Source organism: Chrysemys picta, chromosome 13 (assembly GCF_011386835.1).
Source record: "Chrysemys picta bellii isolate R12L10 chromosome 13, ASM1138683v2, whole genome shotgun sequence".
Classification (NCBI taxonomy): Eukaryota; Metazoa; Chordata; order Testudines; family Emydidae; genus Chrysemys; species Chrysemys picta.
In genome coordinates, this window is record NC_088803.1 from 48,263,895 (window position 1) to 48,539,674 (window position 275,780).

General features: G+C 43.2%; 1 protein-coding gene and 3 long non-coding RNA genes across 5 annotated transcripts; 3 read left to right on the plus strand and 1 right to left on the minus strand.

The window, feature by feature from the left end:
- The first annotated feature begins 21,790 nt into the window (after window positions 1-21,790).
- LOC122174508 (uncharacterized) lies at window positions 21,791-36,466 on the plus strand. The gene is made up of 3 exons (XR_006176454.2): window positions 21,791-21,892; window positions 29,121-29,236; window positions 36,337-36,466. It is a non-coding gene; the product is annotated as an uncharacterized LOC122174508 (long non-coding RNA).
- A 31,336-nt stretch (window positions 36,467-67,802) lies between these two features.
- NTSR1 (neurotensin receptor 1) lies at window positions 67,803-168,509 on the plus strand. The gene is made up of 4 exons (XM_008178596.4): window positions 67,803-68,839; window positions 143,811-144,012; window positions 160,534-160,624; window positions 167,471-168,509. The coding sequence occupies exons 1-4, from the start codon at window positions 68,162-68,164 to the stop codon at window positions 167,718-167,720; spliced, it is 1,221 nt and encodes a 406-aa protein (XP_008176818.2). The 5' UTR covers window positions 67,803-68,161; the 3' UTR covers window positions 167,721-168,509.
- Window positions 89,230-94,185, minus strand: LOC135975372 (uncharacterized). Of its 2 annotated transcripts, none has more exons than XR_010592377.1 (4): window positions 93,925-94,185; window positions 93,600-93,727; window positions 92,651-92,811; window positions 89,230-89,473 (listed from the first exon to the last, which is right to left on the minus strand). It is a non-coding gene; the product is annotated as an uncharacterized LOC135975372 (long non-coding RNA). The 2 variants fall into 2 exon arrangements; XR_010592376.1 differs by having other exon boundaries at window positions 89,231-89,473; window positions 93,600-93,724.
- A 1,873-nt stretch (window positions 168,510-170,382) lies between the features above and the next one.
- Window positions 170,383-175,084, plus strand: LOC135975373 (uncharacterized). Its single transcript, XR_010592378.1, has 2 exons — window positions 170,383-173,667; window positions 173,873-175,084. It is a non-coding gene; the product is annotated as an uncharacterized LOC135975373 (long non-coding RNA).
- Window positions 175,085-275,780: the final 100,696 nt, after the last annotated feature.

Sequence of the window (275,780 nt, forward strand, 5' to 3'; positions counted from 1 at the left end):
AGTTCCACTGGGGGCATTCTGCCTGTGGAATAAACAGGCAGGTAGAATGACTCTGGTAGCATTGGAGGAAGGCGCCCTGTGAAGATCATAGCATTTACTACCTTTCCTTTTTGGAGGTGTGGTCTGCATTCCTTCTGCACTGTCTGCAGTTTGCTAGCAGGTGCTGTAGAGGTTAAGAGGCTATGGCCTGAGTGCACCTATTTGCGTTTTCCCTATTGTCTTCAATGCATACAAGACCCAGAATTGGAGCTGCTCCTGTCGGATCTGGGAGGGGGAGGGATGGGGACGGGAAGGTTCTTGTGCTCTCTGACCCTTGCTATCCACACACACTGTACCAGCCATCACCTGCCTGATAGTATTTTGTTGGCTATCTCTGGAATGGATGATACAGGCAGAGTGAAATACATGCCCCAAAAATGTTTTGAGTTTTATTTCTCGATTCACAACATTTGTGTAGTGCTGCCACAGCACCACTAGATGGCAGTACATACAATGCCTTTGTACAATTCTATCGTGTCAAGGACCAGGAAAGGTGTGCAGTATGGGTAACCACTGAATGTTATTTGATATTATTTACTGTTTGTATTACGGTAGGGCCTAGGGGCCAATGGAGAACGGGCCCCATTGTGTTAGGCACCATACAAACATAAATTAATAGGCTTTATTCCAGATTTACACTGGTGAACTTGGGAGTTCCTCAGTTTCAAAATAAATAAACCAATCAAGGTTCATGCTAAACCTTTAGCAAATAAAAGTGGAAACCAAAGACATTCCCATGGGGAAAAAGAGATTTCTGTCCATGATTGAGCATATGATCAGAAAAGGGAACTCAGAGAAATTCACTTTATTTTTTTAAAGCCACTTTTGATGAAATTGTATTCTAAAAAAAGAAGGGTGGATAGATAGAAAAGAACAAGCCCAGGAGCAAACCCACCCCAGTATTGTAAAACTAAAACTAACCCCCGGTACTGAATCGAAAGGATTTTTAAAGGGCAGGCTCGCCATAACCTATTTTGCCGGAAAATATACAGCTGTTTGTCTCTGCAGCTTGCGACTGTAAGTTGGCCTGTAACTGCAAAATGGCTTTATAATGAAGCTTAATACCATCAGAACAAAGTGTAATAAGAGCTCACTCTTTACTACTGCTTTCCCACAATAACAACTCCTGGGAAAGGAAAGAGGAAGAAAAGAGAATATTAAAACAAACTAACAGAAGGTCCGTGCACAAAGCTGGGAGAGACAGGATGAAAGCTCAATACTGTTTAAACTGCAGGCTTTACATGTCTGGGGAAGGGGCTCAGATACCCCCCGCAATGATCACAGTATAAATAGCTAGCTACATTTGGGAAGTTGGGATTGCCATTGCAAAAACACACCCTGAGGTTTTCAAAATTGACTAGCCATTTTGGCGGCCTCCATTTTTGGAAAACCAACTTGAGCTGCCTTCAGGGTATTTGCTCAGCACTTTCCAAACATCACGCCTCCTTACGGGGTCTTGATTTGGACCTACAAAAGCTGAGGGGCTCCAGGAGACCCCAACCACAGTGGCACTCATAGAAGGCCCCTGTATGAGAAGGGGCAGGCTGTGCAGTGAGACCTCACACCCCTGTGTGTTGCAAAGCACAGCTCCGCCATGAGCTATGCAGCAGGTTCAAGGAGCTGTGTGGCCAGCGGATCTTATGACCTCAGCTCTGCTAGCCAAAACCTCTGGAGAAAGGTAAAAGAGCAAGCAATGGTTACCCTCTGTACACAGCCCATGAACTCAGACTGTTTGCAGGAAGCAGGATTTGCCCTGCATTGGAGAGTTTGACTGGGGAATTCACAGCCTCCTTTCACACTGTTGTTGGGCCCATCCGTCCGCTGAAAATTAGCATCACGGTTCACAATTTATATACCCTGATGCGGTATGTGTCGCATGTGTTACCATCTGCATTCTAGCATGCACAACTCTGGGAACACAAATCTACACAGTGATGCCCGGCAGCCAACGTCCAGCAATGTAGTGGAGAGGGGATATCCTAATACGCAGCCCTGAACTCCTCTTCTGCTCCTTCAGACACGATCTAGGAACAAAAGAAATCCAGCCCAAATGCTTGGTTAAAAAAAAATCCCGCTGCTATGCCCATCTGTATAGTCATTTAATTAAAACCAGCCACATTATGACTGGGATGAGCTATTCCTAATCAATAGCCCAGCCCAGATCTGATGCTGTGTGCATGGATTTCTGAGGTGCTATTTGACACGGCAGAGTCAGGTAATGCAGTTCTCTAGGGGCAGCTTCCGAGTGATTAACTGACCGTCAAGCTGATTTACTGGGCTTGTTTTGCTCAGACATGTAACAGTTACAGCTCTATCAAACCTCCATTCACATGTAATGTGCTCTTGGTAGCATAGTTGAAATGATAAGCCCCCGTGCCCCTGTTTTCTTGCACTCGGAATGGTTCAGGAAAAAATTGATTTTCTGATGATACTTTCCCTGTTTGGTCTCTCTCCAAAGGTCACTCATTTTATTTTTTACATTCTTAGCCAAATCCCTTTGGCCCTTTTTGAGTTAGATGAGGTTGAAAATCAAATGCATGATTTTCCTTCCAGAAATTCATCTTCTCTTTGTGGTCTAATCATTGAACATTTCTTCTTGGCACAATCAGAGGAGACGTAACAGGTCCATGAGAAGGAATGCAGCACAATCAATGTAACCCCTTGCACCTGTCTAGCTGCTTTGCAGCAATGGAGGGCATCAAATCGAAGTCTTGGTTTTACTCCAGCATCAGGATCAGCTGCAGACAAACCATAATCCTGATCCACCTTTTTTGCATTTGCCCCTGAAAGATTATCTCCATTTGCTTAGACACTACACTACAGCTGAAATTATTAACCCCCTCCCCCCGCTTCCTCTGCACTGTATAACCTGATAGTAGATGGGAAATGGAGGGACATTATTTCAAACTCTAATCTGCTCTGCCCACAAGAAGAGACTGCATCTGTATTACCATGAACATTCCCTGCAGCTTAACAGACTTATCCCTTATAACAGGACTGCAATATAACCGACACCATACTCCAGCTGGGGATACACGGGCTTTGGTTTTCCAAAGTACCCTTTACTGAAGACCGTTAAAGCTCAATATTTATATACACAGAGTCTGACCAGCCATCAACCTGTGAATGGTGAGTTTCGGAATGAAGCCTCAGACACATAACGTATATGTGTCACTTCTCTCTCCCCACCCCATAACTCCATTTACATGGGCCAGGCTGGAATCTGCTCCCTCTAGACTAAAGTATGAACATTACACAGGGATTGTATTAACAACTCATCAACATAATGGGAGATTTGGCTGAAATGGAATGAAAACTTGGATTACAGCAATGACTGGGAGCACTCGGCAAACCTTTTAATTACCGCCGTTGTGCTGGAGCGCCTGAACTGTTTGCTATTTTGGGGGCAACAGTTAAATGTATTAGTGTATTGGGTATGTGTGTGTTCTCAAATGGACTTAACAAGCAAGCTGCTCTATGGTGCTTGTTTCCCTGTTGCTTTTCACCCAAGCAACCTGACAAGTAGCAATACTGCTCAAGCCTCCTTCATGCGGGTTGTATTAATATTACATCCCTACTCAGCATTTTTTTATGTCTCTATTAAGTGCAAATGAAATGCTATGGCTGGGACACCCATTTTCCTCCCACAAAGCCGAGGCCCCCTCATGTTTTTGCAATGTTCCTCTGAATCCGCCGCTTGCTCCTGGAAGGCTGGCTTTGTTGTCGAAGGTGAATAAACCCTGCTTCCATCCCTATGCCTGCACGCTCAGGATTTCAGACACCGTTTACTTGTAGCTATTGGGTCCCACCTCCCTTCCTGAAGTTATCATCTCTGATAGCGTCGTCTGAGAACTGAGAAGGGTTGTGAGTGGAATTGGTTGAAAGGTTGACATTTCAGTGAAAAATGCAGGCGGATCTTGAATTTCAATGGGAAAAAAAATAACAGGAAAACAATTGGGACACAATTTTCTTCAAACTGTTTTGGATTTTTTTTTAAACCAGCTCTAGTTACAAATTATGCCTGTTGTTAGCACAAGCTACTGGGTACAGCTGAAATCCCTCTTTACATGCTGTTCGCCAGGGCTTCAGCCACGAACTAGAAGATGAATGTACTTTCTGGCCACACAACATTTGGCAATTGCTATGTCAACCTATCCAAAGCAAAAACTGTGTTTTTTCTGCTTTAAGTAGGTTGGCTGTGAAATTTCGACGACGGAAGGCAGCGTGGCTTAATGGACAGCATGTTGGCCTGCTACCCAGAAGATGTGGGGTCTATCCCTGGTTCTGCTGCTGGGTGACCTTTGGCTAGTCATGCTGCCTCTCTATGCCTCAAAAACAACAAGGAGTCTGGTGGCACCTTAAAGACTAACAGATTTATTTGGGCATAAGCTTTGGTGGTTAAAAATCTCATTTCTTCAGATGCAACTGAAGAAGTGAGGTTTTTACCCACGAAAGCTTATGCCCAAATAAATCTGTTAGCCTTTAAGGTGCCACCAGACTCCTTGTTGTTTTTGTAGATACAGACTAACACGGCTACCCCCTGATACTTGTCTCTATGCCTCAGTTTGCCCTCTGTTAAATGGGTACTTATCTGCTTGTAAAGCACTTTGAGATCTGCCAATGAAAAGCACTATATATAGGTGCTATCAATAAGCAGATGTACCATGTGTGAAAAATAGCTTGTCAGATGGATACAGAATAAAGTGGCCAGGACAGAGTTAGGGGCCACTGAGGTGTGTATAAATAAAGAGCTACTTGCTTTTAAAAATGAGTAACAAACCCTATGGAACCATTTGATGTTTTCTCTTCTATCATGTTCCAAGTCTGGCGTCTCAGACTGGTTACATGTGCTGCACTCCATCAGGCTCTGAATCAGATTCACCAGATCCAGGGGAATAATCAGAGAAATTGCAGTCTAGGATTTCTCGGGCACTATCAGTGGTGAAGAATGTGCCCGAGTGAAGTGTGATCTAGTGTCAGGCAGATAGAGGACTCCCCATTCCTTTGGAATTATTTATGAGTGAAGCTAGATAATATGGTGATAAGGGGCATGTAAATTCCTAGCTAGACAGAGTCAGGATGTGCTAGTCTCAAGCAAATTTCCCCGCTGGTGTTTCTTGCCTTCATCCTGGTCAAGCCCCTTTAATATTTAGGGGGAAATTGTCAAGAGGGTGTCAGGCCAGTTTCTAGATGTATGCACACACAATCAATTGCCTGTATTTGCAAAATTCCTGATTTGAGCACACACGGGCACCTTGTATCCACCACAAGTGGGATTTTGCAGCTCCCATAAAATTGCCTGTGCAAAATTAGTTTTCAAAATATAGACCTTAAAATCCTTTTCTGGCCACAGAGGTGCAGCTTCTCTGAGCACATATCTGTAGCATGCTTTCTAGCTTGCTTTTCCTTGCTAGCCCAACCTCTTCCCCTCCAACACTAATTCCATTCAGAATGACATCATGGGAGAGGCAGGAGAATAGGAAGGAAAAGTTTCCGCTCATTAGATGGTCCTAGTGTTATAGCCTGCCTGCCTGGTGTCTCCAAACATGCTGGTCTCCCAAGCTTTCTCTCCTGGGTGAATCAAATTCAGCCAGGGAAGAAGGAGATGATGGCAGAAGACACAAGTTTGGAAGGATGGGTGACGTCAGGAGGCTGATGAGTTAATCAGCTGTTTCCAATTCTGTTCTCCACAAATACCCCTGTCGGCTTTGTCAACAAATGAATGCCTTGGAACTGCACTTCTTCTGCGCTATAGATAACAATGGCAGAGTGGCTTGTGATGTTATTTAAACACAAGCCAATTAGAACAAACAATGCTCCTGCGCCCCGGATTCACTCGGTGGAAAATATTTTAATGCAGCACTTAAAATATTGGGGAGGGATAGCTCAGTGGTTTGAACATTGACCTGCTAAATCCAGGGTTGTGAGTTCAATCCTTGAGGGGGCCGCTTAGGGATCTGGGGCAAAATCAGTACTTGGTCCTGCCTAGTGAAGGCAGGGGGCTGGACTCAATGACCTTTCAAGGTCCCTTCTAGTTCTAGGAGATAGAACATCTCCATTTAAAAAAACAAACAAACTGGTGTATGCTTTTATAATGGCTAGTTACTGACTGTGCAATCAGACTTGTTTAGATTGCAGGTTGGAACCAGAGCTGTTTGTCGCTATCTGGCAGAAGCGATGTGCCCACTCTGCATAGCACAGCCCTACCTTGGCCCTCCGAAAGGGGATTCCCTGCTGGGTATTTGCAGCTGGGTCAGAGCAACCTCATTATGCCATCTGAGGGGTGGGCTGGAGCTTGTGTATCTGGCCTGTAGTGGCAAGCTGCAATGTTCTACTTCAGACCTGGAATGAGACCTGACTCTCATTAACATTCAGGAGTGTTTGAACGTGGAACTAATTTCTCAACCCCCTGGGTGTGACAGTGTGGGCCGGCCCTTCCAGGGAGTGGGAGGTCAGCTCCACCTGTGCCTAGTTATCTGCCTCTCAGGTGATAGGGCTCAGATGACTCAGCAGGTAACTGACACAACACCTCTCTGTGGGAGTTATAAGGAGCAGCCTGCACTCGGTATGAGAGAGGTGCTGGTGGGAGTAACAGGAGAGAGCAGCTGGAAGGGGCCTGTAGGGAGCAGGAACAGAAGCCGTGGCTGCAAAAGGGGTGGGAGACACACTAGGCAGTGAGAGGGCCATCAGGGACTGCTGAGCTGGGACAGAGGGCTAGAAGATCTACCGTGACTTGAGTTGACCTGCTCTGTTTTGCACAATCAAGAGCCTGAAAACCTGCTGCTCCAGGGAGCTTGATGTGACATGCTGGCTATTGAGTTCACAGGCTGGCTCATTCTCCTTTTGGACCAGCTCCAATGGGGCAATGGGTGCAAGTGAGAGGGGCGTTAATCTCCGTGTTGCTAAAAAGACGGGGGCCATTTGGTCCACCTGCTGCGGATGAATAACTGTATCTGAAATGTCTCGGGGAGGAATAACAGCCTTGCTCTGTTAGGCTGTAGGCATACTGGGCCAGATCTTGCTCCCATCCAGGTCAATTACAGAGCTCTCCTTGCTATCTGTAGTGGAAGATCAAGCGCGTATTTTAGAGATTGTCCAGATGACACACAAGACAGCTGGTTCTCATCTTGCATTGTTCCTTGTGGTCCAACGCCAGCGGCTTTAGTGGAATTACTCCCAACTTCCGTTATGTAAATGAGGTCAGGCTCACTCTCATAGTCACTGAAACCGTCTTACAACTCTGTCCGTAAAAATAAACTCCCAGCTTTTAAAGCATAGACGAATTTCTCTCCTTAAATGTATCCAGATTGCATGGCCAACAAGGAGGCTTATTTCTGGAAGCAGTGGCCTGGAAAAATCATGCCCAGGACATGTGATCATTTGACTACTAGACCTGTTTTCAGTGCGTCCCTATCACAAGCTCCTCCCGTTTGTGCTTGCAAATATAAACCGTGTTCTCTGAAAAATTGCCAATGTGCAGGCCAAAGACAATGCACAAACCTTAGGGCAGCAGAGCTCTGGCTGTAGCCTGTCCACGTTAGAGCATAAGACTTGCAAATTGCTAATAAATGAAAGGAAACAGGAGCGTGAGGCAGTAATGGGTTGTACCAGGAGAGAGAGAAGCAAGTCTTTACGTCGCCATGAGCAGTGAAAGAGCTAGAGCAAATGGGACAATACAAAAAAGGATTTGCAAATGTTTTTTATGAATAAACAGGGCTGTATTAAGGCAACCTGGCACCCTAGGCACCCAATATGGGGGGGCCAATGCCCACTACTCAACTGAGCATGGACAGATGGGGGTGGGCTTCTCCCTCCTCCGCAGTGGTGGAGGTGACAACTGGGTCCCAAAGCAACAGCAGCATCCCTGACCTACATGGCGGGGGGGCTGATTTGCTCTGCTGGTGCGTGTGGCCCAGGCACCTTCCTCCCTAGCTCTTGTGGCTGGTGCTTCTCCCTCTGCTGGAGGCTGTCTGCAGACTCAGGCAGATGACATCACTGTACTGCTTACACGCTGGTCATGTGTTTAAACATTTCTTCACATCCTGGGGGGTTAGACTATAGTATCTGAAAATGAAAACTGAGATTCTGACTTCATCATGGGGCCCAATGCATGGGTCTATGCATTAACCTAGTCCTGCAAAGGGGATATGTTTCCCTGTTATCCAAGGAGACCATATTCCAGGAGTATTCAGGCCTAAGGTCCAGCGTTTACCCCTGGCTTTACCCCTTCTGACATTGACCATGGTTTCTCCGAGTTCTCATATGGAATATAATTTAAGGAAATCTTCACTGTTTCTCCTCTACAAACCAATGTCTAGAGAGAAGCACAGTGGTGTTTCTGAGGGAGAGGCAATTAGAATTCCATGGACAAAGAGCCATTTGGAGCTGGCCTCTGTTCTCAAGAATGAAACAGGCATTTTTCTGAGAACACATGAATCTTAAGAAAATGAGAACCAGAGAAATATTTGATGCTAAATTTGATATTTAGCAACCAGCTAGGTGCAGTCAGAACATCAGCAGATACAGAAAAGAGTCAGGAAGCAAGAAATATCAGAGACAAAATCTTTTCTATTAGATAAGGGGAAAAGCAGGAACAGAGGAGACCCTTTGTCAGGAGATAGAGCACATATAGTGGGAATTGTCTAAGAGATGCACATGACCATGATATATCTGAAGAAGTGAGGTTTTTTACCCATGAAAGCTTATGCCCAAATAAATCTGTTAGTCTTTAAGGTGCCACCAGACTCCTTGTTGTTTTTGTGGATACAGACTAACACGGCTACCCCTTGATACATGACCATCGATACCACATCTGCACTCAGAATCTGGCAGACTGGGGATATGGCTGTGAACAGGGTTTTCCTAGCTGGGCTTCTTACAAATAGGAAAAGTGGTTAACACATACCCATTCCTATATGTGAATACTTAGAGGTCTTTCCTATGTTCTAGTCTGGCTGTCCCATCTAAGCAGGCTTCCTAGAGATTTTTGTATTGACATAAACCTCTATATATAGTGGGGAAGTGGCAACTTATCATTCCACATGTCCTTGTGTTGTGTTCACTGGGATGTGACAGGTTGTGCCAAAGCCCCCTGGTGCCCAGTCCCCTTAGCTGCAACCGCACCCTCTCCTCTCCTCCTGTAACATGAGAGCGTCAGATGGAGGATGTCAACTTTGTTTCAACCACAAGAGCTACTCACTGTATTATAACCTCATTTCAGTTTCCAACTTTGGATTTCCCAATGCTGAACAACTGATCAGACGGGCAAGCTGAGGCCACAGAGGACTGTGCACTTAGCTTGGAAGGAGAAGGCTGGAGCACCAATCGGTTTTGACGGCCAAGCTGTTCTGTAGCCGAAGCATAGGACTGGGATGGGGAGCCCAAGCTTGATGCTTGTGCTTCTCAGGTCCTATTCTTCTCTCACCTATAAAGGTGGAAATAACTCCACAGAATTCAACTGAGTTATTGGATGTCAAAACTGAGGTGAGAGAAGAATTCAGCTGTCAGAAAACAAACCTGTAAATGTCATCAAGATCAACCACTCTTGATTTCTGGTGTGGAACACAGCTGTCACTTTCCTGAGATTATACCAACTATTTCTTTGGGGCATAGAAACAATCATGTGGGGCCAGAACACGTGCCTATGGAGTTCAACAGAAAACCTCCCATTGAACTGAGCAGGCTTTGGCTTCAGTCACAAACTTCGGACTGGGTTTAGAATGAGATTTTTAGGAATAACTCTTCTTTTTGGCTTGCTTGAAAACCAAGTGGAGCTAGAGAATTACAGCAGGTTAAAGCAGGTAATTTGGGTGGGTTATTTGGACCAGACAAATTTCACAAACCGATGGTTGTACAGCGATTGTTGTGCTGTTGATGTGAATTGTATTATACTTAAAGGGAATTGTACAACAGGATCCAAAAAAGCAGAACACCCTAACTTTTCCTTTGGCCAGAGGCATTGTACTTGGAACAGAATAAATGCCATTATAACGATCTTATCTTCCCTGCAGCTTCAGTGTTGTTTTGCAAATGCCAATGCCGGAGGCTGAAAGCAGTGGACATTTAGGGTTTGTTGTTCAGAGTGTGTATGTTAAAAGGCTACATGGAACTGAAATGCGAGCCAAAAAGACGCCAGTCTTCACCAGCCTGAGCATTCCCGGAGCCAGAGGTGACTTAAACCATTTTGCCACCCTCCTCTCAACTGTGCTGGGGGTGAGCTTGCCATAGCTGAAGACCGGGCCCAACGCCCTGGTTTGTACCGTGCACCATTTACACTTCAGACGATTTATTCAAGCAGAAAAGTTAAGGGAACAAAATCATATGTTAGCGCAACAAAGTTACTGATCTCCCAGGTTTTCTTTACTGGTAGAGAATGTCACCCTGACAGCAGAGACAGGATTATCCCTTGAAGTTACTGGTGCAGTGTACTAGATCTGCTTAAGACAAGAACACTTCCATACTGAACCAGCTGACTTACCTGACTCGATGTGGTAGCCAATGCACTTGGCATAGGATGAATGATGGCAGAGGAGGCATGCCCCTGAGGTGGGAACACTCGACGCAGTTTGCTGGAAATGTGTAGATGGCCATGCTTGACTCACGGTTCAGGCATGAGTTGCATGTATCATTATCAAGTGACATTGCAACACAATAACCATGTACAGTGTGGCTAGTAGATGGGGCTGAGAAATCTTCTAAAAGTTTGCGCACTGGGGTTGAGATTAGCAGAAGATGCTAATCATGAGGCCAACAGTTTCTTAGGGCTGGTCTACACTGGGGGGTGAGGGGGTCGATCCAAGATACGCAACTTCAGCTACGCGAAAAGTGTAGCTGAAGTCGAAGTATCTTGGATCGAATTACCTGGGGTCCACACGGCGCGGGATCAGTGGCCACAGCTCCCCTGTCGACTGCGCTACTGCCGCTCACTCTGGTGGAGTTCCGGAGTCGACGGTGAGCGCATTCGGGGATCGATATATCGTGTCTTAACAAGACGCGATATATCGATCCCGGATAAATCGATTGCTACCCGCCAATACGGCGGGTAGTGAAGACGTACCCTTAGCGGAGAACATTTTAGATGCTCTGTTATAAAATCCATATTGGATAGCAAGAGCAGTCAGTGCAATAAAAATGCACTGCATAGGAAGTACAGCAACTGCAGCTCTCATAAACTGTCAGACATGGTAATCCGTCCTGCTTATAACTAACATGATACACCAAATTTTCTGACTGCTTTAGCAAGTTAGACAATCTTATGTGATAGGTCTCAAGGATATTTAGGCTCCTAAGTTCCATAGAAACCAATAGGAGTTAAGTGCCTAATCACCTTTGAGTATCTTGGCCCGTGTATATAACAGAAAGAGTATGACAGTCGAAATAAATGAAGCTTTCAGAAACCCAATCTAAATTCTATCAGCTCACTCCATTTATTTGATTCTATCTTGTGGAAATGTGAAGAATTGCAAGAATAGCTTCCCAAACTCTTATCAAACATTTTTCAGTTTTTAAACACATGTGTTTTTAGGTTGATCAGAATCAGTTAGATGTCTTCTGACTCTTTTTTTTTTTAAATGGACCTGCAGTTAATGCTGAATAGCTGCTCAGCTGGAACAGTGACAGACATTAATGGTTAGTTCGGTGCATGGACAAAGAACCCACTTCTATGAAAAACGCACACATCAGTAGAAGAACCAGATTCTCACTCCTGGGGTGGAAAATCTGCTTTTTAATGCATGATTAGTGTTTATTTAGCAACATATTGAAACATTCTATTTCTCTTCACTGCATGATAACACCCATTTCCTATCAAGCAAACCTTATAAGTTATTCCTGCATTTTGTACACCTTGTTTCACTTACATAACTACTTCTTTAGGATGGAATGGATTCTTCTTTTTGCTCCCTAAAATATTTAAATGTCCCTTACCCAGAGTCACATAAATAAGAGCTGTGATGTTGTTCAGTTGAAGGAAGCTACCAGACAACATGGCAGGTTTAAGTATCTGGCCCTTCTGGTGAGGAAGCACTTGCTGGCCCACTGGTTAGGGTTGACATCTAGATTCATGATTGCTTCTGGAGTGCCATTTGGGTACCTGTTTTCATCTTGGATGAAGGTCTTATGCTGTTTAGTCATACCTTTGTCATCACTATATTGGAGATCTCTATGGCTTGTCTTGGCAGCTGCCTCTAAAATGGGCATGAGAATGGGCCAGTGGGTTTCATGCACAACATGAATCCACTGAGCGACAATCCCCTGTGGGGGAAATCAGCCACTCAACCCTAGGACCCATTTTAATGGACTCAGCCTGGCTATGTAGATCAGTGGTTCTCAAACTGGGGCCGCCGCTTGTGTAGGGAAAGCCCCTGGCGGGCCAGGCTGGTTTGTTTACCTGACAGGTCCACAGGTTCGGCTGATCACGGCTCCCACTGGCCGCATTTCGCTGCTCCAGGCCAATGGGAGCTGCTGGAAGCGGCGGCCAGCAAATCCCTTGTCCCGCACTGCTTCCCGCAGCCCCCATTGGACTGGAGCAGTGAACCACAGCCAGTGGGGGCCGCGATCGGCCGAATCTGTGGACCCGGCAGGTAAACAAACCAGCCCAGCCCGCCCGGGGCTTTCCCTACGCAAGCGTCGGCCCCAGTTTGAGAACCACTGCTATAGTAGCTGGGAGTCCAGAGGTCAATAAACATGACCTCCTTGGACCACCACAGGGGGCACCTTCCACAGCTGGGAAGTCACCTCCTGGCAATGTCCCACTGGTGGTCCCCAAAAGTGCACAACAAGGGACTGTCAATAAACGAGCCTCAGCTGATCCCAGCCAGCCTGTCGGTGCATAGGGAGAGGAGCCGTCCCTGAGGAGCATCCCAAAGCCATATGGGTGCTGTCCTTTGGGATGCACATGCTGTATATCTTCAAGAAAGTGAAGGGGCTCCACTCCTATTTTATTAATCTAATTAGACAAACAAATGTTGTCAGTGTTCCGCATGTCTAATTCATTAAGGTCATCATTAAACAGAATGCTGCTCGCTTTAAGAATGTCTCTTCTCTGCTAGCGCCTCGTTTGCCTTCGGTTGGAAATATGTCAATTAACTGGAAGGTTTATAGATAAATATGCAAAAATCTGTGCCATTATAAAACATTTGGGAGTTTTATTTGCCGAGTTTTAGTGACTTGGGAAAAGAGAGCTGAGATTAATTACCTTGCACTTAGCGTTTATCAACCAAGCGTTTGTTTTCTTAATCTTACTGATTAAGAGAGAGATTCTCTCTCTGTTACCCATCATTAGTAGCTCTTTGCTATAGAAGCAGTGTAAAGATATGTCTTCACTGCAGAGTTAGCCTGAGCTCTTACTTGGGTGTTGCCCCTAACACCTCTCCTGTCCACACACACAACCCTTTCAGAGTTAAGTGGTGCTTTCAACTGCACTATTTGGCGTGGCCGGGTCTGCGAGACAGAGCCCAAGTTCAGCTTTCGCTCGGGCTGGTAACCTGCCCACTTTGCAGTGAGGAGACAGGCTAAACTACTTGAGTGCTGATAGTCCTCCAGTGCCTTCCCACAATTCCCTCATGTACCCAGAAGGGCAGACAAGTTTTCCCACACTTCATTGGGAAAGAATCATCGAGCAGCACAGCTTACTGCAGAACAAAGGCCTATGGGCTATGCCTGTAGAATTCTAGCAGCATACAGGGGGACTAGGGCTTTGCAGTGAGAGTGATCACACCCTGGGCGAGGCTAACCTGGGTGCTCATGTCTGAGTGCCAATCACCCAGGCTAACTCTTCAGTGAAGATGTACGCTAAATATCTTGCACAGAGTGAGCTGAATAAACGGATTCACTGAGCTCCAAATCCTGTTCTATGTCAACAGGAGTGTTGCAGGAGTAAGGCAAGCAGGATTTGACCATGGTTTTCAGCCTAAACTCAACTTCCCTCTTTGCGGGAGCAAAGCTTTGCGGGCCTGGTTTTGCTCCTGCAATTATTTGTGAGCATGACTTAGGTCATTAGATGTTTCAGTACCTGATTTGTGGGTGCAATCAAGTACTTAGACATGAACTGTGCATGCAATTAACTACCCCGCATGAATTGCAGGCACAGAAAGGAAGGACAGTTTTAAAAAATATCTGGCCTATAAGATGTAATACTGAGTGGTTTGATATTGTCAGGCTGTCCAGAGTGGCTCAAGGCCTTGATACCAACCTCAGGACAGACGGTTAAGAAGCAGGGCACACACCCCAAGTTGGTTGTGAGCTCTAGACATAGATTTCACCAACAAAATATCAAATATGAATTGCTCGGGCACTACAACAATCTTAACATGGAGTCACAGACAGTCCCCTGGGGTACTCTGATCTATCTTGTCATCCAGAGAAGCTTGCCTTTGTGTTGGGTGATCTCTTACACCAAAAATCACATTATTCAGGTTACTCCCAGTTCCAAAGGATCAGTCACTTACCCCAGGTCAACTGCACTTTAGATCTTACACCAAAGACAAGGCTTTTAATAAACTAACTGAAGATTTATTAACTAAGGAAAAAGAAATGAGAGTTATTTACAAGGCTAAAGCAGATAAACATACATAAATGAGTTACAGTCTTCGGTTCCAAAAGATGGTAGAAATAATAAGCAAGCTCTATATATGAGGGCTAAGCCAGTGCAAGCACTTGGGATCTTTTGCTTATGCTTAGTAATTCTGGACCCTCAGAGTCCAAGCAGCATAAAGATACAGTTTTGTCCAGTCAGGGATTTTTATTCCCTTTCCCCAGAGTTTAAGCTGATGGGACAAGTCCACATACAGGTCTCCTCTTCATGGCTGTAGGGGAAGCAATTAACAAATTCATTGTTCTTTGATGTTTCACAATGGCTCCGATCAGTTTCTATGGGCCTTTTTGGTGGGCAGCACCTAACAGATAAATGCTTCTTTCCTCTTTGATGAGTTACACAGTTACAGAAGCTTACAATGCAAACACTCAATATAACCTTACAGCATGGGGTACAGATGTTATAAGTGAGATTAATACATGCAGCAACTTGCAAGTATTTCATAAAGTCTAAACACTACATGCATTTCTATAAATCTAACACCTATTTTAATAATGCTAACACACAGGTGAGACAGATTGGTTTCCAGCTATGCATTTGTCAGTGTTCCGTTGGCATGAGCATGGCCTTGGCATGAGAGCTGGCACTTCGTTTGCCAGCGTCACAGATAAGTTCAAAGAAAGGAATGGTCTTATGATAAGAAGCACAGGTCTGAGAGTCAGGAGATGATGGGTTTGTTCCTGGTTCTGTCATCCCATGTCACTTTGGGCAAGTCACTGAACCTCTGTATGACCTACTCTTCCCATTGTCATGGATGAGGTAATATGTATCTACCACACAAAAGGTGTTGTGAGGCTTCATTCATTAATGTCTGTAAAGGGCATTGGGATCTTCAGATGGAAGGCATCATAAAAATGAAAAAATCCTAGTTGTTTAATGTTTGTGCCTGGAAAACACAATAGGGGAACGTATAGGGCCTTGTATTAACTTCAGAAGAGTTTTGCTTCAGCAAGGACTGTAGGATTTCGTCATTGATGGTGGAGATAAGGAATAATTGTGTGAAGGTGGGAACCCTTGGGGGTAACATAAATCTCATACAAAAGAGAATAGGGATATAGAGAAATATGGTAATGATGTCTATTCTAGTCTACATTTTACAACTAAAACTCTGACATAATGTTTTTCATTGTGCAACATTTGGAATAGTCATTCAGAGCTCTACTGATCAATCTGAATTGGGTAACATTGTTGTGACCTTCTCACCAGACACCATATCAAAAACACGGGAATTGGGTTTTATCCCTGTTTGGTTGTTTTTTTGTTTGGGTTTTTTATTAACATTTTATTTAATCCCAAGAAGAAATAAAGTAAAATGTACTTATTCCACAAAGGCTGTGTTTCTTCCTCCTGAAGAGGAAGAAAGTTGAGTTCAGTGAGATCTCTTTCCCATTGGTTTCAATGGGAACAGCGGTCAGTGGGCACGTTTAAGATAAGTTAAATAACTGCAATCTGAATATGGGTTTACTTAGAGATGGGCCCAAGGAACAACATGAGACTCTGGATTGGGAAACTTGGATCTGCAATTTTGGTTGGGCTCAGTCATGATCAGATTCACATTCCAAACACCATAGAGTCCAGATTCAGGACTGTTTGGCTCTGGGAGGATCTATAAAAGTTAAATATGAGTACAGTGTTTGTTGATCAGTCCACAACAACAGTACAGGAACTACAAAACGCCGTATGTTTCCTTATCATTTATCTCATTGGTGGAGAATAACGGGTACATGGCATTATATCCTCTCTGTAGCCTTCCCTGAATCAGGTGGCACACGCAGTGCCCAAGAAGAAGGTTCCAGATTAATCCATAATATAAATCTATGGAAGCACCTGGATTTATATTACACTCACACACCAGATGCACATTATTGATACATCTATAAAAATCAAGACAGACACAAATCGTTAAGGAAGTGTTACATGGAGCTTAAAGTCTTATAGCTTGGAGGAAAGGTCAAAATGTAAAGAGAAGGAAGGGTGGATATATCAGAGCATTGGCATTGTAACCAGTGTCTTCACACTCTGCAGTGTATTTAAGCATTTTGAGATCTGTGGCAGAAAAAACACTATAAAAGCTAGGTATATGTGGAAATCCATGGAGAAAAGAGCTATATGAGACCCAAGTATGTATTTATTATTATTTACTGTTATTACAGCTATTAAAGAGAGAATATAACAGTTCACATCACTTGTAAGGAGCTTTGAGAGCTGCACTTACACCGAGGATTAATTTGGCCCAACAGATTTATTCCACACCAGCTACATTCTCAGTTCAATAGGGGTATTCTTTGACTCTTTGCATCTCAATGTAGAACAGATCTTGTATATGCATTAGGCCAAATGGAAGACAATTTGCCACTGCTGGTTCTGTGCTGATTGCTTGTCCATGTAGATCAGACAGGCTGTGAAGGATATCACCTGGGGCCATTGAATTACAGAATTCAGAGTTTCTCCATATTACTAGGTTTGGGTAATGGTGAAGGCAGCATCTGGAGCCCAAAGCCATGGTGTTCAAGCCCGTGGTATTGCACCCAGGCATTTGGAGTTCCATTCAGCAGGGAAAGAGGTACTGCATTTTACAGCTGGTTCACCAGGACGGTGTCTGTGCATCACCATGGTGCGTCATTGCATTGTGATGCCGGGTGACTAAAACCACCATCGTGTCATGGTGTAGTGGGAAGGAAGCCTCTGCGCTCAAAAAGCCCCTTCCCAGAAAACCTGTAAGAAAGGAGAACCCCAGTACTTCCTCACAGTCAGACCAGAAAAGACTCTCACCCTCTGGGATCCCATCCCAGAAACCAGCATGAAGGAGAGGGACGCTCCCTTCAATGCATGTGAATGAGAGAAAAGCTTGTGCTATCAGATCCCATCTGAGTGGATGATATATACCTGTTTATGCTCTGAGAACTCATCCCCTAGGCAGAGAACAGATGCTTCCTTGTGAATGATCCAGAAAAGGGCCTGCGTGACAGCAGCTTGTTTTTAGTGGAGAGGTGGGATTGCACTGGGGACAAGAAGAGGGCCACTGGGAACAGCATGCAGTCTGGGCAGGCACTGCCAGGACATAGGGAAGAAGAGGTCAGGGTTTGACCTCCAAGCTCACTGAAGGCCTGATACTGCACTGTTAAAGTCAACAAAAGTTTGTCATTGACTTCAAGGAGCACAGGATCAAGCCCGGAGCTATGTGGCCCACAAGAGTAGACACAGAACCCAAACCTCTCCATGTTCCCTCTGCTCGGAGCGCTGCAGGATGCCACCTACTCTCATCAAACACACCTGACTATAGCATTTCTCCTTCTCTGCAGTTTAATCACCCCTTCCTTTGCATGGCCTTGCTAACATTTTTCAATCTCATGGCCAGTTTGTCTGTGGAAAAGGTCATTAACTCCACTGCAGTTCCACCGGAAATAAATTTGGCCCTAGCTTTTTCTATCTCTGTTGTGTGATGGGTTTGAAATTGTACTGGTTTCCCATCTGTGACCATGATTGTTTGTCTATTCTCTTCTGAATCAGTGTCTGTTTCAGCTGCAGGAAGTATTAATGACATCAACTGTTCCTGCTTCATCATGTATCCTGTTTATTACAACTGACCTTTGATGTTCTAGGGTTGGGGAAAGCTTTTACTAGACAGGGCCTTAATTAGCCTCTTCTCTTCCACCTTCGCCTCTTCACAGTGATTCTAGTTACAAGTAACAGAGGAATAGCTCTTCAGTTTGCATAAGGTTTACCAAATTTTATGCACCATTATGCCATCTCTAACTGCTAAATCCCTGGTCTATTTTACCCAATGAACTTTTTTCACTACCCCAGATATCCAGTGCCGGTAGCTGTCAGCTGGCCGAATTTTAGTACAGAGCTGCCAGCAAGCTCTTCCAGCCCTCAACAGCTGCTGTTATGTATGAATATTAAAGAGGGAAACATCAGATTCTAGCAGGTTTAGAACATCAAATTATTCCTGCTCCAGGTGCCAACATGCAAATTCTGGCTGATTCTCCCCTCAGCCTTCTACTGCTTGCGGGATGAGGAAGGTTATTGCAAAAACCTTGCTCAAATTGTTTAAGTTCCATATGGTTTTTTTTTCAGTAGAATGATCTTTCAGGGGAGACCCAAAGCCGAAGTCTGGACTGTTCATAGTCATTCATTAATGAACCCATGGCGTGTCTTTCAAGACTAGCAGGGGGTTCCAAAAAGTGGGTTAATCAACATCCAAATTCTAGCGGGGGGAATTATATGTCACCTGTCCAAATCCCCTCTTGGTTTAATTGAATAAAAAGTTTACTTCCTGTCCTAAAAGGGCTATGTCCACCTTTATAATGGCTGCCACATCCAACCCCAGAGGTGACTTTGTTTTGGTAATGCGTGAAGTGAACAGATCCCTAAAGCTGTTTAGTTTGTAATTCTCTAAGACACAAAGGTGCTATATGAGTGGAGTGTCCAGTGTTAGGTTAACACCAATATCTGATAAGCCCCCCACCCCCCGGAAACAAATGTGAGAAGTTCAAAACATGCACCAAAAGCTCTGAAATTCACCATTTTTTTTCCAGCGTTGCAAATGGTGTCTGCGTGGAATCATGAGTCTCAAGGATCACCCACTCGCTTTGAAGTCTGACGGCCAGGACTGCAGGGCTTCAGAAAGGGGGAAGGGGGTGGGGTACTTTCTCTGATATAATACAGGGGAAACTAATTTTGGGGTCCAATTTTCAGACTGTTTGTGTCCCATTGCACACACAGCACCCCATTTGCACACTCACTCCCCAAACTTCCTGCTAATTAGGTCAACCTGCACATCGTCCAGGTTGTGACAGATGTGAGGATGCTCAATGGTGAAGATAGGTTTGTTCCCCCAAAGTGTGTTTTACGTATAGGATTTCTGAAACACACCCTCCAAGAGCAGACCTTGCATCTGACACACCTCTTGGCAGTGGGGACCCCCCGATCCCAACAACCCCCTGCTACGAAAGCCTGCCTGTCGCTTCTTCTCTCCTGCCCGTAAACTTCCTCTTCCTCTCTGAGTGGGTCTCTTAAGTTTATATGTCCTCCGACCAACACCTCATTTCTTTGTTCTGCTGCTGGTGTTTTTCAATTCTCCCCTTCACCAACCCCCTGCAGACAAGCTGGGGGAAGTAGCTTTGCCCAGCTCCAAACAGCCACTTTAGCATAGCAATGGTTTGGTCAGAGTACAGTCTTTAAGATTAATGACCCTCCCTGGCCTGGCAAAAGTGTGCTTTGAGCTCTATCAGCAAGTGGTGGATTCCACATCCACATGGCTGCATTCCCTTTGGGGGGAGGGATAGCTCAGTGGTTTGAGCATTGGCCTGCTAAACCCAGGGTTGTGAGCTCAATCCTTGAGGGGGCCACTTAGGGATCTGGGGCAAAATCTGTACTTGTTCCTGCTAGTGAAGGCACTGGACTCAATGACTTTTCAAGGTCCCTTCCACTTCTAGGAGATAGGATATCTCCTTTAATTTATTTAGCAATTTTATAACAACAACTTCATAGCATTAACCAGAATTTATAAGCCGTACAGACAGATTCCTCAAATCGTCCCACCACCACAGGGACATTAGCTTAGATAGTCTGGCTGGTCGACTGGGTGAACCAGTCTCAGGCAGAAGGAAGCCTGCACACCTAGAGCCCGTAACAAAGGCTATTGAGCAATATGGAACTTAGGTTCAGGCTCAAAAAGGGATGGTAGGCCTTTAAGAAAGGGGGAAGACAGACTGGGGGACACACTCTCTGGTAGCAAAACTGAGACCAAGCTGGTCTAGTCAAACCTGCATGGTAAGAAGTGGTTAGCATAGATGGGATGTTGTACTCAGAGCCCAGTCTATGTGAGTGGGAGAATTGCAACGTTTCACCCAAGACAGGTAAGGGCACAAGGCCTCACCTCTGAGGGGGTGCACTCAGAGAGTACGTCTACTCGGTGTTTTGGAGCGCACCTCCCAGCCCGGGTCGACATACGTGGGCTAACAGGGCTCACGCTAGTGCTCTAAAAATAGCCGTATCAACAGTGTTTAGCGGTGGCAGCTCAGGCTGGAGCTCAGACTTTGAAGCCCCTTCTCCCCGCACCTTCGGCTTCAGAGCCTGAGCCACAACTTCAAAAACACCGTCTCTATGTAGCTGTTTTTAGAGTGCTAGCGCCAGCCAGGCTAGCCCAGGATTGTCAGCCCGGGCTGGGAGGTGCGCTGCGTAGACATACCCAGAGAGACCAGAAAGGGGACAGAGGTGCAAACTGCTCCACAACCATGAGACAGGCCATGTCTACACTTATGGCTGTGTGTAGAGTACAGGCACTACACGTGTACCGCCGTCCTACTGCAGTGAAAGGCTACACCAGGGAGGAGGTGGTGGGAAAAGGCTCGGGCAGCGGGGAGGCAGCAGAACACTACACTGCTATTTGTAGCAGTGTAGACACACTGCTTGGACATGTTGAGAGCCCATGTAAAGTTTACCCCCTGAGAGGGTCAGGCACAGAGGGCACTCTCCTCAGCCGTGTCTCACCAGCTACACTGCTGTTTATACCCATGGTAGCTAAGAGTGCAATGTCTGTATTCCATACCCCTCTGAAAGCAGAGATGTAACCACGAGCAGGTGGTGATCAATGCACCCATAGCAATTATAATCACTGGGAGGCTCCAGAGCTGAGAGCAAGCATGTCTAGAGTTGAGCTAGAGGACTAGCTTCCCCAGCTGACAACTGTAGCAGATTCTATGTGGATCTGGCAGCGACTGGGGTACACAATACACACTGACCGGTGAGTTATGCACACTGTGTGCTTCTTGGATGCACCCGTTAACAGTTCCTCTGTTCAGTAATCAGCCACTTCAAAGATTAATCAGCTATTTTATTTTCAAGGATGAGCCATAATTTGTTCAAAAATAAACACTGCAAAGCAGGATAGATAACATCAGGGGACTTAATGTACAAATTAAAAATTATCGCCAGATTTGTTTTCTCTTTCTTTGAAGCAGAGCCACTTCCCACAGCACTTCTGTGATAAATGGGGGGCAGGGGTTGCTCCCTTTTATGGACACCCAACCGGCCAGTTAACTGTAAAATCCCTCTTGGTAGCTGTTCTCTGCTTGCTTTACCTGTAAAGGGTTAAAAGTCCCCCGGCAAAGAAAAGGAAGTGGGCACCTGACCGAAAGAGCCAATGGGAAGGTAGAACTTTTTAAAATGGGGACAGAAACTTTCCCTTTGTCTGGTGTTCTCTCCGGGCTGCAGGGACACGGAGCAGCAATGCTGTAAGCAGCTCTAAGCCAGGTATGATTATAGATGATCAAGTCATACCTCGAACCTACTTATCTGAAGCCTCAGATATGTAAGGAAATTAGGGAATATCTTTAAAGATGCGGTTAGGGTTATTTCTTTTATTTCTTATTGGCTTGTGGGCTCCTCTGTGCTAACCCCAGATGCTTTTGTTTGCTTGTAACCTTTAATCTGAACCCCCAAGACAGCTATTTTGGGTGCTTGATTTTTGGAATTGCTCTTCTAAAATCTAGCAAAAGTCTAAATTCCAGATGTATTTTCTTTCTTTTTGTTTTTAATAAAATTTACCTTTTTTAAGAACAGGATTGGGTTTTTGGTGTCCTCAGAGGTTTGTGCACATGTTGTTTAATTAACAGGTGGCAACAGCTAATGTCCTTTGTTTTCTTTCTCAGCTCTTCCCTGGAGAGCGGTGAAAGGACTTGAGGGTACCCCACAGGGAGGAATTCCCAAGTGCTCCTTCCTGGTTTCAAGGGTTTTTTTTGCATTTGGGTGGTGGCAGCGTTTACCAAGCCAAGGTCAGAGAAAAGCTGTAACCTTGGGAGTGTAATACATGCCTGGAGTGGCAAGTATTAAATATTTAAATCCTTGCGGGCCCCCACCTTCTGCACTCGAAGTGCTAGAGTGGGGATTCGACCTTGGCAACTTCCAATTACACTTTCAAACAATCCCATTTGTAGAGTTATTTTTTGCATTCATTGACTGTGATGCATTATCAGAAGCCAAGGAAAAGGTACCAGGGTTTGGAACATTATGATTTGAATCTCACTTCAATTGTTCAATGAATCACAGTTTCCCAGGCTGCTATTTTTGTTTCCACGTTTACGTGTTCTTTCTTTTCCCTGGCTTCTCTTTTAACTCTAGCCTTCCCTAGCACTGAATTTGGTTTTAATTTAAATTGCAGGAAGAAAATAACAGCCCAGTTAGTGGATTTGAGATACATTGTGTTGCAAATGAGTCCTAGCATCAGTGTGCAGCTATCTTTGGTTTGTCATCTATTCTTCTTATGGCTCCATAGCCCAAAGTCAATGGGAGCTCAGGGCATCTGAAAATCAGACCTCTTATTTAGCTTAAAAAGGAGTTGGGGACTAAACCCCCAGGTACATCAGAGCAATGTTCAGTGCACCCAAAGTGGGAAGGTAGAGGTGTCTTCACAATACCTACCACTGATCCTAGGGTCTGAATGAACCCCTGGAACAAGTTACAGCAGCATCCCAAGGAGTTGCTCTATCAGTCAAGGTCTCTGAAGCACGTCATGCTCTGTCCCTACCTCCTGACAAGTCCCCAGTCCCCGCATGCTAGGAAGGAACTATCTATGCCACAGGAGGCGAGTCTTGGTTAGCCATAATTATGCCTCTGGCAGAAGAATCCTCCGTGCTGCCTTAAAGCAGATTTAAGTCCCCTTTGTGCCTCTGTCGATGAGCACAAGGACCTTGGGAGGGGCTGAGGGCCCTGTTCTTTTGGTGACGCTAGTGTAAACAGAAACCGTTCCAGACTGGGACTTTGCATCTTGTAATAAAATCTTCTCCGTTCACCTTTAAGGTTCTTTATAATCACATGCAGGTTCACAACAAATCCCTGAGAGATTTACTAGCCTTCGCAGAATTCTTAGAAAAATCCCATCGGTAGATTAAAAATGGATATGAGCTGCTTATATCCTGTATGTGGATATTTCAGAGCTCCTGGATCCCCACATAAAGGTCAGGCACTTAATAGTCTGAGGCAGATGGGAGACCTCACCAAATCCTTTGCCACTCGCTTTGCTCAAGCATCGGTCTATCACCATGAGTAACATCGGAAACAATGGTTCCATCAGTTGGCCTTTACCTTTCTTCAACCCCCTTAAAGAAAAATCTCTCCATGAGGCTGGAGATTTTTAGTCTCTAAACATCCTGTTATTCACTCTACATGGGAAGCAATCACCATGACAACATGTTTTTTGCACTGTGTGCTAGCGGTTAAGCACATGACATTGCCATATTTGTTTCTTATTGAATGAAAATTTTTTATCTATTGGCTACAAGCTAGCTGGGCAAACTGCTCTGGCTTTGACCTGAATTGCTGAATATAGTTGAGTGTAAGGTTGGCAGAACCACTCCAATGCTGGTGAAATAGAAATTACACACTTCACTGGGGGTTGCAAGTTGAATGTGGAACTCATTGCTGGCAGTTACTTAAACTTCATGCTCGTTAAAATAGATTAATTCCCTTCTGTTGTTGTGGTTCAATGGCCTCCTGTCTTTGTTTCCTGGTTTTCTTTTGCCTTGCCCAAGCCTAGACAGACACATTCACATACACAAAATATAGTTTTTGAAATTATGAGCTCCCACGCAAAGTCTCGCACCAAGATTTGAGAATAAGTCAGCGTTCCTCAAAGGGAAAGCAGGGACTTCGGGGAATTTCCACATACTGTGGAAAACAGTTGGAAATCCAGATCTGAATGTGGTGACCTGATCCCATGTCCGTATATTAGCTAATCAAAGTTTCCACAGCAAGTGAAATGTTCCTAAAGTCCTTACATTCCTTTTGAACAACTCTTGTTTTATTCTGAAATCATGACTCAAGACTTACCAGACACATATCGCAATATAAAGAGAGGGAAAACTCTAGTCCTGTATCACAGTGGAATGTTCCAAAACAAAATAAAATCACTTCCTCACCAATCACCTTTTTCCCAGCACTTTGAGAGTTGCACAAAAAGATATCACTTGATTAGCAGCATTGGAGAAAGCACCAGTCAAAAAAAAATCCAGGCTGAGATAATTGGGTCTTCATAACTGAGCCCATAATATGGTCAAAAATGTTCCTTATTTCCTAACAAAAAAGCCAGAAAATTGACCTCCAAAGCTGTTACAAGGAAACCTCGGTGTGATTTTTTCCCCCCCTGCATCAGCGAATGAATGTATGTTGAATGAAAGATTCACAGACTGAGAGGGGAAAGTCTTTCTGGAGCCCTTCAAGGTGATGGCATCATCCCACAGAGGTTTCATGGTGCAAAGTGTCTGCATTTTTCTTTCACTCTCCAAAAAAAAAAAAAAAAAAAAAAAAAAGTCAGAACGCGGTTGATTCCAGATCCAGAATTAGAACATCCCATAGCACTGTGCATCAAAGGCAAATACAAGCACAAAAAAGGGAAAGGAAGAAATTGCTTGTAATGAAAGATCAAGTTATGAATTAAAGATAATGGAAATGTAATTACTGCAGAAGCCAGCTGAGAGCATCCAAATGCTAAAATGGATTAACCATGAAACACTCATTAAAGTAAGTGTTATCACATTTGCTTCTCTAATATCCTGTTTATAGAGATAAATCTAAACACAAATTGTGGTTTTTAAAGGGGGAGAAAAATAATTCTCCCCCCCCAAGTGTTTTGATTTGAGATTCTTTTTATGTGGTGTACATAATTAAAACTCCAGAACAGCTGTTTGCAAGGAGTGAAAATACATCACTTCCAATCTGCAGCAGCTCAAATGTTATAACTGAAAGCAGGCAGTTAATAAGGCACTGGAGAGAGATCACTCATGCTAACCTTTCTTCTTTGCAGTGGAATAGCAATATTAGCATAAGTGTGGCTTTCTTTGACTTCCACTACTTTACAGAACTAGCTGCTGCCTAAAGCATTACTCCTCTCTAATTCCCAATGCACAAAAATTAAATAATCCACCAGCTACCACCTCACTGAGTAAACAGACGTTGTGCAGGGCATTTTCATTGGGGTTAAGAGAACCCCATTTTAGCATTTCCAGTCAAAATAAAAAGTTCAAGGGGATTTAGAATGCTGTGTTCCGTTGTTACTATAATGAGACTAAACGCCTGCTTAAAGTTAAGCACATGCTTAATTACATTAGTGGCTCAGATCCATTTTTGGTCAATCTCTAAATTTTAATGCCTACAAAAATCAGAGTGAGAGCTGGACAGTTTTGCTTACCTTTCAATACACTGGCATGAGATATGTGTAATTAATTTAATTCCCCTCGGGACAATAGTAATCACCTGATGAGATTAATTATGAAAACTCATCTCCTTTTAAGCACTGACCGAAAAGAATAACATCTGGAAGACTGAAGAACAAGTAGGCTGGCCATGTCGTGAAGAATGGATGCAGGAAGGCAACATGATGGGGATGGACATCTGTGGATGGTGAATCCAGCAGCAAAGAGAGAGACGGGCTAGTCATCTTTGCAGATCCTATGCATTCACCTTTGGCCCTAGACACTTAGAAAGTGTTTAAAAAGGAGATGGAAATTTTACCATGGCACATGGTTTTTGTATTTATCTCAGTAGAGTGGTTAATAATGAGTGTTACTGAATGAATAGAGGATCAAGAGTCCATCTTCTGCTCCTCACCTGGCGTCAGAATCTTTTGTTTATGGGGAATCCCTTCCCTCAGTGACCAGCGATGCTGTCATTGCATTGTGTTGTCACTATGGACCAGATTTTCAGATATTCTTAGTGCCATCAGTGGAGATTGGCTTTTTCAAAGGCACTCAGCTCCTAAATCAACTGGACGGATTTTCAAATGGGCTTAGCACCTAGCAGCTCCTGTTGATAAATTCAGTGAGAAGATGAGCCCTTTTGAAAATGTGACCCCTTCCCTGCCTTCCCCTGGCATATAAACCACAGGAATCCTCAAGAAACAAATGTCCAGGTGTTCAAAAGATCTCAGAGCTCAGCAGCACCCATGGATCTTCTGAAAAAAATGGTAACGTCATTTAGGTACCTAGATGGGTGTTAAGCTCTTTTGAAAATCTGGTCCAAAGATCTTACTGTCATGCAAATGTCTGGCAGGAAAGAGCAAAAGGGAGAGACAGAAACAAAAGTGCATTGCGCTGATGGGAAAATTGTTTCCAAGTAGAGGACTCCCTCCTCAACTGCGTTGGACTTGCCTTTCTCCACCACTCCGAACTCTTATGGGCTTGCCTATATGGCATCTTACAGTGCGCCAAGCCAGGGTGTGAATCGAGAGTGCACCAGCCTGCCTTGCAGTAACATCCCATGTGGACACAGCTATACGTTGCTGTGGGATTCCCCTGTGATAGAATGGCTTCAAGGCATCCTTGTGCCACTGGATTGGCCCAAAGGTGTCTTCCCCTAGGCTAAGCATCTCGCTCAGAATCATTTCCAAGTCTGCCATTGACAGGTTACACTTCAAGAGTTAATAGCATAGGGTAGGATTTTCAAAAGGGCCTAGAAGCACAAGTCCTATTGAAATCAATGGGACTTGTGTTCTCAAGCCACTTAGACACTAGGAATGGGATTTTCAAAAGCACCCATTGGGACAAGGACTGATCCTGATCTCTGTACTCAGGCAAAACTTCCACTGTATTCGATGGGCATTTTGTCTGTGCAAATGTTAGTACAGTGCTATTTAGTCATTATGCAGTAAGCACCTAAGAAAATCTCCACATGTAGAGCCAGATTTTCAGAAGCTTACGTGTGCATTAGCATGCCTATTTTGCATGCCCACCTACTGCAGTCATGTGCACGGGTCAGGTAATTGTGCCAACAAATGACCAATCATATTGGGCATTTGCACATTGAATTACCCCGACTGTGTGTGCGCACATGGTAATTGCGTATGAGCGTTTCTGCATCCGAACGGATCCCGTATCTACGGATAAGACACAGGAGCTTCCGAAAGTCTCATGCAAGTTACATGCACCACTGCAACAGTAGCCACTCACAGAACTTTCATTTATGTCACTTAGCTTTTTGCGAAGATTTTTCTGTGAATTTGCATAAAATCCTGTAAATCGCATCCCATTCTGTTTGCTCATTTTGATAATTACCACCACAAAATTAAAAGGGATAAAGGAAAAGAACACCAGTTGGTGTGAAGGGTAGATAATTAGGTATGATTACATTTTCTCGCTGCTTTTTTGTATTTGATCTGTGATTATAAAAATAAACAAACAAATACCCCAAAACCACCTTTCTATAGTAAATTCTCTGGAGACTGAATGATGAGGCATATGACAAACAGCCTCATCATTCAGTGCCTTAAAACCACTTGATATTTTTCAGTGTCAATATCAAGATTGGTTACTTTGCATTATAAATCCCCGAGGATATTTTAGATGTGGTTATCTTTGTTCAGCACATTTCATAGGGCGATATGTTCCACCAGAGATAAGATACATACACACACAAATAGTCCTCCCCCCCAAAAAAAAATTTCCTGAATAAACAAGGCAGGATTTCTTTTTGTGCAACTCTAGCTCTTGTTTAGGAAGCCTATTTGGAATACCAGAACTGATATTTGAACAGCTCTTGAGACAAATCATCAACACGAATCACACGTCAGAAGGAAAAACAATTCTTTTTCTTGCCACCTGGAAAAGTGACTCTTTGCTTTACTTTAAGCCTGGATCATCAGATCTCAACTTACGCAAAAGCTGCCTGTATTTATGGGGATTTTAGGTCAAGGTTTGCAAAGCGACTTATGGGAATTCCACATCCCATTCGTATTAAACTGAACAGGCTTTGAAAATCCCACTCTTTTTGCATGACCCAAGAAATGTTTAGCCTATTCAACCAGAGACAGGCAGGCATCCTTGTATCTTTTCTGTGCAGAATTGCTGCCTTAAGGAGCCAGGAAGACCTGGTCTGGCATGTTTACAGATTGCATACGGGACATGCCAGGCCAAATGACACCAGACAAGACTGCCATGGTGGGACACCTTTTATTAGCCCTAATACGGTGACTTTATTTATTTATACCTCCTGCTCTCCATTGTACTGTGAGAGTGGTGCTGGTTACTTGTAAGATTTAACACAGCAGCTAACTCATTGACTCTTAAAATGCAAGGATGACCGCATGAAAGCATTAAAACACTACTGCATCCACTGCTGGTGATACAGTATTTGTCTCTGATCAGTACCAATTATGACGAGGTAATTACATTTAAACAGACCAATAATTGTATCTCTGTATATATTTCTGGTTAAACTCATTAGTGCTGGGCAGAATCAAATAACACAGTGGGATACCATAAATAACATTCCTGGGGCAGTTCTGGCATTTGTACCTTTAATGCCAATCTCAGGTGTGTCCTGTTACACATGTATAACAAGGAACAATTTCCTTCTGCTAGAGTGGTCCAGGAGTCCTGTCCTTCATGGTGACTCAGGTTACACTTGGTCAGGTTTACACTATCTCTAATATAAGCCATCTCTCCAACCAATAGTGGATGACTAATTGACTGGCCTTTTTCTGTATTTTAAGGGAGCTGTGAAAGGATGAAACTGACGGGCTGAAGAGATGATTAGATGGTGTCGCTCCACTGAAGTTATCAGAGCTATGGCAAATCACACCAGCTGAGGAGTTGGCTTTTTCACTCTGTGGGTACCTAGCATCCCCTTTGTGACTGGAAGTTTGGAACTCGCTAGTCAGCAGCTTGGCTCTGATTTCATCCTACACTTACCTCAGCCCTGCAAGCCTGTGCTAGTCTACACTGCAGCCTCTGCCCACTCTCTCCTAAGTAGCCCCTTCAGGCTGTATTTTGCAGCCCTTATGTACCCTGGGAAGGGGAAGGGGATTCTCTTCCTCTGCAGCATGGGGCATGGGTCACTTGCTGGTTTGAACTAGAATAAACAGTGGGTTCTCTGTAACTTGAAGTCTTTAAATCAAGACTTGGGGACTTCAGTAACTCAGCTAGAGGTTAGGGGCCTATTACAGGACTGGGTGGGAGAGGTTCTGTGGCCTGTGATGTACAGGAGGTCAGACTAGATCAGTGGTTCTCAAAGCTGGCCCGCCGCTTGTTCAGGGAAAGCCCCTGGTGGGCCAGGTTCGCCGCTCCAGACCAATGGGGGCTGCGGGAAGCAGCACGGGCCGAGGGATGTGCTGGCCGCCCTTCCTGCAGCCCCCATTGACCCGGAGCGGTGAACTGCGGCCAGTGGGAGCCGCGATCGGCCGAACTTGCAGATGCGGCAGATAAACAAACCGGCCCGGCCCGCCAGGGGCTTTCCCTGGACAAGTGGTGGACCGGCTTTGAGAACCACTGGACTAGATTATCATGATCTACAAGTAACCCGTACTCATATAAGCAGTCCTGCTGATAGCAATGGGTCTTATCCTGGTCTCATATACACTGGTTTTACACTAATGTAATGTCATTGACAACAATGGAGTGACGATTTACACCAGTATGACATCAGAATCAGGCCTGCTAGAGTGTTTCCAGATTACAAGCAGGCCTTCTGGGACTCTAGTTCCCAGAAGCCCCAGTCAGTGATCAGGGCCCCATATTGCTAGGTGCCGTACATGTGTGTATGTGTATATATATATATATATAACAAAAAGATGGTCCCTACCTCAAAGAGCTTACAGTCTAATCTTCAAAAGCCACCTGAACAGAATTACTCAGGGACACTGATAGCACTAACATGGGGCCCAAGCCTGGAAGGAGGTGTGCACTGCACTCTCTTCAGTGGAAGTAGAGGCTTCATAGAGCAGGACTCTTGGTCTGGAGTCATTGGAGTAAGTAAATGTATGTAAAATGGAAAGAAATGGCAATATGGCCCTTCACGTGGGTTGCTGGTGCTAACCCTAATCAATGCCATTGAAAGAGTCATAACAATGGAGCGGCTACTCTTAATTAGAAGACCCTCTCAAAACTAATTAATTATTACTTGACTCAGTATGAAGCAGTAAAATGTAGCAAGCCGTCATTGTGAAATAGCAATGGAAAAAATACCTAACAGCACCCGATGAAGAATGCCCCTGCAACCAATTACCAGAGACTTTGTGAAGTGCATCTTGATTTACTCCTTGAGTTTTTAAGAAGATTTTATTAATAACTTTCTGCACTTGTTTGCACTTTCAGTCTGCCTGTTTTTTCCAAGCTAGTCAGACACGACAGGTGCTGCTATCCTTTGTGTCCTCAGACTGTCATTTCAAATGTTCTTTGATCATTGGATGGTCCCAGACGTCCCTACCCAGGATTACAAGCTGAGTAAAATGTGGGACATTAATGAACATCCAGTTCTGAGGCTTAAGAATTTATTGAACATATCAGGTCATGCTCCAATATCAAACCACCTCACCTGGTGTTTACAGATTTTCTGCCATGTATTAATTGATATGTTAGGGCCGCCCAGAGGATTCAGGGGGCCTGGGACAAAGCAATTTCGGGGGCCCCTTCCATAAAAAAAGTTGCAATACTATAGAATACTATATTCTCGTGGGGGTCCCTGCGGGGCCTGGGGCAAATTGCCCTACTTGCCCCCTCCCTCCCCCCCTGGGGCGGCAAGTATATTGTATATAAGTATAAGTATATTGTATATTTATTTGAAACTATGGTGGTCGCAAACATTGTTACACAGAATGGTGTGGAAGAAGAAAATTTCAAACCCCTTATCTCATGGATCTTACTGCTAGCAGAAAAACTGTGACATGAGCATATGTGTTTCAAAGCAGATGTCAGCTGGGGAGACTGGATGGCTCAGGGAGCATGAACGCAATATTAAGCCTTTCACCTCCAGGTCACTGGCTCAAATCTACCTCCGGTGACTAGCAATCAAAAGGGGCTACCGTCTCATGTTTGCTGAGTGCTGAATCCATTTCATATTCTCAGGCCAGTTCATAAATGACAATTGTTCGCTGTATTGGCAGCCTCAGCAAAGAGGACAAGCACTAAGGCCTACTCAACACTTGAAAAGATTTGCCGGTATAGCTATAGTAGTGTAGATGCAGCTTATACCAGTTCTCCAAACAAAATAAGCTCTCCCAACAAGAGCACGTCTTTGCCAATATAACAACATCTACTTCTAGGGCTTTTACCAGTCTAAAAAGGTTAAAAATCACATTACTGTGCCAGCAAATGTCTGAAGTACATGCATGGAGTCTCTCTCTTCACAGGGTTTGGGGGAAGCTAGTTCTGCTCATGCCTGTTCTATGGATAACAAGAGGGATCTCTGTTTCTCCATCTGTCACTCCAGCATCTTTCATAAGCACAATAATCTTTATTCATATTTATTTAGATTTGAAATCATTTAAAAAGATGCCTTCTTGAGACTCTGGGCACGCTAACATTGTTAATACCATAAAATCCCAGCAGCATGAAAGCAGGAATTCAGCTAGCCAGTCATCTCCTACAGAAACTCCTTTCTACCACTTCATTGCTCTGGGAAGCATGGCCTCAGGCCTCTCGCAAAACCCTGTTGAACAGGTGTCTTTTCCAACATCGCCAGGAGGTCACCAAATCTGGGTTAAGGGGGTGGGGGAAAGCAAGATCCAGGAACATCCTGCCAGTGCCCTCTCTCTTTTCTAATGAGAATGCCCCATCTTAGGCATGCTGCTGACCATAGCTGTGGCAATATGGCCCGGGGACAGAGATGATCCTGCAGATCGGCAGTCCTAGGTTATTTAGGGCTTGATAGGCCATAACGAACACCTTTAACTCCACCAATGGGTAGCCAGTGCAGGTCCCAGAGCACTGGTGTCATATGCGCTCAACAAGCTGCCCTATTCAGTAAGCAAGCTGTTGCATTCTGCACCAGTTACAGGACCTCGATGATTTTAAGGTATAGACCCATGAAGAATGCTCAAGTTTTCAGCCTGTTAACTGTGTGGTTTCCTTGCCTCTGTGATATCATTATTGTGCTTAAGATTCAGCCCTTTGATTTCCCTGAATTTTTCTTTCCACCCACAGTAGCTGAGCCAAGGTGAATGCAAAGAGTGTTTTAAAATGAAATGATGATTTCTTATCATAGCTGAGAGATGCTGAATTCCCCCGTCTAAAGTTCATGGATAATTTGTTCTGTGATAACAGTAAAGTGGAGCATAGGGCTCTGCATGCTTGTCATTTGGTTGTCATTTTAATTCAAAATGAGAGGTAAATCTGAAGACACCAAAAGAGGATCTTGCAGCGAGGCGCTACAGAGGGAAGGGACCACATTAAAGAGTGGACAGAGAGGGCGATCCCTGCAGACGTAGAGAGAGAATTTGCACAGGATTGGCAGAAAGGGGATCTTGGCAAGGTTGATTGCACAGAGAGTAAAGTGATAAAGAATTTCATGGGATCTCCCAGAGCCTACAGCGACCTGGGCCAGAAACTGAATAGTTTACAACTACCGCAAAAATGAGACCCCCGGAGTTAGGCTGAGCATCTGCATCCTCCCGTTGAATGCACAGCAGGTACTCCGAACCTTTGATGTCTTCAAGTGCAGCTACCCTGAGTAAAAGACCTAAAAATGTCTTCTAACATCCTGTATAGTTAATGTGGATCAAAGCCGTAGCCTATTTCACTGGGAAGGTCTGAATCATCAGTGAATTGCAAGAGAAGAGTATATTGGTGAATGTATTTATTAGCTTGTGGCCATTTATTAAGCTCATAGATGCCATACGCAGTTTCTAAGGTTTTCGTGACTCTTTAACTGAGTCTTCAATTCTGTTAAAACTGGAGATTTTCTCTTTTCATTTGACTGATCTCCTGGGCAGACAGTAAAGCCAAATGCATTTTAATAACTCCTGATAAACCTCTAGCATTTGTGCTTCTCATACCAGAAGCCCGAGGAATGAGTCTATTTCTTTTGTATCTTTTAAATGAGTCAATAAATTAATTACTCTTGGAATTCAGGGCTGCATAGCATTGGTTAGAGCAAGCTGTAGGGTGGAAGGTGCATGCTGCTATCCCCACCAACCCAGCTTATCCAAAGCACTTTAGTTTTACATTGAAACCCTGCCTCCATGCACTCTTCAATTCTGAACACAGCAGTGTTTCTCAAACTGGGATCACCGCTTGTGTAGGGAAAGCCCCTGGCGGGCCGGGCCGGTTTGTTTACCTGCCCCGTCAGCAGGTCCGGCCGATCACGGCTCCCACTGGCCGCGGTTCACTGCTGCAGGCCAATGGGAGTTGCTGGAAGTGGCGGTCAGTATGTCCCTTAGCCCGCGCCGCTTCCAGCAGCTCCCATTGGCCCGGAGCAGCGAACAGCGGCCAGTGGGAGCTGCGATCGGGCGGACCTGCGGACGGGGCAGGTAAACAAACCGGCCCGGCCCGCCAGGGGCTTTCCCTACACAAGCGGCGACCCCAGTTTGAGAAACACTGGCCTATCAGCTCCGTGAGATCATGTAGTTTTGTGATATATATGAATAGAGAACAGCATGACAGCAAACTGCTTCCACTTGTGTGGCTTAACCCAGGGTTTGAGGTATGAAATACTAATGCATTAACCCACTAGTGCCCCCAACTCCAGTAATAAGTATATAATTCCATATTCTGTTGGAATTGTGAGAGATTGGTCTCAGGCTGAGAGAGCAGAATGCATTTACACAAGGCCGTAAGCACCACTTAAGCTGCTAATGTAGGACACCATCTTTGCAGAAGGCTTTGCATGGGAGTGAATTTCACACACACAGAACAGAGCATGCTCCTTAATGGGTACTGGATAGACATTAGTAACTAAATCACCATTCTGCAGACAGTAGACCTTGGTAAGCCAGAAAATATACAGGCTGAGCCAAACCAAGAGGGTCTTATTTGTCTCCATGAACCAAGACACAGTTGCCTATATAACTCGCATTGGCAGAATTTGGGGTGGGAAGGGGGAAGGTAAATAATTTTGATGGATAATATCTGTTTATTTCTATTTATTTATATCAGTTTAAATTTTCACAGTTGTGGGACATTATGGGAGGGTCAGACAATAATTATGTAATGTCAGTAGATGTTGAGATTCAAATAGCTAGAGCTTTATAGCCCGTAAACCACATGGTGTTGACAATGTGTCAAAATATACAAAATAAATAGCCTTAATGTTCACTGACACTGACTGATAAAAATCTAGTCCTTCGATGCTCATATAAGCCAAACACAGAGGAATGTTCAAGGTCTCTGTGACTGTCTGGAAATGGTGCCAGAATTTTCTCACTGACTTGGCTCATCTTCATTCATCAGCACAGAGCTTTGCAGGAGCCCATCTTGTGACTTCATTAGCTTGGCTATCTTCAACAGAAAGCCCCATTGTACTAGTGATCATCCACAGACAGCCTTCTGCTCGGTTTTCTGCTAATTAACTGATAACATTTCTTTGCCAAACACCTGGCGTCTTTAGAAAAAAGGAAATAAACCCCGAAGTCTTGAACTCTACCGCTAGGGATGGAAGGATAAATGCAGAAATTTTGAGACTCTGGACAGAATGCAACTTGGTAGGGCATTCTGACATAGGGGGACCATCAGGTATCCGACTCCTGAGCTCATGATGACCTCTCTGCTCAGAAATCATTTGTCCAGGTCCTCAGGTCATTACTCAAGGAAACTCCCATTGTTCCATGATCTTTATGAAGTTCATAAACTCTCTTTCCTAAAGTCTTTAGGTGGGGGTGATGCCTGCCTAAGGACTTTCATCATTGCCTCAAATATTCTCACTGTTTTACCAGCCATTAATACGACAGAAGATGTCCTAAATCTAGGAGCTGATATGAACTGCGACTGGGCATCTGCAGGCTCTAGCATCTTGGCAGGATTTGGGATCCTACACTTAGTCCCTGATCCAGCAAAGCACTCAAGCACTTGCTTATATTTAAGCATGTGCATAGTCCAATAGCCTTCAGTGAAATGAATGATGTGCTTACAGTTAAACATATACTCTCCTGGGCTAGGGGCTTAGAATGTCCACACGCTACTGAGCAATCTGGCAATCCGTTATTGCATGAAAAAGTAAAGTAAAACACGGAAAAGAATGGAGAAATGTCACCATCTCTAACTTAATTATTTCATCCGGTTAATGCAAACTGGGTACATCACCACAACTCAATTAGAGGGCAGATTTTCTGAATATTTGATCAAATCCTGGCTGATGTCAAACAAGAGAGTTAATGAAGCTTAAAAATGTACTATGATGTGCTAGAGGCTACATAAAACGTGTTTTAAAAATCTGCTGGAAGACAGATTAACATGTAGTGCAGAAAGGAGAGAAGGAATTCTGAACAACAAACTGAGCCATCTGGCATGTTTCTCTGGTGGCATGATAGCAACATGTATCAGAAGACAAAGAAGAATCACCATATGGACCTAGCTGCAGAGGTAATTCACACATGTTGTCAAGCTAACTCATGCTCAAGTCTTGGACCCAATTCTGGAATTGAAGCAATGGCTACCAGACTCAATGAAAGATTATGGGTTGACTTTGATTTTGCTCACCTCAGATTTACACTGGTGTAACTTCACTGACTTCATTTGGGTTAATCCTGATTTACACTGGAGAATATGAGATCACAGTCAGGTCTATTATATTCTGCTTCCTGGAATGACAGAAAGTTACATATACATGTGCAGAGTGACATGTGATACCCAAGTAGAAGCAATGGGATTGAGAAAATGTATACGCACCGGAGAAATCTTATAAAGATGAAACAGTTTCCCCAGGGTTCCATTGTTTTTATACCACAACCCACAGCCATGACAATATTATCAATATTATTCATCTTGTGTTCTTTGCAGATTACCTGCTTTTTCTGGAACACTGCATGGTCAACAACGGCGCCCACCAATTCCTTATGGGCCACAAGAACTTCATAATATTGTGTGTAAAAGTGATCTTGCTACTAACACCCAATAAAACAATTCTTCTCCAATAAAACAATGTATTCGGTGTCTAAAATGGTATTTTCTGAATCTGTGCCAAAGATTGAAGGTAATGAATCCGGAAGAATAAACCATAAATTAAGCACTTTCTTTTCCTCCATGAAAATGTTGATTATGAACTTAACTATACATAAACCATAGACCGTCCTTTACATAAAGAATTTATATGAAATCCTCGGACTTTGCTTTTGGGTGGCCAAAGAAGAGATGATTTGCCACAAACTAGACTCTTTCCCCACCCCCTTCTTTTCATTTTTGTCCAGCCTTTTGTACACCGTTGGATTTTATCGTGTTTATAAATATAGTTTTCAGTATAATGTTCTTCCTCAGTGGCATCAACACAGAACCTAAAACATCCATTGCCTGATTAGTTCTTGACCCCAAATGAGTTTTGTCTGTTTTCTGTGCTTCTAAATACACATTTGCCATATGCTGCCTCATATGTCACTTTCCTTTCTAATGCCACTTGGGACTAAGTGTTATGAGGCTTTTATAATAATCTCATGGCTGTTATAGTCAAATCTGGGAAACAAAGTTTCATCAAACTGGGAAAAACTTTTGTGAAACCCAAAATTTAACAACATCAAAAATGTCAGCATTGTCATGAACCCCAAAGCACCATCATGTCCTCCTGCCCCTGGAACTTGTGGGTCAAGTTCCAGTCCGGGCATCAATGCATTCCCATTGAAGTCAGTAGGATTTGATCTGATTTATACCAAAGCTGAATTTGGCCCTCGCTTCTAATAAAAATCATAATATATGTCTGTCACAGCTATGTAGCTCTACAACAGTGCAGCTTACCCTGCATGGGATCTGCTCAGGTTAGAGGTCACAGTCTGGGAGACACAGTGCAGAAAAGAAAGGCCAGGCACCCTTTTATTCTTCCTGAGTTCATTTTTGCACAGAGCCTTCCATGCTGTCTCTCCTGTGTTCAAGCCTTCAGCCCCTGCTGGGTGGTGGAAGATGGCCCCTCAAGGAAAACAACTTCCTATGCCTCCCACCTCTTCTCTAATATACACCAGATCAGTAGAGGAAGTTGTAACGTGTCTTCTTGCTTTCCAAATCACTTTAAAAAATCCTCATGGAAGCTGATAAGCCAGAGTCAACATAGGATTGTGTAGATTCCTTTCTTTTTTTATTGCTGAGTTGTTGATGATTTTTTTTTTTTTTAAGGAACAAAGCACAGTGCCAATAACATGTCTGAAATCACAGTTTGGTATTATTAGAAACTTGTGTTTTCAGACATTAAGCCTCATTTGCATACTGAGTCTGGGATAGAAACATATTCATCAGTTATTCATTAATATTTTTTTCTATATTGCTTTAATGTCTCGAGGGCCCATTCACATTGTGCATATAACAAGAAGACAGTCCCTGCCCCCAAGAGCTTACAATCTAGATATAACACAAGATGTAACAGCTGGATACAACAGACAGGGAAGCACAACATAATTCTGAGATGATTCTGATCAGTTCTCATCTCTCATTCTTCCCTGATTCTCTAGGGGAAACATTCTCCATTAATCAGGGATTCAGTGCTATTTTGATTCACCTATTCTTTCAATCACCACGGTAATTTACCTTGTGTTCCATTAAGGAAATATACAATATGCTTCCCCATGAAGTGTGATATCCATTTAAGTGGAACTGTTTCTTCTTGTATTATCATCCGTACAGCAAGGGAGGAAAAAACCACAATCTTTCGCAATCACCGCTTTTCAGCTTATCAGTGTCTTTTGTCCTTTGGCAGTGTATAGTCTCCCATTCAGTTTATATGTAGCAGCTGTCATAACACAGAGAACAGGTTTTATGTTATTGTTTTTTTTTTAAAAAAAGATCACTCCTTTGCGTGACTGGAGCTAGTGATGGGCAAACCTCAAGCAACCCACATTGTGGGGCCAAATCCTGAGGAGGTGCTGAGGTCAATGGGAGTTTAGCTGCTCAGCATCTTTCTGACCTGTGTGATCCTGCCAGGTGCCTAGAATCACATGGGGAATGCTGAGCACAGATCCCATTGAGTTCAATTGTCTTTGACCCAGAAGGCAAGCAGCAGAATCAGACTCTGTGAAATTATCTGAATCACCTGGGTCTGCAAAATTGGAATGTAAATCTCAGGAGAACAGGTTTTCTCATGAATTTTCCTGCATTTTCTGCTTCCAGACATACTGGAAATGCTACAATACTGACCTCTCTCACTGCATCTCTTTACTTTTGTTTCTGCTCCCGGGGGAAGTATGTGAAAATTCAAACCGATGAGGAAAAAATTCACCCAGTTCAGTGCTTTTTAGCACCTCCATAAGATCTCGCTCTGTGCGGGTTTGGTTTGTGTTCGGAGTGAAGCTTTGTGTTGGCTCTTATTGTAAGCAAACCCCATGGCCCATCCATAATATATATATCACTAGTTTTCATTGTTGTTCAGAAATTTTCCTCATTAGGGGCACAATTTCCAGAGAGGATTCCAAAGGGTGCAGCTGCAAAACCCTATACACACATAGACAGATATTTGCTTATTATGTCCCCAGAGGCTTTTCATGAAATTTCAGTCTTCTCGTACCTTGGGAGCCAATTGAGTGCCTTCAGTATGAAATTCCTTTAAAATCCTAAAATAACTGGATATGCCCAGATGGCTGGAAAAGAAGTCACTTTGTGTCTGTAATGGAGAGTAACTGTGCAGGTCTGGCTGTTTTCTACAGTATTATTGCTTTATATTTAACCCTGTGGACAAGTCTTGCAATTTAATGTGAGTGTCACAATAATTGGTTTCAGAGTAGCAGCCGTGTTAGTCTGTATCCACAAAAAGAACAGGAATACTTGTGGCACCTTAGAGACTAACAAATTTATTTGAGCATAAGCTTTCGTGGGCTACATGAATGTAGCTTATGCTCAAATAAATTTGTTAGTCTCTAAGGTGCCACAAGTACTCCTGTTCTTTTTACAATAATTGGTGTTTTTCTTAAAGCTCCATCTCCTGGAGTCATGTGATTTTTTTGTGAGAATCTCAGCTTTCAGTTTAAGAAAAGGAAATTTATAGGTATCATGGTTACAATGTGAAACCCTTGATTCTGAAAAACCAGAAGACAAATAAGAATATCCCAACACTTATTTCTTTTTTAAAATCTCATGATTTATTAAAGCAACCTCATGTTTTTGGCAGGCCTAACTTGTGGTTTTGGAACCTTTGGGGGTTGGCGAAAGTGTAATATCAATGAGATGCTTTGGCAAGAAGACTTCTAGGAGATTATTTCAATTATTGAAACATACTGTTCAATAGTGCAGTGGACTGGGAGTTAGGACTCTCAGATTCTGTTCTTGCTCGGTTATTGTTTCAGAGTGTGACTTTGGGCAAGTCGCTTAACCTCTCTGTGCTTTAGTTGAGCAGTAAAACCTGTGTACCAATCACCTTATAAAGGTGGTGTGGGGTTTCATTAAAATTGGTGGAACACTTTGAGATCCAGTGCAGTGTAAGTGTGAGTTTTATTGTTGTTATGACACCTCTGAAGGCATGTCATAACTGTCCAGATGGACATTCTACCCTATATTATTGCCCTATTAAATGTTTGGTCAGTTGCCTTCAACCCAAACACTCAAATAACTGTAACAATAATGAATAATCTGAGTGGTTAGGCCTCAAACTGTCTTGAAATAGCCTCACAGTCTTAGCCATAACTTTTTCTTTCCTTAGGCTTTTCTTCCTTAATGCAGCACTAGCATTTAGTGGAGAGATGCAATAGCCCCATTGACACAGCAGTGTTGACCCCAGGGCTTTGCTTAACGTATCCAGGCCATGATGCGAAGCTTCAGTAACAGCTGAATTCACCGCACTCCATTTCTTCCTACTTACTGTTCAGAGAGCATCTCTAAAACACAACACATATGCTTCATTCATCAGAAAGCTGGAAACATGCTGTCTATTGTTGTAAGTTACTGTTTGCCAAAGCAGTGTTTAAGTCAAACCCCGGTTAATACTCCATAACAAGAAAGAATGTGTAGTCCAAGAGACGCACATGGCCTTACTTGTCTATAAAATATTCAGCCAGTAATCCTAAGGCAGTCAGCAACAGCAGTGATCTGTGAAGATGAGACTTCACAGCAATATCGGAACCCATTACAAAAATCGGTGATAAATTGCAGTGGGCAGGTTACATGCTTTGCAGCTAGTAGGTGATGCAATCAAGTGAAGTCTATATACGCAAATTATGGCCATTGAGAGATGAAAGGAGATGTTGATACACTCTATTCCTGCAATCTATATTCCCAGTTACAAGCCAACCAAGCCTTTTATTCAAAATGAAAACAATAATGTGAGCTTTTGTGACTGCTAACCTGTACTTTATCAATGAATGATGAAAGAAATGAAAAACTACAAGCCTAAGAAAACAGAGGAGGCAGAAAGACACAGCTCGACAAGACTATGTCTAGTGAAAGAGACGGAGGCTGGTCTTGTAGTTACAGCACTGAACCAGGAACTCAAGTTAATCTCAATTTAATTCCTTGTTCTGCTACCCACTTCTTGTGCGACCTTGGTCAAGTCACTGAATCGCTCTGTGTCTCAGTTTCCAAGATGTGAAATAATTAATAAATTGGTCCAAAAATAAATTTCATCAATTCTTTCTTCAAAAACATATTATGAAAAAAATTTGATTTTCAAAATGTGTGTTTTTTCAACAAAAAAAGCCCCTGAAAATCTTTCAGTTGTCAGTTTTCACTTGATAATTTTTTTTGTTTTTTCCTTTTCCCTCTCTTCAGTGGCAAGATAGAAAAAGGAAAAATGGTGGAAAAAAAGGAAAAAAATAAACTGAAAAATGTTGATACATAAGAGCATTGCAGCAATTCAGACACAGGGAGGACCATGGTGCATCATGAGAGATGTAATCCTGCCAAGAAGCAGGGCTCATAGAGAAGAATGAGGAACCTAGAACTACAACTCTCATGAGACACTGTAGTGGCTCAGCAGATATTAATGTCAACCTGGAACAAAAGATTTTGATTTTGATTTTTCCTGACTGAAAATTCTGCTGAAACTGACCTTTTCCCTTGGCAAATTTAGATTTCAATGATATCCCATTTCCAAAGGAAAAATGTTTCATTTAAAAGTTATCAACTATCCCTAGTCATTTTTCATGTGTTCAGTTTCCAGTAGTTCTTAGCGTGTAGGGATTTAGAATGGGATTTTCAAAAGCAACATTGACTTTAAATGGGATTTGTGCTCCTAAGTCAGAGCGGTGGTTTTTAATATCCTGCCCTTGTTGCCCTGGCATGGCAGAACATTTAAAGCACCCTAAAATTCTAAAAGTTTTAGTATGTGTTTGCACCTGCAAAGTGCAGATGCATTTTTGCGAGTGCACAATTTTGCACATGTACAAGCCAAGTCTCAGAAGGAGGGGAGATCCAGCTTAAAATATACTACTATATGGTCATGGATTTTGTTTTCTGACTTCAACCTCATTCAGTGCTGACCTTTGGTCACACAGAGTTCAAAATGTGGCACTCCCAAAATATAAACCAAAGTGGGTAAATATTCACCTGTAACTCTCATTGTCCCCCGCCCCCTTTTCAGCTCCTGTACATTCACACTTTTGGCTCATGTCTAATTCCCCTTCTTCCTCTTTCTTTGTTAGAAAATCCAGTTACAGCTTGTATCATGACTTATGGCCTGATCTAGGTTCCAGTTGAGGTCCATTTCTGGTATTAATCATAGATTTGGTTTACACTAAATGTTACATAACTGTTACAAAGGCCAGATTCTTTTGGGAAAAGAAAAATTCCTTCACCATAGAACAAGATCTTTATCCTAACACAGAGCTACGTGAGCTCAGTGGTAGTTCAGGGCTGTTAGAAGAGCAAGTGGATGGTTGCTCTTGTTATGTTCACGGCCTACAAATAGAAGTTAGATAAAAACATAAACTACTGGTTCAAGAAGGTTGCAGTGTAACACGACTTTATTTCTCAAAATCCAGGACTTTAACGCATCAGAACCCCAAAACAGAGAGAGACCAAGCAGGCTGCTCCTTAAGGTAGAGGGGCACAACTCATCGCACCTTGCTGCAGGCTGGCATTTAGCAGACTGAGTCTGATCACATGCTTCCCTACAGAACCCATTAGCCTGCAAGCAGAACCAGGAAACCCCATGCAAATTAAAGCAACAGAGCTTACAATTCCTACTCCGTTTTCAATACACCACAGCCATCTTGGCTAACACACAAGGAACTGAACCAGGGCTCACCAGAGCTAAAATCATGAGCTGCTATAGCTTGAGCTGGGTCTTTAACACTCCTGGCCCGAGTGGATTGGCGCAGAAGTGGAACAGTAATACACACTCATGAGTGGGTTATACAAGGGCCAGCACCATGTTGGACAGTAGAAATAACAGTGTGCAGGGGTGTTTTTTTTTACTATTAGTGATTTTTCTCCCGCTGGCTTTCTTAAAAGAGAATATACCAACTGTCTCTCGGCTTATTATTTTCTTTTATCCATCTAGTTTCAGGCTCTCTCCAATAGTCAGGAGAAAAAAAAATATCAGGGAGCTTCAAACAAATCACACTGGGCCTTGCAGGGACCAGAGCCAAAGGTCAACTTTAATAATGTGCATTCTCCTGAGAGGACAGTAGCATTCAGGAGAGAAATCACCACTGTGTCTTTGTACACACAGAAGGCTGGGTATCGTTAGATAAGGGCAAAACAGCTCCTGAAGGTGCATGGGAAGGATGAAGCATAGAAACTTCTTTTTAAGTTGCACCGTAAGATTTTAAAGATATAATAATTTTTTGACAGTTCATCCGGCTCACCATAAAAACAGCTCCTTTTTGCATGTACAAGCGGCTAGTTAAGGGCTAGACTGAGCCTTCAAGCACAGCCCTGAGCAAAGGGCGAGCCTTCAACTATACCACCCCATGAGAACTTCTGGGTAGCATTGTACCTCAGAGTCATGCCTCTGAGTCTCAGGGCCCTTGCCCACGTCTTCCTTGCTCTGGGGACAGGGGAAAACACTTCGCTGCTGACCTAGGTCACTAGCAAATTAGCACACCTGGGTTGACCAGCGAGTTAGATGGGTGGAGCTAAGGCTGTGATTCGCTTCCCTATACACATGCTCCAGGGTGGGAGTAAATAAACACATAATCCCACTTCCTCCTGTGTGCCTAGTCTCAAGATCTGGGCAGCCCATACAGGGCTGTGAGGGAGGTGTACACTCCATGACTCCCTTGTATAGGCATATGGTCCAGCCCACAGGCCTGGTCTACACATAAAGTTTCACTGGTTTAATACCTCCCTCTTTACTGGTCCGAGTAGATGGCTGGGTGCCTTGCAGGGAGTTGGCTTGCTCCAATTTTATGATGCTGGAACTATTGGGTGAGGTTCTATGGTATGGCCTGTTATGTGGGTCAGATTAGATGACTGTGATAGTCTTCTCTGGCCTTGAGAAGCTATGAAACTAGGCCCATCTCCCTGCAGGTATTAGGTTCCTAACTCCCATTGATTTTGATGGGTTCTTAAATATCATCAAGGCTCTGGGCTTTACTCCCTACCTCAGAGTGAGAGAGAACAGGGGGAGGCATTGTGATTCTTGCACAATCCACTCCCTGGTCTGCTCATGAGTCATGGCAGCTACACGCTGCCCCTTACTCAGGGCAGACTGTAGAATCGCAGTCTAGACCGAAGGTTTTAGATCCTTTTTAGATCCATTTGGCACAAATGGAGAGGGGAAAAAGAGGGTTATCTTTTGACTGGACTCAAATTCCAACATGCCTGCCTCTGTATATTGTGCATGCCTTGTCTTCTATTTGCTCAGACAAGTCTCTGCTAAAATACCAGAAGTCTCCACTATACGTTTTTTAAATAACAAAATAATATGCACGCAGCAAGTGTGGTGTTTGGTTTGGAGTCAGATGTAATTAGGAAGATTGTAACTGAAGAATAGGACCAGACACAGTTAATTATATTTTTTACTGCATTGATAAAGCTGAGCCTGACTCTAATCACAAAGGCCTTGAACAGTAATAACAGGTTACGTACATTTCTGTTACACGCTGAGCTGTTAGTTCATTCCCTTGCGGTGTGCCTCACAACTGCAGCTGTCTGCATTTGAATTCCTAAAACTTACCTCAGTTCCCTTTCTTGGTAAGGCGACTAAATCCAAGCAGATATTACGGCCTGTTTCATGGCAAAGTCTGTTTAAAAACATTACGGCCATTTGATCTTTATCTGAGTGCCACTCACTTCTGTGCTATGCATCCGAAGAAGTGAGGTTTTTACCCACGAAAGCTTATGCCCAAATAAATCTGTTAGTCTTTAAGGTGCCACCAGACTCCTTGTTGTTTTTGTAGCTACAGACTAACATGGCTACCCCCTGATGCTCACTTCTGTGTAACTTCTAAAAGGTGTAGAAGGCAGGTCATGGTAAGTGAGGCGTACTTTAGGATTGCTTGCTAAATACGCAAAACTTCAAACCCAAAACAATACTGGGTTCGTGTTAGCTGTTGTTTTCTATGCTGATGAATGCACAGAATGAAACATGGGAATGGGACATGGGTAATTAGCTTTATGGACACCGTTGTCTGGAGCTCTCAAGTCTGACTGCATTTGGGGATTTTAGTTTGGCCATTTCTCCACTAATTTTGATGTACAGGGTGTCACTGGAAAGCCAGAAAAAAATACACGCTTGTATTTGTTTATTAACCCAACAGGTTAGCTGGTTACTTTGAGAGGGGGAGAGAGGGAATGCCCCCACAGCAATAATACTGTTATCTATGGGAAAAATATCACAAACCCAATATCTGGTGACCTCTAAAACATAGCTGTCAATGATCAGGCAGATAGTGTGAGTCCTGGTTCTAGTCCTAGCTCTGCCACTGACCCGGTGCATAACCTAGGACAAGTCACTTAACCTTTTTGTGTCTGTTTCCTTATCTACAAAATGGAGCCAGTGATATTTACTGTCCCTTGTAAAGCGCTTTGAAATCTACAACTGAAAAGTGCTAGATACGGGGCTAGAGGAGTTCTGCTCTGCCTTCCGCAGCCCCAGAGCTGGAGGAATTCGCTCTCCCCACCTCAGCCCAGGGGGAGAGGAGCTCTCTCGCCCTCCCTGCTGCAGCCCCAGGGTGGGAGGAGTTCTGAGTCCCCCGCCTGGGCCCTGTGTCTGGAGGAGCTCTCTGCCTCCCCCCCCACACACACACACACTTTTTCTTCTATGGTATTTTGTCCTAACACAAACTCAGTGAGGTCATACATATATCCCCATAACGTGAGGTTACGGATGCACGTGAGCCTGCTTGGTTTGCACATGTTCTCCTCCATAAAGTTAAGGAGCCCGTATTCGAGGTGGATCAAAGGTACAGTTCATTAAAATGGTGAGTGTACTGCTGTGTATTTCTTTGCATCTGATGTATGTGCTTGTGTCGATATGGTTTAATGTGTATAATATGTGTGTGTTTAATATGCCCTCCCCCCCCCAAAGCAGTAACATTTATATTCCTGTGCAAGCCCCTGATTTTAGCTATTAAATAATGATGATTGACAAGTGGCTGTTTGGGTATGTGTGCGGGTCAGGGAGACTTTGAGTTTGCAGGATTTCATTTTTCCAGATGGCTTCATAAGGAAGCATAAAGCCTGGCTTTAGCTTTCTGTGTCTGTATCTCGCTGATGGGAGATCTCTCTCCTGCATTCATTAGCCTCATCTTCATAGGGCTTATCCTCTTTGCCTATTCGTTTCCAGGAGCAAAGCTTCCACTCCGGGGAGATCAGCTTTGTCTGTCTCTCCCTGGAAGTGGAACATCTGCTCAGCATTCATCCATTCAGGGTCTACGAGTGCTGATGCAAATGCTCCTTTTGCAATTGCAGGCCCCGCTCAGATATGAAGCACTTTAGCTTCTAGGTGTCTTCTTCCACCTGTGTCATTTCTCAGCAAAGACCTTATTTTAGAGGGAATCCCATAAGAGGCTGAGGGTGGGGGTGGAATTTTCCTCCAAGCTGTGGCCAGGGTACAATATAGTACACAACCCACACGCTATAGTACTCCAGGAGCACCCTTCCTGACTCTTCCATGGGAGACTCAGGCGGGTGGATCAATGCAGTCATAGATCTACCTACAAATCACCCTCCAGGTTGTCAAGGAGTGAGGGTCACAAAGGGAGATGGGGGAGTTCTCCTGGGCAGCCTGCCTGTGGGCTGTCATCCTCCACCCACTTGAACTGAGGCAATTCTGTAACACTTGACCTTCCATGAATGTGGGGGTGTCAGAGAAACAGCGTATCACCTTTGCAAAGCCAAGTGCTCCATGTTAGCGAGGTCTTTTCTTTATACCCTCATCCTTGTATCCTTCTTGTACCATTCCATTGTTTTGTGAAACACGTTGCAAGAAAAACATAAGACTCCTATTCCCTCTGCCCTTAGCACTGCTAAGAATAATACCTACCATTCCTACAGCACTTTGCAAATGGCATATAAATATAAATCTCTTCTCCCACCAATGAAATGCAGCCATGGGTGGAATTAACATCACAGAGTGGTACAACACAATAGACTAGTATAGAAAGTGGACAAAAATAATGCTTTATCCAATCGAAACTACAGGAGTCATTCAGGTAGGGGGAACATACACTTAACCAAATTAGACTTCAACCAAGACAGCATGGCCAAGATATGCACTTGTGAAAAGTATCATGGGATATTTACTGCCCACAGAACCATCACCGGATAGTGTCTCACCTGAAAGTTCTGGGAAGTAGGCCCCAGATCCTCAAAGGTATTTAGGAAATCAATGTCAGTTAGAAGCCTAAAGACCTTTGAGGATCTGGGGCTGGGTATTTAGAAATTATAGGAAGCTTTTCTATTTGAAATCTGTCATTTCTTCAGCTTGTCAGCTTTTCCTCTCATCTGTGCCCCACCAGATGAATTGCTGTCTAGTGGCTGAGCTGAAAGAAAAAAGTTCACCAGCTCCTATGCAATACTGAGGATAATATCTGCTGTACTGCCGTATACAACAGTGCTAATATGAGGGAGGGAGACTTTACCACGGTCACCTCTCATGGCTGGGGGGAAATGGAACAAAGCAATCTCAGACCCTCCTATGATCATTCTTTATCACCAGCTACCAGATCAGAGGAATAAAGTAGTGCAGCTCCACATCCTAAAGGGAATTATCAAATTAGAGTGTTACAGCTGAGACTGGTGGGAGGATGTGCAGGAGCTTGTCAAGGGAAAGTGATTCAACGGATAATTGTTTCACAGGAGAACTATCGGAACTAATAATCCATCTAATAGCTGAGAAGAGTTAAGTAAAGAGTGAAGGAATTTCCTTCTTGCTTTTTCCGGCCTGGGTCAATAACACCAGATGCCATGTAGCAGTTCATCCAAATTAAGAATTTATAGAAAATTCTTCCCTCCCCGTCTATTCGAATTTTACTTCTTGTTAATTGAGTGCAACCCTTGAATACGTGAGCAATGCAGGACTCCATCTCCTCCAGTCAGGAGCATTACTTAGCCTGAAATCCCCTCTGAATACCTGAGAAGCACCAGCATAAAGCAGGGTTCTGGCTAACGCACAGACTGATTGCTTGGGCTCCCTGAATGGAATGACCTTCCGTTTTGTTTTCCTTTTCTTAATAATCTTTGAGGTTGAACAAAGCCAAAATGAAGCCGTGGGGATGTTCACTGCCGTGTACGTAGCAGAGCTCTGTGTTATTGCTTTTCTAAATTGAGATGAGCAACATGTAGGCGTTGGATGAGAGAAAGGAACAACTGCAGTAACATAAACGGAAGTGTTTGTGCCTTGGTTTTTGTCTAAAAATTAAGGAATTAGTGGAAATTAGTGAGATTTGGGCACCTAACTCCCTTAGGTGCTTTTTAAAATGTCACCATTGAGAATTGGGGCCAAATTAAATCTGATTTTCCTTGGTATGTGTCAAACTCATTCCTGGCAGAACTCCATTTAAATCATAAATGTGGCCCCAAATGTTTCTTTTTATTGCACTCGGCGAACAATATGGGATCCCTCATGTAGCTTATTCGCTACCTGCAAATTCCTTTGTATTCCAGTAAAAGGCTGGTGGAGGAAGCAGATATTGCAAAAGGACTTCTATTTAGTTCCTGTCAGGGTTCTCCTTTTGCAAAAATCTTCTCAAATCTCATGTATATGGCAAATTATCCATTGCTTCTTACATTTCTGTAAGATTCTAGGATCATAGTCAACAACAGCCCCATATGAGATTTTTATAGGTTCCCTTAAGGGACTCGTAAGAAAGCAAAGAGCTCCATTAAGTTACAGCTACAAAGAGGGGGAAAGTATATACTTTCAAAATGAATGAAAATATAAGTCCCCATGGAGTCATTTTTATGAGCTTTTATGAGTTTAATCTACTATTATGCCAGTTATACTCAACTTTCTAAGGAACCAAAACGAATACAAAATGCACAGCTCATAAAGGCCAAGTCATTGAATCATGATTTGGTAGAATATTAAGCTGATAAATAAGAGCAGGTAATTTCAGTTTTGTGTCTTGTTCTTAGTGCTTGTCTTGTCTGCCTGTACATTTGGTTTGTTGGAACATACATTTCAAAAGTTTATGATTATCTATTTATCCATCCAGCTCATGCTCGTCGCCAGGGTATCTGAGTGCCAGACTGATGCATGAAACCTGTTACATTTAGCTTTAAAGGTAAAGGGCCTGATTTGAGAAAAATTGCACCTGAAAATTACAATGCTTCAATACACAATTAACTGTAGGCACAATTCATAGTTCTTTACCATGTAACTACCCAATTGCACTTACCACCCAGGTAGTCATATGGGCAGTGAACTGTGTTCGTAATTCATTGCAGGCACAATTATTTGCAGCTGCAAAATTGCACCCCAAAATTGGAGGAGGGGGTAATGCTTGTGGACAAAGTATTAAATGCAGTGACGTCAAGGGCCAAATCAGTCTTTCAGCGTGTACGTTGCCCCTGTTGATTTCAGTGATTGGGAGCTGCCCATTCAGAATTCGCACTAAGCATTTAGATTTCTATTGATTTTCCTTGTGATTGGCTCTTTTGTTCTGGTATCATTTTATCCAGGAAAGGTCAACACAGAGGCAGCATCCATTCTCCATTCCTTCCTTTGATCCAGCTGACTTAGTCACAACAAGCTCATGTGACTTACCCAGAGGTCACACAGAGAGTTTCCTCCAATCACCACTATCCGTGCCCTTCACTCTAGCCACCATAATAAGGCCTCCCAGAGCAGGGGTTCTCAAACTGGGGGTTGGGACCCCTCAGGGGGTCGCGAGGTTATTACATGGAGGGTTGCGAGCGGTCAGCCTCCACCCCAAACCCCACTTTGCCTCCAGCATTTAAAATGGTGTTAAATGTACAAAAAAGTGTTTTTAATATATAAGGGGGGGGGTCGCACTCAGAGGCTTGCTGTGTGAAAGGGAAAGTTTGAGAACCACTGTCCTAGAGTTTCACTGCTTCTTCCTGGAGATACCTATTTGTTTCTTGCTGTCAGTCTTTTCTGGGACTTCAGTTTACAGCATCTGTATTTGGAGATCGGAATGATATTATAGTCATTCCCATAGCAACAGATGCTGATGTCACAGGGCACTGTATTGTGCCTTCCTCACTGGGATGCAAAGGAAAAAGCTCTCATTTGTATTAAAACCATCTTCAATAATAATGAGTTACTGAGTGAGATTTACTATTCAGTATAAGGCAACGGTAATCTGACTGAGGCTTAAATAAAATAACTACGCTTTATCTCCTCTGATTGTGATACTCTATCAAAATGCCTCAAGTGCCTACTGCCTATCACTCCACCAAGACTCTGTGCACTTTAGCCACGAATGAGACACCATCCAATAAAGATTTGTTAGGCACAAGATGAAGCACTCATAAAATTAGATATAAGTAACTCTTCCTCAGTGGTGACAATTTAAGATCACAAAAGTCAAATACAGGGCAATGTGAACACTGGAGAAGCAATTCTGACTACGGGTGTAATTTTAAAAATTAGACCACTTTGATGAGAAAGAGGTGGTGTGTGTGTACGTGCCTGTGTACCTGTGCATGTGTTTACATGCACTTAGAGTAATAATCCTGTACAAGCTAATCTGGGAGCACATTCTGCCTCTTAGCCTCACATTGAGTTTTCTTCATCTGGATTCCTTTTGTGTTTGTTCCTTGATGGCTCGGTGACACTCTGTCATACAGACGTTTAAGTCTGTCTGAGTAACAGCAGGAAAAACGATGACCATAGCTCTCACGAGATACTTCTGAACTACCCATCTTACCCAACACGCTGTGCCTAGCAGACTGAGATCTGCAAACGTTTCTAGACAGTTGCCTGAAAAATCAAAGCAGATGCCCTGAGAATCAAAGATTTCAAAGAAATCTTTTAGTTAATTGCACACCATTTTGTCCCAGTGCCAGTTGACCTCAGAGTCATCTTCGTGCATGCACAACGTGATTCAGGTGGCACGTGCCCAGGATTCATCACCGAATTTGGTCTGTTGGTTGGATCATTCGCTTCCCCGGCCCAGGGTGGGGCCTGGTGGGGAGCACGACATGATCCATGCCCCCCCGCCGCAGTGATACCTTTGTGCCATTTATCTTCACTAATGCTTTTATGTTTATCAGGCAGTGAAACATGTCTTGCTTGCTTTGTTGATATTATTATTTTGAAAGGGGGGCTCTATCTAGTTTTTCTAGCCTACTTTTCATCCCCTATCGTTAGTCTACTTTAGTTGACATTCAGCAATTATTTATATGAATGCATCCATCTAACCAAATCAGTTTCTAGACATTTTCTTCCAACGTTCAAGCTTGGGTGGTAGACAGCATTTTCTATTTTGAGCACTTCAGTAAAGTCATTTACTGCACTAAAGGAAAAGGATTTTGCTTTCCACACCAGTACATGAGCTTTGTAAGCATATACCTCTATTTGCAAATGGCCTCACATGAGCTAATTGGTTTGCATGTGCTCAGATATATGCATGCAGTTGTGTGTGCCCATCTTTAAAAATCTATCCTATTATTTACAGCACTTGGGGTACCCCTTCCCTTTCTCTTTCCCCGGAGATGTCTTGGTGCATGTTCCCATCATAGTAATTATTTTCAGCACAGTATGGCTGGCTTGTTAAATATTTGAACATTGATTGTGGTATTTGACAGTTTAGGAGATGAATACTCTTTAGAAGTGCCCAGCATGGAGGTCACTTAGCAATAGCACAAGAATCAAGAGGTAACAAAGAGACTGAAAATCATATAGAAAGATATAACCTGGGCACCATTTGATTTAACAGGCCAGGTGAAGGAAAGAAATCATGCTTCAGGCAACCATAAACCCAGAAATTAATTCATTTGCTCAGTGCACCATATTGTTTTGCTATATAGACAGCCAAATGAAGGGAGGTTTGGATAACCCTCTGAGAGCTTTCAAGTGCCCAATAAGAAACCATATAGATTTGGCATGAGAGGAGGCTTCAGTTTTTATAAATACATTTTGGACCCTAAAATTGCACATCCAAATTTTCATTCTGTTCTACCACTCTCCCTTCTGGTCACTTCTGTTACTAAACCAGTGAGTGATGAACCTGCGAAAGGTTGGAGTCTGGGTGTAGTTCAGATGAACATCTAGACATTTGGATGCTTCTCTGAAGCTATTTGAAATATTGGAGCATGCAAAACTAGGCTGGAAATGTCACATTTAGAAATCTTCCTTTTGAAGTTTCCATTATTATTTGTATTGTAGTAGCACCCAGAATCCCCAGGCATGAACCAGGACCCCATTATGCAGGATGGTGTACAAACACAGAAGAAAAAGACAGTTCCTGCATCAAAGAGCTTCCAGGACTTCTACTTTGGATTGTGGCTGGAAATACTGTACCATCATGACAACCTTTTATACAGCAGTTCTGGTTCTAACCAGAATCTTGAAATGAAAAAAAAAAAAAAACTGTGTCCAAATATTTCCAACACCTCAAAACAGCATCCAATTCAAGCACTGAAATAAAGAAGAGTGAAGGTCTCTCCTCTGTTCTAAACATGAAAAATTGGAGCGATATGACATAGTGATTCAAGTAAGGGACCTGCCATCAGGACAGCTGAGTTCTCAATTCTGCCACAGGTTTGTGTGAATTTAGGTAAGTCACTTGTGACCTGTGCCTGCTTCCACTGGAGTCAATGACAAAGCTGAATTTGGTGGAAGATGGATTGGGTATTTAACTGCTTTCAGCATTAGTTTCCCCATTTATAAACTGGAATACTAATACTTACATGCCTCAGGGGTGTTGTGAGGCTAAATGCAGTATTGCCAACCCCAAGCATTCAAAAATCATGAGTCATTCCCTCCCCGAAAAAATCATGACATCGGTTTAAATCTTGAGAATTGGAAAAATGTGTAGGGTTCTTGTCCTCGCTTGATTATTGGAGACTTTAGGGCTCATGTTTTCCAGCTCTTCTCTGAAACCATGAGGCCTAGAAACTCTTTTTAAAAAACGGAAGCTGAGATTCTCAAATAATAACATGATTCCGCCAGTTGTGAGCTTTAAGAAAATAACCCTTATCACAAGCTTGTGATGAAATCACCAGAGTCAGCAGCACAGTTCATGTATTGTGTTGAAATCCCCCCCTTGCAGAGGACCAGCACAAGGGTCTGTACACCACATAAGTCCCACTCAACGCCTATTTGGAGGGATGTAAGTGGTGCATGGGTCTTACACTGGCTCTCTGAACAGGGGTGAATGCCATCCATGTTGGCCGAAAAGTGCTTTAGGTTCCTCAGGTGGCAGGTGCTATAGAAGTGCAGAATAGCGCTATTGCGCTTTGGTCCTCCGTATCCTTATTTTGAGTCCTGAGGTAACTCTGTCAGCTGAAGTCCCTCATTTGCATTTTAACGGTCACTTGTGTCACAGTGACTCCACTGGCTCATCTACTCTGTGTAATGTCAGAATAGTTTGTTAAACCGCTTGGAATGCACCTCTCCTTCCTCATCCCCACTCCCTGAAAGAAGCCTCTGTTATGCGTTAAATGTAACACATTGGCACCTGTGCGAGACATTACAATGCCAAGGAAATCTTAATAAACTATTTCAGCTTTCTGATGGAGACAGGATCAGACAAGGATGTTTTTATAGACTTTATATCTCGACTTGGAGACCAATAGTTATTTTAAATGTTTTCTTAGCCAGTAAAAGCATTGTGATTTCAACAAGCAAGGTAGATTTATGTTCCGCCCCTCCCCCCCAACCCTATTCAAAATAAAGTGAGAAAACCAAGGATAGAAAAACGTTAGAGAAAGAAAATGATTTGGGGGCCTAAAATATAATTTGCAGGGCACTGGAAAAGCTAAAACTTTGCATTTCCCAGAAGCCACCATTTTCTTTGTATTCTGCGCCAATATATGTTGGTTTCATTTGGCAGAGACATAGCATTCCTTCTTGTCACAGTAAGATCCTTGTCTGCCTTGGGAATCAATAAGAAATTAAAATGATAAGTTCTACCAACAGCATCATAAAAGAAGCCATTGCTTTTGTGTTTAAATCTGTCAGGATGTTTACAGTTTTGTATAAAACTAGAGGCAAAAAAGAAACCCTCCTCTGAAAACAAATGGGAGAATGTATTCAAAGAAAAGACGCTATTTTCTACAGCATGAGAACAGATATAAGATGTAATTTTCTTTGCAATTGAACAGATGGAATTATTTGTCCTTCAAAGCCAGAATAGCACTGTTTGTTGGTTGGTTGGTTTGTTGTTGATTTTTCTCTTGAAAATGTTTAAAATGGAGGAACTGTTGTCTGAGATTCCCATCCTTAGTAAACAATATCTTTCTACCAAATTAACCAAAGATTTGTTTAAAGGCCTGATTTTCAGAGTTATTCAGCACCCGCAGCTCCCAAAACAGCTCAGCAGTCTGCACTCGATTTTCAAAAGCATTCAGCACATTGGAGGCATGTTGGGTGCACAGCTCTTTTGAGAACCTGGACACAATTCTGGGTGCTCAGTATTTGGAAATCTAGCCTTGAGCTCATTTGCAAATCAGGTCCCACTTGTCTAAAATTCTGGCCCAGAGCATTTAGATGTCACAGTATGAAAGGAGATTTGACCAGATCTTTCTCTGATTCAGGCAGACATGAGTGTTATCATTTACCTTTCTGAAAAAAACAAAACAAAACAAAGAAACTAAAATGGAATACATATAAACCAGACTGCACGTTACTGACCTATTTCTCTGAAATATTGGACCAGAGCCAGAGCTGCACCAGAACTCTGCTTAGCACAGCTGAGGAGGTGTATGAGGGAAAGAGCCATCTATTTGCTCCCCCAATCTCTGGCCCTTCCACTCCACCCCAGCATACTTTAGAGCAGTGTCAGGGCTGCTCTAAATTATAATCACCCGGGACCTTTCTGCAGCTGGGAATCACGGGAGTATAGGAGCACTCCTGCAATGTTCCCTTCCCCTTGGTATGCCCCCAACAGCCCCACTATGTTGTGACCTGAAGGATGGAGGAGTCCATCTTGGATTCCCTTAACCCTGGGAATTCCCATCTACTTAAGATGATTTAGGGCTATTTTACACCACTGGAGCAACACAAAGCAGCTTGTCTGGGGCCAAGATTTGACCCAGTAGTTTCACGGAGTTGATTTTGCACTCAGATTATATTTGAATCTTCTGCTTGGAAGGTTTGTAACACTGGATTGGAATCTGCTCACGCTATTTCTCTGGTGATAAATTTTCTCCAACCATGGAATCTGTAGAACTGGCTTCATTAGACAGAGGTAGCTGCACTTAGTGGTATCAAGTGGTAGGATTATCGTACTGATTGGGCTAACTAGATTGTCCCCCTATGCTAGAGAGAGCTGCACAGGGGACAGGAAACTCGGATAGAACTCACTAGTGGAGTTTCTTCTGAATGGTTCCACCTGCCATGGTAACTCAGCGTCTGTTGCTGCTATGGACTGAATGCTGAATACTCAAGTATGTGGGTTCTTAAAGGAAGTGGGGCAACCCATGTATGGCCATACTTCGTTATCCCCATGAGTTTCTAGGGGGTGATAGATACCATGGAGAGCAGCTTTGCTTATCCCACTTCCTTTTAGGCTCACAATTATGTAGACAGGAGGCTCTTGCGTAGGAGTTATCTGGCCAAATTTGCCTCTCCCAGAACAGAGGGGAGCAATGTGGCCTTTGCTCTGGGTCCTTTCAAGATGTGCAGCACTGTATCAATCTAAGGAATTAATAAAAGGAACAATAACAATACAATGCATGCCTTTTTCCTTGGTGATTGTAGTTCGCTCACCACCAGCCTGCTTTGGTGTGTCCTCTGTGTATTCTTGTGCTCTGACTAATACAATCATTAACGTAAGTCATCTCAAGAACAGAACAATAAAAAGCCTCTAGGAACCAACCGAGACTGTCCCTTTGTAATGTATCTTAATCCTGCTTCTCATCAGAGTACCTCCTTCCTCCAGAGACCGATCCGAGTGGTGCTAGAACACACTGACATTTTCTGCGTCAGTCACCTGCCCAGGAGACTCACTGTGAACGTGGATTCCCCCGTGTTCTCCCAAAGGGCTTGTCCACACAGTGCAGCAATGTGCACTAGAGGGGTGTGATCTAACGCGCACCAAAGTGTTGTGCACTAACTGGCCTGTGTAGCCCCTCCTGGGCTGCATTAAAAGTTTCCAAGGGTGTGTTAATGCAGTGCTATTTCAAACAATAGTGCACATTGCCAGGTAGTGTAGACAAGCCCTGGATTTCTTAATTGTATAGATTAGATCCAGTCTGAAAGAGATTGGCTTCCTGAGCGCACCACAGCACTTTACTGTGGAAGGTTCCTCCCAACCCTCCAGTGTTAAACTCCTTCACATTTATATCCTCTGTTTGCTGTTGTTTTCTAGTTTTTCTGTCTCTAATGGCGATAGCTATACAGTGGAATGATTGTTGCTTCTGAACCCCACCTTCCATCAAAGTCTAGCTCTTTTCCTCTTTGAATTCTGTTTAGTTTCCTTCTTAGCTTTTCTTCCTACAACAGAGTGTTGGCTTTTGTCCGTGTCCATGAGGGCAGGGGACCTGACTCGATGACCTCTCGAGGTCCCTTCCAGTCCTAGAGTCTATGAATCTATGTGTGAAACAGAAACAATGACAAAAAGTTTACTTCTCTCTGTCCCCTTCCCGCAATGAAAACCTGGATTATCTTTAAATGTTCTTTTGCAAGACTATATATGACAGGCATTCTACTCGTTATTGTAGATCACAGCCTCTGCTAAACTGTTGATTGTATTTGCTGCTTCAAGACACCATTTGGAACCAGATGTAACAAACTTTCAATGTTTTCCATAGAAAAGTTACTTCATAATTACCCCAGTGTCTCCAACATATTGAGCACATGCTTTCTCCAGGCCAATAGCGACATCCGCTTTACCTCTCTGTAAAGTCAATGGGATTTGTGCTCCTAAGTCACTAAGGTGCTTTTGAAAATCCCACTCGGTGTCCATATTGGAAGGATGAAGGGATCTGTAGACTGGGTTGAGATTTAGAGTGGGATTTTCAAAGCTGCCTAGTGACCAAAACCCATAAAGCATCTTTGGAAATCCCATCCATTTATCTTTTGGCCAATAGAACCACTTCTTTTTCTCCCTCCTGGATTTTCTGGATTTCAGAGGCTCACTGGTTGGCACCATTCTGTAATATATCCACATTAGAACTTGGATCGCACTGGTTGGAGGAAGACAAGATTTAATTTTTTTTAAATCACGCTGTGGGAATTTTACAGAATAATAAAAACTGAGAAATCACCAAATTAACTTAGAACAAAAGGGTGGGAAAAAACAATGCATTGTCGTAATGGGTGAAGTGACCCTGATGCATCCCTGACAGGGATGTGCTGTGAACTGTGGGACCAGACTGTGAACCCCTTAATCACAGTAGTGAGCATTTACTAATCCAAGAGTCTCACTGAAATGAATGTGTTACTCCTGGGAGTAAGTGCTCTTGAATAGGGCTAAAATGTGGCACAATGTAGCCCATTAAATTCCCCGTTTCTAATAATTAACCTGCCTAAGGATATCTAAATAAACACATACTCTGCTTAAACATTACAGGCCAGATTATCAAAAAGAGCTCAGCTCCCTCCCATTAGGCACCCAATGGGAGACAAGAGCTGCTGGGAGCAGATCCCTTTGGAAAATCTGGCTCTACAAGTGTGAGGGTTTTCTGTGGTGACTGCTGTGGAGTGGAAGTGGAACTCAGGCAAATTCAAGGTGACTGTGAGGTGACAAATTGGGAGGATGTAGACTCTTACGTGAAAGAATACCGGGAATGAGCTGAGCCGTATGCTATTTCATAGATTCATAGATTCATAGATTATAGGACTGGAAGGGACCTCAAGAGGTCATCGAGTCCAGTCCCCTGCCCGCATGGCAGGACCAAATACTGTCTAGACCATCCCTGATAGACATTTATCTAACCTACTCTTAAATATCTCCAGAGACGGAGATTCCACAACTTCCCTAGGCAATTTGTTCCAGTGTTTAACCACCCTGACAATTAGGAACTTTTTCCTAATGTCCAACCTAGACCTCCCTTGCTGCAGTTTAAACCCATTGTTTCTGGTTCTATGCTTAGAGGCTAAGGTGAACAAGTTCTCTCCCTCCTCCTTATGACACCCTTTTAGATACCTGAAAACTGCTATCATGTCCCCTCTCAGTCTTATAAATAAGTCTAGTTTACGGCAGTTCAGACTGTGCTGTGAAAGACCAAATTCTCCATTCTGCGAACTTCTCTTTAGCATTAGCAGTACAAAGTGAATTGAAGCCAACTGGCAATTCCCTTGAATCCCCTCTGAATCGGGGGATATCCACCCACTGTTAAATTGGCAGAGGCAGCAAGTCTAGCCACCTCCGACACCAGCTGCCCCACCCCCTGGGCCTAACCAGAAGGGGGCATGTTGGGGGCAGGTGAAGGTCTGGTGGACCTGAGCTGCGCTATACCTGATCTCCAGGTCCCTGCTACTCTAACTGGAGCTGAGTGGCTCAGGATCAGGGGACCATGGCTGTCTCCTTGGCACAGCCACTGTATGCTATGTGTGAACACAGCTTGGATGTAGTGGGGAACTGGGGGCCTGAACAGGCTACTGCATGATTAGTGTCTAAGATTATGAAACTGAACATCATGTGGTACCATTAGGATGAGGCACATGGAAAAAAGCTTTATTAGCCTATGATCTTTTCAGCACAAGAAAATTCACACAAGAAAACCGTGTTAACTCTGGTGGTATATAAACTTCCTCAAAACGGGACAATATTTCATAACGATTTCACATAGAGACAGAGGTATCTGCTGGGTCCTTGAGTCCATGCCCCTCCCATCTCAGGCAGCCCTGTCATATAATCTCATTCATGAATTTATCAAGCTGCATCTTAAAACTAGAGTCATAGAGTTTAAGGCCAGAAGGGACCCCCAGATCATCTACTCTGACTTCCTGTATAGCACAGGCCACCAACAGCACCCAGCAATTCGGTGACAATGAAGAAAACTGTCATCTATCTACCACTATTAATAGCATTTCTTCTCCGAGCTATATCCGGGAAGTTAAAGTCTCCCACTATGACACAATTCCCCAAAGTATTTATCTCCCTCATCATATTAGAGAGTTCCCTACGCATATCCAAGTCAGACCCTGGGGGCGGGAGGTCTATAGCAGACCTCGCACCACCCTAATATAAATTCTTTTACAATCCTTCCCCAAAGTGAAGAACAACTAGCTAGGTTGTTTGCCCCTATTACTGCCATCGGAAGTCTGTGCTATTTGTGGTGCTTCATACACATTAGAAAGTTATATGGGGCCAGATTTCAAGAGTATTCAGCACCCACCCACTCCCACACTTACGGAAAGCTTCTCAAAAGAACTCAGCACGTTGGGGGCTGAAATCTAACCACTTATTTTGGTGCCTAGATGGGAGCTGAGCACTCTTGAAAATCAGGCCACAGTTGTGGGTGCTGAGCCCTGGTGAAAATTCTGGTTATCCGACAGAAAGATAAGAATGAGGAACCTGGTGCCTTCTAAATACGAATGTTTCCAGCAGATGGACCATGATGTGTTTTGTGGAACAAGCCACTAAGTGGTGCTATTGACAGTCTTCAACAAAAATGCAGGCAGGGACCTCACAGGTAATCGCCCAAGACTGAGAATCAGAAAAGAAAAGGAAACAACTTGAAAAAGAAGGAAACACTTACGGGTTTTTCCCCTGAATGGCAACATGTAATAACACAATCATTAGCAGTCATGCAAATCTACTAGCTTAATCTCTAGCAACGCCCACACCCTATGGGATTGTAATCATGGGTGTAATTTGAATGCAACGAAACTCTCCCTGTCCTGTTGGAATTCTTCACTCCTCTTCTTTATGCTTGTATCTGTGGTGAAACTGATTATTCCAATTTTGCCAGACATAAGGGGGGGGTGCGTGTGTGTGCGCGCACACAATCATTTATATCGTGCACTCAAGCTGCTTTGACTGCCACAGGGAATCTGACTGTGGCTGTTACTTGAACAATTTATGGGACCTGGAAGTCACAGTTTCCTATGAAAACAAAGGCAGGTGAAACTGACAGTGTGTCCAACTTTCCAATTTGGGTGCCTACCCATAAGTTTCTAAATCCACATTTCGGTAGCCACATGGAGATCTTGGGCCAAATACTGCAGCCTCTAGGTGACCAATACTTCCATTCATTTTCAGAGGAGATTTGCCTGATTGAGGATTGGATAAGGACCAGCTGCAATTGTCTTTAGGCACCTAGTCCCCCTTTTAGGTGTTGCAGTGACTAGTTTAGGTGCACACATGCATTTTACATTCTCAGCTGCGAAAGAAACCCAGGGCCTCTGTGTCAGCTCGTGGTGTGACCTTCAATGTGCATAATCACTACGTATTTAGGGTTAAATCATGTCCTGTGTACTGTGAGGGCATGGGAGGGAGGGATGGCTGATCGGGGTTCAGGAGGAGGCTTTTAAAAATCCTTTAATATGTGAGGGAAGAAGAAACCTCACCAGTCCTGAGGGAATGAAAGCTTTGACTGAGAGATCACTAGTCCGGTCCTCTGAGTCAGTGCAGCATCACTGCACATTCCTGCTCTCTGTTAGCTCCCAATGTGGCTCAGGGTTTAAACTGGTGGCACATTAGATTTTTTTTTCCAGTGAAAATTATTCAGCTGTTACCATCAGACCCACCCACCCATGTTCAAAAATCCCAGCAGGTCAAAAGTCATAGGCTTTTTAAGATGAAAATAATGGAATTCATATTCCTCATCCCAGATCATGGCAGGGTCCTCTCTTTGTTTCTGTCCTGCCATCTTGCAGCTGGCAGGGTTTGGTCACCTCCAGCCCAGAATTCCTGTGGTGCATGAGTGGAGCCAAAAAAAGGTGTCCTGCTGCTCTTTGAGTCCTTCGCAGTCTCAAGTGGAAAATAAAGCTGCTTCAGAGAGAGCCTTGAAGCCCATAGCGACGGAAAAGGAAGACGCGTGCGTTCTAGTGTAACTCTGCTGCCACTGTCATTGTGTACATTTCATTCCTCTCTGCTTTGACTGGTTGCCTATTTTATGAAAATCTGCATCGGCATCAATCTAGAATCAAGTTCGTATCTTCTGTCGTTTGACCAAACGCCTGGAAAAATTAAATCAGCCAACCAAATAACTAGTTTGACAGAATGGGCCAAATTCACCCTGGCTGCAATGCCCCTGGTTTCAATGGTGTTACACCACAGATGAATCTGGCCCAGCAAGTGCAATATTTACAAGCTTCCACCATGCATCTTACTTATCCTTCATTGAACAGCAGCGTGAATATGTGGTTGCACATGCTTGCACATGCAAATGTTTACCACATGCAATGATCTAAGTTAATCATGAGCACAGAGCAGAGGAGCATTTCTCGTGTGTGTGTGTGTGTGTGTGTGTGTGTGTGTGTGTGTGTGTGTGTGTGTGTGTGTGTGTGTGTGTGTGTGTGTGGGGAGGTAAGCAGGTAGGGTATGTTTTCCTTTGAAGCATTCAGCATTGGTCACCCTGAGAGACAAGATACTGGACTAAATGCACCTTTGTTTTTCTGTTCTGAGCTGGGAAATCCTCTTTGCTTCTTTATTCAGCAAAGTTTTGAAACTAAAAGGGTTCCAATGACACTGTTTGTCTGGTATGAAAGTCAAGTCCCATAAATATTGCCCTTGTCAGTCGTTTTGCTTTAAAATACTCTCCCTGAATCATTTCAGTCTAATCTAGTAAATAATTTGATACATCACAACTGAATATCTTTATTCCCCATCCAGATTGCAATATCTTATTTTATTTTTCAATAAAAATATACTGGAGGGAGGGGCACTTTCAAGCACATACGTAACGAAACATCCAATAACACCATTAGCATTGGTCATTTCGATGTGCTGGTGTCCCCCACTCCACACATCTTGTATTCCAGGTAACATATCCTGGGTGAATTCACAATTCAAGCTTAGCTCACAAGCGCCTGCAATCAAGGAAGGGACATTTGGAGAAGGGAGAGACTTCCCGTTGCAAATTTATTTAAAAGCTGTAAATCAGTCCAGCCTTATGAGTCAGAAATCTGCCAGGTATGTGTTTACGGCTTATAGGCTGCTACTTTAATGGAAAATGATACTAGCCTTGTTCTCTTTGGGCCAACTCCCTGCACATCTTTGCCTCTACAGCTTTTAGACTCCTTAGCAGGCACGCCTGGGGAAATCAGACTGCAGGAGGGTTAATCAGAATAAAAGTTCCTGATGGGTTCTGATATATTTTTTTTATTGCATCACATTAGATCAACATAAAAGGGAATTGGGAGGATTCTTTTGGCAATCTGTGAGCTCTTCTCTTAGGCTCAGTGGGACCTCCGCTTAAAGCCCAGGTAGATTGGTTAGACAAGGTCTTTGGGGTGACATTTTCTTGAATGATTTAAGTAAATGCCTTGCTGTAACATTTGAGGTTGGTCATCTCTTGGTTTCATGCTTCTTTTTCTTTTAAGCCCCAGACACACAGACACAAAATATATTAAAAAGAGGCGAGCTTAGCGGAAAGGTCGCCTAGTTCAGAAACAAACAGTGGGGATTTAGGGTGGAGGTTTAGGTGTGCAAGGAGAGAACATTTCATTTCAAATCCTCTCCGCTTCCTTTGCGTGGAGACTGCATGGTTAAAAGGACATGGGGAAGGGAGGGCAGGAAAGAGCCCGTTGCCCCTTCATTTCAGAATCCCTTTACCTGAAAGAAACCTGAGCAATGCCCTGCCCAGTGCGTTTCTGTACCAACTTCTTCGTCCAGCTTCCTAGCAACAAAAGAACCCTGGTGCTTTTTAAGGTATTTTCAATAGACCCTATGCAGAGTGTTGCAGAGAAGGGGTTAACTTTCTCTCCCTCTGGCCAGAGAAAGGACCACAGCTGTTTGCACTGAGTGAAGGGATTTGCTGGGTCTCAGGTCTGCACCAGCTGCAGGGAATTAATTAATTCACTCAAGACTCTATAAAAGGGATGTGATGAGAGACAGTGGAAGCTGGTGGTAAGGGTTGGGATTTCTGGGATGAACACTCCCATTCTCAATATAGTGAGGGCTTCCTGGCCTTATTAACTCTCATTTTTAAATGAAGGGAGTCCACCTTAGACCTTTCTTTTCATTTGGCTGAAGCAGACCAGGTCTTATATCTTGCCTTTGGCTCAGAGAAGCTTTGTGGGGGTTTCTTGTCTGGCAGTGCAATCTTTACAAGTAGGCCTGTTTAACTATGTACTCTATAAAAGTGTCTCAACTCCACCTTGATGTGCAGTATCCATTCCTGCCATAGTTTGTATAGACAAATTCCTCCAGAATCGAGAGTGTGCCTTTCAAGTCTTTGTATAAACGCTGGTTACAAAACCAGTTATAAAGTTCTGTTATAAAATATCAGCAAAGAAGAACATAAATAGTAACACACACACCCCGCCCAGTCAGTCTGTCATGGGCTGATACTTTGAGCATCCATTCATCCTGGATCTCTCCTCTCTTGCTTTGGACACCCTAAGCTGACAGCTGGGTCATTTGGAGCATTTAAAAAAAATGGCAGGTATTATTTTTTGTATCTCAGCCCAGCCTAAATCATAGTCCCATTGTTGTACAAATACATTGTATTTACCAGTCCCTACCCTAAAGCGCTCAGATGGCAGGGGAATATAATACCTTACAATTAACAAGGTTAGTTCCAGATTCCTTTCATATCAAAGATTCTTTCTGATCTGTTGCCACCTACAAAGAAATCAAAAGGAAACGGTGCACTTCCATGATTCAAGACACGGAGGTTATTTCAAATTGCCTGAACTACTAGACAACCTCAGGACCACTTCTCCCCCCCACCCACCCCAAAAAATTGATGAGAGTTACTGTATTTCACCCCAGCACTTTGGATAGCCCCAACCTTGTGAAATAGATGCAAGGGTCTGGTTGTAAAGCGGGAGCTTCTGTTTATGCTAACAAAAATGCCTCCGCCATTTATGGCTGGAGCAGACTGGCTAAGTATTTAATAGTATATATTAAATCAATTCACTTAGAAACATCCTATGGAGGCATTTGCTGACATTAAAAGAGAATGCTCTGAGTGCACCAGCTGTTAATTAAGGGACACCGATTTCTCTGATGCACCTTTATGAACTGAAAGCTCTAGAAATTAAAATGAACTGTAATGGCCTGTAAGACTATTGACTTTAAATCAACAGCAGTGGTGCATGTGAACCACCTAGGTTGATATTTCAGTAAGTGATTGGTTTCCGTAACCATCTCCTTCATAATTGTCATTGCAAGGCTGGGTGGTATTCAGAGTTGAGCTAAAGCACAGGAACTGGTGCACTGAGCTCCCAGTGACAGCTGTAAAGATGTGAGGCTGTGATAGCTGGTATTCTTTTGGCTGTAATCCAAAATATTTGTGATCAGCAGTGCACAGAAACTTAAAACACACTCCAAAACCGAGAATTTTATACACCCACGCAGAGGCTCTCAGACATTTCAAACCATATCTAGCCCAATAGATGTGTGAGTTGCAGTTGGGGGGACCAATTCACTCTTGCGTGGTTAACATGAAATTACAGGATTGCAAAGGAACAAAAATCCTCCACTGTGAGACAATCACAAAACAATCTGGTTACTGCCTATCTGAACGAATGTGGATTAATTTGAAGATTTTGTTCTTTTGACATGGAATCCTTTCCACTGACTTTAGCAGGCTTTGAATCAGGCCCTATAATATTACACTGGTTGAAATGTTCACTTTTTAGATCAGCTGAGCTGTCTGTCTATTCTATGTCTTTAAGTGCCCCAGACCGATTAGAATGACTATTTGATGTGGAGGAAGGTTGGAACTGACCTCACTAATTATAATTTGTTTCTTGGCTAAGGAATGGTGTCCCTAGCCTCTGTTTGTCAGAGGGTGGCGACGGACGGCAGGAGAGAGATCACTTGATCATTACCTGTTAGGTTCACTCCCTCTGGGGCACCTGGCATTGGCCACTGTCAGCAGACAGGATACTGGGCTGGATGGACCTTTGGTCTGACCCAGTACGGCCATTCTTATGTTCTTGTTCTGCCTTCCTTAGTTCCTCTTAAACGTTCCCAATGTAGTTTAAGAAGTCACCCAGGAGACTTCTCCTTGGAAGCCAGAAGGAAATGATTGGGTGGGGGTGGTTTTGTGGAGGATGGATGCACCAGCCCTTGACAGACTAACCCCAGGGAATAAAAGATATTTTTCTCTTCCTGCAGATTTCATAAGAAAAGACTCCAAAATGTTAAAATTAAAGGGATATTGTCCACCCTTTAGGCCAATACACTTCACTAGAGTTGAGTGTCACAAAACAGTTCCCACCAGTTTGTGTGAATGTTTATGCAAATTTAGCTGGCTCCCCCTTTTATTTTATTCTGTCAATTGACCTTAGTGGGAGGAAAGCTGGTGGAAACACTGAATTTACAGTGAATGGTGGAGAATATCTGTGGAATGCTCCTTGGGAATTTATGGAGGGAATTTATCTATGCTGATCCAGTCAGGTAACTGAAATGCTACCATGTGGCCTATGGGACCAGCCGATAATAAATGCAAATCAAATAATTAATATGGGCAACGAGGAGCACCCTCCTGATGCACTGCAGCGTTCTTCAATAATAACTTCTTGAAATACGTCAAGAAAATTGTAAGCGGAGACAAACTTTGTTGAAAAAAATGACTCGCTGCTCTTACAAAGATCAGTTTTATCATGGATCATATCCAACTTGCAAGGCCTCTGCCTATCCAGCTAGACCATTGGTTCTCAAACTTTTTGTATTGGTGACTCCTTTCATACGGCAAGCCTCTGAGTGCAACCCCCCCCCCCCATAAATTAAAAATGGGGGTGGGGTAATTTAATTTTAATTTAACAGGGGCTCAGGACTGACATCCCCCCTCTCCCCTGTGCATGGCTGGGCTTGGAGCGGTCAGCCCCTGACCCTCATGTAACCACCTCAGGGGGTCATGACTCCCCAGTTTGAGAATCCCTAAGCTAGACTTTCCTATTGCTGAAAATGGCTACACTAGCCCAAACTGTTACTGACAAACATGTCTGCTGCATGAGGAAGCTCATGAGAGGAGACTTTCCCTCTAGCACCGTATTCAGTCTAGTTTCTCCACAAGCTTGTAGCTGAAATGGAGCTGCTGGAGTGAGGCGGGGACTGTAAATCCTGAAACTTGGAGGATATAGAAGAGAGAGAAACATGGGGGGAGTGTGTGTGTGTGTGTGTGTGTGTGTGTGTGTGTGTGTTAGTTATGCTATAGCACTGGTGCTGATACAAAGTAACCATACACAACAGAGGCAACCATTTTCAGATCTTATTTTCGGCTCCCTCTCCTCATGGAGTAGTTTTGCCAAACACATGGACAGCCTCAGACAGATTGGTTATTTACGTTCTTTCTGCATCATGTATGCACATACCCCAGATAAGTGAGCCGGGCTATAGTGTTTATTCCAATAAGACACAAGCCACTGATTCTGTATCTATCTTCCCCTTTTTTTTCCTTTCACACTAGATACGGAGCAGCAGATGTTTGAGCCTTGTGTGGCAGGGAAAGTGGCCACAAGATCTTTTACCTGGCCCTGGCTGTTCTGTTGTTAATTTTTCCATTGTAACAATGATTTTGGTTGCTGAATGTCCATCACATTGTGTGCTGTGGCCCTAGAGTCCAGACTTCTCTGTTTCCAAAGGTGATCTCCAGCATTGTCAGTTTCTATTCCTTCTCCCCCACAATTCCTGTTCCTGGTTAATTAGCCAGGTAGGCTTTGCAATAGGTCCCAAGCCACGATGCCTTGGGGAAAAGGCTGGCCGCAGGAACTGAACCCACATGTTTTATCCATGCTGGATTATTCACATGTGGGCGAGTTTATTTGGAAAAATGTAAAAGCTGGATTGACGGGTCCTGCTGATATTTAATTAATGAATTACATTGTAAACTGCAGGGCTTGGAGCGGCAACGCTTGATCTCTTTACTCAGTAGAATTAACAGGCTTCTGGGCAAAAATGTGCTAGATCCAGCAAGATCCCGGTGTCTTTATGTGGCTCTTGCACTTGGAGGTGTTGGAGTTTGGATTTTTCTGGCCAAGTCGGAACACCAGCCAGTGCCCAGTTTTGGAATCTGGGAGCCAAATAATAATGATAATAATAATTTTAAAAAAGGTAAGATCCTGCAGACCCCACCACACTCGTGTTTTTGTGGTGCTGCACCAGTTTGCAACAGGAGCTGGGTTTTTTGGTTGCACTAGGACCCGAGATTTCCCCCTCTGTTTAGACAGTAGAATTTAGGGGGCGGGGGGAAAGGGTGGTTAAGATTAAAAATAGGCTCCAGGTACCAACTCCCTGGGCCAGGATGCAGGGAGTCCAGTTTTTTACAGTGAAGTAGCTGTGGCTACACATTTCCTATTTAGATTGTACAAAGTGGGGCTTGGGGCCAAAGATTCTCGTTAGAGCCAGAGCTGGGTCTAGATTTTGATGGGCACTGGTGCACCCCACTGGGGAATATTTTGGTGCACTAGGCGGGAGGCGTGTTCACTGTTTAGGAACTAGCATTTGGTAGCTCAGGGTCCAAACGTGGCTGGATCCAGGAGCAATCCACGTGCTGGGTCCGGGTTTTTGCGGCACGTGTGCTGGGGGTGGGGTGGGGTACATCGGGGTCTGGGTTAATATCGGTCCAGCAAGAGCTCCCAGCACGTCGGTGCCATCTGAGCCCGGGTGGGGCAAAAATGAGCAGGATCCGCCGGGCTCCAGCTCGATCCGGCTTTTACCTTTTTCCAGTTCGTTCACATCACACACCACTAGCTCCCCAGCTTCGACGGGCTGTGTGTGAGAGCGAGCAGCGCGATCCTCGCCCTGCTTCCACCCCATTAGCGCGGCTCGCATCTGGGGAGCGGGAGCAGCCTTGGGAACCAGACGCAGGCTGGGTTGGGGGGTGGGGTGGGGGGGGGGGGAGCCAAGCGCAGCCCCTTGTGCCGCTGGATTTTGTGAATCGAGCTGGGCGGGCTCTCGCTCCCCCTCCGGGCGCCGCCTTCTCCGGCGCATTTAAACGAGCCAAGTTTCCACTCCGCTTCTTAGTGGCAGCGTTCCACCCTCGCAGCCTGGCGGAGCGCTGGGTACCACGCGGGGCAGCCTCCTTCGCCAAGCATCCCTCGGCCGCCCGGCTCCTGACCATGCACCTGAACGCAACTTCTTCGTGGCAGCAGCACCCGAGCCCGTTTCACCTGCAGCCCCCGGGCGATGCGGCCGGGAACGTCTCCAACAGCTCGGATCTGTACTCCGAAGGGCCGGACGAGGAAGATCTGGATGTGAACACCGACATCTACTCCAAAGTCATGGTCACGGTCATCTACCTGGCTCTCTTCCTGGTGGGCACCATCGGCAACTCCATCACCGCCTACACCCTGGTGCGCAAGAAGTCCCTGCAGAACCTGCAGAGCACGGTGCACTACCACCTGGCCAGCCTGGCTTTCTCTGACCTGCTCATCTTCCTCCTGTGCATGCCCATCGAGCTGTACAACTTCATCTGGGTGCACCACCCCTGGGCCTTCGGGGACGCCGTCTGCAAAGGGTACTACTTCCTGAGGGATGCCTGCACCTACGCCACCGCCCTCAACATCGCCAGCCTCAGCGTGGAGAGGTACATGGCCATCTGCCATCCCTTCAAAGCCAAGAGCATCATGTCCAGGAGCAGGACCAAGAAGTTCATCAGCTGCATCTGGGTGGCCTCTTTCCTGCTGGCCATCCCCATGATCTTCACCATGGGCGAGATCTATGGCAGGGACCAGCAGCCGGACTCTCTGATCTGTACCACCATTGTGGAAGCCTCCACGCTTAAGACTGTCATTCAGGTGAGTTTTCCTGCGTTCCTTTGTGTTCATGCTGGGACCTGACTGCATGTCGCTACACTGGAGATCAGTGGTCAGTAAGGTGCTTTGATTGATTGATTGGCTTTTTTTTTTAACCTAGCACCTGCTGGCTTTCCTAGAGAACAACAGCTGACAGCAGCTCTGTAGAGCATGGTCACTCATTGATCTCCTTTGGACCTGGCTGTGTTGCAAGCCAGTGCTCTAGCTCAGTGGTTTTCAGTCTCTCCAGACCACTGTACCCCTTTCAGGAGTCTGATTTGTCTTGCCTCCCCCCAAGTTTCACCTCACATAAAAACTACTTGCTGACAAAATCAGACATAAAAATACAAACGTGTCAGAGCACACTAGCACTGAACAATTGCTGACTTTCTCATTTTTACCAGATAATTATAAAATAAATTGATTGGAATATAAATATTGTACTTCCATTTCAGTGTGATACTTGAGCCTGTTTTTTCACTTGTGAATCTTGTCTGAAGCATGTAGCTTAGCTTCGCAGGGCCCCTTGTGGTGTTGGACTCCAGGTAATTGACCTGCTTGACACCCCGTAATGCTGGCTTCGCACTTGTGATTCCCCTAAGCCCATCCCATGACTATTTGGGGGTTGCAACCCTGAGGTTGAGGAACACTGATCCAGATGAGTTGAGTACCCCTTGGAAGATCTCTGCATACTCCCAGGGGTACACATACCCCAGGTTGAGAACCACTGTTCTAGCTGACATCATAAACCGGCAAAACTTTGTAGATGTGCTTTGTGCAAGCCTCAGCATTAGTCACCCTTTGCACTTCTACGACTGAGGGTAAGTCCCGTGAAATGGTCTCTGGAGAGCAGAAGGTGGTGGTGTTCCAGGTGAACATGTGCTTACTTTTATTGCAAGCTGCTGCCTGGCCAAAGAGGGAGGCGGGGTGGGAGGAGGAGAAGAATTGACATACTGATCCCTTTCCAGCTTTAACAATGTAATTTATTTAGAAGTCAGATTACTTCTGGGAACAAACGCATCCATCCATCCTGTGCAATTTTTGTGCATAAAAGAAGCAAAGGTCTTTTCTGATCTGTCTTGGGGCTTGATTCTGATCTTGCACTGGTGTAAATGAGAAGTAACTCCACTGAAGCCGATGGAATTATACCCAGGCAAATTCCAGGTACTAGTGAGATCAAAATAAGGTCCAACATCTGCTTCAGCCAAATTAGCATCTCTCCACTGCACTTCAGCAAGTAGCAGAAATGGTTTATAAAGTAGACACTGGTGACTTGGCTCTCTGTAAATTCAGGGGAAAACAAGGCCAGTTCCCCATTTTAATAATGTCTCCAGTGCTCAATGCTGTTGGAGCCAGGCCCTCAGTTGGTATAAACTGGCAAAACTCCATTGGATGAGGACTTGGACTCGTGTGTCTTGTATGTTACTGTTTTCACTTTACAGCAGCAGTTAACCACTGGAATAAATACAATCCCACCCTTTGACTCTGACTTTTCTGAATTCTGTATATTTCTCTTGCACCTGCTCTGAACTTGTCATGGTATCAAGGAAACATAGATTTCCTTTCTTCCAATCTTCAAATTACATTTCTCTGCTGATATCATCGTATTTCCTCCCTATGGCAACAGAACATAATTTCACAAAGTTATGGCTCATGTCACAAAACAAACATTAAAAATGAACTAACTTGCAAGGCAAAGAGCTGCTGTTTAAGCACAAATCGTTACTTGGAATAAAGCAGAGAAGCTCCTTCAACTTCAGAGGAGCTATGCCGCTTTACACAAACTGAAGATCTAACACTATATAGTGTGTGGAACGGAATGCAGGATAACAGTTTAGTCAGTGTTCTGTTTTCTTATGCACATTTTACTTTTACTTTTTGATGGAATTTCTAACTCTTCAAGGATATTTATGTACTGGAGCAATAGGCTTGAAAATGTAAGAAAACTGGGCATGAACTGGAAGAAAAGAGAAATCAGCCTATGTTGTTTTTTCTGTTGATGCCAGTCTCAGATCTGAGAACTTTTCAGGGTCTTGTCTTCTAGACATGAGTTTTCAGAGGGGTGGGAGTTAATCTCTAGCCAATTAGAGTTTAAAAGGGTATATAACAGTGTGTACACTAAATCTTTTCTTTTTAAATACTCCTCAGACTAGTTCGTAGAGAGGGAATTATATTCAGTTAAACGGAAGCAAATCAGCACCTTTTTTCCGATGAAGAGGGCTGAGATATGTGTGCTGAGAAGAAGACAGAGTATAGTACCTAACTTTCAACTTCAGATCAGGCAGCTATCCTTAATGGGAGACCAGTGCAATTGAAGTCCAGATATCTTGTATTTCAAATCATCTTCTGTTTAGGATTAAAAATGACATCCAATGGCTGGCTGTGGGGCTGAGGAGGTGGGTTTATCTCCTAATATGCATCTTCAGAGATTACAGATGACATACATTTCTAAGCAACTATATATTGTTTAATATATATCTCAGTGCTGTGGAATATCAGGGTTGTATTATTTCAAACATGAAAGTGCAGGGGCATTAATTTATTACACAACAGGAAATGCATCACTTTGTGTGCTCTAACTGACCAGTGTAGAAAAACGTATATTTTGTTTCGGGGGTTTCTAATTTCACTTGTGCACTAATTGAAAAAACTAAGAGTACATAATGGTAACTTGTAATGTAAAACAGCAGCAGGCTTGGTATTCATTTATGTAGCACAGCGGCTTTCCCTATCTGGAGACCTAGATTTAAATGCTGATTTGCTCATGCGAGATGCTGGTTTAATGGCTGTTTAGTTCCTTTTAAACATATGATAAAGCAGCACGCAGTTCTTCGCTCTATGAAGCTAGTACGGGTGTGTGGGGGGGAAACAGGACTGAACAAGTAGAGATATTGCAAGTCAGGCTTGAAGTGCATTAATCAAGCTGAGTGGCACAGTGTGTGACAACGCATTCTCTCACAACATACAAGTCTGTGGCCTTGGGCAAGCCAATTAACTGTGAATCAATTTTCCACACGTAAAATGGAAATAATGATATTGCACTTATCAGAGGTGGGTAAATACTGTTAAATAAATCACTTTTCCTGTTTGCAGGTTGTCTGCAAGCAGGTTATGATTTTCTTGAACTTGTTCATGATTCAATTAATTCTAAAATATTACTTGTAAATAGTTTTTTGTTTTGTATCTTGCTTGCAAGCAGTTAATTGAAACTATTCCATAGTCAGAAACCAGTTTAAGCTGTGATGAATGTCTTTGATTGGACGCATAGGTACACGGTATTGCTTCTGTTGCCCGATTGGATGAACATACCTCTTACAATCAATTTTTGGTGTGAATATTGGTATGTATTTAAAATCTGCTCTCTGCAAATGTTTGTCAATATTTGCTTAAAATGTGCAGTTTTTGGCAAAGATTCACACAATTAAATTAGAATATTCATGAACATAATGAAATGGCTGGAGACGGGACACTAGATGGGGAGGGCGCTTGAGTTGCTACAGAGAATTCTTTCCCAGGTATCTGCCTGGTGGGTCTTGCCCACATGCTCAGAGTCTTACTGATGGCCATATTTGAGGTCAGGAAGGAATTTTCCCCAATGTCAGATTGGCAGAGACCCTGGGGCTTTTTTTGCCTTCCTTTGCAGCATGGAGCACGGGTCATATGCAGGTTTAAACTAGTGTAAATGGTGAATTCTCTGTAACTTGAAGTCTTTAAACCATGATTCGAGGACTTCAGTAACTCAGCCAGAGGTTAGGTGTCTATTACAGGAGTGGATGGGGGATGTTCCGTGGTTTGCAAGGTGCAGGAGATCACATTAGATGATCACAGTGGTCCCTTCAGACCTTAAAGTCTGTGAGTCTATAAATTGAACCAATATTCATGGCAGATCTTTAGCATATGCCCTATGCTTTAACACTTCTTAATTAAGAAGGCTTTACTGAACGTTAATTAGTTAATCTTTTGATAGTACTTCAAAAATGCTCTTTAAGTTCTAAGGAATAATAAATGCAGTAAAAGTAATACATTAGATAAACTAACTGGTATAACTGTGGGCAGGGAGGTTGAACTAACAGTAATGCAGGACTTTAAACTCATTGCCGCATCATGCCTTGAAGGGGTTAGCTCTGGAGAGCCTCTGATGTTTAATCTTACAGAATAGTGATGTTTCTCAGTTTTGTATGTCACCATCTTTGCAGCTGTTTATGCTTATACTCTATCGTGTATCTTCATTGACCAGCCTTTCGTCTATTTGTCAATCCAGTGCATCTGGCTTGCATTTTGGCCTCAGTCTTGAATTTGGCAACAGGCATTAAGGACATTGGAACTACATTATTTAAGTCTGTTTAATACTTTAACTGAAAGCCATCCTCTAACTGAAACTGCAGCCAATTGTTCACATTAACTAAAGCACCTCTCAAAACCATTTCCACACAGGCAAATTAATGTTTGGCTGCCACGTCAGCTGGAGTAGGTTTTTAAAGCTACTCACTGTGGTGGTAACAGGAAGAAGAGTTTTTGAGTGAGATGTTTGGTCTGCTCATTTTGCATGTTAATACCCAGAATGCTTTTGGCTATTTCATGGAACTGCCATTGTCCAAGGGTCTGACTTTCAAACAAGGGAGGCATGTAACCGCATAAGGAAAAAGTAAGTGAAACTATGCGCCAAATGCAGGCCTGGCCAGTGTGACTGCGTGCAAACTTGTTGTCACACTCGATGAGCAATTGCGTGATTTATACATTAATCATTAACTCCAAGTGCAAATGAGACAGACAATTGCACAAACATTTTTACACATACAGTTGTGCATCTAACTCAGTAATCAGGCCTTGTATTTACCCGTGCTGCAATAGTTTCAAAACCACTTCGCCTTCAGCCTTTATAAAAGAAGGCTCCATTTCTCCTCACAATAGGACAGCTCTCCCATGATACTGTGCAAGCCTATTAAGCTGGCTGTGAGAGCCATTACTTCAACCAGCAGCAGCGCCCCCCACCCCTCCCACACACTCCCCCAGGCCTCCACCACATAGGTACGTGCTGCCCGGGATCATCTCTGGTCTTGGAAGGAGGGGACAGCCAGGATCCATCGCCCCAGTTATTGTCAGGGAAATACCCCCCACTTTCAGTTCTTCACATTTAGCTGGGCAGCGGTATTCTGCTGTTTGCACAGCAATAGGAATATGAAGAAACCACACATGTACAGCTGAATTCCAAGTAACTGCGTACTCACTGTACACAAACGTACCAAGCCTGGCTCTGTATAATATATCCTGCTGCTCGGGCTGATTTCTAGCTGCTTCTAAAACCTAGAACATGGAAGGCATTGCTATAGGGCTCAGAAACAATGTCAAAGAATACTACAAGCGGGAGACCCCCCAAAACTACATTGAAAAATCTTTGGCCAAAGGAAGGCATGAGGCTGCAACACCTATCGCAATGGGAAAGCCAGCTGTGCAATATCTCAACCCACAGCACTGCCCCAGAGTCCTGCTCCTTCCTAGCTTACAAGGGAGATGGGTGGTGCACCTGTGGTAGAGAGAGGACAGATGGCTCTCTCTCTCTCTGCTGCCCTCATACATATCTTGGTCAACTAACACACACTCCGTGGATAGCAGCACTTAGAGCTGCTCTTATGGTACACCTGAAGTTATAATTGCTTTGATTAAAAAAAAAATCCCCCAATTGTTCCAGTGCAGGAACGGTGTATTGGAGAAATCAATGGGGTTTGTAGGGCAAATATAGCATTGCAGGTTCTGAGTGATGGGAACCTCTTCTCAGCCTCGGTACTGACTTCAGCCTGCTTCTTCCTTTAAGGATGACTGTAATTCACTGTGGCCAGATATACAAGTACCTGATGCATGCGGATGTGCCGTTTATTTGCATAGACAGCTGGTGCAAGTCCCCTTGTTAAAATACACAGCGATAGACTGAACTGCAGTAAAACGGTGTCGCTCCATCGACTTCAAGGATCTGGCCTATGCTTGGCAGTGTCGAAAGGGCTCAGCGCGTGTGAAAAGGTGTCAGGCAAAGGGACTGTGTTCCAAGTGCACAACTGTGTGCAACTGGGGGGCAAAAAGCTGAATTTCTAAATGCTCATCTGCTCTGAGACATAAGTGGTGAGAATCTACCTCTCAGAACGCACATGTGTTTCTTACCACCTGTTTCTAATACAGGGAGCTGTTCTGCGATTCCTCAAAGGTTTTGGCGGGCAGTTATAGTAATGCAGCTCTTAGTCCCACGATCCTTGTATGGAAGTCGTTTGCCTATCTCTCCAAATCCCTTGTTTATTATGTGTCACAGTGTCTGCAGACTGTTAAGGTACTTGGTATAGTACATAATCCTTCGTATGAAAGAATAGGCTTCATAACTAACCATTCTGTTTTCTTTCTACCTGCTCTCAATGTCATGCCCGTTCCAGAGTGCCCTCAGGGGAACTGAACGAGTGGAACTGGAAAAAGTGAGTCAGGTTTCAGGATAGAAATCGTAGGGTTAGAAGGGACCGTGAGGGTCTAACCCCCTGCCAAGATGCAAGATTTGTTGTGTCTAAACCATTCAAGACAGACGGCTATCCAGCTGCTCTTTGAAAACCTCCAGTGAACAAGCTTCCACAACCTCCAGAGGCGTCTGCTCCACTGTCCTACTGTTCTTACAGCTAGGAAGTTTTTCCTGAGATTTAATCTAAATCTGCTGTGCTGTAGTTTGCCTCTTGTCCTGCCCTCTGTGGCAAAAGAGAACAACTTTTCTCTTTTTTATGGCAGCCTTTCAAGGATCTGAAGACCACTATCATATCCCCCCTTAATCTCCTCTTTTCTGAACTAAACATACCCAGTTCCTACAGCCTTTGCTCAGATAGCTGGTATTCTATACCTTTGATCATCTTTGTTGCTCGCCTCTGGATCCTTTCCAGTTTCTCTACACCTAGATCGGTGAAGAACTAGAGAATCAGAAATACAAGACTGGGCCAGTAGAGCCTCAGCATGTAAGCTTGGACTCTCAGTATGTTCATCAAAGTTATGATGTCTGTAGCTCTGCCCACCTGCTGCATCTGTTATTGCTAATGGAAACTCACTACTTCCTGGAGCCTACTGCTTAGCCCAAATGCTACCCCGCCTCCATCCTTCAAGTCTCACTTTTATAAACGTATTTTTTCTGTGAGGTTTATAAAGAAACCTCAGTCCTCCCATATTATGAGCACTGCAGTTGACCTCAGTGCAGCCCTTACATTATATTCTTCCCTAGGGAAGGGTACTGGCCATGAGCTTGAACTGACACAGGAGTGTTCAGCATAGATCAGGAGTGTGTGCATGCAAAAGTGGTGATTTTGGCAATTGATGCCCATGCCCTCAGCCCAGAGGGGCCATTCCAGCAGCCAGAAATCACTGGGGTGTAAGGGAGTCCCAGTCATTCCTCCTTTTCCCTTGTCCTGTCCCCCAGCAGAGGGTGACTTGAAGACCAGCTGTGGTGACTCTGCACTAGATGTTTTTTCCCATCCCATAAGAATTATTGCAATTTAAATAAATAAACAAATCTTATTCTGCATCGGGATAAAACTGAGACCTTTGGAAATTTTTCAATGAAAAACTGGAAAGCAAAGAGACACTCACCCCAAAATAGCCAATAGCATGTGGCTTGTACACTCTCCGAGATATGGGAGACCCAGGTTCAAGTCCCTGGTAAGAATCAGGCAGGGGTGTATCTCTCCTTCTCTCTCCTTCCTGCCACTGCTCCCTGACATTCCACAATGGGCCCGAGAAACCTCCTCTGACAAAGTTTAATCACAACTGGTAAATTCCCATGAAAAGTTTCAGTTTTCACGAATTGGCATTTTCCATCAAAAAACCTTGTTGTTAAATTCCCAACCAACTCCGCTCTACATCACCTGAATAGTTCTTCTAACAGACGAATCCTCCGGGGGCTGGATGAGGCAGGTTCACTCTGGTGGAACTGCAGGAATATCCCCTCCCAGGTTCCTGGCCATTTCCTTCTGTTTGTTGGCAAAGGGGCAGGTATATCTATGGCACAGTGTAAATAACAAACGATAGGTGACGGAAGCTCTCTGCAGACCACTAAAACAAAATGGTCAGTTTCTACTTGTGTTTGTACCTGGGTCAAACCAGAATGACTCTATAACTTCAGTACAGACATTCTGGATTTACCCCAGTGTAACTTAGGTGAATGCACCCACTGTCTTGTCCTTGCATTAGCATAACTTTTAGTTTTAAAACTTTAGTGCTATTAAAGGTCAATTACTCACCACTCTTACATGCAGCAGTGGGAAACTAAACCTGTTTTAGAAAAGTTTTCTATCACCGAGGCTTGGTTTATATGCATGTAGCTATCTCGGTTAGGGGTCTGTTTGGTTGGGTTTTTTTAATTGAAATAGTTATACCAGTACAAATCCTAGAGTGGATGCAGTTATATTGGTATAAAACTACCTTTATACTGGTATGGTTTCCCATATGGGAAGAGCTATATAAAGTACCATTATCCCGATGTAACTATGTCCAAATTAAAGGGGTTGCACACTTGAACTAGTCTGCCACAGGTAGAGTGGCACAACTTTTTTGTATATAGGCAAGCCAGGGGGCTTGATTCTCTACTGTTTTGCATCTTATGTGGCCATGTAGACTCCAGCACAGTATTAAGCACCTGTTTAACTTTAAGCACATGCTTAAGTCTCATTGAATTCAATGAGACTTATGTAAATGCTCAATTGCTGTGCTGACTAGGGATGGAGCCCTGAACTGGGGCGTTCCACCTGTATGCAGCGAGTGCAGAATGGGGGTAAAATGCGATCACTGATGCAAACAAAGAGAATTCTGATCTGTTAGCATTTTGCACTCCCTCTTGCAGGTGTAAGCCATTCTGCAAGGTGCAGGACAGTGAAGAATCAGGCTCAGTGATTTGAATTCTTCCTTTTGATAATAAAACATTTTGTTAAGCAGAGAATTAAACATATGAGATGTCAGCTCCTCAAAGCAACCGCATCAGCAAAGGCAGCTGATCTTGGTTGCCAAGTGCGGCATTAGCCGAGAATGACTAATCCTAGCCCCTTTGCGCTGCAGCCGTCCTTATCGCTGGATCTAAATTAAAGAAGCTCATGCTTTCATTGCATTATGTAACCACTTGTTGTGGCAGTTCTTACACACTATTTTTTGTACTGATTTGAATTCATTTGATTTCTCTTTTCTGAGATGTCGGCTGTAGGGAATAAAAGAACAAGGAAATGTTGTGGCAGATCAATTTAGTTCTTAAGTTTTCCTCTTACCGACCGTTTGCAAAAAAGTGGGAAAGATTAAGTTAAGCTATTGGCTCCTCTACACAGAGGAAAGAAAACCCTGTAGTTGGCTTTAATCTTCTTCTGGATAATTTAAAACAGCTATTTAATTGTCTTTCACCCATCCCTCCCTGAAAGGATTTTACTATGGTCTCTATACAGCATCTGCTTGAGCCAAACAGATGGCACTTTCACTTACTGACATTTAGAAATATTTCTCTGTTTCCTCTGCCCTGGGCATGTTCTGATGCCTATCAAAGGGGTAACGTTCCTGACACGCACCAGGTTTGATCTGCGCAGATATGATATGGTGCTGGATTCGCTTCCATCCGGCAGTCGTGATGATGGAGAACGCTGGTGTCATGTCTGGCAGGGCAAAGCTTTTGGGAATCTTTGATGTTTAATTGCCCTGAACATATTTTTTACATTTGCATCCCAATAATGCCATCTTTCCACTTCTTCTTGTTAAACATCGTTCTAGCATTGCTTGGGACATCACATTGAAATCTTTCATGTTTTGTTTCTTTTCTGGGTCAAGAAGAAGGGGCTGCCCAATTCTCCATGTTCAGCTTGAGACACTTCTAACTTTCATCCATTTCTCCACACAGCAGGGTCTATCCCAGCAGAGAACATAGACATCTTGGGGTCTGCAGTGGACGGGAAAGGGGCCTTTTGAACCTAAAGTGTTCATGGCAGTTTTCATGTAATTTTACTGCCTTATAGAAGCCCTGGAGTCAGTCATTGCAGGGATACCCTGGGGCAGTGAGTATTCAGATGATATTGGTGATGGGCTACAGTTTCTACATCTGGAAGGATTTTGTTCAGCCATCTTCCTGAGGCCTGGTCTACAGTGGGGTGGGGAGGGGTGGATCGATCTAAGACACGCAACTTCAGCTACGAGAATAGCATAGCTGAAGTCAACGTATCTTAGATCAACTTAGAATCACTTACTTCGCGTCCTTGCGGCGCGCGATCGACGGCCGCCACTCCCCCGTCGACTCCGCTTCCGCCTCTTGCCGTGGTGGATTTCCGGAGTCGACGGCAGAATGATCAGGGATCGATTTATCGCGTCTACACTAGACGCGATAAATTGATCCCCAATAGATCAATCACTACCCGCCGATCTGGCGGGTAGTGTAGACGTACCCTGAGTGTCTTGAATGCCCAATGTTGCATGAGCAAGTGTCATACTTAATCCCCTTTCCTGCCCTCTAAAGGAATGCCGCTATCCCTCCATTATGATGACTTCACAATAACGTGCTGCCATCTGTGTGTCCTTTGACGCTGCCCCCTTGCCAAGGGTATAATCCACCTCCTGTTGAACTCCATGGGTGACTTTCCATTGATTTCAGCAGGAAGCAGACCAGATGATGGCTCCCCATGCCTCTCTTTTCGTTGATATTTCTCACATCTTCCTAGTTGTCTGGTGGTGCTCACAATGTGCTGGGCCCCATTCAAATACAAAAGAAGACACAGTCCCTGCCCCAAGGAGCTTTCACTTCTTGCTCTGGCCAAACTCTCGTTGAGTTTTCCTTGTACTTAGGCACCTGGAAAGATGTTCATCTGGGGGCAAAATTTAAACACTACAGTCTAGGACATTAAACATCAAAGATTCTGTATGCTTTTGGGGGTCTTTGATATTTTTATTGTGTGGAGTGTAATTTTTACATTTGCATCCCAGTACCCTTTCAGACCCATCAGACAACTTGCTGAAGTCAATGTTTACAGTTTGGGATTAGGCTCAGTCTGCATTAGTAGCCTAAAAAATTACCCATTTTCCAGACTTAAATAATAGTATGAGAATATAGATAGTGTAAGGGAGACATTTTTCCAAAGAGTCCCGTCCTTTCATGTGGCCACATCTGCATGTGGCATCCCTTTGTGTGCATAAAACTTCTTCTTATCAGGGCCGCCCGGGGGGGGGGGGGGGGGCAAATGGGGCAATTTGCCCCAGGCCCCGGGAATGTCGGAGGCTCCCCTCCCCGCCTTCCCCCATCCCCCAGCGCCTCAGCGCGCCGCATCTAGGAGCAGCCCTGGACAGCACTGCAGGGCACCCCCTGACTCCATCCCCCCACAGCCCTGACCCCCAGCTCTGAGCACAGCCCCTCTGAGCTGGGCACCCCCTGACCCCATCCCCCTACAGCCCTGACCTCCAGCTCCGAGCCCAGCCCCTCTGAGCCTGACACCCCCTGACCCCATCCCCCCCACAGCCCTGACCCCCAGCTCTGAGCCCAGCCCCTGTAAGCCGGGCACCCCCCGACACCATCCCCCCACAGCCCTGACCCCCAGCTCTGAGCACAGCCCCTCTGAGCCAAGCTTCCCCCGACCCAGAGCCTAGCTCCCCACCCTGGACAACAGCAGCGCCATCCCCAGGCAGCGACAGCCTATTGGCACCAACCATCACCCAGCGACAGCCCATTATGTAGTTGCAAATGTATACATACCATTAAAGCATTTAATGTTTTTAAATAATGAATTTCTTGTATTTTCAAATTATTAAAAATTATTTTTTGAATGTATTTCACTGGTTATTTTTTACATTTCCAAATACATGTTACTATAATATTGCAACTTATTTTTATGGAAGGGGCCCCTGAAATTGCTTTGCCCCAGACCCCCTGAATCCTCTGGGCGGCCTTGCTTCTTATGGCTTGTTTGCATGCACAACTGCAGGCTTATTGCATGGGAAGTGCACATTTTACAGCTGCATTTTCAGAGGATACGTGGACCATTGAATCTGGATTGTAAGGTTTTCATGGATTTAAACATGATTTTTTTAAAAAGTCAAATAAAATCAGGGTTTTAAATATAAAAATAACAAAGGGGTCAGATTTCTGAGAGCCTCTGGGCTTGACTCTCCTCTGCCCTGCTCTTTATATCATCATGTATGCCCCTCCACAATTTCCAACTGATTGTGTTTAATATTTTTGAAGGCATGTGTAGAAACTAAATTCAGATTTATCTTGCAGGGAGGAAAGAGTTAACAGCCCACTTCCCTACACTGTCTTAAGCCACTTCTGCGGCATTGTGTTCAGTACATAAGAGTCTTGCAAATAAAGTCCATTGATTTTCATTCATTCAATAGCGCACAAGTCAACACAAGTTTATTTTTTCACAGCTGACAGCCACTTAGTGAGGTAAGTGGATTACATGCCACTTTCTCTTCACTCACAGAATACTCCATGTCTACTTCAAGAAGTTAATCTATTATGTTCTGTGCTGGCTGGTTTCTAGCTGCAGCTCTCCTTTACCATGCTTGCAATCCCACTTTTCTCTGAGTCTGAAATAGATTTTGTCCAAGGACACTTTTCCATTGCCTTCATTGTTTGACAGAGCCAGAAGTAAGGTTCTGGCTTGCAGTTAGCTGAAAGCTCTTGGCAGCTCAACAAATCCAACAGCAATCCAAACTATTTACTCACATAGCTTTCAGAGTAGCATGAAAATCACAGTGATGGTGAAGGCCGTTCATATTTGATCATTAGTGTAATAGTCTCCATATACAGCAGATGCATTTGGTAAGTTTTGTGTTGCCAGAATTTTAACAAGGTGGTATCCTCAAACATTTTCCACCTCCATGGTGGGTGGTATGACATCTGCTGCCCAAAATACTCTGCTCCCTTCCAACCAAAATAGTCTTCAGTTAGATACTCATCCTTTTTACACTTCATTCTTAATCAGTTTCTGCCCGCACCACTGTGTATGGAGCCATCCTAAAGGGTTTGGGAAAATTAGAGAGATGATTCTTTGGGATATATAGTGATGAGATAGGTATAAAAGGTAGGGATTACTGCTCTATTTTGTAGCACTCTGAAAGGGAGATATTTGGTGCACTAAGATTGAATTGCTCATACAATAATCCTCTGCAAATTGCATAAATATGGTAGGCCTGCTTCTTTTCGCCTGCTGATATTACACCAGTGTAATTCCATTAATTTCAGTTCTGCATATAGTGAGCAACACTGGTTGGGGAGGAAAAGTTTCCCCTCAGGGGGGAAAACATATTTTTAAGATTGTCAAGTTTCTTTGATTTTTTTTTTTCCAGTTTTCTGCAACTGAAATGTTTTTTGTTTCACTGGAAAATGTCAGGTTTGGGGTTTTCCAGTGAAAACTGGACATTTTCACAAGATTTCTCATTTCCTAGACAGGCTATTTTCTGTCAAGTGTTTGGATGGAAATGTTTCAAGCTGATCTTGGTGTAAAACATAGTGCTGAACATAATACCAAGGGGACACATCCTCAGCTGGTGTAAATCAAAGCTCTGTGGGAGTCAGTAGGGCTACAGGGAGGATTTTTCTCATTGACTTCAGTGATGTTCCTCCTAATTTGCATGTTTGTAGCTGACAAGAGAGACAAGCCCTGTGTTGTTGAATAATTGTTATAAGAGAAAACCCATTTTCACTGGAAGCATCATTGCCTGCATTCTCCCCACTCCAGTGGATTTACATTTCTCCGCTATTGCATCTTCTGCAGTAAATTTCTTTCATAAAGCCTTCCTGTTGTCACGTTGCCAAGTCCATTTCTATAAGTATACAAAATAGAAGAACAGGCCTCCTACACCAGACTGGAAGTAATCTGAATTCTGCACCATTTTCTGCCCTCTCTCTACAATACCCTCCTGTGCACTCCAGTTACAATTACTCCCCTTGGATAACACAGGCTGAATCTAGGGCCATTGCTGTTAGGGCTAGCACATAATCTAGTGGGGAATGATTTTACCTTGCTTTCGAAGATTTTCTTCCCCCTGCAGACCGTCCTTTGATTCTAACTTTCGCTTTGAAATGAATGCTGTGGCTTACTGTATGCTGATCACAACTCACTAAGCCTTCAAAGCAATTTGAGGGGGCTTCTCTGGCATGGATAATGGACATATGTTGACTCAATTCCTCCCAAGCCTTGCACGTGTGTAGTCATTTATACCATTCAATGACACTGAAAGGCAACACATTCAAAAGTCATAAAAGGAAATGCTTTTCTACGCAACGTAATCCACACTTTCTGCCACAAGGTGTAATAGAGGCCAGGAAGGTTAAAAAATGAAAAAGATTGGCTATTTCAGGCTAATCAGTCAACAGTTAGTTAGATGGGATAAGAGTTATTAGGTTGGAGAATAAATCTACATGATTGAGGGCATAAACCAACAAATCTTTGACTGAGATCAGGAAGAAGCTTCCCTTATGAGCAAACCACTGAGCTATCGCTCCCCAGCAAGTTACTCTAGGATTGTCCACTCTGGGATATCTTGCACCTTTCTCAAAGCACCTGTGCCAGAGAGAGGTTAGAGGACTGAATACACCACTAGTCTATCCCAGTTGGGCAATTCCTATTCCATGATAGAATTTCACTCTTTTGCATTTCTGAGACTATTGTGCAAGGTTAGAAGGTTGCCATTTCAGGCATTTTCTCTAGGCCAGTCGTGTTTTCAAACCCTATGTCTATTCTTTAGGAAGAACCATCCACTGGACGTGTTGGCTAGACAAGTGGAGAGCTGAGAATTCTGCTTTTCTGCGGCACTGTGCTTTATTACTTCATCCTCTCAAGCTGTATGTCTGGTCATGACATCGGTTGCATCCTGTGACTGATCCGTGGGGCAGGAAGGATGGTCTGGTGCAGCGATATTCAGGCTCTCGAGCGTCTCTGTACTGTGTCTCTTGCAGCTTTTTGCAGCACATGATATTAAAACACTCCTAGTACTATAGTAAATGAAACAATGAATTCACACGACTGTGGCTCTTTTGGGTAACGTTGATCGCTAATTTTGCTCCTGAACCAGTGTGGTCTGAGTATCACTGGTCTAGTGGTTAGGACAGTAGTTTAGGACTTGGGAGAGCTGGGTTCAAGTGTCTGCTCTGCCACATACTTCTTGTGTGACCTTGGGAAAGTCACTTAACCTCTCTCTGCCTCATTTCCCCATCTGTAAAATGAAGGGAAGAGAGATTATCCCCTTCACGTTTGTGTTGTCAGGTTAGATACATTAAACACTATGAGGCGGTCAGACACTATGGTTATGGGGGCCATAGAAGTACTATAGCCCCTTTGGCACAAGCAGTTAGCCAATATTTGGGCCTTGCCAGATTGTTTCCATTACAAAGAGAAATGGATGAGATGACTCTGGTATAGTCTTTGGTATAATACTATTTATTCACAGAGAATGTACACAAAGTCTTGTTTCCCTGAACACAGTATGAGTCAAATAGAAGGAGGCAGTTTCTTTGCTCTCAGCTTCCAAGTCTGTACCTCATGGAGCTCTGTCTCAGTTCCCTCTGAGGGCCACATTCACAATTGCTTCTCTTGCTGTCTGCTCGCTTTCCTTCCCTAGCCCCAACATTTGCAGTCAGGGAACACATCAGCCCACATGGCTCAGCTTCTGATCAGGCCTTGCCTGGTGGCCCATTGTCTTGGGTAGTGGCTTCTACCATTTCCAGCTATCTCGCTCCCTAAAGGGGCTTAATTGCTCATACCATTTAGGCTGAAAGAAAGGTATTTTGCCTGCTTACCTGCTTCAAACAGGTCTATGACTGATCTATAGGTCAAAGCCCTGCTTGATGGCAGCCATTAACCTCTCCCAGCATACAGGACTTTAGTGTCTACCCAGCACTTAGCACAATGGGACTTAGTCCTTGATTGGGATTCCAAGGTGCTACCATAATATAAAGAAGAATACAGATGTATAGTGCTGAATAAATAACTAAATGAAGTCTCATCTCATAGCTGATACATCCTTTCAGGGGAATATATCCTGCCCATACTAAGTATGAATTTAATCAGTCTATAACTACATTAATATGATTGTGTGATGCCAACAATACTAATATGATTTTGTTTTGTCTGCCACTTTGAGTTTTGGGAAACTCTCTTATGCAACTCACATTGACTCTGAAAGAGCATAATTTACTGCTAATGTTCCTTTAATGATTCTTCCTGGAGGTACCATTTCACCCTCTGAAGATAGTTTGGTCATTATAATTTACTCATTTCATTCTGAGGAGAAAGCTGATTGGAAAAGTCTCACCTCGGTTTCATTTTATAGCCACTCCATCCTGCTCCTGGGATACCATTTGTCACAGCTGTTTGTCCGGACACTGAAAATTCTGAACCCGAATTACCCTTTTTGACCTGGCATTGATCTTTTGTTATGTGCTTGGAATATAAGGCCCTCTCTATCCTTGGAAAGAAAGAGACATAAAGCTCTGCTGTCCCAAAGTGGAAAGAATCGGTGGTGTGTAATGCATACATTGCATCTGTAAGGGGAGTCAGAATGAGCTCAACCCTGACAGCTGGTGGTGAGCTGTGGAAAAGGACTTCAGGGGCTGATCTCGTTTGCATGGGCACATCCACCCTGCCTACCATGATGGACTGCTTGCCCAAATGGTCACTTTGGCTACTGTGGGATCCCCAGTATCTTTGTTATTGGGGCAGAAGTAATAAAGGGTTGTTATCCTGGTTATGTGAATCAAGGACACTAGAACTGTGCTTGGCATTTTATGATGGAGGGACTCGCCCTCACCTAAGTAGCACTTGCTAGGCAAGGGATGTGGGTTCCAGTGACTTGAGAGAGGCTAGAACAGGCATGTGCACCTGATAATGTGGGCCTCAAACACCACTTTGACCCCGTCTCTCTCTGCAGTGTAATAATGGAGCTAATTTTGACTCAGGAGTTTTGTTAGGTCCTGCAGAGATGAAATCACTCATTTCTAGGTCTAAGCATTAGATCCGCTTTGGGCTAGTGGTTCTGAGTGTGCTAGCACTGGGCCTCCTTTTCCCTCTCCCCGCACCTAACAGCTGAAATCGCTAAAGAGCTGAAGTTACTGAGAGCTGAAATCACTGAGAGCAGTGGGGGTGTGCTGAAGACAAGTTGGTGAGTGGCTAGCAGGACAGCTAGCAGAGAGGAGCGGATAGCAGAGCAGCTGGCAGCGAAGACTGCAGCAGAACCCCATGGAGAGGCATGGCAATCGGCTGTCAACCAGAGCAGTGGAGCATGTAAGATATCCCCCATACATCCCCCCACTTCCACCCAGGCTGGGAGGTAGACTCTGCTGATGAACTTCTGAACTCTGGGGGCTGCACTGACCAAGGACAGAAACTGTGGGAGGGGTGACTTTTGGGTTACTGGACCAGGGTCGGCTCCAGGGGCAGCCGCTCCAGAGAGGGGCGGCACGTCCAGGTATTTGGCGGCAATTCGGCGGATGGTCCCTCACTCCGCCTCAGAGCGAAGGACCTCCCGCCGAGTTGCTGCCGCAGATCGCGATCACAATTGCGATCACGGCTTTTTTTTTTTTTTTGGCTGCTTGGGGTAGCCAAAACCCTGGAGCCGGCCCTGTACTGGACTCAAGAACCAGTCTGGGGCTACACTAACCAACGTCAGAAAGTGCGAGTAGGGTGACTGTTGGGTTGCTGGACCTGAGGGGAAAAAGGATACTGCCAAACTTACTTGGGGGTGGGGCTTTTGCTCATGGTTTGTGTTACGAATCCTGTTTGTGGTGTTTCCTCGACATAATTCCACATTATTTCCCTCCTTTATTAAAAGGCTTTTGCTACACTCAGACTCCGTGCTTGAGAGATGGGAAGTATTGACTCTTAGAGGTGCCCAGGGCGGTGGTATGTAATTGTCCCAGGTCACTGGGTGGGGGCTCGAGCCGGTTTTGCATTGTGTTATTGAAACGGAACCCTTAGATATTGAACCCGGCCCTTGTTGCTGCCAGCTTTGATGGGCAGAAGGGTTACAGGCGTATAGTCTGTAAGTGACAGATGATGGTAGAGTGAAGTTCTGGCACATGCATCCACCTTTTTGCACTACAGCAGGGCTGTGAAACTGCCTTTCGCTAGAACAGCTAAGACTTTCCCAGCATGGAGAATTCCTGGTTGGCATAGAGGCACAATAGCTTGCTCTACCCCACCCCTTCCTATGGCAGAGGTGTAGGAGAGAAGACAGACGTATGACAGCTATGCGATGCTCATAAGTAAGGCTAAGATTTTATCACGGTTATTTTTAGTAAAGTCACGGACAGGTCATGGGCAATAAACAAAAATTCACGGAGCCCTTGACCTGTCCGTGACTTTACTAAAAATAACCGGGGGGATAGGAGGGTGAATGGAGTCCCATGCGGCAGGGGACTAACAGGCCAAGCCCCCACATCATGCCAAGGGGCACAGCCCTGGCTGCAGTGGAGGTACAGATGGGGAGGGGTACACAGTCCCGCTCTGGAGCTGGGCACAGCTGTGGGACAGGGGTGTGTGCCGCTCTGGAGCTGGGCACAGCTGTGGGACAGGGGTGTGTGGCTCTTGCTGCAGCCGCTGCCAAGTCCTGGCTGCAGCAGGGGGCGCACAGCCCCGGGAAGTCACAAGGGGGGCACATAGCCCCAGCTGCAGCCCCTGGGAGAAGCCTGGAATGCCAGGCTGGGGAGTGCAGCCCCCAGGAGAAGCCGTGGGGCTGGGGCTGCAGGATCCTGGTTCCAGCCAGCCCCAGTTGCAGAGCAGGGGCACACAGTCCTGCCTCCACCCCCTGAAGCCCTAGAAGTCACAGAGGTCTGGTAAAGTAACAGAATCCGTGACCTCTGTGACTAAAACATAACCTTACTCATAAGCAATCTCCTAGCAGCAAACAGCCCTGAGACTGCTCTAAATTATGCTGAGGGAAAAACAGGCCCCCCAGTGTCTCAGGAGGGTGAGAGGGAAGAGAATCAGGGAAAGAAAGAGGAGAGGAGCCACCCACATAACAGGACTATTTATTTAGTGTGTAACTAGGGTAGTTAATAAGGACTCTGACCCCTTTCAAAGGTGGGCTCACCCCCCTCCCCCATATCATCTTGGAGTTTATTTTATTGACAAAGACAGAAGCTACACAACTTGACCGATATACTTGAGACTGGGGGGAAGTTCCACATACTGGGGATTTTTTTTTAAGGAAGCTTTTTTCCCTTGACAGGCTGGGTCAAAACGAACCAGCAGCTTCTGAAAGCTGCTCAGGGATTTAGAGGTGGATTAGTGGACCGAGCACAGTCAGACGGGCAGTAGGGCACAGACATGCATTGTTATGGGACAAATCACAGTGATCACCCACTTTGCTGAAGCCAAAGCCTTGTGCGGAGATACTGGGGAGACAGAGTGTGCTCACCTCTACACTGACCCCTGGTCCAGTACTTCTGGGGCTACCTGTAAGATCCCAGGGCTCTCTCTGCTGCTGTTTTTTCAAATCAGCCTGACACAAATGGTTTCCTTTTTTCACCCAAAATGTGAAATCCCTCCTCTGCTCTCCCACTTTTCACCCCCACCCCAAACTTTTACTAGTCTGATATTCCAGATAAGTAGTAGCTTATCTTGGACTAGTGACACGTTGAAGGACTGATATCTCAAGAACCCTTAGGGCTAAAAACCAGAGGCCCTATTCCAGTGGAGAGCTGGGACACTCCTTTCCCCTGAGATAGAGCAATCATCCCATCAATTCACCAGATATCAGGGCTCTAAATCATGACAATGTAGATTAACCTTTTCATCTAATGTTAGGGGGTAGCTTTCCTACCCCCCCTTAAACACCACACTCCCCCTACCTTTGATGAGAATTGGGAAGGGGGCCTCAGCACCTCAGGATTGAGCCCCAAAATTGAGACTAGAGGCTGAATTCCATTCTTGCTTATTCTAGTGCGACCTCATTGATTTCCGAGGAAGTGGAAGGGAGTAGTATTTGGCCCCGAGGGAAGCCAGTCACAGCCTTGTTTCAGCACAAAACCTTTCCCTCAGGTAGTTCTTCATCTAAACCTCAACCCCCAGGAGGGCACCGGAAAGCCTGAGGGACGCTCAGTCCCTCTGCACCTACCCCAGCTCTAATGGAGGAGTGGGGGGTCATCTTGTTATAGGAAGATGATCTTCCTGGTGCAGGAATACCCAGCCTTTTTCCCCCACCCCCATAGTAATCAAATGCCTCAGCTTTGATTTGACATTTAACCACTCACCAAAGCATTTTATTGCTTCCTATACTCAGAAGCCAAAAGCATTCTCTTACTTACCTAACATATCCAATAAATTCATATGAATGCAGTTTTAAAAAAAAAAAACCCTGCAACAATGGATTGCTCTTAACCACATGGAATGACTCGGTACAGCTCTGTATAAATGGATATTTAGATTTAATATGTAAATACACATACATTTTTTCCTGCTGTTTACAATGCATCAACAGCTGTGCCTAGAATACAGCGAAACATACATATTAAGTCACATTTTTACAGCAGTTTCTACTTTACAGTCAATTGCATGTACACAGAAGTGATGGGACTTACGCATCTGATGACCCAACTCCCCCGCCCATTGGGGTAAACAACTAAACCCTGCTGTTTACATCACCGTTACTGGTGCTCACTTGAGAGCCCTGCAATCAAAGCAGGAACAAAGTCAGAGGTCTTAAAACTGTGGTTCATAGTTTGTTAGTAAACCTGCACATCCATCTCTGCTATCATCTAATGTGAACAACACTCAGGTGAAAAGTCACTGCTGAAAGATACTTTACATAGATTAACAGCAAGGCTATTAGTCTTATTTTTATATAGTGCTATTCATGTGCATGGTGCTTGAGACCAGTGGTTTTCAAATGCAGCTGTTATGGCCACATGAAGCCACCAGAGGCTTTTCTTCTAATAGGGACATATACCTGTCTCATAGAGCTGGAAGGGACCTTGAAAGGTCATTGAGGCCTTCACAGCACAACCAAGTACCATCCCTGACAGATTATTTTTGCCCCAGATCCCTAAATGGCCTCCTCAAGGATTGAACTCACAACCCTGGGGTTAGCAGGCCAATGCTCAAACCACTGAGCTATCCCTCCCCCCTTCTTATGGGCACAGCCTCCTGGGCAATAATTAGGGGGGGGGAGGGGGAGAGGAGACGAGAGAGAAGCAGTGGCCCTTCCCCCAGGTCTGCTAGCAGGGGCTGGGCCCTGCCCTCTGCAGCCACAAATGCCAGAGGAGCAGGCAGCTGGTGTGAGTTCCCCACCTTCCCAGGGGTGGTGGGGCCCAGGCTCCAGCTTCAGCGCTGGGACGGCAGGTTCCGGCCACAGGGCTTCAGGCTCCATACCTCCCAGCCAGGGGGCTTCAGGCTCCTGCCCCAGGCTCATCCCCATTGCCCCTGGCCCCCCGACTGCCTCCTTACCCATCTCCCTATCCATGGTTTGCCAAGGCTGCCTAAGTCTGGTGTGAAAAGCGATATTTATTTGTATGTTTATCACTTTTCACTGCCTTCCAGCTAGCGAGTAAGTCTGCTGTGAAAAGTGATACATACAAATATACATATCAGTTTTCACAGCAGCAGCCTTACTAGCTAGCAGGTTTAAAAGAGGCCAAAAAAGCAAAACAAACAAAATAGACAAGAATGTGCAAAGCATCTTATTTGTGTTTCTATTCTATTTAGGTCCAGTAAAGATAGAGACAACAGTATGTTATTTTTATTAAGTCTGCCAAAAAAAAATCTACATAAATTACAATCATTTGGACATGGATATGGATATGTGCACCTTTATTGTTTTTTCCTAAAGTTCACTAAGTATTTTAGGAAAAATGGTTAGAGCAGCCACCAGCAAGAGTTGGTGGCTGCACTCTAAGGCCACCCAAAAATGTCTTGTGAGAACCCCTGCTTTAGACAGATACAAAGACAGATTCCCACCCCGCAGCTGCCATGAGATTTACTGGGACTCCGACAGCAGGGAGAATTGCCCTAACAGGATTCCTCTAACGGTGCAAGGCTGGCATGACCCACTCTTCCATCACCCCTCCCAGCCATAGGGTGCATCTCCCTGTTTGGCTGGGGAGATGGCTAGAGCACAGTGTGTCTGGTGATCCGCACCCAATGGAGTGATCCTTAATGGAACGTTCTGGTCACACTGGAATTCAGAGCAGCACGTAAGTGGTTAGCGCCAGCACTGGATAAGCAGAAAAATGCCTTAGTGAAGCTCAGCCAGGCCTTCATGAGATGTTTTAAACAGTTAGTGCCTCTTTCAGTGTCTCATATGGAGTCAGCCAGCTATGAGCCAGCAAATTGAAGTACTAGAATCTCTCTCCTTGCCCTTCCCCATGAGAGATTTAAATGGGAAAAAGTAAAATATCAGGGGGTAGCCATGTTAGTCTGTATCCGCAAAACAAGGAGTCCGGTGGCATCTTAAAGACTAAACAGATTTATTTGGGCATAAGCTTTCATGGGTAAAAAAACCTCACTTCTTCTGAAGAAAGCTTGTGCCCAAATAAATCTGTTAGTCTTTAAGGTGCCACCGGATTCCTTCTTGTTTTTAACGTAAAATATGCTGATCACGGAGTATGCTGTTGCTGTAGGTTCTCTCTAAATATATAGCCCATTTTCATTCTATACAAGCTGTCAGGAAAATTAATCTGAGATGATGCTCAACAAATTCTTGTGCCCTGCAATTATCTGGAACTATTTTACTCTTTGGCACATACGTGTGGATGAGTTTGTCAGGTAGAATGCTATGGACTCAGCACCTCATTCTAGTTTCATTAACAGCTTTTGCATTTGACCTCCTGTCTGCTCTTCCCTCCCACTTTGCTAAATCTGCATACCAGGGCTCTACTGTATACAAGTAATTCCTGCTTCCAAATAAGTGTGGAGGGTCTGATTCACCACTGCCTGTCATTTACACCAGTGCAAAGCACTAGAAGTCTGATGTGGTATTTTGCATCCACTTTCCATGGGCATAAGTGACAATATGGGTCTCTTAATAGTCCCCATGCGTGCTTGTAAATAAAGCTGTACTTCCTCCTTTACCATTTCTCTCCCAGTTGGGGAGGGTCCACGCTCACACTTCTCCTAACTTATTTAGTTGGATTCACCAGCATTTTGCCCTTCAAAGGGACGTTTTATAGACCTTGGGCAATATTAGTAAGTAGTTTACAAAAGGAACTGGACAGCTATACAACATGGAGGCATTAAGTTATGGGGGGCATATTAACAGCCAGACTGTATGTTACTTTATGGGGCTGTCATTACTGGTTGTGTGGCTTTCAACTAAAGAAAGCCAGGACACCATGCTAGGCTATATTCATGCTTCATGAATACTCCATGGTAAACAGCATGCCACGGTAGCAAGGGAGATGGATGCAGAAGCTTCCCAGCCTGGGCCCAATCCTGTCAAGTTCTGGTTCTCTCAATTGCTACTGACTGAGCAGAGGGTGCTCAGCATCTTACAGTATCAGGTCCTCTTTACAGGTGCTAGCATTCCCCCTCCCTCCCACCTTTGCTGTCAGTCACCTGCTACACAGCCAGCTTCTCTTGTACCGTGATATTATCACCCTCAGTGAGCACAGCATTTCTGGAACAGTTTGAAATGCATTTGCTGGACTGTGCTAGGCAAGACGCAGCTTTACTAAGCATCACAAACAATGGGGGCTTCTCCCTTTGACCAGTTAATCCTTTCTATGCCTCAGTGCCAGAGCGCTGAAAAATAGCCCTGCTTAAGCTGGTCACCGTAAGTTAATGTGTTGTGTGGGAGTAACACGTCTAAATCCATTACCAGTCCACAGGAGGAGTTTTTACATGGCCTTACCGTATGCCACTCTGCCCTGTGCTGTTCTCCGGCCCAGCACACAGAGTCTGCCTTGGGCCCCACTGTGCTGAATGAGAGAAGGGGGCTTTTTAGGATGTTGGCATCACTACTTATTCGGATACTTGCTTCAGCCACTGATGTTTGCCCATCAAAATGCGGTCCTGAAATAAAAAGCCACACAACCCAACACAGTGTCAGTAGTTTAAATGTAACCAGTTTCTTTAACCAACACATATTACTCTATAAAACAATTATTTGTGTGGGAGCAGCACTTAGAAGCCCCAGTCATGGACCAGGGCCCCATCATGCGAGGTGCTGTCCAAACACAGAACAAAGACTAAGTTCTTTGGGGAAAGAACTTACAATCAAAATAATCAGAACAGCAACTCCACTCATACCCTAGGATATGCAGATACCATTTCTGTCATTAATACCTAGCATTCTTACATGCTTCTCAACCCTAAATTAAAACACATTTCACAAAGATGGTCAAGCATTATTTCCATGGGGAAACGGAGGCTCAGCAAAGATAAATGAGTTGGCCTAGTTAACACAGAGTGGATGTCAGAGAGCACTCATGTCTCCTGATGCCCAGTCCAGTCCAGGAGCTTCCAGTGAAAAACACAGCCAAATTCACACTGCAAAAGTTCCCTTCTATTCTGGATAGGATGGGGCTATTTACAGTCTCCCCAGAGGGTTACTACAGACGGGTATGATCATCAGTAGCCTCCCCTTCTCCTCAGGGTGGAAGACAGGCCATTGTTGACTCTTTTCAAGGGCCTTGACTGCTTCGGAGCTGGGGTGGGGTATTAGGCAGTTAGAAACCCCTCCCCTCCTGCTCTGGAATGGGAAGGCAGAACTCTGACAATTACAGAGATCTCTGTCCCAATCAGACCCTCAAAGTGGATTTGGTGTCCTAGATTGCTTTGTGCTGTGGAATTGAAGTTACCTGTGTAACAGTTGGCAAGTATCAGAAAAGCTTCCGGGTCTGCTAGGTGCTGTTTGAGGTCATCTTGCAACAAAGGAGCTCTCTCTTCCTATGTTATCTTAACAGCATGACAGAGAGATAATTTCCTACTAGGCAATAAAAAAGCATTGGACAACTCTAGGGACCATTGTCCTAGAATCACAGAACTTAGTAGTGGAAGAGACCTCTTAAGTCATCTAGTTCATCACCTAACAAGTCCTTGTCCGGTGTAGTACAAAGCACACAAACATTTCTAACTAGTGTAGTATACAAGCTTAGTGTCTCCAAGTTTAACAGAGGAACTTACCACTTAGGCCCAGTGTGAAAAATTCAAACACAAACAAACTATCTCAAGACAGCTGTTTCAATTGAAAACAGAAAGCAACTTTGTTACTAGAAGAGCTATATTTAGATCACCATCCCCTAACTTTAGCACGGACTAATCCCTCTAGCAATCAGAGCAAGACTGAAAACAGGTGTGAAAACCTTTCCTTTTATAGCGAGCTGCTTTCCCAGAATTCTCCGAGTCCTAGTGCTTCTTTCCCACAATTCAGCCTGCCCCAATCAGTTAGAAGTGCCCTCTTTAAATTAAGCCTCTCTAAGGGGGTGGCTCCCCTTAACAGGAAGCGTCTGTTAAAAGAATTCCTGTGAACAGACTTTTCAACTAAGCCTGAAGTTACTGTACTAACACCCCACCCTCTCTCAAACAATGTGTAAAACTATATACATTAATAGTGCTTTTAAACATGCTTGTAGAGAAGTGTTCACAAAAGAGATTATTCATTTGTATGGGGAAATGGAGCAAGTTTTGGTTCACTCTCTAATCTGGTGACATTAATCCCTTCCAAGAGAAAAGTGGCCAGGAAGCCCTCAAGGAAAGGAAATGGAAAAAGACATGCTAGAAACTATTTATTCAGGGAGTAGAGATATTTATTCAAGGGGTAGAGATTTCAGCTGCATTCTTCAGTTCCAGCTAGGGGTAGGCTTGGCAAATGAGCTTGCCTCCCACTTATGCCATGAGTGGCCCCCTTCTCAGCTTCTACATAATGCAGTAGAGAGGTGCACCCCATCCCACCCACACTCCCTAGAGAAGGTCTCTCTCACAGTGAGAATAAGCCTGTGAAATTTCAGCCCAGTGAATGATTTTTTCCACCATGATGTGTGCTTAAAAATAGGGGCTTTTTCAGCTTCTACTAGTGCACTGAAGACGTGGTTACAATAGGAAGAGAAAGCCAATCTGTATCTAGATAATTTTAATTTAGAAGATTTTGGTTTTTAATTAAGGCAGACTCCAGAGTTTTGCTAATTCATGTTTAATCTAGCATCACCTTCTGTTGTACCAAATGCCATATATTAATTACTGCCTGTGATGCAATTCTTTAATGCTTGACCCTTACTTAATGTAGTTCATATTTCATTGCTCTTGTCCTAGAGGCTATCTCAGCTAACATTCTGTGAGTCCTGAGCCGCAGGTTTTTTCTCATGCAGTAACAGGAAACTTTCTGTTATATTCTCTGGACTACTTAGGGTGGGGGAAAGTGATGAGTCAGCAAAGTACCATGCATATTGAAATTAAGGAAAAAAGATTTTAAAAATTGATAATTTGGTTAAAAGGAGAAGCAGGTAAATAAGGACTAAGGTGTGGAGGAAATGATAATCTCATGGCCGCATGCAGGGTAATAACATGAGAGGACTCTATGCTTGTAAAACTAAATTGTGTCTTTATTAAATCAGCTGCGGTTTAACATTCAAGCCATGTGCTCACAGACTGACTTCCTGGTGCCTCCTCCTGATTCTTCCCTCCTGCAGCCTGTGCTCCTCCCTCCACGCTGCATACAGATTGCTACAATGATAATGATCTACCAGTACATGAAGGTGTTGACACCCAGGAGGCAGAGAAATCATTCCAGGGAGAGGGTGTCCTTAGGAGCAATGGAATGAAACTGAGTGTGATGCTCCGCCGAGTTACCCAGGTTTGTAAGACACCTTACCACTACCTACCCTGAGCATAAAGCTCTCTTGTCTGAAGCTGCTGTGGATCTGCCCTCGGAAACCACCCACCTCTGGCTGCCCAAGCATTGCCTTCCAAGGCCTCGCAGGCCTTGCTTTCTCTGTGCAGGTAGCAAAAGGCACACGCCAACCCCAGATCCTCCCAGCATTCCCTGCAGTGTCCAGCCCCTTAGCCACTGAACACTCTCCAAAATACCAGGCCTGCTGTTCCAAAGGAACAGGACACACCAGCTCGTAAGATTCCACTCAGGGCCAGCACTTACACACATTCAGAATGAGAACAAGAATACGCTGATTATCAACAAACAGAGAGATTCAAGTGATCATGAGTCAGAATATTGGGAATAAACAGTTACATATAAAACAAAATCATAACACGCTTTCTAGAGACTCAACTTAACTCACAGGTTAACCTCCTGTCTAAAAAAGTTTATCTCACCAAAAGTTCATGTTGGAGGCTGAGACCTCTATTTCATGAAGCAAAGCCTCTGTCCTTTTACTTCCTCAGTGAAGGCTGCCCGGGAGTCTTTTCTACCCCCAGATATAGTCCAGCAAGTGCAGGCTTCCCTCCCCTACTGCTGTTTTTCTTTTTCAGTTAGATTCTTTCTGAAGTCCCCATAATCCTTCATTTGCATTCAGCTCAGACTGGTGATGGGAGACCTATTGTGAACGAGACAATAATGAACTTGTATATAAACAGGCAGATGCATATACATCTCTTGTCTGACAGGAAACCTGTTTTTCACCTTTGCTAGTGACCAACACCCCCAGACACAGATTTTAAGAACATATTTTCAGTATATATCTTGTTACATGGTATTTGTACATACATTTCACGGTGACATTGATGACCACGGAGACACCGGCTTTCATTTGAGACTTCACACGGCCCAAAGGTCATGACCTCTAGTCTCAGCCTTTTATCCTGGAGAAGACCCCCCCCCCCCGCCCAAGGCCTGGCTGAGGCTCCTGCCAACCAATGGTTACAATTTCTCTCTCTCGCTTCCAGTGTACAATCATCATGGTCTCAGAGAGTCGCTCTTATAGTAACACATACTTCAATCTGGCTTGGATTTTACATTGCTTCATGTGTTCTGTGTGAAATTGTTACAGGGTTTGACACACACATATCTCTTACCAATTTTCAAACTAGAAAATTTCCTAGGTCTCAATACTATTTTTGCAATGGGTTTTCCGCCACTTTCCTTGGGAGATTATTCCACAGCCCAGTACATATCATTAGCAGGCAACTGACCCTGATTTCTAGTGTAAAATTTCCCTTTCTTAATTTTTCCCTACCACAATTCCTCTTTCACCTTGGTGTTTATTTGTAGGTTGTGTCCCTTAGCCACCGGTCTCAGATACTGATCCTGTAATGAGCTATTCATAGGGCCAGGGATCCACCCACAAAGCTCACTACAGGATTAGAGTCTGCTCAGCTACAATGGAATCCATGGGAAGAGGCCCATTGACCTCAGCGAGCTTTGGACCAAGCCTTTACTCATGATTGTCAGTCATTATTCAGTCATCCTGCATATATATTCATATTATTGCCTGTCTGACACCAGTGTCCCATTCTGACATCAGCCTCGTCCTTGTGTCAGGAAGTAGGCGATGTCTGGGGCCTTGCATGTCGGCTTTCCAGTGGAGAAGAAATCAGTGATATGGAATATGGGTATACTCTGAAAGTAACTTGCTTTATTTACACATATACAGCAGTCCTGAAATGGGGTGGTCAAACAGCATGCAGGGCAATCCCTTCTTCCAGGAATCTCAGCCCAAGACCAATGCCCAGTTCCCAGGGAGCAACTCTGTCTCAAGAACTGACTCTAACCAGAGTGCAAACTCTAACACAGCTCCCTCCCTTTTGATACATAACCTTGTATAACGCAAAACTGACAGTAACACAGCATGTCTTTCCAAGAGTCAAAACTTGCTCCTGCACTAAGAAGGAGACTTTGGAATACCATGTGTAACAGATCATTTTTTTCTCCAGTGTCTGTTCATTTTACGAAGATTCAGGTTAGATATTAGGAAATACTTTCTAACTATTAGGATAATTAAGCACTGAAACCTGTTACCTAAGAAGGTTGTGGAACCCCAGTCATTGGAGATTTTGAAGAACAGGTTAAAAAAACACCTCTCAGGGATGAACTATACTAAATTCCACCTTAGCATGAGGGGATGGATTAGGAGACCTTGAGACAGTCCCTGATCCAAACAGCTTTATGTTGTTAAAATATTAGTAGATTGTAGCAATAATAAAATATCCATCCTCTTGTGTACACTTCATCTCCTGGCAGGCTTGCCAAAGTAATAAGTTCTGCATTATTGTAAAGGTAGCTGTAATACAGACAGCTAGCAGATTAATCTGAATTGTCTTTACTTTGTACTGATATGCAATCATCGATGCTCAGGGATGCAGCTGGAGAGAAAACTCAGCGTTTTAGTATTAGTATTATAATTTGTAATTAGTATTGACAAATACCAATGAATAAGGTTTAGAAAATTAATTTCCACACAGGGATAGTGCTTATTTTTTATTGTGTTTTCATACAACTGTTTGTTATTCTGTGAAGGTTACATGAAGATAAGTAATCTCAATGAAAGCTGCTTTTTATGTATTGAATCACAAAGAATGCATTGCAGGGGCTGCTGGGAAAAAGCATAGCTATTATCCTGAGAGACCAGAGATATGGTTGAAAATAAGAATCGCTTTTGCCTTGCATTCATAATTCTAACTGTGACTTGTCCAAAATTTGGCTGTAGAGGAGTTGATTGGGCTGCAAAAGGAAAAATACAGCTTGGGAAATACTAAAAAGTACATTGATTGCCATTTTAAAAGTCACCGTTTGCCAGGAATTATCCCCACTGTGATCATAGCTTTTCCTCTGTACTTAGAGGAGGATATACCTGTGGCAACTCACAGTTAGAAATTGATACGTTGCCGTTTTGTACGTGATTACTGCACTAAGTCTCTGCCGTACCACAATACAAATAAGAAGTTATGGAAGCAGTTCATTCCAGCTTTCCGGTCTCACGCAGCTGCCAGTTATTTAAAGCTACACATTTATACTGTTTCAAGGTGAACAAAACAAGATTGTCTGGAGCCACATTATCAATTCCAGAGCGAAAACTCACTGATAAAATAAACAGAGATCACATCAGGCTATGTGTTATTAGTGCTGTTTAGACATCGCTGAAATGCTTAGTATTCAAACTGAATTAATGATGTGACCTTTTTTTCCCCTTTTGGCTGAAGAGAGAAAGTCAATGAACTTCTCTTTTGTGAGCAGAACATTTGTGATTTTTACCAAGATTCAGAGTAGGTTTTCATATTTTTACATTAAATGCAGGAGCAATGGGTCCTACCTACAAAGTCTGGATACTGTATATATCCAGATGTGACCTTCTTTACAATTATGGAGTGGTTGTGTAATGACCCCTGCCATGAATAGTCAGCAGAGATTGAACCCTGTGCACCAAAAAGCACAAACATCTGCCCTGTAGCTAAAGGAGTCACTCTTAGCTGATGCTGGTTGGCTCTTATCTTGTCTTAAATGGACAACCCGTGTGTCAAACTAGATCCAGGGTGTTGGTTCAGTCCATTATGAAAAAAGAGGCTGACTATGAAGTTCAGATTTGGTTCTTGACCCAAATGTCCCCCCGTATCCAGCAAAGGGGATCCACTTTTGTGAATTTGGTTCATCTCTAATTTTCATCCAGTCAGGAAGTATCTAGGAGGCTTTTCTGCACCCAGGGTTTGTGCCAGCTTCTGCCGACACTAGTTTTATAACACGGCTGGAACTTGCTATGCTTTTGAACATGGACAGATAGCCCCGAACAATACAATAAAGACGGAGCCAGGGGCTGATTCTGAGCTCAAGTAGGCCGGTTTAACAGTGGTGGCATGCTGTTTGCCTCAAAAGTTAGACACTCCTACTTCACACCAATGTGAGTGAGTGGAGGAGACAAAATGCTGTTGGGGAAGCAGTAATGCTTGACCATTCCCTTCGTACATTATCAATCAAAGTAATTATAGGGGACTGGATAACCTCCAACTGTGGCTAAACATCATCACTCTTGAGTAGACCTTTCATTTCCATTGAATTAAAAGATTATTGTTTAATACATTTTAGTTGGGATTTTAAAACAAGAGAGATGAGTTGAAGTCCTTAGTTTCTTTGAGGACTAAGAATAGCATCAGATTGGTAATTTACAGTATCAACCAAGAATAAACAATAATCAGACTGTCACTTCAGTGCTGTGTTTTCTTTGGCTTGATGCGTCTTGGATATTAAATTGCAAAATAAGGGGGAGAAAGAGAGCTGGATCTTGATCACATTTTAATCATTCATTTCGTTCCTTTCTGCTGGAGAAAAGACAGAACAACCTTGCTTGTTGCTGAAGCACTTGCTAGCTGCACTCAAGCTGTTTTTGGGAAGAGAGGACCCTGATCGTCAAAACAAATCCAAAGTGAACTGAGTTTTGTTGGGTTCGTGTTCATTTTAAAGGGGGGAGAATAACGTCAATTAACTTTTTCTTTTTATGATTTCTCTTTTTTCATGTCCATAGGAAAAAGGACTATTTTCAAACATCCATATAAAAAACAAAAAAGAGTGAGATCCATAAATAACAATGGGCAGTCGGCAATCTTGGGTCCTTGGCAAATCCGAGAGTGACACATGCCAAAACCCCGCCTCCCCACATAGTAACAGATTGCATCCTTCAAGTTTGCTGAGCAACTGCCACCATTTTTAATGGATACCCACTGCAGGGTGTTTCAAATATCTTCATCTTCCAGGTAACATCTGTGGCAAGATTTGCCATTCTCGACACTAGCAGCTTTCCGCTAATGGATTAAGCTTCTCCTGCAGGGAACCAAATATTAGGATGTTGTCTTGCGATATTTATTAAAATTGCTTCACGTTGTCTGTGCACTCAACCTCCTCAGCTCCTTGAAGTGGAATCTGTTTGCAGGAAAGAACATTAACTGTTGACCGCCGGGCTTCTGTGAGATTTCTCCCCCTTCCCCCCACCCAACACTCTCCCTCATTAGAACAAGAGATGAAGGTTGGCCGGAAATGTTAATGTGGCATTGCCACTCAAACGTGTGCCTGGGTTGTGGCGGACCAGTCCTCAACTATGAATCCCTGAGGCTTTGTGGTCAGACTGATGATCTTAATACCATTTTAAATGATTTCCTTTCTGTCCTTTTGTCATGATAAGTGACTGATGTGCATTGGCTTAAATAATGCAATAGGCTGACTCTGAAAGCAGTGTAGAGTGGTGGTGGGGGGGTATGGTCTGAGAATGATTCTTGTCTCCCAGAGCCTTAGTTTCTGAGTTTTAATAATTGGTGACAACGCCAATTATTTCCCTACATCCGGCAAGTGTTAAAAGAGAGGGTGATAGACACAAAAAGAAGGAAGTTGGCTTCACTCATGAATAAGTCAATGTGTTACTCCTGCTACATTGGAAGTGGAATGACTTCTTCCAGATGCTGAAGCTTTGCTTCCCTTTCACCTTCTGTAAACTTAAACTTGCTAAAAATATCCTATAAACGCACACATGCTTCAGGGCTACAGAAACACCTGGAAGAGCAGCAAGGAGAAAGTCAAATGAGCTGATTCTAGCTACCCACCTCAAGAACGGCAGCGTTTGCCCTGCACCTTATTCAGCTGTCTCTGTTGTCATTTTAGGTGACTAGTTCTTTATTCACCACCTCCACACTGATGCTTGGTACCGGCTCTCCTTTGTCACCTCAGGCTGATTTGCATGGCACTCAGGGAGATGAATAGAGTTAAATAGAGGGAATGACACATTTCAATACTTGCCATTCCCACCAGCCTGACCTTAGACACACACCAGTCCCATGTAGTGGTCTGTGTACACGTCTCTTTTAAGCCTGCTTCTTTTGGCATAGACCTCTGCATAGATAGTCAGTGATGGGGTGCAGAGTCTTGTCCTGCCCTCCTATTACATGATGGAATGCTTTCCTAATCTGCCGCTTTCTGTATCCTCTGCTGCTGTGGGGGGCCAGCTGAGTCATAATGTTATCCCCTCTGGGTGTCTATTTCAGTGCCTGAATCTGAGTCTAGTTCTGCATACTTTTGAAGGATATGAGTCTGAAATGTAGAAACTACATTGATGGGGGCTAAAGAACCTAGAGGGATAGATAGAGAACTGGAGGGGGCAAAGTTTTGGTGGCCAGAGCTGCTTTTGGTTTGCAGATGAATGGCAGGCTCAGATCTTTGCAACTGAACCAGCAGTTCATGCGTGGTCATGGCGTGCACTCTCACATGCGGAGATTAGATAAGGAGTCTCAGTTGGGCTGAAAACTGATCCCTTAAATCCTCCCCACCGTGCTGTCCCATGATTGGAAGGAGCTTTTTCCTTATTGGGGATTCACCCTGGCCTTCTTGGGGCCCCAAAGATCCTCATATTTCCCACCTGCCGCCCTTGAAGCCTGACAAGTTTTGACCTTCATTTTTCTGCTAAAGGAAAGAAGACGATTCCCCTTCAAAGCCTATCCTCTTCACTCCTTAATCAGCCAGAATGGCTGCTCTTGGGTGACACAAATCAGTGCCATCTTTCTTTCTTCTTTCTTTATCTTCTTGCACCCTCAGGTGCATAGGGCATCCACCAGTTTCCTCTATTTATTCCAGTCTTGTGTGGCTCTGTTCAGGCTTCTGAGTGCCAGGTTCATGGATTTGGCTTTTTCCTTTGTTCTTCTGTGTCATGTTTCTCTAGGTAGCCCTCTTTTTCTCTTTCCAGGTGGGGTCCATATTATCACTTCCTGTGGAAATTGTGTTGTTGGCATCCTAAAAGCATGTCCTCAATATATCCATCATCAGCTTCTTACCATATCTGATGCTTTAAATTGGTTTGTGCTACTTAGTATTTCTGGTTTTGCAAGAAACTTTTTCCAGTGGACTCTGAAGATCTTACACAACCATTTACTTTGGAATGAGTTGATCTTCTTATAAATGTCTATAGTAGGTTCCCACCACGCTGCTCCATAAACGAGGCCAGACATTATGGGGGCGGTAAAAATTTAAATTTTTGGGTAACTGCCAATCATGCTACTTTTCCAAATAGTTTCAAGTTTATGAAAGTTGTTTGCTGCTTTTGATATGTTACTTGACATCTAGCATGGTGTCACCATCACAGAACATCTTACTTCCTATGTAGTTAAAATGACTTACTTCTTCTAGTGTTTCTTCGTCCACTCCAACAGTTACTTCTGGGACATTGACAACCTATATTTTGTCTTCCCCGTGTTGATGAACAAACAAACTTGCTTTGCTATATCTACCAAAAGCTGGGTCTTTTCTTCCATTAAGCCAGTGGTTCTCAAACTGGGGCCGCCGCTTGTGTAGGGAAAGCCCCCGGCGGCCAGAAAATCCCTTGTCCCGTGCTGCTTCCCGCAGCCCCCATTGGCCTGGAGTGGCGAACCATGGCCAGTGGGAGCCACGATCGGCCAAACCTGCAGACCCGGCAGGTAAACAAACCGGCCTGGCCCACCAGGGGCATTCCCTACACAAGCAGCGGCCCCAGTTTGAGAACCACTGCATTAAGCAATGTGTTGAACTAAGCAGGCGATATCATCAGTAAAAACAAGGTTATCCTATTGTGATTTATCATTATGTTTTTGCGATGCTTCTTCAGTGAAACTTATCTTCAGTCAGCCCAAATGAGGAGAGAAGACTGGGACATTCAAAGTTCCTTGGGGGATGGGGACCACAATATGGTGATGAGCACTGTAGAAATGCAAATCAATAAACAGTCATTTATATATGCAATTACTGCAACTGCGCATATGATCATGGTAAATGCAGAAGCAAGCCATAAGCCAAGGGTTGGAGTAAGGAGAAGACTTTTCTTTGCTGAAAGTCTGTTTCTAAGAGCCCCAATAATATTATAATGAGCTACCCCTACCTCGTTAGGGTGGGTGTGGTTTGAGAGAGTAGCTGAGGGAAGCAAACTGGATTCTTGTGGTGGGCGGTGCTGTCTGTCACCAGCTCCAAGGCAGGTGCTGCTGTGTGAGGGTTCTGGCTGCCTCTACAACTGAGGTTACAATATTTAGCATATGTACAGCGTGTATACTGGCATAGCTCCGCGGGACTCCTCTGACATTTCCATAGATGTCACCAGTTTACACCAGTTCAGGATTTGGCCCCTCATGTTGAGATTTACAAGCACTGTGTCTGGTGAATCCTCACAGCGCCCTTCAGAGGCATTTACATCCTATCCATCCTCATTTTATAATCAAGGAACCTGTGGCACAGAGAGGTTGGGTGACTTGCCCAAGGCCACACAGGGAGTCAGTGGCAGGACTTAGTAGTTCCTCAATACTAGAACTTGGCTTGGTTTATAAGATTGTGCTGCCTCTTTCCTTCATTCTCTGTCTAAGTGACCATAATGATGTTCTCTTATTCTCTGCAATTCTCATTTGGAGCCCTTCATTGTGTAATTACTTTTTAATAATACAAGCTATTTCCTGTCCTTGGGGAGCCAAAATCAGGACTGTCACATGCCAGAAATAATCAGGGCTTTCTCTTTTCCCATCAGCCTGCAGCGAATAAAACCCATTTTCAGACCTGTCTTCCAGCCCTCCTTTATCATTTTTGGTTTGTTGCAGTAACTCAGCAATGAACAAATGCTTCAGTGAAGATCTGCCTTGCTGCTGATTGACATGAAGATGAGACAAAATTCCTTGCTGTTTGATTAGCTTATTGGGTCTCCATTTACATACCCATGTCCTTTATTTTACAGGCCAGTTCCCCCCCCCCCCCTTGAAAGATGCTGGATTTCTCAGCTTGAATGGTTCAGTGATTGACTAAGTTTGCAGAGACCAGCGGCAAGTTGTTGCCATTAACTACTACGTTAAAATAATTCTTTTTAGTTTGGTACTAGGCAAAGAATGGGAAGAGACAATGCACTGGGAATGCACAGACGATACAGATTGTATGACTGAGTAAGCTAACTCATAAAGCTCACAACTTCCATAAAGTTGGTTGCAACTTTGATTTAGTTCACAGACGGAGGGTTTCAACCTAGCTCCGCTGGATATCTGTCAGTGTAAGCTTTAAAAAAAACAACAATTTGATCCAGATGGTCTGAGATCAGGAGAAGCTATGGATTGGGAGAGTGGGGTTGCGTGAGGGTTGTAATTCAGCTAGGCTAGGCTCAACCCCAGGTTCTGAAGTCAGCAGAAGCTTTGTCATTGATTTCATAGGGCCAGGATTTTCATCCCTGTGCACTGGCAGCGTTTACATGGTTCCTTCCAATGCTGCTATTATTGCTTGTCCGTGGTTAATTATACAGCAGCAGAAGTTTGCTAGATGGGCTTTGCTTGCATCTGTGCTGGGAAATCTGGGCATCTCCACCCAAGTACCTCTGCAGGAGGCTGAGTGTGGACAAAGGCTCAAGTGTTCTTTTACCACCATATAGGACTATGATTGTTGTATTATTGTTATTTAAATTTCTATGAACACTTCTAGGAGCTGAGGACCAGGTGCATAAACCTCCTAGAAGAACAGGGCTGTTCCTTGGGGAAAGAGAATCCTTTCCCTCCTTTTTAGCCTTTAAGGATGGACATGAAGGAGAGGGAGGAACTATAGACTCAGGGAAAGGGATTGGAGTCTGCATGGAGATGAAAATAGGACAAAGATAGAGAAGGGGTGGTAATTCAGTGGCTGGGGTGGAGCCATGGGGACTAAAGGCGGAGCAAAAGGAAGCAAGATAAGAACAGAAAGGCTGGAGTTAAATCATCATGGGAGGTGAAGGTGAAGCCAACGAGCTTATATCAGATGCAGTAGTTGCCATGCAATCAGCCTCTCATTTTCATGTGTACTAAACTCAGTCAAATTTGATTAAGTTCCCCCAGATAAGTTATAAAATTATAAAGGGGCTTTTATATAGTTGGTAAGCGGAGTTGTAACAAATGCCAGGAGCTGCAGAGATGCTATAGTAACATAATATAATTGCTCTCAAAATAGCAGGCAGATCACATGGAAAAGTAAGTATCCCCGGCTGTTGACAGTGCTTAGAATGCTTCTCAGTGTCATGACTAATGAGCCCTATAGTGTCTATAAACTACAAAGTTTAAAATGGACCTGCCTTCTCAGAACCCCTCACGAGGACAAGTCAAATTTCTTTCTCTTCTCATTTACTTCAGATACAATTTCTTTCTTCTAATATTATTTTTCATTAATTCCTCTTTATGGCCAAAATGTTCAGAAATCACTATTGATTTACCTCTGAAAATCAAGTCTCCTTAACGTGTCTCAACATAGGCACCTAAAATCTCCAGTCGTTTTAAAAAAATCTTGGCCCTTCATTTTTAATTGGTTTCAGCAGCTGTGAAAAGTGCCAAACTGATTGATCTTTTCCCGTGGTCTATGTAAATTGTTGGCTTCCCCTCCCTATGCCTCATAGAAAGAATACCTCTAAAGCTGCCGAGGTAGTTGAATGCATAGATCCGTGAAATTCTTAGCCTCCATGAAATGCATAGATGCATGAAATCCTCTCAGCTGCAATATCAAATGACACTGTGAATTGTGAAGTGGGTTTTATGACTTGGACTGTGGGAGTTTGGATTATGATTATTTTGATTTGCATGCTGCCTCTGTTAGGAACTAAACTGATAGATCACCAGTTTATGTCATATATATCATAGGTTTTAAGTTAAAGCAAACAAAACAAAGTTTGACATGAATATTTTAGCATAATTCAGTGCTACTTTGCGAGAGGCGCGCAGTTGGGCTTGCCATCAACCAGGGCTTATGACTGAGATCCTGGAGGCTTGTACCTAGAAGGGTCTAATTGGGGAAGTTATACCTTTAAAATGACCTAATGCTTCATCAGTAAAATTCATCTTATAAATGTGCTACTTCTTTTTATTAAACAATTGGTTGTCAGGATTGTCTGTAAGGCTTTCATTACTCAGGAGTCAGCTGTCATCTGCCTAGCTTATGCGTCTATAGAGGTGTCTGCTTAATTTTAATTCAGAACATTATAGTTCTGTTATAGAGTAGAGCAGAAACTGGGGCACAGAATCCTTCCCCCTCCTCTAAACTTCTAGTATACTTTGTTGCTAGTTGCCAATGTTCTCTTTCCTGGTCTTGTATTAAAATAAATTCATCCCGGCTTTTGTTTTAATACTTTCCTAGTGGTAGTCACAGTAGAGAGGAACAGCAGTGTCTGTTTACTCTGTTTCTCCAGGAGTCTAGACAGTCTAAGAGCCAAAATCAATATCTGGCTTAGACCTTTTCCCGTTTTAGGGGTAATTCTAAATGTAAAGAGAACCTGTAAGTCTTCCCAAATCTAAGACCTTCTTACAACAGTCACCTACCAAAAGATAATGAAGGACGAGATCCTGGAAATAGGGCTGCAGTAGGAAAAGCTGCAAAAAGGCTTGGTTATGAAATGCCATTATGTGTCCACGAAAAGCATTGAGTTCCTAACACTCCAGCACACCCGTTTAATGCTGAATCAGCATTTTCTCCCCATAATATTTCCACGTACTTAAAGATGGGCTGAATGCTGAGTTTCCAATCTCTCAAGTAACCATTAGTAGAGCCTGTTGTTGATGGCTGCCATCTTGGTTTACACACCAGGGATTGAACCAGGGACCTCCAGAGCTGGTGCCTGGAACAAACTCACATCTTCTCTGGCCATACTATGACCAGTGGGTTACCAGGCATAACAAGTATGTTAATACAATTCAGGATCCAGGTGACACAAGATTTCCTCTTCTGATTAATCATGCCAGTTAGGATCACACCATTTCTTACAATATATGGATATTTGTCAGGTCTTGTTGTATTTTTATGCCTGCAATGCAGTATATAAACAAATCCATTTGTACCTCACATTACAGTAGGACAGGATGTAATTTTCTCTTTATAAATTTCCTAATACCGATAGGTCTAAAGACTTGGGTAGGTCTGTTTCACACCCATCTCTTGCTGGATCACAAAGCTCAGGTGAGGACTGTGTCATTAAGATCAACATAAGATGGAAGGGAGTCAAGTTCTTTTTTTAACAATGTATTTTTGCCAAAAGAGTATTAACTAAGTAGAAACAGGTACAAAATGTTCTTTAAAAGTTAACGGCAATCTACTCTGCGTTTGCTGTCATTTAACTTTTGTTTAAAATACCAGTCTTAGTGTGTCGCTCTCTCTGCTCATATTTCTCCACTGCTGACAACCAAACACTTTCACTTGTCTCCACTATATACATAAGCTAGAGAGATTTATTAGTATGAACAGTTCTCCGGTTCTTCCTTTCAGAAACCCCATTTTTCATAGCAAAAAAAAAAAAAACTAACCCCAAACAAACCACTGCACAAGTGTTATAATCCAGGTATGCAGCGGTATAGCAACTTGATCCATAGCCCACTGAAATCAGTGGGAGTCTTTCCATTTACCTCAATGGATTTTGGATCGGGCCCTGTTTTTTATTCTTAAATTGTAGGGGGATAAAGCCGCCTCTATCATTACATTAGTCATCATTCCCCTTTTTTTCCTGTATGTTCCCTGGTTTCCAGATAGTGGTGAGGTAGGGCAGGGCTTGTGAATGTCTTTCTGATGGGCCAAAAATAGGTCTCCTGCCTTTGAAAGGTTTCAATGCATTTTCATTTAGCTTTTAATTCCGACTTCAGGATGACGGTGATTGTTTGCATTATGTGCATGTGCCAACACTAAATAAAAAGGCGTTTCTTCATGCAGGAGAAGAAAAGCTGTGAGTATGAGTTTTCAGATCATATAAGAAAGGCTACTGCCTTTGCTTCCAGTGGGTACCGATGGGCAGGAATTTGCATGAATTGTAGAAGGCGTGCGGCGAAAGGGGTTATTGTGACACTAGCCACCAACATGCATCTTTCAATATAAAAAAATATAGTATATCTTTCATGCAAAGTGTGACCAGATCCTCAGCTGGTGTAAATGGGCATTGCCCTATATGCTTTTCCAGAGTTAAACAATGCCTTGCACGGGGGAAAGAACATCAGAGCTATAGGCCAGGGTGAAGAGAGAAGTTTTCAAATGAGATTGGACTCAATGGACATGGTGAGGTACAAGGAGGCTTTTTTGAGTGGCAGTTTTGTTGCAGAGGAGCAGGTTCTTGTATCAGCAGTGTAAAGGGACAGTGATGAGGCTGGAGGTGGATAAGAAGAAAGGGAGAAAGGGAACTGGAGACAAAGTCCATGAGACCATCAAGGACATGGAGGAAAGTGGTTAGAGAGAAAGAGGACATGTCTAAAGTGGCTCTTGAAGTGAGGCTGTCTGGACTGGGGTGATTCTGCTGCACTTCTTTGTGTGTTTAAGCAGGGAGACACATACAAAGAAAAGCACCTAAACGAGAGATGCTGTCAGCAGCAGTAAAACGGATGCACAGAAAATTCCCATGGGTTGGCACAAATTTGCCTTTGCTTTGGTGTCTTTCCTCTTCTCTGACAATATCACTCACAGGCTGATTAGCAACAAAGACCCAGCAGGGAGATGAGTCTCGAAAACATTTAATTCCTGTCTCAAACAAAATACAGTTGATGGCTCCCTGAGCCTGGAATTCCATAGAAGTTAAATAGAAGGAACGACACATTTCAATACTGGCCATTCCCACCAGCCTGACCTTAGACACACACCAGTCCCATGTAGGCACATCTAAGGGACAAGCAATTCCATGCTTATTTACCTCTGCTTTTGATCTGGCAAACGCCTTCAAAACCATATTAAATGAAAGGGTGGAATTGTGGGGGGAGAATGGAGTGCTGCTCTCCCACGCTCTGCCCTAAAAACAAGCCACACCCACAAACCCAGCCCTGCCATCTTGAGATGTCAAACCACTGTTACTTACAGTAGATGGTAGTTCTTCACAATACGAATTTCCCTCTTCTTCCTTATGCCCTGTGCATACAGTGACATCAGCTGATCAACGGCCCTCTTCTTTCTTGAACACAATAACAGTGAAATAATTTATAATGCTGATATTTAAATTCCCATCATGAGGCTTGACAATTAACATCATGTTGAGAATAACAGAGCTTATTCACACATCTCTGAGCTATGGCTTGTTCATTTAAAAAACATGTACATTGAGACTGGGCCAGACTCTAGCCACCCCTTAAGAAATGGTACTTACCTTCTATATATACTCATCTGAATCTTATACAGATCTGTAGTTAATCTGCATTATCAACTTTTGTTATCTGTATGTCCAGCTTGCCTGTTATCTGTATGTCCAGCTTGCCTATGTTATATTTTTTCTAAATTGTTAGCTTTATCTTTGCTCCTAGGTAGGACTGTGTTACCTAGAGATTAGAGCAAGACACTGGAAATCAGGGCTCCTCTATTTAAAATCAATTGGAAATTTTTCTTTCAAATGAAATTTTGACAAAAAACGGATAAAATATTTGTGAAATCTTTTGCACAAAAATGTTTTTGACCAGATCTAGTTCTGTTCTGTTAGCTCAATTAGCTTCTCTGTGTCTCAGTTTCTCCTCCACCTGTAAAATGGGATAATAACATTTATCTCATTCCCAGAAAGTGGTGAGGCTTGTTTAATGAATGTTGGAAATCCTTGGAAATCCATGTCCAAAAGGTGCTGAATAAATTCAGCCTTTATCTCCATTCTCTACATATCCGCCATGCAAATTCATTAGTGTCTGAACACATGAGCTAATGAGAATTTTCCACACTTGAAAGTTGAAATTAAAATGCAGCAATTACCAAAATATCTTCCATTAGGTGGAATTATTTATGAGAAGTTGTCACTTGAAAGGCTCTCCATATGTTTTATTGAATCAGAAATGAAAGGGGGTTGTAATGTTCTGCTAGGAGAATTGGCTCCGGGGTTTTGTTTTCCTACCATACCCGTAGGACAAGTTGACTAGAAAAACAGATGGAATCAAAACCTGAAAGTTCTGAATTAGCGTCTTTATTATTATAAGTAAAACTTGAGGTTCAGACACAATTCATGCAAACCAATTCTTGTCATGGTATCTGAAAGGTCAACATTTCATTATGGTTCCTCAAATCATAGAGGAGCATTAAGATCTTCGGTTGAAAGATAATCAAAAGCTGCCTGAACCAAAGTTGTCAAATTAATTTGAGCACTGTGAGTCTGCTTTGGCATATAAAGACCTTGATCCAGCAAAGCCCTTAAGTGCATGTCTTAATTCATAGATGTCAAGGCCAGAAGGGACCACTGTGATTAACTAGCCTGACCTCCTGTATAACACCAGCCATAGACGTTCCCCAAAGTAATTATTTTTGAACTAGATCATATCTCCAAAAAAGAAAAAATCCAATCTTGATTTTAAAAATAGCCAGTGTTGGAGAATCCACCAGGACTCTCAGTAAATTGTTCCAATGGTTAATATGTACAGTTTCTTTCCAGTCTGAATTTGTCTAGCTTCAACTTCCAACCATTAGATTTGTGTCCTTTGTCTGTTAGATTGAAGAACCTATTAACAAATTTTTGTTCTCCGTGTAGATAGACTGTGATCAGGTCACCCATTAACTTTCTGTTTGTTAAGTTAAATAGATTAAGTTCCCTGAATCTCTCATTATTAAGCCTGTTTTCCAATCCTCTAGCCATTCTCACAGCTCTTCAATGACTAGCTGTGGACAGATTTCTCCTGTATTCAGCTGCTCTATCCCTAATATTTTAAATCTCTGCTCATACAGAAATGTTTCATCTAAGCCTCGAATTGCTTTTGTTGCCCTTCTCGGGACCTTTTCTCTTTCTGCTACATTGTGTTGTGTGTGTGTGTATTGGGCAGACCCTGAGCTTGTGTAAATCAGCAGAGCTCAAGCGACATCCTTTATTTTTTGTTTTGAAGAGTGCGGCACTCTCACTTTCGGTATCTTGCTTTGAGTTTGAGGTTCAAATGAATCATAGAATTATAGAATATCAGGGTTGGAAGGGACCTCAGGAGGTCATCTGGTCCAACCCCCTGCTCAAAGCAGGACCAATCCCCAACTAAATCATCCCAGCCAGGGCTTTGTCAAGCCTGACTTTAAAAACCTCTAAAGAAGGAGATTCCATCACCTCCCTCGGTAACCCATTCCAGTGCTTCACCATCCTCCTAGTGAAAAAGTTTTTCCTAATATCCAACCTAAACCTCCCCCACTGCAACTTGAGACCATTACTCCTTGTTCTGTCATCTGGTACCACTGAGAACAGTCTAGATCCATCCTCTTTGGAACCCCCTTTTAGGTAGTTGAAAGCAGCTATCAAATCCCCTCTCATTCTTCTCTTCTGCAGACTAAACAATCCCAGTACCCTCAGCCTCTCCTCATAAGTCATGTGCTCCAGCCCCCTAATCATTTTTGTTGCCCTCTGCTGGACTCTTTCTAATTTTTCCACATCCTTCTTGTAGTGTGGGGCCCAAAACTGGACACGGTACTCCAAATGAGGCCTCACCAATGTCGCATAGAGGAGAATGATCACGTCCCTCGATCTGCTGGCAATGCCCCTACTTATACAGCCCAAAATGCCATTAGCCTTCTTGGCAACAAAGGCACACTGTCGACTCATATCCAGCTTCTCGTCCACTGTAACCCCTAGGTCCCTTTCTGCAGAACTGCTGCCCAGCCATTCGGTCCCTAGTCTGTAGCAGTGCATGGTATTCTTCCGTCCTAAATTCAGGACTCTACACTTGTCCTTGTTGAATCTCATCAGGTTTCTTTTGGACCAATCCTCTAATTAGAGTTCCAGTTATTTCTCTTCGTAGGCTAGACCCTCTGTATCCTATCCCTTCCCTCCAGCATATCTACCACTCCTCCCAGTTTAGTGTCATCTGCAAACTTGCTGAGGGTGCAGTCCATACCATCCTCCTGATCATTAATCCAAATGCCCAATGTGAAATTCTGATCAAATCACCAAATTTTGTCTGGTTTTCACCTCAAATCAGAAAGTCCCCTGAAACTCTTCCCTGATTCATAAAAGATTCTCAGACATCAGCCAGCCAGCTTCTTCCAGACGTGAAATTTTGGCTCCATTGAAATCAATGAGAGCTTTGCCATTGACCTCAGTGGGACCAAGATTTCATCCCCAGGTGAATTTGTTCTGGTTTTGGGTAGAGAGAGGCCTGAACCCAAAAGTCCAGGTCAATAGATGCCCAGAAGTTTGGAAGTTTCAATATCCAAAGCCAAACCTATATCCAATTTGGATGGGTGGCATCTATCACTAGTTTTGTGGTTCATTACTGATTTCCTGTCTTGTGAAATAGAAGGGGTAAATGGTTAGTCTACAATGTTTTTGTGATCCATTGGCATTAGATTACCTGTCTCTTGTGTTAGTTAAAGTACTGACAGTTCCTAATAGCAGCAATATTTTCTTAGGCTTAGAAATCATTCCTCAGTTTAAGGGCAGAAGGGGCCACTCTGAGCGTTGTTTCTTTTTGCAACTTATTAGCCTTTTAAAAAACAGATACATTTTAGATAAATGAACATGAAAACAGCCAATTTTTCATTCCTATCTTGTTCTTGGGAAGAAAAGCAGTGAAATTAATTACATTTTTAAAGGAATCAGATAGAGTGAAATTTGAGGAAATAATCAGGCAGGAAAATGAGAAGAAGGTTTCACTGGAAAACCAATTTGCACTTTATTGAGACAGATTTGTGCAAACGTATTTGCTTGGCCGGTTCACTTGGATTGCCTCTGATAGAGTTTAAACAGCTATCTCACTATTCTCAACTGTTCAGTCTGAATTCTTTGCCTCTTCATGTTCAGAAAAGTGACTCCAGCTCTCTAAAAACCCAATGTACAATGAACTCTTCTTAAAAATGTTCTGATAAGAAATGCTGCTCATTTTTTGGTCACTGAAATGGTGCAGAAGAGACCAGACGCATGTGATAGTCAAAGTACAAATACAGAAATGCAGCTATGAATTATTCATGGGATTACAGCAGTTGCTATTTAGTTACTTAGGTCTGGTCTACACTACAGAGTTAGGTCAACACAAGGCAGCTAATGTCATCCTAACTCTGTTAGCACCTCCACTAAAATGTGGCTCCCACTGATATAACTCATCCGCTATGCAGTTTAATAACTCCACCTCCACGAGAGATGTAGCGCTTAGTGTCAGTGCAGATGCTAAATTACTTATGTCGACCTTAGAGGCCTCCAGGAGGTGTCCCACAATGCCCCACTGTGACCGCTCTGGTCACTGTTTAGAATTCCGCTGCCCGGTGGCCAGGTACACAGCTACATGCCCATTCCCTTTTAAATTCCATATCCTGGAATTTGCTCAGTATGGAGAGCTCACCTAGCAACTGCCCAGCCGACCACGCCGGCTCCAGCAGACGCGCTCCTGCATGGAGTACACAGGAGTGGCATTAAAGTCCCTGCATATCATTCAATGGATGTATAGTATTTCCTAGCATTCCTGTACCCTCATGTCAAAGGGGGATGAATTAATAGATTCATGGAGTTTAAAGCCAGAAGGAATCATTACATCATCTAGTCTGACCTCCTGTATGTCACAGGCCATTAGATTTCACCTAGTTACCTCTGTATTAAGTCCAACAACTTGTGTTTGGCTAACATATATCTTCCAGAAAATTATCCAGTCTTGATTTGAAGACCTCAAGATATTATCAAGGTTTGGGAAATTAGCTTTTGTGAAGCACCATGTATATATATTATAAGTTAGGACAGTCCCGTGTTTGTCCATAATGAATCAGGTCATGATCACGATTCCCTAGGCAACCACCAACTTCTAGTACAGTGATTAATTAATCTTTATGTCATAGTGACATCCAAAATAGAGTTACTTCATTTTTGGCTTAATACCTTTTATGTTAGAAAATTGGCATCTATAATTTTTAGAAGCTCATGATTTTTTACTACTGGCTGCCTGGGGCCTCCAGCTTATATTGCTCAATTGGAGGTCCCCATAACAACATAATTTTTCCTTCCACACACTACAGATAGGTGCTTAGGGAGTAAATCATCCTGTTTTTGGTTTTGATTTGGTGGTCTGTAACAGACCCCTCCCAATGAGCAGCCATTCCTAAATGGAAGGAATCACACCCCTTCTTGGAAACACCCTCCATTTGGTGCTTCTGTTCCCCTCTTAAAGGGTTCACCTGGCAACTGATTTATTTACTTAGTCTCACTGTTTAGCTCCACCCTCTCACTGACAGGGACGGATTAACCTCTCGGGGACTTCGAACATTGGGTCTGATCTGAAACCCAAGTATCCTAGCCACGTGGCGACATGAGCAAACAGTCCTCTCTCACCTGGCCTGTTCAGCGGTCCAAAACCCCAGCCAACCAGTCCTCCTGAAGGCAAACAGCCCAAACCTACGGCTCACTAAGGCCCTTTACCTCCAAGTACGGCACCTGCAGCTACACCCTCTGAAACTCCCTTGACTGACACTCCGGTACACCTGAAGAACCTGAGGAGCCAGATAGCACCAGATCCTATTGCCACACTCCCACTCCTTCCCCAGCCACTCAACCAAGCCGTGTTGCACAGAACTAGACTATGGCATGTGGAGGATGCACACCCTCACCGGAGATGGCTGTATTTCAGGGGTACTGTGTGAGTAATGGGATAATCCTGCAATCCCTATCTGGGCAATAGTCCTGCTGATGTCAACAGGAGTTTTGCCTGAGAACTTCAGCTTTGGGCCCATAGTTTGTAAAGCGCTTTGGAAGATGAGGAGAAGTCCTGATCTCAGGCTGTGCTTTGCAACTGCATCTCCATTGACTTGAATGGGAGATGCAAATGTTCACCACCATTCAGCATCAAGCCTAAGCTGACAAAGGTTTTAAGGACACTTTTGCAAGTTCTTTTGTAACCATAGTTACGACACAGTTTCTAATTTTCCGAAGTATTGTCGGTCATCTTTGCCAAGCTGCATTTGGTGTCCACGGAGGCTGTGTTGTCAAATCCAAACCCTCCTCTTTATGTAAACGAGGAAGCTAACATGCTATCGCTGGCCAATAGTAAAAAATAGAACGGGCAATCTCACTGGTTATTATCAGCTCTGTGTTGATTTGCATCTGTAGTTTGCAGAAATTGGCACTGAATTTCTCTCATTTCCCTCAGTAATGGATCTGACAAACACTAAAATTACAGTGAAGCCATCCAGCAACATCCAAATAGCACAAGCTTTTTACAAATGGCCTTAATGAAGGGGATCAGGGAAATGGTCACCATCAATTTTTTGGCATGCAGTCTGATAAATAATAACAAAAACCATAAATGTTGTTTGTGAGCTAGTTGTTGTGGGGCAACAAAGACAACAAACAAAGGCATTTCTATTTTGTGTTTGCATGCCCTGAAGCTAGTCATTAGTTGGAGAAAATAAATTAAAAATTATAAAAAAACCTAAATAATCAATTTTGGGCTATGAATATTTATGACAATATTGGACTTGCAAATCTGAAGTAATTTAAATGTCATAAATAGTGTAAAGTCTTTCCTTTAGAAGATAAATCAGAGAAATGATTCTTGATTACTGATCATAACATTGGGAAATTAGCATCTTTGGTCTTCAGAAAATTCCCCAGAACAATAACACTTTTGTCCTATCACCCTTTAAGCCAAATATTTGAAGAAGATGACAATTAGTTTTAATTAAAAAAATAAACTGGTTGCTTATTTATTAGCTAAGTAATTAGCTGGGAAAGCCTGGCTGCATACTTGATGGTGCTAGGACACCTCTTCTCCACAAGGGTTCTGTCTCCAAGACTATGTTGAGTGGAATGTTTTATGTTTGAGCCAGCATCTGTTCCTGTTTTGGGGAAGCCATTGTTTTAGTTAGAGATGAGCACTTGTTTTTAAAAAGTATATTATTTTAATGTATGCATTATATTCCACAGCAACAAGGGCCTTCTGTAAACTTCAGACAGCTGCAGTCTGTGCAGAACCCCATGTAATGACATGGACCCCCCTTTTGGGGTGCCACCGAATGTGCTGGGGTCCCACTGAGCCCGCATGTTCCAGCCGCCTGGGTTTCCCTTACTCTGTGTTGCTGTGACCAGCTCTCAAGCCCCTTTCCAGCACACACACAAGTAGGGACACACCCAGCTGTAAAATCACACAGAGTCTGCGATCAGTTCTCTGTGGGAGGACTCAGCTAGGGGATTGCCCAGCACTCACACACTCAGCTCCTTTGCGGTGTAAACCCAAAAATACTATTGTTTTGCACTGTATAGAGAGATCTGCACAGCGCAAGCTCATAAAAATTGCCCCCTTCCTCAATGTGGAGGGAGATATGCACAGCGCTTGGCCTCCTTCCCTCCCCGATATGAATTGCACAAACTGGGTTTTGAAATAAACTAAAAATAGGTTTATTAACTACAAAAGATACATTTTAAGTGGTTATAAGGGATAGCAAACAGAACAAAGCAGATTACTGAGCGGATAAAACAAAACACAGAACCCAAGCTTAATTCACTAAAGAAACAGGTTACAAATAGTCCTTTCTCACCCTGGATGTTGTTTTAGGCAGATTGCAGAGTTTCTGCAGCTTAGAGTTCCAGTTATTTCTCTTCGCAGGCTAGACCCCTGTCTCAGCCTGGACTCAGCCCTGACCTTTCTCCAGCTTAGTTCCTTTGTCTCGTTAGGTGTTTTCAGCAGTCTTCCTTCTTGGGATGGGAGCTAATGGAGAAGAGCCTTGTTTGGCTCACTTCCCAGCCTCAAGTAGGATTTACGTAAGGTGGGAATGCTTTGTTTCCAGTGGAAAATACCAGCAGTGTCCAAGGTGGTACTCCATACCAGGTGACATCATCACGTGACCCTGCAATGCCAAAGCAACATCCCAGGAAGCTTCTCAGGAAGGTGGGAGATTAGTATCTTCAAAGTTCTATTGTCCTTCTAAAAATGGCCCATTCAGGATGATTGCCTGCTATCTGGTGGGCGTTCCCCCAAGTACACACACAGTTATAATTGTTACATAGTCAATATTCCTAACTTCAGATACAGAAATGATACAAACAGGATAATCATATTCAGTAAATCATAACCTTTCCAATGATACCTTACATGACCCATTTTGCATAAAATATGTTAGTTATGCCATATTCGTATCATAACAATATTTCTATGAAGAATATGCAGTGTAGTGTTACACCCCACTTTGCCAAATAGAGGATGATTTGTGTTCTCTACAGCTGCATCCCAGACCCTTTCACAGCACTGACAGCTACTCCACACAATCATGAGCTGCAGTGTTTGGCTACTGATGCTAAAGTTGCCTAAGTTGTGGGGTGTTTGGCGTCAGAGGATGAGTTCTGCTCCATCTCTAGTTTAAACAGATTAAAAATTCAAATTAATTTAGGAAAAACAGGTTACCTTTTCTCTTACAAGATCCCATTTCTACACCACTGAAGTCTGTTGAGCTTTTGTCATTGAATTCAGTGGAGTATTGGACCATAGGAAGTGTCATATTGTATCAGACCGGTGGTCCATCTAGTCTAGTATCCCATCTCAAACAATGGCTACTATTAGAGTAAGGTGCAAAAAGGCTTCAGAGTAAGGTGCAAATTCTGTAGTGAAAAATCAACCTGCCTATAGGAGAAGTTTCTTCTTAATGCCAGGGAGTTAGTAACTGGGGGGAGAGATAGCTCAGTGGTTTGAGCATTGGCCTGCTAAGCCTAGGGTTGTGAGTTCAATCCTTGAGAGGGCCACTTAGGGATCTGGGGCAAAATCAGTACTTGGTCCTGCTAGTGAAGGCAGGGGGCTGGACTCAATAACCTTTCAGGGTCAGTTCTAGGAGATAGGATATCTCCATCCATTAGCTGGATTACACCCTGCAGTAAGAGGGCTTATATCTTATATAAATGTTTTATCCTATAATGTGGATATAAATGTCTGATCTTTTTTTTTTAAATCCTACTGGTCAGCCTCCATGATATCTTGTGGCAATGAGTTCCATAGGTTAATTATGCATTATGATTTTTTTTAAAGCATTTCCTTTTGGAAAATGAAAGCAGGACCATGGCTGCAGAATAAAACCTATTTTATTACTATTTAATATGTTATTTATTATTATTATTTGCAGTTAATTGATGAGGCCTTGTACACCTACTGGTATATGTTTTGCATTGGATTTGTTTTCCTAACTTAAAGGATGATGAACCTTCTTCAAACCTCATAAGTATTCCAGTGTTGTCATTTCCCTCTCCCACTCTTTCTACCTACCTGTTAAGACATCATGTCTGTAGCTCTGACACCTGGCTGAGTCCCACTGGAACTGATCTATTCAGCGCAGGAGGTTTTTAACCAGTTACCACTACCTCATCATCATCATGATGAGAAGCAGACATATTTTCCAATCCCTTGGGTTGGTTGTCTAATCTATATTCTTCTCAGTTTGGGCCAAGTTTAAGACTGCTGTGTCTGAAACACGTGTTTTCACACTCTGCTTGCTCCCCCCAGTTCAGTCAGCAAGTTCTTCCAATCATAGGGCCATATTATTCTGTACCATTTGTGTGCTTTCCTGCAGGATGACTTGTGGAATTTCTTGTTCATTATTTCAATAAGAGGACAGGCTCTGGAATGAGGAAGGGACTCAGGGCCCTGAATTCAGTAGGTAATGCAAGATCTATGGAGATCCTAAGCCTCTACACAACTAACCTGTCTCCCATCTCTACAGCAGCACAGCTGCTTCAGGAGTTTTCCTGCCATTGGCTGACACCTTCTGTGGTTCCGCAGGAGCCGCTGTGGAGAGTACATTTACATTACTATAAAATACCAACGGGGCACATTTTCAAAAAAGCAGGCCTAAGGTCTGTGCACATTTGCATGAGTAATTATCTCAGTTGCATATGCAGATCAGGGTATTTCACATGCAAATGATAACTTAAGTATCTATTTGCATCTGCAGCCACCTGTTTTACACCCTCAGTCACAGTAATCACTCACTCAAACATAAGTGCACAATTGTACACCTCTACTCCGATATAACGTGACCCCATATAACACGAATTCGGATATAACGCGGTAAAGCAGTGCTCCGGGGGGGCGGGGCTGCGCGCTCCGGCGGATCAAAGCAAGTTCGATATAACGCGGTTTCACCTATAATGCGGTAAGATTTTTTGGCTCCCAAAGACATCGTTATATCGGGGTAGAGGTGTACATGGACCTTGAGCCTCCTTTTTTAAAAGTTGGCCCTAAGTGTCTCAAGCAATTGTGCACTCACCCTTTCCTTCCTGCTTTTTGTCAGAGCCATTTGTACTTTACTCCTATAACACAGGAAATAAAATGGCAGTGAATTCTTTTTCCTCCAAAGCAGGCTAATTTCCATTCTACCACCTTAGCTTCAGCCCTGCCGTACTCTTTCTCTCTCACTGTAGATGTACATCATTCTCCAGCAGAAAAGGGTGAGACCGTTAAGTGCACTAATGCACAAAGCACCCTTTTTGACGTACTGTCGCAGATTTAGGCAAATAAAAATGGTTTGTAAAGTGAGATTTAGAAGGGGAAATAGTTTTACAGGATCGGTGGAAAATGCTTTGCAGCACCATGACTGCATTATCTTAAACTTTCTTTAAAGATCAATGGAGCTGAACTTATACTTAATTGTTTTGTAGCCCCCCAAAAAATCTTGGTATCAAAAATGTATAATAAAAATAAATAAATTTTAATGAGCTTATTTTATGTCATAAACACATTACTAGGATGGAGATAAGAATAGTATTGGGGATGGACAAACAATGCAGTGATCATCTTTGTGTCATGTGGATAGATTCAATTGTGGTCACTGGGGAGGGGAGAGAAGGAAGAATCAAGATTCTTGCTCCGTATGATACCCTATAAAACCAGTGGAACATTGCTCATTAAGGCTGCTTTCAGAGGGATGTGATGTCAGATAAATACAGCAGATGAGATTCTGAATGAATCAGTCACAGTCTAGCACAGGAGCCAGTCAGGTGATATTGCTGCAGAAGACAACCCAAGTGGGATGGATGCACCAGGGCAACCTGCAATTGAATGTACATATGGGAAATGTTACAGGGCATTAACATGATGTTCCACAGTTGCACTGTCAAGAGGAGAATGCAGTGAATGGATACCCTCTCAGTAAAGCGGTGGCTGAAGCACTGTTACAACAGATTCCCACTGGCTGTCATGCAATATCACTTGTTCCAACATAACTTGTAATCTTGTGCACTGCTATTATTGTTGTTTGTTTATGGTAGCACGCTCCATGCGCTAGGCGCTGGTCACACGTTCTTGCCCTGAGGAGATCAGAGACTGAGGGAGGTCTTGCGTGAAAGTAATAAACTCCTGATATCCAGGTCGGAGGAATGTATGCATGGTAGCCCCTCCTGGGAAACTGTTAGCCCAAGATGTTAAAATGCTTTCCCCAACCGATTAATTTCCTCTTGCAGTTGGAGCCTAAGAGGTGGAATAAGAAATACGGTGTGCAGGGAGCCTGTGTGCAACTTAGCTTCATGCTGAGCTGGGGAAATATTGACCTTGCACACTGGATCTGCTTAAGTTTTGTTGTTGGGGAGCCTCCATGGCTATAAAAAGTAGACTCAGGATTTTCCCCTGGCTGCTAATGGCCAGGATGGGAAGTGCCCGAACTGCATGAAAGAGTCCATCCTAACACTATTTCTGACTCTGCAGGAAATATCATTGGAAAAATCAAGTCTCACTAACTTACCACCCCAGTTTTGCAGACTGTGTTAGTGTGGAGAAGTTAGGAACGCACTTGAACTTTTTCATAGACTCATAGATTTTTATGGCCAGGAAGAAAAGTTGGGAGAAATTTTTCACCCAAAACTTCCTTTTGGAGAAGAATGCAGATTCGACAACCCTGAAACATTTCACAAAATCGATTTGGCCAAATTGTTTTAGTTGGAAATACAATTTTTAAAAAATCAAAATGTTTCATTTCAAAAATTTTGAAACAAAATGTTTTAATTTTTTACTCAAAATGGTTTTTCATTTCATAATTTCCTTTAATTTAATTTTTAATTTAAAACATTAATAGATGTTCGAATTACAAATGAAATGTTTTGTTTCAGGTCAAACAAAATGTTTCATGCAACCCAAACCTTTTTTTTTTATGTTTTTGATTCGCTGAAGATTTTGAAAAATTTCAGTTTCTTTTCTACCCAAAACAAGATTTATTCTTTTATTTTGTGGAATTGCCAGGGAACAAAAACCAAACGAAACAAAAATCTGTAATTCACCCATTTCTACCAGAAATGATCAATCTAGCCTGCCCTCCTGCATCACACAGGCCATAGAATTTCACCCTGTAATTTCTTCATTGTGCCCAGTAACTTGTGGTTGAACTAGATTGTATCTTTGAGAAAGATTTCAAGTGATGGAGAACCTACCACATCCATTGGTAAGATTGTGGGTGCAAATTCTGAGCCTTTGTGCATCACTAGCAACAATAACATTTAAATTATATCCGGTCTCTAATATCCAAGATCTCTTCTGCTTCTGACTCATCTGTTTCCCAATATAGCCAGCATCAGATGTATATTGTACATGCTGTATGCTATGTTGCATTCATTTAGATGGAATATATGGGCCAAAGGTGTTAACATAACCCACTTACTGTCCAACATTAAATAGTTTTAAACAAAGTTAGGGGTTTGGCATACAGAGACCTCAGCCTGCTTAGTACCCTGGCACACTGTTAAACACATCAACTATTAAAATCCTGTTAACCTTTTATTAAAGAACAGAGGGTGAAACAGTTTAAAGTATTAATAAGGCTTTCATTTCAATAATATCCCTTGTTCCCTCTCCCTTTTGCTGTAGCGAGTCGTTAGAAGGAAATAGCCCCTTGTTCGACAGTCTCTTAGATGGGATTAAAAATGGTAATAACTGTCCTTTTGGAGGAAAGGAGAAGTTAGTACAGATGACCTGGAGCTGTCATAGCTGTTGTTGTTAAAAGTGCAGTCCCATTTCCTAGAAGACAAAGCAGGACAAACACTCTCAAAAAGGGAGAGAAAAGAGCATCAACGATAGAAAATGCAGCATCAGTCTCGGGTGTTGACTTTCATTTGCAGCCTCACTGCTGGGAAAAACACAGGGCCAGTAATGGTCTTATCAGCCATGCAGAGACCTGGCAAACATGTTCAAGCATCAGGCTGATTAGGGCATACCATTTAGCTGCCTCTCTGGTCGCAGGCTTACAGCAGTGTTGCAAAATATGCAGTCTTGGCTGTCTAAGCCAGACTCTGATTAGAGAGAAGGCAAAAGGATAGGAAAGCGAAGAAATAAGGTAGGGAAGGAAAAGGACACATGGAGGTGGAGAGGGGAAAAGTCTTATATACGAGGTCGTGGTTGGGATTTAGCTGGAGCTGGTGGAGGTGGTGTGTCATCTGGGTCCCTCTTTCTGGCACAGTCTGGTCAGGACATTTCCCAGGATTAAGATAAAGAAGGTCTGGCGTCCAAAGAGGCGGAGGGCGTGGCAGACATCATGGTGAAGCTCACTCCTTCCTCTTCTTTGAATCAGCCAGTGAGTGTCGTCGTCCATTAGCTTTTTACCCAAAGTTTCTTTTTTGAGGACCCCAGAAGGGAATGATGGATGGAATAGCCCATCCCCTCATTAGTTTGTGTATCAAGTAGGCCTAATTTCCGACACATCAGTTTTGGTTCACTGGTTTCTGTTCCCATACTTCTCTTGTTTACCAGGCACGCTACTAACACAGCCCTTGAGATAGATCACTGGGTCTTTTTGTTTGGACTAATTCAGCCTCTCTGCCTCTTTTTTGCACCTTTTTCCCATCAACATTTGTTAGTATAGGTTACGGTGACATTTTAGGAATTTTTACTCACTTTTTCCAATTGTGCTCACAAGAAGGGAAATGTATAGGCCCAGTTATCACAACAGCTATTTGCCAGAGGCTGACTCTTGTCAGCTGAATGGGCCCCAGTGGTATGTTCTGTACTACTAGAACATTCTGTGCATTAAATACGCTACTGCACCATCTGGAATACTGGAAGTTACAATGTAAACTTGATTCTCTTAAGTCGCAGAGAAACCTGAACGAAGTCTGTTTGTCAAAGTGCAAGCTCGGGTGACAAAGCATCTAAAATAATGCAAAACAATGAAATGCCTCTCCAGAGAGAAAAGATCAGCTACAAACTAATGCTGCAGTGATGGAGTCTGGCCAACTTGCTCATCCATGCATAGTAGGGTGTAGTGCAAGAGATATGGGGACTGCTGCAGTCGTGAGGATGCAGGTTCAGCTGCAGAGCATCTCTGATATTATTGCAAGGTCTGTGATGGGGGGAGGATTGTTTTAGACCTCAGTGATTTCCGCATGTGAACAATCCCAGGCCTAAGCACAGGGACTAGGATGTGTCCCTAAGAACTTCCCTGCTGTTCTGTTGATTAAACAGCTGCTATTAGAAATGTGTGGGCTCAAGAAAGGCCCAATCCAGTTGCCCCTAAAGTCAGCGGGAACAGGTACAGGCATGAAAACATGTAGTGTACTGTAATATAAGAATGCAGCAATGCACTTGCTAATAACAGTTAGCTAGCTGGGACCTGTAAAGAACAAACGATTTCACAATTCACGCCATTTCTATGCTTGTCCCTCCGGCATTCCTCTTTATAAGGCATGATGGAGGGAATGTAATTAACTGAAGACATATAGTTAGCAATTAGCACACAATATACCAGGAGGATCACATCCTTTTTTGTGTTACTCCCCACACTTACCCCTTGACTGTAGCAGTATTTCTTGTGTGGTAAGGCATGCAGGATTTGGTCTGAATAGGAGAGGCACTCCTTTAAGTATCCCACTGCACTCTCCTCCTTCAAAAATATCACTCTGCAGAATCAGGTACAATGTTCTTACATTCCATAAGATCATATTAAGCCCCAGAGACCCCTTGTTGGGGGATAGTTTCATGCTCATAAATCAATTAAGTAAACGATGCTGTCTCTATAAGCAAAAAAAAGCACCTCTTGATTTGTCTTTGACAATACTGTTCGAGTATAACAGAGGCAGGTCAATTTCTGCCTCTTTCTCAAGCAATAATCTGAAAGACTTCTTCTGGTAGCTCATCCAATCCCTGCAGTTATGAAATGCATAGTCAGGACTTGCAGAGCTGTGGGAAAGTAACTCGGGCGGGCCACAACCAGTGAATGCTACTTACACTTATTTGTTTTTGAGAGGCCGGCTATGTTTTCAAAGCTACGGAACAGCTCTGAGAAGAGACAGGTCTCTCGTAAATACTGTTGAGACCTGAATATCCTCCTGGGAAGGACTATCATGGAAACATGGACTTAAGAGAGTTTTAAAATGCTAACTTATCCTAAAGATTTCCCTGGCATAGTGATTAGTACCATAGTCCAGGCTCAGAGGGGTAGCCGTGTTAGTCTGAATCTGTAAAAAGCAACAGAGGGTCCTGTGGCACCTTTGAGACTAACAGAAGTATAGTCCAGGCTATAGCTAATCACCAAATACTGTAGCAAAATCTATCTGCCTTTAAGTATTTATAGGGAGCCAGTCACCACAGTATCTAGGCACTGAGAGTTATATTGAGTTAAGAATAAAATTATTTGAAATAGACTCTGCTCTTCCATTCTAGGGCTTAGATAATCATGCATAGATTTCTTTTCTTGTGGGCAGGCTTCTGTGGGAAGGTGAGTTTTGCATTGGGCTCTCAACAGTGTGAGACCTACTCTACATTAGAAAAGGTTTTATCCATATAGCTATATCAGCAAACCTGAGACACAGCTTATAGCCACAAAAGACTGCTGTTGTCAGTATAGCTTATAACAGTTCCCCGAACGAAATAAGCGACACTGGCAAAAGCACTTTTATGCTGGTATAACTGCATCTACGGTAGGAGTTTTGCCAGTTTAGAAATATTTTAAAAATCACCCCCATTTACGTTACTGTACCACCAAAAGATTCCAGTGTAGGCCTGGCCTCAGAGTAGAGCACGTACCTATCTTGGCCCATGGCTTTGCACCATCTAGTCCAAGCCATGAGCAATTTTCTTGTAAAAAAAACAAAGAGGTTCAGTTTGGCTGTGGCAGAGCCTACCAACACAGATCAGTTAAGAACTGGTGGAACTCCCAAGGTCAATGGAGCAAAACTCTAAACATCTGTTGTAAAGTTCATAGCCCCACAGAGGCTGAGTTTTAATTGCTGCTTTTAATCAAACTTTATTAGTGTTAACCAAAGACCCTGGTGGTTTCAAAATTCAAACTATTTGTCAAATGCTAATTATTTTAAGCTGACATGATGGTGTTTTACCAGCTGTATTAATGTGACTTTTAATCATCTGTGAACCATTTCAAGTAGCTTCAAAACGTTTCATCCTGGAGGCAAACCAACAGATAAATCATCCCTGGAATTGTTGGCATTGATCTCACCTTTTTCTTATTTTCCTATCTCACTTATACCAATTTGACACCGGTGCAACTCCACTAATCTCATTGAAGTAACCTCTTCGTTGCAACAGGGTCTGGGAGATCAGAATCGGGCCCAATGTCAATTTTTCTGTTTCCTGTTCTTTATTAACTCTCCGCCAGGACCTCCCTTTGATTAGATTTCTCTTTAGCATCTCTGCTTCCAGCTTCATGCAGAAGGATTTAGGCTAGGGTGACCAGATGGCCCGATAAAATCGGGACCGTCCTGATTTTGAGCTGATTGTCCTGATATTTTGCGCCGCCGGGATCACTCGGCTTTTTTTTTTCTGCTCGGCTGGCAGCATTCGGCTTTTTTTTTTTGCCCCCTTCTTCCCCCGGTGTCCCGATATTTTCTTCATCGCATCTGGTCACCCTAATTTAGGCACAAGCTTGATTCACTATACCAGTGCAGACTGACCAGAGCCAAATTAAAGCAATCAAGGGCTCTAGGCACATATCCTATGCTCCCCACCCCAACACACACACACACACACACACACACACACACACACACACACACACGACAGTTCACCTTTTGGGGAAGCAGCAAGTTTCAGAGTTAGGACCAATGGGGCAGCGCATACCTCTTGAAATGATTGTTTCAGGTCGCGTGCACACTCAGGCAGGCTCTGGCTACCCTTCAGTTCATGTTTTCAAGCTTTTCTTCACAGCTCTGAGAGCTAGAAACATTTTTTTTAATGAATCCCGAAATTCTGATCTCATCAAGTGACTCCCCAAACTCAGGGCCTAGCCTTGGTCTTATAACACCTTAATCTGGCTCCGAAGCTGACAAGGGAGTGAAACCAATAATTAAGTTTATGTGTTTAGGGCTAGATTGTGGTTTTACTGTAGAACGAGTATAAGGAAATAACCCACACCAGTAGCAAATTACTACTTACTAATTATTTGTGGTTTTACTGTATGCCCAAGAAAATGACCTATTTCAACAGCAAATTACTACCCACCATCCCCTGACCCCAGTTCAGCCACACAGCTGGCATGTGAAGGGCAAAGCCACGGCCTCCCCCACTCCCTGCCCCGCTCTCCTCCTTGTGAGGAGTAGCCGGTGCATAGCGCCAATTTGCTCCTATATGCCTGGACTCAGGTCTTACTCCTTCTAATGTTTCCACATGGCCATCGTACAGTCCACATTTATTTTTGCCATTTATACAGTGCATCTATCACAGATCTATAAAAAAGTGAGGGAAGTGACCGAAATCTGCCATCACCTCCAGTTTAACGGTTTCCTGGCTCTTAACGTTCAGGAATCTACGCAGCATCTGCTTGAACATACAAACTCTGTCCCTCCACTTCACAGCACAAACATTGACTTATAATTGTCGCACACACGTGGGCCCTTTAAATATTCTAACATGCATACAGGACTTGAAGAGATTTGATGTTACCAGATGACAAAAGAGAAAAAATAAGGATAATTGACTGTCTTTGCATCCTGGTCATTTAGACTTGCTCTGTGAGAAAACATTCAAGCATAACCGATTCACATTCACTGCAATTAATATATTGAGCATGAATCGAAGAACCATGCAATACCCAGCAGAAGTTAAAGAAGCAAAGATCCCTGCTTTGGCCTCAGGAAACACCTGCTATAATTTATTTACACAAACATACACCATTAATGCATGTAACTAGTCCGCACTGTTCTCCTTGAGACAAGAATGGCTACACCTTCTTAACCAATCTCAGTTTACAAAGCCCACACAAGGAAAACGTGTGTCAGTTGCACTGAAAGCTTGCAGTCATGTCTAACAGAATAGGAAGTGTGACGATTTTCTTCTCAGTTTTGACAAGGGCATCACTAGTTACCATCAGCAAAGCCGAATCAGTCAGAACTGCAGGGAGCATGATAACCAGGCCAGCCCTTTTTTTTTTTTTTTTTGACAAGTGGCCACCATTTGATATGCCACTGTTTTTTTCCACCTATTTCAAAGGGAAGAAAGAAGAAAGGAAAGATGTAAAATAGTCCTATAACTCCACAGCCCATAGGGACCTGGATTAAGACTAGATTATTTAAATATCATGAGCATTGGCCATCATAGGAGGAACGTTTATTAAAATATATAGATGGCAAGCAAATAGCAGAGTTAGGATAGAAAATTAAATGAATTGTGAAGGGTGATGAGTAACAGCCCCTTTACAAAAGCGAGTGCAGACCAAAATCCCAGCAGATTTTGAAAAGTGAAAGCCAACTGCACTGATGTATTATTTAAAGCATAATTTCAACTTGTCATTTGAAGTTGCATGTTTATTTCCCTCCCCCTCCCCACCACAGACTAGACTGTGGCTGTTTGTAAAAAAAAAAAAAAAAAAAAAAAAAAAGCTGTAGCAACAAAGGGTTTCATTGTCCAAGGGGAAATGTTCAAGTAAGTTTCAGTTCAGCCAAAAATAATGCAACAAATGGAAGCAAATCAACAACAAGACCTTGAGAAGCAAAGTCAGGGCTAATGAACCTATGGGCAATGTCCTATAGCCTTCACTCATATTTGCAAGCAAAATAGGGTCAATTTAATTAATCACCCATGTAGCTCAGATATTACCATCATTTATGATTAATAATAATTAGCATAATATTGCCACTATCTGTGATTAGTGTGGAAATACTTCAGACCTCAAGATCTTAACTATGCAAGGAAATGATGTCAGCAGGTATTCAGTCAATGCTGCCACCTTCCAGCGCCTTGATGGCTTTGCAAATCTCTTCCTTAGCAAGAAGTACATTGAAGTTGTTTTGCATCAGCTGCTGTTTCATATGGGCAAGTGATTTGTCTATGAAGGGAGACTTATGATTGGGAAGATTGGCAGAATGTGTTCATCATCGACACATGTTGGATCCTTTGTAGCAGAGCAGTTCATTTCGGTCTGCTCTATATGATTAACTCCTGATGTATGATTAATTTTCCACTTTTCCAGATTGTTAACTGTTTTGCATTCTCATCAAGTAGGATGCATATGGGCTTAAAAATGCTCCACATTGTGTATTCTTAAACAGTGTCCCAACTGGAATCAACCAGTCACTCTCTTTGGTTGCTCATGGGTATAAAGTGATAAGCTACAGTAACCAATAAAGCAAGACTCTATTGCAACAAAGAAGCCATACTGATGAAGATGCAATTTACGTGGACTCATCATATCTCACCAGCGGATCAGACGCAGACCCCAAAGCAATTAATGTGTGTGGAACAAACAGGTGGAAAACAGACCCCAGATGGGTTGTTTGCAAACTCTTTGTAGCCAGCATTCAGTTTCTGATGCTGTGAATTGAATTTCAGCTTCCATGGGAGCAGGATTGGGCCCTAATGCTGTTATGGTGTCTTCCATTTGTGTCGTGAAAAATGCTTCTCAGGAGAGCTGTTGTGCCCCTTGAGATAGAGTGTTCAGCAGACTACACGCATGTGCACAGTAGCAGTGTCTGTAGCATTTAACAATAATTAGCCCTTATCGAGCAGTTTTTACATCACAGCATTTTACAAAACCAGCTCGATAGCCTTTATCCCCATTTTATAGAAGGCCCAGAGAGGTAAAGTGCCTCATTCAAGGTCGCAGACTGCAGATGCTCAGAAGCACACCTAGGGAAGGAATCCAGTTCACCCCACACCCAATCCTATGCTCTATCCACTGGACCACATTGTTCTCCCCTAAGCCTTTAACATTCAGATACTCTGGCCAAACACTTACAGAGCTGGCCTATGTGGGAACCAGAGGCAAAGCTGTTGCCTAGGGTCAGCAATTGGGAGACAATAGAGTAGATATCTGAATGACAGATTCAGACTAAGTTAGGGGGTCTTTAACCGTCCAGGGTTCCCCTGCAACTCCAACCATCTAGAACGGGGCCTACTGTGCAGCATGCCCTATCTTCTAAGTGGTAGTTGCTGTAGGTCTTAAAGCACGTAGGTGAGGTCTGGAAATATTGCATGACAGCATTAAACTCCACAGAGACACGTAGATTTTTTTTTATGTAAATGAAACCTAACTTAAACATCAACCAACAAAAAAAAAGACTAAAATATCTTAATATAAGCAACCAGCCAGAGTGAATATACAATATATCTTCAGTCTCATAAAACCCAATTACTTCAGATATTTTAAGCAGGATCAACAAATCCTCTCTAATAAAACCCGGGGAAGAGGTTCCATCTTTAATGCAAATGACACTCGTTAATGTGGTAGAAACCATGTAAATTCAGTTGGAAAAATGTTAACAATCCATCAGCGCCTGTGTCATCGTTGAAGTATTGGCTCTTCGTGAGCAGAACGAGCTTGGCAAATGGAGTTGCTTATTGCAAAGCTTCACTTACATTTGCAAGACAATGTATCAAATCCTGGGCTCTTTGATGACAGCGAGAGTTATTCCATTAAAATCCCTGGGACTCAGTGACTTCAGATTGCAGAATGTCTTCAGGCTTTTGCCCACTCCTTCATCTAAACCACTGTGCTGCCCCTCCCTCGTGCAAATACAACGTTTGCACCACAGTTTGCTTCCTCCATGGCTGAGACTGTCCAGAGGCCGCTAATGAGCCTGTGATGCCATTCCCAAATGGGTCATCAGGGTGTGCTGAAGTGCAGCACGCGTTACATCTTACTAAAAGCTCACTTTCAATCCGTTGTGACTTTGTTTAGTTATTCTGTAGACATGGCGGGGATGTGACTGTCAATATCGATTGCTGTGTCAAGACAAACTCTCCAGCGTAGGAGTATAAGGAAGTATGTCTAGTGTTAAAATCCTAGCTAGCAGGCTGTAAATGTCAATTTAAAAAAAGATGGAACCACCGTTGAAATATAAGATTCATACTCATCGGGGTGCTCCTTTAACTTGCACCAGTTTAAATCAGTGAAGCCGATGGAGTTATTCAAATAGTGGTGGATCTTAATCAACACACGAATGTGCAGTTCTTTCTGAGCTTCCCCACCCCTACAGTCAGCGGCGGCTCCAGGGACCAACGCTCCAAGCACGTGCCTGGGGCGGCAAGCCGCGGGGGGCGCCCTGCCAGTCCTTGCGAGGGCGGCAATCAGGCAGCCTTTGCTGGCGCACCTGCGGGAGGTCCGCTGATCCCGCGGATTTGGCGGCAATTCGGCGGCGAAGCTGTGGGACTGGCGGACCTCCCGCAGGCATGCCGCCGAATCCGCAGGACCGGAGACCTCCCGCAGGCAAGCCGCCGGAGGCAGCCTGCCTGCCATGCTTGGGGCAGCAAAAAAGCTTGGGCTGCCCTGCCTACAGCTTTGAGGATGTGTCTAGCTAGGGAAAGGGAACACTCATATTTTTTGCTTGGTTTCCTTTTCTTGAGGAGTAGACATCTGAGGCCTGATTCTTTTCTCACTTAAATCAGTTTTACACTAGTATAATTCCACTGACTTCAAGGGGATTAATTACTCCTGATTTACATTGTAAGCGATAAGAGAAACAGGACCTTAGTTTACTCTTTAACATTTTCTGCAGTTTGCTGCATAATTATGCGAAGGTTCTTTGACTAATTCCTACTGATAAAATAAGAAAAAACAAAAACAAAACTAGTGCTGATTTCCCCTTCCTGCCTCTTTCAGATATGTAGCCTGATGCTATCATATATCCCCTATGGTCAGTGCTGTGCTGTGTGCTAACTTCAAAGGTTACATCTGTAATTCGTAGCAGACTGTAACATTTTGACATCAGATAGCTGTGCATGTGAACAATGTTTCACATCATTATAACCTTTATTTTAAATGTCTCCAGATGATATTTAACACTCTGTTGAAAAGGTTTTGCTTGGGTGGAATTAAGTTGCTCCTGAACCTTTTTGGTCTATGGATATCATTCCCAGAGCAAAACAGTTCTGGACTACATGAGATCCCTCTAGAGAAATTCAAGCTCTCCAAAGAGTCTTCTGAAGGATGCAAAATATGGACACTACTGATGTGGTTTTTTTAGTTATAGTATATTAATACCTATCAGATTGTATTAACAATAATATTTTGCAGCTATATCTCGAAGTGCTTTAGAAAGATGGGAAAGTATTAATGCCACTGGTTTACATGCAGGGAAACTGAGGCACAAAGCTGTTGGGTGTTTTTTCTTAGCTCACACAACAAAATAGTGGCAGAATTATGTGCCTGGTCCAAAAGGGAGGATAGACTCATAGAGATGTAGGGATGGAAGGAATGTCAAGAGATCACCTAGTTCATCTTTTTGTGCCAAAGCCGGATTAAGTACACCCATGTTCTGCTATTTTAAATTGTTTCCCACATAATCCCAGCTCTGAATGTTTCCTACCTGTGGGTTTCTACACAGCATCACTGGTTGCCAGATAAGCACAGTACCAGACTGTGAAATTCTTTGTTTCTATATCTTGGGTAAACGTGTTACATTGTTTGTTACTTGCATTGTATTTAATAGCATTGTAATTAATAGCAATTTAATAGCATTGTATGTTAATAGCATTGTAATCAACTATGTTTGTTGATTTGTTAATAGCTCTCTGCTACTATTCATGGACTGATAGGAACAGGATGATCCAAACGTAACTTCCACATGCACAGTTATCTAATGATCATGGACATTGAGCCTGACCTCCAGCAATCCCTTGTGTAGTCCTGGGGCAGTCTTGGTCAGAGACTCACAATTACGTCAACTTGCATCAAAATGTCTGGGTGTCCCAGACAAGTATACACCAGGAATGAGACAACCAAATTCATGTAAGTTGTAACTAGAGATGGGTCCAGAACAAAACTCTAAATCCAATCACCCTTGAAAGTTTTTTGAGTCCCGAGGCAAATTTTGTGACTTGGTTCCATTTCTACTGCTAACCTATAAGGATTGGAACACAAGTCTGTAAGCCCCCAAAGACAAATGCCTGTGCCCTAATTCACTCAGCTAGGCAAGTTCCTGCTAGTAGTTCTTAGACATTTCTTAGACATTTCTTAGGGGTTGACTCTCTAGGACTTCCCTGTTTATAGCTCTTATCCTATAAGATTGTGAAACCCTCATATTGGTCCACCCTTTCAGAGCAGTGTTTTTGATCTGGACACAGTTTCAATATTTATGGAATAAAACCTGACAAAGTTGTGCTAAAACATACTGCTCAATACTAAAAAGTCCAAAAATAATCCTTATGGGAATTGCTGAAGGAAGTAATGGAGAAACACCCTAAAAGTTCCAGAAGGTCCATATTTCCATTTTAGAGACACGGTGGGTGAGGTAATATCTTTTGCTGGACCAACTTCTGTTGGTGGAAGGGACAAGCATTCGAGCTACACTGAGTTCTTCTTCAGGTCTGGGAAAGGTACTCAGAGTATCACAGGTAAAAACAAGGTGGAACAGATTGTTTAGCACAAGAGTAAGCAAATTTGTTAGTCTCTAAGGTGCCACAAGTACTCCTGTTCTTTTTGCGGATACAGACTAACATGGCTGCTACTCTGAAACCACATATTGTAAGAGACCATACAAGGTGAAGTGGCCAATTAACACCTACACAGTCAGAGCACAAAACAGTGGGGGGAGAGTGGGTTATAGATTGTTGTAAAAACCCATAAACCCAATGTCTTTATTAAGTCCATGATTTTTAGTATCTAACAGACATGGGCGGTGGATGAACCGCCAGCTGGGGTAGGCTAGCCCCCAGCTGGCCCGGCCTCCCTTCCCTCACTGGAGCCTTCCCCCAGCCCCCGAGCACAGGACAAGCAGGTGGCGCATGGCTCCCCCCGCCCCAAGCACAGGATAGGCAGGCAGTGCATGGCCCCAGGCCCCCCAAGCACAGGGCGGGTAGCCCCAGTGCCTCCAGCCCTCTCCCTCCCCCCCACAGCACTGGGTGACCCCAGCCCCCCCAAGTCTGGGCCACCCTAGCCCCAGCCCCAGCCCACTGCTTTCCTGAAGAGAAGCAGCCTCCTGGCTGGGGCCAAGGGGGAAGGGCAAGCAGGGCTTCGGGGAGGAGCGTGGGCAGGGCCACGCCAGGCAGTTTGGAGAGGCACAGCTTTCCACCGCCTATGCGATGCGCCACCCATGCTAGCAGAGGGATGAATTTAAGCTCCCAGGCTTGTTGTTTGAAGGTGTTGTGCCTTTGAGAATGAGGACTGAGAGGTCAGATGTGGAGTGATCACTTCCTGAAAAGTGTTCACCCATCAGCGATATGGTGTTTTGTCTTTTTATCATTTTTCTGTGTGAGTTCCTTGGATGATCAATACCCCCCACAACACACCTTTCAAGATCCATGGGTCCTACTCATGCCTATCACAGTATGTGGTGTACCTCATCCAGTGCAATAAATGCCCCAATAACAACTAGGAGACAATCACTACACTCTCAAATGAATTTTCCTTTGTGATTCCTGTGTAATTTTCCTTTTTCTGAAGCTTGTCATACTCTGATTGTCAGAGCAGGCAATACTGCAATTTGCTAGGGGTGTTTTAATTATTAAGAGCTAAAAATAATCACCCCTAGTTTTAAAAAAAAGATAATTATAAGCAATGAGTGAGAACTGGAAATTTTGTAAAATTCATTTAGTCAAATTATCAAGATTCTTGGCAGTCAAATGTTGATCTAACAGTATGTGCTCTTCTGATTGACATATACTAACAATAAATGTCTCCACTATCAGAGGGAGAATAATTTATTTTTAATTTCCACTGGAAATTAGGTGCACCAGAATGTGGTAGATTGTTAGATCTCAGATATAGGGTTTAATTGGTTTGCTAAGAAACAAAAAGTGAAGGATTGTTTGGATTATTGGAAGTTTCTAGCATCATATTCCAGGAAGTCCCTAAACACACAGGTGCTACTGACCATTTCACAAGTGGTGCTCTTGGAATTCAAGAGGGCCTATCTATCTTAGGTATTTATATGGCCCCCATCTTTGTAGTATCTGAGCATCTCACAATCTTTAATGCATTTATCATCACAACACCCTTGTCAGGTAGGGAAGCACTTATTATCCCCATCTTACAGAAGGGAAACTGAGGTACAGAGAGGCTATAAGAGACTTGTCCAGAGTTGCACCAGATATTTCTAGTGGAGCAGGAACTGAACCCAGGTCTCCCGCAGCCCTGTGTGCTAACCACTGTACCATCCTTCCTGGTGTATTGGTAGAGAATCTCTGTGCTAAAACGTCCTCACCAGCAGAAAATCAAGAGCTTCACAGCCAGCGTCGCTCTCACACCTCAAGATGTGTGCTTCAGCTCGAAGCTGAAGGCTTCCTGAAGGGATAGTTGATGTGAGGAAATGTGAGCACAGAAAGAGCCGTCTGTCCAGGCCAGTTCCTAGCAGCTCACTGTTTTCCACACCCCTCTGTATTTCAATCATCAGACTTCCCACATCCAGAGAGGGAAGAAAGAAAATTGGCTCTCTTCCGGTCTCAGAACTCACTGCTATAAATTAGCCCTCATTTTGGCCAGTTCCTATTCCTAGTCCCTATTTTATTTTCTGCCAGCTGACATGGCAGGCAGCTGTGTCCTTGTCTTAGAAGGCATAGCTTTGGCATCTCTGAAAAATTAAATATTTGCCTCTGCTGTGACCTCCATGTTTCATCATGTAACAAGAGGGGAGGGGGAGGGAAATCTTTCTCTTGAGTCATACTTGAACTTTGTTACTGTGCCTTGATAGGAGCCTCAGTCTTGGCCAGAATAAAGTTATCATAACTTGAGGCTCCAATTAGCCGTCTATCTTGGTCCATTTTGACAATGGTTTATTTTCAACTATCCCTCAATTATGCTTCTGTTCAAGCCAACTTGCTTCTGTGCTCACGGTTCTTGGCTTTTCTCACCCATACTTTGAATGCCTCAGCTTTCCATATCCAAATGACACTGGAATGGTTTGAACTGTACATAAAAAGGGTCCTCGGGCAAACAATATTTGCAAAGAACTGCAGATCCGTTCTGAAGGTTTTGTTTAAAAATACAATTGGTTTTACGTGGTCTGTTGGCTTACGAGATCCATTTTGCGGGGAAGGAAATTGTAAATCAGAACCAATGGAACTGCTGAAGGCTGTATAACACTACTAAGAGATTCTGGAATTTGTCACTTAAATGCAATTCAAGCGACTTGGGTTGTCACATTGGTATCAAGCTTCCATAACGAGAAGCTGACTTATCTCAATTGGATCACAATCTTCCTTCCAGGTCATTTACATATCCTGAAACAGCTGTAGGACAATGAGGTTCTTCTTTAAAAATAACAACAATCTCCAAATGTCACAAAAATAAAGAGGACGATGGCTTAAGGTGAAAGCCAAGAACTCCACTGACTGCTAATGCCTCTCACTTTGAATATCAGCTTTGAACTTCCATTCGATGCATCAGTGGAAAAAGTGCTTAATGTTCAGGATTGTCAGTGAAGAGGTTTTGTGGCTGCAGGCTATTAAAAGGGGAAATGAAGTGTGCTTGAAAATATATGATAGCTGGGCAGGTTTATCTGGAGATATGATTCCTTAGGGCCAGATTCTGAGCACATAGGAAGGAACACATAATATCTTGCAAAACAAATCCATCGCATAATCCATTGGTGCCTTTACCCATTGCCTTGACAGAGTGACTATGTGAATTACCTTCTTCCATGGTTTTGATTAATCCTCAGTGCTGACAGTAACGCGTCTCTTTTGGTTGCAACCACTAGAGCCTGAAAATTACCCTCCTTGATTTTTCCCTCATGCAGAGGCATTCTCTTCCTTCGGCACATATATGTCACATGTGAGGCCAATGCTTAAGTGTTGTCATGGGGGATAGATGTTCTGTGTCACAGCTGGTCCTGGCAGTGTTATTAAGGGTGCACTTCGGAGCGCATCATTGCTTGGTTCCTATGCTTAGGGCAGTCAGCCAAACAACTTGTGAATGAGCTGTCACCCATGTGGATGGTTTAGAGACAATGGTCTTGCAAGTTCTTTTGCAAGGTTGTTCCATTCCAGTGTAAGTTAAATGTGGTTGTGAGACAAGCTATGCACTGGGAGTAGTATTTGGACTGAACAGCTGAAAATATCAAACCCTCCGTGTGCTTCTCCCTTACTCCTAAAAAAAGGGGTGGGGCCGGGGCAGATGCCTGTGCATCTAAGGACATTGATGCTAATATAGTGCTCAGCTACACACTCCCCTTGTAGGTTTTAGTCCTGTCTCCAGGCAGGAGCATGTAATTCATGGTAACGACTCCAAAGCATTCCCATTAATGCAGGGTCAGGTTCCCATGCGCTTTTTACCTTGGTGTAGAAAGGCGACCCACTGCACCCTCCGTTATGTGCATGCGTGTAAAATACGTCCAAGCGAAGGGATTTCTTTAGCCCCACTTCAAAAATAGAAAAGCCCAACACAGAGTTCGTGTGAGGAGCTTACCAATGTAACAGCAGAATTCTTCCAAAGTGGCCCTGCTATTACAGTTTGTTGCTCCTAGGATTAAAGGGGGGGTCACATAATAAACCTTTCAGGGCTTCTAATTTACAGAATCAATTTCAGCCCTCCCCAGAGTCGCTAAGTGAAGTGATGTGTCTATCTTAGCTATTGATGTCGCAAATAAATTCAAGTCAGCCTCAATGGTATCCCAGGGAAACCACATGAGCAGAACAATTCAGGGGAAGACTATGCATAAGCACAATGCGTCAGAATAAACCTCAGCAGGGACCGGTGGAGTTTCTGTTTTGAATACAGAAGAGTTAGAGTTCCAATAACAATCGCAGGAAAAATCCCTACAACAGAGATGGAGGGGGCTCTGATTTCGTTTCTCTGTGGTTTTGCTAGTCTCTTGCTAGCATCACTGCGTGACTTCTATGAAACCCACAGTCACAGCTGCATGGACAGAGTTCAAACAAACTTCAGAGAAGCCTGATTTTATTGAGGTGATTGTGTGGGGCTGATGAATTTTATTTTTATCAGAAATTTGATTTAATTTTTATAAATTTCCATCTGTTTTATTTCTCGTAAGCATATGAAGTCCCAACCCAGTTCATCCATCTTCTGTGTCGATCTGCTGTTAGGTGTTAAATGTGTTGATGTTTATGTGGAAGTTAAGAACTCACTTGGCAATAGGGAGTTAAAAGGAAATCAGGTATCAAAAAAGTCAATTTCAGGTATACCTAAAGATCAGGGAGTAAAGCGTTGACTAAACAAATCACTCCATTGTCCTTTGAACTGCAGTAAGGCCCAGTAAGGTTGGGGCACCATGTGTTAGGCTCTGTACAAACAGGAAGAAAAGGGGTCAGATTTTCAAAGATATTTAGGTGCCTAAAAATACAAATTGGCACCTGCTGGGATTTTGAAAAGCTCCTAAACAGGTTAAGTGCCTAATTCCCATTGAAAGCATAGGCCATAAACACAACTTTGAGACTGATGTTACAGGGCAGCAAACACTCTGTATTGGCTTGGGAACATTATTCAGGAGACTGTATTTTTAGGAATTCGGTGAGTCAGAACAAATATGACAGTCAGGTGTTTGTATGCATCCAGTAATAAGACGCTCACCACTGTATTTAAGAAGTTGCCATTCTTCAGCGAGCAGACTCATCGTGGTTGATATGTGTCTTCCTGAGGAGAATTACTCTGCTAGTCGGTATATTTTCCTTCACCATTGAGGAATAATGGTACAAATGCTGCTGATGCATCTGAGAGTTAGTCTGAACTGTGCATGCGTTCATCGGTATCATGGATTGGGGCTGATCCTACCTCTGTCGGAGTCAATGAGAACTTTGCAGTTGGCATCATGCCCCTAAAGAAGATGTCTGCTTGGAGAAATATTTAAATCACTTATAGCCAAATGTTCAAAGGGTTCTTTCCTTGTGTGTCAGCACCAACATGCATGCCCAAAGCACGATTTGGATGCATAGACTCCAACATGCATGCCCACGAGCTAGCCAGATACACCCAGATTTGCATCTCTGACAATGGCACATTTCCGATTGTCTTCAATGAGAGTTGGATCAGGCATTATGAGCAACATCATTCTTTCTCTTGAAAATGAGGTGGCGCTGGGCCACCACTCAGCTCAGTTTTGGGGCTGAGCTCACAGAATTTGATTAAAAAGAAATTCAATTAGAATAAAACCTCAGAATACTTGGGGCTAGGAGGAAGGACATGGGCTTTTAGCAGCATTCATTGCTTTGAGGAGGATGTGCTTGTAAATAATTTTGGACAGAAATTAAAACCTTCTGCCTCTGGGGGAGGGAGGCATTGATTCTGTCTATATATTTTTTTTATCATCAGAGCCTGGGTATAAATCGAGAAAGGAAAAAAATAGTCTTTCAAGGTAACTGCCTTCTGCCAAGATCTGATTTTCGTGTTTTGTCACTATAAATTCTTAAAAGAGAAAGTCAATAAGTTTCCTGATAGTCTCTCAGGCTTTCTGAAGAGTGTACAATAGCAATGAGGTGTAAGCAAAGAAACAGGGCTTTAAAGAGCTCTATAAGGATATTGTATGATTCCTGTGTGATTGCTGTGTGTGCGGCCAATTTACAGGCGGGGCAAAAGTTTCTAGCTGAAAGTTAGTAAACTCTGGAACACAGGGGAGCGGGTAAAGCATTTCCCTTTATTGAGTGCAGTAGTTATGCATCAGGTAAGAAAGAAGTGTATCCAGCAATTAGAGAAACAGAAATGGGGGTCAGGACCCCTGGGTTCTTCTCTTAGCTCTGCCGTTGGCTTGCTGTGTGAATCTGGGCAAGTCGTTTTACCTTTCTATGTCACAAGTTTATCCCTACCTCAGAGGTGCGTTGTGAAGCTTATCGAAGTAGATCCAGATGCTCAGTGAGTGTTAATCTACACAGCATCATGTATTTCCATGGAACTGTGTTAGTTTGGACCAGATGAGAATCTGACCTTTAATATTTATGGAGCACTTTGTGGTTTTGGGGTGGATTTCAAAAGGTGAGGCATTTTTAAGGCCCAACAGTGTATAATGTACCAACAAGGTAAGATATCTTTTTTTCAGAAGATACAGGAGTTTTGCTTAGAAAATGTTCAGAACAAGAGTGATTAGCAGATAGTCTTAATGAGTTGTATCTAGGAGTTTCCTCAAGCAATTGACCATAGAGGAACTCCATTACTATTGTTAGCATTAGCCAAAAAAGACCTTCTCATCATATGGATAGCTAGAGATGGAACACAGCTGGTTATTTTGTTAAAGTACATTAGGCTCTGGAGCAAATTGCTATGCATTACATACAAATTTTTGGTCTAGCTAGAGAAAAGTGGGTAACAACAATTCTTTCTTAGATTTATGAACCAAAAAGGTAAATACTTGTAATTGCAGTGTGCCTGTTATCCAAATGTTTGTGTAGTACTTATTTTTTGCATTACTGCTGGTATAAATAATTCATAAAACTAATTGGTGTGTATCTATCTATCCATTCCTTCATGACATTTATAATGCACTCATCATCCAAGTGGATAGTCACCATGTCTGAATTAGATTGAGATATAGCTGGCAGAAATAACAGCATACGAAACCATTCTTCTAATAAGTTATTAAGTTTGTTTGACTTTCAAATGATGGATTTTGATTTATTGTTTTAGACCATTCAGATCTGATGGAGACCTGGCCATTTTGGGAAATGAAGTTAGAATGATCTCTGTTAAAATGCTAATTTTGACTCTGGCAAAAATCCCTATAATTTTTTTGTCTTAACAAAACTGTTTTAATGGTTTCAGTCACTTGTAGAAAATAGTTTAAATTGTAAATGTTTTGAAATTTTAAAACTGTTGCGTTCATTAATTTTCTTTAAGGCTCATGGCTTGTGGTGCTTCACAGATGACTAAGATGGAAACAATTCCCTGTGGATATCATAAACTACTCAGACACTGTTCTTGTAGCTTATGATGTCCACAGAACCCCCTAGTTAAATGATTTCCTTGCAATCAGTGTAGCTCATTTTCCACTCTAGAAATTTGAGCTTTCTGGACAAAGGTTTCAAAAGATCCAAGGGTGATAGACACTTAACAACTTCACATTTCTCTTGCAATACTGCCAATGAGGTAGGGTTAAATATAAATGCTAACTACCTACACCTAGACCTATAACACTTTCAATTCCTACAAATTTACAGTCGCCAGAATCTAGGGCTACGTCTACACTACGGGGGGGAGATCGATTTCAGATACGCAAATTCAGCTACGGGAATAGCATAGCTGAATTCGACATATCTGATCCAACTTACCCCACTGTTAGGATGGCGGCAAATCAACCGCCGCGGGTCCCCCGTTGACGGCGCTTACTCCTACCTGGGCTGGTGGAGTACGCGCGTCGATTCAGGGATCAACTATCGCGTCCCGACGAGACGCAATATATCGATCACCGAGAGATCTATTTCTACCCGCCGATCCAGGCAGGTAGTGAAGACAAGCCCTAGGAGTATAAAGACTCCCATTGACCTCAATGGGCTTTGAATCAGGCCATAATAAACATGGTGGGAAATACATGATAAGCTTTCCAATTCAAATGTATAGGAGACAGAGGCTTGTTAGTCTGATATACACTCATCAGGTTTCAGCTCAAAGTTTAATGCCATTGTAAAGTCTCTCTCCTAACTCTCTCTTGCTCTCTCTCACTGTGCTGTGCAGATTAGCCAGAGTTGTAAGACACTAGAGTGGCAATATAAAGTGGTTGCGACCTTATCACATTGAGCCTTGGCATGGATTAAAAGTGCATCCTCAAGATGTAGATGCCTCTAATTTTCTTAAAAAGAAGAACAGGAGGACTTGTGGCACCTTAGAGACTAACAAATTTATTAGAGCATAAGCTTTCGTGGACTACAGCCCACTTCTTCGGATGCATATAGAATGGAACATATATTGAGGAGATATATATACACACATACAGAGAGCATAAATAGGTGGGAGTTGTCTTACCACCTCTGAGAGGCCAATTAATTAAGAGAAAAAAAACTTTTGAAGTGATAATCAAGCTAGCCGAGTACAGACAGACAGTTAGATAACAAGTGTGAGAGATTCAATGTTTGTAATGGCTCAACCATTCCCAGTCCTTATTTAAACCGGAGTTGATTGTGTCTAGTTTGCATATCAATTCTAGCTCAGCAGTTTCTCGTTGGAGTCTGTTTTTGAAGTTTTTCTGTTGTAATATAGCCACCCGCAGGTCTGTCACTGAATGACCAGACAGGTTAAAGTGTTCTCCCACTGGTTTTTGAGTATTTTGATTCCTGATGTCAGATTTGTGTCCATTAATTCTTTTGCGTAGAGACTGTCCGGTTTGGCCAATGTACATGGCAGAGGGGCATTGCTGGCACATGATGGCATATATCACATTGGTAGATGTGCAGGTGAACGAGCCCCTGATGGTATGGCTGATGTGATTAGGTCCTATGATGATGTCACTGGAATAGATATGTGGACAGAGTTGACATCGGGGTTTGTTATCCTTGTAACAAACCCCGATGTCAACTCTGTCCACATATCTATTCCAGTGACATCATCATAGGACCTAATCACATCAGCCATACCATCAGGGGCTCGTTCACCTGCACATCTACCAATGTGATATATGCCATCATGTGCCAGCAATGCCCCTCTGCCATGTACATTGGCCAAACCGGACAGTCTCTACGCAAAAGAATTAATGGACACAAATCTGACATCAGGAATCAAAATACTCAAAAACCAGTGGGAGAACACTTTAACCTGTCTGGTCATTCAGTGACAGACCTGCGGGTGGCTATATTACAACAGAAAAACTTCAAAAACAGACTCCAACGAGAAACTGCTGAGCTAGAATTGATATGCAAACTAGACACAATCAACTCCGGTTTAAATAAGGACTGGGAATGGTTGAGCCATTACAAACATTGAATCTCTCACACTTGTTATCTAACTGTCTGTCTGTACTCGGCTAGCTTGATTATCACTTCAAAAGTTTTTTTTCTCTTAATTAATTGGCCTCTCAGAGGTGGTAAGACAACTCCCACCTATTTATGCTCTCTGTATGTGTGTATATATATCTCCTCAATATATGTTCCATTCTATATGCATCCGAAGAAGTGGGCTGTAGTCCACGAAAGCTTATGCTCTAATAAATTTGTTAGTCTCTAAGGTGCCACAAGTCCTCCTGTTCTTCTTTTTGCGGATACAGACTAACACGGCTGCTACTCTGAAACCTCTAATTTTCTTGAAGCCGTTGCTTGTTAAACTCACTTCCTGGCTGAGTTTGTAGATACTACAGTGAGAATGCACAAATGTTTGTTTGATGTTAACAGTGTCTTCCACCTGAGGCAATCACTGGTTAATTTGATCTTCCATTTAATTTTATCAAAACCCCAGGAACCAAATAATTTCTATTAAAAACAATACAACTTCCACTTTTTATTCCGATCAACTTTAATTCTTAGAGCACAAGGGTTATTGGATAATTTGATCACCAGCTAACAAAAAACTGTCATTAAATCTACAAGAAAAGGCCAATATTCTGAATGCAATCGAAAAAAACTGAGCCCAAGAATTGCCCATGATAAGAAAAGAATACAGTGTACAATAAGAAACTGCTATTCAGAAAACATTGATAAGGACAACCATATACTACGAAAGCTGAGAAGTGTCCTGCTGGTCATGTGGGTAACAAGATCAATGGTTTATTTCAATCAACACATTGCATTGCTATAGGGGCAAGGCACCATAACTGGAGAAAGATTGATTTAGCCACTTGCATCTAATGTTCTGCCACCTGAGTGACCTTATTTCACCATTGTTTAAGATTCCCCTCTGTGAAATAAGTCCTGCATTCCAAAAGCTAAATGTGTAGCCTACGTGGATGGAAAAGATCTCCCTTGCGTGCTGTTTATCTGATATCATGTGAAATAAGATATGATCTCCTGATTGAAGTCCTAAGTGGGTTTGCCATTTGTATCTCCTGCAGGTCAACACGTTCATCTCCTTTGTGTTTCCAATGGTCGTCATTTCTGTCCTGAATAGTATCATCGCCAACCAGCTCATCATCATGTTTAAGCAAGCGGCACAAGAAAACCAGGTCTGCATTATTGGAGGACAGCAGGCGATGCTCAGCATGTCCATGGAGCCCAGCCGTGTGCAAGCTCTGAAGCACGGAGTGAGAGTCCTGCGTATGTACCTGTGATGTTAAGCATTGGATGAGTTAGCAACATGTTCTGGGACATACCTGGTAGAATTACAGATAGCAGCATAAGATCTGGTTGTAGTTTTTCTCCAAATCTTTTTTTTTTTTTCTTCAGTGAAAAATAGCCTCTTTTGAAGCCCAAAACTTCCACAAGAAAGTTTTTGGTTTACGAAATTTTCCATTTTTGACTCAAACCACCAAATTTTCATTTTTTTGTTTTGTTTTTCTCCTTTCTTTTTCCCTTTCCCCCTTTTCCCCCCATGTTTGCCAATGAATGCAGTAAAATGAATGCTATCTAGGGTTTTGAGAGTTTTTCATTCTTTTTCTTTTTTTCATTTTCCTTTGCCACACTCTAACTTTTCCAAATCCTCAACCTGGGAAAAGTTGAAGAGTGGCAAACAGAAAAATGAAACTGTGACTGTGCTACTCAGAAGCTATTCAAAAGTTAGAGAAGTTTGGAAAAGTTGGAGTAACATAAGTAAAAGCAACTTCCTGGATATCACTTATTTTATTGTGCTCAGGGGGAAAACCTCAAAATTGTTATTATTGTAATCAACAATTATAATACTTATATTATAATTATAATTATTATAATAAAAAAAATCTGTTTCAAACTCTAAAGTGGAAACAACTGCCAAATTACCTGCAGAATTGTTTTTTTCCATTTTTAACCGACCATGTTATTTGTCTTGTGTCTCATCACTAGTGAATGGATGACACATTTAAGGTTTTATAGTTGCATGATAATTTGTAGGAGCACTTAAGCAGATCTTTAAGTCCATCCTTATTTAGAAAAACACTTAAGTATGTGCTTAAAAGGAAGCATGGGCTAAAGTGCCATCCGAAATAGGTGAGCTTTCCTGAATCAGGGCCCAAATACTGAAGCCATTTTAATTATAACTTGTGGTTTTACCAACAGATCAAGAGCTAAACAGCAAGATGCTAAGGATAACCTGTACAATCAAAGATTTGGATCTGTACTTTGGCTCCCCTATGCACACAACAGTGAATACAAAACATGTGCACAATTATCTCAATTGCCTGTGCAATTAATGCAATTTGTGTATGCAGTCACAGTAATTATGCATGCAAATGCAATTCAATTTTTGCATGGAGAGTCTTCTCAAAATCCATCCCTTTTTATTTCCTAGTCCAATTTATTTTCCTTACCATGTAGTAAAATTAATAATTGCTGTGAAAATATTCTTCACTTTATTGGAGCTGTGCAGAAGAATCAGTTTTTCACTTAAAATGGATCTGTGTGTGAAAAGAGACTTTGGCAGATATTGTATGTAGTGTTGTTGCACCTGTGTCGGTCCCAGGATGCTGTAGCGACAAGATGGGTGAGGTGACATCTTTTAATTCTCACCATCAGAAGTTGGTCCAATAAACGATATCGCCTCAGCCGCCTTGTCTTTGACAAGTATTCATAGCTTTGATCCAGGGGTCAGCTTTGCCATTTCACCATTTCTGTTGGTGAAAATGGCAGAAGCCTAAACTTCGGACGAAATCATGAATTTTTATCCCTTCAAACTTCTGAGGAAATATTTTTTCCCCCTGCAAAAATTGACATTTTCACAGCACATTTGAAACAATAATGTTAAAATGTCACAACCAGCTCCAGTGATTTCACCAAGGACAGACATGGCCTATTTTTTTCTCTGGTTTCTACTTTTATGACTTGAGGTTTCAAAATGAGACAGTGTAAGTCCCTGAGGACAGTTTGGTTTTTTAATGACATGGGAGGGATTGGACAGCGTTATAATTTCTCTCTGAGGGACAGGGTTACTTTCTTTTTCATTTACTGCTCACTGGCAGTGGTGAATGGCTGCTGAGGTTTTGCTCTGGAGGTCGTTAATGGGTTCTGTGGCTGGACAGAGTTCCAGCGTTCACTCGATGTCAGTGAGGAGAAGGAGGAACTGCATTGTGGAGCATCAGAAATGGCTTCATCTGCACATTTACGCTAAAACCACTCAGGGTTCAGGTGTGCCATATAAGTACAGTCCTGCACTGAAGGTTTTGCTGAATCGTGCTGTCCCAGAGGGCACCCAACTTAGTGCATCTTCCAGAACTGCCCAGGACACATGTGGAATGTACCTTTTCAGTGCAATGGACCACACCTCCTACCCATCCTCTTCTGCTCTTCTTCACTCCATGTGCTCAGGCAAGCATGAAGCTTGCATTTGTGGCTGCCCAGAGGCTGCATTTTGCATCTTTCCCGCAGCCCACATTGTGCACCGATACACAGGAAGGCCACTGTCTGGCCCTGAACCACTACACTAATAAACTGTGGGCTTCAATAATCTACAGCCAAACCAAACTTCTGAATAATTTAAATATGGTTCAGGTAGACATCCAGGCCCAGCTTTTGCAAACATGCCCATGCAAATTTTCACGTGTAATAATGGATTTCACGTTTGCACACACAGTTATTGCAGTTGCACAGATAATTGTCATAATTAGTAGTGCATATGTTGTCTAGCCAACCATTTGCATGTGCGTTCAGGATAATTACCTGGAGAAATTAAGCTATTGCGGTGATGCCTATTGAAGTGATGCTGAGCATTTCTGGTTGCCCATGGTTGTGTTGTTGTGATTAACACGATTTATCTTCTTGCTTTCTGTACACAGAGTCCATAAATCTATTCAGCACCTATGTTCACATGTACACATTCTTGGCGGTAGAGTTTATAAATGAAGCCAAGAGCAAAACTGCTGACAGCATTTTAATGGGAAACGGTTTAGTCAATAACAGTTGAGGCAATTTGTTCCCTTTATTTCTGTGCTGAGCTGTGGGTCAGACACAGGTCAAATCAAAGATCTCGAACCTAGAAATAGAGCTGGATTATGACAGACTTGATGCCTTAACTGAAGGGGACAAGGGAAAAGCAAAGGAATCCGGAGAATAAACTGGGAGGTGATAAAACAGAATCAGTTCAACGATGGCACAGAAGACATTCTAATAAAAGACGCTTCTCTTCTGTCTTATATGGTGACAGCCATGGTATAAAGTACAGTGTGACCGTTTTCTGGCAGTTTTCCGTGCAGCCACTCTCATCGTTACATTGGTTGAAGCTGAAATGCTTTGGCTGCTATGATGTCTGTTAGGGCTTGTCTAAGGAGTGAAATCTTAGCCCTGTTGACGGCAAAACTCCTATTGACGTCCATGGCACCGGGATGTCACCCTATGATTTTTCAGGTCCATTATTCCCAACGGGTGCAGCTCTGATGGAGACTGTGATAGACAAAATAGATGGTCTGAACACTGCCTTGTCTAGCACTTAGTGAGAGAAAGGTTGGTCCTGTGACTAAGTAATTAGCCGGGGACCCAGGAGGGCATTGTTCAGTTCCCAGCTTCCTTGCATTCGTCTTGTCTGACCATGGTTAAGTCATGTAATCTCTCTACGCCTTCCTTAACCATCTCGAAAATGGCGATAATAATACCTCACAGGGCTAGTATGAAGAGAAACGTGTTAATGCTTGGGAGGCCCTTAGATATTACAAGGATGGAAGCCAAATCAGCACCTCAATGCATTAATATTTGAGTCTATTTTTAATACTTCTGCCTATTTCTATTTAGCAAGTGTTCTATTTTTCTCCCTCAGCCCCAACACCTTTGTCGTGACACTGAGTTGTATCTTTTAGATGAAGGATGATGGATTTCTTCATGAATAATAATGCAGAAAACTAAATTCATGCCTCTCATTCCCCAAGAGTGACTCCCTTATAAAAGAATGTATTCACAAATACGGGTCTCCAATATGCTGGGCACTTTAAGACCTGGTTCTTTTCTTCAAGTAAAGAAGCTTTTGTTAATTATTATAGTATTCTTATTCTCCAGGCAAATTTTCACCTTGAAGATTTAGTGCCAATGCTCAGAAAAGCTGTTGCACATTAGGACTTCAGTACAGATGACGTTGGTTTAGACTCCCCAAGTCAGGATCAGAGTGTGTCTGTGAAGCAAAGTGCTGAGTAGGGAGCAGTACGCAGCTGCATTGCTTCAGCGGCAACACCAGGGGGCAGTGTGCACAAGACCTCCCAGAGTTCACATACATACCTGCTCCACCACCCCATAGGAGTGTGCGGCAGCCATTCCTCATTGGTGCAGTAACAGGATTGGAGGGCTACCAGGGAGCTGTCCGGGCACGCAGGGGAACACAGAGGATGCACCTGAGTGTGGCTCCTATCCAAGTAGCTCAGGGGGTGAGGCAAGGCCTTAGATAGCCTTGCCAGTTTGCACACCCATCTTAGGGCCTTAATCTAGACCACTCAGAACAGAACAGAAGCCGCTAGCAATTTTGGCTTTGATTTGAAACCTCTGCATTGTACTGAGAAGGACCCTTTAAGGTTCTTTTAATCAACAAGCTTAACTGAACTTAAAATTGCTTTTATTTGATTTTTGGGTTTACTTGATTACCTGATTTCCATCTCCCAGTCCTAGTATTTCTTTTACAAACCACACTTTCAAGCAGTCTGAAATGTAACAAAAATAAACAACTATCCATGTGATTTATTTTAGGCTCTGTCATAAATGAAGATGTGCACCCAGCCTACAATAGCTTTTGGAAAGTAGAGAGTGCAAATTAAAAAAATACCTCTCCACACCATTTTCCTTCCTTAAAACATCCACAGCTAATGCGCTTCCTATTTAGTGTTTCCAGCTCCCCAACATGCCATTAGGTCGCCTGCCTGTAGTGGCTTTAGCCTCAAGACCAGAGCACTGAAGCTTTTAACCATCAGTAACACCTATATTACTTGTTCATTAGGAGATCTTGAATGAGACCTGTAGCTGCTTTGGCTCCATATCCTGTAATTACCCAAGCTTGTCAAGGGACACAACCCCATACGCTAGGTGTCCCTAAACCTCTGACTGCCAGAAGCTTGGACTGGATGACAGGGGATGGATCATTCGATAATTGCCCTGTTCTGTTCACTCACTCTGATGCATGGGGCACTGGCCACTGTTTGAAGACAGGATACTAGGCTAGATGGACCATTGGTCTGACCTAAAGTGACCATTCTTATGTTCTAATTTCATAGCTTTAAGATTCCTAACCGCTCTCAGAAAGTATGTTTTCATTCAACCATCAGAATATCATAGGCTAGACTTGGCAGCTCTGAATTCACTCAGCGCAATCATTAGAGCAGTATGTTACCAAAAGAGGCTAATGGCACTCAGAATCAGTAGCTCATGAATTAACACATCATTCACACTCTTCGCTAGCTTTTGCATCCTTTCTTGGCTACATTTACTTTTAGTTTAATGAGGAAGTTCAGAGCCAAAGAATGTCTGAGTTGGGCCGTTATGTAGACCAGACTGGCAATTCATTAAATGGGTGGGTTCCTACCCAGCTGTCATTGTGGGCGTGAGAATCAAAATTCAAAGAGCTCAAAGAGCTGGCTTCTTTCCAGTATCTTATGAGGACAGTTCTGGGTAATTTCCTCTGCGTGTCAGCATGATCACTCTCAATCTCCTTGAATAGAATGCAGAGTTTTGCCTCCCCCTCTCCACATTTTCCTTCCAGTTCTCTGATTATTAATTATGATCAATGTTAATTATTAAATAGTGCTGAGTTTAACCTCTTTACTACTGAGTGATGTCCCAAGAAGTGTGAAACTTCGGTGCAGCTGTGTTTCCTGGCGTTCTGCTCATTTGACTTTGTTCTGTAGTAACCTTTTGCCTAAACAAATCCACTGTCTGCCAACAGTGAAGTGGTTTATGAATCCAGGGCTTACTGTCTTCTAAGACTTGAGTCTTTTATGCATATATGTAAAAACTTGCCATCTGTTGTCTGCTGATTATTTGCTCTTCTCGTATAGAAACCATGAAAAGAGACAAAGTAGGTGGGGTAATATCTTTATTGGACCAACTTCTGTTGGTGAAAGGTACAAGATTTCAAGCTACACAGAGCTCTTCTTCGGGGCTTGGGAAGGAAATCAGAGTGTCTGAGCTAAATTTGGGACAGATTGTTAAGCATAAAGGGTAACACAAGTTGTAGAGGCCACTTGAAATGGAGTGGGCAATAAAGGTTAGACAGCGACACAAAAGGAGTTTGAAGTGGGTCATTGGGGTTAGCAGGCAGGTGTGTGTTACAAATTGTTAGAATGAGCCATGAAACCAGTGTCGCTGTTGAGTCCATGAGTTTTGGTGTCTAGCAGCATTATGAGTTTAAGTTTGCAGGATTGTCTTTTGAAGGTATTGTGCAGGTTTTCTTTGAGGGCAAGCATTTAAAGAAAAATTAACGTTAATTGTTTCCAAATGTATTTAGCCAATTTAGTCAGGCAACAAGCCAAATAATTCTCACATTTCACCATTCGGTGCCTGCTTTTTTAATTCATTCATGAGCATTTTCAATATTTTCAATATTTGAAAAGTACTCACATACTGATTGATGCACACAGGTAATATATGCTTTAAAACAAGAACAACTGGTATTTTAATACCTGATATTTAAAACATGCCAGTGAACACAGATAAAATCTGCCCTGCATTGGATACTAGACATGCAGGTTGGGAGCAGCCAGATTAGGGGGTGGGTGGGAAATGCAGCAAATGCTCCTGTCCCTTTAAAACAAACCAGGGACACCGGGTCAGACTTCCTAACATTATCAACGCCACAATAACCAGGTAGCGAGTAGACATGTGACACAATAAAAAATGATCAGATCTCAGTTCCAAGTCTCCAAGTGGATGGTTACAAACAAGAAAATATTTTCAAACGTGGGGTGAAGTGCCCCTTGAGAGAGTCTATTTGAGCGTTTAGGGTTTGATCCTTCACCCAGTGAAGTCAGTGGTAAAACAGCACGATCAGGTAATTATTCACCAGCATGCCACAAAAGGGTAAACATACAGCCTGGTGTCCAGGGTGTGGAATTCATAGGCATAGCGGGCTGAGCAGGGTAACCTTAGTATCCAGCATGCTAAGGGGCAGCATACAGTTATGTTGCCCCAGGAGCAGGGCAGAACCCAGACGGCGACTCTGAGGTCACAATCTGGTCCCTGTTCAGAGCCCAAGTAAAGAGCTGCGGGTGTAGACACCATGTTGTCTTCCCAAAGTTCATTGACCCTGCTTCAAGAGGCAGGAAGGCTTCCTGGGGATGCAGTCTCCATCCCCTGGCTGATTTGTATGTAAATGGAGCGTCTTCTGTTTTGGTTCCACTCTGCTTCATTTACACTGGAGACAGGTAATTAGCTGCCTTCCCTCCTGTTTCTCCCTGTGTTTGGTCACCAATGTTAAAGCATGATGTCAATGAAAAGCCATAATTCCTCAAACAGTGTTAATACAGACATTTCACAATGATATAAACCACCAGTGTGTCACAGGCTTTCATAAAAGAGCTTACCCGATACACTTTGTAATATTATATACAAGTAGTTGATTCACTTGCTTATCGTTAGGTTCAGTCCCCTATCTATAAAGATAGGGCTGTTCTCCCACCCTGCTAGTTCAATGACTTTGTTTACCTTTTATGTAAATGTACCTTGTCTCTGCCTGATGACCAGGCTGGTCAGACAAGCAAATACACACTCCTTTGTCTAAGGCAAACTGTGCTTATGCATTGCTTGCCAAAACACATTTTAAGGATATAATTCTAGCACCTAGCCACAATTCTTTGTGCACACCTTGTACACACCTCACATGAGAATATTAATGATCAGTGAGTTATTAGTATTCCAGTGATATATTACATGCCACCTTCTGGGTATATATCATGACAACAGAGTGTTAGGTGTACTAAGTATGTTAGGCCTGACAAAAGTTGCTCACACAGAGTAGTGAACCACCAATGGGCCACCATGTCACAATGAGTGCTGGTTATTAATTATTATTAACTGTTATGTATAGGGACCATTTCCCCCACTGAAATGCAGCAACATCTGGGGTGATGGGCCACAGCCACACAGATAATGGATCATGGAGGACCACCATCTTGGCTGACACACTGGGGACCTCCAGAACTGAAAGCATAGTGGCTCTGTAGCTGGGGGCTGTAACAACTCATATCCCATGTGGATCGGCACAGCAGGGGACCTGTAACACACACTTTCCAGAGGCATCAACTAAATGAGAATATAAAACGGGTACACATAAAAGCTGCCTCTCCAGAAATCAGCATTAAAGCAAATCCCTAATGTGAGCCCCATTACATAGTCTGAGATGGCATTGCATACCAGAGTACACATTCCTTAAGAGGTGTCGGAGATGGATGACTACGGATGGGCTGACCCTCCAAAAGCTGAGATGTTTAGTTCAGATAAGGCTGGGGAAAATGGCTGTGTAGCCAAAGTGCTTCTGCCTTTGCTCAACTGTCCACCAGCCACATTCATTTCAGCGTCGCTCAAAAACTTCAGGAGAAAATCCTCAGGGTTTGCCACCATCAGCTTAACAGAATCAGTAAAGAAAACTAGCACCAAGCTCTTGCAAAGGTATTAGCAGCAACGGAGAGTGATAAACAAAATTCTAGGGGCAGGATCGCTAGTCCATTAAGGCCTCTCTATACCACTCGGGTGGCACAAAGGGCCAGTCAACAGGCAGAAACAAGCCTCAGGGAATACCCCTGACACAAGCAGGTTGTAGAGTCGTGTCCTCCAATGCAGAAAGTGTGGGGGCAAACTGAGCTGAGAGTGGCAGGGTGAGTTATGGAGGAGCTGCAGCCAAAACATGCTCCTCTCCAACAACTTGCTGCTTCCCAGGACCCATAGTGAACCTCAGGGGCAGAAAATCAGTTAGAACAGCCCTGAGGCTGTTTTAACTAGTGCTGGGAGCCACATACGCTCCCAAATGGCCCCAGAATACAGGGAGCACAAAGGCGGTTTAAAGTGCCTCCTTCCTCTGTAATTCCTGCACTCAGCACACGGACTGAGAATGGAGGCCATTGCATGTCGGTCAGTACCCTTCTAGAGACCACATGTTCATACTAACACAATGTGAGTACTCATAGAAGTTAGACATGGAAAAAACCATCTCCCAGCCACTGCAGGATAAACACAGGCTAAGATAAAATACTGTGTGTAATCTAATTCAATTATCTCCCTAAGCTATCTTCATATCTAGTTTAACATGTTATTGAGAAAATCAAGACTGGCATCTTTTAAATCTTCTTTTGCAAAATAAAAAAAAAATCCATCAAAATTCATAGCTTCCTCTGCAGGGCTTCCTGCACAATAAACAAACTGTTCTTTCTTTCTTTCATTCGTTCGTTCGTTTGTTTATCTGCTGCTTTCTTCCTCTAAACATTTGTTTTGTCTTTGCCCTGCCTAGTAGGATTCGTGAGTTAGTACTGTATATGTTTGCATCCCTACTACAAAATTAAAATTCTTATGAAGAATAGAATGTATAACTGTGTCTTAAAACAGTTTAGATTTCACAACGCAGACCAAAGGTTTGCTACATTTGGTATGCATTCATCCACTGAATATTTCTCAGACAATACTCTCCTAGACCTTCAGTCTTACTGTCAAATGCAGATTTATATGAGTGCTTTATGTGTTCATCTCATAGTTTGCTTAAGAGGTTTAATAAACTTTTAGACTGTGGTTTTTAAAACTGCCTAAGGGATTTGGGTACAATTAATTTTAATAGGAAATCGCCATCTAAATCCCCCTGAGGTCGCTTTCAAAATTGCAGATTTAATTTTAAAAAATAAGCCAAAGTATTAGAGGCAAAATATGGCTAAAAGCTAATATTGCAGCAGCATTGAACTCTTGTAATTCATTTTAAACAGATAGAAAAATAAAGCTGTAATTAGTTTAAAAACGAATAGAAAAGCCCGGATGCAATAATTTAAGGACTGAACTGATTTTCAATAATAAGTTAGATGTAGAAATGGGGTAGAAAGAAAATAAAAAGCCAAACACAGGCTTTATCTGTTCCTAGGGGATTGTGTCTGTGTTCTCCCCAGTCTGGTTCACCATGGTTCTGCTTACAGATGTTGAATCCTATATTTTTTCATATGTGGAAATAGCAGCATTTTATAAGCCCGATCCTGCCCCTATTAAACTCAATTTAAAAGCAGCCCTTGAGTTCACTGGGAACAAGACCGGTGGTTTTTTCGATGTGATAAATGGGCATTCATCGTGTCGGTGTGACTCGTTAAGAGCACTTTTGCTTCAGGGGCAGAGATAATGGGCCCAGTCTCTTTCAATAAGGAAATAGCAATTTGGGGAATAAAGAACAAACCATCTTTAAAAACACAAAAACGACAGAGAGAGAAAAATCCATTTCCAGGCCCATGAACCCCATTCCTGCGGGTCACCCACAGACTGATTCAATGGTGGGTCCGATCCAAAGCCCACAGAAGTTGGTGGAAGGATGCTCAATAACTTTAATGGGCTTTAGATCTACACCATGGTGCAGAAGGTAATGTTTCCTGCTGAGTCAGTCCCCAGGGCACTGTCACCCCGTGTGCCCTGCTCTAGCACGTGTTACTCTGCTGTGAGATTAAATGAACTCTCTCATCCGCATCTATTTTTCTTTGAGAACACAACACGTTGGGGGCTCACCCAAGCTGAACTGCGACATGTAATCAACAGTCTCTGCCTCCTCAAGAAGAAATCCCTGACTGAACCCAAAAGATTGTGTGTAACTGTTTCTGGGATCCAATAGAAATTGTTTAAATATCTACTTTATCCAGCATTCCTTTGACAACCCAGCTCTTTTCCCTGGTAAGCACCTCGCTCACCAAGACGTGATGAAAGAGAAGGGGCATTAGGTTTTTGAAAGAGAATGAGATAAAAGGGGAGGTTTTTTACTCAATGTTTTTTAGATGAAAATTGACATGTGCCCCTATTTGGGATTGGACCCCAGGGAGTGGATGGAGATGGGCTGGCTTGCTACCCTGTGTATTCTTGATCCAGTTGATAATAAAGTTGAAACACAAGTACTAAGGGTGACAAATACAGGGCAGGGTCTTCAAAGCTGAGATGCACAATGCCACACATCAGAAATAGCACAGTTGAAAAACAATTTTTGAGATGCTGCATATCTGGGATTTAAAATCAAACCATAAGAGTCTTTTAATAAGGCTAAAACCAGGGCGTGCACAAGTGTTGAACTTTGCTCCAAAAGAATCTATTGGGGACTATTTTTAAAGCAGTTGTTAGCACCTGAAAAGTGTGTGTGTATGTAAAAACGTGCGTACATACAAGTAACACCTTTTGGAGGCCCTTTACAAAACTTCTGTTTTCTTCCTGACAGCGTCTACAATGCTGTTATATAGTGTTAGTATACATGGGGGCAGCATAAATACATTGAATTTAATATCAAAATGAATAGCACAGAGGATACATAAACGAGCAAATCATTTATTTTCATATGCAATAAAAATGCTCCATTTTTTTTAATTCAGAGGAGCCGTCACAAAATTTCCAGTCTGCTACACCAGAATCCAGACACTTTGCTCTTGTTATGAGCCTTGAGGACGTTTGTACTCTAATTCTCTCTCTGCTCTGCAAAGGGCAGTCCACAATACAGCTGGTCCCGTACAGCTGCTGCTGGCCGAATGCTACCATCCAGAATGACTGGGAAACTTGAAGCAGCGTAGCAGTAACTGTGATTTATGCTTTAGTGAGTTTTGCTAAATAAAGGAAAAGGCACAGCTGAGGGAAATAGCCCCAGCTCTACAGGAGAAGCAGGTCTGCCTGATGTGCGTTGCTTTTCACTCACAAAACTGTCCGTGTCTACTGGATTTTTTTTTTTAACTCATCACAAAATGAGTTGAAGATGGTGTCTCAGTCCTCCTGTGAATTCCCTGGGAGTTATCAGTGTCACTCCGAACTTTGCAGCTATTCAAACATCCTTTTCTTGTGTGTCCTGCAATGTTCCCAGGCAGGGTGGCTGAGAGGAACTGACACCTGTTTCCTCCCACTGTGAAGAAATGACTTCACACCCTCTTGAAGACTGTGACGATGGTTTTAAAAAAGATGCTAGAGTGCTCCACTTCTCCCTCATCTCATCTCATTTGAGGTCTGCCTCTGCAGCCACCAAAGTAAATGACAGGATCAGGCCCTCATTGGATGTATTAATGTTATTATTTCTTTAGATTTAAATCACAAAGCTCTAGGTGCCCTAACAGTGAATTAGAGCTACAATTGCAAACAGTGACCACACAGCAGCCAAAAAATAATCACATTGAAATAATGAATTCATTCAGCTGAAAGAGCAATAACAGATCCTCTATCTTTCTCTCAGGAACATACCCCCTACCTTTCCCAAAAATCTTATCAAAATTAATGGCTTTTGCAGCATCTGTGAAAGATCTTCAAATACCCCAGGGGAATACAGCTAGCCTCTGCAAATGTACCCCTCTTCCAGGCAGCCTCAGTGCTGTACTTTTAATTAAGAAAATCAGATGCCTCCAACCAACGCACATCATCTCCTCTGGGCCTTGATGCCAGATCATAGTCATAGGCCTGGAGCACCCACAGAGAAAAATTAACACCAGCAACCAAGCTCCCCCGCCCCCCAGCGCCTCTCAGCTGTTTCACGGTGTGTAGGAAGCTCCGGGAGGGAGGGGAAGCAGCGGGGACAGGGTGCGCACCGGGGGGGGAGGCGGAGCAGGGCAGGGACTTGGGGGAAGGATAGGAGTGGGTGCGGGACCTGGGGCAGAGCAGGGAGGCCGAGCACACACACACACACACACACACACACCCCGGCTAGAGGCGAAGTCGGCGCCTATGGCTCAAACCCAGTGGAACAAAGTTCTGGCTAATGTCTGAACTCTCAACTTTTCAGTCTCATCTTACACGGGGGCTCTTGGGCTTGTCTAACTCAGTTTACACTGTATGAACTTTCCTCTGTTTCCTTAGACTGTCCATTTGCTGACCTGGCTGTCCATAGGCACAGCCAACAGGACAGGCGCCGTGAGAGCCTCACACAAGGATGCCATGGCCTGACCTCCCCTTCTGGCGATGCTTCTCTCCCCTACTCCTTCCCAGTACAGTCCTGTTACAGCTGGCACTGAGCATGGTACAATGCTCCGAGTACAGGGCTGGGAGCCAGGTGCTCTTGGGTTCTGATACCAGCTCGGACGCCGACTCCCTGGGTGGCTTTGGGCAAGTCATTCTTGCCTCATTGTATCCACCCACAAAATGGAGATACGATCGCTTTCTTGCTTGCTCCGCAGGAGCATGAGGACAGTTAGTTACTGAAGGACCAATGGGGCCTCTCGGTATAGGCCCATAGTGTGGGGGAACTTCTGGAGGATTAATCTGTATTCAGAATCCTCCTCAAGCGCTCCATTCTCTAGGAGGAACATGCCTGCAGCTATGCCCCCTCATGAGGCACAGTATAGTCCCTCTGTGCACCAGCCCTGTTGGTGAAGAGGGAAGGGTTGGAGACAAGTTCCCACTCTTTGGGGCACTGTTCACACCCAGGGTAAAGGGGTGCCTCCCTGAATACGGCGGCTGCAAATTGCAGCTGGCTGTTACATAGGCCTCAAAGGGCTCTTTCCTGTCTCCCATCACCATAGGAGCCCACATAAAGGCCAGGAACAATTTGGCCCTTACCATCTGTAAAGCACATTTGGGATGAAAAGTAATATGATGGTTATATTTATCTCTGATTTTTCTCCATGGCTGTTATTTTGTGCTGTTTTGACTGAGGTTTCCTACTGGGATTCTGCCAGACGCCTGTCATTTCTTACAGTGCCGGAAATATGCATTGTAAGAAAAGAATCTTTCCCTTGATTCCCTGATTTTAAAAAAATCTAGATTAACAAAGGCACCCACCAACTAGGCTTTATCTTCCATGATTCTGACTGACTGATAGCCATAGCTCTGTGCCTCGCAAAACAAAATACCTAGCTACCAAGGTCCTGGGTTGATGTCAAGAAATAATTCAGGCGTGATAAAGGGCTTGATTCAAACCCCAGCAAAGTCAATTGAAAGACTCCCATTGATTTCAGTGGGGTTTGGCTCAGGTCTAAATGGAAGCATTTTTAATTGGTTTGGGGAACACAGTCAGGGCTACTGGTGGAATCTGAATTGCAATTTTCATGAATTTCAGGAGGGTCTGATTGCTTTATTTTGGAAAACTTCCAAGGACATGATTCTACTCCCCACTTACCAGTGTAAATCAAGGGTAATTCAGTTAAAGTGAGGGGAGGCCTAGGCCCTAAAATTCTATTAAACTTGGTGTGTTTTTTTTAAAGTAATTTGCAGCCTTAATTGTGTCTCTTGATGGAAGTTTTTTTGGTTTATCTGGGAATTATCCCTAGCTCACCATATAATGAAACACATTCTGATTGTAGAGAGCCCCTGGCTTTTCACACATACTTTCATTCTTCTAAGTAGAGATGTTGCTAGAGAGGTTCTAAACTCCACACTGGGATTTCCCTCTGAGTTAGAGGCATTTTCTTGAATATCAGGCAAATGCAATGTACTATTGTCGCATTCTGGGTGCGATCCAGACCAGCGAGGGGTTGTGTCCCTGCCTGCCCCGTGACTCTGGGTGCCTTAAATGTTCTGCTGCTGTGTCTCACAGCCTAGACGCTGACAGCCAGCAAATAAGTGAGCACTGAGTGTTTGTGTGTTAAGCAGCTCTGACTCAGCGCTCATATTCCAGCAGCCCTAGCCCCACTCTGGTATCTACCAGCAATGGTTACTACTAGCCAAGTGACTCCAACCCACCTCCAGGCCCAAATTTCCCCCAAACTGCAATGTCCAGCCCATTCCTGAGCCATTCAGAGCAATAATAAGGGTTGTTTGCTTTTTAAAGAGTCAATACCCAGCAGCTTGCCTCATTAACTGGATTAATAATCACTTCAATTCCAATACAGCACTGGATTAGTTTAGATTAAAACAAAGCAAGTTTATTAACAACAGGACATAGGTTAAGTGATGCCAAGTAAAAGAAATAAAGGTGGGGTAGTTACAAGCAAATAAAAGTGAAGAACATGCATCAAAATCTAAAACTTAATCTAGCAAGGTACAGCCTTTGTTTACTATGGTTTCTCTCACCAAGCACTCTTTGTCCAGCCTGGCTGACTGTGTCTCAATTAGGACCTTCCACAAGGTGAACGATAACTTGGGGTTCTTTGTCTCTCTCTTGTATAGTTCAGTGACCCTTTGAAATAAATTCTTCCGAAGGTTCCCCCCAACCCCAAATAAAGGTCATTCCAGCTGCCAGGAAGGAGACGTGGAGTGGGGTGGGGAAGGAAGTTCTGTGCTGGTTTATTCCATGCTGGTGTTTGCTAAAATGTAAATTGATCTGTTCCTGCCCTCTCAGATGCAAATAAACGGCCACTTGCCATGTGATTGCTAATCGACTCTGATGATGGCTGGCTGGAGGCACAGGCTTGTCCTTTGTCTGGGAGAAACCTGTTTCCCCACTCCCCAGACTTGTCTGATAAACATGTTTTAGTTTCACATTCCCTTCCTTCCTTTGTATGGGCCCTTGGGCATTTAAAGTACATACACCATGCAAGAATATTAATGATCAGTGTGATTAGTTTTCCAATGATAACTTATATGACACATCAGATACAGTTTATGACATTAATGAACTGGGGTACACTGAACTGGTCAGGCCAGCTGGAACTGCCTACCAATGAGCCTCTGGCACTGGGATGCTGTTAGGGCCACACCCATAGAACTCCCTCAGTCAATAAGTGGATCTGGAATAACATTTTTATTCCTGCTACAATATCATATTGAAGGATCCCATTTTAAAATGGACTTCTGTGCTCATCAGAAAAAGACTCCAGCTATGCCACCGCATTCATGTCACAAGGTTTCCAGCAGAACGGTCAAAGTTTCTACTTCGACAAATCTAATGGCGTGTGTGGTGACTGGTGTGTTGCAAACTCCTGCTGAAAAGGTGTCCCTTGGGAATAAAACATTACCATTGGTAGACACACCTGATTATTGATTTTTATTAGTAGTAGTAGTAGTATGCATTATTTGGATTGTGGCCATGCACCACCAGTCATGCACCAGGACCCCTAGGTGCTGTCCTACCAGAACAAAAAGATGAGTCCTGCCCCAAAGAGCTAAATCATCCTTAGAAATCATTTGATGATCAGTAACACAATGGGACTCCTGGTAATTCAATGGCTTTATACACGTGGGACACAGGTATGTGCTATGAACTACTGAGGTCGTAGTATTCCTTATTCTATGTGCCACTGGATGGAAAAAGTGCTATGGTTATTTCTGTTAGATAAAATATAAATACAATCAATGTGAAGACAGATTTTGCTTGATGCAGAGTCTGAACTAGACAAAGTGAGGTGTCCTTTCCTGCCTTTTCATGCATTAGACTTCTTTTCTTCTATTTATACCCCGCTACTCCCCCATGGATTGTAACCAATTTCCATTATTTCCATTACCCTTGTTCTACCATAAAGATAAAAGCGACGGTTATCCCTCTGGGGCTGTTATTGATTAGCACAATGGCACATAGGACCATTCTGGTGCTTTTAAAAGAAAACAGTGTTAAACATGCACAAAAACTGATCGCTTTTTTTATTTCCAGGAAAAAATAATGGAAATGTTTGTATCTTGCAGGTGCTGTTGTGATTGCCTTTGTGGTCTGCTGGCTTCCTTATCATGTACGGCGTCTCATGTTTTGCTATGTTCCAGCAGATCACTGGACAGAGTGAGTCATTATTTTGAAGTAGAATGCAATTGTACCTTGCCACTGCAGAAGTCTAAGGGCCAGACTGTGCTCCCCTTCCTTCCACTGAGTACCATGTTATTCAACTACTAGCACCTTTGAGGTCAATAGGGGGTCTGGTGATATTTAATAAGGAGATCAGATTCTGGCCCTGAAGTTTTACAGGGGAAATATAAAAAAATCAAGCTGAAGACAATTTTGAGACCTTCTTAAGTTCATAACAGGTTTTAAAAGCTGGATGCCAAAGATGTATGTGATGGAAAACATTACCTTGCATTCAAATAGCATCCGATTATCTCATGTTGGCAATCACAAAATTACCACCTGTTACTAGTACAGTGACCAATTTTCACCTCTGCCAGTCCCTAAGAAATCCTTGGTTGGTATCTATCTAAGACATAGAGACATTAGCTGTAAGGTGGAGCAGCTCATGTCAAAACACAATTTAGTTCAAAAAAGCTAAATTTTCCAGGTGATAGGAGAGAATCCACAGACAGAAAAATGGTTGCATCATTTCAACATACAAATGCATCTTGGTTTTAGAAAAGGTAGATAATGCCAGACCAACCTGATCTCTTTCTTTGAGAAGATTTTCTAAATAAAGGAAATGCAGTAGATCTAATCTACTTGGATTTCAGTAACGCATGACACTGTTCCACATGGGAAATTATTAGTTAAACTGGAGAAGATGGAGACTAGTATGACAATTGAAAGGTGAATAAGGAACTGGTTAAAGGGGAGACTACAACGGGTCATACTGAAAGGTCAAATGTCAGGCAGGAGGGAGGTTACTGGTGGACTTCCTCAAGGAATGGTCTTGGGACCAATCTTATTTAACATTTCCATTAATGAAGCTGACACAAAAAAGTGGGAGTATGCAAATAAAATTTGCGGATGACACAAAATTGGAAGGTATTGCAATACGGAGGAGGACTGGAATATCATAAAAGAAGATTTGGATGACCTTGGAAACTGAAGTAATAGAAATGGGATGAAATTTAATAGTGCAAAATTCAAGGTCACTTACTTAGGGACTAACAACAAGAATTTAGAAGTGACAGAGGAGAGGAAAGACCTGGGTGTATTAGTCAATTACAGCATGACTATGAGCTGGCAATGTGATGCGGCTGTGAAAAAGGCTAATGCAGTCCTCAGATGCATCAGGTGAGGTATTTCCAGAAGAGATAAGGAAGTGTTATTACCATTATACAAGAAGAAACCTCATCTGGAATACTGTGTGCAATTCTGGTTTCCCATGTTTAAGAAAGATTAATTGAAACTGCAACAGGTGCAGAGAAAGGCTACTAAAGATGATTAGAGGAATAGAAAACTTACCTTATGAGAGGAGACTCAATGAGCTTATCTGTTAGGCTTAACAAAATGAAGGCTATGGGAAGATAGGATAGCTCTCTAAAAATACCTCAGAGGGATAAACACCCCGGAAGGGAGAATAGTTATTTAAGGGCCAATGTTGGCACAAGAACAAATGGATATACATTGGTCATCGATAAATTTAGGCTTGACATTAGAGGAGTAAAGTTCTGTAACAGCCTTCCAAGAGAAGTAAAGGGCACAAAAAACATTACTTGTTTTAAGACTGAGCTTGATAAGTTTATGGAGGGGGTGTTTTGATGAGATGGGTCACAGGCCATTGTAGGCAATCCATGACTGCTATTAGCAAATAGCTGGAGATGGGACACTAGAGGGGAGGGCTCAGAGTTACTATAAATAATTCTTTCCCAGGTGTCCGACTGCTGGGTCTTGTCCACATGCTCAGGGTCTAGCTGATCGCCATATTTGGTGTTGGGAAGGAATTTTCCCCCATGTCAGATTGGAAGAAATCCTAGGGGTTTTTCGCCTTCCTCTTCACTGTGGGGCACAAATCATTTGCTGGTTTGAATGAGAGTAAGTGATGGATTCGCTGTAACTTGAAGTCTGTAAATCATTATTTGAGGACTTCGGTAACTTGGCAAAAGGTTATGTGCCTACTTCAGGAATGGGTGGGTGAGGTTCTGTGGCCTGCAGTATGCAGGAGTCAGAGTAGATGATCAAGATGGTCCCTTCTAGCCTTAAAATCTATGAGTCTATGAAAAGAGTGGAGTAGGTTATTTGCTAATTTTAGCAATGAAAGGCCAGAATTAACATATAGGAATTATCATCCATTTGCAGGGATTTTCAGACAGTTTTAAGTGGGCAATTATACTTGTAACTGCACACCTAGTTTGTATGCGCATGTATTGACATTGCTCACATAAAAGATGAAAATACATCCTATTAGCTATAGGCTCATGCAACTATCCAATTTTTTGCATAGTCATGACAACTGCACGTACAAATCAGGTAAATAATAGAGCATACATTTTGCATATGCAATTGTGCACCTAAACTTTCTGAAAATCTAGCCCCAGATTCCTTGAGGCGAAGATGGCAGGAGATGGGTTCAGCGAAGAATCTAATCATTACTCAGGTAGTTCTTTTCCAATCTTACATCCTCTGTTCTCTGAAAAGAGTTCTGTTTCCTGCCGTGAATGGGAGACGAGGGGAGCGGAGGACACTTCTACAATGCTAAAATGCAGCCAAACTAAGTGATTATTAAAATTTCATAAATTCCAAGCACAAGAAACAGTGATTTCCAGTAGAGCAGTCCACCGAAACAAATTGTATATCCTGCCATGGTAACAACCGGATTTTACATTTAATAGTGAAAATAGACTCCTAGGCATGCATTGGAGCAAACCGTTATTTCTTGTTTACTTTACTATAAGAAAAGCACTTAAAGCAGCAAGCAGTTATGTAACAATAACATTTGCTCTGAGCAAAAGCAATAGACAACTTTGTCAGCAGTTAACACAGATTGATGTGTACCATTTGCATATTAATATTTTTAAAAGCCATGATTAATTTTAAGAAAGTCCAGAACTTACAGCTATATTATGAACGGCGAGCTATCAATATTGCTGGTTAATTAATTGCTTACGGTGGTTTGACGTAAGCTCATCCACAAATATGCCCATGTCTGAACAAGAGAAATCTTGTTCCTTTGAATTAATACCTCATAGCTACAGACCAACGATGTATTTGTAAGGATTGGAACGGGCCACCAATGCTTAACACACAGTGTTTAAGGTTTGTGTGTTGGGGTTAGTAAGACATCACAATCACAGGTCTATTTATCCTTCATCTGTGAGCAAGTAGAAGAGCACAAGGTCTGATTTTCAAGGATGCTGAGCGTCCATTAAGATCAGTGGAGCTGTGGAGCACTCTCCACCTCTGCAAATGAGTCCCCTGCTACCTAGACTACATCTACACTATGAGCTAGGGGTTTGGTTCCCCTGCTCCTGTACACGTACTCGCGCTACCTCGATGAGAGCTAACATGAGTATAAATAGCAGTGTCGCTGCGGTAGCACTGTCTGTGGCAGCAGAGGCATGACTGACACTAAACTGGGAGGAGTGGTAGATACGCTGGAGGGTAGGGATAGGATACAGAGGGACCTAGACAAATTAGAGGATTGGGCCAAAAGAAATCTGATGAGGTTCAACAAGGACAAGTGCAGAGTCCTGCACGTCGGACGGAAGAATTCCATTCACTGCTACAGACTATGGACAGAGTGGCTAGGCAGCAATTCTGCAGAAAAGGAGCTAGGGGTTACAGTGGATGAAAAGCTGGATATGAAACAACAGTGTGCCCTTGCTGCCAAGAAGGCTAACGGCATTTTGGGCTGTATAAGTAGGGGCATTGCCAGCAGATCGAGGGATGTGATCACTCTCCTCTATTCGACATTGGTGAGGCCTCATCTGGAGTACTGTGTCCAGTTTTGGGCCCCACACTACAAGAAGGATGTGGAAAAATTGGAAAGAGTCCAGCAGAGGGCAACAAAAATTATTAGGGGGCTGGAGCACATGACTTATGAGGAGAGACTGAGGGAACTGGGATTGTTTAGTCTGCAGATGAGAAGAACAAAGGGGGATTTGATAGCTGCTTTCAACTACCTGAAAGGGGGTTCCAAAGAGGATGGAACTAGACTGTTCTCAGTGGTAGCAGATGACAGAACAAGGAGCAATGGTCTCAAGTTGCAGTGGGGTAGGTTTAGGTTGGATATTAGGAAAAACGTTTTCACTAGGAGCACTGGAATGGGTTACCTAGGGAGATGGTGGAATCTCCTTCCTTAGAGGTTTTTAAGGTCAGGCTTGACAAAGCCCTGGCTGGGATGATTTAGTTTGAGATTGGTCCTGCTTTGAGCAGGGGGTTGGACTAGATGACCTCCTGAGGTCCCTTCCAACCCTGATATTCTATGATTCTATGACTGAGCCATGCTGAGTACAAACCTTTCTGAACCCACTAGGTATGTATTCGCTCTGCTGCCGCTACCCATGTGACTGTAGCTACACTGCTATTTATACTCACGCTCAGTGGTGGTTTAATAATTTTGCCGCCCCTAGGCTGGGAAATAATTGCCGCCCTGGCCCCGCCCTGACTCCGCCCTTTTCCCGCCCCCATTCCAACCCCATCCCCAAAGATGGTTATAAGCACATCAGTAGAAAGTGTTATAGATGGTTATAAGCAACCTATTGACCTGCTGGACTCTATGGCAATCTACAACCATTGATTATCCATTTGTTAAAACATCTATTAATCATTTATTAACCTCTTTATAAAGGGAATCAATATAAAGTATGACCCCAGACAGCATTTGTGATTTTAGAGACCAAGATTTTTCCAGAAGAGACTTGTTTGTGAGTGCCTGCCTTGAGGCAGGTCCCTTTTCGATGTCTCAGGTTGGGCAATCAAAAGTTAAGGCACCTAAAATCGCCAGTCACTTGAAAATTGTGTCCTCAGTGAACAGGAATCGGTGAAGATTTTCTGTGTGTATGCGTCAGAAATCTTGTACATTTCTGTAGGGATAAACCACAGTAAAGAAACTGTTAAAGTGTGTTAAGAGGACTGACTAGACCAAAGTTAACATTTGTTGATCTTTAAGAACATTTAGAAAGGAACTGCTTGAAAGGATACTTACTTTCACAGTACTTCCTTTGGCAAGAATAATAGGCACCTGCACTGCAAGCTACTAGAATTTCACATTTTCTTTATAATTATTGACACCATGAGGGGCTAAGTGACAAGCTCTTTCAGTCTGGAAGGTGTGCACTTTCCCAAACAAGTGCACCTCTGGCTGCTTTCAGCTGTCGCCATATCCTAGCACTTTGTAGCCATTAAATCAGAGACACTGACGTGGGTTCTGCAGTAGATTGCGATTTTCTCTGAAGGTCTGTGTGTCTTAACCCTTAAAAACCTTTTGCACAGAGCAAAACCCTATAATCAGGATTCATGCTATCATGTTGACAGCCTTAGAATGATGCACAACCTCCCACACCACTAAAAATAACTGTCCTGACTTTACAAAGCTTGGCATATACCTATGACAACTCTCATAAGCAATTAGAGAAGGCAGTTGCAGTATCTTATACACAGTTCTTCAGTCTGTAGAGATTCCTGTGCCTTCTACCCTTGCGGTGTTTGCACATCACACTAAAAACCATCCTTTTGTTATCAAGTTGATGAGTTCCTGGCCATAGTCTGGTTCCTACATACCTATAAGCAATGGAAGTTTTGAAGTTGACTAAAATAGGAACAGGATGGAACTCCTGTATGGGTTTTAGTTAGACCTGGTTGAAAAACAGGTTGATAATTTCACTAAAAAGTTTGGTGAGGTAATATCTTTTAACGAACCAACGTCTGTTGGTGAAAGTAACAAGCTTTCAAGCTGCACAGACCTCTTCTTCAGGTCTGTGCAGCAGGAAAGCTTGTCTGTTGCACCAACAGAAGTTACTCCATCAAAAGATATTACCTTGTCTTTCCTACTCTGGGACTGACAGGGCTACAACTGCAAACTAAAGTGTCTGACATTTCAGGTTTGAAATGGACTCATCTTCTGGTTTTTGTGAAATTTCTCATGATATTCCTTACTGACATTTTTATCAAAAGTAATTTCAAAATCATCATCGAAAATTTTGACTTGCTGAAAAGTGGGTGTTTGGTCAATGAAATTTTTCAAGAATGATTTTGCAAATCACTTGTTAAAAAAGTCGGTGAAGATATTGATGAGAAATGCTGAGGAAAAAATAAAAAAAAATCTGTCAATTTTTCAGCAAAAAGGTTAATTTTCAGGAAAAGGCCATTTTAAAAAAATGAAAAACAAATTGTGCAAAAAATATTGATCAGCTCTAGATATGTTATTACAGTGATACAAGCTCCTCATCAGATAGCAAAGTTGTTCCCAAGAACCACGTCCAAAGTCCATTGAAGTCAATAGGAATCATTCTGTTGACTTTGATGGGCTTTGAATCAGGATCCTTATGTAGAACTTTGTTTTAACAGAGGTGCAGAGAACACACTAAATATTTTCCACAAACATTTTTTTGAAAACTCTCCCCCTCTCCTCCTGCCCCACCCCTAAAAAAAACCACTCATGGAAACACCCACGGTTCGCTGTCCCAGGGAAGCGGCAGCCAGCACATCCCTTGGCCCACACCGCTTCTCGCAGCCCCCATTGGACTGGGACGGCGAACCGCAGCCAGTGGGAGCCACGATCGGCCAAACCTGCGGACGTGGCAAGTAAACAAACCGGCCCAGCCCGCCAGGGGGCTTACCATGGTGGGCCGCGTGCCAAAGGTTGCCGATCCCTGGACTAGATGGACCACATTTGATATCTAGTATGGCAATCCCCTGAAAATCTGGCTTCCATTTTCTCCAACCCTGCAATTGTAAGTTATTCATACTCTCCTCCCCCACTCATATTTCCACTCTCTTCTTGTTCTATTCCATCAGGTTCCTTTATAATTTCTACCACTACTTCTACATGTTGACAAATGTCCTCTTCTACGTCAGTTCTGCCATCAACCCCATCCTCTACAACCTGGTATCCGCAAACTTCCGCCAGATCTTCCTCTCCACGCTCATGTTCCTGTGCCTGCCATGGAGAAAGAAGAAAAAGAGACCCAGCTTCACCAGGAAGTCCAACAGCATCTCTAGCAACCATACGTTTTCCAGCCAAGTCACTAGGGAAACGACATACTGAGCCCCAAGTGAAGCCAAAGGAAGGGAGAATGTGTTTCAACATGGATTTAGGACGTAAGAGAGACCTCTGGGACCTTAATGCATGGTCTCTAAATTCACCATAACACGAATGTGTTTAGCAGTCTCATTTTTGTTGGAACAAATAGGCTTCGTTCTGCCAGTAACTTTGGGGTTATTTTAAAGCATCAGCCTTGCCTCTTGTGAATAATGTCTACGCATTTTGTAACTTTGGTATGGCATAGATTCCGATGCAGTGTTATCTGGAAAGCCACAGCACTTCTTCAGCCTATAAATGTCAAGCTTAGGCAACTCATATCGTGCTTCGTCCTTTTCTCCGTGCAGAGATGCCGTGCTAAAGTTGAAGAGCTCAACATTGTTTCTCTTGGTGGCACTGAGCTGAGACTTTAATGAGGAGCAAGGCAGTTTTGAGTGAACAGGGATATTTTTTGAGGGGGGGAGTAGTAATCCAAGAGGTGATAAAAGAAAGAGAAATGGAAATAATGGAATCAATAGGGAATATAGCACTCAGGGAGCAAGGTGGTTATTTATAGAACTCATTCTGATTAATTAGACCAGGGTGTCCAGGAGAGCCAATTTAGTGTCCCTAAATTAAATAATAAAATAACGATAATGCCTTACCTAGATTAGGATGGTACCTTGGAAAACACTGTTCAGTGCTCTTAGGGGGCAAGGATCATCTTTTTGTTAGGGGTGTGTGTAGTGCCTAGCACAATGGGGCCTCGATACCTCTTGGATCCTTTCAGCAAGATCATCACACAAATACATAAAATAATACATAATAATAATAATAATAATAATGACAAAGTTTAGAATGCTTAAATTGAGGCAAATCTTATTGTTAAAAACAAATAAGAGGGCAATCTTACATTTGCTTCATAACCAAATCCCATTTTTACCACTGAAAAAAGGTAAAAAGTTAGTTGAGACATATCAAGAGATGAGCATATGCCTGGACCATGATGAGCGAGGGCTGCTAATGGATGAAGGAGAGGCATAGAGCAACCTGCATGAATTCTGCAGGGCACAGATAATTGATTTCTTAGCCATTCTTATTCCAGTTTTTCTCAATTTGCAGGTGTTTTATTAGAGAGTTTGCGGATATCCCAAAGGGCAAGCTCAAGTCCAAGGTACAAGGGCCACAAAGGAGTCATAGAATATCAGGGTTGGAAGGGACCTCAGGAGGTCATCTAGTCCAACTCCCTGCTCAAAGCAGGACCAATTCCCGACTAAATCATCCCAGCCAGGGCTTTAGAGTCCCAGACTCTAGTGCAATTTTCTTTTTCTGTGACCTAATGATCTGTATTTCCTATCATTTTTTAACTGGTGTCTTTACCAATCTCTGGCCGCAGACAACACACCCGAAGAATTAACAGAAAACAAGATGATTTAAATTCAGGATTCCCAGTTCCAAAACCAGGCCCCTTCTTGACAGACTAGAAGGGCAACAGACAGAACTGTTGGGTCTGAATAGGCCGTGTAATAGGATGGTTTGCTACTTATGGGCTGGAGCTAGCCAACCCTGATTACAAAATGAGCCACTCCTGGGAGAGATTAGGGTGACTGCCCTATAAAGAGCAGCAAGAGGGCACAATGAAGTAGAAAGAGGAGTGGAGGGAATGGCAGCAAGTGAAAGGTTTCTGCAAGGAAGACTCTGAAACTAAGGGAGCTGTGACAGAGAGGAGAGGCAGTAATCCAGAGGCTCCTGGTAGGGGCCTTGACTGAGAGAAGGGTTTGGGCCTGGAAGCCAGAACCAGGGGGCTGAGGTTCAGTCAAGTAAAGCCTGGGAGTATGGGGCTTAGCTCCTACGAGTGACCCTGACTAGCAGAGTGTGACTGAATTGATGTTGGGACCAGGAGGTCCAGTATGTAAGGACTCAATAAATGGGTCCCCAGGAGGGGAATGTTGTAATTACCTGTTGATGGTGAGTTATTAAGGGGCCCTGAATAGGGGAGAAGTTGGTAGCTGGACACCACAGAGTGACCTCTGGCCACCAAGAGATGCTCAGGAGGTGCCTGGCCCTGTTACAGTCAGTCATGTTCCAACAGAAGGTGCGTACATACAAACCTTTATGTGGCATAAATCCTCTTTGTTAATTGAGTGCTTAATACAAGAGTTCAGCCCAGCTGGGAGGAGCTAATCTGTATTCAACCATGGCTGCAGGCAGGCAGCAAACCAAAGCTATGGCCAGATAAAAAGTGGGACTTGGATCAGATCTAACCCTAGGTTTGGATTTGCAAACCTTTTATCCGAATGGCTGTGTAGCTTTAGGGTTTGAGTTAATGCTCCCATCTCTACCAGCCAACCATCTAATGCAGGGGTCGGCAACGTTCGGCACACGGCTCACCAGGGTAAGCACCCTGGCAGGCCGGGCCAGTTTTATTTACCTGCTGACGCGGCAGGTTTGGCCAATCGCGGCCCCCACTGGCCGCGCGGTTCGCCGTCCCTGGCCAATGGGGGCGGCGAGAAGCGGCGCAGGCGAGCGATGTGCTGGCCGCGGCTTCTCGCTGCCCCCATTGTCCCGGGGTGGCGAATCGCGGCCAGTGGGGGTCGCGATCGGCCAAACCTGCCGCGTCAGCAGGTAAATAAAACTGGCCCGGCCCACCAGGGTGCTTACCCTGGTGAGCCGCGTGCCGAACGTTGCCGACCCCTGATCTAATGCAAGAAAATACACCAAAAACACAGGCCCCACATAATAAGCTAAAGAAGTACCTCTGCTATTACACTGGTGAGCTGAGTGAAATGGAACCAGCACAAGGGTTTGTGCAACGTGTGCCAAGCTCTTGTGATCAGCCACATCATATTCTAGTATATATCTATGCACAAGTTAACACAATAGTGTCCAGGCCCACCTGCACATAGTCAAATTCACTTACATTGCCAGGTGTTGCTATCATGTCTCCTGGGCAAATGGTTATATCCGAAACCTGACCAGCAGACCAATAATTCCAGTCAGACAAAGTTAAGTCTTTGGGAAATCAGTGCAAAGTTTTGATCGTCAGTAAGTAGTGCTTAGAATAATTGTGTTGATTTGAATGGGCTATAAGAAGGAAGTAAATTGCAGATTTGTTCTAAAAAATGAGTGGGTCACATATGGTAGAAAAAGGAAGACTGAGTGTCTGGTATGCCAAGCAAGGTTAATTCTTGAACCAGTGTCACCTAGGAACTATTATTTCTTGATGGTAACAGTTGCTGCTATGCTGGCACACCATGGCCACTCAGAATTTCCTCTGGCAGTGAGGACAGAATTTATGTCCTTCTGCTTCAAAAGCATAATCCCCTATCCTCTGAAATAAAATAGAATCTCCAGTAGCTCATAGCAGTGCAGGGGCTATGACACACAGCTGAACAGCTCTGACTCTGCTGAGTAAATGGCAGAGTGATACATAGATATACTAGCCAGCTGGTTACAATATTAATTGTTAAATGAAAGAGGCTTACCGTTTTAATTTACAGTGCAAATTAGTCTCCTTTTCCCAGTTAAACTTCCCACCTGATTGATAAAAGTCAGTTGCCAATACTCTGACCACCAGTGAATTTTTCTAGTACAGGATTAGTGTCCTGTGGATTAGGTCCCATAAGGTTTAGGTGACAGAGTTCATGCATGTGCAGCTGCGAATCATAGCTATCAAAAGGCTATTGAATTATCGCTATACAAATCCACTTGAAAATCAAGGGTTCTAAGTTTAGAATGGAAATTTTTGTGGGTTTAGTTTCATTTGACTCTGCCAAAATGTGAGCTCTGCTCTGTTTTGTGGTTGGTTTGTTTTTTATTTGATTCCCATGGTAATCCCAGAAGCAGTGCAAAAATTACTCTTTAAGGAGCATCTTTATTTTGCATACAGTGGGCTTCTATCTAGTTAGAAACATAACTTATTAAATTTACCTAGAAAAACCAAAAGGTAGGGTGGTTTCACTTTAAATAAAGGTTTCATTTATAAATGGTTTATGAATAATCAACAGATATTATAAGCATGTTACAGACATGAGCAGTATGTGTTAGACATCAGTAGAAGGTGTTATAGATGGGATAAGCCAAAGTGATAAGCAACCTGTTGCCCTGTTGGATTCTGTAACAGTATTTTCAAGTCTCACAGTAATGAATACCTGTCTGTTTCAGATCAGAAAAGAACCTAATGAACCAAATTTTCAGCCTAACTGGGCCTTCGAGTTGCAAATAATTCTGGCTGCCTGAACAATTTAAATCACTTATGCTACCAAAGCAGGTAATTTAATGTCTAAAGGGCCTAAATTGCACCCAGAAATAACTGGCAGTAAGATATTATTTGCTCCCATAAAAGAGGCCTGGCTGAAGAAGTTGCAGGTCAGGATCCAAACAGGATTCCTACTGTTTGACTATCTGTATCGTTTCATGGACTAGAATTCTATCCCTGTAGTTGATCGGTCTTTTCGCCTTGAATGCTTAGAAAAAAATTAACACAGACAAAAATAATTCTGTAATTTCAGCAATCAGTACAGAACATGGAAATGTAGCTACTATCGAACTCCCATTGACGTTAACAGACAGTGTCGGTAGACAGAATGTCACCAGGCCTGCAGCTGGGCCTTACCCCAGGGATAAGTAGATATAATACAGTAGCAGGATGTGTTGCAGCCATGCCAGCATTGTGACTTAGAAGCTGCTTCCAGCTGATTAAGAGCTCTGCAGAAATAACTTGAACGACAACAAGTACTGTGCACACTGGCTGTGGCCATATTCCCTGCAAAGTCTCACCAAACTCAGCCTGCAGATCTAAAACCTGCCCTCCCTATTACATTGTTTGAGTAGAGGGAAGATGAATCACAACCTCATACACTGAACTCTGAGCCTAGTGGACAAGAGCCCATATTTCTGATCCTGGGAGTGGCCTCAGGATTGTTTTAACCACACTTCTAACAGGAGCTGCACAGTTTAAGGGTGGGGTTTCAAAAGCGCCTAGGGAAGTTAGGAGAATAAGTCCAGTTGACTTTCAGTGGGACCCATCATCCTAACTCAGATGCATTTGAAACTCCGACCCTGCACCAAATCATTCTTGAGATGTTAAATGTCATTAATATTCCTGATAAATACCAACCTGCCAAAACATGCTTGATTATCCATTCTTCAATCGGTAGGGAGAATAAAAGCACGGCATGAAAATCAGTCTTACCTGAGATGTTTGTCCTAGTTTTTCTCTAGTGGGTAACAGCAGCACTGAGAATATTGTTATAGCATCATAGAGTTTAAAGCCAGATGGGACCACCAGGTCTTCTTGTCTGACCTCCTCTATACTACAGGCCACCAACACCAGCTGGCACCTGCACACTAACCCCAACAGCTGAAATTAGACCAAAATAATACAGCCCACAGAAGACTAGACTATTATGTGCCACACGCAGAGAATAGGAGGGACTGAGGTGCACCTGTGCCCAAGACAGGAAAATGATTAAGTGAGATATACCCAGATATCCTCGTAATTCTGAGCAGCTGATAGGTTTATCTTTGATTTGGCATGAAAATAGGAAAGACCTCAACCGAAAACAAAGACATTGGGACAAACCTTTATGGATTCTTAGTAGGGATGGACTAACCTTGAAGAGATAAAAGATTTTGTGAACTTGCCCAAACGTTTTTCTGGTTCACAAACCTTTGTTCCTGCATTCTAAAACAGAGATGGGCCTAAAGCAAAAGTCCTGATTTGCAATTTTAGCCCAAATCTTTTTCAACTGGCCAAATCTGGATGTCTGGAAACAAGGGGAGGTTCCAGTTTGGAACATAATTTCAGACCCCAAAGTTCTGGCATATTCAGAAACTCATGGGTGTGAGCAGGCGGTTTCAAGCACTCAATTTAAAACAAACACTCATATTTTTCTAGCTAAAGAGAAGCCCGTGCTGTGTATTACAGAGAGAAGAACACCGGTTGCTGCAAGAAAATGGTACAGACTTCATGGTACATACAAATTATCTTTATTAGAATTTTTCTCTGTTTCCCTTTCTGCTCCTTTTTAACCACAGTCTCTGCTAACCTAAGAAGGTTTGGGAATGAACTGAACTCTAAAACTGATAAAGTTGGAGTGGGCTTGACATTGGGCATAATTAATTCACTCATCCTTATTTTTGTTTCATATACTTGTTTACTTCTAAATTATATATAGGGACAGAGGAGAGAGAGCGTCTGTGAGATGTTGGATCCATGTGAATTTCCTACTAGTGATGTGCAATGCTCATTTCCACTCAAAGAAGCCTTAGAACCCACAGATGTGAAATGCTAGCATGGATTCTAAGTGACTCGAGTCTAATGAGATTTCGCCCGGCAACCTCTTTAAATGTAATTTTAAGCTTTCATTTACCTTTGCAGTGTTCTTGACAGTGTCATCCATTTTGTCAGTGTGTGAAATCAGATTTCTAGTGTCATTATACTAGTCAGAAATATCCCCTAGACAAGACTTTATCATCAAAGGTCCAGCACTCAGTGTTTTAATGCTCTGCTGATCTTGCCTTTTTGTAAAGTGCATGAGATTTCGCTTCAATGACTTCGCCCTTTAAAAATTGAACTAAACAGAAGGTTCATCTGGGAGAGGTTAGCAAACAGGATCTTTTAATTTATAGTAGCAAATGTATAACAAAACACAAAAGAAAAGTGTGTTACAACTGCACACAATTTGTGTTACAGATTTAAACGGAAGGTCCTTTAGCCTGGCTGATTACCAGAGCATACACCCTTCATGAAGAGGAGACACATTTACACAGCATGACAGCGCAGAGTTTGTGGGTGCAATATACATTTGAGTATTCTTTTGATATTTTGGTGATTAAGGAATTGTATGGTAATTCTGTTAGGGAAAAAGGGTATTGCTTACAATTATTTCCCATTATGAAACGATAGCTGAACAAGTGTGTCTGTTGTAGTCTGGATTTTTTTAAGCAGCTAAATAGCCAATCCAAAAATCTCATTCTAATGTCCTGGTTTTGTGCTCGAGAATCCCTTAAGCTGTGCAATTTGACATGTACTTGTGGTGAAAATACAAAAAGTGCACTTTTTTTAAAAAAAAATACAGAATTTGTGTGTGCTTTATTTTATGTGGCCTGTTGTGTGCCAGAAATAATGAATGTTAAGAGTGTCTCAGAGTCTAATTTGTAATAGTTACTCTGGCAAAGGGAAGGGAGTGGGATGTGAAATCCCCCTGTGTAGCAATCGAAAATGTTATTTTAATGTAACATGCTATTATTTATACTGTATTTTATGACCAAACTGTAACAAAAAGGCTACTTTCTGATATTAACCTTTGTATTGTATGGTGATTTTTTGTTTTGTTTTGTTTTTTTTTAATTCATTGATCTTAAGAAATAAATAACCAACTTTAAGATTTTGAAGGCTCATGTTTAAGTGGCAGATCTGGGTTAATGACGAAGCTTAATTACTAGCGTTAGAGGGCCATTCAACTCTGGTTTAGGCATGTGAAATTCAACTGGCTTTTAACCTGATGTTGCAACTCTGCCAGACTTCAATCCCAGACAAAAGAATGGAACTGCTGGTATGGGTCTCGCCATGCCAGGCCAATGGATGCTGCGGGAAACAGCGGCCGCTTCCCACCGCCCTCATTGGCCTGGCACGGCGAACCTCAGCCAGTGGGAGCTGCGATCGGCTGAACCTGTGGATGCTGCAGGTAAACAAACCGTCCCGGCCCGCCAGCGGATTTCCCTGGCAGGCCGCGGGCCAATCCCTGGACTAGATGATCACAGTGCTCCACTCTGGCTTTAGAATCTATGAATCTATTAACTCCTTTATAGAAGAAGGAGTGACTTATTTAGGAAAGACGAGTCTGAATGCCTCCCTCCCTAGCCTGTAAGTGTTGGGCATTCTACAGAGACAGCCAGAAACCGAAAGCAAGATGCTGCTGGCATCTTAAAGTGGGCAGCAAATTTGACTTAGACAGTGGGGAGCTGAGCTTCAGAGAGATTGAGCAATTTGCCTAGTCACACAGGAGTTCTGTGGGAGGGCTGGAAATTGCACCCAAATCTTCTTTGCCTCTGCCTTAAACACAAGATCATCCTTACGTTCCTTGTCCTTTCATTTATTTGAATAATCTGCTCTTTTTTCCCCCCAATCTCTTCTCTGCTTTTACCCTTGTGGTAGCAATTTTTCTAACACACATTTATTCTGCAGCAACAAAACACTCATGTATTTCCCTACATGCTAAACAGTGTCCTTAAACCTAATGCTGAGTGTGCAACTTTCCACCTCAAATACCCTACAGACCTTGACTCTCCCCACTTCTCAAGAAGCAGTGTCATTACCTCAGCAAGGTGTGAGAAAAATCTCTAAAGGCTTCATTTTTTTCAGCCAATCAATCCTAATGATTTGATTTCTGCACACCCAAAAATGTGATTGGAAGAATAAAAAAATCCTTTAACATCTGGAATCGTTCAGGGTTGGAAAATTAACTTTTAAATCGTGGTTAAAATTGACAGCTGCTTGGAACTGGGAGAACACATTTCTCCCAGTTTTATGACGAGGCTAGCAAGAAGCAACTATTTCCTCAATATCATCAATTATTAAAGAATCAATACATCATTAGACAAATCAATTTTTCTGGTGTTCAACTGGTTCTCTTTTTAAAAAATGAATTTTCAGTCCAGTGCACAAGGAATTGGCAGCAACTTCTTTCAGCAATTCAAGTATAAAACAAAATTATTCTCTCCCAACGGATGGAGATTTCCATGCACAGAAGGATGCAGCCTGTGGAATCTCTGCCTTGGGCAAAGTTGTACATGCACAAATCGAGACCGGGTTCACGCCCCTTTGAAAATGCTGCCCTATACCGGTAACCAGATGGCTGCTGCACTTTGGTTCAACGTAATCATAGAACTGGAAGGGACCTCGAGAGGTCATCTAGTCCAGTCCCCTGCACTCAAAGCAGGACTAAATATTATCTAGATCAATGGTTCTCAAAGCCGGTCCACCGCTTATTCAGGGAAAGCCCCGGCGGGCAGGACTGGTTTGTTTACCTGCCGCGTCCGCAGGTTCGGCCGATCACGGCTCCCACTGGCCGCGGTTCGCTGCTTCAGGCCAATGGGGGCTGCGGGAAGGGCGGCCAGCCCATCTCTCGGCCCGCACCGCTTCCTGCAGGCCCATTGGCCTGTAGCAGCGAACCAAGGTCAGTGGGAGCCGCGATTGGCCAAACCTGCGGACACGGCAGGTAAACAAACTGGCCCAGCCTGCCAGGGGCTTTCCCTGAACAAGCAGCGGCCCAGCTTTGAGAACCACTGATCTAGACCATCCCTGACAGATGTTTATCCAACCTGCTCTTAAAAATCGCCAATGACTGAGATTCCACAACCTCCCTAGGCAATTTATTCCAGTGCTTAACCACTCTGACAGTTAGGAAGTTTTTCCTAATGTCCAATCTAAACCTCCCTTGCTGCAATTTAAGCCCATTGCTTCTTTTCCTATCTTCAGAGGTTAAGAAAAAAAAAATCTTCCTCCTCCTTGTAACAACCTTTTACATACTTGAAAACTGTTATGCTCCCTTTCAGTCTTCTCTTTTCCAGACTAAACAAACCCAATTTTTTCAATCTTCTCTCATAGGTCATGTTTTCTAGACCTTTAATCATTTTTGTTGCTCTTTTCTGGACTCTCTCCAATTTGTCCACATCCTTCCTGAAATGTGGCACCCAGAACTGGACACAATACTCCAGTTGAGGCCCAATCAGCACGGAGTAGAGCGGAAGAATTACTTCTTGTGTCTTGCTTACAACACTCCTTCTAATACATCCCAGAATGATGTTTGCTTTTTTTGCAACACCGTTACACTGTTGACTCATATTTAGCTTGTGATCCACTATGATCCCCAGATCCCTTTCCGCAGTACTCCTTCCTAGGCAGTCATTTCCCATTTTGTATGTGTGCAACTGATTGTTCCTTCCTAAGTGGAGTACTTTGCATTTGTCCTTATTGAATTTCATCCTATTTACTTCAGACCATTTTTCCCGTTTGTCCAGATCATTTTGAATTTTAATCCTATCCTCCAAATCACCTGCAAGCTTTCCCAGCTTGGTATAATCCGCAAACTTTATATTCACTTTATTCTATTAAATGCAAAAATATACAGAAGTTACAGAACTGCTCAAAATATGCAGAACTCTCCCCTACTGATGCACTGCCAAAAATCGCGCAATCAAGAATCAGGCTAATCAATGTGAAAGAAACCAGAAGGCCAATTAAAATAGCTATTTCTTTTCGTAGAGACAGGGGAAAAAATTCTATATCAAGGAGCAAAGAACATTTTGAATTAAGCAATACGTCTCATTTCAATTATCAAAGTAATGTGTGTGCTTTAAAAGAAGCAACTTTCCTTGTCCTTTTGAAACAAATGCTGTAGTGTTTAAATGGCTCCATAAAATATAATAATCATGCATCAAGAAGTTAATTTATTTACAATGCTTTTAAATCCCCCTCTGCCTTATTGAATTTATATTTGAGCTGCAGACCAGGTTGGAATAAATTTATAAGGGTATTTAAGCAATAAGGCCGTGCCCAGCTGCATATCTTGGAGAAGTTGTTATTGCAGGCTTCGGGTGGGCTGTGAAACATGAAACAGAGCATGAAGTGAGTTTGTGGACTCAAGTGTAAAACTCCTGTAGAAATGCACTCCCCAGAGTGCTGTTATCCAACTGAATTGTACAAAATGCTACCTGTGTGCCAACTAAAATACATGGTACCAATGGGTGTAACTTTAATGCCAGCCAGTCCCAGGGAGGGAGCATGTCTGGTAGTATCAGCAAGGGACTGCTAGGCAGGAGACATCTTAGTCTTCTATCTTCTATTCCCTTCCCTGCCTTTGACATACTCTGTGGCCTTGGACAAGTCCTTGAACTACTCTGTGGCTGGGTTTGCCCATCTGTAAAATGGGCACAATAATATTTACCTCTTGGTTAGGAGTCTGAATCAGTTAAGATTTTAAAATGCCTGATTTCTGATGCAGGGATATACAGATTGCGTGCATACACATCCCTGCACGTGGCTGGCCTGTGTGCATCCTGGGTAGGATTGACCCTGCAGCAGAGCTGCCCAGAGGGGGGGCCCAGTGGGGCAATTTGCCCCAGGCCCTGGGCCCCGCAGGGGCCCCACGAGCCCTGGCCGAGAATCTCTTTCCTGGCTACTCACCTGGCGGCAGTCTGGGTCTTCAGCAGCACTTCGGTGGCGGGGGGCCCTTCAGTCACTCCGGGTCTTCGGCGGCGGGTCCTTCAGTCACTCCGGATCTGCGGCGGCATTTCGGCAGCGGGTCCTTCAGTGCTGCCGAAGACGCAGAGCGAGTGAAGGACCCGACGACGACGACTCAGAGCGCCACCCGGTGAGTACAAGCGCCGCAGCAGGTGGTGCCTTTTTTTATGTCCACTCCCCTGCTTTGTCCCAGCCCCCCTGAATCCTCTAGGTGGCCCTACCCTGCAGGTTTGTTTTGCCTTCTGCCTCCCTCAGAGTCTCCATCAGGGAAAAGCAGCTTTAATTCCACCAGGAACTTAAGTTCCAAAGGCGCTTTATGATTAAAGTTGCTTAGGAGCTCTACTCGCAGAGGGGGCAGGGGTGTGCTCATTCCGCTTTTCCACTAGCCAGCACTACTCACTCTCTGAGCTGTGCTGGCCCACTTCCGTTTTCTGAAAGAGGAGAGCTTGCTGCTGCCTTGCAAACTTTCCACCACTGGGGAACCCCAAGTGAATCTCACCTACTAGATATCAGTGTAAATTATTCTACTGCAGCCCTGGTGGTCCCAACACACTTGAGCCAAACTCTGTCCTGGCATGTGCCTTGTGAAACCCCACCAGAAGTCAATGCTAAGTCCCATTGTCTTCAATGGGGCTATGCAACGTGGTGGGTGCAAATCTCCACCCACTTTTTGTTTATCGTTGCTGTATTAGTGGTGCCATCTTCCCATAATGCTTTAAGCCAGGAATTTTCAAAGTGGCCTCGGGGAGTTAAGCGCCTAACTCTCTTTGAAAGTCAGATAAGGATAATGGTTGATATACAGCATAGCAAGTCAGTGAGAGCTCCCGTTCGGTTGGATGTAACACAAATACTTTTACCTCGTAATACACTCACTATAATATTTCAGTCCCTCAAGTGGGTACTTCTTCCTCTCGCTTGAAAAAACTGGCTGTTTCAGCTATTTTATATTTACAAATACATCAAGTTTAATTACACTTGGCTGCTTGTCGGTGAAAACTTTAAAGTCTGAAGGACGGGAAAGCAGTGCTCCCTTTTTCATTATAAAAATGTAAAGGCATGTTGTAAAGCATGAACAATCCATTTTGTTTGCTCTCATGTTATGGCTCCTTGCAGTATATCATCCACTTTAGTATCTGAGAACTAGCAGAATGGTTGTAAACCAAAGCTATAAAAAAACCAAATTGCGCTGCATGTATTGCCTTGAGGAGACGTTTCGATTGCACTAAAAGAACCACAAGTGTTGGCTGATTCCCTTTTATATAAATATTAAACAAATGCTCTCTCACGGGGAGAGAGAAAATTGCTTATGTCCTCTTTCCTCACTCAGTTTGGTAAAATACAATATGAAAATGGGTGGAGGGAAAAGTACTTTATTTTGTCCTTTCTACTAAGTTCTCTGGAGTTACATCAGAAGCTGAACCAGTGAACTTATCTGTTGTGTCCCTTTCCTATCATTCATCTGTCGTCTCAATTCACACTATAATATCTTTTAGAACGGTCTAATACTATCTGTATGTACAATGCCCAGCACAAGCAGCCTCTGATCTTGGTTGGTCCTTAAAAACTACTAAAAATAAAATAAAAATTAGAGCTGGGCAAAAAAAATGGATTTTTCAGTTAATTGGCAGTTTCAGAAAGTCAAAAAAAAATAGTTTCCAGTCAAATGAAACATTTTGTTTTGACAAAATCATAATGTTTCATTTTAATTGTATTTTTAAACATTTCTGATTTGTAAAAAAAAATTAAAAGAAATGTTGAAACAAAATGTCATTTCAAACAGAAAAATTATACCATTTCTTTTTGAAAATGCCAAAACTGGCCATTTTGATTTTTTGCAGATTTTTTTTTAATTTTTTTTCTAATTGAAATATTCAGCAAAATCTGCATGCATTCAAGAAACATTTCAGCATTGCCAAATCTGCATTTTTCTGTTGAAAAAAAGTTTCATATAAAATATTTCACCCAGCTCAACTAACACTAATTAACGTGTAGGCTCAATTTTTCCATATCCAACTAATAATTCCCTCTACTATCGAATCTTCAAATGGAAAGCTTCACCTAGTATATCTTCCCATAAAATATCCAAATTCAAAAAAAGGCTGTATGTGCTAGGAAACATATTTCCAACAATGTAATACTCTGGGTGTTGAAAGGGAACTTCTCACATCCTTGCCCAACAGAAATGTGCAATGAAAAAGTCCCAGATCCGGTTACACAAGAAACACTTGTAAAAGTTATTCCAGAAATACATGTAAAGGGGAAACACTGAATGAGCAGGGCTGGCATTATCCCTTAGATAATCCAAGTGATTGTCCGGGCTATCGAAGCGTGATGGATGAAAAGTCCACTTTGCTCCTCTGACCTTCCTTGGCAACTGCATCTTCATCCAACGGGAATGACACTGAGAGTTATGATGGCAGGAGCTTTAACTCTTATATTGGGTAACCCAAGTTGAACAGGTCAAAGGGTAAGTATTAGACAAAAAGTACAGTGGTCCTTCAGGCTGAGGCTTGAGAAACTGGCCAACAACCTATCCTTGTAAGAAAGTTGTTATAGAAACACAATAAGGTAGCCATTCCAGCAAACAGCATGAGAGCCAGAGATGACAGAGCCTAGTCCATGCCCCAAGTGATGTCTGGCAGCATGGGAAGGATTGAGATTGAGCTTCAGCTCCTCTGAACTCCATATCGGTCACCAAAATATCCTGCTACCAGTCCCATATATGGGGCTATGCCTAGAAAAAATCTTTGGTACGAGCATATTTACTTTTACTGTTCCATATAGGTACGTTAATTAGTCTCTTGTCAGAATCACTGTCTGGTCCCAGGCTTCAATAGCATAATCAAGATCTATTAAAATCCCTGATCAAGTTGGGTGGAACCCATGCAGGGTTTTAGCTATTGTAACACTGAACGTCACAAAGCCTAATTATTAGGTGCCTAGAAAAAAATCACTGGAGCAACACTGCAATCCACAAAGCCTGAGTTAGGCACCCAGGTTCCCTATACAATGAATGGGGAGGGATAGGTGCCTGAGAATGCAACCCACAAAAGCCAGCATGCTAGGCAGGGAGCCGCCTGAGGTAGCCAATGAGAAATGCCGACCACAGGGGTGTGCGCTCAGTCTCTCCCTGCTCACAGAGACAGTGACCTACGTTTGGGTTGCTGGGGGGCACCGGGCTCTGCTTAGCTCTCCACAGTGGGAACCAGCTGGCTGGAGTCAGGCAGTTTAGGTGCCCACGGTGTTTCTTGCAGGAATGAGGTAGGCACCTGCCTTATGCCACACAAAATAGCCAGCAGAGAGGTGGTGCTGCTGCCACTGCCTACCTGGTAACTTTTAGCTCAGTGGTTAGAGCACCCACCTGAGTCTTGGGAGACCCAGGTTCAATTCCCCGCCCCCCCTCTGCCAGAAGGGGAGAAAGACCCCTAGACCCTCTCCAAAATATTCTGTTACAACAACTTAAAATCAGCTTGCTAATTGTAACCCAACAACGCTGACAAACTTGGTATACCATCTGATAGCTTCCAAACAGGGACATCATTTGCTATGGGGAAAGGGGAGTCAATTGCCCTTCCAGACATTGATTTGCCTCCCCTGCCCCCAGACTTTTCAGAAGTCTATATGCTCCACTTTTCCCCACCCCCTGACTTTGCAGGTTATACTAAAATCAGATATAATGTTATATGCTGCTGCAACTTTGCCCCCGCCCCATGAATTGTTCGGAAATTACGCCCCTGCTTACACCCAGGTAAGGTAGCTTGAAGTCCCCTGATACAAGGAGGGAAGGACTTTTGAAAGCCCTGGAATAAGAGGGTGTGAGGACCACAAGGCCCAGAGTCAGGGGCCACAGACCTGATATAATGGTGTTGGATTTTCAGTGACCTCCAAAAGAGTGAGACTAAAAGTGACCTGGCTGGAGGGCTGAGTTGTGAGAAGAGACACACCGCTGCAGGCTCCAGTGGCTGTCAGTAGGGGGCACTAGATGAGGAGAGCCCGCTATGCCATGCCCAGCCACAAGGAGGCACGCCAGCAGTGAGTAAACGCATCTAGACAGGGTGACTTTTTTGTTTTTTATGGAACGTATCGCTCATTTCTCTTTATTACACTCATGGTAAAGGGTGTCTGATCAGATTTTGTGCCCTCGCTGATACATTCTGAAAGGCTGCCTCAGAGGGTTGCAGGGTGACTCTCTCTTGGACTCAGAGCAGTTGACCCACTTAATCTGGGGTTGTTAGACGTGAAAAGTGCCATGTAATAAACCTTTCACTAGTATCAGGCAGGTAAACAGGTTAGTTAATTACCTTGGCTAATAGAGGGAGCATCTTGCCTGAGGCCCTGATTCAGCAATGCACCTGAGCACATCTTTGCCTTCTATCCCATACTTGAGTGCTTTCCTGATTCAGGATGGGAATTTCTGCCCTTACCTGCAATAGAATCTTGGGATGAATAAATATATTTACAACTTTGAGCATTTGTAAAATACAGACCCAGGTCCTCAGCTACTGTAAATCAGTTTATATAAAAGCTGGGAGATCTAGCCCACAGTTCTCTAAGTAACCTGGCCTGTTTCTGTTTGTTCCTCTTTCAAAGGATATTTTAAAAATACCATTTAGGGAAAAAATGGATGAAGTTCATTATGTTAGCAGCGCCACTGCCAATCTTAAATCCTGGGAGGCACTTACCAGATTAAAACAGAAATCACATTTCACAGTTCGTGCTTGTAAGGAACAAATACTCCAGGCCCGAGTTTGATTGAACACAAGACACGGTCTCTCCCTGATTGTAGGCATTACAAGGGAAACGGGGGAGATAATTTATAAGCACACACAATTCAGTGCTTTTTAAATATGTGTAAACTCCTTGTAGCATTTTGGTGCCTTAATAAGTTCATATTGATTTTAAGAGATGGGGGGGAGGGAATATTTGCTGTTCCTGTGCTGCCAATATCACCCTGTTCAGATTAGTTTCTTGGTGAGGGATAAGGTGAATATTTATCCAAAATCAATATGCTTATTTTTATATTAAAATATGAAAGGATCACATACCAGATATTTCCCTTCCACCCCCGATTGTTGTAGATATTTATTTGCTAAGGAGCAATATTATGCTCATTGCTATCCATGGCATAAAGGCTGCGAATTTCATTGCAGCCTAAGGGCTTGTCTGGAACGTAGAACTGTTTGAAACAGGATTATGTTAACACAAACTAGGTACCTTTCAGTTCAAGCCGGGAGCATCCACAAGGGGTAGTTAGAACGTTAACGTGTGCTGCAGTTTATACCCCTGTGGTCTGAACTGCTTTTCAGACACTCCTGCTTTTCTAAGATTTGTCCCCTATCCAGTACTGAGATAAAAACAGGACAAAACCATGTCATTTTGAAGAGAGGTATCCTTATATTGAGCCAAGTAACTTGTGTTTGACTAAAGCATCTCCCAGAAAGGCATCCAGTCTTGATTTGAGGACAACAAGAGATGGAGAATCCACCACTGTACCTTGGTAGTTTGTTCCACTGGTTGGTCACCCTCACTGTTAAATGTGTGTGCCCTGTCCCTAATTTGAATTAGTCCGGTTTCAGTTTCCGGCCACTGGTTCTTGTTATGCCTTTCTCCGCAATTTATGTACAGGCGTGACTACCTGCCCTTTCCTGGTCACTATACGCGGCCAGTCTGCATCCAAGTCCAGTAAAAAGAATAATTTAAAATAGGATATCAATCCAAATTTGTAAATATTTATTAAAGACTTAAAACCACTATCTGAAAGGACAGATAAATAAATGGCAAATGATACAAAGGTATTGATAACCGATAATCCATAAAATTTAAAATATGGAAACAACAGCTAAAATTTAGTAATAGTAGGATACACGGAATGGGGCTCCAGGATCTCTACTTGTCACTGAACATATCCATCATATCTGTAGTGGCATATAAAATGAGTCTACAAAGATTTTCCTTAAAATTTTTACCTCTCTCAATTGCTAAAATTTTTAAAAGATCATCATTTCCTACACTCCATTTGCCACGAGCCCCAGCTACGAGACCAAAGAGGTGGACATTTGTATCTCCCGTTAGTTTCTTAATATCTTCCTCCAATTCGAGGTAATAGGCGACCTTCTCTTTGTGGGCTTTCTCCAGAATATCGGCATTATCCTCCCAGTGAATTGTGACATCCACCACCACCGCAATATCTCCTTTTATAAAAACAATATCTGGCTTTCTCAAATTTCCTTCTTCAGTTCTCAAGTGAGGTTCTACTATTGATTTCCACCCCAATTTGCACACCTTATCTACTACTGCAGAAACTACCATATTATGTCTTCTTATCCTAGACTCTTTAGTTTTAAAACATTGTCCATATATATGTGGTATTGTCTCTCTAGCCTTACCACAGCATCTACAGGTGGCATTTAATCCTTCTCTCCCTCTTGCCAATGTTTCTCTTGTAGGGTACATATTAGCCCTAAGCTGTAATGCGGCAATCAATGAGGAGAATTTAACCATACACAATCTTTTCTAAATTGAATTACTAATTACATCATTTTTAAAATACTTAATACCTTACCCCCTGGCACCTCAACCCACACCATCTAAAAAATTCCTCTTCCCTCCATTTCTTAGAATTTGGTGTTGCTGCACTGGGAACCAATATTTTATCAACTAAATTTTCTCCAGCATACATATAGGATAAATCTATCCAACTATCTGTAGCCATAGTATGTCTTCTCCACTTGCAGATAAGCATGTTGCATACTTGTACACTAAATTTGGTTAATGCAAGTCCTCCATCTCTTCCCCTTGCATAAAATAATCCATTGGTGGTACTTTGTGGGAGATGTAAAATCTGTTTTGCTATTTTCCTAATTAAAACATCCAACTCATATAAAAGATAAAAAGGGGGCTTAATTTAAAGTAAATTATAAAATAACCTAGGTAAAATATTTGTTTGTAAAATCATCAGTTTTTGGGCCAGTTTAAGAGGAGCCTTACTTAAACTCTTGCTCCATTCAGTCAATTTGTCCTTAAGAGACAATCCTCCAATCCCTATACAAGGATCTATCCTCGCCCCCAAGTATTTTTCAAATTCTCCTGGCTGTACATAATCAATAATTTCGGTACCCATTCTCCAATTATCCTTGGGGTTAATCACATAAGTTTTATACTTTGCTAGTATATGAAATCCCTTAGTTTTTTTCACATTAACCCGAAGATTAGTATTTCTGCAGAAACCATCTAAAATTCCCAGATTTTTGGCCATCCCTTGATATGACCCACTTAAAATTGCCACGTCGTCGGCAAACACCAATGACATCACACTATTCCCTTGAACATAAAACCCAGAGCCCTTGGTTTCCAGCTTAGTTAGTAAAGGATCTATGACAATATTAAATAAAATAGGAGATAACGGGTCACCTTGCTTAACCCCACTCCTTATTAAAATAGACTCAGTGCTCTTATCACCCACCCAAATCCTAGTAGTGCAATTATCGTAGAGGTCCCTTATAATTTCTATAAAGGGCTCATCTATCCCAAACCTTCTCAGGCCAGACATAATATATCCATGTCCCACGGAATCAAATGCCTTAGCCAAATCCACAAATACATTGGCTACTTCCTCTCCATTTCGCTTTGCTCCCTTTATCAAATTGTCTAAAATTGAGATATTCTCTTCACATCCTGGAGCAGAGATAAAACCTTTTTGTCTATTGCAAATTTTGGCTGCAGTCATTAATCTTTTAGCTAACATTTTCGTATACAGTCGTATCCACACAGAACCTATTGTTAATGGCCTCCAAGAGGATAGTTTCTTTAATTCTTCCTCAATTTGCACTTTAGGAATAAAAATAGTTCTATTTTCTTTAAAAATATCTGGGACCTGCCTATTTAAAAACCATATATTAAAAATTTTCCTGAGAATTAAGGAGTCCAGATTAAAAATATCCCATAAATCATTCACTGTTGTTTTATCTGGGCCAGGGGCACTATCTTTGCGAATCTCTCTCAGGCCTCCCTGATTTCATCCACAGAAATAGGACTCATTAATAAATCATTATCTGCTCTCTCTGTGGCTGGGGGCCATCCTACCATACTTCCATGTCCAATTTTTTCCAATGTATCTACAAAATATGTCTCAATATCTTTGTTACATTTAGCCCTATCTGGTTCTCCCATGATTATGCGAGCTAATCTTCTTTTATCCTTAACAAATAATTGTTGGTAAAATTTGTATCTAGCCTTCTTAGTGGCATATCTCCGAATAGAGTTAGACTGTCTCTTTCTATCATCCGCTCCCCCTTCCCTTTTCTATTATTATTATTCATCTCCTGTTGTTCCTCACATCTACTAGTATCTATCCCTATCAACGAATTACACAACTTTTCCACCATTGCCCACCCAACTGATTTTGTCTGATTTTCCTTTAATAAAATTTCGATTTCCTCTAGGCTATTCAATATTTCTCCAGCTTTCCTACTTTGTGTCCCTTGCCTATATACCTTCCCCACCTTGTCCACATATGGATGCTCCTTTAGTGGCACGATTTTCTCTCTCAGATGTGGACCTTCCAATATATTCTCTTCATTCCTATCTACTTCTTCCACTTCATCAATAACGCTATCTTTCTTGATCTTTCTCTTAGCCAATTCTTGCCTTTTATCCAAAATTTGTTTATTAGTCTTTGTTTTTAATTCACTTTCAATACACTTATTTATATTCCTTTTTCCTAGATATTTGGTCTCCAATTGAATAAGCAACTCAATCTCATGATCCATCCAAATTCGAGATCAAGAACAAGTTGACTCTCTAACCTTACTCCTAGCCGCTATATTTTCTTTTTTCTGTTCATTTCTAATAGCGAGATGTCTATGTCTACAATGCTGGCTTAGGCCCGATTTAGTATGAAAAGCCAGCCCACAACTTGAGCAGGTATAGCCCTTCACCAGGGTATCCACTTCCTTGGGCACGCATTTGGGGTAGTGGCATGCTATATTGTGGAATTGAGAGGATTTTCCACACTTTTTGCAGACACTCTAATGGCCTTGCTTTTGTGTACTACATTAATATGTTTTGCCCATTTTCCAAATGTCGCTAAAATCTGCAGGCAAATTGGACAATTAAAACAATCGACGGGCTATTCTAGATAAAAAACTCCGCCTTCCCAGGAGTTACTATTTAATAAATTTGGTAAATTCATTAAATTATCTGTATCTATATTGTTAAAAACAGTAGTGAAATTAGTATTAAAATGCCCAGATTCTTTAAAATACGAATCTTCAAATGCATTTAAATACTCAAAACCAGGATTAAAATTGTCCACATCTAAATTATTAAAAGTGTCATTAGTAAAAACCATAGGTAAAAATGATAAAACATCCTCAACCCGGTCCTCACCTATCAATTCAATTTCCTCAACTCCCTTTTCATTTTCAATAGGGAGGTCTCTTTTCTCAGACTCATGAGAAATCCACTCATTAAAAAACATCTAGTCCATAGGACCAGCGACCCGAATTAGTCCCCTAATATATTTAACACTGCCAGCCGCGGCATCAAAGCCAGCAGCGGGGGCATTGTTTACCTGGTCCAGCACCAATACGGTATGTAAATATATTTTTTCCCATTGTTAAAAGATATAACCCTTCACAGGGGGAAACTAGCCCTTACCAGGGGGATTCAACCCATACCTGGGGGAGGCTACCTTTGCCAGGGAGAAACTACCCTTACCAGGGGAGCAGATTTGTTGGGGCTGCCCACCCCAATCCCCACCCCAACAAGGATAGGGATTCGTCCTCCACAATCCACCCGGCTACCCAAGCTGTTTACCGAATCTCACCACAAGGAGGTAGCGGTTGGACTTACTATCCAGAGGCTTTCCTCAATTAGGGGTCCCAGCCGCATAATGCCGAACCCTAATGGAAGTGTGGAGGAGGGCTCAGATCTTGGCGGAGATTGCCCCTATTGGCCGGGTTCGCACCCATCTCCGCCTCACTGATTACCCAATCCATCACAACGCTTGGGTATTCATAATCGTCCAAGCTCAACATCTGGGAGGGTCCAGAGATGCATGGATAGTCATTAAAAAGCCCTTTTGTACTCAGTATTTGTGCCTCATGTAGGTACTTAGGTGCTGTTGTCAAGCCACCACTCTGATTAGCTAAACAGATTGAGCTCGGTAAGTCTCTTACTGTAAGGCATTTTCTCCAGCCCTCAAATCATTTCTGTGACTCTTTCCTGCACTCTCTCCAGTTTTTTGACATCCTCCTTAAACTGTGGACACTAGAACAGTATGCAGTATTCTGATATGCAGTATTCTGCATGCAGTGTTCTGATACCAATGCCAGACGTAAAATCACCTCCCTAATTCTGCTCACTACTCCCCTGTGTATACATCCAGGAATTGCATAAACCCTTTTGCCCACAGCATTGCACTGGGAGCTCATGTTCAATTGCTTGTCAACTATGACCCTGTGATGCTTTCTGGGAGTACCCAGGGTTGTGGGGGCACCTCGCTACCATCTGCCCTTAGCACGAGGAAGCCTTGTCTATGCCTGCCAGAGGTCAGCTCCCAACTCCACCGGCCATGGGCAACACAGGCATTCCCTTCTAAGCCTCACCTACCCTGCTGTTTCTCTGCAAATCAGCGATAGACACACCCCAACCCTTGACCCCTCCAAGCATCTCTCTGGACACTTGCAATATTCACTGGACACTTGGCAATATTCACAGATTCACTGCTGCCAAAGGAACAGGATACCCTAGCTTACCAGCTCCACTTCAGATCACCACTCCACTTAACACACAGCTCTGAGATATGTTAATAGTCAAAATCAAGCCCAATTTATTTTAAAAGCCCAGAGATTCAACTAGTAGCAAGCAGAAGTATTGAAACAAATGGTTACATATAAAATAAATCACAGCATGCATTCTAGAGCCTAGACTTAGACACTCTCATGATTTGTAGAGTAATGCTCACCCAAAGTCCTTGCAGTGTTTTACAGCCATGCTTGGCTATGGTCTTTCTTCATGATACAGACATGCTGACAGCTTGTCTCCTAGGTGAAGGACGGAGTGTATTCCTTTGCATCCCAAGATATACAAGTTCCATCCTTTGTCTTTGTTCATAAACAGGACATCCCCTCGCTGTTTTGTTTCTTCCTGTAGATTTTCTCTCTTCCAGATGTTGTAGCGTCTCAGCTGTCACTTGGCTCAGTATCCATTGTGTGGTGACAATACACATATGATCAAAGTGTCTCTTATCTCCTGCCTGAAAGGAACCTGTCTGAGCCATGTCACCTCCTGGAGACCTACCTTAACTCCAAAATCTTAAGAACATAATTTTCAGTATAGATGCATAACTTCTTAAATATTATCCCTACATACATTGCACAATGATTATGAGGCCCTACAGGCTCTCAGGAGAGACTATACATGCCACCCTTTGGTGAACTATTATACACAAATCTGTCCCAGGGAATCCCTGTAAAATCCTATGAACCTTCAGTGCCCTCTACCAGTGGGCACCCAGAGTCCCCAGGTCACAGACCTCTAAATCCTTTTCAGAGTCACTGCTTCCCAGGATACAGTCTCCCATGCTGTAGGTATAGTCTGCATTCCTTCTGACTTTGCATTTGGCTCTGTTAAAACGCATTTGGTTTGAAATGGCCCTAGCTTAACCAAACAATCTAGATCATTTGTGATGACTGCCCTCGCCCCAACATTGTTTGCTATTCGGTTAATCGATGTGTCATCCACAAATTTTATCAGTCGTCATTTTATATTTACCTTCAACTCACAGATGAAAATGTCGAACAGCATCGGCTCTGGAATAACCATGTGGTGATTTCATCAGTGCTGCTTTCTGCTGGGGATATGTCTCATCAGTAAGCAGCACAGAGAATAAATGAACCCTGAGCTGTATCGGGGTGAGTAGGCAGGGCGGGTGATTAGTGGGAGGGACACAAAGGGGGCACCAGCTAAAGGGGGGCATCTGACCTCCCCATGTGACCCCCATGTGACTCCTCCCCACCCCCTACATGCCCCCCTCATGTGACTCCTCCCCGCCCCGCTCCCCATGTGACCCCCCCCATGTGACTCCTCCCCGCCCCGCCTCTAGCCCCGGCTGTCCCAGGCAAGCAGCGTGGCCGGAGACTGCCTGGGAGAGTGCAGCCACTGCGTGCCGCACCAGGCAGTGTGGCCAGAGGAGGAAGCTGGAAGAGGAGAGGCTCTGGCCCGCCTCTTCCCTTCTGGCTCTGGCCCTGCCCCCTCATCTCCCCGGCTGCGGGCCTTGCGTCCCCCCCCGCCACACACACACATTTTGTGGAGGGTCATGTGACCCTTGCCCCCTCCCCCTCATGGGTCGCCATTGCAGGGCACGGCTGAAATTAGCCCTTATCCTACATTTATGGCAACAGGAATCTCAGTGCAATCAACAAATACATACTAAAAATAGAACTAACTACTGCAAACTGAGCATATTTCACATACTCCATCAAACAAACCATCAAGGACTAGATCCTACAAGCTGCTCCATGCAGGCCAGACCACAGGCCTACAAATGTGCAGAGGACTGCCCGTCTGGTGCACCTTTGCTGCATGGGGGGAATGGATACAACTTGACTAGCAAGAAGCACACTAATACACTTCTGTGCTGTCAGTGTGAGCTCCTGAAGCACTCACTGATACCAGTGTGGGTGGATAAGGTACTTTACACTTCAGTCATGGAGCTAATTACACATTAGTGTTCGCAGTCGCAATGTGAAGTCAGACAGAGGCAGAAGCTGCTGCGCTCATAAGTCACCCGGGACAAAGAGCAAATCTGATTTCCAAAGCTGTCCCATTTCCTTTCACGCATCTTCAATTGGACTTTGAGAAGAAGACCCGGGTCTTCATTATAACCCCAGTCTCTCAAGCAGTGCACTTAGCGTGGCCAGGCGAGGATTCTAGCCTCGTCCTGCAAGACTGTCTTTTAAAGAACACACAGAAAATGAGGCAGCCTTGGGAGGAAAGAAAACATTTGGTCATGCTGTTTATCCAGCTGTTTCTGTGCTCTGGAGCTCCTGGGCTGTATTGCTGGCAGGCAAACAGAGCAATCAGCCACTGGACAGGGAAAAAAACCTAGCCCTAGCCCATCACCCTACCCATGATGGACGATTCACTCCGGTACGTTTCTGAGTGCTTTGTCCAAGCAAGTGTCTGTTGTTTGATGCGATGATAAAACGATACCTTCTTTAAAAACTGACAGTTGTGTACAGCGGGGGAGCCATTCATACTAAAGTGGAATGACTGTCCAAGCTATCTCGTCCATTGCATTTCAGTAGGCTTTCATTCTGCGAAGAGTCAAACATCATTCTGTCTGTACTCTGTGGGCCACATTCTGTGCTCCAGGAAGAGCCATTCGTCACAAAAGAGCGGGGGTGGATTTTGTTAGGAAGCCAGCGATCGCTCCCTGATCTTGTGGGCTGATCTGCCCGGGTGCAAATTAAAGCAGCCTGCAGAACTGAGGATTGGCCTGGCACAGTTGCACTTCACCCCAATATGCCCCTCCGTGTCCCTTTCCCTGGCATTATGGGGTGAGGGGTCATCCAGAAGCCTTCTACAATGAGGGTTCTCCAGCCACAAGGAGAACTCTGAGCTGGAGCGCGACAGGCAGATACTGGTTCCTTTACACTGCCTGAATTGTCTTGGGGAAGATAATCTGGCCATGTATATTTCCATCAACAAGTGAGTTCCTCCATTAAGTACAACACATATCACCTACGCAGGGGATGTACAAAAACCTAGCCAGCTGGCTTGTGTGTGTCTGTCTGTCTGTCTGTCTGTCTGCAGTGTGAACAGGTTTGTGATTAAAAATATCCTCATTGTGAGCAGACTCCATCAGAACTCTCTGGAGCTAGTAGCAGTAAAAGTCTGTTTGAGTTTCCTGATTCAAATAATATGCTAGTGCAAAGCAAACCTTTCCCAACAGCTGATCTCCTGCTGCTGACAGATTGGAGACCAGCAGGAGTAGCACATGGTCAGCTCTGCTCTGATGTGGATGAAATCGCATTAATGTGATTTTCCCATTTAATCCCGTCCAGTGGCGGATTTAGAGTTAGTGGGGCCCTGTGCGCAGCTTCATTTTGGGGGGCCCCGCCTCAGGACCCAGCCAAGAAAAAGAAAGTTCTCTCTTATTTCCCCCCTGCCCATTTTTCATTCTTTTTTTCTTCATCCTCCTACTATCTTATAAGTAATGGGAAGTAAATGAAAATAAAGTGAGGTACCGTGATTGGGGCAGGGGGTTGGGGTGCAGGAGATGGTGCGGGGGTCGGGCTCCGGGAGGGAGTTTGGGTGCTGGGTGCAGGCTCTGGGCTGGGGCAGGGGGTTGGGGTGCAGGAGGTGGTGCGGGGGTCGGGCTCTGGGAGGGAGTTTGGGTGCTGGGTGGAGGCTCTGGGCTGGGGCGGGGGGTTGGGGTGCAGGAGGTGATGCGGGGAATGGGCTCTGGGAGGGAGTTTGGGTGCTGGGTGCAGGTTCTGGGCTGTAACAGGGGGTTGGGATGCGGGAGGGGGGTCGGGGGTGGTGCTTACCTCGGGAGGCACGGGTCCCAAAGTGATCGCACACACACCCCTCTGGCAAAAGCTCCTAGGCGGGGGGGCAGGGGTCTCTGCGCGCCGCTCCCCGCAGGTGCCACCCTTGCAGCTCCCATTGACCACAGTTCCTGGCCAATGGGAGTTGCAGAGTCGGCGCTTGGGGCGGGGGCAGCGCACAGAGACACACACCCCAAGGGCCTCAGGGACATGCTGGCTGCTTCTGGGAGTGGCATGGCACAGAGGGAGGGAGGCAGAGCGGGCAGAGAGCCGCCTTAGCCCTGCTGCTGGCATGTCTCTGCGCGCCCCTTGGGGGGATGGGGGTTGCGGCTCTCCATGTGCTGCCCGGGGCAGGGGCAGCACGTGGAGCCACCTTCCTCCGCCTACCCTGCCCCCCACCAGGGGCACGCAAAGATATGCCGGGAGCCGGCCACTTCCGGGAGTGGCATGAGGCCACCAGCCACGGCCTGCAAGCAGCCTGCTTGTCTGAGCCTTGCTGCACCACCGGCCGGGACTCAGAGGCAGGTTGTCAGATGAGATTTGTCCTGCATTTTGGGGGCCCCCTCTTGTTGGGGGCCCCATGCCACCGCACGGTTTGTTTCATGGTAAATCCGCTCCTGATCCCATCACCAATTTGCAAGATTCAGAGTGACCAAGTGTTCCGGGGCTGCTGTCCTGCAGTCTGTGAAAGTCCAACCTACTCAACTGATGAGGTTTTACTTTAACAGAGGCTGAGGGTTATAAAAACCAAATGGCCTGCCTTCTCTTCTCAAATGCTTGGCCTCCTGGGGAATGGAATTTTGCAGCAATTATGGAGAGTGTGACAGTAAGCTGTATAAAAAGCTGCAAAATGTTGCTCAGTGCTCACACAGTCTGACTTCTGGCAATCAACCACCTTTCCAGACTTCATTTTCAAACAGCCATTCGTAATAGGATGCATACTGATCCCTGGGATATAAACTGGACCGCAGACAAGGCCTCTGTATGGGGTCACTTACGTTGTGTAATGAATTATCTGTCCCAGGACGATGACAATCCCTTGACTAATGCCCCAAAAGGAGTCAAGCAGAGCAAAGAACTCGAAGGAACCATCACCTCCAAACTTAGGTCCATGCACAGATTAGGCACTGCTATAATTCTGGCAGCTGGGGGCTGATTTTTACCAATACAGTTATACTCGTACAACCCCCCCAGTGTGAATGCAGCTATACCAGAATAAAGGTGTCTTATACCAATATAGCTTATTCCCCTTATACAGGAATACTGTTATAAGCACATTTATATTGGTATAACTGTGTCCACTCCGAGGGATTTGTACCACTTTAACTATGCCAGTGTAACTTTTGTGTATACACAAGGCCTTGGAAAACAATGAAATCAGGAGGCGGAAAAGACCTTGTAAACTGAAGTGAGTCTATTTTTGTTTGCACCGATAGCTCTGCAATTTACAGGGTCTATAGAAAGCGTCTGCACAATGGCACACATCCACTTAAGACATCGTGTACTGGCGATATTCATACAGCAGTCACTGAGCCCCTGATCAACCGCCCTTCGCTGTTCAGAGATTTTCACCGGCGCTAACGCCAGTTCTGTCAAATACTGATTAAAACACCAAACATGCCAACAAAGAATTTCAAACAATGTCCGAATAAATATTTTCTGCAGGCTTAACATTTCCAATTCAGCCTGGCATATCCATGTGTGCTAGCTAAAATCTTCTCTTCCTCTTCGATATGGTTTGTATTATACCACTGCTGTTATATAACTTAATTAAAACTGGATGCCTATTGTGCTAGGTGCTGTGCAAATGCATCGTGAGAGATGATTCCTGTCCTGAAGAGCTTACCCTATAAATAAACAACGTGGATTGGAAGGTGGGGACGTGCGGAAGAAGCTTGCTCAAGGTTTTACAGCAAGACAGTGGCAGAGCCAGAGCTATATTCCTGGTCTCCTGACTCCCGGTTTACTACCATAGCAACTAGACCATACTGCATCCTCGGGTATATCTACACTACAACCGTTACCTTGGCACAGCCGCAGCCTGCAGCTATCCTGCTGTCAGACTGTAGTGTAGTCTCTTACTACAGCAGTGGATGGAGCTTTTCTGTCTCCGTAGTTAATCCACCCTCTCAAGAGGCGGTTGCTAGATTGACAGAAGAATTTTTCCGTCGACCTAGCTGCTTCTTCAGAGGGGGCTAAGTTGACCTAACTACACTGCACAGGGTGTGAAATTTTTACACAGTCATGTAGCTAGGTCAACCAAAGTTTTAGATGTAGACCAGGCCCTAGATATACACCTCAAATAACCTCAACCTGCCCCGGTGGTAGAACCACAGAGAAAGAGAATAAGAGTGTCTTTCAGGTGTTGAAAGCACTCCCCTGAGAAATAATGTCAGTGGGCAAATGAGTTTTTGGCTCCCCCGGCTCACTACTAAGTGCTCTGGAGTAGAGTTAAGGATGACCAATCACAACGCATCTCTTGCAAACCCACCCCATTTTTTTTGTCATCATCAAGTGTCAGGCTAGAAACTTTGCAGACAGGTGAAGTGACTTTTGAAAATTGGATCCTTTTTGTGCCCATCTTCAGGAGATATTTCACTACACAAACATATACAGCAATACAAAATGGACAAAGGATTCTAAGTGTTGTCATAGGAAAGCTTGGGAGAAACAGAAGCATAATGACACTCTACTTGCTTTTAGTGTTTCTATATATACATTCTATTGTCAAGAGGAGCTGGGTGCTTTTTCCAGCACAGAGGACAGCTGGGTTACCAGTATTTTCATCTAATGAAAAACACTGTCTTCAAGTTTCAGTCTTCTCCCTAGATTTCACAGATTCATGTTAATCAATTGAAATATCTTCTCCCAAACTGAAATCTCTCCTTCACTCGTTTTAAATATTTTATCCCTCTGTACTGTTCATTTCCCTCACATAATTTCTACAGGGCTCCCAGTCTGCGTATTCTTTCATATTCATCCCCCACTAGATGCCATAATCTTTTAGCATTGGTTGTCTTGATCAACACGGAAAGGCTATTTATGAAAGGCAGGTGTGTGATTCACTGCAAGGCTTTGACAAGGTGGATATATTTCTCTGGCAATACACCAGAGTCATAGCGAACAATGAGCTGTAGGACTGAAATTTAATACTGAATCAGACATGATGGGTAAAATGTTTTGTTGGGGCTGGAAATGCAAATGCTGAGTCTCTAGCCTGTTTATTTTCAATTCTCTTTATTTCCTCATGTTTATTTCATAGGGTGTAGCCAGAGCCTGTATCCTATTGTACAGAACTGAACTATCTAAGGTAGCTGTTGAACCTTGACAAAAAGAGAATATAGGACTATGATCAACATGAAACAGGCAGGAAAGAAGGTTGACCACAAAGTGCCCAGGACTGTAAAAGAAGAGGGCACTTCGGGTCAGAACTGAAGTAGGATGGTAGAGCTGTCCAGAGACAGCTCCCAGAGTCGCTTGCTGCATTGTGCATGTATAAAGTCATTGTTCTTGGTCCCTCCTTTTTATGAGCATTAAAATCCATCCATCACCATTCCTCACACATGATAATGCAACACAGGGCTCATGCTTTATATGTCAGTATTATTGAGCTCATGGCTGCTCAAAGAATCACATTAAATCACAGAAGGAAAAGTCCATTCGGTCATAATATTCACCACTCCCAACCAATGCAAGGTTCTTCCCAACAGATATTCTTTAGTGTTATGTCCAGTCTAGTTTTAAATGACTCAACCAATGCATTTCCTCTATCACCTTAGGGAAAATATTCTTCAATCCAACTGATTCTACTGAAAGGACATTTTTTTTCCTGCTGTTCAGATTAAATTTATCTTTGCTCAACTTCACAATAGCTCTTTGGACCAACCTAAAGCCTCTCTGCTGTAGGGAAGGGCTGTAAGTCAATTCAAGGGGGCTGTCATGCAATTGGACACAAAGTAACACAAAGTAACACTATATTTGTTGTTTTCCTTAATATCAAATACAATTCATCCACACTGGAACTGTGTCTTTTGCTCTTTGTGTGCAGAAAACATAAGACTTAACACAAAGGACTGGGTTATTCTTGGACTGTTTGGGATTCATGGGGTTTTGTTGTTGTTTTTTGCTACTTTTTTGTAATAAATCTGTTACTTTAATAGGATTTTTAAAAAGTGAAAACTACTGTATATTTGGCTGCAGATGAACTCTCTTCTCTGGGCCTAAGCTTGGAAGAGGCAACATTCCTATTAAAGCCAAGATTGCCTGCCACCCTTTTGTTATCTAACTGCAAAAAATGAAGTGCAATCTCAAATACAATTCAACTCTAAGGATACGATGTCGCATAAATATTCATTGCTAAAAGTCCCTACCTTCATCTAAACTGCTCTATGTTGCTAAGATACATATCCTAGTGTTTCAAGGGCCAAATTTTGAAAGTGTATCACAATGGGTGCACCCGCAAAAATGTGTGTGTATTGATTGTGCATTAAAAACATTGTATTTGCACATAGGTGCTGGAGCTAGAGGTGTGGGGGGTAATGCAGCACCCCCTGGATTGAAGTGGTTTCCATCATATACAGGGTTTACAGTTTGGTTCAATGGCTCTCAGCACCCCCACTATAAAAATTGTTCCAGCACCTCTGTATTTGCATGCACAGATTGGGTAATTGAACATACCAGTGTCCATGTGTATTTTCACAGAGGAACCAAAGAGCTGTCAAGATCTAATAAACAGCCATGTTGAATCTCAGTGACACAGAGATGTCCTTCAGAGAAAAACTAAGTCAATATACTAATTTCTTGTGGATGTGCTCTGTAACAGTAATGCATTCATGGATTATGATTTTCTCTACATTCAAGAAGCTATAGATTTCCCTATATGTTTCTAGTTAATATTCATACTTCTTTCTGTAGTGCTTGGCATGTGAAACAGATATCTTTAATGGCATTTCTCAACAGCATCCCAAAGAAAATTTGTTTTGGATGTTATCACAGGGTTATTTTAGAACTGAGAAAATAAATGTTAAGCATTTAGTTGAAATGAAACCTTATCTCCCCTTTCCTTACTCCAGATTACAGGTGTCATCACTGGATAGGATATAGGGTGGCAGAACATTTTCAAAACATATTTCAGCATCACTGGAATGCTGAGACTTTGATTAATTTATTTCCAGATTTCTCCCTTTCCAGGTTACAGTATTTTACTTTTTGTGTTTGGTCTAGTCAGATCCGTTTCAGCTGAGTATAAATTTTCCCAGGAATATAAGTCATAGAGATCGTACCTGCTCTTCTAGCCTCCCTTTTCATCCCTGTCACAGTCAAAAGGCTAACTGAACCTTCAACCACTTTCTGGTGCCTCTGAGAGCACCCTCTCCCCCTGAGATATTAGGCATCTAATCTTCACCTGCCCTGGGGTGGATCCTCCCACACTTAGACCACAGCTCAGGCTCGAGTCCCCTGTATACCAAATCTGATTTCTCAGCAGGTCTGACATGGCTCCACATCTTCAAGTCTTCCTTTCAGGAGCTGTGACCAGTGGTTAGTACAGAGACCAGACAGCGTTCTTAAAACAAAATATTGTTTAATCTTAACAGGAGGAACAAAGCAAACCATAGAGAAAAAGGATTTTAAGACAGTCTAAATGCCTGTTTATCTCACCTAAGGCTTATCACCCCCTGGAAGCCTAGGAGGGCCCAACCCTCTCTTCTGGGTCTGTCTCTGTGTCAATCTGTTCCTCCCTAACAACCCCTAACAACTGCCTCCACTTCTCTCTAGCGAATCACTTTTTTACTGTTTTGTTTCCTTTTAATATGTTAATTCCCAGCCTTGGCAAAACAAGCCTTGTAATTTTGCTGGTACCTGGAAGTAGCACCTGTAGCCCAGGCATATTTTTCTTACCCTCCTTGAAATGTTTTCCAAGAGGTGACTGATCTCTTGTGTTCATCTATTTGCTAGTTTACTAACAGTCCTGCTATTAAACTAAACCAACACGTGTAGAGTACATATTCCATTAGCCTGATCATATAACTATACAGTAAGTATCTCAATAACCATATCATAGATGGTACTCATCAAATATTACAGATTAGCCCTCACATCCTTGATGGTCATGTTTAAGCATTGTAGCAGATACCAGCCCCTATGTGGAGACTTTTTTAACTTTCAGATCCATTAAATAATGCTTAAATTGGGGCTGAGTTGCCATTGGGGCTAGGATGCCTAGGGTTGCCGATTTTGCAATATATAAAAACCGGACACTCCAGCAGGAGTGCTGGAACCTCCCCTGCCCGGCGGCCCCTTCCCCCTGTTGTCCTGCCCCTGCCCCACCTTGTCCTACCCAGGCCCCACCCCTGCCCATCCCTTCCCCCGGGCTTTGTCCCTGCCCTGCCTCTGCCCCCAAGGCCCTGCCCCTTCCTCCTGAGGCCCCACCCCCAATTCACTCCTCTCACCCCCTCCCCCTGTCACCCTCTCCCAGTGTGGGTTGGGCAGGACTTGCCTGCAGAGCCGGGACTGGGAGCTGCAACTGCCCGATGCCGGTAGGAGGCGGCTAGGGGCTGGTGCGGGTAATGATTAGGCACCTCCCCAACCTGCAGTGTGTCTTTGGGTATCTGGTCAGTAAAGCAGCTGACTAGAGGTATATTTGCAACCCCTGTGCACTATGGAAGGGGTCTCCATTCTGGGACACAAGCTAGTGCAGTGGGCTGTGAGGCCATGAGACCCACCTTTAAGCTAATCCAGCACCCCCTATATCCAATGCCACTTGCAAGAAAGAGACTGAGGCCGCTGCCCCAGCCCATAAGCTAGAGTGGAGTTCATCTCCCCACACCTTCCATGCAGAACCTGATTACTTTGGCATTTATATGGGAGAAGTGGATTTCCGCCAAAATGAACGGATATTATGGATTTCAGTGGGAGCCGCTTCAAGAGCCTATATATTAAAAGTTAATACATGAAATCTGATAACTCTGCTTTATCAATCACTTGCACCAGCCTGGCTTTTCTTTTGCAGTCTCCCCTCCAAGAACTGACGGCCTCAAGCCCTACTTAGCTTGAGAGATGTGGCAAATCTCATTTCCTAAGGTGGTGTGGCTGGAGAGGGAAGAAAGCATTGGAATTTCTGATATGCAAAAGAAAAGGTGAAAACTCATTGTTCAAAATCTTATACTCCTGAAGTAGCAGCACATCACAGCACCGTGTTCAGTCAAGGTAACAGAGTCAAGCAGCTGATGCTACATTAGCAAATTCAGTTCTTCTCTCCCCACCATTTTGCACCTGTTCACTCTGGTAATGTGTAAATTATTTATTTTCTATAGTACATTTCCTTCAAGCAAAGAGATCTGCCATAAAATAAAAACTTGTTTTCATTGAAATGCAATTTAACTGCAATTGCCCCTACTTCTGTAGCAGTGAAAAGAGATTGGTATTCAGCTGCTACTTTATTTGTCTTTCATTTAAAATATCTGTGCATCCAGTTTTACAGAAGCACTTTAATGCTTTCCACTTTCCATCCAAAAAGCACTCCAGATGTAGCACGCCTAAAGATTTTCAAGGCTGGTAATAAAAAGCTATTTAGCTAGGGAGAAATGGCCCTGGCCATTTTGCCGAACGGTGCAAAAACATTTTCAGCACATGGGCACGCATGCCCACACACACACCCCCAAGCAACTGAGCCAAAAAACCAACAGTGACATAAAGGTACAGTGCTCCCTGGCGGTTGGTACCCCAGAAATCCACCGTACTCACCGGCCCCTAGAACCAGCCCTGTATTTAGCGCTGGATCCTGCAAATACTTAGGCATGTAACTTTACTACCATGAGGAGTTCCACTGAAGGCAATGGGACTTCTCACATAAGTAAAGTTACTCAAATGTGCAAGTGTTTGCAGGATCAGACTCTTAGCTTCCAGAGAGCTACTCTACCAACAGGAAAGACCAACGAAACAATGAAGTGGTAACTTGTGGATGAATTATTTGTCCTTCATTATCAATGATGCTGGCTATGAAACCTGGCCATGCAGATTTTAAGATGTTCTCCCTAAAGTCTACATAGATTAAAATACATGTGGCTGACTAGAAATAGGCTCAAAATGCAATGCGTGGATCTGTATCCAAATTCCCAAAAACTTTTTTTTGGGGGGGTGCGGGGGGCAGGTATCCAGATCTGGGATTTTGGTGCATTCTCCTCTATGGTCTACTCTACTCCACTTCCCTTTGGCCACAATACACCATCTATTTGTAAGACGATGATCCCATTGAAACCAGTGGGGATTTGTGGGTAAAATGAATGATACAGCTTCTGCACACTCCTCTCTTTACAGGGGATATTCTGTGCACAGTCAGCTAATGGACAAAAAGGAGTGGAGGGGCCCATTCTGTGTTTGGCAGCAGTGAACAAGACACCTTGAACCAATCACACCTTTAACTCCAGACGCAGATGTGGGAGTAAAAATTGGTTACTCTATTTGGGGGGGCGGGAATATCTAATAAATCTTGGTGCAAACGTCAAGACAAAGATAATTCAGTTGCTCTGCACAACCATGTTACTGAAAAGGGTGAAGAGTATTAGGAGGTAATTGTGCGTCCTTTATTTCCATTGCTGGTTCAAAACTAATATAATTATTTGTGAAGGGGATGTCTCAGCCCTGATGCCCATCAGGGAGCAGTACTGCTTGTACCTTATGAACTTTTAATTCAAAATGACAGTTTTGACCTAGGAACACTAATAACGTCATCTCGGTTGTATTTCGGCACAAAGCTGGGCTGATACATTCTGTCTCAGTCAATTTTCATTGCTCTCAGATGTCAATCGTATACAAGGTAATTTTGGTTCCTTTCTAACTAGACCGTCAGGCTATCAAACGCATTTTCCCTCTGACCTAAAAGTTGTGGTCTGCTTTCATTTTGGTTTCACTGAATATGTTTTTTCCACATTAAAGGTACACCTCTACCCCGATATAACGCGACCCGATATAACACGAATTCAGATATCACGCGGTAAAGCAGTGCTCCGGGGGGGCGGGGCTGTGCACTCCGGTGGATCAAAGCAAGTTCGATATAACGCAGTTTCACCTATAACACAGTACGATTTTTTGGCTCCCGAGGACAGCGTTATATCGAGGTAGAGGCGTACCAGTAATTAGTAGAAAACTATGAGAGCGTGTTCAGAGCTGTGAGAAATTGCAAAACTGCCAGGAAAAGCAGAGAACAATCTCACTTGCATTGACAGAAATACCGAACTTTAAATCTTGACCAAATTGGAGGTTTATTTGTGGAAACTCACAGAAATCTTAGTTTTCACATATTGCCACATGAGTCACATGCAAGCCAACAGTTTCTCACTCACCTACCTGTCTGTTTTGCATATTCCATTCTAGTTATTCTAAAGAAGCGTTGACAAGGGAGAAAAAATGTTTCTGGCAACAGCCACATCCTTCCGTACATAGGACCCAGATTCTCACCTGGTGTAAATTGGAGTAATTCCATTGACATGGCTAAAGCTAGGCTGATTTATGCCAACTGGCCTATATGATCTGAAATATTATTTCCCACCTATAAAAGATAATTCCACAGACATGCTGAAAAAGCAGAAACTGTCCTATTTAGCTTCGCGTGTACATAGGGAATGTATAGGACTTGCTTGAGCAAGGTGCGGATGAGCAGCCATTAGTACTGTTGTTTTCAAGTGCCAAGAGTTGTGCGAGGCCCCTCACAAAGCAAATAAAGACACAATCTCTGCCCTGAAGAGAGCAGTCTAAATTGTGCCACAAAAAGGGGAGGGTCGTAAAAAGAGGAGGCTGGGGGAGAGAGGGCAATAATAAAATAGTATAGTTATTGCCCATTGAAGTCAATGGAAAGACGACCACCGTCTTCAATGGGCATTGGATGGGATCCTTACCCAGTATTGTGTGCCCACATCGCGATGGTTCTGCTACTTTAAATGTTAGTTACCACTCCTCTCCTTCAGTTCTCATCGGAGAGATGGCAGCACAAGTAGAAGGGTATTTTAAAAAAAACCAATAATAATAACCACCCAAGCTGCTGGATGCACCAATGTATTCGAGGTTTCTGAGCTCTCTCAGCTGTATTTGAATTATGTAGCTTGCAAGCAGGAGCATGGCTTCTTAATTGATACTGAGCCCAATGCTGTAAACAATCGGAGCCATATTGTGCAAGATTGCATGCAGGATGGGCACACTAATTTTGGGGGCAATAGAGCTCTCATTTTGGGAACCACATAGCCTGGGATTGCTAGCAAGGAGGCGTCTCCATGCCCAGGAAAATGCTGGGGCTTCAGTTTTGCTGTGTGTGTGTGTGTGTGTGTGTGTGTGTGTGTGTGTGTGTGTGTGTGTGTGTGTGTGTGTGTGTGTGTGAGAGAGGGAGAAGGTACAAGGTACATTTCACCTGCTGCAGGAATCACTAGGTGAAATTCTATGGCCTGATTTATGCAGGAGATGGACCTAGATTATTATTTAAGACTTCTGGTCTTAAAATCTGTGAATCTCTGAATTGTGAAAGCATCATTCTCGAACCACTTAAAGAGGAGACAAGATTTTTGCTAGCTCAAACTCTTTTTCCTACCCAGTCGCTTTGACCATGTCACTCTTCTCTTTGCATCCCTCCACTGGTTCCCCTTCTCTAGCACATCATACATAAACTACTTGTCTTCACTTCCAAGGTTCTTCACAGCCTGTCCCCACTTTACCTATCATGTCCCATTCAGTACTGAGCGGTTGACTCCTGCCTCCGAATGGCCCATGATGCTAGCTTCCATTGCCCAGGTCTTAAATTTTCAAACAAGCAACTTTGTGCTTTCTCTGATACTTCCCCTTATGCTTGGAAGGAGCGCCCCATAAACAGCCGTGAAGCCATCACATTATCCTCCATCGAAACCCTCCTTAAGTTTCTCAATTTCTGTAATGCCGACAAAAATGTGACAACAGCAAGGCAGCTGGTGTGCTGACACCACTGCCCACCATGCTGACCATCTGTCTCTCTGTCTTCATCTGTTGCCCCTTTGTTCTCTGACTGTATAGGACAGAGCACAATGGGGTCCTGGTCCAGGACCAGGGCTTCTACCGGGCTACCATAAAGCAAAGAATAAAACAAATTTAAAAAGTTATTACCTAGTGAATGGGCAGAGGCAAATATGCAATTGATTAATTTCCATGACAGTTTGACATCTGTGATCCTTCTGTACAGTCTGAAGCTAAGAAGGTAATGAGGGAAGCAGCTTACTAGGCAACAAGGACTGAAATGTATCAGGAATCCCTCCCTTCACTTTCCTAGTGGCCTGTTACACTGCACAAGTGGATACTAGATTATCTAATCGACAATTCCACTGTAGCCATAACACCAAAGCACCATACCTGCCTCAGCTCAATTTCTCACTTTACCCAGGCATTCTACTTTCGGGGGCCATTCACTTCTCAATCGGAAGTGCCTTGATTCACAAAACTATAGATTTCTTCCCATGCAATGGTGGGGTGAATGAATTATTCTTAGAAAAGGTGAAGTGTCCCTGAAGCCCCAGGTTGCTGAACTATTTATAAATTTAGCTCTCTTAAATTTTCTGACTGTGACCAGAATGATGGAGAAAATTGAGTTCTGCTTCAGTTGTTGCTGTTGCTTTGAACTGTATTGGGTGGATTCCTACCAGCCTGATCTCCCAGTGCAATATGCATACACCTTCAGAAAGCACAGAAGTTCCACCATGTGACCCCCATTAAAACTCCACAACATGGGCTAGTTGGGAAAACAGAACCCAGGTTACCATATTGATAGTTCTTTATCCTACAAACTGTAATTAATTAGAGGCCCAACTCAGGAAAACACTTAGGCCAGATTTTTAAATGTATTTAGGCACCTAAAGATGCAGACAGGCACATGAGTTAGGCACCTAGGTGCTTTTGAAAATCCCAAGAGGTGCCTAAATACCTCTAAAAATCTGGCCCTAAATACTCAAATCCATTCAAACAGCACTTAAGCAGGTGCTTAACTTTAAGCGTCTCCTTAAGTCCCATTGCACGTGCTTAAGTGCTGCTCTGAGTAGAAATGCTTTCCTGACTTGGAAACTAGCACTTGTGTTTAAATTTTAAATTTGCTAGTTTATCGTCTTGGTTTTGTTGTTAAAGATAAAATTTTGTAACCATTAAAACACAAATTGTCAATATCACATGTCAAAATATACAAAGTAAATATCTTTAAATCAAACTCTAGTAAGTTCTCAAATAGCATTTTTCTTACTTTGCCTATCTGTAAATTTTGATTATTATCAATGGAAATAATTTTTCATCAGTTTCTGTGACTTTGGTGAAACTGACATTTACCAACATTTATCAATTAAAAAAAATCTAATCCTTTTAAACGTATTTATGTGATGCATTACCTAAGGAAGAGGGAGACCTCCCTCTTTTTTCCTGATGTCCTCCATGTGATTTGACTTGATTCTGTTCTAGGTTTTCCACTTGTTTTTCTCCTACTCTCCAATAAGAAGATGGACATACTATGAGAATGACAAACAGTTTTAGGGCACTGGCTGTGGGTTATTACTTTTCTATTTTGCTTAGATTTGTTGTTGTTGCTGTTTTGGTAGGTTGTGCAACTCCTCTTTTAAAAAATGTTCTTTTTTGTTGTATGTTTTACATCAAAACGTTAGGGTTCTCAATAAGGTTCATTCTCTCTCTCTCTCTCTTGCTGTGCAAAGAAGGCTGTACGCTGCAAATGTTGGTGATATCTTGCACATGCTGATTTAAAATAACTGCTCCCTTTGTCTTACTCCTTCCTTTCAGATCCCATCTCAAGACTCATCGTTTATCTTTGGGCTTTGGTTCATAACCCTCCCTCTAATAATGGGACTCTCAGACTAAATTATTTGTGTTTTAGATTAAGGAAACCAGCAAAGAAAGAAAGAACAAACATAAAGTCTCCATGAAAGTGAGAAGCATCTCTCACTCTAAGATGCCCCCTCTTGAATCTCCTCACAGCCCTTCTCCACAGCACATAGCCAGACAAACGCCTACACTTAAGAGTAGGGAAAAGCAAATCAGATCAGAGCTCCATACACAAGCCTTTGCTTCATAACCTTCCCTCTGTTAGAAAAAAATTACTATTGCATGAGCCATTCCACTTCCCTTTGTTTCCCTTGGCTAGTACCATTACTGTATCCATGGAAGCTGTATGTGAGAAATACTGTAGCTATGCATATTGCAGTAAGTACATTTCCTGTATTTGGTGTTCTCTGATATTTCCATATTAAAGACACTGTACAAAAAACTATGCTATTGCTGTTTGGGACTTTTTCTTAAGATTGATGGATTATCCTGTCGCACTTGTACAATATTGACAAAGCTGTAGTTAAAGCATCAGTCCTGCTGGAAGCTACAGGGAAGTATGTCTTTGAAAATGAATAATGACATATTTTAACAGCATTAGAACAAAATGTCTCCCTAATAGAAATCAGAGAAAAAAACATAAACTAGGAAGCCGAGCCGTGGGAGGCCTGTCCTCACACACTCCTCCATTCCTTCTGACAGTGGATACTGAAATAAACATGCTGACATGTTAAGCCAGCCCTCAGAGATGGGCTGGTAGTAAGGGTGGAGAGAGAATTTCTTCTCTTTTCAAATATCCACTTTCACCATTGACATTTCTGACAGATTGAGACCAATTAAAACACTCCTGCGCATACCTGCCCTGCCACTCTGGGAAGAGAATTTGCTCACTTCTTCCCCCCTCCCCACCTGTGTTAACTGATAGGTGTTAGCATCAATATGTTTACTATAGTGGTTAGCTTCAATCACTTCCCATAAGTCTTTCCTGCGTAAAGCTAATCAGAGCCTTGAAGTATCTCAGGAAGATGTAGGCTGTTTCTCTTTGGCTCATCATGGTATATACCGGGGACACGCCTAGGAAAAGGATGAGCATGACAAGCTGGCAGATTTTGCTTTTGAAAACTCCGTTGATATCAGAAGCTGTAAAGGATCTGAGTTATAAGCTCTGTGCCAGAAAGCGAATGCCTGTCAGCAAATCCACCGTATGGCGAGGGCATCAGAAAGCAGCCTGACCACAAGATGAGAGGGCGGGCTCCTTCATCATCTAGGACATAGCATGGATTTTAGACAGCACCCTTCATAGCTTGAGATCTGGGGAATCCACTTAACTTCTTTAGTTTCTCCATCGATTAAATGAGGATGATGAAATGTAGCTACCTGCAAATGGTACTGGGGCTATAATTCGTTACTCTTTAGAAAACAGATTGGTCCCTTGGCATGGAAGGCCCAACTCTAAGTGTGACAAGAAAAAAACTCCCTTGGTTCTTTTGGCAACTAGTTCCTGGGAAAAATGGAGATCTCTCCCAGATGAAATAGCATGGACCCAAAGACATTTCCCCCCCCCCTTCCCCCCCGGGTTTGCCAGTCTTTGTGTTTTACTTAGGATTCAGGAGTTCCTGCCAGACTTGAGCATGCTACCAAATGATCCATGCTCACTCACAAGTCCATTAGAGATGCCAAGTTAATGATTATGAAACCATTACCCTATAGTTGTTCTCTAATGAAGAGCTCTGAACATTCCCTACACGCGCCTTCTGAGTACCTGAGCCTGCTTGGGCGCTTTGTCGAATGGAATCTATCTCTGTCATCTTGGCAAACAACATTTCATTGTTACCGGTCTTGTCCTTTGCTAGAGCACAAACTCATGAATACAGCTCCCATTTATTACTTGTCATTACATCATACAGCTGACGTTTCCAGACTCTTTGCAAGTCACACTACCAGGTCTCCCACGCTCACCCTGCCTATCGCCTCTTGAAAAAGGATCTGTCGAATAATGACTGACAGGAGGTCTTATTCACCAATGTCTCAGAGCCTGTACTCATGAATTTTTATCCCATTCCCCTCCTCTGAATGTGACAGCAGATAAATGTCTCATAACAATTGATTTTTTTTCCATCTTGTAAACTACATAATAATGTATCAACCCTGAATTGCCTCAATGAAGAAAGGCATTCAGATCTCTCCCCACCAAAACCTCAAATCTCTTCTGAGTAGTATCTGGGCTCAGTTTGTGAAAGGGATAATGGAAACAATCTTATGGAGTCCCCAAAAAATGAAAATCTTAATTATAAGATATTTGCTCCACACAGCATGTTGCTGCATATTTTAAATAGGTGACTTATATAGGAAGCAGAGGCAGATGAGGGGTTTGTTGGGCCCTGGGCCAGAGCAAGTGGGGGCCCCTCCCCACCCCCTCCACCTGCAGTCCACCCCGCCCCCTTCCCGGGCTTGCCCCGCCCCACCCCCCTGCCCAGCACTGCTGCTGGGGAGCTGGTGCAGAGGCTTCCCCCACCCGCCCAGCACTCCTGCTGGGGAGTGGGGTCGGGGTGTGGGGGCTTCCTCCTGCTCCCTGGCAGGAGCACTAGGTGGGCAGAGCGGAGCAAGTCCCTGTGCCCCGACCCCGCTCCCCAGCAGGAGCGCCGGGCAGAGCAGGTCAGGGTTGTGGCAACGCCCATTTTTCCAGTGCCCCCCAATTGGCTGGCGTCACCTTTGGCCCAGTGGCTAATCCGCCACTGATAGGAAGTTTGTTGGTTTCATTCAAAGGCAAGAAATGATTAAGGAATCCACTAAATGGCTTTGAATTCACTGTCTTAGTGCAGAAAATACTCAACAATTGAAAGAATAGATTTGTTATATAAGTGAGAAAAGAAAAGAAATCATTCCTATGTCTGTGCGCTTCCAATTAAGGGGCAGATTATCAGACATGTGCATGCAAAAGTGTGCAGATGCAAACTCCATTGCATGTGCACAATGTGGTTTGCATATGCACTGTAGATGCACACACTAATGAGGGATTATATATACGTCAGTGTATGTATATGGACCCTGAAGGGTTTATGAGTGCAATTTGTTTTTGCATCGTGATAGGTGAAGCATAATTTTTACCCTGGGTCTGGGATTTAATTACAACCTTTTTATGCTACCTGATTTATAATTATTTGCTAAAGATGGTGTGATCTCACCTTGATCTGCAAAAGAATGCATATTCTTCTTATGGCTTCCTGCTTTCTCCTGACAATAGAACACCTCAGCAAATGAGATGTGAAATTCTCAGAACTGTGCGCTCATTCAGCAAAACATTTTCTGATGCTATATGTGAAGGAGACTACATAAAATTAATTCTGTTACATTTAATTATTTCTCCCTCTCTTTTCAGATTTGCTCTGTAGACTTTTATTTTCTCCCTTGCCAACAGTTCTACATTGCTTTCTCCTTTAGCTCTTATCTGTAGCAAATCTGTAGTTGTCATGAGCTTTAGGGAATGGTCTGATAAATAATGTGTATGAAAAAACAAAACTCCATTGTGTTACAATATATTTCACCAGTGGCAATCACCAACTACATTCTTCTCCGTCCCTGGCCTAGTCCGACAGTTCTTGAACAGCTAAAATTACCACTGACTGCACTATATGATTAGCATAATATTTAGATACTGAGAGCTATGTGAGTCTGATCTCCAAGAAAGCCTTTAAAATCAGGAGTAATCAGAAGTCAATGGAGTTACACCTGTGACGGGTTAGTTCACAACAAAAACCCTTGGGGACTGCCAACTGATATGCTGAGACTACTTCTAACCCCTGCCAGCTTGGGACTCCAGAACCCTGCCTGTTTGAGCCAGTCCCGCTAGCCTGCTACAAATCCAGACCCAGGTCTGAACAACGTCCCCTAAAAGCTGCAGGCTTAACTGAAAACAGCTTACAAAGTGTTCCTGTCTCCAGCACTCAGATGCCCAACTCCCAATGGAGTCCAAACCCCACATAAATCTGTTTTACCCTATATAAAGCTTATACAGGGTAAACTCGTAAAAGTCAAAACCGATGTCAGAAAGTCGAAACAGGATGTCAATTTATAAATGTTGTAACTCGTAACTCGAATGTCATAAAGTCGAGGTCTGCCTGTAGATCTATTTTGAAGCAGTGCAACCTCTATGACTATTGGTGCATTGATTGAGTGTGGTGACTTCTCAGACAGTCAGCAACACACTAGCTCATGAACCAATAGCAAAATAGTTCACAGAGAATCAGCGATTTCCTTGGCCCAGTTTGAAGCAGCAGCCTTTTAATAGACCTGATCCAGGAGGCCAAATTCCTATGGATATCAGTGGCACCGGATCAGATACAGTATGAGTGACAAGCCCACTGCTTTGTAGCTTTATTCTTTCATGGACAAGGTGGGGGGAAATTAATTAACTTCTGCCACAGTGATAGAATTTATCTGAGATGCATGCACTGCCGTAACAACCAGCTGGAGGCAACCCTGGGGGAAATTCTGAGAAAAAGTCAGCTTTCTAAACTTAGAATTTAATTATGCAGAAGGGGAACAGACATTTTTGATTCTTTTTGTTACACAAATGCCAGAATTTTGACTTTTGGTGTGCATAACAAATGCAGCTAGCATGTTCCCATTACAGCTGAAACAGCTGGCACTTGTGTATTTGTTGGTGAAGAGCAGAAAAGTGACTAAATGTAGCAGTACATTGAATTACATCAAATCTCTCTTCTCTTTTCCAATAAGAATGAAGGCTTCAGGGCCAAGGTCTGTTCTTTACCTGATTTTATTACATGCCCTGGATCTAATTAAGTGCATCCTTTATCAGCTCTGTTCACTCTCCCCATCTTATCCTAGATGCACACACACACAAACTCACCATATTATTTTCTCTGCTACCCTGACTATCCCTTAGATTTTAACTAGTTCCAGTGCCATTTAAAGCAACGCTGGGGTGAGGCTGCTAAAACGCCACACTAGTTCTACCATTCAGTCAAAAATTCAAGCTACAGCTTAATCAAAAACATTTTGTCACGGTTGAAAAAACAATATTTCCGTACATCAGGGTGCAGTATACTACAGATGTAGAAGGCTCTGCTCATAAAACCACCACTCAGAGAAATAAGCAAAACTGAACGTCTTTGGGTCAGACTGTCTAGCCACACTAAGTCTGTTTCATTGAAGAGGAAGGATGGTCCAGTGGTCAGGGCACTAGCTTAGGGCTTGGAGGCCAGCTTCAGTTCCCCGCTCTGCCACAGTCTCCTCTTGGTCTCTCTGAGTCACTTAGGTTACGTCTACACAGCAAAACAAACCCTCCGGCAGCAAGTCTCAGAGACCAGGTCAACTGACTCCAGCTACAGGACTAAAAATAACAGTGAAGACATTCAGATTCAAGCTGGAGCCTGGGCTCTGAGACCCTTCCCCCTCACTGAGTTTCAGAGCCCTGGCTCCAGCCCCAGCCCAAACATCTACACTGCTATTTTTAGCCTGAATCATCTGACCCAGGCTCTGAGACTCCCTGCCGTGGGTCTTCTTTTACTGTGTAAACGTACCCTTAGCCTCAGTTCTCCATCCGTAAAAAGGGAATGATAGTACCCGTGCTCCCTCACAGGAGTGTCAGGCGGGTAAATATAGTAAAGATTGTGAAGTGCTTTGATGAAAAGTGCGATATAAGAGTTAGGTTTTATCATCTTTTCTCCTCAGGCTCTGGGTCTTTCTGCCTATCTTCTAGCTGATTTTTCTTGTTTTCTCTCTCGCTCACTTTCTCCACCCAACCATTTAACCTGTTTTCTGAAGCTCTCATAACTAAGTGGCTCTGACTGATAGCACTGGAACACAAAATTGCCTGGTGAGGCTCTCTTCCTTGTATTATTTCAAGCATAATAATCCTGAAGTGGCAGCCTCATGATAGTTATATCAGTGCTTATTTAGATCGTATTCGTAACTGCGGCCAAATATATAATGAGTCCTCTGTGTGGTCTCATACATACTAGCAAGGACGGCGTCAGACTTGGAGCCGGTATGTCAGGACGCAATATATAGCCTTGAATGGTGCTATTCGAAATAGTGCAATTCGTATCTCTCCAAAAGACCTGCTCCTGAAGAGTTTGATCCAAAGCCCATTGGAGTCAATTGGCTATTTAGTCAGTTAATCTTTCCACTAACTTCAATGGATCTAGGGTGACTGATGTCTTGATTTTATAGGGACAGTCCCGATTTTTGGGGCTTTTTCTTATACAGGTACCTATTACCCCCCTCCCCATCCCGATTTTTCACACTTGCTGTCTGGTCACCCTCTTTGGATCAGGCCCAATTTGCATTCAGTCAGGTATCTGGCATTTGGCAAGTTACAGAACAAAATGGTTACTCAATGTGTAGTTTCTGTTAGGATTTACTTGCTAATTAGGGCAGCAGCCAAAAATATTTTCTAGTTAGACCATCATTATATTTTGTACCTAGAGAGCGTTCTTACCTGATATTCCCCACTGTCTGTAGCATTGTCTCAAGAAGAAAATTTATTGTTCTCAGCTGTGCTTCTGTGGAAAAATTGCATTTTAGACACGGTATGTGTGTCACTGTGGCTCTGACTGTTTCTTTAGTCTCTTGCAAAAGCTTCTGCTGATTTTCTATCAGGCTGGATAGATTTAGAAATATCAAAAGTCAAGGGGAGCAAGAAAGGAAGATGCTTGATTTTCTGTCGACATGACTTACTTCTAGAGGCCAAAAAGGGCAAGGAACATGACATGGCTTGTAGCATTTTACTCACAGAAATATCCTGTCAATGATCTATGTCTGCACTTGGTTGAGATTTGATTTCAGTTCTGTCCTTGAAAAACAGACCAAGCAGTTTTCCATGACCTTGGTGACACAGACAGGTTGTCCATCTAGCTGGACAGAGAAACTGAGAAGATTGTCCAATATGCTGTAATTTACGTGTTATTGACTGATTTGACAATCAACATTGCCATCATATCAGCACTATGATGATCCTGACAAGGTCCTCCAAGCTCTTCTCTGCTAGGCAATACTACGCCTACACTACACAAGGTCAGTGACTGATTATTTAAATCTTTCAGCACATCATGTGCTCTAACAGTTCCTCAATTTACAAGTATCAGAGGGGTAGCCGTGTTAGTCTGAATCTGTAGAAAGCAACAGAGGGTCCTGTGGCACCTTTGAGACTAACAGAAGTACTGGGAGCATAAGCTTTCGTGGGTAAGAACCTCACTTCTTGCATCTGAAGAAGTGAGGTTCTTACCCACGAAAGCTTATGCTCCCAGTACTTCTGTTAGTCTCAAAGGTGCCACAGGAGCCTCTGTTGCTTCCTCAATTTACAGACATTGTATTAGACTACCAGGACCAAAATTACACAGATTTATGTGGAGGTGGGATCAAGACCAAATTGTCAAAGGGGCTTATCTCAGCTTCTCTGACTACACAACTCAGTATCACTTACTTCCACATTCAATTTTTGCACGCTCAGTTCATGCAAATGATAGCAACTATATGCATAAAACTCATTGGCACTTGATTTCCGTTGGGGTTGGGTTTGCACAGGGACAGTGTTCCATGTGCAAAGTGGTGTGGAAACAAACAAATGCCCCAATTTTGGAACTGTCTCCCTAATGTAAAGTGTTTGCTGGGCATATCTTGGGCTCCAGCTGCTCCTTACCTTTGGTGACCCAAATAGTTTCTGCCATGCACCAATTCAGTAATGTTGCTGCACTAAAACCTCTCTTAGCATTATTAATAACTCCTTTTAAAACATGTGCTGCTAGTATAACTCTGTCTAAAACCCATTCACCAAGGGCGGTTTCAAGATGCTTTGAAGTCAGTACTCCCATTGACTTCAATGGGCCTCAGATCAGGTCTCATGTGATACGCAAATGTCAAGTCCACGTCTATTAAATCCAACCTAATTCACAATTATTTACTCCACTAAGTATATCGTGGGGTTGGCCCGTGTGATTATTATTATTTCTACAATGCCTGTCTCTGCTGCAACTCTACATTCTAATTACACAGATTAAAACACAACAAGTACAAAGCAACAAAAGTTAATCACTAAACATAATAAAAGCATCTTGCTTCATGTTGCGAAGTCTCCGGATTGAAGTACAGAGACCAAGGTGGGCCCAGAATGGACAGATTGCATTAGTGGAATGTGTTGCCCTTTAAAATTTCTATCATCTATCAGCCTGTCTTTCTGCATTGTTGCCTTTCTCAGATTCCTAGTGACATTCTCAGCAAGAGTCGCTGAACCCTGGAGCTTTCTGCCATTCACTTGGCTCATTCAACATGAATTGGATACATTAGGCAAGCCTGGAGGGAAAAAAAAAACATTAGCATTTGACTCTCCAAGATGATAAAGCCGTTTACCGTTTTGCAACTTTAATGGAAGTGGCTGGAATTAACACTATGTTGACTGAGATCACTGCTTTATGTTCTTCATCAGCACAGTGCTTATAGAGGGGAGCAAAAAGGGAGATGAGGCTTTCCTCTCCTCCTTCCATCCACCTTTTCTTCCATCTCCCCCTCCTCCTTTTCTCAGTTAGCAGCAGTGATTGCTGGAAATATTGCATAGGTGAGCCCAAGACCACGCAGGATCAATATGGGGAAAGTGGGGGAATCCAATATATCACCCGGAAAAACAAAATCTCTATGCTGTGTATCCCTTCCATATCTGTCTCAGCGTCTTCCCCTCATCATCACCATAATCTGAGTCCCCATCTAGCCAGGTCCTTGGCTTTTCTCTGGCAAAGATTTTCATTTAACCCTATCCAAAGCAGCAAGGTCTTTCGGTCAAAGCAGCAGCACTGGGTCTACTTCAAATGTGTCACCTTCACAGGATGCGCCTCCTCTCGGTGTTTTTCTACGGTTCATAACCATCCGGGGGATAGGTGTCCACATCACAAATACACATAACAGTCGTCACTAATTGATACTTCTTGGGGCAGTTCCAGCAGAGAGGCCAAGGAGTGAATGGGCCAGGAAGACTGAGCTCCTTTCTCTTTTCAGGCCAGACTAATAAGGAAAGGGGAAAATATAATGGGAGCTAAGGATTTCCACCAGCTGGATGGCAGGGAGATCCTAGCTCCGCACTTTATTATTTATGTTATAATAGCACCTAGAGACACACACACACACACCCTGCAAAGATTAGGGCACCAGGTGAGGGACTAACACATAATAAGAGACAGTTCCTGCCCCAAGAATTTCCAGTCTAGATAGACAAGACAGACAAAGAGTAGGAGACCGGTAGAGATGAGAAGTGACTTGGCCTTGGTCACACAGCTGGGCCAGGAGCAGAACCCTGAGCTCCTGACCCCAAGGAGAATGCCCTGTCCATTAGACCATGCTGCTTCCCACCTTCAATTCTTTGACACTTTTTTGAGCGGCTGCCGTAGTGGCTAATGGTAACAGCCGCCGTGCAATGGAAAGAGGAAAAACTAGGGGAGTTTGGTTCAGCAAAGTCAAGGGGTGGCTTATATTTAGGTCCCACTTTTCCCAAACCACCAAAATTCCAGCATGATCAGAAGTGTCACTTTGGGTGATCTTCGTGACAGGCAAGCGAGCTTCCTTTTTCCATTGTCTCAATTGAAGGTTTTCTTAGCAACTGTCAGCATAATTTTTATTGAAACTTCATGAGTAGGTGTCTATTGTTTAGTCAGCCTCGTGGTCTGTCTCTAGAAGAGGAATGATTGTCATCTCTGCTACGCATTGCCATTCTGTCTGGCTCTGAATGGAATGAATAGTCTAAATTAACAATCTGCTTTAAAAAGGAAGGGATGGCAGCAGCTATCATCAATCTTTCTCTCTGCAAAAGCAACCTGTTAAAGAAGGAGTTTGCTATTCAACTGTAGCTGGTGAGTCTGGGCCCAACACCAGTGGAAATCAAGACTGATTGCACTGAAATCAATGGCATTACACCACTTTAAAACTGGTGTAAGAGAGAGGGGAACCGGGCCTTCTATTCGCGTTCCAAAAACAGCAAGTTGAGAGGTCCGCTTTACTGTTTCTTCTGCCCTATGCCCTGGTAAAAATAGGGAGATGGGTGGATCACAAAACTTGGGGAGAGCACTTGTGGTGTGGAACAAGACAACGGACTCAGGTTCAGTTGAAGCAGTGTCAGGCTTTATTCCAAATACTCAAGACAGCATCTAGTGCAGGGGTCGGCAACCTTTTAGAAGTGGTATGCTGAGTCTTCATTTATTCACTCTAATTTAAGGTTTCGCGTGCCAGTCATACATTTTAATGTTTTTAGAAGGTCTTTTTCTACAAGTCTATAATATATAACTAAACTAATGTTGTATGTAAAGTAAATAAGGTTTTTAAAATGTTTAAGAAGCTTCATTTAAAATTAAATTAAAATGCAGAGCCCCCCAGACCGGTGGCCAGGACCCGGGCAGTGTGAGTGCCACTGAAAATCAGCTCGCGTGCCGCCTTTGGCACGCGTGCCATAGGTTGCCTACCCCGATCTAGTGGGTAAGGAGACAGGCAGCCGTTGTACTGAGCAGGCTCTGACTGGCACTCAACTGAGTTCTTATATAGCTGGCATGGGCAGCCTCTGTTGGGTAAGCTATGCTAATTCAATTACAAGCCTTGCACACGCTGCATGAGTTCCTCACAATTTCCTGGCCACGATGCAGCTATTTTTCATTGGTCTGCCCTCAAGCAGATCCAGGCAGCAGGAGATTCCCCTCGTGTAGGGCAATCCATTGGTGGCATAATGGCTTTTTCACCACCACCCCATGCAGTGGATGTGGATAGGCTACAGGGACAGCTGCATCCAGGAAGCTGCTGCGACTTCACTGTCAGAACAGCATGCATAGGCCACAGGGAGCTGGATGTAACATAGAGCAGCTACTTGGCTTGCCTATCCCCAAGTCCTATGCCAAGCAGAGCTCAGCCAGACAGAAAATCTGGCCTCTGATCAACAGCGATCAGTACTTTGCCCTTCGCTTCGAAGCCCCCGCAACAGAATGGCTTCTTTTAGTCTGTGCATCCTCTGGATTTATGCACTATGGTTCACACTTGCAACATTTACATGTCTCTTCCGTGTAATAAAGAAGAGCTGCTTTGTTAATCAGCCCTAAGTGGCACAAGAGAATCAAAGGGAAGCTGTAAGGAATGTAGGGTTGGATATAGAGAAAATTTTAATACAGGCCTGTGATCAGCAACATGCTAATAGGGAGGGATAGTAATAAGAATGACTGGGAGAGCAAAATTTCATCCATATTAAAGACCCATCACTTAATGGTTTCACGGGCACTAGTAAACATTCACAGATCTCCAAACAGGGGGTGACCAACAGACTTCTGGGGAAGATAGGTATTTGCAGTCAAATCAATAATTGATAATAATAATGCCTTATCTATGAGCAGGGGGGTTATTGCAATGAATTCTGGTATCAAAAGAAAGTACATCCAAATGTTAATAGCTACACTGGAAGTCCAGCCTGCCTGTTACAGTGATTCATTTCACAATAGATTCTTGCTGGGGCTAGCAGGCTAACCCTTCTTTATAGATACTTACCAGGGGATTCCCACCCAAGCTATCCAATATCTGCTTCTGCACCTTGATCGACACATGCATAAAGGACAGGAACCTTTCAGTGGAATAGAAAGCTTTGTTCAGCTTTCCAGATAATAATACAGGCATTATCGTGTGCAAGAAACCAGCCACTGCTACCCCTGAGCAGCAGAAATGCTTTTGTTGCTTGTTTTCTTATTAAATTAATCTATGGGATTTCTTTGAGCTTTATCAGAGATTTAACTGAAAGGGAAACACTTGGGAGATATTATGTGGTTTGTGGCGGGTAATTATGTTCCTGGGGCTGTTTAAATACTTCTTTCTTCAGTGCTACCATTTAAAAACCATTTTTTTCTGTCTCATTACCGACTAGAAAGCCTTGGAGGAGAAGGTCTTCCACACCTGAGGGAAGAGCAATACTTTGAAGTCTCTGGGAAGCTAAGACTTGGGCAAGTAATTGCACAATTTGGCAGTTAGTCACAGAAAACTAGCCTGCTCGTTAAAGTGAAATGAGAAGCTCCTCAGGAGAAAAACGGGCTTTCCTGCAAACCATTTGTGACACGGTCCCAGTGCCGAAAACATTGCTGCAGGTTTCATAAAAGGAAGTTACACAGCTAGTGTGACAGAAATATAAGGGCAACGTGCCATTTGGACACATTCTCCTGCTGCATGAAATCACTAGATTGATCAGAGGAATTTTAAGGATTTATTACTTATGGGATTTGAGATATGACACTGGATGTAAATTGCAAATATTTTCATTTGTTTGTTTACTGGATCTGCGGTATTCTACAGCTGTTTCTTTCTACCATCTGTGCCCTGAAGGTTGGCCATTCTTCTTCTCTGCAGCATATGGGCAATCACGTGCATTGAACTTGCTCTGGGGCCGCTAGTGGGTAGGATAACGTTTTTAATTATTTGAAGAAGTATGCATGAGATCAGGTGAACCTCAGACACGTATTATTTTTAGTCAACCTCAATCGGATTCTGAAGCAAGAAGAAGTTGGGAGACTTTATGGAGATAGTTTAACTGAGAAAATGTTGATGACTTCGTGCCATTGTAAATATAAAGGTCCAGGTCTCTAAAAAAATTATTTAATTTAGAATTCCGAGAGGGGCTTAGGATCTATCAATTTCAATTATACCCTCCCCAGCTTGAAGAACAGTTTGCTGCTGCATTGGTCTCAGAAGCGCAGAACTCTCAAGGAGATAGCACTGCAGAGGGGATCCGAGAATATTTTAGTGATGGGCCATCTCAATCCTAAACATAGTCTGGGGGGCACTACTGAGAAAAGGGAGGGAGGATAGGTGACATCCTGTCAGCTTTCCCTGACTCCCCAATCCAAGGGGCAACTGATTGGAGCAGCTCTAAATTGCTCCAACTGGAATATCCCGCTCTGGCCATTCTACCAGGCCAGGGTCACTGCTGTCCCAGAGTGAGTGGCATAGATCTAACTCAGTGTGCATGAACCCCACAAAGGAAGTGGAGCAGTGGCTGTGAATCTGGTCTCTTGTGTTCTAGCTGAAATGGTTTGCTTCAGGTCTGAAGACAGAGGTGAGGCTATAGTAGCCATCCATGTTTTCCACATATGGTCCTCCCATCCCAGTGCCTAAAATCGATCGTCAGGGAAAGCAGAGGCTTCTCAAGGGAGTATGAGAATGGGAGACAGAATCCAAAGGACAGAGCACTGGGGCTGGGCCTATCTCTACCCCCTTCAAAGGAAAATGGGAAAACATAGTGAATGGTGTTAACAAGATTGGAACAAGGACAGTGTATTTCGCCATATGTGCTTGGATATGTGGATTTACTGTTTCCTCAGGGTGGGGGGGGTGTTGTTATAGTCCATTCTGATTGCTCAGAAAGCATCACATCAGATGTGATAGCTGTGAGATGAAAGTGGGTCGCACTGCAACAGCAAATGGCTTTAATTAAGTTCTCGGCTGCAACCCTGGCAAATGTGAGGCTGTTGCTTGCTAGGGATTTTTTTTTTCATTTCTCACATTTTTTGTGATTTTTTAAAATTAAGTTTCATAAAGAAACACAAAAAAATACAAAAAAGGTAAATGACTTACAGCGTGTACCAAATACCACACAGTTTATAGGATATCCAATAGAATTATGCAGTTACATGACTTTAAAATTTGTCACAGCTGCAAGACCAGGCAATACAAAACCAGACAATATAACACATTAGGCTGGGGGTAGCAATAATAATAATAATAAAAGACCTAAGCAAATAGGCAAAAAAGGGAAGGAGGTGACAGGGGTGATGGGCAGAGGGAAGGAAAAAGCAGAGATCAGGTGCAGTGGAAATCTGGCATTATCTGAACTATCTCCGCTTTATCCAAATGTATCGAGAAACAGGCTCCAAATGTCTTTGACTTCATATAATGGCTCTCTACGTCGATAAGCTAGTCTTTCTTTCTCTGCGGACTCGGACAGGTCCAAGTACCGCTGCTCCAGTCTGGGCATAAGCCTACTCTTCCATTTTTGGTAAATCATGCACTGGGTGATCATTGCAGTCTCAGGAACCAAAGTCTTGATAGTGGAGTTAAACCCCGCCTAGTAGGTACATAACCTAGGATATAATTTTCAGCTGAGGTGCAGTTGCTGAAGCCAAGTGCTAGTTTCAGTCTTGTGTCCACCTCTTTCCACAGCAGCTGTGAGCAGTCTCACAATGTATGCATCAGGGTTCCTTGTTCTTTGTTACAGCTCCAACGAACATCAGAGAACAAGGGCCACCGTCTCGCGCAACCTCTGTGGCGTCCGATACATTTTGAATAAAATCTTTTGCTGTATCGGGGTAGCCTGCGAGCCACCAAAGCATTTTTAACATTCTGTAATATCCTCTGCCACTGGGGTTCTTTTAAGGGCGGTGAGTGATAACTCCCCTTCCTGTGCTTTCACAAAGAACTCCAGACCAATGGAGTTCCTCTTCATTAGCAAAGCATATGTAGTGGACATGGGCCTGGGGAGTTCATGCAGCATTTCCAAGGTACCCAGTAGCTCTGGGGCTCTGACCATCCTTGGTCATCCCAACAGCCCACCTCTAATTTAATATTTCTCAGGTGGGCAGGTGCAGTATCCTCTAGGACCTCCCATTTTTCTTCATCCCCTTTTTATGTCCTCCTTGTTCTTAAGTTGCCTCAAGTCAGGGCGGCCTATTTGGCTTTGAAGGGGGTAGACGCCGCTGCCTCTGGAGCTCATCAGTGGAAGATTGGAATAATGGAGCTCTGCTCTGTATCCTTCCCCTCACACACCCTCTACATTGGAGGGTGCCAGCTGGATCAAGCAGCAGGACAGTCACACCAGCAGATATACACATGAGGGGAGTTTTCTTCTGGCCATCTGCAGCCAGAATATGGCCCTTTTATACTGCTTGGGAGGCACAGAGGGGCCCCTACTCATTGGAGAATCCGGCTCTTTAAGTGAATCCTCTGAGTACAATATAATGCATCCTACTATAAAGTATCCAGTTGTGTCCTGGTGCCACCTACATCACATCAGATTAGATTAAGTTGAACGCATTTATACAGTATCACAGCCTATTAACTTGAATTTGTACTTAGTGTATGTGCCTCTTACAATAATGGGTTGCTGTCAGCAAAGGTTGTTTAAAAGAGGAAGGCTATTAATACAGACATAATGAAAAAGGAGAGAGTGGAAATAATTGAATTTTCTGGTTCTCGTTACAGATTCACTGGGGCTCAGGCAGTGGCTTCCACTTGCAAAGCCTGGCAGGAAAGGAGCAAAAAAGGGAATTTCAGAATGGGGGAAAGAGAATTCTCTCTAAATATTTCCAGATTTTATGGGCAACATTTCTCATTTTTTAAACTGGATGGATCAATTGCCTCTCTTAAATTATAAATACCCTACATAAATACTCATGGAGGTACACTTTGGAAATAGCCTCATTTAGATGCTCTTTCTCAGTAACAGCAGGTTTATTTTACTACAGGGAAGAACATGCCATTTATTAGGGCAAGGAATTAAAGTTTCAGCCAATGTTAATGTGTTTCTCAACCTTCTAGAACAAAGATGTTTGGATGATCACTGGATTCCATTCTCTGAATGATCTGCGCTTTACCCATCACTATTCTAGGAGTTACGGCATAGATGGACTGAGTACAGCCATGGTACAGTCAATAGTTTCCTGCCACACAATGTACTTTATAGCTTTGAAAACTAGACAAAGATGAGGTAAGTAGGTCAAGGTGAGACCTCCATATACCATAGACATAATGCTGACTTAGGCTGTGTCTACACTGGAACCTGAATGACAAAAGTTTTGTCGTTCAGAGGTGTGAAAAAAACACACGCACCCCGAATGACAAAAGTTTTGCCGACAAAAAGCGCTGGTATGAACAGCGCTTGTCGGCAGGAGACCTCTCCTGCTGACAAAGCTACTGCCGCTGGTTGGGGGTGGAATTTTTTTGTTGCCGGGAGAGCTCTCTCCCACCGACAAACAGCGGCTACGTTGTGCACCTTTTAGCGGCACACCTGTAGTGGCACAGCTTTGTCGCTAAAAGGTGCGTAGTGTAGACATAGCCACATAAACAGTCACCTAGGTTGTCAGTACTATGGAAGATCAAGGGAGAAATTGCAAAGACAGCATGGAATACACTAAAATCTCACCAGGCAGGGCATGCATCCAGCACGTTGGGAGGAAGGCTGGTCTTGTGGTTAAGACACTGGACTGGGAATCAGAAGAGCAGGCTCCAGATCCTGGTTCTGCAAGAAACTTTCAGTCTGACCGCTAGCAAATCTTTTATTCTCTCTGTGCCGGGGTGTACTACCCCTTTAAGGGGCAGTCTGCAGCTTGTAGCTAAGACAACCTGGATTCAATCAAGGAGCACCCTGCCCTGCCCTTGGGGCTGAGCCATATACACAGGAAAAGGCTTGACAAAGCCCTGGCTGGGATGATTTAGCTGGGAATTGGTCCTGCTTTGAGCAGGGGGTTGGACTAGATGACCTCTTGAGGTCCCTTCCAACTCTGATATTCTATGATTCTATGATTCTATGATTCTATGAAACTAAGCAAGGGAAAGGGGACCAGCGTCATGCTGGCTGCCACAGGTTGCAGTGCGCCAGGTCACTGGCCTGGCCCCTAGAGACTCTGTGTTGCTGATTCTAACTTTGGTTGCTCTGACTCAGGGCTCTGAGGTAAGGGCCTTATGAACTGGATTAAGCAGCTCCTCACCTGACCTGCTACTTACGGGAAAGGGAGAAAGCCTGCCTGGCTCCTGGAACAATAAGAAAACTAGGGAATCTGCTGGCTGGAGTTGGTTTGGAGGCCTTAAAGGGGACATGGGTTTTTTTGTTAGTTTGGTTGTGGCCTCCCCCTTTCTGGATCCTATACAATCTGCCATCAGCATAAATAATAATAATAACCAGGATAATAATTCTGACAGGGGTGTGGTGAAGATAAATGTATTAATGTTTGTGGGGCACTTAGATACTGCAGTGGGGAAGCCACATCGGCACCTAGGTAGATGCATGTTACCATGCTAAAAGGTGGAAGTGCCATTCATGTGGTAAATTGCAGACCTATTGGAATAAATGGGTTGGTTATGTCCCTTTGACCACTTCGCCTGCCCTATCCATCTATTCTCTCATTCCAAACCCCGGGATAGCTTCAACTTGCTGTCTTTTGACAACTGAATCTCAATTTTGACTAGAAATATTTATGAACCTGCTTTGTGAAAATTTGACAAAATGGTCTGATTTGATTTTAGTCATATCTCTGAACATACTGGGATGGCAAGCATCTCCATGCTTTTATTTAAGTCCATCTTCAGGGGTTCTCAAAATTCATTGCATTGCGACCCCCTTCTGATAACAAAATTACCTACAGGACCCTGGGGTGGGGAGGACCGAAGCTTGAGCTCACACAAGCCCCGCCACCCCTGGGATGGGGGAGGAGGGGTGGGAAGCCAAAGTCCCACCTCCCCAGGCCAGGGAGCCAAAGCCCAAGCACTTCAGCCCCAGGCAGAGGGCCTGTAACCTGAGCCCGGCAGCCCAGGGCTGAAGCCCTCGGGCTTGGGCTTTGGCCCCAGGCCTCAGCAAGTCTAAGCCAGCCCAGGCGACCTCATTAAAATGGGGTCGCGACCCACTTTGGGGTCCTGACCCACAGTATGAGAACCACTGAGCTATTGGTTTATGACTAAGAACATTAAAATTAAAACTCTACACCTAGCAACAATTTTATTTTCAATTTAAGAGACTGAATTATCATACATTACCAATACAGGTAGGAAAAATGTAATAGTTCTAGAAAGAAATGGCATTCATTCAAATGGAATAATACAGCACAAAAATCTGCCTAGGCTCCATCCCTGCCATCGGACATTTGTAGCAAGTGTCATATCAGCAATACTACCCTTGGCAGTGCTGTCAATATCTATGATGTCCTTAATTAATCAAGGCGAGACATAAACAGAAGAAAGAAAACTTTGGGCTAAATATTTTCCTTGCATGCTGTAGCACTTAGGCACCGCACAGGAAATAGCATTTTGGATTATAATTAGAGCAACAATGATAACTTAGTCCTTAAAAAGGCAGTTTGAGATCTTAATTAATATCAATAAGGAAACATGGTGTAGGTTTTAACAAGTGACACTGTCTGCCTGGTGTAGAAAATGTTACCTAGAGTATCCCAAAAGGGCAAGTATTCGTGTATTCACTTTTTGATCAAAGACATGACACTGGTGATGATTAGAGCAGGAAGTTCAGGATTCAGTGAGACATGGGCCTACGAAGCATTGAATAAAATCTCCAGATCAGGAACACCACTGAAATTTTGCAATGTGGACCCACTTCTAGATCCTAGTCAGTTAATATTAGATTTGAATTCCTCAGGGCAAGGATTCTGTAAAGCACCTAGTATATATTGGGTGATGTGGCCCTGATCCTGCAAATGCTTACACAGAATCATAGCAATGTAGGGCAGGAATGGAGTTGGAGAGGCCACCTACTTCTACTCCCTGGGCTAAGGCAGGACTAAGTGTACCTATTACATGCTTCATTTAAAGAACATAAGTAGTCCCAATAACTTCATTATACATGTTTTTGTTTGTTTGCAGTATATGCATCTCTCAATATTTCTTCTGATCCTTTGTCCCAATTTTTGTTTCTAATTGTACGTATAGCTTTGTGTGCTGAATGCTCAGGAAGTCAGGCTGTCAGAGACAAAACTTAGTTTGGAGAGGACTACATGTCTGAGCGGACCTTATCAGCTATGCACAGTCAGTCCTATCGATATCAAAGCAATGCTCCATTATCTGCAGGTTCCTGGATAGGCCAGCACATTAAAATAAACGCGATCTTGAAGTATGTAATTCTCAAGAAGCTAGAAGGTTCATAAGGCTCTGTATTGACATTGTATTTTCCAGCAGTTGTCATAACAAGCGCAATCTCATCTTCTAGTTGACTGGGCAACCCTCTTTTACTCTCGTGTTGACAGATCTCCAGAGCAGCACATTTTCAGTGTTCCCAGCACTGATAAGTCAAGGATTTTTGCCATCTGAGCTGTCTCTGTCAAATGAATTCACAAGCACATGCCTGCATAGCTCAGAAGAACCTTGAATACATTACCTCTGAGCCAGGAAGAGCAGATACTAATCTGTGGGCAAAATACTCAGTCTAAAACCCAGGCAAACATATGAGGAGACCTGAAAAGTGGCAGTGAAAAATGAAGAAAATACACAGAAAACTGATTTTAACCTTAACAATAACAGAACTGTCTTTCTGCTTCTTCCAGTGGCTATTCTGGCTGGTTTGGTGCAACTTGTGCATTGTTCCATGCTTAGGTCCTTTGTTAATGACCAGATACCATGGTGATGGTACACAATTAGAGCATAATTTATTTAGTTAGTGACTTCCTGCATTCCTTTTACCATGCTATGTTGAAAGGTGCTACTGGCTACCATAAGGCAAGTCTTTGATCCAAAGACAATCACAGACCTCATTAAAGTCAATGGGTGTGCCAAGCACTGTTTTGTTTTCATAGATGGTGCAATTAAGCCCCTTTATATAGTAGAGACAGCTATAAAGAAAAGATAGACTGCCCAAGGCATATGGCAAGGCAGAGATAAGCTCTGTGGCCTGAGGGGTTTCCGTGATTGCAAATGCAAGGGCTAGGACACTGTCTTATAGGCTGTGTATGTTGGAGGCAAACAGCTTAGAGAAGCAATTATAAGCATGACTGCAGGAGGAAGCAGAGGGGCAGGGCTTCTTGGGCATAGACCTTGCTGGAATGGCAGACTTGGGGATTTCTTAGCAAGAAAACTGCCTGTTGTTGTTTGTTTCTACTGTATTCAGGGAACTTTGTATACATATTTTGGTAAACAGACAAGATAATACCAAAGAATATACCAGCCCCACATCATCAATTTCTCATCTTAATGGAAACAACTCTGCAAGGACCCAAATATTGGCTTAACCACGCAGGCCAAAAAAAAATAATATTAGAAGATGCAATAAATGCTATTTACACAAACCAGCTTTTCCTCCATTCTTGTACTGTCTGGAAATGTAGCAAAATACCATGATAAAGTTGAAATACGGCGGCACAGTAAACACTGGAGTGTACTGGCAACTGCTGTCCTATTTGTACATTTCTCACCAAGATCTGGTCTTCAGACTCAATACTGCTCACTGTCCAGAGGGACCAAGTATCAGAGGGGTAGCCGTGTTAGTCTGAATCTGTAAAAAGCAACAGAGGGTCCCGTGGCACCTTTAAGACTAACAGAAGTATTGGGAGCATAAGCTTTCGTGGGTAAGAACCTCACTTCTTGCATCTGAAGAAGTGAGGTTCTTACCCACGAAAGCTTATGCTCCCAATACTTCTGTTAGTCTTAAAGGTGCCACAGGACCCTCCGTTGCTTTGTCCAGAGGGAGTGCTCCTAGCATTCATTTCTCACTTTTCTTCCAGTGTTGGGGCTAACTTTGTGAGCTTCCTTGCTCCATGCACATTTCTGACCCGTTCCTCTCTTACAACGACTCTATGAGCCATTCTGGATGCTAGCCAAAGAGAATCAATCGAGTTGACTAACCTCTCCCTTCATACATAATACCACAATGTGTGTAAATATACCACTGAAATCTTTCCAATTCTGGACTCCATCCATTATCCCTGATATGCAGCAACGTCCTGGTGAAAGGTTCTGTAATATTTCCTTGAGTATAAGAGAAAGAAGTCTGAAGATTCTGCACACCACATTCATCTTGACCTTCTGGCTTGTAATGGATTGTGGAAGGGAGTCACCGTCGTACATGGAACCTAGCTGAAACTCTCCATAAGCACTTCTGATAGATGCTGAATCTTCTTTTCTATCACTGTTTGAAGAACCTCTTCATTGTCCATAGGACAAGTTGCCTCTGTAACAAATGTAACACTTTTAATAAAATGCCCTTTGCCGGTGTTTCTGTGGCATGTTTCCAGGCACTAGAACACAAGACTGGGCTAGATTCTGATTCCGTTTATACCACTGTGATTCCAGAGTAACGTAATTAACTTCTGCAGAATTAGTCCGGTATTCCACTGGTGCAAATGGGATCAGAATCCGATCCATCACTGAATCAAAATGGCAATGAAAACAAAGTGTCTTTGACCACTTTTAGATCACATAACTGATACTTGAGCATACTTGATAATCGAGAAGGCAGCAAAAGTAACTGATCATAACCTTTCGCAGCTGGGGTGGTTATTACTATTAATTATTTGTACTATAATAGCATCTACAAGCGCTGAGATTGGACCCTGACTGTGCTAGGCCCTGTACAAATAGCAGTGAGAGAGTCCCAGTTCAGAAGTGTTTATAGTTAAAGAGACAAGACTGCCAAAGGCTGGAAGGAAAGAAGAATAATTATCCCCTTTCTACAGATAGAGATTGAGTAATTTGTCCAAGATCACTCTGTAAATCTGTGACAGCAATCATGATTAAACCCAAATCCCCTGAATCCTGTCCAGTGCCTTACACGAGCACTGTTCTTCACTGTGGTGGCAAGAATAGGATAGCAAAATTCTGACTGTTCTTACTAACTTCATCACTGAGTCCTGTTCTGTCATCTGTAGCCACCCTGTAGTGCACCTTACTCTGCAAGCAGTCCCATTTAAATCAGGCTGCTCCCAGGTTCAGTTGTTAGTTAACCTGAGAAAAGTGGCAGAATCTGGCCCTTCTGTGGATGGAATGAAAAATGGAAAAATAAAATCTCCAGGGAGTTTAAAGTGTCTATCAAATACTCACCAAGGCACCAGGTAAGTGGGTTGGAATATTTAATCAGATGGCATTATCCCACACTGAATTCATCTGCTTAATGTACAATGTTAATGAATCTTGGTGCTGTTGCTGAAAATAGAGTATCAATGTGCATTGTACTGAGTGAATGCATTAGCCACTGTTATTTCCTTAATGAGTATTTTAAAGAGTCCCTTGGAATGGAAAGGTTTATAGAATAATAATGAGTGAAAATGGACTCTCCTTTTGATCTTTAGTGCTTCTTTCTAATTCATGGGAAATTAAGATTGTTAAAAGGAAACAATTTCTCCTCATCAGAGTTATAAGTTGTCTACGGTGCCAGCAAAATTAGGTAGAAAGTTATTAAATTATATGAAACCACCAACTCCCCACAAACTCATCTTTCCTGGGGCTCCCATTCGAAGTACAATTTGTCTCCCAGAATATTTTTCATAATGCTTTCAGAACACAGCAGCCACACGATAATCCACTTGACCAATGCATTAGTTCATAGAATCATAGAGTATTAGGGTTGGAAGGGACCTCAGGAGGTCATCTAGTCCAACCCCCTGCTCAAAGCAGGACCAATCCCCAACTAAATCAGTTCCCCATAGAGAGTAGCGCTGAATCTAACCTGCTTCAGATAGCAAGGGACAAAGGAAGCAATGAGAGTCCAAGAACTGAAAACCATCAGGACCTTGGTACATAAATTGATGTTTGTGAAAGGACGTGAAGAAGGATGCTGAAGCAAGCCTTTTTTTGGAATGAAATGCTATGGTGGGAAAGTGAAGCTGACTGATGAAAGCAAAAAGAAATCACAGGTTTAAACAGATATAGTGCCTGCACTGGCAGGGAAAAATGATGCAATTGTATGAAGCGATTAATTGTTTTACCATGACCTATCATTGCATTAAATTTTTTAATTTGAATAAGCAGCACCATTCCCAAGGACGGAGGGAACAATCCTATTTAATTAGGAAATACAAATTATTAGCAGAATGTGACCTTCTGAAAGAGGATTAAAAACGAGCCTGTCAGTTTCCATTTTCTAATATTGAGCCCTACATTCATGGTAGGTCTCACCCTGAGGTGAGTAAAAAAGTTAGCCCTCCCCACTGATCTGTTCCCCCCCACCCCTTCTCCCACAGAGCTCTCTGGAGGGGTTAAGAACTGCAGCAGAAAGGTGGGGTGGAGAACTGGGAGAAGGGAATCGGCACAGCTGGGCATGGCACGGGGTGGGGTGGGGGGAGGAGAAACAGGACAAGGAGAGTTAACTTTGTTCCCACCAAGAGCCATATGAAGTTTAACCTGGGAAAATGTAATACAGCTCCATGCTCTATTATATCTTACCTGGAACCCACCCATGCTAGGTGGTTTCCATTTAAGGGAAGTCCCCAGGGCAGAAACACAGCCGGGGGGGACTCAGATAACAATGATGACCCCCTGGAGCCAAACTATCAGGAAGTGAGTGGGGATGTGTGTCCTGAACCCAGTGCACAGGCATAAGGTATCAATGCAGCTAGCCTGTGCCTTAGGTCTTGTCTACACACTGAAGTTGCTCCAGTTTGACTTAAATCACCTTAAAAACTGATTTAGTTAAATCAGTGCAAACCCCTGTGTGGCGACATTTAGATTGGTTTTACTCTGGTTTATATCAATGTAGCTTTCCCCTGTAAATTACAGGAACAAACCAAACCAATAAGCCAAGTTTGTACACGTGTCCACATGCAAAATTGCCCTTGTTTAACTAAGGGCTTGTCTACACTTAAAATGTTGCAGCAGCACATGTGTACCACTGTAGTGCTTCAGTGTAGATACCACCTATATCAAGGGGAGGGCTTCTCCCGTCAGTGTAGGTAAACCACCTCCCCAAGAATTCTTCCATCAAACTAGCGCTGGTCTGCACCGGGGGTTAGGTCAGTGTAGCTACATCTCTCAGAGCTGTGAATTTTTCACAGTCCTGAGAGATGTAGCTATACCAAAGTAAATTCCTAGTGTAGACCAGGCCTAAGTCCATTTAAAAATCACATTTTTAATTAAAGTAGTGCAGCTTTGGGCTTGTCAACATGGAGATATCCAGGAAAACTAACCTGAATTAAAGGTGTGAATTTAAAATAGATTAGTCAAACCACATTAAATCTCTGTGTGGATGCCGTTATTCAGAGTTAAAGTGGCCTTCATTCAGTTTAGCTTAATTCACTTTGGAAGTGAATTAAACTAAAATGAATGAAGGCCAACTTTAATTCTGAATGATGCCGTTCGCATAAGGGTTTAATGGGGTTTAATTAATTCACCAATGGTATTAATTTTCCTGTATGTCCCCGTGTAGAGAACCCCTTCGTGTGTAGACCAGACCTTAATCAGATTGTAGGGGATCATCTGGAGGTAGAACTGTGGCTCATTCCATGGGTCTGGAATGGAGTGATTTGGAGGAAAATCTGCCAAGAAATCTTCATGGACTTTCCATTCCCCAAAATCCCTCACACAGGATTTTCCACAGGACGGTGTGTGCCAGCCCATTGACATTTCAGTGCTCTGATAGCAACAAGAAAGTTCTAACTGAACAATTTTGGGCATTTGAAGAACCAAACTCCTGGGCCTTGATATGGGACACTTGAGAAGCTGCATGCTATGTTATGAAATAATGTGTGAGGGACCGTAACCATCATCAAAAACCATCCCATGCACCAAAGTAAAAAGCAGAATAAAATGGCAGTAACAATTTATGTTTCTGTCAAACTCCTTTTACACTAGATATACTATGGAACTATTTCCATGTAGAACTGTGATATTCAAAACACTTCTTCTCTGATAGATTATGGTTGTTTGTTCATACACAATTTCCCCACCCTCTGTCTCATCCCCTTCTTCCTCCCATTTCTCGTTATGTAAAATGTTGATGCCATGGCTATTTTAGCATTTAACACATGCAAAAACTGGAAACTTACAATTGATTCTGAGGCATAATTTTGTTTCAGCCTGGACTCATTTTTCCTCAAAACGGGTCTATTCATACTCAAAAGTTACCTGTGCCTGAGCTGTTTTCCCCCCAGAACTGTGCCTGTTTGACAGATCATAATGAAAAGTAAAAAAAACCACAATTTCTGAGTAGTTTTATATTTCATTACTAGTATCTCAATCCCACATTTCAAAGTGGCAGGAAAGTCATTCTCTCAGATATATAAAGAAAGAAAATAAAATCATATGGAAGAATCTGTCAACTCTGACATGGAAAACTGACAAGTTTAAATATCTAGAGATTTTCTCCTATTCAAGTTAGTACTTAAATTGCACTGTATTAATTATTGGTGAACTTACCACAGCCTGCAACAGAGAGCAGTCAAAATCCCTTCAGAAGTCACTTTTCCTTAGAATGTAGTTATTCTTATATGCCAAAGTGTCATATAAGTGCTGGTAGTTATAATCTTTCTTCAACCCTGGGGAAAGGAAGGAATAATGTAACACAGCTTTCACTTGATTTATGCTCTCATCATTTCAAAGGCACCCTTAAAAACACAGAGGGCAAACATAAATAAAACAAGGAGTAAGTGTTATGCTAGCCAGCCAGCTAGCTAGGTACTTATGTAGTCCCTATCACCATGGTATTTGAAAGCTTATAGGCCAGATTTTAATACCCTTACTTCTGTGAAATAGTAGCTTACTACACTTCTAGCCCCATTGAAAGTATTTACCCTATCAGAGAAACAAGGAAATACTGGAAATGAATATGAGTCTCATAATCCAACCCTATAATAGTAATTTGTAATTTTAACCTTATTAGTTGGGGGAAATGGTTATATATTTTATATTTTTTCTTAAATTTAGACACTTTTTTAAATATTGCTGATTGCTAGTGCCCTGATCCTGCAATGAGCGCACCTATTTTGAACCCCATTGACATTTAGGGCTTAATCTCCAATAGCTCTTCGTCCACCCCACCCTATCCCCTTTTAAACTTGCACAGCAGACAGGGCTGTCATCATAGTAAAATGAATCCATTGATTGCACTGGCAATGTTCATGTTTGCCCCGTATAAGTTTGTGCGAATGCAGGGCCATATGCAATGCAATTTCCAAGATCTATTAACAATTAGTGATATTAACCAGTGTGTAAGTTTTGCTCAAGATTTACTGTTATTTCTTTCTCAGGCCTGGTCTACACTGCGGGGGGGAGTGGGGGAGGATCGATCTAAGTTACGCAACTTCAGCTATGTGAATAACATAGCTGAAGTCGATGTACTTAGACCGACTCACCGTGGTGTCTTCACTGCGGTGAGTCGACTGCTGCCGCTCCCCCGTCGACTCTGCCTGTGCCTCTCGTGGCACTGGAGTACAGGAGTCGACGGGAGAGGGCTCGGGGGTCAACTGATCGTGTCTAGACTATATGCAATAAATCAATCCCCACTGGATTGATCACTGCCCACCGATCCGGCGGGTAGTGTAGACATACCCTTAGAAGATGAGGGATACAATAACTCATCATTTTTCCATTAATGCCCAGTCTTTTCCCACACACTCAAATACATGGGACGTCTTAGGCTATGTCTTCCCTGCAGCGTTAACCCAGATTCTTACTCACGTGTTGCCTCTAGTCCCCCTCCTGGCCACATATAAAAACCTCTCACCTATATTTAATGGCGCATTCAATCCAAGCTACCTGACCCATCTTGGACTATACGTTAAAATCTATGTGAGTCTTTTACTCAGGCTAGTAACCTAGCCACTTTGCAGTGAGGACACAGGCTAAACTGCTCGAGTGCTGATAGTCCTCCAAGACCTTCCGACATACCCCCATTTGCCCAGAAGAAATTACATGTTCTCCCATAATTCACTGCAAAAGAATCATCGCGCAATTCATCTGCCTGCCATATACAGAACACTGGGATATACCCCCAGACGTCCTAGCAAACACAGGAGTGCTCAGCAACAGGGAGGACATGATAATTTGCGTAGGGCTTTGCAGTGCGTCTGCTCATGCCAGGCTGCACACTTGGCGTTCAAACACAGGCCAAGACCACTTTGGATTGACAATCAGAGCAAGTCAAACTACCAGATTCAAGCATGACCAGTCCCATCCTTGGATTCGTGCATTCACTTCTGATGGCTAGAAAACAGACCTTTTTTGGTGTTGCTACCAGCTGACAGAAGGGATGCTTATTACTCCAGGCAGGAACTCAGGGCCCTTTCACTCCAACTTCAGGCGGGGGGTTGTTATAAAACCTGCACAGATCAATGCAAAACTCTTTGCAAATTCCAGTGATTCGTGGCTAAAATGTTATGGTCATCTCCCATCTCCACCTGTCAGACGTAGAGCCGGTAGATCAAGGATCAGTTCCTGCTCTTGCTTCTGAGATCTTGGACAACTCACTTAAGCCACTCTGTGCCTCCGTTCCCCATCTGTACAATGGGGATAACCGCCCTGCCCTGCCTCACAGAAGCGCTGTGAGGATAAATACACTAATGATTTTGTGAGGCACGCAGATACCTGAGTGCAATTAACTATGGAGAGATGGGGAAGTCTGAGTCAGAAAACATTTACAGTGGGTCAGAGCCACGTTTCTGACCAGGTGCAAAGTGGAATGTTCTTTGGTGTTGGCCCAGCCATCCTGTGCCCTGGCCTCTACAAGACAGATTGTATGTTCCCGAGGCATAACAAGAACCAATGGCTGGAAGCGGAAGCCCAACAAATCCAAATGAAAGACAAGGCACCCATATTTAAAAGTGAGAGTGATTAAACCATTAGAACAAACTACCAAGGGAAGTGGTGGATTCTCCATCTCTTAATGTCTTCAGATCAAGACAGGAAGCCTTTCTGGAAGATATGCTTTACTCAAACACAAGTTACTGGGCTAAGTACATGGGTCATGGGGTGAAAATTAATGACCTGTGGTATACAGGTGGTCCGACTAGATGAGCTAATGGTACCTGCTGACTTTAAACTCTATGAATCTAAGTAGTGCAGTTCTGCGCCAGTCCTAGAGCAGGGCTGTAGTTTAATGCCACAATTGAGCCCAACATTTGTTTGTTTTTTTCCCAGTCATGTACTAAAGGCTTTAGTCCTTCTAGCTTGAAATTCAGCTGTTATATGTTAGTTTCTGTTCAGTGATTTTTTTTTTTTCTTCTTGATAACCAAAAATAACAGATGTAGCTTTTGGTGAGTGCAAACATGTAACCCAGAGAATAAAAGAAACATACCGAAACTTCATTTGACAGGACTATGAAGCCAGACTATTTCTCGGATGCCACATTTCCTCACTGGAAGGCCTTAGGCCTCTTCACAATTTCAAGACTCTTTTTTATCCCCTCAGTGAAAATGCACAAGCAGTTCTGATGTCATGATGGATTAGGACATCTTTTCACAATGGTGAATGACAGCGTCCCAGTGAAGCTCGGTCAGCATTCTGCTAAAAACAAACAAACCAATAAAAAACCCAAAACACTCATTCTGTAATCAAAAGCAATAGCCCAAAACACTCCAGTATAATTCTGCCATTCAGATTTAAATTTCAAGTGTGTGGGGTAGGCTCTGTAATGGATTTTTTTAGACTGTACCACTTAAGAGCACCAGACAAATAAGATTAGAATTTTGCTCTTTACACATGTAATAGAATTCCTTGACACAAAACGCACTTTTAGAGTATAGCCGTTGCTACTTACTGTGTAGAATATATTGTAACAGAGCTATTGACACTTTGTCACTGCAGTATATACCACACCAGGGCAGCTTTGAATTTCACATCAACAGAAAGGTAAAAGCCAGATCCTCTTACTCCAAAATCAAACGCATACTGCCAGAGGTAAAGGAAAATCAATCAATATACCTATGTTCTTACATGGGCCCTGTCATCATACTATCTGGTCTTCTTTAGCTGTCAACAGTACAGAACCTATAACAAACTGGTGAGCAGTTCTGAATGCATCCATTAGAAAGCACTGGTCCACAAACACACTAACCAATTTATTAAATTATTATTGCATAGCAGCTTGCCTAAATGATAATGAAAAACTACTCTTTGGGTCTATTAGAATAAACTATTAGCACAAATGTTAAGGGTGAGATGTCCATTTCCACATGCTTTGGTTACACCTTTTTACTGATGTGTTTAGTTATTTGCTCCATCTTTTATCACAAAGGGCTCGATCCTGCATAGACCTGAGCAACTCCCGGAGGTGTGGAGCATCGGAAGATTCCGAGACGTGCATCTGAAGGCACTCAATGCCGCTACGCTTTGCTCAGTACATTGCAGGATTGAGCTTAAAATGCACGTGAAGCAATATATTTTCATTTGTCAGCATTAAATGGAGTCCAGTTTCACAATCTGGTAAAGTAACAAAATGACTTTTGCTGTTTTCTTTACAAAAAGGCAATCAGACTATAAATGCACTAGCCGCTGACAAAAGAATAGTTCTAATGATTCACACTGTCACAGGTTTCTGATGCCCCTATAAAATGCTTATTATAAATTGATCAGCCTTTAAAACTTGCCAGTTGCCTTAGGTAATGAAATAATATTTCCCCAGTATTTGCAGTGTTTGCTAAGTGTTCTCTGTAGTAAGGGAAGCAGAGGGAAACTTACAAATATTGAAATAACCGTAACTATTTATCCAGGGCAACCACTGTAGATATAGTTCATAAGAAAGGGCTTGTTCTGAAGATGTTTATTCTGTTGGCATTTAAATTTTCATTTATTGCTGAAGTTCCTGATTTTTTTCCCCTCATTTTCGCCAGAAAGCAGAAAGGAACATGACTGATGCTAACCCCTTTCTTCAGAAACCCCAGGCCAAACTCTGTGCTGACTTACAACCTATGTAAGCCCACTAAAGCACAGGGGGGAAGCCAGGCTTCTAAACGGAATCCATTTAAACATCTTCCTTCCCTATCAAAAGCAACAGAGGGTCCTGTGGCACCTTTGAGACTAACAGAAGTACTGGGAGCATAAGCTTTCGTGGGTCAGAACCTCACTTCTTCAGATGCAAGTGAGGTTCTGAAGAAGTGAAGGTTCTGACCCACGAAAGCTTATGCTCCCAGTACTTCTGTTAGTCTCAAAGGTGCCACAGGACCCTCTGTTGCTTTTTACAGATTCAGACTAACACGGCTACCCCTCTGATACTTCCCTATCAAGTCAAACACCAGTGTAGGATTAAAGTTATTAAATGCTAAAGTGATGTGATCATAAACGACAGCAGCAGATAAATGTATCAAGCTGTTAGAGGAAGTGGCTGAACTGCATGTGCCCACTATTTAAAATCTTATCCCAGCACAACAAAAACGGGGGGTGGGGGAGACGACTCTAAAATGAAGCTGCTAGTGAGAAGCAATGGGTCAAATCCTCTGATGGAGCTTGACTGCCTTGTGCTACTCCAGACAGAGCAAAGCACCGCAAAAGCTGTCTTAGCCTCTAAACAAGGGAATCCTTCAGTGGCGTCAGCGTCCCGGAACACAGATCGTAGCTGCTCCAAGTAAAGGGACATGGTCAAAGAGAAGTCAATGTGGCCAGAGCATCTCTACAGTTCAGCAATCCCCACCTGCCAGACATAGGCAGCCAGGTGTGTGCTACAGAAGCTTTCACAACCCCAGGATCAAGGGGAACATAAAGCCACCTTGCCCCCCAGCCCCCAGTGCTGTGCTCAGCTCAGCCAGCCCTGAGGATCCCCTGAATAATTGTGTATATTTGATCATCCCTGTGGATTGCGGAATTCAATTGAATCACAGCTCCCTGGCAAGGGTTCATTGTATTTTCTCTCCTCGTTGTACTGACATGGTGGTTTTGCATTTCCGAGGCTGTGGAATATTGTAGCAAATCCTGGCTTTGTATGCTTCCGTCTGTTAGAAGCCTTCAAACTGGGAAACCAGAGCCAATGGCCTGTCCGCCCTGTTAGGTGGGTTTTCCAGTGAAGAGAGATGCCAGTTTTTCCCCTAAAAGGTTTTCTCAAACTACATCCCTTTCATCCAAATTGCCATCTCCCTATAAAGTAAATGCTGCAGCAGGTTGGCCACTGACAAATGCCTCACAGGGGATGTATTCCTCCCTACCTGGAAATGAAATGCCATTGATCTGGAGAACCTCTGTGCCTCCAATGTCCTGAGAAGCTTTGTGATATCGGCAGCCTGATGAGAGTTCACTTAAAGGGCGGGGAGGTTCTTGCTCATTTTGAGGGAAGACTAAGCCTGTGACTGAGGGCACATCTACACCACAAATGAAAAAAAGGTGTGAGTGCAGCACAGGTAGGCATGCCCATATTAGCTTTCATCTAGCTGGCATGGGCAACAGTAGTCGTGAGGACAAGGTGGCTCAGGGTTTAGCCTGGGCTTGCCACCCCTAATACAAGCCCACTGGGGACCTGGAGTATGTATTCGGGTTTCCAGCCTGCACTGGGATCTGAGCCACTGCATTATCTGCATTAGCTAGATTCAAGCCACTGTGGTGTACATACCTGCATTGCAGTCAGACCTTCAACTGCCGTGTAAACACACCCTGAACCACTAAAGCTGGATAGCCCTGTTGGAGTAACAATCCTTGCAGGCAGTCTTGTGCATCAGAATTATGGTCACAGTTGGTGCCCAGATCGTACACTGATTGGGACTTATAAATACACCGATAGCAGAGAGACAGATATGTAGACAGACACAGAATTGAGCAGCAGTGCTTGGAACGTATGATTTGGAAAGTGTCCCAATTAAACGGATTTCCTGGTTAAGCCCATTCTGAGTAAGACAAGGGTGGTGTGCACTGATTCTCATTCTTTTAATCTCACTTCCATTGGAAAAAGAACAGGAGTACTTGTGGCACCTTAGAGACTAACAAATTTATTAGAGCATAAGCTTTCGTGGACTACAGCCCACTTCTTCGGATGCATCCTGTAATTCAGGAGGAAGGGAATTTCTATATTGCTCTTGATCAGACAGAACGATCCTAGCTAACAAGATCCAAATTAAAAGAACTGGCACTTTTCCAGCATCATGTCGGCAGCTGCCTGGAAATTAGATGCTTCCACAGCAGGGAATATTACATTTAGATTTTACAAACAGCCTGTAAAAATGTGGAGCAGGCCAGTATACTGCCATTGGAAAGCTTGTAAAAGGGTGGAAATGCTCATCTGCATGAAGTCTGTGCCATCCCTGCTTCCCTCAGCTCTCTCTTGTGTCGACCAAAGCTACTAAGCTAGCCAGAAACCGAAAGACAGCATCTGTCTGTCTCCTGGACTCCACTGTTCCTAGGAGGAGCTCACCATAAAAAGCCACTGTGTTACCGTCTTTCAAATCCCTCCTTAAACTCATGATGCTACAAATCACTTGGCCATGGCTAGTTAGTTGGTCTGTGGGCATTTATGCCTATTGCTTGGATGTTCAAACAAAGCCACAAGGAGTTAGACACCTAAATCCCATTGAAAGTGAGTGAGAGATGGGTGTCTAACTCCCTTAGACTCCTTTGAGAACCCCAAACATTTAGCTTATTAGGATTGTTGCACTGTTTATCTTGTCCTACCCTACACTTATTTTAGTCATGCTACGTTTTTCTCGTTATATATTCAGAGTAAGCTCTATGGGACAGGGACTGCCTTTTACCACATGTGTGGACAGTGCCTGGCATTACTGGGCTATGAGTGGGACCTCTAACCAAGGCTATCACTAACATCATTTGGCTGCTGAGCCAAACTCCACAGGCTTCCACCCAAAGGGGAAGGCTGCAGGTTGTTTTGGATGGAGTGAGGAGTTATAATTACGCCGAGTGAACACTAGAAAGATTTGTAGCATAGCTGAGTCAATCAGGGGTATGAAAAAAACACATCCCCAACCAGCATATCTATGGCGGCAAAAATCCCAGTGTAGGTGCAGCTATGTCAACAGAAGAATGTTTCTGTTGGCAAAGCTGACGTCATTCAAGGAGGTGGTGCTATTATTCTGACAGAAAAATGCTTTCTGCTGGTGTACGCTCCGTCTATACTAGGAGGTACGGTTATCCTGGCAAATCATTTGTAGTGTAGACAAGGCCTTAGTCTTTCCATTTCCTGCCCCACCCCCCAAACAACCAAACAAAGATTTCGCTTGCCAGCCTCTCGTATTTAAAAAACAAATTCAGTGAAAGATTTTGGAAAGTCGGTACTTTTCTGATGGCACAAAAGTTATTTGGAGTCACTTGTAATTAGCTGCCAATCACAGCCACTTCTGATAAAGCGTTCTGGGAACTTTCCCCCCACTTGTTCCTAATTTGTGGACTAGTGATTTCATTTTTCAAGTGAGCAGCTACACGTCAACATGATTTATGTAGATTTAACTTGCCTCAGACAGATGAGCCTCTTCTGATTATTTAGTATAGCTTCTCGCTGAGTAACGTGAGCAGCTTCAGTGCGTAGCCTTGTGCTGTAAGAGATGATGTACTTCCTAGTCCTCTACGGTGTTCATTCACCACATAAATCCAATGGACCCCATGAGTACCAGGGACATTCAACACAGGTCCAGAGGAAGGAGCGTTGTATAGACACACATATACACCTTGTATTGAATCCATGGCTTTACTGGGCAGACAACATGATCATGAACTTATTTAGTTGTCACTAGTGGTGGAGCTTTTATTTTCCATAGGCCAATATTTGTAGTGGAGAGGTGTACATACACAGCTGGCCAGGGTCTTACCACAGCACTGCAGTGCTCAAACCTGTGTCGTGAAAATGTGGCTAACGGAGTGGACAAAATGACAGGTGGATGCTTTTGGATTAAGCCAATATCGAATGAAGTAAAGGCTGAGCAGGGTGCTGGGTATATATAAAACAGATTCATCTCTAGTATTCTGGAGCTATCCTGACCCCCACTTCCCAACTTTGAAGGCTATCACTTCGAGCGTGTTCCAAAAAGTTTACTTGAAGACGTAAAACTAGTGGGCACTGTCAGACAGTTTTACACGGCGTAATGACGTTGACTTTAGCGGAGTTACTTCTGACTTACACCGGTGTAAGTGAGAGGAAAATCAGACCCCGGGGACATGTGGAAGAGCCGCTAGTGGCATTAACAGCAGCAAAGCGTATTTTAAAGCTTACGGAAGGATGTTTTTGTTTTTCCTTCTATGGAAACTAAAAATCACAGCTTAACAACCAGGATCCTGTATAGACTCAAGAGGCCTGATTCTCCCCTCAGCTATACCAGCTTTTCAATGGTGTAACTGCATTGACTCTAGTAGCATGGCTAACAGTTTACACTGGTGAATGAGATCTGAATTAATCATTACAGCTGGCATGACAGCTCTAGCCAAGACTCACTAGGGTGATTGCACTGTATCACAAAGGGCCTGATTCTGATCTCACTCACTTGGTTTTACACCAGTATAACTCCACTGGCTTCAGTGAAGTACTTCAGCCTTACAGCAGTATAGAGATCAGAAACAGGCCCAAAGAATCTACAGGGATTCAGTGCTGTAGAAATGCAGTGCAGGACAAGTCCTAATACTGCCACCTTTTGGTTCTGCTCCCTACAGATATGCAAGGATCATGCTGTAAGTAAAGTACTCCACGGGAGAGCTGTTATATTTCCTTGCATCAAAAATGTTTGCCACAGGGGGCCTAATTATATTTATTTATTCAGCCCAGACTAGTCCAAGGTGCTTTTGCAAAATAAGTGTTAGCTTCTTCATACACATTTCTGTTCCCCCAAAAGGCACGTCTTATAATGGCCCTGATTTCCACACTGTGCCCACATTGGTTGCACGTAATTTGCATGCACAGTTACATAATCTTGTGCCCAAGAGGCCAGTCACACTTCTAACATGATGGTTGTGGATGCCTTTTTTATAGTGTACATGCCAATTAGGCATGCAAATGTGAGCTAATTTCTTCATTTCTGTGCCCAGGGCCGCCCGGGGGGTGGGGCAAGTGGGGCAATTTGCCCCAGGCCCTGGGCCCCACAGGGGCCCCCACAAGAATATAGTATTCTATGGTATTGCCATTTTTTTTTATGGCAGAGGGCCCCCGAAATTGCTTTGCCCCAGGCCCCCTGAATCCTCTGGGCGGCCCTGTCTGTGCCTATGTATACCAGTGTATTAGAAGGTAACAATTTGATTTAAAACAAAGGTGTCCTACAGTAGTAACACATCAGATTTTCATTAGCTCATATGGATCCTCGGGGCTACATAAGGAGTGTGGGGGCTGAATAACTGTTCACACAGGGTTAGATTCTAATCTTAGTTACACTGGTGTGAATCTGGATTAATCCCACTGACTTCAGTGGCAACATTTAACTAGTATTACTAACTATAAGAATCTGGATACTTGGAAATCTGAGTCTAAGAGCCTTGCTCAACATGACACAGTGAGTTAGTGGCAGAATCAGAAAGAGCCCAGGAGTCCTGATATGCTGTCTGCTGTTCTAAGACTTACACAACACTTCCTTACATAACATTTATTCTGAGGCGGAAAAAAATAGTTGGAAAAATAACAGCTTTCAGTTGAGAACCAGTTTGCTCTATTGACATGGCAGCCGCATGTCTGAAGAGTGAAAAGAACCGAGCTTTCCTTATAACAGCGTATGACAAAGCCAATCAAAATAAACATCTACAAAAATATTAAGGACGAGCTAGCAGACAGTGGAGAGAGCAGATGGTTATTTAAAATAACAGCATAATTCTGCAAGATGAATACACATACAAAAGCTCTTGTCATGAAAGACAATTGTTAATGGCAAAAGAGAAGGAAGAAACATTAGGGTGTTTTGCAGAGTTGGACAAAAGCGGCATGCTGCAAAAAGGGAATTTTTAGCACTACATACAATTCATTGCAAAGATCACTGACAGCATGTCAGAAACAGGCAAAGTAGAAATGCACAATGAATAATTGGAAGGAATATTGGCATGAGTGATGCGAGGCACCAAGGGATGTTATGGACTCCACCCCAAGTGTAGGGATCAGCCCCTGAGCTAAAATAGAATCTTTGTCTCCCCAGGAAAAGGTTGATTTTAATTTATTTTTACTGTAGTTTCAACCCAAGAGAGTAGCAAGTCCTGGGAGGGGTATTGACAAAGGAGGCTGGGAACCATATATGTCATAGACTGTCTCAGTGTTTCTGGCAAACAGGGGGCTGGCTAACACTTGGGGCTGCAAATCAGTCTAAATCACTATGCCAAAAAAAGAGAACGATACCTGATCCTGCTTCCCTTGAAGATAAAGAGGGAGGCATATTCCCAATGCACAGAGAGAGATCAAGGGTTATGTCACCAGACAGGCTGAGCCTGTTTGCCAGCCAAATTTACACCCACAAAATGTGTACCTGTATATTTGCATCCACAATCCAACTGCTGAGCCTCTGACTAAAGGCACAAAGGCTTATGGCCAGAGGTCCTGCTATTCATATTTGCACCCACAATTCATTCTGCAGATGCAAAAAACTGTGGGCACGTTCCACGCATAAACAGGGAGGCTCGGCTCAGCTAGCTGCAAATATCATCGAACTATCCCTGGTACAAAATCCTTTATGAAATTTTTATTTCAACAGATTAAAATGCCCGTACAAAAAACTAATCTCTCTTCATGAACTAAACCTCCTGACAACTGAGTGGGAGGTTGGGAGTGAGTTGGACGGGGAGGAGGGTTCAAAACACCCAACAAAATAAGCTCACATTATGAACTCACAGCCTGCAATGTTTTTGCATGAAATATGCTGGATTAGCAATATCCTTACGCATATCACCAACAAAGCCATGGGGCTGCAGTGTTATGCAAATATGCTGTTGTCTTGAGAGCTTAAGCCACCGCTTCAAATCTTGGGAATCTGCTTCTTAGCATATGTCTACACTATGATTAAAACAAACCTACGGCACTGAGTTTCAGAGCCTGGATCAGCTGACTTGAGCTCGTGGGCCTCGGACTGTGGGGCTAAAAATAGCAGCATAGATGCTCAGGCTTGGGCTGCGCTCTGAATCCCAACCCCCATGCGGGATCTCAAAGCCTGGGCTCCAGCCCAAATGTCTACACTGCAATTTTATAGCCCCTCAAGCCGAAGTCTGCTGATCCAGACCAGCTGCGGCTGTGCCCTGGGTCCTTTTTTGCAATGTAGACATACCCTTAGAGGTGCTGAAATCAATGGGTACTGCGGGTGGTATGGCCCTTTGAAAATCAGTCCCAATAATGTGTCTGAAATCCAGCACCTAACTCACTGGGCTGGTTATCATAGGTGCTGATCACCCACAGCTCCCACTGAATGCAACTGGAGCTCTGGGCGCACAATGCCTTGGAAAATCAGTCCACTTCTGTTTAGGAGCTTCAGTATGGATTTCAGTATTGCCAGGTCTGGCCATTTTTATTGCGAGTCTTTTGGTGTTTTGTCCTCCAGCCTCAGTTCCCAGAGTCAGGGGATGACATGAGAATCTTCGCTTTCATTATTTTTGAAGTAAATTCCTAGCCCTTGTGGGTTGCAGAGAAAAGCTTGCAAATGTGATTTGAGTGTAACCTAAAAGTTCAAAATCCAGAAGGCAAAGAAAAGGAACCCCAGATTGGTTTAAAAATCGCAAGATTTAAAAGAAATAGTCAATCCCATGATTCTGGGATGCTGACTCATTTGTTTTGAACTCCTGGAGTTGGCAATACTGGATTTATATGTCCACAATGGGAGGCAGGTGGGAAGAGAGGAAATGCTGGCATGAGATTCTGAACGGCTGAGGGTAAATTAAGTGTTTGTTCTCAAAGGAATTGGGAGCTAAGTCTTGCACACCCTTATCATCTTACCTTATCTTAGCCCTGGTCTATACTGGGGGGGGGGGAAATCGATCTAAGTTACGTGAATAACGTAGCTGAAGTCGACATACTTAGATCAACTTACCGTGGTGTCTTCACCGCGGTGAGTCGACTGTTGCCATTCCCACGTCCACTCTGCCTGCACCCCTTGCGGTGCTGGAGTACAGGAGTTGACGGGAGAGGGCTTGGGGGTCAATTTATCACGTCTAGACTAGACGCGATAAATCAATCCCCACTGGATCGATCGTTGCTCGCTGATCCAGTGGGTAGTGTAGACATACCCTTAGAGTTTTATAGTGCCACACATCCCCATAGTATCTGCAGGGCCGGCCTTACCATGAGGCGAACTGAGGCAGCCGCCAGACTGTGGGGGGGCGCCACTAGGACCCAGACTGTAGAAAATCGTGTCTGTTGCTGGTCCATATGTATTCTGTCTTCTCTAGATGCACAGAGATGGTGGAGTGCTGCGCTGGAGGAAGGCAGAATTGAGACCTTTCAAAGTTTTGGCCCAAGCGAGGGGGCATTGGGGCGTCATTTGAGCTCCCCGCCTCAGATGCCAAAATGTTGTGGGCCGGCCCTAAGTATCTGAGCACCTTCTACATAAAATCATTAGCAATAGCCAAGCCCTTAGTGTACTTCATGGAGTCTCTGACACGTCTTCCTTTTCAGGGGTGGACAGGGTTTTTTGGTTTTGATTAATCTCCTCCTCTTGGGGTTGGTTTGTGGGAGTTTATTGGTAGAAGGGCATGCCAGCATTGTGATTGTCATTCTTTTGGAGGGAAAACTTTTCTGAAGAGGAAAGTTTTGCAGTATTTCCTAAAGATGGTCACATGCTACACCCAACCTCCCCGCTCCATCCAAAGCATCCTGCCAGACATTATTAGTCTGTTTAATTCAGTTTTGAAAATATATTCTGCTTCCCTGTGCTCTATACAGTGATTCAAGAGCTCACTTGAATATGTAACTAAATATAAACCAACTGCAAAAGCAGACAGGGGTTGCTCCACTGTTGGGAACTTTGTTGGTGATTAGTGGTGTCTGTTTTGAGAGATTTTCTTCTTTTGTAATATTAAATATCTTCTTATTTTTTATTTCCCAGAGCTTACATGTCAGTATCACTGATAATAATACTCCACTACTACGTATCTGTCCTCTAGAACTTGGGGATAAACAAGCGAGTGCAACCGGCATTTACAGTGGTGGGAAGTACCAGCTTTGAAGGTGACATATTACTTCTGGAATTGGAAAAAAGAAAGAAAAAAAAGAAACTCTTGATCTAAGACTGCCCAAATAGAGGCCTTTGGGGCTTCCCAGTTAATCACAAACCATCTAGCAGGATGCAGCAGTATAATGAAATTTGTTTTTCATAGATTTCAGAGATAGAAAAAACCTTGAGTGTCTAAGCAATCTCCCTGCCAGTGAAGACACTATTAAAAGCACTTTATATCATCTAATCTGGAAGGAGGGTTTGTGAGGCTGTGCCTTCGAAACATAGCAGTAGTATGGACAGGATTGAATTTACAGAACATATGACCTTCACCACACAAACACATGCTCCCCAGCAGTCTGGTCAGTAATCATTCCTCTCCAGAAATCAGGCAGCAACTCGACAAGGTGGGTTGAATGGGCCCTACCCTGCAGCCTAGAAACTTTATGCCAGCTGGAGGGCCAGACAAAAAGATGCCTTCCACCAATTTATGGACCCACCTGTCCATTGTTTGGATTAGCTGTGGTGCTTCTTGCTTAATGACACTTCTATGACTCTCTGGATGAGCCAATAGGATGTCTGCCTTGATGCCTTTCGGAAGCTGTTCTTTGTGTCTCCCTACTATGGCTCTGCAGATGTTATTCCGTGACTGCTCACTAAAGGGTATGTAAGAATGAATAAGGACATCTGACCACTGACATCACCAGCTCTGCAGATTCCTTCTGTAGGAGCCTGATCGAAAACCCACTGAAGTGAATAGAAAGAGTCTCATTGACTTTAATAGGTTTTGAATCAGGTTGTAGGTTGCTCTAAAGCTTGACGTTCTTCCGAAGGCAGGCTGTGCTAACCCCATGTCATTTAGAGATTGCCAAGTTATTTCCAACTCCTCTAACACATTTGTTTGCTATTTATTAGCTTGGAGCGTCTCTTTAACAGGCAAAATTTGCTGCCTCCTCCTGCCTTAGTGCACAGTCACGATGGGAGAGTAAATGCAGATGAAAATCAGGCTAGAAAATAAACCTAATTGACATTAACTGCCCAAAAAGCTTGATGAGAGGCACTCATCTTTCTTAATTAAGGCAACAATTAACTATGTTTGGGTTTGATAGCTTGGCGTAGGCCTCCTGCCAAATGCAGTCGTTTTATGTGAGCTCTCAGGGCCAGCGTGCCAGCTCTGTAAGCAGCCTCCTGCTCGTGTTTATTTCTGATCCCTTGGATCGGAAGCGTCCCTTCCTACTGCTCCCCTCCCACCCACACACACTTATCCGAGATTTACTGCCATTGTTTGTGTCTGGCTGCATTCATTCGACCTTGGTAAAGCATTCCAGGCGGAGACGCTGGGTGGGAACATTGGGTGAGGCACACAGAGCTGCTTATATGAATTGCTTTCAGAAGATTTATACCAAGGCAGGGATGCTGGAGACTGTATGAGCTTGTAACTCATCAGTTTCGCTCGTCAGTAAGATCCATTTAGAAACATTAGGCCTAGTCCTCAAATGATGGAAATCATGGGCCCTGAAAACAATGGATATAAACTAGGGTGACCAGATATCCCGATAAAATAAGGACTGTCCCGATATCGAGCAGTTTGTCCCACGTCCCGACCAAAGTACGGTCGGGACGCCATTTGTCCCAATATTTTGTTTCGGGCGTGGTTTGTTTGGGTTTTTTGCTTAGGCTTTGCTTAGGAAAATATCAGGACCACCGCAGGAGGAGCGCCTTTTCAATTGTTACACTCACCCGTCCGGGTCTTCGCCGGCACTTCGGCAGCGGGTCCTTCAGTCGCTGACAGTCTTCGGCGGCATTTCGGGGGTGAGTACTTCTTTCTTTGGTGGGAAGGTTTATTACCAGCCGCCGAAATGCCGCCAAAGACCGTCAGCGACTGAAGGACCCACTGCCTAAGAATGGGAAGAGACTGTCTAGGAAGGAGTACGGCAGAAAGGGATCTAGGGGTTATAGTGGACCACAAGCTAAATATGAGTCAACAGTTTGATGCTGTTGCAAAAAAAGCAAACATGATTCTGGGATGTATTAACAGGTGTGTTGTGAGCAAGACACGAGAAGTCATTCTTCCGCTCTACTCTGCACTGGTTAGGCCTCAGCTGGAGTATTGTGTCCAGTTCTGGGCACTGCATTTCAAGAAAGATGTGGAGAAATTGGAGAGGGTCCAGAGAAGAGCAACAAAAATGATTAAAGGTCTTGAGAACATGACCTATGAAGGAAGGCTGAAAGAATTGGGTTTGTTTAGTTTGGAAAAGAGAAGACTGAGAGGGGACATGATAGCAGTTTTCAGGTATCTAAAAGGGTGTCATAAGGAGGAGGGAGAAAACTTGTTCATCTTAGCCTCTAAGGGTTAAGCAATGGGCTTAAACTGCAGCAAGGGAGGTCTAGGTTGGACATTAGGAAAAAGTTCCTAACTGTCAGGGTGGTTAAACACTGGAATAAATTGCCTAGGGAGGTTGTGGAATCTCCATCTCTGGAGATATTTAAGAGTAGGTTAGATAAATGTCTATCAGGGATGGTCTAGACAGTATTTGGTCCTGCCATGTGGACAGGGGACTGGACTCCATGACCTCTCAAGGTCCCTTCCAGTCCTAGAATCTATGAATCTATGAAACCCTCCACCGAAGTGCCGCTGAAGACCCGGACGGGTGAGTGTAACAATTGAAAAGGCGCTCCCCCTGCGGCGGTCCCGATATTTTCCAGTTATCATCTGGTCACCCTAATATAAACTCAGTTACACCAGTTTAGGATCTGTCCCATGAACCCTACGGGCAATCCTGTTCAGACCCTTTGTAAATGACTTTGTTAATGGACAGAGGGTTTCAAAGGATAAATGGACAACTGCAACTTGTAGAGGAGATAGGAACCCAAGTGTCACTAGTGCTGTGTGCTTGAAAAACCTGAGGTCTGATTATTACATCCTTGGATCCCTGAGATGACTGCAGTCTAGGGGTGGTGGAAGCTGCGGCATTAACATACAGATACAGTATTTAGAACAGAAGTGGCATGTGACATCCTAGGAAGAAATGCAGTGGGATGACAGAAAGTTTCTATTGACAATGGCATGCCTTTAGAGTTGTCTATTAGGCTGAATTCAGTAGAAAGCATTTCTATTCAAGTCTTTTGTTTTCCTGAAGCATCTTCTCTATATATGAATCATTCTATGAATATTAAACTATTGTTATTTCAGTGCTATTCTCTGGTTTAATTTGTCTGATTCAGATTAATGCCTGTCCATAATCCACCATCCAATGGGATAGAACATGCAAGACAACTGTTTATTGAGGCTTTAGAGCCTATAGAGAGACCATGTTCCTAGCAGAGGAAGAGAAGAGAAGATAGAAGAATTAAGGTGGGAGTAGAGAGCTCTGGCTTGTGTTTCTGGCTTTGACACTGATGTTCTGTGAGACTTTAGGGAAGTCATTTAATCTTTTTCCCCATCTGTAAAACTGGGATAATAACGTTTGCCTCAGGGGACGGTTGTGAGGCTTAATATTTGTAAAATGCTTCAAGCTCCTCAGATATGTGTCCAGTGTTGTGTGTTAATGGGTGGTGTTTGTTTAATAACCAGAAGTACAGAAACCTAGTAAGAAGGACTAGTTCTGTAAAGTGGATATGGGATAAGCTGACCTAGCTGCATGAGGACAGGCAACATTGAGGTTTTTCCCGCCAGGATTCACGGTGTTGTCCACTCAGCCCAAAAGCTCCAGTAGATAAAATCCATTATGCCTTTCCCCCCAGTGCAGGTATTTTTCAAACCAATGACTCTTCCAAATAGCATAGGAACCACCATGGATTTTGTCACCAGTTCAGGAAGCAATGCACCCGAAGCCATGCATTTGGGGAAAGACTTTGCAGCCCACAGAGACATCACTCAGCTGACTCTATGATGTCCATCTAGGAAGCAGTGTCCTATAGTAGCAGGTCTTCTAGGAATAACACAGCAACTTTCCCTCATTCCCCTGTTCTGTTCAGCATATTTCAGGGAAGGTCGGAAGACGGATGTCAGAGGTCTTAACCGTCACCTCCAAATTTCCATTGTAATTAGCAATCAGCCCCTGAAAAGCAGGGCATATCTCACTAACAGCTGTTAAGAGTAATTCCTGTGGCAGGTGTGACAGAGAGAATCAAAGATTTGCTGTAATGTAAACAATGGTGCTGCCCGGTTCTGTTTTCAAATGAATACTAATGCAACAAAGGGCATTCCATATAAAACAGCAATTAAAGGCAGTGCATGTTAAGTGCTGTGGAACTGAATAATTTCCACTCATGGTTTTCAGTCCATAATTACACTTCCTAATGGCTCTTACTGTGAGTTGATGACAAAGACTAGATGTGGTGGGACAAGTCACAGTGGAGGCTGCCCTACTACCAGTTATTGGTATTCAGGCATGATACAGTTCTGCAAATGGTCTGTAGCAATAAGGCATCAGACTAGAGTCTATTTTTGCTACTTTTCTTGCTCTTACAGTATTTCTTGCCATATAGTTCAGAAGAACACAAGAGTGTTTAGGCCCAGATCTTGCAAAAACTTACACATGTGCTTAACTTTAAGACTATGGATAGTCCTGTTGGCATTATTGGGACTACTTATATATGAAGAGTTAGGCATATGCATCAGTGTTTGTAGAAACAGGGCCTGAAGATAGAAAGAAATCCCCAGACAACCAGGCAAATGATTATAAATCACAGTTGTCATGTTTCATATGTATTCATTACTTTTTTCTGCACTGCATCAACTAGTAGGTCACTATAACTCCTCCACCACAGCCTCTGTCTCCAGATGCTCCATAGCGCTTATTATTTGGCCTATGAACGAATTCTGATAGGCACCCGCTACTGTATGTTAAGGTGACCATTATTACACTTGTTTTTAAAATTGCCTCTAATTTGCCATTGCGGCTTTTTTAGTTTGAGAAGAAGAACAATAAAAATGTTTACAAGTCAAGTCCCAGTGTGGAGGTGCCTTTAAAAATGGCTAATAAACAAATACGGATGAAAGGTTTTCAAAGTATTGATTGGTACATACAGGTGTCCATATGACTTATTCCAAATACTGTTCAGTTATACAATATGGGCATCCCAGTGCCAGACATTTTTTTTTAAATTTTGCTAGTCATTAGAGCTGAATTCAGACAGAAACACTGGAACCAAATATAGATCTAAAAACCATGGCTGAAACCCATCCCTGCCACCCTCTGATGCAGCAAACTGGAACTGAACTTGGGGAGGTCTGGATTTGGATCTGGTTCTGGAGCCACATTTCCTGTCTTAATCTTATATCTGCAAGTCAATGAACCACAACATTTAAAGGCAAAGAAAGCACGCAAGGTACATAATAGAGATAAATGCCTACCATGTTTCAAAATAGGCCAAGAACAAATCTTCAGTATGGATTAACTTTGCAGTTTATAATTTGTATAGGGGGAGGGAGAGGCAGAAGAGAGAATAAAGAAAAAGAACAAGAAACAGCATTAACTCTGAGCCAATGACTCCACGTCAGTGCAGAGTGAATGAGGCACCAAAAGAAAAATAAGTTCAGATGTACATGATCAAATTTAGAGGCGCACCCAAACCAGAACAAACTGACTGAGAGGAAAGCAAAGCATTCAAAACTATAGCAGAACCTACCGTAAGAACTTTACCGTGCACTGGGAGTTTCAGAAAACCAGCCCCTGCCTGTCCATCATCTACTAAAGTAGTCTGGGCCACATTCTATCATCACTTGACTACTTTTAGAAGGAAGCCATTCTTGTATCACTGAAATCAGCATACATTTGATTCCTTCCAATGTTATATACAGCTTTGCCGGAAGAATATCCTTGCCTGAGCACATAAAGAAACAAAATAAGCCTTTAACATTAAGATCTCAACTGTACCCAGCCCTGTGTGGATGCAGAAAGCAGGAAGGGTAGAAGGAGCTCTGCTTCCCGCTTGTGCAGGCCCACTGGGGTCAGGAACAGTGGGTTCATCCAACTGCCACTGAAATCAATGGCAGTCAGTCCATGGACTTTAATGAGACTTTCATCAAGCACAAAGACTGCTACGGGCTAATGCTGCTGCTTAGAGGAGAAATGAAACTTCCTTTGCTCATTCCACATCATGCAGTTACCGCACGTGCCTTTGGATACTCATCAAGCACTCGTCATGTATATTTTTAAAAAGCACCCACAGTTGCCCCTGCCCAAGACTGTAGTTCCTACTAGACAGTAAATCCTTGGAACTTGGCAATGGGAAAACTCCCAGTGTCTTCAGCAGGGCCAGGATTTCACCCCAATGTCTTCACCCGCCTCAGGGAAGCCACCCAATCTTTGTGCCAAGAGAATAGTAGCCGTTTTCAGGGATTGCTTTCATTTAACAACTTAGAAACACTAAAACAAAGGGGACAGAAGAAATTAAAAGGGGGAAATGAAAGGGAAAGGGGGGGTTAAGAGGGGAAAATATTGATTAGAAATAAAAAAAAATGAGCTGTAACAGACGTATCAGAATTTCAGCTTCAAGGCCCAAATTCTCCCATCCTCTCTCACACTGGGTAATTCCTTACTCCATGAGGCATCCCAGTGAAACCCCTCCAGTCGTTATGTGCTCGTCAGCAAGAGAAGAGTGCTTGGACATGGTCCCAATTGCTTTGGCTCTCAGAATGGATGTCACACATGCTGATATGATCATTTTCATACCCAGAGGAGTTAATGCTGTAGGTCACCTGGGCTCTAAAACCACATTTAATAGCCAGGTCAGGATGTGAGATTATTCCAAGAATGTTCATTTAGAGGCTGCATTGAAATGCACATAAGGCAAACAATCATTTGGCAGAACACGTGAGTTTCCAATTGTTGATACCCACTGAGTTTAAGAAGTAGCAAAAAGACAGCTGCTTCCTCCAAACAATATCAGTTAGCAATCTGATGCTTGATCTCACTTGTCTTAATTATAACCTTTCATTAGTCATCTGCAGAAAAGCAATTATAAAATAGGCGATCCCAGCAGAAGACATGAATTCACCAGCAAATTGAAAAAAAATCAAGGAACAAAAATGCAATAATAGTCATAATGAAAAGCTTTTCCCTTCAGCTGCTACCTAGTTATCATAGGCCACAAAACTTTAAAAATCATATTCCCTTAAATAGCAATCTGTGACTTTATGCATTTTATAGCAGTAGTTTTTGTGCACTAAAAATTAAAATGAATAGCTAATTTGGGGTTTTGAGACAGGAGTCATTTACATTAGTATATGTCAAACACCATTCAAAGCTGTTAATATCATATCTTTAAAGGGGTTCCATATTCAAACCTTTTTATTGTCTGATTTTCTTTGATTTATAAGGAGCAGAAAAACTAAGACCTCAGCCTAGTCACATGACCTGGGGGCAGTTTCAAAGTCTCAGATATAGCCATGTGAGGCCTGATTATTCTCTTGTGCTGATGTAAATCAGAATATCTCTGTTGAAATCAATGGAGTTTAACACTGGTGTCAGACTGGTACAAGTGAGAGCTTTTCATTCTGCCTTTCATGAAGGTTGGGCTCCTTTGCAAAATTCATATTGGATCTGGATTTCAAACTGCCCTAAAGAACAGGAGTGTTTAGGTCTGGCGATCTGGATTAGACCCATCTCTAATTGTATACAATAAAAATACACTGAAATGTAATAAAAAAAAAGTATTTACTTTTTAGGTGTTGAAGGTTGGGTTGTAGGCTCCTATGGATACAGTAACTGATTCTGTTCTCATTTACACAGTATAAATCAGGAGTAACCCCAGTGAAGCTAATGCAATAACACCAATATCAAAATAGTGTGAGATCAGAAGCGTTCTCACAGTATTTTGCTCATCGAACTGGATCCTACCACTTAAAGACCAAAAGGTAATGGAGACATTATACTCAGTGTTCCATTAAGTTTGCAATTCTTCTTCACTAGAATTTTTTTTTTTATAAATTGGCTTCATTATAATGAACTTAAAGGGCCTTTTAAAAAGAGTGAAAGAAATATCTAAAAACTGAAGAAATAATTCAGGTCTACCAGGAGCATAATATAACAATCAAGAAATTCAATCAGCCATTGGCAGAGTTAGTTTTATAAATCCTCATTTAGAAGGTAACTACAAAGAGTGTAAGTAAGCAAGCCTGTCACTAATGAAGCTGATTAGAGTATCCCTGCTTTGGATGAATCTACCTTGATCCTGGGGACAGCAAAGGAACAATGTTCTCAATTCATTGAGCAAATTGGAACACATTCCCATTAGGGAGCAGAAGATGATGTAAAACATAAAAGAGAGCGGAGATGATAAAAAAATAAAATGAAAAATGATTAAGGATTTTTTCCTTAACAATTCAGCTAAGTTTTATGACCCAGGAAGAGTCATATAAAAGATCTGAAGTGGTGGAAATAGAAGATAAAACCTTTCTGTTCTTGGGTTTCACTTCCATACTTAACTTGAGATGTTAAGGAGGATGTACTTGATGTTCAGAGTCCCTAAGTACAGTGGCACCTTGTGCTGAAGATAATGCACATTCCTATGTGATTGTATGCAAAAAGCCACACACACTTCATCGGAAACTAGTTTATAATAAAAGTGGGAAGGCTTCCCTATCATTCTGCCAGGAATGCCCTTGGACCAAATAGAATTTTCAGAGGATGTCAGGTAGGCTTTCTCCCAGTACAACACCATGCAATAAATCCAGTAGAAAGGAGCTGTTAAAAGTGATATGCATAAAACAGGGAGCGACTCTCACAGCTTTTGCAGGTGTCCATATCGGAAAAGCCACCGCAGACAACTAAGAATGAATGTCCACAAGTGGCTTAAACCTAAACTAACCCAGAAAGGGAATTGCCTTTGCCTAGGATGGCACAGAGCTAGAGGTCATGAGATGATAGTTAAATCCAAACCATTTGTGGGGATGAGAATTAAGCAGGGGAGAAACTTATCTGAATGCAGCGTATCTCTCAAATGCCCTTCCCTTAGAGGGATGTCCCTCATTTTAGTCCAATGCTGCCTACATTCAACCCAAATTTGTTGCCCCATCACTTTCATTGCTGGAAATTATTAACATCAAAAATAAGTAATCATGAAACTGAGGCTCACAGAGAGTTATTTACACTAAAGGAACAAATCCCACTGCATTCTACATTCCCCTGCATGAATAATTTTGGTGCCCCTCATTTTTGGTCCTTATCCCAGTTGTGCCTTGGAAGCTTGAGAGGTGAGAGAGAAGCATGTTATTACACCAAGGAGAGGAAGAGCGGCAAGCACAGGAAAACTCTCCGACAGCCAGAGTGATCAGTTTCAGAGGGAGCAGTAGAATTTCTGAGAGAAGATGCAGCTATTAACTACATGTGGAGGAAGGTTCTCAGGATTACCAAGGCAAGGTTAGCTGGACTATTTTGTCTTCTCTTGGTTTTCTAAAAACCTTCATGGAGTGATGTCAATTTGTCTCATGCAAATTTCTCTAAATGTAACCAACAGGCCACAGTGAAAGTGTCAGCGAAACTAGACTCATACTTCTCAGGAGCTTAGCTATAGTGCCTACTATTTGCCAGCTTCATGAGGAAAGGGTCACATGACTTTTCCAAGAACATCTGAATGTTCCCTTAAAAAATGAAGTTGAATGTTATTTTCTAAACTTACTCGGATTGTAAATATTTTCTCCTGGAGATTAAATCATTCAATTGGAAAATGGCAGTAATTATGTTTCTCGTCTCTCTCTCAGACACATACACGCACACACACGAGTACAGTCGAGATAATGGCTTCCAGTGAAGGAAAATAAGAGATTAGAAACACAATAAAGCAAAAATCTGCCATCCTTTCATGTCTTAAATATTTCTCATTAGATGAGCAACTAAGAATTCTGGTGTGCAACTCTAATAAGAGCTATTGTATTCTATTAGAGTCCAACATTTCCAACTGTTGAAGCAACAGAGAAATCCTTTTTTTCATTTTATTTATCTAGGAGCACATTATACCTTATTAAATGTCAAGCTGCATAGGGGGTTACAAATTATCTTTCATCGGTGTCTGAACGTGACTGAGCAGAAAAATCTTCTGAAAGCCAGAGCTATATTGTTGCAGAGTAATTCATCTCTCTAAACAGTCGACAAACCTAGGGCCTGATTCAACACCCACTGAAGTCAAGGGAAAATTTCCATTGACTTTAATGAGCATTGGATCAAGCCCATGGTAACCATTTGAAAGAAGAGGTAAAGAAGCAGAATGCAACTTATATGCTTTGCTAATATCTGGTGGCAATTTTCTGTGATTAAATTTGGCAGCCTTGGGGACTGCCGTGCTTGTGCTATTGATTTTTTTAACTCTAGAGAATCTATGTACAAAGAACTGAAAACAAAAGATTGGTTTTGCAATCCCTTGCATTGCTCCAGCAGCACAGGCTGCTGGGAATAGGAACGTGTGCTGTTGAAGACTACGGAATAAGAAGATAACATAAGAATAGCCACACTGGGTCAGACCAATGGTCCATCTAGCCCAATGGTCCTCTCTTCTGACAATAGCCAGTGCAGATGCTTCAGAGGGAATAAACAGAACAGAGCAATTATTGAGTGATCCATCCTCTGTCATCCAGTCCCAACTTCTGGCAAACAGAGATTTAGGGACATCCAGAGTATAGGGTTGAGTCCCTGATCACCTTAGCTAATAGCCATTGATGGACCTCTCCTCAAGGAACTTGTCTAATTCTTTTTTGAACCCAGTTATACTTTTGGCCTTCACAACATTTCCTGGCAACAAGCTCCACAGGTAGACCGCGTTGTGTGAAGAAATGCTTCCTTGTTCATTTTAAACCTGCTACCCATTGATTTCCTTGGGTGACCCCTAGTTCTTGGGTTACATAAAGGGACAAATAACTCTTCCCTAGTCGCTTTCTCTGTACCATTCATGATTTCATAGACCTCCACTATATCCCCAATTAGTTGTCTCTTTTCTAAGCTAGACAGTCCCAGTCTTTTTAATCTCTCCTCATATAGAAGCTGTTCCATACCCCTAATCATTTTTGCTGCACTTCTCTGTACCTTTTCTAATTCCAATATTTCTTTTTTGAGATGGGGCAACCAGAGTCAATTCTAATAAACCATAAATATGTGTTAAATGGATGCAATGTTCTGGCCTTAGTACAGTTTTGTTTTAGAAATACAGATGTGTGGCTCCATAACTTTCAAGGAATGTCATACAGCATCTCCCTCAGCACAAAGACACGTATTAGGAAGTGAATATATCAGATAATAAACAGAGCAGCTTTGTAAGAATCCAGGGCCCAGTTGTGTCCCTAAGATCAATGTGTGGCGGGAAAGTGGGTCAACAGCCACCCTGGTACCATCCCACCCCAGCTCCCAAACATGAAGGGAGGCCTCTGAAGATCTGGGGACTAGCACGTGGGGAGAGATTGAATGGAAGAGGCGGGTATATCATCCCTCTCCACCTGCCCCTGCAGCCAGTAGTGGCATCCCCCTGCACCAAGGACTCCCCATTGCCAGGGGGTTGTAGAGGAGAGCATAGGGATCGAGAACCTGTGCAAGGCCTCTGATGAATCCATGCCCATTCAGAGGGAAAAGGATAAGTTGTTCCTCCCCATTCCTACAGAACAATCTGAGGAAAACCTGCCCCCCTCTGCCCCCCATACACACATACACACATGCAAAGGTCTAATGCCAAGCCCCTGGAAGTCAATAAAAAGACTCCCCATAACATCACTGGGCACTGGATCCCTACTGGTCAGATGGGGATTCTCTTTATGCAGGGTATGTAAAGCCAGTGGAGCTGGCTTTACGCCATCTGCAGCAGCACAGCGAGGATTCTGAGGGCATGTCGGGGGCCGGTGGGGGTGGGCAAAGCGTGTTGTGCTCCAGCGACCCTGGACTAGCATAATGGCCCCTCACTGGCCATTACTGCTGGCTGTTCTATATTCTGTTGGGGGTGGAACCGCCAGGATTCTGGGGCTGAAAGCTGGTGAAAAGCCACCTATTCCAGCAACTGCCTAAAGTACAGGTGAGGTTCTGGCCCTGTCTCTTTAATCTCTTGTACTGATCCACAGAGAATTATCCAGTGGGCTTTAAAAAACACCTGGCTACGCAATATAGTCAAAAAATATATATATTATATTAATATAATGTTGGTATATATATATATTATATAATTAGGATAAATTATTGTCATTGTAGTATAGTAATATTAATATATATTATTATACACAATATATTCTAAAAGTCTAGGGGATATTATTTTTTTAAGTTACTGGTGTAGCCAAATTATGAAAGAGATCAGGGCATTCCTACCAATTAGAAAATTGTTTGAATTTGACACTTTACCTCTGATATTGTGGCAAAGAGTCTTGCTAAGCCAGTGAGCAAAAAACCAGCATGAATGACTGCAGCAATTGAGAAATATTGTATGGAACATAAAAGCTCTTTCTCCTTCTATATAGCATTGATAGAGTCACAGTTTGCTGGGAAATGAAATGAAATGTGCTAAGTAGCATTGTGGCTAATGAGATTATGCAAAATGGAATAAAGTAATAGCTCTGTCCTGCCATCTCTTACAATGGCCTCTGTGTTCTCTCAATTGTGCATAATTTCCATAGGGCTGAGGCACATCATGTTGCCTTGCCATGTACTTCATGTGAAAATTAAATTATTTTTCTAAGTAAATGATAACTGGGAAGGTACAGAAGGGGTTAGGGGCGGTATCCGTTCTGCAAAGAGAATGGAGAGTATCAAAAAGTTCAGAGTAAGTCTATCCAAAAAGGACAGGTATGTAAGTCACAGATGACCTTGGGACGCTATATGTTATGTGCTAACATGGGAACTTTAAGATGCACATAACGTTGTTTAGTAGCCTGATCCTGCAAAAACCTACCCAAGCTCCAATCTGGGTGTGAACTTCAGAGCCTATTTATAGTTAGTTGTTTTTGTTTTTTTTAATGAGCAACTTTTGGATAAAGGACCTTGACCAGAGTGAGATGTCCTGATAATTTTAAGATGGGTACTGGTATTAGCAAAGTAGTGGAGTGTGTTGGCCAAGTCCTTCTGCAGTCTGCACACATCCTGCCCAAGCTGTTCCCTCACCATTATAACCGCACACTGAGGGAGTGCTTCTAGCAGGAGGCAATTCATGAGATAATTAAAATTTTCAGAGTGCAGCAAAGATCCACTGAGCAGGTTTATGCAATTAAGTCCCTAATGAAGATAATGTGCATCATTTGCCAGGTTCTTAAGTGGTTGCTTTCTTGGTTATTAGTACCACTAGCTTTGAAAATAATTTATATCACCAGTCTAGAGTTTGTAATATGGCTGGGTCATGGAACATAAGATATTCTGTCTGTGCAAAGGCATGGTGTGCTGAATCAGAAAACAGGTAATAACAAAGTTTATCACCATTCACAATAAAGGTGTTTTTATGTGACTGTCTAATGTTATGGATGCAATTAAAGCCCACTTGTTTGCTATACCTGCTTCTATGATCATGCAGATTCATCTTTACCACATTGCCAACAAATCTAGCGATTCTTCTAGATGCAAATTCTTGATGAATGCAGAGGTATTAAGAATAAAGGACTAAATGAGAAAAGGGGTTTATGAAAAAGTGGGTCTGTCAAGTCCTCAGTTCCAGTCCGTTTTAGATTATAAGCACACTGAGTGTGGCACCTTCTCTAAATCTTTAATGGACATTTGTGCATATCCCAGAATCATTACAGCTCAAGCAATAGTCTCCACTCAGGAGAAGACTGGAGAAACAGAGATACAGTCAGCTAAAAATGAGAGGTGAGTTCCTCACCCCTGCTCTGACCCCTTTGTGACAGATAAAAGGGCCAGAGTGGTATAAAAGGGTCTTAAAAGCCCAGTATATGACTGAGAGACCATTCCCCTCGGGCAGGCACCATGAGAGACAAGCTGCCTTCCCAGTCCCCCTTGGCATATGCTGGGGCCTGGGCTAGTGGCAGGAGGGGTGTGTTAGTAGTGGGTCTGCAACACAGTGCAATAGTGATGTCATAATTTAGAGAGGCCACCCAGAGCTAGATTACACCAGAGTGCAGCTCAGGATCTGGAGGGCACAAAGGTGCCTTAGAGATCACTTAGGGTTTGCTTTATCAGGGTGGGCTATACAGCCCATGGCAGCAAGCTTCCCAGGTCCCAGCTAGCGCTTCAAAGATAGCTGTGTAGACAGCACCTAGAAGTTGTGGCTCAGGCTGTGATGCCCAGGGAAGGGGATGGGCATCAGAGTCCAAGCTCCATCCTGAGCCGCAGCATCAAGGCGCTGTCTAGGCCGCTAGCGCAAGCCCTTGTCTGTTGGCCCGGGCTGTGCAGACACACCCTCTGTGACTGCACGGATCAGAAAGAACTGATGGATGATTTGGATAAAGGCTATCTTCACAATGGAAGATAGGAGCTTTGAAATTCACCCTCTATGAGAATAACTTTCTGGCATTTAAGTAATATTTTAATATAAAAATGTCAGCAATGACAATGTTTTCTCTAGCCTGTCAAACCTACTTAGGTTTTTCTCTCCTTAGGCTGCATATCTATGCAAGAAATAAAAACTGGCCTTTTATTTGGCATATAAATGGAAACGTTTTCATACCTGAAAGATAATTGACGGGTTTCATCCTTAACAATCTAAACACAGTCAAGACAGAATATTGCTGTTGTTACACCTCACTTTCCATAGGGTTTTAGAAGTAATTCTGGGCCACATGAAATATACTGTGAAAGAGAATACTAACAGCTTATAATAGTGCATAGAGTTCACTATAATACCAGTACCAGCCTAGAAGCTGCAATCAGCCAAATGGCTTGACCCAAGGTGATAAATGCATTACTACTGAATTTTGTATCTCATATCTTTAAAAAAGAGACAAAACTTCAAGACTCAATCTTGAAAAGTTTTTCTCTTGAGATAAAAAAGTCCATTTGCTGGTTAAACTGCATGCACTTCAAGAAAAACGAGCAAGTCAGTCCTGTACCAAGTGCCTTGCAAAACTCCTCTAAATGTACATCTTCTGCAATACCGCAAATGAGATGTAGATGCTAATATTGTTTCAACAGTAATAGTCATAAAAATTAATAATTAATGATAAACACATTTGCTAATTTTTATAACCACTGCAACGTGCTGAATTCCAATGGGGGTTGAAGGCACTCAGCGCCTTGCTAGGAGAAGGGTTAAGAGCAGAGGGAGGAGATGAAACAAAGCTGTGTGATTTGACAATGAAGCTGAACATGTGGCTTTTTAGTGCCACCACTTTTGCATGGCATTGTTCTTTGGTTTGGTCTTTATTTTATGTATTGTGTTTAAGATTTTTGGTCATTTTCTCAATGAGGAAGAGGAGGGCTTACTATTGGGCTTTTGGTAGAGGTAGATATTAAGAAGGAATTTGAATGACACAAGGGAAGAACATCATGGATCAGGCCAAGGAGGGGGGAAACTGTTGAAACATTCAGATAAAAATATGTCAGAGAAAAACTTAAGAGCCAACAAGTCCCATTACCCTGAACAACAACCAGTCACATGCCTCATGCAATAAGTAGTTTCTGATGTTAGTAAAATGCATGGTAATTTTGGATTATCAGATAAAGGAAGTCCTAAATCCCACATCCTTCACTGTATTAGACACAAATGAGAGATGTTTACTGCATGTAAGCAACTGTATTTGTATGTATGACAATTCATACAGTATGAGATGGTCATAATTCTGACCATACTTTGCTTTTATAGTGTCATGCCTCAAAGCGCTCACAATGGACCTTATTAAACCTCACAACGTCCCCCTGAAGTAGGTGTTATGCTTATTTTGCAGATGGCAACACTGGGACAGAGGAATTAAATAATACACCCAAGGTCACTGAACACATCAGTAGCAGAGCTGGGTATAGTACACAGGAGTCTTGGCCTTGGAGCAGCATTCTAATCACTAGTTTACTCTGCCAGGAGGGCTCAGTTTGGGATGAATTCTGAACATGCTGATCTGTGTAAGGTTCATTTTAAATGTCTATTATTTCTCCAAACTCCACCTGTCTTGTCCTCCAGTATTTGTGACTTGGAATCCTTGAAAGTATCCACAGCGGGGGTGGGTGGCAGCGTCTCTCCCAAGTACAGCATGCAGCTCTCTGTAAAAGCGGCAGGTCTGCGACTCGGCACCAGATCAGTTGTTGGCCTGCCTGCTGCAGTTCCTTCGCTTTCATGCAGCACTGCTGCTGGTCCCTGTCATACCCCTTCTCCTGCATCCCCTGTGCAATCTGCTCACAGATGTCAGCATTTCTACAGCTGGTTTGTAACTGTGCCTGCACAGCCTTTTCTCCCCACAGGCCCAGGAGCTCCAATAGTTCCAATAGCTCCTGTCTACTCCAGGCCAGAGTGTGTCTGGATTGTGTAGCCAGCATGCTTAGCTGGGCAGTTGTGCACAGCAATGGAGAACTCTAGCAGTGTCCTCACCAAGATGCACCATCAGGAAAAGGCATTTCAGAAATTCATGGGGGAAAAGGTTTCAACTCTACGTGACCCCTGGACAGTGGAGTTAACAATTAAGACCAGAGCAGTCCGTGCTGGGCATTGTGGGACAGCGGCTGGAGGACTGTTATGGTCAATATAGGTAACTCAGTGTCTACACTCACACTGAGTCAACCTCAGTACATCGACTGTGGCTCAGTGCCGCTTGGTGATGTGGTATTACTATGTCAGCGTAATGGAGAGCTTACATCGGTGGGAAACAAATTTTAATGTAGACACATGCACAACTATGTTGACACAAGGTGGCTTACAGCGACCTAACTTTGTAGTCTAGACCAGGCCTAATTAGCAGTAGATTATTCCCTAGACCATGTCTGTTTTAGGATTGATTTAGGATTTTTTTAGGAAATGGAATAAAAATTACTTGGGACCAAATAATGTAGACCTTAGCCAGAACTCCCAGTGAAGCCATTCCTGACTAAGGACTGCAGTATTTCACCCTTAAGGGCAAATCCTGACCCATGGCTACAATGGCTCTCTTGGCATCAGAATCAGTGTGGTTGTACTGTTCACAGAGGGAGCATAATTCCCAGGGACACTGTAGGAGTGTCATTGTTTGCTCCCTGTGCTGTGTGGAGCTCGGCTCAATGGGTGGCACATGCCTGCCTGTTTGCAGGCAGTGAGTCACAGAGCGGGTCAGAGGTGGGCTGGGGGTAGAGATCCATTGCTATGCAGTTTTCCTTCCTCTTCCTACAGAAGCGGCACATTGGAGCTATTGAGTCCTGAAAGCTGCAGCTCTGAACTGCTCTATGGCCTGGGAGAAACAGGTGGGGGGAAAGATTCCAACACCTTGTTACTCACCCATTCCCAATTAAGCAAAGCAATGCACATTCCGGCACTTGGGCTGTGCACTTCCACCCAGACCTTGGGCCTCAGGGACTGACTATACTTCTACCTTGAAAAATGCTATTAAATAAATGTCAATGGGACATTGCCAATGTATTTGAAGCGGTCCTCTCTGAGCAATCGAGATTAATGGTCAACAAATGCTCCAAAAGATATTGTAGGATCCTATCATCATAAATAAGTGAGCATTGGAGAGGTTGATAAGAAGCTTCTATTATTTACTGCTATCTTGGTCATATTTATTAGTACACTGTTCTGTATGGAGCTAAATCTGAAACTGCTCAGTGACTTGACTGATGGTAAGTAACCATTTTTTTTTATTTGTTTCTGTTTTTTGTTTTTTTTTACAGGGAAGTAAATTTGTACTCAGTGTGTCTGGTATGATTTCCTTGTTCTATGGTTCTAAACTACAGCAAAAACCAGAATACAGCATTGATTTTTCCCTCACTAACAATGGTGTAAATTAGGTGTAACTGCATGGAATTATAGCAGTGTAAAACCAGCATAAGTGAGAAGTAAAGGCCCCACACATTAAGGGATTGTCTATACTTAAAATGCTACAGGGACACAGCTACACCACTGTAGCCCTTCAGTGTAGATGCTACCTTCACCAAAGGGAGGAAGTCTCCTCTTGGGGTTGGTAATCCATCTCCCCGAGAGGTGGTAGCTCAGTTGACGGAAGACTTCTTCTGTCAACCTAACACTGTCTACATGGGGACTTAGGTCCGTTCAATTACATCTCTCAGGGGTGTGGATTTTTTTGCACCCCTGACTAATGAAGTTAAACAGACCTAATTTTCTAGTGTAGATCAGGCCTACATGTTTTTGGTTCCAATCCTGTAAAGACTTACGCATATGAGTGGGCCCACCGAACTCAGTGGAATTTCTCATGTGTATAGGTGTTTGCAGGATCAGGGGACCAGATGTAACTGCATTGAGTTCAGTGAAGATGAACCAGGGCTGACTTTGTCCATATTTAATGTTGTTAATGCTATTTCTTTTATACGTCAAACAAATAGCAAACAAAATATGTACTTTAAAGGAGACACATGAGTGAAGTATGAAGAATAAGCATTCCATTTCAATTAGTGTGGCACCAGCCAAAACTAGAGAAATGATCAGTTGCTGAGTCCTAGAGCATGATTCTCCTTTGTCTTACAAGGTATTTACTCCCATGTGTGACTCCACTGGCTTCGGTGGGAATGACTTTTGATTTATGATGCTTTGGACAAGATCAGAATCAGGCCCCAGAAACCCAAGGATAGTGAAAGTGCTGGGAATGTAGTAGGGTTTTTTTAAAATAATAGGGGAGACTGCCAATGATATTTGTGCTCCTAAATCCCTTGGGTCATTTTGAAATTCTCCTCTGTTTTTTTTCTCTTGTTCAATACCTATCCTTGTGATTAACATTTTCTCTGCCTGCTAGGTACAAGTATCTTTAATGTGTCTCATTACCACTTGATTGACTTGTTTATTTCATCTCAGATCATAATCAATGTCATTTGACACCTATTACTAAAAAGCTTGTAGCAATTTCTTGGTTTTATTTTCCCTGACTTGCATACATGAGATACTTTCAGTTAAAAATCACTGATCTCTGAGTACTTGGCTATTCTAAGGAAGAGATTGCTTTATTGTTGATCTTTTAGACCATGTGAAACAAGAAACTAATGAGGTTGTTTGTTTCAAGGCTGCAGATTCATAGACAGTCTAGCTCAGTTTCTCCTTAAGAGATTTTTCTCTGTCTATCAGATCTTTGACTGATAAATAGTTCTTAGGGCTACTTTGTTCATTGTTTTGGATGCAAAAGGCCATTTTGTCTCAGGGGAAAAAAATCTGGTTTTGCTTGGAAAGGGGAGACATTTTGTTCAAAAACTGGCCCATTTTCCTCCACAAGTAAGTAGGCTACTATTTTCAGATCTGGTTGCCTAAAATTAAACAGGCCTGATTTTCAAAGGTACTGAGTATCCACCACTCCCAGTGTAGTGAATGGGAACTATAGGTGTTTCACAGTACAAAATCAGGGCATCCTTATTTAGCTACCTATCTTTAGCCACCCCAGGCCCTGATCCTGCAAAGACTTATGTACTTGCTTAATGTTACACACTGTAAGTCATTCCTTTCATTTCAATAGGACTACTGACAAGGAGAAACCCTGGCCCTATTGTAGGCAAAGGGAGTTTTGCTATTGACTTCAGTGGAGCCAGGATTTCACTCATCGTGTGTAAAGTTAAGCACATGCATAAGTCCTTGTAGAACTGTGGTCCACAGTTGTAAATCTTGCCCTAAAGTGCCTTATCAAAATTCTCCAAAGAAGTAGGACCAACTTCACATTCAGAGTGGCAAAGTTCAAAAGGGAGGGAGGCAGAGGCCATTCCAGCCAGGCAGTAGCAGGGCCATTAGCTCCAATTTGCTCCTCCACGAGCTCACTCCATAAACCTCCTGTATGCCAGAGTGCAGCGTACTCCGTACAGAGTTGTGCTCTGTAGTGCACAAAACGTGTGATGATGACACACTGAGTTCTCAGAATCCTGCCTTCTTCATTCAGTGGAATGATATCAATTCCACTTCATTCAGGGTCCTCCACAGTCACAGAAAAGGAAGGCAGTTTTCTCATCAGAGAGAATAAATACCTTACCTTCGGTAAACACCTTTTCTCTCATTCGAAGACATCTTGTTCTTGTAGCTACCAGTGCAGTATTGGATACCATTAGAGCTGGGTGAAACCTTTTTGTGGGGGGTGAAAAAAGCAGATTTGGCAACACCAAAACATTTCATGAGTTGGGGTCAGTTTAGCTGAATTGTTTTGGTAGAAAAAAAATTCCAAAAAAAAAAGTTTAATTTCAATGTTTTTGAAATGAAACATTTATAATTTTTGATGTGAAATGACTTTTTGTTTCAAAGTTTTCTTTACATTTATTTTTAATTTAAAGAAAATGTTTAAAAGGTCAAAATCTAAATGAAATGTTTCAATTCAGGTTGATTGAAACATTTGGTTCAACCTGAAATGAATTTTTTTTTTCAATTTGTTGGAAATTCAATTTGCCAGTGAATCAAAAAATCCATTATTCACCCAGCTCAAGGTGACATCCATCATGAAGTCTTTTAAAATCAGTTTGAGTAGCCTTTCTTTTTGTGTGTTTGGTTTGGTTGTTTTGTCTGGTGTCATTTTATCTTAATAACACTCTCATCGAAAAGATTTGTACCAGTGACTTTCCAATACCAGCTTGGTGGCACACTGGTTTACTCCTTCCCCATGTTCACCTTTAGAGACATGACTTCTAATGTCATTATGGTTACAAATGAGAACACGTTTTGTGGTTTCATGCTTTTCCTTAGTAGATATTTCATTTAAAAATAACCTATACAAGTCAGCCTAACTGATCAACTCCATATGTGGGAAGCCCAGGGATGAGATAGGAATGGATGCAACAAGACAGGGTTGATATTCTTATGAAGAGCTCTGTGAGAGATTATTTACATTATGTCTGAACTGCTGGGTTGTGATATTTTCAGCTTCTCATTTTCATGAGCATCAAAATTCACTAAGGAAACAGTGATTTGCGTTTGTATGGGGGATTGTACTCTGCTGTGTTTTTTCATCTGGTCTGGTGAACTGAACTCAACCCCGGAAATTAAAAACATAATTAAAAGAAGTAAACACATGTCTTCCTCATATTTTCCATGAGCTGCTAATTCCTGTATATTCCCATATATCCGCTTTCTTCTATAATGAATGTGGCATCCTTATCCCTGGCACATTTCAGTTAAATTGCTGATAATGCTAACTCTTAACACCTGTATTCCACACACAACTCTCAAGCACACTAGAACAGTAAAGTAACTATTTACAACAGTTTTCAGCATTTACCCAGCAGTCACTAATTATAGTGCTGTAATAGATCATGAATGTATCAGTTCTCACAACTATTATATCTCAATACTAGAATGATTAGACAAAGCTAATAACTTCTTAGGAAGCAATTTATTTTACTGGCTTGAATCTAAAAACAGCACACTCACTTTGATAGTTTATTTTATCACTCTGCAGTGCTACAACTACTTCACCTCTCTCATTAAACATAATAGTCCAATTATAACCCATTTGCTGATTATTTTCATTTAACGAATGCAAAATTTTGTGGGATATTTCTGCTCCCATGACTTCAGGCTTATAACTGAATTGGTGTTTGGGCTGGTATAGCGTCTGCGTGACAATTGGTTGTGATGATTTAGGGAATCTGCACAGCTTATGAATTCTGGATGATGTTTATGAAGTTGTTGTTCTGAAATGTGGCTAAGTGACACAGTCTCTAGCTCATACTCACTAGACGAGGGACAATGGAGAGTCATGAAACTTAACATCTGTGCTCTGCACTGAACAATGGGTATGCTAAGGAGGGTGTCCAAGTTGAGAAACCAGGTCGACCAAGTGTCTCTTCATGGGGCTGGTGAAGTGGCGAGAGTGGAAAAGTCCCAAATAGACAGAGACAGAAGTGACAAAGCCAGAGCTTTAAAAGGGACCCACAGGAGGAAGGGTTTATGAGGGACAGCAAACTTTAGGTAGGAGAGGAGAAGGGGTGAGCATGCTTTTGCAGTAGTGGGGTGGGGTTGGTTTAGCTGTGGGACCAACCAAGGTCAAAGCAACCCAAATTGGAGGGAGACAGAGGCTCCATGGTTCAGAAGACAAGCCATATGCTGCAAGACAAGGATCTTGGATAAGCCAGAGGACTCTGTCCCCAATTCAAAGAATGCTCCAGAGTGGTGAGTAAACTGGGGCAGGGAAATGTGAGTGGAGTTTATTATTTTTGTCTAGATCCGCATATTTCTCATGCTACTAAGAGCAATGGTGTTTTAGAATCCTGTCCGAAGTATGGCTGTGCTTTATGTGTTTCACCTATCACATACCCATGAAGAGAGAGACTATAAACGCAGAACATCCACCCACTGGAGTTCTGGGAGAGGGTGGGTTTAAGATATGGGGTTCATCACTTGTCATGGGGGCTCAGCAGTTGGACTGCAAGGTCTTAGTTCTCAGGAGGGAGTGCTAGACAGAGGATCTGCCTAGAGGCCCCAAGCCAGGGGCAGTGTCTGGACTGTGTTCAGACTCTGGAGGCTTAAAGCACTTGGGGATTGAGTGTTTTGATCCCCTCACGGCACACTGAGTTTCAAAGAGGGGGAGCTCAGCTAAATCTGTGACAGCCTGGTATAAATTCTTCATGATGATTGGTTCACCTGAAATGTGGATACCTCAAAACATGACTGCAAGGCCAATGCGACAGATGGCTTTACACCCAAGAACTCAGATGATGGGATTCCATCTGTGGTTCATCAGGTCTTACTTGTGATAGGGCATTGTGATAGTTACATATTTGGGCAAGCCGAGAAATGTGTGGCTCTGGCTTGGCTCTCCAAGCCAAGCACAGGCTGACGACTGGAGCCAAAATAGAAGCATGTGAAAAAGAAAATAGGAATCATGACAGAAATATTCCCCATGACCACTAGGAAGTAGAGCCCAAAACATTCTCAATGGCTCTTCATTGGTGTTTTCCCTTCTGTAGAGTCATTCAAGCTGCAGACATGGTGCTCCATTTCAGCCCGGATCAAGCTTTTCATTGGTCTGTTAACTAGGATGATCTGATGGTTACGTGACAGATGAGTCATCTTCTTCTATCTGAAAGAGACACAAGGGGGGGCAATATCTTTTATTGGACCAACTTCTGTTGGTGAGAGAGACAAACTTTTGAGCCACACAGAGCTCTTCCTCAGGTCCAACTGAATGAGTCTACTGAATTATCTTAATCGCAGACTAAATGATCTTTACGATGCCAGATTCTCCGTACTGTTATTGGTATCACCACCCCAACCTTCTGCAGCCACAACACTGGCCTTGCTGCTCCAGGTGTTTGTCTCCGATGCATCACTGTTTGACAAAGCAGGGCCCTACTCCATCCCAGGAAGTAACCAGCTGTGTTGTACCTATTGTGGCCAGCTATTCAAAAGCAGCCATGCAAACGTGTGCATTCACTTTTAAGCACATCCAGCATAAGGTCACACCTACCCTGATCTGCACAAACTCTGTATTAAGGTTTGCAAGTGCCTAAATGAGGTTCATGCATTTGTAAGAAATCTGCCCCCCATTTTACAATGAGGGTTAATGTGTTAAGGTACTGACTGTCATTTTGCTATCGCCTACTTTAGGTTTAGTGCCTGCTTCTTGTTCTTCAGTAGATTGTGATTTGGTTTTTTAGGGTGAATAATAAATATAATGTTCTGGGGACATCCACACTAGATTCCTGATCGGAACTTTGGAACAACCAAATAAGATTGGCCTCCAGAGATTCCATTGCCAGTTTTATGTGGAGCCTGCTTTGTAGACTGGGCTATACAGATACTCATGCAGTGCAGATTTGATCAATAAGGATGATCATCAATAAAGCTCAGAACTATTAAGTCTCAGGGCCTTGATTTAGGTGCTCCAAGGAATTACTGTAGTGAAACAACAACACATTTCTCTTGTCCTCCTTTAACTGGATCAACCCAAATGCTCTGACCCTTTTTTCATTATTCTTTTTTGTGGGCAAAAGCAGTAGATTTCAAACAGAGCTCTGAATTAACTGAGACAGACTCCTTGGCCCCAAGTTCAAAAGTATTTAGTTGCCTAACTCTCCTTTATTAATAACCTTTGAGGATCTGGGCCCTCCTGCTCTTCTCTCTCCACCCAGCCAAGTGTTCCTCCCTGGCTAACAAAGCTGCCATACACTGATTATCTAGCTGCTTCCTCTCTATGAACCTGAACCAAATCCCATTGTAGTCAAGAGGAATTTTTCCAGCGCTTTCACTGAGCTTTGGATAATGCCCTATGAGAGAGCCACCAGCTTTGGGCTGCATTCCCAAGCAACCCGACTCCAAGAAGACCCGGTCCCGGCGCGCCGGGGGCCGCTACCGGCCTCACACCGTCCACGGGCACCTCTTAACGGTTTCACGCCCTCTTGCCTTTCCAATGGAGTGAGATAATGTTTCTCCTTTCTTTATGCTTTTTTTTTTGTAAATGGAGAGACAATATATGAGAGAACTCACCAGAGCTAGAGTACCTGTGTGACCAACACCTGCAGAGACATAATTCCTTCTGAATAGACCCCGTGGTGAGATAATCAGGACTGCTGCAAGCTATCATAATTCCCAGTTAAAATTCAGTATCATTTATTTGGTTCATTCTTAGTCACACTCATCTCTGATGTACCCAGACTGTCAGGCTTCTGCTGGGGGGTTGGGAGAAATAACAGGTTTCAAGCTTTGGACACATTCGTTTTCTGAAATGCTGAAATGTTTCCAGACATTCTCTCTTTGAATGGCATCTGTTGTAGTTTTCAAGTGAGAGAGATCAGAACTTAAAAATACAGTGGCAAAATTTGAAGAATCAAAAGCTTCTATTTGCATTAGCCTCCATTTTTTGCACACTTAAAATGGCCTGATTCCTTAAAACACTGAGGATATGGCCTGGTCTACACTTAAAACGTACACCACCAGTATAGCTCTGTGAGTGAAAGAAACACACACCCTAGCAACATAGCAAGGGCAGCAAAAAAGGCCTTCTGTCAGCATAGCTAATGTCATTTGGGGAGGTGATGCCCCAATACCATCAGAACTCCTTCTGTCAGCATATTCTGCCTCCACACAAGGGGGCGATGGAGTGTGGACATAGGCTATGTCTACACTGAGGGCTTGGCTACACTTGCGAGTTAGAGCGCATTAAAGCAGCCTCGGGAGCCCTAGCTCACTCCCCGTCCACACTGGCAAGGCACGTAAAGCACTCTGACTCCAGGGCTAGAGCGCTCCTGGTACTCCACCTCAGCGAGAAGATTAACACTTGGTGCACATTGGCTGAAACGCCCGGGCGTCAGTGTGAACGAGGTGTTCCATTACTGCACTCTGATCAGCCTCTGGAAACATCCCATAATCCTCTTAAGTCAAGTGGCCACTCTTGTCATTGTTTTGGAATCGGCTGTAGGAATGCGGATATGCCCTTTGAAAGCTCCGTTTCTGACAGCCAGCTGCTTATCTGCTCTGAGACAAAGCAGCCATTATTGTGGAATGCTGTGTGTGTGTGTGAGAGAGAGAGAGGCGGGGGGGGGGAGGTCTGTTGCTATCTGAACTTACAAGACAGCATGCTGACATGCTCTCAGCCACCCCCAAAAACCCACTCTCTCTCCCCCCACATACACACAACACACTCCCTATCACACTCCAGCCCACCCCCCGCATTTGAAAAGCACGTTGCAGCCACTTGCATGCGGGGATAGCTACCACAATGCACTGCTCTCTGTGGCATTGCAAGAGCTGCTAATGTGGCCACGCCAGTGCGCTTGCAGTTGTCAGTGTGGACAGATTGCAGCGCTTTCCCTACTGCGCTCTACGAAGGCTGGTTTAACTCAAAGCGCTCTACATCTGCAAGTGTAGCCATGCCCTGAGCTCAGAGGTGTGACTACAGCATGTGTATACGTACCTGAGCTACCTTTGATCTAGCTAACTCAAATAACAATAGCAGCAAAGCAGGGGTAGCAGCACATGCTGATCAAGCGCACCTGGGACCCTGGGTATGTACTCAAGTGGCCATGCTGTAGTCACACTGCTCTGGCCAGGCCAACCCTTAAAATGTAGGTCAACGTAGCTACTGTGCTCAGAGGGTGTAACATATCCACAACCCTGAATGCCGTAGCTATGCCAATCTAACCCCCAGTGTAGACACAGCTATGTCAACGAAAGACTGCTTCTGTCAATCTAGCTACCGCGTTTTTGGGGAGATGGTGTTCCTCCACTAATGGAAAAGATCCTCTTGTTGCTGTAGGCTGGTCTGTGTTTAAAATTTAGGTTGACGTAGCTACATTGCTGAGGGGCGTGAAAACACACACCATGAGCACCATAGCCACAGTGACCTAGCCTCCAGTGTAGAGGCAACAAGAGCAATGGAAGAATGCTTCCGTCCATCTAGCTACCATTGCTCGGGGTGGTTGTGTGCTTACACTGACAGAAAAACCCCTTCTTGTCACTGTAGGCTGCAGGCACACTACAGGGTTATGCCAGCATAGCTCTGGAGCCGTAGCTATCCCAATATTGTCCCCGTAGCATAGATATGGCCCAAGTGGCATGCTTTAGTTCAAAGGGATGCATGTGACGTGCCTTTAATAGCCATTCAAGCAACACATAAAAAATTCTTCGGTATTCAAAAACGAAGCTCTTATTTTGTTAAAAGTATGAGCACATGGTGTTCTAAACCTGTGACAGAAATAGTTGTAGCCATATTGCTCACCCCAGAAAGCTGATGCTTCTAAAGAGGAAGCCAAATGCTAGGCAGATTTCTGAGTTGTTCAAACCGAGAACTCTTATGAAATGTCAAACTGCACTGTACTGTTTCTCCTGAGGAATCTAACCTACTTCTGCAAAATGCTGAGTACCCTCAGCTCCTACTAAAGTCAATGGGAATTTTGCTTTCGATTTGATCAGGAGAAAGATTGGGCTCTAAAAAGGGAGGGGGAAAGTGTGAGAACAAAATTATGGTTGTCCTACATTGCCAATGTCTATTTAAAAATATTAGTAAGATTCAAGACCTCATAGGGGAAGAAGGGGGGACACATCTGTCAATAGGGGGGAAAAAACTGTCCAAAATTAAAAATTCTAAATCTGGTCATAATCGATAAAGTGGCTATGCACAATGTTATTATGGCCTCATAAATGTTTCTCAGAAGCTTTGAAATAGCCCAGAAAGTGTAAATACAAATACAAAGAAATAGAATTATCTTCAATGGAAATAGAAGTAAATACTTGAATACACAAACTCTTTCTCTCAAATTACATTTTTTTTAAATTGCATGCTATTGTACTTTCAGAGGTAGCCACACATTTTTCAAGTACACTCAGCTTTGTGTTTCAAATGTCATTAGAACTTAATGACATAAAAATTGTTATCTAGACTGACACAATGATTCCTGCTTCATAATAGTCTTTAAGCAGAAGAACAATTTGACACATTTAGAAAGCTGAATAGTATCTTAACAGAGCTGAAGATTTTAAAAAATAACAAACCAACGACTCCTGGAAAACTTTGAAAAACATTCAATTGCAGAACAATTCTGTTACTATATAATTTATTTGCCTTTATTTCTTCCTTCGTTTTTTTGCTCCTTGGAACATATGTATGAAAACAGGAATTTGTTGCTCAGGAACTTATTTGCTCCTGCTGTTTAGTCATCGCAGGAATTCATAATCTTCTTTTTGTAGTCCCACTCGATGATTTGACAAACATCAAATTGACAGATTAAAACAGATCTGGAGCCAAATTAGTTTAAGGCTCAAGATCGGGGTGGAGTTTGGATTGGGACAAGGGTACTAAATTGGGTTCAAATATACCAAAATCTTGTGAACTGTTGATGCATGATTTTAGATCAAAATAGAGAAAATCTTGTGAAATCACAGCTCTCCAGTGGTGGATGCACTATAATAACTATATTGATACAGAGATGGTGATGGGCAGATTAGATATCTCAGGCGATTTCCACCATCTTAAACAGTGAAAATCTCATGGGGAAAATTTGTTCTTGCAAGATTTCTGCCATTCTGGGTTGAGAGCTCACAGAAATAGGTGTTCTTGTGGGATTTCAATAGCATCTACAGCTGGGAAAATAGTCCCCTTCCATTTTGAAATGAGGAACTGGATCCAGGGATTCAAATCCAAAAACCCCTTCTACCCAATATTCAAAAGAGTTTAGATTTGAGATTCTGGTTTTGACCCACCTCTAAATGTTTTATCTAACCCTTTAACCTCTTTTAGATAAGGACAGAGCATCAGTCACCATTGTAACAAGGGAGGGGTGGCCAATCTGTGGCTCCGGAGTCACATGCGGCTCTTCAGAAGTTAATATGCGGTTCCTTGTATAGGCATCGACTCCGGGGCTGGAGCTACAGGCGCCAACTTTCCAGTGTGCCGGGGGATGCTCACTGCCCAACCCCTGGCTCTGCCACAGGCCCTGCCTCCAATCCACCCCTTCCCACCCCCTCCCGTGAGCCTGCTATGCCCTCGCTCCTCCCCCTTCCCCCCCCCCAGAGCCTCCTGCAGGCCACAAAACAGTTGATCCGGAGGTGCGGGGAGAGAGGAGGAGGCGCTGATCAGCGGGGCTGCCGATGGGCAGGAGGCACTGGGAGCCGGGGGGGGGGGGAGCTGATGGGGGGCTGCTGACGTATTACTGTGGCTCTTTGGCAATGTACATTGGTAAATTCTGGCTCCTTCTCCGTCTCAGGTTGGTCACCCTTGACAATTAGACATGGTGAACACTCATGGAAACAGAAACTTTCCATTGTGGAATACTTTTGATGATAAATGGGTAAGTTTTTCCTCCATAGTTTTTATTATTAGGGTAATTTACTAGGGCCTCTGTACTTGTAAATATCTGCTCCTGCTGTTTTATTATTCACATGAAATAGTAATCTTGTGTTTGTGACCACAGTTATTTGCTGTGGAAATTATTTTAATGTCACAAAGAGGATTAAGATTTCAAGAGAGAAATAAGCAGCAGGAATACCTGATCACCTTAGCAACAGAGAGGCTGTTTCATGCCTGTATACCTAATAATAAAAAGGAGAAAAGACAACACAGAAGGGATGATATATTTTCACATTTTTCTGAATGGAATGTTTTAGGTAACAACTGTCTCACGAGGCAATAGTGACCTCCCCTTTCAGAATTCTCAGCAGCTAAGCAGTTCCTTAATTTTAAGCGTATTTCAAAATGTATCAGCCGCAGGTGTGACACTTCAATTCTATCTAAACAGTTATTCATTATCTACTGCTAACAGACCATACCCGTCCCCAGTGGAACTTTGGATTTCACTAGTATCTTGTATCAAAAGACATCTGAGTGCTTTAGAAATATTAACTTGCACAATATGGGGAGCTGTGTGATCTAGTTAAAACAGCATTGACCTGTGACTCCGGAGAACTGGACTCTATTCCCACCTCTGCCACTAACCTGCATTGTGACCTTGGACCAGTCCCTTCACTTCTCTGCTTCACCTGCATCCTTCATCTGTCTTGCCTTTCTGAAATGTAAACTCTTTGGTGAAGGGGACTGTCTCTTACTATGTATGTGCACAGCACCTAACACCAGTACCTTCAACTCGAAGTACTACTGGAATACAAATAATGTTAATATTGTACCCCTTATAGAAACATCTGATAAAAATGAACATTGTAGGGTTCTTTAGAAATGTAAGTTTCTATAGAAACTACTCTAAAAAATTGTGGAATTTAATAGAGAATGAGAACCCATCTACAGATGTCTTAATACCAGCCTATTGAAGAGAGAGAATTTTCTATAGTAAAATCTTTAGGATGGTTCAAAAAACCTATGGGGAAGTTATTTTCTATTAAATTCATTAGGACTTCTCATAGTTAAACTATTAATTATCCCCAACTTACAGATTTGCAAAGAGACAGACAGACTGAGGACTGGTCTGCGCTTAAAATTAGATCGACCTAGCTACATTGCTCAGGGCTGTGAAAAATTTTGCTTCCTGAGCATCTAGTTAGGTCAACTTAACCCCCACTGTAGATGCAGCTAGGTCGAGGAAGAATTCAGAGTGTAGCTATGCCACTGTATCGTAGACTGGGCGAAAGACCAAGATTCTCAGCTGTGTCCACTGGTCTGAGCTTGGTTTTGGTGCCCAGCTTGACACAGCCTGGGGCTGAGTTTCAGAAGTCCCAAGCACCCTCAGCTCCAGCTGCAGTCAAGGGCCGCCGCTCTGCAGTTCTAGTCAGTGTTTTCAAATGAACACAGCCAAGGTATGTCAGAGGGCACCCAGTTCCCCGGGCCAGAGCCAAGGCCTTTGCTCAAGAGACAGGCATGAACCAGACCCCACAGGTCTGATGTGCACCAAGGGCACCGAAGAGAGACATCCCCCCCAACCCCGATCACTCCAGTGCCTCAGGAACCCAAGCACTTGCGCCCCAAGACCAATGGGGGCTGGCTCTGAGAGGGCAGCCAGACTGGCCCCCTGGCCCTCTCCTGGGGGATCTAAGCTGCCTGACTGGGACTCAGGCCCAGTTCTAGACCCCAGGTGTGGAGAGCCCAGAGCAGCCACCAGAGATGAAGGGCAAGGAGTGCCTGCCAGGAGGAAGCAGCACTGAGCCCCCACTGCAGGTATAGGGGCAGCCACCAGGGGGTGTCAGGGTTGAGGGGCGGGGAGCAGCCGCTGAGCCCCATTGCAGGGATCAGGGCGGTCGCCGGGGGCACCAGAACTGAGGGGCGGGGAGCAGCCGCTGAGTCCCCGCTGCAGGGATCGGGGCGGTCGCCAGGGGGTGTCAGGGTTGAGGGGGGAAGGAGCAGCTGCTGAGCCCCTGCTGCAGGGATCGGGGCAGTCA

Bases quoted from the DNA above. Each gene is read 5' to 3' on its own strand.
- NTSR1 (XM_008178596.4), top strand. From the start codon at position 68,162: ATGCACCTGAACGCAACTTCTTCGTGGCAGCAGCACCCGAGCCCGTTT. The intron at 68,840-143,810 runs GTGAGTTTTCCT...TATCTCCTGCAG, and splicing joins CGCTTAAGACTGTCATTCAG to GTCAACACGTTCATCTCCTT. The intron at 160,625-167,470 runs GTGAGTCATTAT...CTATTCCATCAG, and splicing joins CCAGCAGATCACTGGACAGA to GTTCCTTTATAATTTCTACC.